We start from the raw sequence: 288,358 nt of genomic DNA, 5'->3' as shown, positions 1-288,358 counted from the left end.
TTCAACTGATGTTGTCCAATTAACAAGGATACTATTTTAGGGGCAAAACAATGAGACGTAAACTGCCAGAATGTTATCCACTACTATCTGTTGGAACTATGTCAAAGTAATATAATCAGCATAATACAAGGATTATCATTATTACTATTATTTTTATTAGTAGTAGTAGTGGTAGTAGTAGTAGTAGTAGTAGTACAGTTGTGGCCAAAGGTTTTGAGAAGTATTGGTCTTTACAAAGTTTGCTGCTTCAGTGCTTAGATATTTTAGTCTGATGTTACTATGGCATGCCCCCAACTGTCCTGATTTGGGCGGGACAGCCCCGTTTTTGTGACTCTGTCCCGCCTATCCCTACCACAGGTGCAGCTGCGAGAGGGCACAAAGCTGCCCGATCAGCAGCTGCAGCCTGCAGGACTGGTTCAGAGATCACAATCTCACTCTAGTCGGCTCAACATTAGGGTGCACAAGGCTTGTCACTTTAGCCCTCGCTTTACTGCTCCCTAGTCCCTCCAGAGTTCCTTTTGTCCCCTCATTCATTAAGCCACACCTCTCTTTTACTTACTCCCTGTGAACTAGATAAAAAAACAACACATCACTGGCATGTATAGGTCACCTGAATGAGACATACAAACCATATATTTGCAGATATACATACAGTGGGGCAAAAAATTATTTAGTCAGTCACCAATTGTGCAAGTTCTCCCACTTAAAAAGATGAGAGAGGCCTGTAATTTTCACCATAGGTACACTTCAACTATGAGAGACAGAATGGGGGAAAGAATACAGGAAATCACATTGTAGGATTTCTAATGAATTCATTGGTAAATTCCTTGGTAAAATAAGTATTTGGTCACCTACAAACAAGCAAGATATCTGGCTCTCACAGACCTGTAACCTGTAACAGAGTCTCCTCTGTCCTCCACTCGTTACCTGTATTAATGGCACCTGTTTGAACTTGTTATCAGTATAAAACACACCTGTCCACAAGATAAAAGACAACAGTCACACTCTAAACCCCACTATGGCCAAGACCAAAGATCTGTCGAAGGACACCAGAAACAAAATTGTAGACCTGCACCAGGCTGGGAAGCCTGAATCTGCAATAGGCAAGCAGCTTGGTGTGAAGAAATCAACTGTGGGAGCAATTATTCGAAAATGGAAGACATACAGGACCACTGATAATCTCCCTCGATCTGGGGCTCCATGCAAGATCTCACCCCGTGGTGTCAAAATGATCACAAGAACGTTGAGCAAAAATCCCAGAACCACAGGGGGGGGACCTAGTGAATGACCTGCAGAGAGGACCGGGACCACACTACGCCGCCAGGGACTCAAATCATGCAGTGCCAGATGTGTCCCCCTGCTTAAGCCAGTACATGTCCGGGCCTGTCTGAAGTTTGCTAGAGAGCATTTGGATGATCCAGAAGAGGATTGGGCGAATGTCATATGGTCAGATGAAACCAAGGTAGAACTTTTTGGTAGAAACTCAACTCTTCGTGTTTGGAGAAGAAAGAATGCTGAGTTGCATCCAAAGAACACCATACCTACGGTGAAGCATGGGGGTGGAAACATCATGCTTTGGGGCTGTTTTTCTGCAAAGAGACCAGGACAACTGATCCGTGTAAAGGAAAGAGTGAATGGGGCCATGTATCGTGCGATTTTGAGTGAAAACCTAACTCCATCTGCAAGGGCATTGAAGATAAAACGTGGTTGGGTCTTTCAGCATGACAACGATCCCAAACACACACGGGCAGCGAAGGAGTGGCTTCGTAAGAAGCATTTCAAGGTCCTAGAGTGGCCTAGCCAGTCTCCAAATCTCAACCCCATAGAAAACCTTTTGGAGGGAGTTGAAACTCCGTGTTGCCCAGCGACAGCCCCAAAACATCATTGCTCTAGAGGAGATCTGCATGGAGGAATGGTCCAAAATACCAGCAACAGTGCGTGAAAACTTTGCAAATTAATTTTTAAAAATCAGACAATGTGATTTATGGACTTTGTTGTCTCATTCTGCCTCTCATAGTTGAAGTGTACCTATGGTGAAAATTACAGGCCTCTCTCATATTTGTAAGTGGGAGAACTTGCACAATTGGTGGCTGACTAAATACTTTTTTGCCCCACTGTAAATAATGTATGGAAACATAGCATTACAGATACAGATCAACAGAATAACACAGAAAGCCAGCTTTGCAGGTATAAATTAATTGGAATTCTCATAAAAACCCAGCATTAAAGGCATAGATAAAAAAAAACCAAATTACAGGCATAGATCACAGGTTGCACACTCCAAAAGCCAGCCCGTGTGTCCACATAGAACTTGACCAGCATCCAGATTCCACACACAAATTACAGCCCTGCGTAAGACATATTTGACCCCAAACAGTCCACCCTGTACCATCTTTGCCTTTCCCCAAATCACTTAGACATTCATGATACACAAAAAACTAATAGTCACCATTTTATTCACACAATCATTCATTCTCTCACTCATTCACACAAATCATTTACACATATTCATTAAAGCTGTCTCACAAATTCATTCATTCTCTCCCTCATTCAGACAATTCATCCATACATTAATTTATTAATTCTCTCTTTCATTCTCACTCTTTATTTTAACATTCTTACTATCCCCCTTCTCACTATCTACCCCCTCTCCCCCTTCTCACTATCTCACAAATTCTTTAATTCTCTCCCTCTTTCAGACAATTCATCCACATATTAATTCATACTCTCCCTCATTCAGACAATTCACCTACACATTAGTTCATTCATTCTCTTGCTCACTCTTTATTTATTTCAATATTCTTACTACACCCTTTTTCACTATCTATTCCCCCTTCTCACTATCTACCCCCAGGGAGCAAATGAGACAGAGGGGCACCAAGTGGTTGCTGAAAACTATTTCATGAGCGACCCCTCCGCTCACCTCCGCTCCCTGCCGTCTGGGTGCCGTGCACACCGTGCATCCGCCTCAGCCCTGGCCTTGGTGATAGGACGGCCATCTGTCGCCCCTGCTGCCATGGCGCCCTGTGCGGCCGCACAGCTCGCACACCCCAAAGGCTGGCCCTGTTTGTAAGCTGGTGTGTGAGGGTAGTGTATGTGTATATGTGTGTGCAAAGGCAGGTGTGTGTAAGGGCATGTTTATAATATTATATAGATAGATAGATAGATAGATAGATAGATAGATAGATAGATAGATAGATAGATAGATAGATAGATAGATAATATTTTATAGACTTTCTCATTTGTTTTCGCACAAATGCATCTTTGTGCTGAATTGTACCGAATTGTACGAAAAATGAACAAACAAATCCAACATTGGACGAAAGAAACAAAACAAATACAAAAATGTTCATTCATTCATTCGTCGCCTCACCCATCATTTTAACTACACTAAGAGGAGGAGAATCTCAACATTTTAATTCAACTTCTTCTACATGTTTATTTCTTGTTTCCATGGTAACTGGACAGACAAATGGATTTCCGAAAACAAAAATGTTGTAATGCATTTCGTCCAAATTGAAGACGGAGACGGACAAATTTCGTCAAATACAAAGACATTTTTTTTCCACAAAAATGAACACAAATTTTTCGCTGGCGCCCAGTCTAATATTTTATATAGTCAATCTTTATTATTTTGATGTAGTTCAGCTCCCTGGTTTCACTGTTGTAGGTTAGCACTTACTACAATGAGGAAACTTAACCCCTTCAAGACCGGGACGTACCTGGTACTTCCTGGTCAAAGGTTACCTCCAGACCGGGACGTACCAGGTACGTCATCGTTGATGTGCGATCCAGCGTTGCTATGAACACTGGGATCGCGAGGGGTGGCTGCTACTGACCGCTGGGTCTCCCCAGCAATCCGTAGCACCCACTCCCCCTCAATTCCGTGCACGTGATCGCTTTGAAGCGAATCACGAGCACGGAATTAAAATATTTAAAAGAAAACTGCGGTCTTCAACTGAAGCCGCAGTACACAAACGCCGGTCCTGAAGGGGTTAAATGTACTTTGAATAAGCATAAGGCTAGCTTGATTATAAGACAAGACCAAGGACAGAATAATGTTTGAGGTTTTTACAGCAGGAAAAATAGAGAGACTGGATAGGTCAAATTGTTTTACCATCTGCCATCAAATTGTGTTTCTATGTTGTAGAAAACATCTTCTGCTTCCTTGTTCCTGGAAAATGTTTTCATATATATAAAAATGTATCTAAAGTGATAATAACTGCAATAAGGAAATGTATAAAGCAAAGCCTGTTCAATAGTCCTGGATTATGACAATGTTTCATTGAATTGTAATGCAAGTAAATGTTCCTTTGGCACTTCCTAAGATTTAAAACTGTTATAAATAAAAGGTATAGTTTGGGAGTGAGGGGCAATGCACGGCTAGGCTCTTCCCTCCTCCCCTTTTCTTCTTGTTTTCTATATGGTTTTGCATTTCCAATCAAGTTCCATCATACATTCAAAGGCTATTTTAACATTTTCTTCTTTCTCATTTTGTGTACCCACACATATGATATATTATGACGATTTTTTTGTTAAAAAAAGACTTTTTCTCACTTTTAAAAAAAAAAATCCTTTACTCATCTGACACAAAACTAATGAAAAACCTGCTAAATAGATTCTACTATTTGTCCAGAGTTTAGAAATACTCAATGTTTTTATGTTTTTTTGCTTTTTTCTGCACTTTATGAGGCAATAAGTACCAGTAGCGTTTTGCTATTTCAAAACCATTTTTCCCCAAAGATGGTCATTCTGCCCCACGTGCTATTTCGGGTATCTTTGAAGTCGGCCAATGCAGTTTACCCTATCAAACCAAATATTTTTGCAAACTAGACACCCCAAGGTATTTGAACCCATTCCATGCACTAATTTTACCACCAGCCTTTGTCAAACTTTATGGTAGTAAAAAATGTTTGTATTTTTTTTCACACACGTTGTACTTCAGGTATTAATTTACCGCTCCTGGTATATGTCCCTGTCAAACAACACCCTAATATGTGTTCAGCAACATCTCCTGAGCGCAGTGATATCCCACATGCATGTTTGTTGGGTTATTTGGGAGGTAAAAGGCCACCTTTGTGAGATGTGTATTTTTTTGCCATTTAGACATCTGGTCAGCCTGTGCCCACGTCCCATATTTGGGACATCTTTGAAGCCGGCCAATTCAATTTACCCCATCAAATCATACATTTTTTAAAACTAGGCACCCTATGGGCATTTATAATGCCAATGCAGGAATTTTAGTGAAGATATAGCATACATTGTGGGATATATATATATGCACTTTTTTTTTAGTGACAGTGGGGAATTATTTTTACATGTTACCATATTTTTTTTAGTAACATTTTATATATATATATATATATATATATATATATATATATATATATTACTATTCACACTGATTAGTGAGCTGGCCTCCATTGACCTTGCATGGTTGAATGCAGTACCTGTACATGTACGGGCTTTGACGTTATTACATTCCAACGCAAGCTCGTACATGTACAGGCTTTGTCGTTAAGGGGTTAAATATGAGCAAACAGGGAAAAGAAAAAACGTTGGTACGATAAGCTAGTCTCAGACTCAAAAAATACAAATGTGTAATATGAGGCCTACCAAGCAGGCATGAGCATGCTGCAAATACAGTGTATTGGCTGTACAGTGTATACAAAAAACAAAAACGGTCTGCGCTTCTCACCCTAATAAAGTTGACAACAAATATATAATATAAATTAGAGATTTTGGTTATATAATTTGGTCAAAGCATAATTAAGCTCACCCGCCATGATAAGGAACACTATCAATAGGGTGAGAACCTACTCTCACCTCCTACATAGTGGGCACACAAAGCAGTTTATACTGCTACCAAAACCTTATTAATGTGTTGGGGAGATGCAATTAAACCTCCTCCCAATTAACCCCTGGACAGCAAGCTGCAACCAGACTGATGAGGAGCCAACAACCTCAAATGTGTGCAAACAGGGAAAAGAAAAAATGTTAGTGCGCTAAGGTCAAGGCCGCATTAAGAGCATCATGGGCCTGGAGCTGATGATTTTGGTGGGCCTTTTTATGGAAATAAATAAAATAGGCAGGACAGAGAGAATCTTAACTCCTCGGCTCCTCAAGGGGCAGCTGTCCCTTTTGCCCTGCGTTAAAGACAGCAATAGTGGCAAGACTGGCAATGAAAGGCAGCCCTGGAATCACCAGCCTCATGTATTGTATCGCGTGGGCGAGCTCTTGACCCCACACACCACACACTATCTAAGCCACACTATTTATCCAAATAGCTTTAAATCATTCTTTTTAACTATATTAAATTGTTCCTTTATGATAACAGAATCCCACATTATTATTAAAATCCCAGGAACCAAAAGTTTTAAAAGCCCAAATAAGTATCTGGGAATGGACAGAATCTTAACTCCTCTGCATCCATGTGTACTGGATAAAGATGACATCAGAGCTCGGCAAATGTATGAGATTAAATTGTATGAGAATTTTATGTGATGGGATTGGGAGTACATCCATACACTAAAAAAGGTCATGATACACCTGAAGCCACAATTTAGTGCCACTAATCCTTTTCAATAAAATATGCAGATTGAAATAGAGTAACACAAAACCTTTACTTTTCCTCTAACTGATTTCTGGGCCTAGAAAGTTTTGTCCTGTGAAGTGACTACAAATTCAGGAGCGTGTATTATCTCTGGCTAAGTAAAAAATTAATAGTTCTATTTATTCCTACAGTAAGTAAAGTGCTAGTAAACAGATGACGAAACACACACACACCAGGACAGGCTCTGCCACACTGACACCCAAACAAATTCACCAGGACAGGCTCTGTCACACCCAAACACACACACCAGGACAGGCTCTGCCACACAGACACCCAAACACACACACCAGGACAGGCTCTGCCACACAGAGGCCCAAACACACACACCAGGACAGGCTCTGCCACACAGACAGCCAAATACACACACCAGGACAGGCTCTGCCACACTGACACCTAAACCCATACACCAGGACAGGCTCTGGCACACCCACACAAACACACCAGGACAGACTCTGCCACACAGATGCATAAACACAAACATCAGGACAGGCTCTGCCACACTGACACCCAAACACACACACCAGTACAGGCTCTGTCACACTGACACCCAGATACACACACACCTGGACAGGCTCTGTCACACCGACACCCAGACACACACACTTGGACAGGCTCTGCCACACAGATGCCCAAACACACACATCAGGACAGGCTCTGCCTGAAGTATAAAAATATATTTTCTACACTGCTTTGTCATTAACTGCCCCTTTTGTATTTTTGCCCCTTGTGTATTGATGCCCCAGACAGGCCCCCTTTACTATTGATTAATGTGTACCCCCCCACAACCTTGTATTTTGCCCCCCACACACACACACTTTAAAACTGCATATCTTCTATCATTAGGCAAACATTGACAGGAGTACAGCATAACTGTTATCATTATATACTGAGGCAGACATTGACAGGGGTACAGCATAACACCTATAGCTATATACTGAGGCAGACATTGACGGTGGTACAGCAAAACTACTATCATTATATACTGAAGCAAACATTGACAGTGGTACAGCATAACCACTATCATTATATACTGAGGCAAACATTGATGGTGGTACTGCATAACTGGTATCAATATATACTGAGTCAAACATTGACGGTGGTAGAGCATAACTGTAATTATATACTGAGGCAAACATTGACAGTGGTACAGCATAACTGTTATCATTATATACTGAGGCACACACTGATGGTGGTAAAGCACCAGTCCGGCCCTAACCGGGTCCATTTTCAGGTAGGGGCCTGGAGCTGGAGCTCCATCAGCCGCTACGTTAATCTGGCCCTGGCTAAGCTAGTCTCAGGCTCAAATAATACAAATGTGTAATACGAGGCCTACGAAACAGGCATGGGCATGTTGCAACTGACGTGGTGGATGAGCTTAATTATGCTTTGACCCATTCATACAACCAAAACCTCTCATTTATATGATGTTTATATATTTGTTGCCAACTTTAGTAGGGTGAGAAGCCCAGACAGTTTTTTTTTATGAAATATGAAAAACATAGTTTACATGTGAATTTATATTTACTTTCCTATAGGGTCATCTTATATTCAGGCTTTTTCTTTTTTCGTAAATTAATATTCAAATTTAGGGGGGTCATCTTATAACCGAGCAAATACGGTATAGTTGTGTGGGTTGTCTGTGGAAGCAATAAAGTGGACACTAAAAAGTAGTCTAACCTAGCAGGTGAGCAATGGGCTTTAGATATAGTAGATGTGTGAAATCTACTGGTGGGTAGGTGGGATAATCTCCATGGGTCCACCAAATTGAGTTTATACAATAACAGGCCAAACCTGAAACCCCATGCCTCTCGTTGTTCTCCCAGTCCTGGGTCTACTACTCTGTTCATGTCACCTCCTAGAATCATAGTAGCATTATCATAATTCAACAACAGTTCAAATAGTTTCACAAACAAATAATTATTAAATTCATTAGGTGCATAAACATAGACCCAGCAGTACCGTACACAGAAAAGAGAAATATCCAGGATAAGAAAACTTCCCCCTTGTCAGCCTAAATTAATGTAGGACATGTGGGACTGCCAATGAGAATTGCCCCCCTTGGACCTTACTAGAGCCTCTGTTCCGGGGTGTTTTTGTAATGTGTTACTTTATAGCATATCTGCTTCTGTTATTTCCTTTTGGCATTCCACTGGTGCTGGGCAACCCTCTTGAGATATGTGTGTCTGTTCTGGCCCTTTCTAGGAGATTATAAAAGTCTGTTATGTTCCCCGATCTCAAGGGCACACTATAATCAAAGCTGGACTAAAAACAAATAATAGATTCAGGCACTGGCGTGCCCAGAGACCAATGCTAAGGAGGAGCACAGCAAAAGAATACCAACAGGCTGTATGAGCATCTAGTGGGCTCACCTATTAACTTAATGGTAGAAGTCCAGGTTATCAGGGCAGTTAACTTCTATTAGTATAACTTTAACAACCAATATAATTCCTATAACTTACTCCAAGCTTTCTTTGCTTCAAATAAAACTAAATGTCCCTAATCAAATGCAAAATAAAAGTATTTATCATAACAGCTTTATGGGTTCCCTAACTTCTGTCAGAAAGACTGGGATCCTGAATTGCAGGTGTGGTATGTGACTTGGCCAGATAGGCCTCTTAACCCGCCTCCATGACCTTGTATTCATCAATGCAGTTGTGCACTTATCATTGAGGCTGTGCTGAAGTAATTTTTGTAGTGATGAGACTGCTGGTTTCCGCACCCCCGGAACCCTGTATGCCAGGATCAAGTAAGCTGAGAGACTGAAAATCTATCAAGATGGATACCACGCCTCAATGAATGGGGCCTTGTGTGGCGGGTCTGTGGGTAGTATTATGTAGAGCTGGGGGATGATGGAGTGATTCCTCCTTGTCCACCGCCTTATCCCCACACAATGCCCCAAATCGCTGCATAGATGGTGTTCTCTGTCTGTGCGGTTAGTCCCTTCTTTAAGTATGTAAATGTTTCCATTTACCAAGCTATACATATTAGTCTTCTAAAATAGACAGTAGTATGAAGTCTAAAAAATGATCTTGACCACAGAGGAAATTAACTTTTAATTTTACATTGTGCTCAGGCCCAGGCTAGCCATATGGCATACCGACAGCTCCACACTAACACCGTGCAGTGCGCAGTCAAGGGCTGGATATGCCCAGCCACACACTATGAGAGCTTAAAAATGTAGTGGCAGTATATACAGCCATCTGGTGCACTTAGCAGACATCAGGTAGTCGCTGTCTCGTCATTACCAGTCAGGCACTGGTTGCGCTAGTGTCTTCAGGTTTATATTTACTGGCATTATGAAATTTCTGTGAGCATTTCTGTAAGCATAATAAACTAATACACAAGGCTGCCCTTATTGTTTGTGGGGCCCTTTGTACTCCGGAAGGAACAAGCAAGGCTCTTGCTTTCTTTTGTGTTTGTGGCCTCTTAAAAGAAGCAAAGTGGTGGGATATGACATCGGTTTTTTTTCAGCTCTCTGCTTCCCAGATGAAGAGACCCTCTTAAGTACCTAACCTGAGATTGGAGTCCTGCTTGCACTTACTTGCTGATAAAATACAAAACATTAATCTTTTTCCTGGTAAGGAATGTATTTTTGAGGTAGAGAAACATATTGTGTGTTTTTCATCTCCATGCTTAAGAGAACAGGTTGATCACTAAACTGGTTTTATGAGAATTTCTCAGAAACAATTACCATGAGGCAATACAAGTCCAGTGAAAATATGTTATTATATGTAATTAAGTAGGACAACTCTACAATACTGTTACATTAACAATTTTTATTGCATAAGCACCAGCAATTTGTGTTTTAGCATTTTTTAACTTGGTGGTACTACGTAATCAGTCAACAGAGGGAGGGAGCAGAGCCAATGATCACTCTAGAAAAAAAGAAGGAGGAATGAGGGCGCTGACATACTTCATTGCAAAATGACCCTTTAATTAACCCTTTGAGTATCAGTCCCCTGAGACATCCGGTCATATAGTTTTATTGCAGTTATCTATAGTTAGAGTTAGATGATGTTGGATGACTGTATAAGCAGTCTAAACTTTATTGTTGTAAAGTGACACTAAAGAGTATGCAACGCACTATAAAGGACCAGAATCAACTATAGTGGGCCCTGACAAGGTATGGAGCAGTGCTAGGCTAAGACAACAAATATGGGATTTGGGGGAGGGGTTTTATGGGGCTTTAATTTAAGTTTACCTGATGCAGAGGTATGAAGCCATTTTGTGGTAACCTTACCTGGTGTTGTTTGCCTTGTCCCTCATTGTCTTTGGCTTTGCTGGTGTCTGACCCTTGTTGTTTGTTGTCTTGCCAGTGTTTATCCCTTGTTGCCTGTGGCCTTGCCTGTATATGTCCCTCTTTGTTGTTTCTTGTCTTGCTGGTGTCTGTCCCTAGTGGTCTGTGGCCTTGTTGTTTGTGGTTCCCTTTCTCCTATTTCCCTTCTTGTAAGATTGTTTCTAGATCTCATGGTGTGGTTCAGAGCACGGAGGTAGGGGTTGGGGTACTTAGATGGACTGGGGGCTTTCTATGGGTGCATGGGTGGTCAAATAGAATTTTGCAGTCAGGGTGACGCCGCCCTGGGGTAGGATCGGTGGCAGTGGGAACTTTGGTAGCCTTTGGCAAGGATATTACCGACAGGTTGTTCAAAGATAGCCAATGTATGAGGGTGCCTCATACAAGGTACAGCACGTGTGTTCTGGTGCAGATGGGGCTTCTGGCACTGCCAAATGTCAGTCAGGGTCTAAGGGGGGATTGCCAGTGTGGAGGTCTGTCAACCACGTTGCTTTACAAGGAGCTCTGCTCAGTTTCCATATGCCTCTTCTGATAGAGTAGTTGATTTGGTTTGGGATGCAGGCCCTAGGGTGTTTACGGGAAGGGTAGACATTGTCATTTTTTTTAATTTGTTCCTGATACATCCAGACTGTCACCATTGGTTGTGGTGCTGGTTCGGTAGGGCTTTTTCTAGGTCGATTTGGGTCTTCTGCTGGGCTGCGTACTTTGAGGGGTTTGGTCGTCCTTCCTGGAGTAGGGGTGCAAGAGGACACAAGGTTCTCATTCGCTGGTTTTGTTAGTGCTCCAACTTCAGGTGCATGGGGCCAGGAGGGGCTCTGGTGGGTCTGTTCACCTGTTGTGGACATTGTGAATAGTGTCCCAGCTTTTGTGTCTTGTTGGCCCTAGGGAAACAGAGTGCCTCAGAACTTGTCTTAGCTTCCAGGGGGCTGGCATTGATACTGGCCAGGTTATCAGTGCCTCCCTGAGGATAAGTTGGCTCCCCTTAAATCCGGGGTGGCATGTGGTATGTTATGTCAAAATGGTGTTGTTCTGCAGCTGCAATATTGTTTTGGGAACCTTATTTTTTGCCTGTGGGATAATAACGGTGGGCTGGGTTTTTCACATTCTCTATTGAGAGTTGCGATTGAGTCCAGACGGCACATCTTTGGGTCAGGGTGGCATAGGTGTGGTGGCCCTGGCATTTTTTTAAATGTTTCTTGCCAGATTTAGCAAGTAAGTGTTTTTTTCAGTCTGTAGCAGTGTTGCCTTGCCGTGGTGCACTAATACTTCTGTGTGTGTGGTTTTTGGGGGCCAGCAGTGTGCGGCCAGTTGACATGAGGAGTGGTGGGCAAGTCCACTTTTTGGTGGTTTGGTCAGGCTACAAGATAGGTAGCCCCTCTGGGCCTTAGAGAAACGGTGCTCCTTCAGGGAAAAAGGTGTGGTTCCACTACTTCGCATCACAGCTCATCCAAATGCTGCATTATCCAGGCCTCCTGGAGTGTTTCCGTAAAATTAAAATTAACTTAATTAATGCATAACTCAATAGCAAGGGTTTATAAATACAGCAATGGCACCAGATTAATCTCATCACAAAGACAACAATAGTGAACACACATAAAGGTCAAGGGATTATGGAACTAACACTTAACTTTAGACTAAGTCTTACTACATATAACACATATAGATACGAGAGGGTGAAAACACAAAATATTATAAATGAACCCCTGCAAGTCATTGTAAAAATGCAATCCCAATTATCTTCCTAAAATGGTGGTCCAGCATCCATTATATTTACAATACCAAATGCTTTGTGTGAATATGTATTATGTTTTCCATTTTTTAATAAATAGCATGCTTTGTGATACATAGCTCGTACCTGTCTCATTTCAATGCAAGTTCTTCAAAACTTTCATTGCTTGTAATCAGTTGCGTATTCTGGTCTAAGCCATCCAGGTAGCAGGTCCAAGGGTGCAGCAGCCCTTCTGCCATATAATAGGAAGATAATGATCCTATTGGATGATCAGGCTACTTGTATAACCACTGCTCAATGGGCTAGTTAAAATGGAGATAACAGATTTCCCTCTCAGCTGGCCTGTTTACCATCCATTTTATACTATGACCACCATAGGTTACTTCCAACCAGCACAAATGTCCTTAAAAGGGCAACGTTCAGCAGAATGATCGCAGTGAGGATGGAATGGCTGGTGGTACTGCCCTGGCTTATGCCCACAAGAGCTATGGAGATAATTACACCAGTGCTTGTAATGGTTCTTTGTATAAATCGCAACAATTTCATTCAAATAAGGCCAAGAAGTATGAGAGGACTTTTGGATAACTGACTTTCCTTCTGAACTGATCCGTGGCTTGTGGTACGAAGAGTATTTGCTACACTTAATCATCATAGGTTTATTTTACCTCTGTTTATTTTACCTCACATTTGTAAATGTGTAAAAATAGAGCTAGAAATGTATTCCTTCAGAATGATTCCCCAAATTTAGATAAAAATATATTCTCTTTAATTTAATTCACTTTTCTCTTCTAATATTGTCATTATTTATTGTCATTATTTATTTGTTATTTGGATATAACTATAAAACACATTACTATAGCAAATTTTTACCACTCTTACCACTGTTTTTGCATTTAGAGTATATAGGTCACACTGCATTTCATAATAGATTGTTATCTTCAGTCAAGTTATGCACAAGCTGCACGGGAATTTCCCTGTTTTGATTATACCTTATATGTGAGACACAAGCGCTCCAGCACAGATTCAGGTTGTGTATAGTTTATGTGGTAAAACTTGTCATAAACAAAAACAAGTTTAGGCTTTGCACTCCAAGGGTAAATATAGAGAGCTTTTATGTGCAATAAAGTGCCGATATTTATGCATTATCAGTGGGAGAAAGAAGCACAAGGCTTGTGAATTGTGGTCCTCTGATGACTTGTGGGGGTGATAAAAAAAAAAAAAAAAAAAAAAAAAACAACACTGATGCATTTCGAACCAGTGGAGGCCTCCAAATCTGATGCGGATTTCCCAGACTACTATCAGACACTGTGTTTTTTGATCCTCTCCTTGGGTGCATTATGCCTGTCACAACCCTGGGTTGTCAAGATCTGTTTGTTTTAATTATTGTTTTGTGGTTCTTGTTTTCCCTTTTGTATTCCCAGTGTATCACATGCCCTTTTGCCTGACCGAGTCCTGGCCATAATCATCTGGAACTGTTTCTCGGCTAGGACCCGAGCAATTGCCCGCGGAATTTAACCACTCATAACCTGGACACCATTTACCCCACCAGAGCTCTCTTTCGTGGAGTTAACCCACAGGTGGTGGGGTACAGACCAGGGGAGGTTTGGAGAGGGAGCCCCCTATGCATCCTCAGTCTCTGTGACTTCCAGGAGAGTGGGGGTCAGCCGGCGCGTTTGTGGAACACACGCCCGGCTATATCGCGGTCCGTTCGGGGGAACCTTTGAACTGCTACCAGAAATGCCAAAGAACAGGAACAGGAGCCAATTCGAAAGGCAAGAGAGAAGTCACAACACGAGCCTGGTCAAAACCAGAGAATCAGGAACCACAAGCAAAGTTCAAAAGCTAACTGGGTCAGGAATAGCAATATGGGTTACACAAAATGCACAAGACCAATACAGAAGAGATACTTATTACAAGCTAAGGCGGAAAGTAAGCAACTGATCAACACCAAAGAGGTGCCTGACTGACCGGTTTTCTCTGCGTGTCCAGAGAAACGGTAACATTTTAGCTAGTGACAAATTCTTACCTGGTATATCCCATGCACATACACAGGACGCACCTTATGGGAACGAATAAGGGGACATACACTCACTGGCAAATTTGTTAGGTACACCTTGCTAGTACCGGGTTGGACCCCTTTTTGCCTTCAGAACTGCCTTCATTGTTCATGGCATACTTTGTACAAGGTGCTGGAAATATTCCTCAGAGATTTGTGTCCATATGGACATGATGGCATCACGCAGTTGCTGCAGATTTGTCGGCTGCACATCCATGATGCGAATCTCCCATTCCACCACATCCCAAAGGTGCTCTATTGGATTGAGATCTGGTGACTGTACAGTGAACTCATTGTCATGTTCAAGAAACCAGTTTGAGATGATGTACACTGTGGTCATAAAGGGATGGACATGGTCAGCATTAATAGGTAGGCTGTCAATAGGGAGGCTTTTAAACGATTGGTACTCAATTGGTACCCAAGGGGCCCAAAGTGTGCAAAGAAAATGTGCCCTGCACCATTACACCACCACCACAAGCTTGAACCGTTGATACAAGTCAGGATGGATCCATGCTTTCATGTTGTTGGTTACGCCACATTCTAACCCTGCCATCTGAATGTCGCAGTTGGATTCGAGACTCATCAGACCAGGCAACTTTCTTCCAGTGTAACGAGTGGTTATTTGAGTTACTGTTGCCTTTCTGTAATCTCGAACCAGACCAAGTCTGACCATTCTCCTGACCTCTGACATCAACAAGGCATTTTTATCCACACAACTAGAGTTGTGCATTCGTATTTGGGCGAACATGAAAACAAAGGGTGCTTTTTCGTTGTTTAGCCTGAATACCGAACATATGAACATGGCGGCGGCAAAATGTGTTCCTCTTCGTTTACTAATCTCCCTGGTCCCTTCCCCATCCGTAGGTTCGCCGTCAGGAGTTAAAGGGCCGTGCAAACTACTCTATTGGTCGCCTGCATGGACCTCCTCTGGCATCAACCAATCGGTTTTAATCTTGTCATAGCCCTAAAATATATGTATTGTAAGTGCTGCATAAATTGTTGGCGCTATATAAATAAAGGTAATTATATCTTCAAATGTGCTCTTTCAGTTCCGGAGGGTGAAAATTAGGTGCATAAATAAAATTAATCCATTCCAAGCCAATTTGCATTGTATTACAAAATGGCTTCAGGTTGTGTGGGAGTGTGTTCAGACAATCATCCATAAATCACTTGGCACACAGGAGCATAAAGGCATGGTCCTGAGCAAAAAGTAACCATTGTACAATCCACTGCTATTGGGTGCATAAAGGGTCATCTGTTTTTTACATGTCAAGTTTTTTTCCTTTACTATTATTTTCTTATTTTAGATGGCCTCTTTTCCTGGACTAAAGACAAGGCCTAAAGCGCCTCAAGTAATTCTTTAACAATTCAGTAATGATTTAGCACCAGGAATCTAAGCAGTGACATTTCCTGGCCTATGATATACTCCAGCCAATCTGTGCTTCCTTCTTCCGAGACACCAGCGGTTAAGCCCTTCACCGCCCAGAGAGAACCAGCGTTGTACAGCGAAGGGGGATGCTGTTGCACCAGAGCTGCTTTGCCACTGTGGTTAGCCATAGTATAGCACATTCCCCTCCAGGAGCCCAGGGTACGGAGGCTTCTGTGACACATGGACTCTCTCATTGTGACAGGGCCAGGTTAACTGGACTTGCCCCGAACCTCCTGTCCCCAGGCAGAGGCAGACATTTTCATGGAACTCTAAGTTGGGTTGTCTGGGGGCAATTTACACAAAGTATTCCGTTATGTGAAAATGTTTTGGAGATCATGTGAAGTTTGGCCGGGTCATGTGTGTGTGTCCTGTTTCTGATACAATGACCTGGTAATATTTTATAAAGTGTTTTATTTTATAACCTGCCCCAGAGACTGAATGTGGCTGCAGATCCGGCCCTTCAAAGGGACAATTATGTAACCTGGCTGGAGCTCTTGATCGGCCTGCACAGCCCTGTTTGCCCAGACGGCAGCCTCACTACAGCGGGGATAACACAGGCGTGGAAAGCCCATTGTATCACTTAATCCCCTCACCTGATCCATTGCCTGTGTACTACCCGAGCTGATGGGATTTGGGGTTGAGTTCTGTGTGCATTGAGAACATCTGTTAAAGGAATGTTAATAGAATTACAGCTCTATATAAGTTCTATGTGTTTGTAATAAAAATGTTCTTGTTTTACTAAACAAATTGTGCTCTGACTGATCCGTGGATAGCAGAAGCTATCCGTATGAGGGTACTGATTGGTGATTCCTCAGCCTTCAAACAGAGATACCCAGCCTTAGGTACGCTGACCCTGTAACACTCATTTATGTATTTTGTTGTTTTAGACACAGCTTTAGAGCACAACATGAAGTTAGAATGCATAAACCTAAGCATTAAACCAATATTAAGGAATCAATAATTGAGACCTATGTGTGCGTGTCATTGTCTTATACCTGTCCATATTAGCATAGGTGCATTTTATTTTACTTTTTTTAAATTATTTTGCCCACTGTTACATTGAGGTATGTTGACATTCTAGTTCATCTTTATTGCACAGGAATGGTTCCCCTCTACCTCATAATAAGTTCACTAGCATTCTGGCCGGACCTGGCCACAAAAATGACTTTCCTTTGGCACAGGAGTTAATTTGATCTTACCTCTCTTTTGGGTTTTTTTTGGTTGGTTGACCTAATCAAACTTCAGAACTGATAAAGTGAGATTTTTTTCATGTTTTGATGCTTTGTAAGGTCTGTAGGTTGAGTAACCTTTGAACAACTTCTTAATGCGGTGGGTAAAAGATCTAAACGCAAACAATACTAAATATGATATGCTTATGGACACTGAAACCTTTATTTACCTAATTTTACAGCAGTCAAATCACTGTGTTAAAAGTAAATTGGATTATAAGCATTTTATAATAATGCCCCAAAATGAACCCCACCCGTTTCATATATTATTCCATTATCTCCTACATGCAATAAAATGATGTAATCAGGGTGTGAATCTAAAGTGTACTAGGCATTATAAGAGCAATAAATGGAATCTATGATAAATATGGTCATTAAGCTCATTAAGCAAAAAATAGGTTCTCAGGATAGGGTGCACATAAAAAGTTAAACAGAAATAGGCATAGTGCTTTCTGTATATATAAAATGAATAAAACAAATAAAAACAGTTCACTATATACTCACAATATGGTGAGCAATAAATGGATTGCTCACACCTTCTGGCGTAGGAGGAATGATCCCCACCAAGGATATAAACTTGCGTGTTTAAAACATTAAAAGGATACCAGGAGCAGAAAAGAATGGTTTAAAAAAACCCTAAATACCAATACAGTTGTGTGTGCCAGTTGTATTTCCATAATCAAATTTAAATACATATTCAGCAGTATTTGTATACTGACACACAAAACATTTTGAGGTCCAATAACAGAAGGAGGCCAGAGGGAGGCATGTTACCTAGTGGGCAGTTTGGGCACAATATCTAAGCATGTCCTCATTTTTTCAACCATGTTTTAAGTCTGGGCTAAAGACTGTCCCATGCACTTGCTTAACTGCTAGTTCGGGCCTTGACATTGTGAAATATTGTTTTAAAGTTGTAATTCAAATCCACTAATATTCACCCACTGTCCAGGCTAGGTGCCCCATTGTCTCGATTTTGTAGGTGGTGGGAAGCAGGGGCAGGTTCAGAAGATCCTCTAATCTCCCCCGACTGGTGAAAATTACGAGTAAGTGCACGATGATGTCTCTTTTCAATGGTATTACAGTGCAATGGCTGTCTTTAATATTGATTGGATACTGGGCAAGCATTTGCTTTGGCCCTTCCCCCTGGGCACCCTAGCGTGCAATCACGCCCTCCACCGCAACATAAAAAACGTGAGATGTCCTCACACGCAGGATAGAAGTACAATACTATGCCACTCACTTAGCAAATGAATGGTGCTGGTCATGAAAGTCTAGGTCAGAGCTTTTGAGACTGCAGCTTATAACCCGTAACAATGACAATGATGTTACCTGTAACTGAAGTTTGACATTATTTGCATCTATTAGAAATTTCATTAGTGATAGTGATCTTTTTGTTACCGCCCTGATTCCTACTTTTTGGGTTTTATTTGGTTGCTGAGTGGATTAAAAATTAATTGGTTTGATAAAAACATGCTGTTTATGTAAGGTGATATCATTTGATCAAGTTTCTGCTATGTGCTTGTTCACCTGTTGCATCTTGTATGTATTAGACTCATAAGATTATGAATCATATTTCATAACTAATCAGTAATACACTGTATTTTTAACTTGATTATTTTGACATGTTTAAAGGATAATTTTTCTGTTGTATCTTCTGCACTGCACGAGTAATATAGATATTTGTAGATTGTGTTTTTACAATAAATAATATTGACTATCGTGATGAAGAAGTTGCTCGCACAGTGTGTGGCCAGCACATACATAAGTAGCAGGCCAGTGGTTGTTGTGGGTCAAGGGGCTGCTACCCCCCCCCCCCCAGGAACGACTAGGCCCAGGGCAGCTGCCCCTTTTACCCCACATTAAAGACGGTCTTGTTTGGGTCATCAGTATTGTGGTTCATACTTGACATATTTTCTTTTTACTGTGTCATTTATTTTATCCCTTGTGATGATCTGATGATAGCTAGATGCAAGACAACCTATTTTGCCCAAACAGCGCATGGGTCCAATCACAACTAAATTAACTGACAAACACACCCTTGTGGGCTGAGGTAAAGATTTGAATCTCTGTAATGTACTTTAAACGCTAAATACAGCAGCTGGGAGCTGACAAACAAAGTTTTCAGGTGCATTTTTAGCTAACATGCAATATAATAGTAGTACATCATATAATACCACAGCTATCAATGAGTTAAGTATTCTGCAAGCACAAGAGATCCTCAAATATTTGTCTTGTAACTTCCTTGAAGGCAACAATTACCTTGTGAACAGTTTCAAAGAAAATCTAAAGTAAATATACTTACATCACCCACTTTCAAAAGCAACAGGCAGCTGTACACGAGGAAATCACTGTGTGTATATACTGCAGGAAAAAATAGCACATCTGAGCAAACTGTAGTACCTAACATAAGTAAATAGGATTATCATGTGACGTGTAGACTCTACATACACTGCATGCCTGGTCAATAGCAGAGATTTGTGGGTTTGTTAAAACTAAAGATAGCACACATCACTGTGCCACTGTGCCATGCCATGCAAAGGGGATTTTCATTGGGTTTGGTTACTGATGGGGCCAGTTGACCTGGCTTTACTAAGACTGTAACTCTAATCCATTGATAGCTAGTTATATAAATGGTTTAAAAGTTTAGAGGCTGAATAACGCCCCGGGAAAGCTATGTCTCCAGTGTCCCTCCTGCTTAATAGATGCAAACTAAGCAACTACTAGTTTAGTTGCTTAGTTTGCGTATATTTATAGTGAATAAGCAACAGTGGGAATCACCACTGGGCAGTAACCTACAAAGCATTTGCCCAGTTTGCCTGGGCCATCGGATCTGGTGGTTATGTATGTGCAGAACTACTAATGTCAGCTCTGTCACCCAATTTTACATTGATCATATATACATAGCGACAGTTAAAAAAGATACATTAGTTTATGCAATCAATTAAATAAGCGATGGAGGTCTGAATGTAGGCACATTAAGACACAATAAATAAAAGGTAAAAAAAATTTAAAATGACCCATCACCTACTACACCATCTAAAACTAAAGACTGTAAGGCAAATGTCCACTGATAACCATTTTTTCCATATTTTACAGAAATACATACATTTTGGTATGGTCAGCCATTGCACATGGATCCACATTGTCTACCTGTCAAAATGTAATTTACTGTCCTTATGCATAATCACTACTGCCTTTCAATTAGTTGATGCTTTGCTAGTCTAAGAAGGAAATCAGAAGAGGGGAAAGGTACTCGGACAGAAATTTAATAGTAATGCTGGTTTTATCACCATTTGTAAAATCATGGTGAGATGATGCACCCCCTTAGTTTCATGGCAAGTATCACCAAGAAGAAACACTTTTTCATAAACACAAGATATAGATGTAGGTTTTACCAAATTTATTGATGGTGAAAGACGCAAAAGTCCAAATTATTGAAACATAATAGTCATAAAATCGAGATACCTAGGTTTAGTAATTACCGTATTTGCTCGATTATAAGACGAGGTTTTTTTCAGAGCAAATGCTCTGAAAAATACCCCTCGTCTTCTAATCGGGGTCGTCTTCTAATCAGACCTCAAATAGAGGTCTGATTAGGAGACTAAGATCCAGATCCCCCGCACCGCTGCAGGGGACCTGGATCCTCCCGTCTCACCCCCCCCCATCATACACACACTTACCGGTGCTTCCTGCTGTATTGCTGGGGCAGCGGGTTGACGTCTACACGATCCGCGTAGACAACGTCCGCTGCAGCCGGAAGGAGGTGTGGCTAGCAGCAGGGGTTGTCTGCGTCCGTCGCGTAGACCTTCCCCGACTGTCAGAGATCAGAGTTCCCCGCACCGGTGCAGAGAACTCTGATCTCTGAGAGCCGGGGAAAGTATACGCGACGGACGCATACAAACCCCCACTGCCAACTCCACCTCCTTCCGGCTGCAGCGGAAGGCGACGTCAACCCGCTGCCCCGGCTGGAAGCACCGGTAAGAGAGGGCTGAGAGGGGAGAGAGGGGTGAGAGAGGGGGAAGGGGGGTGAGAGAGGGGGGGAGAGAGTGTGTGTGTGTTAGTTAAATGGGGGTATAGGGTGTGTGTGTGTGTTAAATGGGTGCATAGGGCATTTCTGGAGTGGCATTAAGAGGGCATTTAATAGAGCACTCTGCCTCCTGAAATGCCTTATACCTCCCTATATGCCACTCTGCCCCATAATATGCCTTTTAACCCCCTAAATGCCAGAGTGGCATATAGGGGTATAAGGCATTTCTGGAGGCAGAGTGCTCTGTACAATGCCTTTTAACTCCCTTAATGCCACTCTGCCTCCTGAAATGCCTTATACCTCCCTATATGCCACTCTGCCCCATAATATGCATTTTAACCCCCTAAATGCCAGAATGGGATATAGGGGTATAAGGCATTTCTGGAGGCAGAGTGGCACATAGTGGGTCAAAAGGCATACCATGGGGCACAGTGGCATATAGAGGGTTAAAAGGCATATCATGGGCCACAGTGCCATATTGGAGTGGCAAGCCTGGGGGCAGATGTGCGTAACTGGGGGACAGGTTGGAAAATACAAGAAATAAAAACAAAAAAAATATTTTTCTCAATCATAGCTTTTATTAAAAAAAATAGTTTACATGAATTAACATTTACTGGTAAAACTTTTTTCCTTTGGGGTCGTCTTATATTCAGGCTTTTTCTTTTTTTCCTAAGTTAATATTCAGATTTTGGGGGGTCGTCTTATAATCAGGGTCGTCTTATAATCGAGCAAATACGGTATATGCAGATTTTAACTATACTATATTTCTAACACTCTGATATGTGTGTTCTTTAAACAATATTTTGTGCAGTGTTCATGTTGTGTAGCTTCACAAGACGTATAGCTGCTGGTAGCCAATGGCCATGGTTCATTTGTGCCGCCAGTTGATTCGATCAGCTGCAGGAGATTGCAAACATCCTCAGCATGGAATTATTCCCAAGACACAAGCACTTTACTGAATGGAACAAACACTCCTCGGTTTTTCTTACTGTTCAGTAAAAAGAAACAGAAGGTAATGGAGCATAATTCATAACATTGTATTACTCTAACCGCTATGCCTTACCATTGTCATACTATTAACTTATGATATTACTTATGATTGGCATCTTAAAAATATTCTCTCTTTTGACCGTACATTTGTTTCTATTCTGGCAAATTATACCTTTTAAAAAGCAATAGTCAGTTATTGCATACTGCTGCACAATTTTTTTCTGTAGTGTAATTTGAATCTGGGGTTGGTTGTCTTCAGGGGCGAAGCCATAACTTATAAGTACATGGTAGCATAAAACGTACCTCACAACATGTCAGATTGCCAAAGAAGGACACTTTTGTTTCAAAGAGTTTAATAAGTGATGTGGCTAGTAAGCATGATCTTACCAAGGCTTTTTATATGACTTTGTTGCATAAAGTAAATGAATATTCCACCCAAGAATGATCCAATGTATTGTACAAGCACATTTCCTGCTGTTTTTACACATTGTTGTGACTATTAGGCCTATAGAACATGGTGATACACTCATACCCAGCAAGCATTCTGAGCTCTTAGAAAATGGGAACATCAAGAGAGGTATGAGAGATGGAAGAATTTGGAACATGGAGGAATATGGGGAAAGCCTATGCATTCGGTTTTTCACGATCTGCATAATTATCTTTTGCCAAAAAGTTGCTAATTGCTGTTGATTGCACCTGGCACCCTTTGTAAGGTTCACTAAGGGAAAGGGGGATAACAGAAATCCTAATTGTTCCACCGTAGGCCATAGATCTCAGCTTCCCTTGGATAAAAAAGTTCCGTTCTTATAAATTCAGGACAATTACACAAAACGACAAAAAAAGTAAATTAAATAAAATACGTTATGCTAAAAACTGTAAAGATAGTACTTCAAATTGAGCAGTTTTCTGTTATTCCTAATCTTTCCATGTGAATTGCAATTAGAATGCAATTACTGTAATTGTAACAAGTTAACGAACTGTTAAAAAGGTTAAATCCTGGGTGTAACTATGTTAAATTAATGAGCTGTCACAGTTGCTCATTAACCAACTACAACTGGCTGGCGATCCAGTAGCTCATGGTTGTGTAAGGGTTCGGATGTGGGTGTCTATCTAGCAGGAAAAATACAAGTTAGTAACCATTTGGCCAAGTTTCCTCATTTAAGACATTGGCCTTATGTTCAGGATAGTCATGCCTATCCCATGAATGTATACATTTCCTCACTGGGTTAACTCTATCCTTATCCTTTGTGCACAAAAGGGTCGAGGGCTGTCATTTCTAGTCTCTTTTAATGATGTTTTGGCATGTAGTAACTATACTAGTATGCACAGACACTGATAGGCATACCAGGTTTGACCCGAAGCCCCCAAGTGAGGTGCTACTTCCCCGGGTCTTTGGGCCAATACCGCTCAAATGCTAGGGCAGGGCAAGCAGTGTTTAGGCATGCCTACTCCCCTACTCACTTTCTATCCTACTCTATTGTTTGGGGCTACCCCTGTCCCTATGGGTTAATAGCCCTGCCTAATGCAGGGATAGCCCTGCCTTTGCAGTTTATTAGCCCTGCCCCTTCATGAAATCACTCGCCCCAGAAGAGGGAGAGCCCTGATTAGCCTGCCCTGGGGATTTACCAGGTAATTTGATATATAGCAATGCAAAGGAGATGTGTGGATTTATAATACTGTCTTTCACACGATACTCTCTTTCACGAGATTTTGACTTGAATGGAATGGGAGCATAAGTGCCAGCGGAGGGAAGAGGTGTTCCTGGGATCATCATCAGGGTGCCTTATACAACATAGGTTAAGCTGGCTCTCTGCAGGCCTCTCAAATCACTTAACTCGTCAAATCATGTCTTTATGGACTCTCCTTTGTGCACAGGGTGAACAGTCATGCTGGAACAAGAAAGGGCCTTTCCAAGCTAGTGCCACAAAATTGGAAGCATACAACCGTCTAAAATGTATATGGTAGCATTAACACTACCTTTCACTAAAACTAAGCTGCAATTCATTACCCCCCCCATCAAATTTTACAGTAGGCACTATGTTTTCTGGTAGCAGGGTTCTCCTGGCATCCGCCAAGCCTAGATTCGTCCATCAGACTTCCAGATAGTGAAGCATGATTCATCATTCCTGAAAACACATTTCCACTGCTCCAGAGTCCTGCGGTAGTGTGCTTTACACCACTCCAGTTGACGCTTGGTATTGCGCATTGTGATTTTGTGAAGCATCTGACTCATGATGGTGGCACTGATGTTTATTCCAGGGGCATTTTGTAACTCTGCAGTGAATGAGGACAGGTGATTTCTACGTGCTAGACAATTCAGCACTCAAGAGCCCCATTTTGTGGATGTGACTTGTGGCAAAGGTTGCATCTTATGAGCTGAGTTTCTCAGTTCAACATTCTTTTTGCCAATGTTTATCTATGGAGTTGGCATGCCTATGTGCTTGATTCTAATCCTGTTAATGTGTGGCTGAAACACCTGAACTCTATAATTAGGAGGGATGTCCCCATACTTTAGTCATATAGTGTATCATCACTCCACCTTCCTGGGGACCCCCATTTTGTATCATTTTATTTTTATCCATCGATTATCACTAAATTTTGTAAGTTTTAGGCAAAGACATGCATGTTTTCATTCAACTCAATGCAAATGACAGTTTCAGGCAACAGCAAACAACTCAAAAGAATGAGCAGTCTGGTCAGTCAGGTTAACCCATAACGCAACTGAGCTCTCAACTTCTTTGTAAATAGATCCAAATGTGTCCATTATTTGCAACACTCAATGGCAGAAGAGGTGTTTTCAGAAGGTAAGTAATCAAAGTAAAGAATGCATATTAGAGTACTTATTAAATACTTTGATATGCATTAATTGTTCATCTCTTTAACATGGCAATTGCTAGGATACACATGTATCCTGGAGACGGGTTTTATAATATACATTTAATACATTAATTTGTAAACACGTAATAAAAAAAATGTATTATTTTGAATAAGATTCAAGGGTAGGGAACATTCCAGATTAACCAGGATTGGCTAAATTGTCAAGATGCTGGTGAAAAAAGAATTTATACATCTTCTGATTTAAGATTTTGGACACTCATTCCTAAAAAAAAAATAAAAAAAAAAAAATAGTTGGAATATAAAACAAAGGGAAAGGGAGACTAACTATTTATAGCGCACAATAAATGTAGTTAACATTTAGATTGCACGACCAAATAATGTAGTGTAAACAGACACATTCGACAAGTAAAATAATAGATTGTTACAGATTAATATTGGTTTAACATTTAGTATTAAAGTGTTATCTGTTCAGTAAATATTAAAATATAATATTGTCTTTAGAGTACTGAATATATCTGTATATAGCGTTATATTTGCTGTATATATGCGTGTGTGCACATAGATTGTGTTGATATATGTGTGTGTATTACAAACATGGTTTGCATTGGATTTTGACCTTGTGAGATGAAACGTGTAATTGAAAGTATGTAATGTTTATTGTTATTGTCTATATATTTTATGATACAGCATTTACAAGAGTTCATTCTTAAAAGAATGTTACATATATTTACCTTGCAAACTATCACTAAATTCCTTATAAACAATTCCTATGTTCTGTCTGTAGGTGAAAGTCTGGATTTCAGTGGCCATAAATCCATTTGGCTTTTTGATAGGGTTAGAAAGCAGAGGCAAAAGGAATATTTGTTTCACCTACAATTACTGAACTAATTTTAACGTGGATGTTTGTTGAAGGGAATTCTTCCTGGAGTTTAAAGAAAATAAAAAAAAAAACCTTTTGTTCGCTCGGAATAGGAATTGTGGCAGGAGGCATTCGTATGATATTATAGGGCTGCCTTGGCAGTGGCAAGGGACACTAGTTCTCTAATAGAGGTGGGCTAACTGGGGGACAATTGATATCCCCCCTCGTAACTCAAGTTACATCACTCCGAAGGGTACGGTGGGCACTTGTCTGTACTTGCTACGCAAGCATAACAGTTCAAACCCTCCCATGGTCTCTAAATGCCCAGTGTTCATTACTGCAAATTAATCATTATATACTGCTGTACTATTATGGTTCTAAGAAGGACCTGTCGCAGGTTTCTCATATGGTATAAATCTAGGCCTCAATGTAACATACCCAGGTTATAAATAGTTACTTATGCAACTATCAGTTGCAAGAAATTTGATTATTGAGAGGAAATTTCCAAGAATTAGTTTATGTAATTGATTTTTCAGGTTTACATATCATGTAAATTGTTATCCACCTTGCCACTGTAAAGTCCACATCATTAACAAGTTTCCAGGGTTACACATAAAACTTTGCACAGTGGGGCATATTGTTCAACATCACAACATATCTAAATAACAGCATCCCACAAACCGGCAAAAGCCTGTACGCTCTTTAAAATTGTAACTTTATAGAATTTGCAACCTTCTATAGATCTTGTAATCAAACCAAGGGCTCTGTGTAAACCATGGATGGCGTGTAGAACAAGACATCATAAAATAAATGTTGGTACTATGTAACATTAACTCAGTAACATAACAATTACTTCACTTGTTTCTTTACCCCTTAACATCTCTATTATACTGTACATTGGAATGTCAGAGCAGCTACCAACATGCCTCTGGCACTATATAATGTTGTAAACTGGGAAATTCCCAGTCAGCCATGGGCTACCATCGGATAATGAATGAGTACATTTAATTCTTGAAGGTTCACTCTACTGACCCCACATTCTTACCATAACAGGTAAGAAATGTTTATGGTCTCCATGTTTTGAGCAGTAGACTGAGGAATAAATAGTGGGCCACAATGATTTTTTGGGGGAGCCTGTAAAATGTGTGTATATGAACATAAACAGAAAATATGTTTATATACTTTGCGTAAGTAAAATATTCTTCTCAAAAACACCTTACAAGCAGCCATTATTGGTCACAACAGCATGTAAAATGACATGGAAAGCCAAACCCATTACTATGCCTCTAACTGCGTCCCTAAAACAAAAGTTTCCCTGTGGGGATCTTGGGAATACTTGCAAACATTAGACTTATCCAACAAAAAGGTGTTTTGTGTACACATACCCCAACAGTTCAGGTTTCCAAATTAAATTGCGTTGGGTGTGAGGCCAGATGCAGGAGACAGCAAAGCCGTGGTTATCTGACTACCATCTGAAGAACTATCTCATAATGTTCCGCTGCAGATCTTTGCAAGGTGGCCACATCAATTTTACAGCTCCTTGGACAGGTCAGTAGAGATCAGAGGTTCTCCCTAATGGGCCGCAAAAGTGAGATAGTGAGGCTGCCACAAGGGATATCAGGTCACGATCCCCACTGCCAGCAAAAGTAGGTCAGTGGGGTAGGAACAAAGACTAACAGGACATTGTTGGAAAATTACTGCCCTGCAAAACCTTTGAGAGCCATGGATATGGTACTTTTACAAGCTGTTTACCAACAGATAACCTTGTATATCTTTAGTCCTTAAGTAGGCTTTAGGGGTTATCACATGTATGGAGCAATAACCCTTTAACTAGACCAGAATCTTCAACTTTATTAAAATAATAAAATAATGGCATTGTTGTGGACAACAGGTTTGGGGCATACATAACTCAGCACATAATTTGGCCTGTGGTATAAAAGCAGGTATAAAAAGTGTAAATCAGATGGACCATTGCTAGATTTGTATCTGCTGCCAAACCATTGTGTTTTTGGAATTTCAAGTTTCCATAAATTAGCACTATGGGTCCGTTATGGGACAAATTAGTAAATTTGGAGCAATCGTTCTAACAAACAGAAAGTTGCTGTTGATCATTTACCACCGTTACATAATTCCTTATTCTCTTTAATTATACAACGCTCTCAATTTCTCTTGCAGTTACATGTGCCTGTAGCTCAATTGTCTAAAAATATTGACAAAATAAAATAAAGACACAGGAGTAGGTTGCGTGCACGTTGGCCAGTCAAGGAAGATGTGATAAAAAAAGTTTATATGCCAATTGGAATAGTTCTGAGTGCAAAGTCTATGTAATGATTGGGTTTACTAATGGATAGTCATTTCAGGTTACAGGTATCAGATAAACTGTACAAAGTACACTTAGTCAAGGCTCTGTCCTCATGTGCCCAATGAACATATTGCTCCTATATATTGCTTACATAATAGCCTGTAAAAATACAGTATGTGCTTAGTGTTCCTACAGCGCATATAAAATTGTAAACAACAACATGCTTTTGAAGTTATGGGTCATGTGTTAGATGGGTTAGAATAGATGGCAGGGTGTTACCAAGAATTTCTATTTGACAAACACTAAAATGCTCTAAAATGAAGACTTGACCTGGGTCTAAGCTGTGCTTTTGAATGGTCCAATTGATTTCACTGATTTTCAGGGTATCTGTGTGATTCCTTCATGCAATCAATCTGCCTGTCTTAATCGTGAAAGTTCCTAAGCTGCTAAATTTAAAATATTGAGTAACAAATATTTGGTATAATAACAGCCCAAAACATCAGGTATAGACTATTGAGGTCTTGCTTTTCTTCTAATTGCTATCCTTTTAAGATGTTCTGCAATCCGGATAGCATAAAACCGGTTTATTCTTGTCTGCCTAAAGCCCTAAACCACAGTTTACGTCAGCAAAGTAGCAAAAGAGGAAGCAGACAAAGGTATGGTTTTCAAATATGTGTGCTGTTTACAGATAGTTTCCATGGTAATCCTGTCAACATCAATATCATATATAAAGCATAGTTCACTAGTTGAATTTGAATCTGTCTTACTAAGAATGTCACTGTAGCAGATTTTTGTGCATTTTTTTTAAATACTGCTCTATAAGCTACAAAATTTTAAATGTATACTAGATTTTTAAAATACATAATTTTGTTCTAAAAGTATTAAACATATTAAAAACCTCTTATGCCTACTAAAAATAGCAGAAATAAAATCCATATTCCTATCATTTGCATGTGTAAATGTCCTCACTGTATTAACCTCTACCTTTTCTAAGAGGCTGTTCCACTAATCTACCATCCTTTTCAGTAAGTAAAACTGACATTACAACCAAGTCTCTGACCCTCTAGTTTTAGAATATGACCTCTTGTCCTCATATCCATAATGTGCCACAGAGCCCAATCAACCAAGAATACATATTAAAGTACCTTGTAAGCCCTTTAACCAGGGCTGGACTGGCCCACCGGGACACCGGGAAATGCTGGCCTCCACCCGCTGCCCTCACCAGACACCAGAAGCAGTGGTAAGTCGGGGTGTGTGTGTGTGTGTGTGTGTGTGTGTTATATGGGGGCTTAAGGCTTTTCTGGCACAGTGTCCCATGATATGCCTTTTAACCCCCTTTATGCCAATCTGCCTCTAGAAATGCCTTTTAACCCCCTATATGCCACTCTGCCTACAGAGATTCTGGAGGCAATGCATATATCACTATATACTCACACCACACTCGTGCTCACACTATCCAACAACATACACTCACACCCATTCACTAAACATATTTTGGGTACACCTAGCTGTTTCATGGAAAACAAGGAAATGGCTAGCTGAGCTAACATAATTGCAAAAGGCTTTTCGTAAAGCCTTTTAAACTTGGATAGCTAACACAAAGTGTTTCTGAAACACAGGAGTGATGGTTGCTAATAAAGTGCCCATGTACACCTATGAAGATATTCCATTAAAAAAAATACAGCCTCTGTACCACTGCGGGGTCAGGTAATTCATGTTATTTGACCTCACTCGGCTCTTCAGTTACTGGGCACCTGTGGGTCCAGTACACCAGGCTCCATCCCCTCACACTATGTAAGGAAGAAAAAGGTTTCCATCAGCCACCTCCTTGGTTAGCAGGAGGTTTTAAGAGTCCTCTATTTTTTAGTTATTTATGTTAGTTTTCATTAACTATTTGCTTAGGCCAGGAACTCATATAAATATAACTGCAACTAGCACATCTTAGTCACAGGCCCCCACATTAACTCACAAACAATGTGCATATTTCCTATAAGAGTTGTGCCATGTTAGTGTACGCAGCTGAAGTCAAGTCACATTATTAGTTATCTGGTCTAACAATTTGACCCCATTTATTTCTAAATAACAGTGTTGCTAAAAAAGGAGGACCATATGAGCAATTTGCTCATATGGTTATTTACTTCTATGCGTCCCCTTGCATTTTTCTTTATTATTCTGTGGTTTTCCCTATTAATTGGCCAAGTATTAAAGCCACAGGGTAGGCGAAGTGTACGTAAGGCTTGGGAATTTATAAAGCCTACTCAACTGAATTAAGTATAATCAGCCATGTTAATAATATCTTTATTTATACACTTTTTTCCTTTATTTGCAAGAATGTGATTTGTTACAAGAAAGTACGACAAACAGTTATATTCTTACAGTGATCTATATCACTGTACAGTGATATACAGTGATCTAGATATATTAAGGCTAAACCTAGAGTGGGACTTACCCATGCAAAGATCGATGGCCTTTAATCATCCACAGAGGCTACCAACTTTCTGGATCCTCTAAATCCACACCTACTTGATATTCCGCTTTGCCAGGCAACTGTCCCATGTTATAAACATAGCCAATGCCAATTTTGCCAGAGGGCAGGAGAACCTTTACTTTGTTACCAATTTTCAGTTCCCATGGGGCACGAGGAATATACACGCGTGAAGATTTTGGACTCTTTGAACTACTGGTTAAAAAAAATGTGTAAATATGTTATAATCACAGCATCCCACATAATTATTTTCAAATAATAAATAATTATATTAGCAGTTTTCTAAGGTTTTTAATCTAATGTTAAATGCATCAACAGGGCCACAACAGCAAATGAATCTCTTTATGGAGAGGTGACCTCAATGTGCATGGTATTGTGACCTTATACACCTTATCACCTAATACAGCAAGTATCAAGCAGAGACCCCTACACGACTCTGAAAACCAGTCCAGGCTGAGGTTAGGAAACACTTGCTGGTTATTGACAACACAAGGTTTCTTCCAAATGATTAAAACATCTTGATATTTTGATAAATGTGTAATATTCAGTAGATTCACATGTTAAATTTTCATAAAACATGAGTTTTCTTAAACTCATCCACTACAATAACAAACAGCTGAGCTATAATATTACTGTTTTAAATGATTCTAAAACATGAAAGAGGGAGAAGTAGCGCACGCAGCGTACGTATTCAACTCTTTGCTATGAAGCCCACAAAAAATATCTGGTGCAACCAATTACCTTCTGAAGTCACATAATTAAAGACCACCTGTTTGCAATCTAAGTGTCACATGAACTATCACATGATCTCAGTATATATACACACCTGAAAAGCCCAGAGCTAGCAAACCACTGAGCAAGGGGCACAGTGGAGACCAAGGAACTTTCTAAACAGGTCACCGACAAACTTGCAGAAAAGCACAGCTTAAGCCAGGCCACTCCGCAGACATCACACGCGCCGCTTCCCTGCTGGACACACATGAACGCACCTGCTGCCACTATCTATTAGCGGCAGCAGCATATTTCCAGCAGAGGGAGTGCTTCGAAGCAAGGATCCCTCACCCGCAGCTTTCCCCTTACCTCAACGTGAGGTAAGAGTAGAGGGGACCTGGGGATCTCATAAGAGGGGGACAACTCCACAGAGCTAGGCTTTACGGAAAAGCAGACAGAAAAAAAGCCATTGCTTAAAGAAAATAGGTAAATACATTTGCTGTTCCCAAAAGGCATGTGGGAGACTTGCTGAACATAGGGAAGAAGGTACTCTGATCAGAGGAGACTACAATTGAGCTTTTTGGCCATCAAGAAAAACATTACGTCGTCTGCAGCAAACCCTACACCCATCACCACCCCGAGAAAACCATCCACAGTGAAGCATAGTGGCAGCAACATGCTGTGTTTTTCTTCGGCAAGAACAGGGAAACTGGTGAAGATTGAAGGATGCCACTAAATACAGGGAAATCTGTTTCAGTCTTCCAGAGATCTGACACTGGGACGGAGGTTCACCTTCTAGCATACTGCTAAAGCAACGCTCACGTTGTTTAAGGGAAACAAACGTCATCCAAGTGAGAATCTGTGAAATGACTTAAAGATTGCTGTACGCCAGCGGAACCCATCCAACTTGAAGGAGCTGGGGCAGAACGGCTAGATGTGCCAAGCTTATAGAGTCGTACCCCAAGAGACTTGCAGCTGTAATTGCTGCAAAAGGTGGCTCTACAAAGTATTGCCTTGGGGGGGGTAAAAGCCTCTCAAGGGGGCTCAAACTCACGTGGAGCACCCACTCCAACTATAAAGCATGACAAAAAGTGAAACGCTGGCACTCTATGAAGATGAAAGAGTCAAGCAATGCGTTGCTGAAATATAATAATTCCTTTATTTGGGTTCATAGTCCCGTATTAAAAATACATAAAAAAAGATATGAAAGAAAGAAAAAAAAATGAGAGAATATCAAAAACATACCAGCCGCTAGAACAGGGAAGCTGCTTAACGCATTTCGCACCTAAGGCGCTTTATCAAAAGCCGACTTCTCTAAACACATCACCCCTAACATATAACTACCAATTAGGTTCTATAAATTAGGATAATTAAAAACACATAATTGTAACATTATCAAAAATTTGAAATATAAACAGAGAATAAGCAAAATAAATTACACATTACCAAATTTATAAATACAATCGTACATGAAAAAAAGGAAAAAAAGAAAAAAGTACCAGATTATATATCTCAATATTCATCCAAGTAAGATATAAAATGCCCTCACAATAGGAGTATAAGTCTTAACATCTAACGTATACAAAAATAAGCTATATTTAGCATATATTATCTATTTTTTTCTTTGATTCAGATTTTTAATATTATGAATTTTTAATACGGGACTACAAACCCAAAAAAAGGAATTATTATATTTCAGCAACACCCAGTTTGACTCTTTCATCTTCATGGAGTGCCAGCGTTTCAATTTTTGTCTTTGTATATACATACACAGGTATATTCAGACTCACAAACAAACCTTTCCACCTCCCCTCCTTTCCTTCCATCTTTACTCACCCCTTTCCTTAGCAGCAGTCTACAGACCTTCTTGGCTGGCCGCACATCCTCACGTTTAACCGCGAGGTCACATGAGCCCACAGATACATGAGTATGCTCAGCAATGACTTATGGAAAGGCCAACCCAAGACATTGTGCTGCCTGGGTCAGATCGTGAAGTGCTACACCCCACGAAGACTAAAACCACGCTTACACACTCAACGCGCTCTCACTCACTCAACGCCTTCCTGCCAACTGCTTTAGTGTCCCTGTCTACTTTCCCAGAGCTCTGCCTCTTCTCTTACCTCTTCTTGTTCTTCTGTCTAATCCATTACTCCTCGTACACTCTAGCATACAAAAAGACATATTCACAAACACACATACATACATACCCAGACACACACACTAACTTATCCAGACGAAATCATACCCACTCAGACACAGATGCACTAACACACAACCACTCGGACACACTCAAGCAGCTCACACACCTCACTCACTGCTTTGCCTCAGCAGGTGCTTATTGCAGCTACCTTGGGGTCACCCAGTGGCACTGAGTGACCTCCTCCTCCAGAAATTTAAAGAGGATTTCGAGACACATGTTCATTAAAATACCCACACACAATAACATGCTCACACACTAATATACCCACCCAATGAAACACGTTCACACACTAATATACCCACACACTACTACTAATATACCCAAGCACATGTTGTATGTTAGTGTTTCTGATTTGGTATGTTGGCGTGTCTAATTTACCAAATCAGACACACTGACATACCAATACACTAGCATGCCCACTCACACACTTCACTCACTGCATTGCCTCAACAGGTGCTTATTACATCTACAAAATTGCTGCAAAATAGCACCCAGCCTCATTAAAATACCCACATACAATAACATACTCAGACACCCAAACACACACAAACCCACCCAATGAAACATGTCCACACACTACTACTAATGTACCCACAAACTACTACTGATATTCCCAAGCACATGTTGTATGTTAGGGTTTCTGATTTAGTATGTTAGCGTGTCTAATTTCCCAAATCAGACACACTGACACACACCCACACCCACTCCCACTCGGACACACTGAAACACCCACTCGGACACACCCACACGGACACCCACTACCAAAGCAAAACACACTGAAGCAGCTCACACACTTAACTCACCGTGTTGCCCTAGCAGCCCCTTACTGCAGCTCCCTCGGGGTCACGCAATGACGCTACGTGACCCCGGTAGACCCCGCCTCCTCCAGAAAATTAAAGAGGTAAAACCGAGTACCTCTTTATGTTTACCGGATCCACCAGTGACTTTGGGGCGGTATAGTGCCGCCTGGGTCCCATAGACGGGCCGGTCCTGCTTCTGTTGCACCGCCCGTTAGAGGGAGATCAATGATCTCCCCAACCGGCTCTTCTCCTCCAGCAGTGGGCGGAATAGCCTGCCGCGGAGGAGCCCCCCCCCCCAAGGCTGAGTGCTCTCTAGGCAGGCGGCCATCTTGCGTGTATGTAGCGCCGGACCTGTGCCGCTGATTTTAATGTCTGCGATCCATCCCAGACGGCATAAAGTCATCAATATGGAAAACACATCATCCATGGGCCAATATATATTATATATATATATAAGTTTCAGAGTCCGGTAGTCTGTAAGCAGAGCAGTAGTGTAACCCAAAATCCATTAAACGTAATGATGAATTGGTGAATGCTTTGTTTAAACTATTATTTATCTCAGCAGCAACCAAGCAGTATAAAGCAACAAATTATGGGCCATTAGGAATAAGCATGTCTTATCATTTAAGCCTTGATTTTCTAAAATCTTGTACTCTTTGATAAAGTGTATAGACTTCCCATCTAGTCAGATTATTCAAGCAGAATCTCTAACGCTGGAAGTAAATGATCTCTCTAGGATAGATAAAGAGTATCGTTTGATTCAAATAGCTGTGTTATCCATCATTTTCAGATGCTGAGAACAGTGAATGATGTCATAGACACCGATGATGTCAGTGTAGGCACTTGCATTCTGAAAATCTTCTCTGCACACTCAGCTCCCTGAGATGCGTGTGGATGGAGACATAGATGTTGCTAGCTACCTGGCAGTGTATCAGGGGTTCCAGTTGATATATACGAAGGTCGCTTCTTCTATAGGATGAAGAACTGGTGGTCTCAAACAAATACAGGTCTGACATTTTTTTTTCTTTATGGGAACTTTCTGTTTTAAAGGGATAACAGCAATGGAGACTGTCAGCCACCCAGGTTCCGGTTCAGGTTGGACTCCCTGTGTAGGAGCAGGATCGGGCTTAGCACTCAGCTGGAGGCAGAAAGGGTTTGCTCTGTTGAGTTGCAGACGACTGTCTGCTGTAACCTTGGACTTTCTCTTTGGGCTCAACTGATTAGGTGATGGGGGGGTTCTGTGCAACAATACTTTAATTTAAGTCAGAAATATGATAATCATTCGTAACAGAAACTATTTTAGCATTTCATGTTTCTAGATATGGCTGTTAGTGCAAGATACTTATTGCTAAACATGCTTTTTGAAGCAATAAGGATTTTATCCAGTTTATTGCAGTATGTTTTAATGGGCTGTCAGTAAGGGATTATCTGCCTTCACATTTACCATATTTGCTCGATTATAAGACAAGGTTTTTTTCAGAGCAAATGCTCTGAAAAATACCCCTCGTCTTATAATCGGGGTCATCTTATAATCAGACCTCAAAGTCTGACTGAGACGACTAAGATCCAGATCCCCCGCAGCTGCAGGGGATCTGGATCCTCCTGTCTCAACCCCCCGCCCCACTTACCGGTACTTCAGAGTCGCCGGCGCGGGGAACTCTGATCTCTGACAGCCAGGGAATGTCTGCACGATGCACACAGACAACCCCCGCTGCTAGCCATGTCTCCTTCCGGCTGCAGCGTGAGTCTACACGCTGCCCCAGCTACATGACAGGAGACTCAGAAGTACCCGTAAGTGGGGGGGGGGGTTAAATGGGGGGCATAAGGCATTTCTGGGGGCAGGGTGCTCTGTGAAATGCCTTTTAACCCCCTTAATGCCACTCTGCCTCCAGAAATGCCTTTTTAACCCTCTATACGCCACTCTGCCTCCTGAAATGCCTTAAACCTCCCTATATGCCACTCTTCCCCATAATATGCCTTTTAACCAGAGTGGCATATAGGGTTAAAAGGCATATCATGGGGCACAGTGGCATATAGGGTTTAAAGGCATATCATGGGGCACAGTGGCATTTAGAGGGTTAAAAAAAGGGCATATCATAGGGCACAGTGGCATATAGGGGGTATAAGGCATTTCTGGGGCAGATGTGCATAACTGGGGGGTAGGTTGGAAAATAGAAGGAAATAAAACCAAAATATTTTTCTCAATCATAGCTTTTATTAAAAAAATAGTTTAAATGAATTAACATTTACTGGTAAAACTTTTTTCCTATATGGTCGTCTTATATTCAGGCTTTTTCTTTTTTTTCTAAATTAATATTAAGATTTGGGGGGTCGTCTTATAATCGAGCAAATACGGTAATTTCTATTTCAGTAAAACAGGGAAAGTGGTACACATTTTAGTATTGAAGAATCAGGTGGCAACAGTTTTGTTTGTCAGCGCTTTTAACAGAATACAAATCCAACGTCAAAGTGGTTAAGATGTACCCAACCTTTTGAACTCCTTTTTTTAAGTCCCATAGCCATATCCAGCTGCAATTAATGTTTCTGAACGTTACTTGTGTATCTTTAATGTTTGTTGGACACCCATACTTCCTGCCAATAGTCTTTGACAGACAGTGTAGAAGAAAATGGTTAACTTTTCTTTAGGTCATTGAAAGAAACTAAGGCTTGTCTATTTATCATTTTTGATGTGTACTCTCACTTGATGGTTAAAGTTTATTATCTTTTATTGATGATTTAAAGGGTTTTTATGGCACAAGGTGGGGATTTGCTGTGCTGTTATGTACACAACTTCTGTTGTACAAATAAGTGCACTGTAATGATTAATTTATTAGAAAATGTGCATTGGTATATATACAAATATATATATATAATGTGTGTATATTTCTGAGAGTCAGGTAACTTACTTGATGTAAAGATGTGCACCATATTACCGCATTTGCTCGATTATAAGACAAGGTTTTTTTCAGAGCTAATACTCTGAAAAATACCCCTCGTCTTATAATCGAGGTCATCTTCTAATCAGACCTCAAAAAAATGTCAGCTGGGGCCAGGCTGCTTACCAGTGCTTTGGTCGCAAGCAGCGGCTCTTCTACTAGCAGCAGGAGAACAGGAAGCCAGCAGAGTCGTCATATGACTCTGCCCCCCTCCTTCTTCCTCTGGGGGCAGGGCCAGAGAAGTTGCAAAGGGAAGCAGCCAGGCCTCTGCAGAAGTCTGCGAGTGAGAGATCTGCAGTTCAGGTAAGGGGGTGGGGGAGGGTTTATGAGCAACCATAGGGAGGCTGTAATCACACTCCTATCATCCCCATACTGGCTGCCTTGGCTTGATAGGAGTGTGATTGCTGTTAGCAGTTATATATATATATATATATATATATATATATATATATATACCTCTAGAAATGCCTTTTAACCCCCTATATGCCACTCTGCCCCATGATATGCCTTTTAACCCCCTATATGCCAGAGGGGCATATAGGGGTATAAGGCATATCATTGGGCAGAGGGGCATATAGGGGGTTACAAGGCATATCATGGGGCACAGTGGCAAATAGGAGGGTATAAGACATTTCTGGAGGCAGAGTGGCATATAGAGAGTTAAAAGACACATCATGGGGCAGAGTGGCAAATAGAATGGTATAAGGCATTTCTGGGGGCAGAGTGGCAAGCCTGGGGGCAGATGTGCATAACTGGGGGGGCAGGTTGGCAAATAAAAGGAAATAAAAAAATATATTTTTCTCAATCATAGCTCTTATAAATATGAAAAAATAGTTTATATGAATTAATATTTACTAGTAAAACTTGGTTTCCTATAGGGTCGTCTTATATTAAGGCTTTTTCTTTTTTTCCTAAATTAATATTTAGATTTTGGGGGCTCGTCTTATAATCGAGCAAATACGGTAATATGGTCTGGTAATCAGTGCAGTAGTGTAACACAAAATTCTGGAACTCTAAGCTCTGAAATACTGTATTTATCCTGTTTTGTATTCAAATGCCTGTGTGTTGGAACATGTTATTTTACAGAGTGTGAAAGTTTTGCAAAATTATTGTAAGAGTTGTTGTGTAGCCTTAGACTAAGGCAATTCTAATATGGGTGTATCTGAGACTGGGTGAAGGTGACAGCGGTGTGTTTCTGCGAAACCAGCCTAAGATGACTGTGGTGTGGGTGTATGTGAAGGTGGCCGAAAGCAACAGTGGTTTTGTTTGCAGAACCAGCTTGAGGTGAACGTGCTTTAGGTGTATGTGAGATTGGCCAAATGCGACAGCAGTGTCTGTTGGCGCAACCGGCCTAAGGCGATCAAGGCAGGGGTGTATGTAAGACAGACATTGCTGTCTGTTGGCACATTCTGCCTAAGGCGACAGTGTTATCGGTTTATGTGAGATTAGCCGAAGGCGATGGGGATGTCTTTTGAAAAATCTGGCCTAAAACTACCGTAATATGGATGTATGTGAGATTGGCCGAAGGTGACATTGGTGTCTTTTGGCACAACCAGCCTTAGACGAACTGGGTTTAGGTGTGTGTGGGATTGGCTGAAGGTGATTGTGGTGTCTTTTGGAAGAACCTGCTGAAGCGGCCATGGTTTGGGTGTATGTGAGATTGGCTGAACGCAATGGTGGTGTCTTTTGGCGCGACCGTGATATGGGTGCATGTGAGACTGGCCAAAGGCGACGGTGGTATCTGTTGGCTCATCCTACCTAAGGCGACCTTGATATTAGTGTACATGAATGCGACGGTCGTATCTAATGGCACCACTAGCTGGAGACAAACTTGGTTTGGGTGTATGTGACATTGGTTTAAGATGACAGTGGTGTCTGTTGGCGCAACCAGCCTGAACCGAACGTGGTTTGGGTGTATGTGAGATTAGCTAAAGGCAATGGTGGTGTCTTTTGGCGCGACCGTGATATGGGTGCATGTGAGACTGGTCGAATGCGACGGTGATGTCTTTTGGCATAACCGGCCTGAACCGAATGTGGTTTGGATGTATGTGAGATTGGCTGAAGGCAATGGTGGTGTCGTTTGGCGCAACTGTGATATGGGTGCATGTGAGAGTGGCCGAATGGGACGGTGGTGTCTGTTGGTTCATCCTGCCTAAGGCGACCGTGATATGAGTGTATGTGAAACTGGGCGAATGCGATGGTGGTGTCTGTTAGCACAACCGGCCTAAACTGAACGTGGTTTGGTTGTATGTGAGACTGGCCGATGACGGTTGTGGTGTCTGTTGGTGCAACCAGCTTGAGGCGGTCATGGTAGTGGTGGTTGTGAGACTGATCGAATGCGACGGTGGTGTCTTTTGGCATAACCGGCCTGAACCGAACGTGGTTTGGGTGTATGTGAGATTGTCTGAAGGCAATGGTGGTGACTTTTGGTGCGACCGTGATATTGGTGCGCGTGAGTGTGGCCGAAGGCGCGACCGTGATATGGGTGCATGTGAGAGTGGCTGATGGCGACGGTGGGGTCTTTTGGCATAACCGGCCTAAACTGAACGTGGTTTGGGTATATGTGAGACTGGCCGATGACGGTGGTGGTGTCTGTTGGTGCAACCAGCTTGAGGCGGTCATGGTAGTGGTGCTTGTGAGACTGATCGAATGCGAAGGTGGTGTCTTTTGGCATAACCGGCCTGAACCGAACGTGGTTTGGATGTATGTGAGAGTGGCCGAAGGCGACGGTGGTGTCTTTTGGCACATCCGGCCTAAGGCGACCGTGATATGAGTGTATGTGAGACTGGCCGATGACGGTTGTGGTGTCTGTTGGTGCAACCAGCTTGAGGCGGTCATGGTAGTGGTGGTTGTGAGACTGATCGAATGCGACGGTGGTGTCTTTTGGCATAACCGGCCTGAACCGAACGTGGTTTGGGTGTATGTGAGATTGTCTGAAGGCAATGGTGGTGACTTTTGGTGCGACCGTGATATTGGTGCGCGTGAGTGTGGCCGAAGGCGCGACCGTGATATGGGTGCATGTGAGAGTGGCTGATGGCGACGGTGGTGTCTTTTGGCACAACCGGCCTAAACTGAACGTGGTTTGGGTGTATGTGAGACTGACAGATGACGGTTGTGGTGTCTGTTGGTGCAACCAGCTTGAGGCGGTCATGGTAGTGGTGGTTGTTAGACTGGCCGAAGGCGATGTCCTTTGGCAAAACCGGGCTAAGGCGACCGTGATATTGGTATATGCAAGATTGGCTCAATGCGAGGGTGGTTTCTGTTAGCACAACCGGCCTGAACCTAACGTGGTTTTAGTGTATGTGAGATTGGCCGATGATGGCGGTGTTGTCTGTTGGTGCAACCAGCTTGAGGCGGTCATGGTAGTGGTGGATGTGAGACTGGTCAAAGGCGACGGTGGAGTCTTTTCGCACAACCGGTCTGAACTGAACGTGGTTTGGGTGTTTGTGAGATTGGCTGAAGATATGAGTGTATTTGAGACTGGACGAATGCGACGGTCATATCTGATGGCACCACTAGCTGGAGGCAAACTTGGTTTGGGTGGATGTGAGATTGGCTTAAGATGACAGTGGTGTCTGCTGGAGCAACCAGCCTGAACCGAACGTGGTTTAGGTGTATGTGAGATTGGCTGAAGGCAATGGTGGTGTCTTTTGGCGCGACTGTGATATGGGTGCACGTGAGAGTGGCAGAACGCGCAACCGTGATATGGGTGCATGTGAGAGTGGCCGAAGGCGACGGTGGTGTCTTTTGGCACAACTGGCCTAAACTGAACGTGGTTTGGGTGTATGTGAGACTGGCCGATGACGGTGGTGGTGTCTGTTGGTGGAACCAGCTTGAGGCGGTCATGGTAGTGGTGGTTGTGAGACTGATCGAATGTGACGGTGGTGTCTTTTGGCATAACCGGCCTGAACCGAACGTGGTTTGGGTGTATGTGAGATTGGCTGAAGGCAATGGTGGTGACTTCTGGCGCGACCGTGATATGGGTGCACGTGAGTGTGGCCGAAGGCACGACCGTGATATGAGTGCATGTGAGAGTGGCTGATGGCGACGGTGGTGTCTTTTGGCACAACCGGCCTAAACTGAACGTGGTTTGGGTGTATGTGAGACTGGCCGGTGATGGTGGTGGTGTCTGTTGGTGCAACCAGCTTGAGGTGGTCATGGTAGTAGTGGTTGTGAGACTGATCTAATGCGACGTTGGTGTCTTTTGGCATAACCGGCCTGAACCGAACGTGATATGAGTGTATGTGAGACTGGCCGAAGGCGACGGTGGTGTCTTTTGGCACAACCGGCCTAAACTGAACGTGGTTTGGGTGTATGTGAGACTGGCCGATGACAGTGGTGGTGGTGTCATTTGGTGGAACCAGCTTGAGGCGGTCATGGTACTGGTTGTTGTGAGACTTGCTGAATGCGACGGTGGTGTCTTTTGGCATAACCGGCCTGAACCGAACGTGGTTTGGGTGTATGTGAGATTGGCTGAAGGCAATCGTGGTGACCTTTGGCACGACCGTAATATGAGTGTATGTGAGACTGATCAAATGTGACGGTGGTGTCGTTTGGCATAACCGGCCTGAACCGAACGTGGTTTGGGTGCATGTGAGAGTGGCTGATGGCGACGGTGGTGTCTTTTGGCACAACCGGCCTTTACTGAACGTGGTTTGGGTGTATGTGAGACTGGCCGATGATGGTGGTGGTGTCTGTTGGGGCAACCAGCTTGAGGCGGTCATGGTAGTGGTGGTTGTGAGACTGATCGAATACGACGGTGGTGTCTTTTGGCCAAACCCGGCCTGAACCGAACGTGGTTTGGGTGTATGTGAGAGTGGCCAAAGGCGACATTGGTGTCTTTTGGCACATCCGGCCTGAGGCAACCGTGATATGAGTATATGTGAGACTGGCCGAATGCGATGGTGGTGTCTTTTAGCACAACCGGCCTAAACTGAACGTTGTTTGGGTGTATGTGAGACTGGCCAATGACGGTGGTGGTGTCTGTTGGTGCCACCAGCTTGAGGCGGTCATGGTAGTGGTGGTTGTTAGACTGGCCGAAGGCGATGTCCTTTGGCAAAACCGGGCTAAGGCGACCGTGATATTGGTATATGCAAGATTGGCTCAATGCAACGGTGGTGTCTGTTGGCCAGTGGCGTCGCTACAGGGGGGCAAGGGGGGGCAATTGCCTCCTCGCCGAATTTGGAGCCACCCAGGACAGTCCCCTTGACTGCTAACGACGGCATGGTGCCGTCGCTAGCAGTCCCAGTCAGGTACTAACGACGGCACCATGCCGTCGCTAACACTATCTTACCTTGATGGAGGTCTGTGGACCCCCATCACCACCTACCCCGGCGATCTGCCCCTCACACTGAAGGGCATCACCGGGGCCACCTGGTTATCTCACCTTTCCAACGGTATATGATTTAAACATAAAGTAGTTAAGCTTTAAAAAAAAAAAAAAAAAAAGTTTAAGTATTCTAGCTAAATGATCACTGTGGTAGCCAATGTTACCACAGCGATCATATAGCTATAAAAAGTCACATTCCCTTTTTAAAAATGGCCGATACTAATTTTTAATCCCATGATCCCTTTGATCATGAGGTTAAATTTAGCCAACGGTAGAGGGAGGCAATTTTTGAAATCCTGATGAACTGCAAATATTATTAAAATCAGCCATTTAGCCCATGTGGTACGTGAGTAACCATCTCATCCCTGGAGCTCCTTGCATTTTTACTGCAAAACTTATTTTTGCTGTAAAAGTGATTTTTTTTTTCTCCCTTTACCATCATTTCTTTGGGATTGTAAGGGGAAAGAATGGTGTGTGCTTCTGTGAGTGAATGTATGGAAGGTATGGTGTGTGCTTCTGCGAGTGAATGGAGATATGAAAGGTGTGTGAATGATCAGTAATTAGGGTTGAAGCCTTGACGTGGCATTACCGCTCATGTAGGAAGTTAAATTATGGCACAAAAAGAACACATTTGCAAGAACTACACCCCTTGGCGCATCAAATGAGGGGCTGTATGTGTTTCTAGTACAAACCTGGAGTGCGCTAGACACAAATGAACATGTCGCTATGGATAGAAAAAACATATTTTCTAGCCAAAGCGACATATTCCATCTTGAGGCGGTCATGTGAGAGTGGCCAAAGGCGACATTGGTGTCTTTTGGCACATCCGGCCTGAGGCAACCGTGATATGAGTATATGTGAGACTGGCCGAATGCGATGGTGGTGTCTTTTAGCACAACCGGCCTAAACTGAACGTGGTTTGGGTGTATGTGAGACTGGCCGATGACGGTGGTGGTGTCTGTTGGTGCAACCAGCTTGAGGCGGTCATGGTAGTGGTGGTTGTGAGACTGATCGAATGCGACGTTGGTGTTTTTTGGCATAACCGGCCTGAACCGAACGTGGTTTGGATGTATGTGAGAGTAGCCCCTCATTTGAAGCTCCAAGTTTCTTAAAATGGATGAATTGTCTGAATGAGGGAGAGCATGAGTTAATGTGTGGATGAATTGTCTGAATGAGGGAGAGCATGAGTTAATGTGTTTCATAGATGTATAATTGTGGAAGGGCAAAGGTGGCACTAGCAGGATGTTTGAGCTTTGGGAACCGAGATGGCACAGGCCGGGTGTATATGGGACAAAGATGGCAAATCGTATGTGTGTTATCTGGGTGCTGGCCAGGTGTGAAACCTGTGATCTGTGCCTGTAATTTAGGGGGTTTTAAATATACCTTTAATGCTGTGTTTTTATGTGAATTCCAATTGATCTGTACCTGCAAAGCTGGGTTTCTGTGTTATTCTGTAGATCCATATCTGCTATGCTATGTTTCCATACATTATTTATGTGTACCTGCAAATACAGGGTTTGTATGTCTGATTCTGTTTATTTGATATATACCTTCAGTGCTGAGATCACAAGTGAATTTCAATTGATCTATACATGCAAAGCTGGGTTTGTGTGTTAATGTGTTGATCTCTACCTGCTATCGGCAGCAGGGTCTAATATTTATATATATATAATATTTATATATACATATATATATATATATATATATATATCGGCAGCAGTGACTAATATTAATATATATCCGCAACTAGGGCTAATATTAATATATGAGGGCAGCAGGAGCTAAAATATATATATATATATGCAGCAGGATCTAATATTAGGCCCTGAAATCATTTAGTGCAAAAGTTAAGGTATTGTGTTGTTTAAAGGATTTCAAGGATTAGTCGTACTAAATTGTGGCTTCAGGCTTCCCATGTTGAATGATCAAGTATTGTATTGTCCAATAACAAAAGTATCATTCCATAGCACATTACTTTTGGCAATATATATATATATATATATATATATATTTTTTTTTTTTTTTTCAGTGGTATGATTTAATGGTGGAAATTATTAATGCCCCCCCCAGTTTGACTGTGGTATCTTGTGTGCCACCCCCTATATACTGTTTCTAGATTCGCCACTGCTGTTGGCACAACCGGCTTGAACTGAACATGGTTTGGGTTTATGTGAGATTTACCAAAGGCTACGGTGGTTTCTGTTAGCACAACCGGCCTGAACCGAACGTGGTTTTAGTGTATGTGAGATTGGCCGATGATGGCGGTGTTGTCTGTTAGTGCAACCAGCTTGAGGCGGTCATGGTAGTGGTGGATGTGAGACTGGCCAAAGGCGACGGTAGAGTCTTTTCGCACAACCGGTCTGAACTGGACGTGGTTTGGGTGTATGTGAGATTGGCTGAAGATATGAGTGTATTTTAGACTGGACGAATGCGACGGTCATATCTGATGGCACCACTAGCTGGAGGCAAACATGGTTTGGGTGTATGTGAGATTGGGTTAAGATGACAGCGGTGTCTGCTGGAGCAACCAGCCTGAACCGAACGTGGTTTGGGTGTATGTGAGAGTGGCCGAAGGCGACGATGGTGTCTTTTGGCACATCCGGCCTGAGGCAACCGTGATATGAGTGTATGTGAGACTGGCCGATGATGGTGGTGGTGTCTGTTGGTGCAACCAGCTTGAGGTGGTCATGGTAGTGGTGGTTGTGAGACTGATCGAATGCGACGTTGGTGTCTTTTGGCATAACCGGCCTGAACCGAACGTGGTTTGGGTGTATGTGAGAGTGGCCGAAGGCGACGGTGGTGTCTTTTGGCACATCCGGCCTAAGGCGACCGTGATATGAGTGTATGTGAGACTGGCCGAATGCGACGGTGGTGTCTTTTGGCACAACCGGCCTAAACTGAACGTGGTTTGGGTGTATGTGAGACTGGCCGATGACGGTGGTGGTGTCAGTTGGTGGAACCAGCTTGAGGCGGTCATGGTACTGGTTGTTGTGAGACTGGCCGAATGCGACGGTGGTGTCTTTTGGCATAACCGGCCTGAACCGAACGCGGTTTAGGTGTATGTGAGATTGGCTGAAAGCAATGGTGGTGTCTTTTGGCGCGACCGTGATATGAGTGTATGTGAGACTGGTCGAATGCGACGGTGGTGTCTTTTGGCATAACCGGCCTGAACCGAACGTGGTTTGGGTGTATGTGAGACTGGCCGATGACGGTGGTGGTGTCTGTTGGTGCAACCAGCTTGAGGCGGTCATGGTAGTGGTGGTTGTTAGACTGGCCGAAGGCGATGTCCTTTGGCAAAACCGGGCTAAGACGACCGTGATATTGGTATATGCAAGATTGGCTCAATGCGACGGTGGTTTCTGTTAGCACAACCGGCCTGAACCTAACGTGGTTTTAGTGTATGTGAGATTGGCCGATGATGGCGGTGTTGTCTGTTGGTGCAACCAGCTTGAGGCGGTCATGGTAGTGGTGGTTGTGAGACTGATCGAATGCGACGTTGGTGTCTTTTGGCATAACCGGCCTGAACCGAACGTGGTTTGGGTGTATGTGAGAGTGGCCGAAGGCGACGGTGGTGTCTTTTGGCACATCCGGCCTAAGGCGACCGTGATATGAGTGTATGTGAGACTGGCTGAATGCGACGGTGGTGTCTTTTGGCACAACCGGCCTAAACTGAACGTGGTTTGGGTGTATGTGAGACTGGCCGATGACGGTGGTGGTGTCAGTTGGTGGAACCAGCTTGAGGCGGTCATGGTACTGGTTGTTGTGAGACTGGCCGAATGCGACGGTGGTGTCTTTTGGCATAACCGGCCTGAACCGAACGCGGTTTAGGTGTATGTGAGATTGGCTGAATGCAATGGTGGTGTCTTTTGGCGCGACCGTGATATGAGTGTATGTGAGACTGGTCGAATGCGACGGTGGTGTCTTTTGGCATAACCGGCCTGAACCGAACGTGGTTTGGGTGTATGTGAGACTGGCCGATGACGGTGGTGGTGTCTGTTGGTGCAACCAGCTTGAGGCGGTCATGGTAGTGGTGGTTGTTAGACTGGCCGAAGGCGATGTCCTTTGGCAAAACCGGGCTAAGGCGACCGTGATATTGGTATATGCAAGATTGGCTCAATGCGACGGTGGTTTCTGTTAGCACAACCGGCCTGAACCTAACGTGGTTTTAGTGTATGTGAGATTGGCCGATGATGGCGGTGTTGTCTGTTGGTGCAACCAGCTTGAGGCGGTCATGGTAGTGGTGGATATGAGACTGGTCAAAGGCGACGGTGGAGTCTTTTCGCACAACCGGTCTGAACTGAACGTGGTTTGGGTGTATGTGAGATTGGCTGAAGATATGAGTGTATTTGAGACTGGACGAATGCGACGGTCATATCTGATGGCACCACTAGCTGGAGGCAAACTTGGTTTGGGTGTATGTGAGATTGGCTTAAGATGACAGTGGTGTCTGCTGGAGCAACCAGCCTGAACCGAACGTGGTTTAGGTGTATGTGAGATTGGCTGAAGGCAATGGTGGTGTCTTTTGGCGCGACTGTGATATGGGTGCACGTGAGAGTGGCCGAACGCGCGACCGTGAAATGGGTGCATGTGAGAGTGGCCGAAGGCGACGGTGGTGTCTTTTGGCACAACTGGCCTAAACTGAACGTGGTTTGGGTGTATGTGAGACTGGCCGATGACGGTGGTGGTGTCTGTTGGTGGACCCAGCTTGAGGCGGTCATGGTAGTGGTGGTTGTGAGACTGATCGAATGTGACGGTGGTGTCTTTTGGCATAACCGGCCTGAACCGAACGTGGTTTGGGTATATGTGAGATTGGCTGAAGGCAATGGTGGTGACTTCTGGCGCGACCGTGATATGGGTGCACGTGAGTGTGGCCGAAGGCACGACCGTGATATGAGTGCATGTGAGAGTGGCTGATGGCGACGGTGGTGTCTTTTGGCACAACCGGCCTAAACTGAACGTGGTTTGGGTGTATGTGAGACTGGCCGATGATGGTGGTGGTGTCTGTTGGTGCAACCAGCTTGAGGCGGTCATGGTAGTGGTGGTTGTGAGACTGATCGAATGCGACGTTGGTGTCTTTTGGCATAACCGGCCTGAACCGAACGTGGTTTGGGTGTATGTGAGAGTGGCCGAAGGCGACGGTGGTGTCTTTTGGCACATCCGGCCTAAGGCGACCGTGATATGAGTGTATGTGAGACTGGCCGAATGCGACGGTGGTGTCTTTTGGCACAACCAGCCTAAACTGAACGTGGTTTGGGTGTTTGTGAGACTGGCCGATGACGGTGGTGGTGTCTGTTGGTGGAACCAGCTTGAGGCGGTCATGGTACTGGTTGTTGTGAGACTGGCCGAATGCGACGGTGGTGTCTTTTGGCATAACCGGCCTGAACCGAACGTGGTTTGGGTGTATGTGAGATTGGCTGAAGGCAATCGTGGTGACCTTTGGCGCGACCGTGATATGAGTGTATGTGAGACTGGTCGAATGCGACGGTGGTGTCGTTTGGCATAACCGGCCTGAACCGAACGTGGTTTGGGTGTATGTGAGATTGGCTGAAGGCAATGGTGGTGACTTTTGGCGCGACCGTGATATGGGTGCATGTGAGAGTGGCTGATGGCGACGGTGGTGTCTTTTGGCATAACCGGCCTAAACTGAACGTGGTTTGGGTGTATGTGAGACTGGCCGATGACGGTGGTGGTGTCTGTTGGGGCAACCAGCTTGAGGCGGTCATGGTAGTGGTGGTTGTGAGAATGATCGAATGCAACCGTGGTGTCTTTTGGCATAACCGGCCTGAACCGAACGTGGTTTGGGTGTATGTGAGAGTGGCCGAAGGCGATGGTGGTGTCTTTAGGCACAACCGGCCTAAACTGAACGTGGTTTGGGTGTATGTGAGACTGGGCGATGACGGTGGTAGTGTCTGTTGGTGCAACCAGCTTGAGGCGGTCATGGTAGTGGTGGTTGTGAGACTGATCGAATGCGACGTTGGTGTCTTTTGGCATAACCGGCCTGAACCGAGCGTGGTTTGGGTGTATGTGAGAGTAGCCCCTCATTTGAAGCTCCAAGGGGCGTAGTTTCTTAAAATGGATGAATTGTCTGAATGAAGGAGAGCATGAGTTAATGTGTGGCTGAATTGTCTGAATGAGGGAGAGCATGAGTTAATGTGTTTCATAGATGTATAATTGTGGAAGGGCAAAGATGGCACTAGCAGGATGTTTGAGCCTTGGGGACCGAGATGGCACAGGCCGGGTGTATATGGGACAAAGATGGCAAATCGTATATGTGTTATCTGGGTGCTGGCCAGGTTCTATGTGGACAGTGTGGACGCCAGGGCTTGCTTTGGGGTGTGCAACCTGTAATCTATGCCTGTAATTTAGGGGGTTTTAAATATACCTTTAATGCTGTGTTTTTATGTGAATTCCAATTGATCTGTATCTGCAAAGCTGGGTTTCTGTGTTATTCTGTAGATCCATATCTGCTATGCTATGTTTCCATACATTATTTATGTGTACCTGCAAATACAGGGTTTGTATGTCTTGTTCAGTTGATTAATACCTGCAATGCTATTTCCATGTATTTATTTGATCTATACCTGCAATGCTACGTTTCATATATTATTATTGTATACCTGCAAATACAGGATTTGTATGTCTGATTCTGTTTATTTGATATATACCTTCAGTGCTGAGATCACAAGTGAATTTCAATTGATCTATACATGCAAAGCTGGGTTTGTGTGTTAATGTGTTGATCTATACCTGCTATCGGCAGCAGGGTCTAATATTTATATATATATATATTTATATATATATATATATATATATCGGCAGCAGTGACTAATATTAATATATATCGGCAACTGGGGCTAATATTAATATATATGGGCAGCAGGAGCTAAAATATGTATATATCAGCAGCAGGATCTAATATTAGGCCCTGAAATCATTTAGTGAAAAAGTTAAGGCAGGGCTTGACAAATTTGTTGTGAATCTAGGCGCCAGCTAAAAAAGTTAGCAGCCAGGATTTTTTTTTTAAACTAACAGTTGGTTAGGAGTGATCTGATTATCATCAGCCCACTTACTAAACTCACAGCATTTGACCTGGAAGCACCCTGGACTTTCAGGTCAGTGCTGTTTTTTGGGGGGTTTTTTCTTAATTATTTTTTTTGATATATATATTTTTTTAACACTTTCAATGCTGATGTTCCATTGGAGCACAGCATTGACTGATATTTAGTCCCCACAAGCTTGTGGGGACAAATGTTAACCCCTGCAATGCCACGAATGTGTTATAGACAATTGTGGAATTGAAGGGGTTAACGCTGCACTGTCGCTCTCATGGAGCGATCAGGCAGCAGGGGGGTGTTGGGGCTGGTCTCCACACTCATGTGGAGACCAAAGAACCCTCTCCCCTGTCCCTGAAGCTGCCTCTGGCAGCTGTGAAGCAATTGCTGGTCTATAGACCAGCCATTGCAGGGGGGAGTCTCTGATGACTGCTGTAGGCTTCCATGCCTACAGGAGTCATCAAAGGGCTTGTGGGGGCTCGTTTTTGCTGTTGCTGGTCTGCCTGGACTTCCAGGCAGACCACCAGCAGCAGAGCCCCTTGAAAAACGGGAATTAACCCCTAAACCCCTCATGGAGCGATCAGGCAGCAGGGGAATGTTGTGTCAGGTCCCCACACTTGTGTGGGGACCCAATCAACACTGAACCCCCTTTCCTGAAGCTGCCTGTGGCAGCTGAAAACGCTATTGCAGGTTTCCCTGCAATCGCGGTTCCAGCCTACAGGATCACTCCGTGGGAGTGATCACAGGCTCGGGGGCGGGCTCTGAGTGGCTGTGCTGTCTGCCCAGACTCCTGGGAAGACAGCAGCAGCAGCGCCCCCGCGTGGTGACACGGGGGCATTTTTTTGTGGATGTAAGAGGCTGACAAACTCCTAGGCGCCAGGACAAAATTCTGAGTCGCCATGGCGACCTGGCGCCTGGGATTTGTCGAGCCCTGAGTTAAGGTATTGTGTTGTTTAAAGGATTTCAAGGATTAGTCGTACTAAATTGTGGCTTCACGCTTCCCATGTTGAATGATCAAGTATTGTATTGTCCAATAACAAAAGTATCATTCCATAGCACATTACTTTTGCCAATATATATATATATATAAATATATATATAAATGTTTTTTCAGTGGTATGATTTAATGGTGGAAATTATTAATGCCCCACCAGTTTGACTGTGGTATCTTGTGTGCCCCCCCTATATACCAGGGCTCGACAAATCCCAGGCGCCAGGTCGCCATGGCGACAGAGAATTTTGTCCTGGCGCCTAGGTTTTGTCAGCCTCTTACATCCAGAAAAAATTGTGGATGTAAGAGGCTGAGTCACCACACGGGGGCGCTGCTGCTGTCTGCCCAGAAGTCTGGGCAGACATCACAGCCACTCCGAGCCCGCCCCCGAGCCTGAGATCACTACCACGGAGTGATTCTGTAGGCTGAAAACGCGGTTGCTGGAAAAGCAGCACTCGTGTTTTCAGCTGCCACAGGCAGCTTCAGGGAAGGGGTTTGTGTGTTGATTGGGTCCCCACACAAGTCTGGGGACCTCACCCAACACCCCACAGCTGCCTGATCGCTCCATGGGAGCGACAGCGCAGCGTTAACCCCTTCAATGCCGCGATCGCGGCATTTAGGGGTTAATTCCCGTTTTGGGGGCTTTGCTGCTGGTGGTCTGCCTGGAAGCCCAGGCAGACCAGCAACAGCAAAAACGAGCCCCCACAAGCCCTTTGATGACTCCTGTAGCTATGGAAGCCTACAGCAGTCATCAAAGAGACTCCCTCTGCAATGGCTGGTCCATAGACCAGCAATTGAGTCCCAGCTTCAGGGACAGGGGAGAGGGTTCTTCGGTCTCCACATGAGTGTGGAGACCAGCCCCAACACCCCCCCCTCGCTGCCTGATTGCTCCCTGAGAGCGACAGTGCAGCGTTAACCCCTTCAACGTTTTAGGGGTTAACTCCCGTTTGATGATTCCTGTAGGCATAGAAGCCTACAGCAGTCATCATAGACTCCCCCTGCAGTGGCTGGTCTATAGACCAGCAATTGCTTCCCAGCTGCCAGAGGCAGCTTCAGGGACAGGGTGAGAGGGTTCTTTGGTCTCGCCATGAGTGTGGAGACCAGCGCCAACACCCCCCTGCTGCCTGATCGCTCCCTGAGAGCGACAGTGCAGCGTTAACCCCTTCAATGCCACAATTGTGTATGACACATTCGTGGCATTGCAGGGGTTAACATTTGTCCCCACAAGCTTGTGGGGAATAAATATCTGTCAATGCTGTGCTCCAATGGAACATCAGCATCGAAAGAGTTAAAAAAATTAAAAAAAAAAAAAAACAAACAGCACTGACCTGAAAGTCCAGGGTGCTTCCAGGTCAAACGCTGTGAGTTTAGTAAGTGGGCTATGATGATCGGATCCCTCCTGACCAACTGTTAGTTTAAAAAAATCCTGGCTCCTAACTTTTTTACCTGGCGCCTAGATTCACAACAAATTTGTCAAGCCCTGCTATATACTGTTTCTAGAGTCGCCACTGCTGTTGGCACAACCGGCTTGAACTGAACATGGTTTGGGTTTATGTGACATTTACCAAAGGCTACGGTGGTTTCTGTTAGCACGACCAGCCTGAACTGAACGTGGTTTTAGTGTATGTGAGATTGGCCGATGATGGCAGTGTTGTCTGTTGGTGCAGCCAGCTTGAGGCAGTCATGGTAGTGGTGGATGTGAGACTGGCCAAAGGCGACGGTGGAGTCTTTTCGCACAACGGGTCTGAACTGAACTTGGTTTGGGTGTATGTGAGATTGGCTGAAGATATGAGTGTATTTTAGACTGGACGAATGCGACGGTCATATCTGATGGCACCACTAGCTGGAGGCAAACTTGGTTTGGGTGTATGTGAGATTGGCTTAAGATGACAGTGGTGTCTGCTGGAGCAACCAGCCTGAACGTGGTTTGGGTGTATGTGAGAGTGGCCGAAGGCGACGATGGTGTCTTTTGGCACATCTGGCCTAAGGCAACCGTGATATGAGTGTATGTGAGACTGGCCGAATGCGATGGTGGTGTCTTTTGGCACAACCGGCCTAAACTGAACGTTGTTTGGATGTATGTGAGACTGGCCGATGACGGTGGTGGTGTCTGTTGGTGCAACCAGCTTGAGGCGGTCATGATAGTGGTGGTTGTTAGACTGGCCGAAGGCGATGTCCTTTGGCTAAACCGGGCTAAGGCGACCGTGATATTGGTATATGCGAGATTGGCTGAATGCGACGGTGGTGTCTGTTGGCACAATCGGCTTGAACTGAACATGGTTTGGGTTTATGTGAGATTTACCAAAGGCTACGGTGGTTTCTGTTAGCACAACCGTCCTGAACCGAATGTGGTTTTAGTGTATGTGAGATTTGCCGATGATGGCGGTGTTGTCTGTTGGTGCAACCAGCTTGAGGCGGTCATGGTAGTGGTGGATGTGAGACTGGCCAAAGGCGACGGTGGAGTCTTTTCGCACAACCGGTCTGAACTGAATGTGGTTTGGGTGTATGTGAAATTGGCTGAAGATATGAGTGTATTTGAGACTGGACGAATGCGACGGTCATATCTGATGGCACCACTAGCTGGAGGCAAACTTAGTTTGGGTGTATGTGAGATTGGCTTAAGATGACAGTAGTGTCTGCTGGAGCAACCAGCCTGAACCGAACGTGGTTTAGGTGTATGTGAGATTGGCTGAAGGCAATGGTGGTGTCTTTTGGCGCGACTGTGATATGGGTGCACGTGAGAGTGGCCGATGGCGCGACCGTGATATGGGTGCATGTGAGAGTGGCCGAAGGCGACGGTGGTGTCTTTTGGCACAACCGGCCTAAACTGAACGTGGTTTGGGTGTATGTGAGACTGGCCGATGACGGTGGTGGTGTCTGTTGGTGCAACCAGCTTGAGGCGGTCATGGTAGTGGTGGTTGTGAGACTGATCGAATGCGACGATGGTGTCTTTTGGCATAACTGGCCTGAACCGACCGTGGTTTGGGTGTATGTGAGAGTGGCCGAAGGCGACGGTGGTGTCTTTTGGCACATCCGGCCTGAGGCGACCGTGATATGAGTGTATGTGAGACTGGCCAAAGGCGACGGTGGTGTCTTTTGGCACAACCGGCCTAAACTAAACGTGGTTTGGGTATATGTGAGACTGACCGATGACGGTGGTGGTGTCTGTTGGTGGAACCAGCTTGAGGCGGTCATGGTAGTGGTGGTTGTGAGACTGATCGAATGCGACGGTGGTGTCTTTTGGCATAACCGTCCTGAACCGAACGTGGTTTGGGTGTATGTGAGATTGGCTGAAGGCAATGGTGGTGACTTTTGGCGTGATCGTGATATGGGTGCACGTGAGTGTGGCCGAAGGCACGACCGTGATATGGGTGCATGAGAGAGTGGCTGATGGTGATGGTGTCTTTTGGCACAACCGGCCTAAACTGAACGTGGTTTGGGTGTATGTGAGACTGGCCAATGACGGTGGTGGTGTCTGTTGGTGCAACCAGCTTGAGGCGGTCATGGTAGTGGTGGTTGTGAGACTGATCGAATGCGACAGTGGTGTCTTTTGGCATAACCGGCCTGAACCGAACGTGGTTTGGGTGTATGTGAGATTGGCTGAAGGCAATGGTGGTGACTTTTGGCGCGACCGTGATATGGTTGCATGTGAGACTGGCCAATGGCGACGGTGGCGTCTGTTGGCACATCCAGGGCCTAAGGTGTCCGTGATATGGTTGTATGTGAGACTGGACAAATGTGCCTGTGGTGTCTGTTGGCACAACTAGCCTGAGGAGAACTTGGTTTTGGTGTATATGAGATTGGCTTAAGACGACTGTAGTGTCTTATGATGACACTGTAATGGCTTATGATGACGGTGGTGTCTGTTGGCGCAGCCAGCCTGAAGCGGTCATGGTAGTGGTGGATGTGAGACTGGCCGAAGGCGATGATGGAGCCTTTTGGCACAACCGGCCTGAACCTAACATGGTTTGGATGTATGTGAGATTCTCCTAAGACGATGATGGTGTCTGTTGGCACGACCATGATAAGAATGCATTCAAGACTGGCCGAAGTCCATGGTGGTGTCTTTTGGCACAACCGGCTTGAACCAAATGTGGTTTGGGTGTATGTGAGACTTGTCGAATGTGACGGTAGTGTCTGTTGGCACAACTAGCCTGAGGCAAATTTGGTTTGGGTGTATGTGAGATTAGAGTATGACGACGGTGGTGTCTGTTGGTGCAACCAGTCTAACCAAACGTGGTTTGGGTATATGCGAGACCAGCTGAAGGCGACGGAAGTGTCTGTTGGCACAACTGGCCTGAACCGATCGTGGTTTGGGTGTATGGGAGATCGGCCGAAGGCGATGGTGGTGTCTGTTGGTGCGACCGTGATATGGTTGTGTATGTGAGACTGACCGAAGGCGATGGTGGAGTCTTTTAGCACAACCAGTCTGAACCGAACGTGGTTTGGGTGTATGTGAGACTCATCAAAAGTGGTGTTGTTGTCTGTTGGCAAGTCCTGCCTATGATTACCGTGATATGTGTGAATGTGAGACTGGTCGAATGCGACCATGGTGTCTGTTGGCACAACTAGCCTGAGGCGAATTTGATTTGGGTGAACGTGAGATTGGCCGAAGGAGACCGTGGTGTGTGCTGGCACATTTGGCGTAAGGCGACTGTGAAATGAGTGTATGTGAGACTGGTCAAATGCGGCGGTGGTGTCAGTTGGTACAGGTAGCCTGAAAATAACCTGGTTTGGATGTATGTGAGGCTGGTTTAAGACAAAGGCAATGTCTGTTGTCGCAACCAGCCTAAGAAGGTCATGGTAGTGGTGGATGTGAGACTGGCCGACGACGGTGGTGTCTTTTGGCACAAACGGTGTAAGGTGAACATGGTTTGGGTGTATATGAGACTTGCTGAAGGAGACCGCGGTATCTGCTGGCACATCCGGCGTAAGGCCACCGTGATATGAGTGTATGTGAGTGGTCAAATGTGACTGTGGTGTCTGTTGGCACAAGTAGCCTGAGAAGAACTTGGTTTGGATGTATGTGAGGCCGGGGGTGTCTGTTGGTGCAACCAGCCTAAGTTGACCATGGTAGGGGTGTACGCGAGATTGGCCGAAGGCGACGGTGGTATCTGTTGGCACATACTCCCTGAGACGATATGGGTGTATGTGAGCCTGGCCGAAGACGATGGTGGTGTCTGTTCGCACAATGGCCTAAACTGAGTATGGTTTGGGTGTATGCAAGACTGTTCAAGGGCAATGGCAGTGTCACAACCGGCCTTAACTTGGTTTGGCTGTTTTTCAGACCGGTTAAACGCGACGGTGGTTTCTTTTGGTATAACTGGCCTAAGGCGACCATGGCAGTGCTGTATTTGAGACTGGCCAAGGTGACTTTGATGTCTTTGGCATAACCCGTATGAGGCGAACTTGGTTTGGGTGTATGTGAGATTGGCCAAAGATGACAGTAGGGTCTTTCTGCACAACCGGATAAAAGTGACCGTGGTGGGGGTGTTCTCACTCTCCCCCCCCCCCCAAGTTTTCTCTCATCTGCAGGAAATCAGCAAGAATCAGTCAAGGCGAGGGAGAGCTTCTTACTGCCAACATCTCTTACTTTTAGCGAAAATGAAGGAACGCAAACGTCACTAGCAGGCGCACAGAGATAATGAAATAATAATGTGAATGTTTAAAAGTAAAACTGCATTCTAAAACATTTCACATGTAATCAATCAACCTCTTAGTGCCCAGAGGGAAGGGCTATTCTTCAGACATGGTTCCCCAGAGGTTTCCTCCAATAAATGGGGGTTTTTCCTCTCCTGCGTACTGAAGAATGACTCTTTGAGTCCAGAGGTGGCAATTTGTTTAAAAACCTTTAAGGTAAATATGTATATTTTGCTTCTGTCTGCAGATGTTCACTTAATAATAAAGTTTGTTTACTCTCTTAGTTCTGTTTGCATTTGAGTGCTTCTTTTAAATTTTTCCTGGGGGGCATTCAATCTGGTGGTACAGAAGACACAGACAAGCTGTTTGGGGAACTGACAATTTGTTTGGAGCAAATATGTCACAGCGAATCTGTTTGGGGACAAACATTGCAATTTGGTGGCAAAGATGGTGAGGCATGCATATTAAATTATTCACAGAATATGCATTCTTTTTTAACCCCTTAGTGACCTTTGACAGTTCATGTCAAGGCATTCCGTAACGCCGAGATTGGCATCAGGGGACATGTCTGGACCCTCCCCGGGGCGTCAACCTCCGCCATACACTGTATGGCGGCGACGCCCTTTTTAAAAGTGACACCATTGAAGTTTAGGAGGTGATCATTGATCGCCTCCTAAACTTCAATGGTGTCACTGAAATGGCTGGATAGCGCCACTTCGAGTGATTCTGCCACTCGCAAGATGGCAGCACCCTTTAAAAAAAAAAATAATAAAGTTGAAAAGAATGCTCAGGAGTGTCTCTCCAGACATGCAAGTCAATGGAGCCAGCTTTCTAATCACAATGTGATTAGTAAAATATTCAAAAAATATTTAAAAAATGTGAAAAAAAATTGCTAAAAAAAAAGTGCTAACATTTAAAAATAATTATGCAGTGATGTCACCAGATGAACCTTCCAATACCAGCAAAATGTAAAAAAAAAAAAAAAAAAAAGTAAAAAAAAAATAAATAAAATAAAAAATAAAGTTTATTATTTTGAGCAAGTGCTAAAATTAGCACTTTATCTTCTCAAAACCTCGACATAGAAAGAGTTAAAATAAAAGCATTTCAAATACCCAACGGGTGTCTAATTTAATAAAAAATGAATGGTTTGATGGGGTAAATTGGAGTGGCCAGGCTCAAAGATAAGGCATAGGCACAGACTGACCAAAATGGAGAAAGAAACGCACTTCCAAAATGTGGCATTTTAAATCCCAAACAACCCAACAAACCCATGCATGTGGGGTATCACTGCACTTGGGAGATGATGCTGAACACAAATTGGGGTGTTATTTGATAGTGACGCATACCAGGAGCTATGAATTCATTCCTGAAGTACAATTTGTGTGAAAGAAAAAAAAATACCACCAGAAAATTTGACAAAGGCTGGTGGTAGAATATCATGCATAAAAGGGTTAAAATACCAGCATTTGAAATACCTTGGGGTTTCTAGTTTTCAAAAATATATGGTTTGATGGGGTAAATTTAATTATCCAGCTGCAAAGATGGCCCAAAGAGGAGATGGAGGCAGAATGACCACATTTGGAAAAAAAGGTATGGAAATCATAAAACGCTACTTGTACTTATTGCCCTATAACTTACAAAAAAACAGAAAAAAAAAACATAAAAACATTGGATATTTGTAAATAATAGAATCTATTTAGCTAGTTTTCTTCCTTCCTTTTGTAGGTTAGTAAAAGATTTTTCAAATAAAAGTCATAAAAGATGTTTTTTTTCGAAATGTCACCATGTTTTACTATTTTTTTTTATAGTAAATAAGACGATATGATCAAAATAATGGTATCTGAAGAAAGCCCATCTTATCCTAAAGAAAACCAATATATAACGTGTGTGGGTACACTAAATGGGTGAGGAGAAAATTACAGCTGAACACAAGCACCGCTAAAGTGTTAAAACAGCCTCGGTCCCACAGGGTACAAAAAGAAAAAATAAGCCGGGTCCTTAAGGGGTTAATGGGGCTTTCAGGAAAGTAAACTCTCCATTTAAGAATATGTCTAATATTTAAGAATATGTCTAATTACAAAACAAGTTGCAAAGATTGTAAAATACAAAAATATTGTTAATTAATAGGTCAGGTATATGCTGGGAAATATGTTCTAAGTACAAAAAATATTTCATAGACTTCCACCTCTTTTCTAGAATCATACATACAGATACCAACAGTGCTTTCCATGAAAAAAAAGGTTACATTTAATTTTACAAACATTTTTCTCACCTAGTAGTGATGAACACTGCTGAACAGACAGCAGGCAGGCCAGACTTATGACACTAACAACTTTTTATACTATCCTCTAACATTTTAACAAATGTACCCTGTCAACCACAGTTTTAATGCATTGGCCTAAAAAATATCATTGGTATTTATCAACTGAGCATACAAAAACATCTGCTTGTGGTACTTTAAAAAAAAAGTAATTGTATTCATATAACCTATGCATAAGTCATATGAGTATATTTATAATAAATGACACTTATTAAACACACTAGTATGCATCTGGTTAATGCCCAACTATGTCAACAGGTTTTTTTTTGCAGGCTTCAAGATCGAACAGCTCAGCTAAACAGTAACACTGAGAAACGTTAAAAGAGCCATTGTCCCGCAATATACTACGAGTAATAACCCCTATTGTCCTTAAGGGGTTAAGATGTTTAGTATTATGGAAAAATGCAGCTGTCCTTTTGAAGTTGTCTGCTATGTCCGACTGATCAGTGACTGACACTCACTGTTACAACAACAAAACACAAGTAACTCAGTTAACTTCCTCCTTCTGCTGATTGGCATTAGCACACAATGTAAGCATCAAGACTCAAGTTGATTAGCTGAGATATGGCAGCGAGAAAAAAAAATCTCAGACACTTCATATTTTCTAAAATTGTTTTTATTACAAAAAATACATACAAGTAAATGTATCCTCATCATTCTCTAGAGTGAAGCCACATTTATGTATTTATTTTTTAAAATGGCATTCAAGTTCCATTTCTCAGGATCTGAACACCAAACTGATTTCATATTTGGCTCAGTATACAGTACACAACATGTAGATATCAATTGCGTATTTAAGTATTGAACCAATGGCTAAGGTAAATAAATGATCCTGTCGGGCCAGCAGTTACCATAAAATTTTGTTTTCTAACCAGCAAAGCTTGACACTGTTGTCCACAAAACAGCAAAAAAGGATCAAGAAGGGATCAAGAAGGGACTTCTAACTTTTGCTTGGGGACCACGTGGCATTATGTTAGTCCATGTCTGTGGTTTGCGTTGGTGGACAACAAACACATTTACCTGAACTGTCCCAAAATTAATTAGGCCTTAAAAGATATGAGGTTCCCTGGCACTCAGAGGGTTGTGACACCACACTATCCATTACTTTTGTACCATACACTTTTGAAGTTTCAAAGTTGACAGCTTAGGAGAGGTGGTGTGAATAGTGTAAGTTTAACAATGCTTAACCCCTTGATGACAATTGCCGGTCCGGGCACGTCACCGAAAATCAAGTCGTTAACGACAATTGACGTGCCAGGACCGGCACGTCTTTAAACGGGTGCAGAAAGCGATCTATTTTCGCTTTCTGCACTGAAACGGCGTTGCTGTAATGCCTCGACCTCGAGGCATTCAGCAACGCCATGATCGGCACAAAGGGGCCATCTCTGGCCCCTCCCTGGGGCGTCAACATCCGCCATACTTTGTATGGCGGCGGACGCCCGTTTTAAAAGCGTTTAGGAGGCGGTCACAGCCGCAGCTGCTGGTGATCTTCGCCATCAGCAAGATGGCGGCGGCCCGGGAAAAAAAACAATAAAGACGAAAAAGTTCGCTAGATGGTCTCCAGACCCTCTAGAGAACTCTGGCTCCATTTGCAGGTTGAATACAGGTACTGCATTCAACCATGCAAGTCAATGGAGCTCAGTTTTCTAATCACAGTGTGATTAGTAAAAATAAATTAAAAATAAAATTAATAATAATAAGAAAAAAATAGTAAAAGACCAGTAAAATGTAAAAATAATTTCCCACTGATGTCACGATCAGGGGAACCTTCAAGTTGAAAACAAATGTAAAAATTTTTTTTAAAAAAAGGCAAAAAAAAAAATACCGTATTTGCTCGATTATAAGACGACCCCCAAATCTTAATATTAATTTAGGAAAAAAAGAAAAAGCCTGAATATAAGACGACCCTATAGGAAAAAAGTTTTACCAGTAAATGTTAATTAATTTAAACAATTTTTTTAATAAAAGCTATGCTTGAGAAAAATATTTTGGTTTTATTTCCTTCTATTTTCCAACCTGCCCCCCAGTTATGCACATCTGCCCCAGAAGTGCCTTATACCCCCTATATGCCACTGTGCCCCATGATATGCCTTTTAACCCTCTAAATGCCACTGCGCCCCATGATATGCCTTTTAACCCTATATGCCACTCTGGAACTTAGAGGGTTAAAAGGCATATTATGGGGAAGAGTGGCATATAGGGAGGTTTAAGGCATTTCAGGAGGCAGAGTGGCATTAAAGGGGTTAAAATGCATTTCACAGAGCACTCTGCCTCCAGAAATGCCTTACACCCCCCATTTAACACTCCCTCTCCCTCCTCCAAACTTACCGGTGCTTCTGAGTTGGGGGGGCGCATAACACAGGAGGGTCCAGGTCCCCTGCATCTGAGCCCCCGGTGCTTAGTCCGGGCAGCATGTAGAGCTCCACGCGAATCGCATAGAGCTCTACACGCTGCCCGGACTAAGCACTGGGGACTCAGAAGCACCGGTAAGTTGGGGGGGGGCATAACACAGGAGGATGCAGGACTTAGCCCGGACTAACACAGGAGGATCCAGGTCCCCTGCATCGCTGCGGGGGATCTGGATCTTAGTCTCATAATCAGACCTATTTGAGGTCTGATTATAAGACGACCCTGATTATAAGACGAGGGTTATTTTTCAGAGCATTTGCTCTGGAAAAAACCTCGTCTTATAATCGAGCAAATACAGTATATATATATATATATATATAAAAAATATATTTTTGTGAGCAAGTCCTAAAATTTGCATATAAGCTTAAAACAATTCTCGCATGGAAAGAGTTAAAATACTGGCATATTAAATGCCCATGGGGTGTCTACTTTTAAAAAATGTATGATTTGATGGGGTAAATTTAATTGGCCAGGTTCAACAAGGTCCCAATTAACACGGGGGGAAGGATGGCCACACATCTAATTTCCAATTAGAAAAATGCACACGTACCAAATGTGGCTTTTTAGTTCCCCCCAAAAATGACAAACCCATGCATGTGGGGTATCACTGTACTCAGGAGATGTTGCTGAACACATATTGGGGTGTCGTGTGACAGCGGCATATACCAGGAGCTGTAAATTCATACATAAAGTAGGTGTGTGTGGGAAAAATACACACACAAAAATACTACTGCAAACTTTGAAAAAATGCTGGTGGTAAAATGTGTGCATGCAAAGAGTTAAAATACCAGCATTTAAAATACCCTGTGGTGTCTAGTTTTCAAAAATATATGGTTTTGTTGGGCACACTGAAATGACCCGGCTCAAAGATGTACCAAATAGGGCATGGGCAGTGGATCCCCAAATGCCAAAGTTCAACATTGAAAAATGTGCATGCCCCAAATGTGGCCCTTTTGCCCCCAAACAGCCAGGCAAAATCATTCATGTGGGGTATCACTGCGCTCAGGAGATGTTGCTGAACACATATTGGGGTGTTTTGTGATAGTGACATATACGAGAACTTTTTAATTCATACCTGAAGTAAAACGTGTGTGACAAAACAAATGCAAAAAAATGACTACCACAAAGTTTGACAAAGACTGGTGGTAGATATGGTGCATGGAAAGAGTTAAAATACTAGCATTTGAAATACCCTGGGGTGTCTAGTTTTCAAAAATATATGGGTTTATTGGGCACACTGAAACGGCCCGGCTCAAAGATGTACCAAATAGGGCATGGGCAGTGGATCCCCAAATGCCAAAGTTCAACATTGAAAAATGTGCATGCCCCAAATGTGGCCCTTTTGCCCCCAAACAGCCAGGCAAAATCATTCATGTGAGGTATCACTGTACTCAGGAGATGTTGCTAAACACATATAGGGGTGTTTTATGATAGTGACATATACCAGAACCTGTTTATTCATACCTGAAGTAAAATGTGTGTGAAAAAACAAATACAAAAAAATTACTACCATAAAGTTTGACAAAGGCTGATGGTAGAATAAGTGCTTGGAAAAGGTTAAAATACTAGCATTTGGAATACTCTGGGCTGTCTAGTTTTCAAAAATATATGACTTGATGGGGTAAATTGCATTGGCCGGGTTCAAAGATACCCAAAATGGCACATGGGGGGAAGAATTACCAGATTTGGAAAAATGGCTTTGAAATAGCAAAACGCTACCTGTACTTATTTCCCCATAATGTGTAGAAAAAAGCAAAAAAACATAAAAACATTGGGTATTTCTAAACTCAGGACAAATAGTAGAATCTATTTAGCAGGTTTTTTTATTACCTTTTATAGAGGAGTAAAAGATTTTTCAACTAAAAGTTAGAAACAGACATTTTTTTCTAAATGTTTCACCATATTTTATACTTTTTTTAATAGTAAATAATATGATACAATCAAAACAATGTCATCTAAAGAAAGCCCTTCTTGTCCTGAAAAAAACAATATCTAATGTGTGTGGGTTCAGTAAACGGGAAAGAAGAAAATTACAGCTAAACACGAGCAGCACAGAAATGTTAAAACGGCCATTGTCACGAAGGGTACAAAAAGTAAAATCAGCCTTTGTCACGAAGGGGTTAACATGATAGCACCTGCTTGCTGAGTGACAAAACATTCCTGAGACTTTTTGGCATGGACGGCTTGCTTCCCAGAATTCAGATTGCAAGTGTCAAAAGTGAATAGTGAAAACACAAACTTATAGCAGAGTCCAGACCCACACACATTGCTAATGAATGTGCATATGAGGGCATAGGAGTGCTTATTAGAATTGTGCTGTTGATTTTAGAAAGCCTGGTTTTCTTCCACAACATTCATCACTTCAGCAGTAATTAGGAGCTATTCCAGGGGCGTCCAAAGTGCGGCCCTCCAGCTGCTGCAGGACTACATCTCCCATACTCCTCAGCCAGCCCCTTAGCTGAAAGAGCATTATGGGAGATGTAGTCCTGCAGCAGCTGGAGGGCCGCACGTTGGACGCCCCTGAGCTATTCTTTTCAGGAGCAAAACAAAGATTAATTGAGTGCTCACAAGTCAGTTGAAGAGATACATTAACTGGCATGTCCTAAACCCATACAAGCTTTGTGAGTTTGACAATATTAGCACTTTTTCAAATCAGTAATGATAATTACAGATGTGCTGAGAAAAAAAACAGCAAATAGCATACATATAATCACAAAGCTTTATTTTCCTCACAAACAGGAAGTACCACAAACAACTTGGCACACATGAGATAGAATCAAGGGTATTGTAAAGGAAATGAGAACAATCTCGTACAATACTAAGTATCCAAATATCTTCATATAAAATTTTAAATGAATCTTTAACCCAGCCGGGATGGACCAGTAGCCTAAGGAATGAAAGCTCTCCTTTAATCTGTCAATCAGTTTGTAACCCTATTACTTAACCCTGCAGCATTATAATTATATTTATTGTTTGATATAGCGCCATGAAATTCCGTAGCGCTGGTGTGCCATGAATAACTAATATTAAAATAAGAAAGGACCTTTTCACCATAGAGAAAATGTTATGACCGTTGACTAGTACTAGTACGTGGACTAGGACTAGGGCTAGTATAACAGAGATGCATTTGGGTCTAAAAGCATAGTACATATGATTTATAACCACATTACCACAATCCAAAAGCTAAACCATCTTTTGCTCACCATTTGTTTCTATGTGAAAGTACTTTTTACCATGTGCACAGTATGTGGGGAAAATTGTCAAACAAAATTTCCAGACAAGCATGTTGGTTCAGAAAATGCTACTAGATTTCCCTCTAGTGGAGCAATACACTCTCAGCAGCAGTAGGTGAAACAAGTCTGCTAAATAGTATACATATTTTAGCTAAAATCCCCATGTGTTTATATGGCAAATTATTGGCCTTTATGGTTTATACAATATAGCATTATTATTTTACTGGGCACCTGTTTACATTAAATAAACTCCGTGCATATTAAACTAGGGGGAACTCAAGGGGTTGCTGTGCTGGTCCAGTGTGGAAATCTGCGTGTTCACATGATGGCAGCAAAAAGGCTTAAGGCCATACCCCAGGGAGGTGCAGGCCTCGCAGTCAACAGCACATCAACATTTCGCCAAGGCCCTGGGTGTTCCACAGGCATTCACGCTTGCAAACATGCATTCATGCTCGTTGTAAATAGTGATGGTGAGCTATCACTATTTGAAACAGGAAGTTAGGGCCAAAATCATAAAAGATGAATACATTCAATTTTTTAATCGCCTTTGAAGAATTTAGACTAAGTCTGATAGTTCCAAGAAGGAGGAGACGTTGCAGGCTTTCGCTATTGTGGAGTCTTTAGTTGGGGAAAACATCCTGAATATTTGTGAGGCATATAGGGTTTTTGTGAGTCAACGGGGTATGCTGAGATCACAAGGATATCTCCTTGTTGCTGTGTATCATGGCTTAAAGCCGTAACCCTGTGCAGCCCTTTCAATCTAGGGCCGGTGTGGCTTCTTCCCAAAGTTCACCTGCCACTTCCCATAAAAGGGCCTGCTTCCTAATTAATGAAGGAAACAGCAAGTGGGCGAGTGTGTGTAAGTTCAAACACGTGTGCTCTTGTTGCGGCGCTTCCACCATTTTTCCGGGTCTTTCAAGCAAGAAGTCAGGAAAGTGGATGCTTTCTCCAAAGGCAATTAAAAAATTCAGAAGTCAGTGTGTCATTCCAATTTTGAGGTTTGTTAGTTGAGGTTGGCTTTCTTTTTGGCAAGGTAATAATATCAGAATAAGACATACAAAAAACATACAGGAGGGTTTGCCCAGAGGAGTACATTCTTGGGGGTGCATCTGGTCATGGGTGTTTCATGTAAAGAAATCAAGACACAGGAAGCTGTTAGTTTGAGGAATCCTGTTGAACTGTATAACTACATCTAGGTCAGAGGTTGGAACAGGAAAACAGGAAGTACAAGGCAATGCAAATTTAACATAAACAAACAGTCACAGTATTTGCATAATAACTTCATAACATCTCCCCTTTTTTGCATTCAATCCAGAATTTGCAAGCAATTAACGGAAAACAGATCCTGAAGTTGACCCCGAGTTTACACTTATGGTCCAGTTTCTCACCAGCTGATTCAGTTTATGTAATTTGACCTATGCCCTCTACCATATATATCATGTTCCTCAACAGAACAATACTACCTCCCAGTGCATCAGACTCTTATCACCAAATTGCAGAAAACCGTTAACCTCTTCCTACCCACACTCTCTACATCCTAAGATTCCACATGTGTTACTGGTAGATACGCTACAGATTGAGTCTATCTGATGGTCTTGAAACTTGACCGCTACGCAGGGCCACAGGGATTTTGCCTAGGGGAAGCTGTTCAGCTCCAAAAGGTGTTGATAAGGGGCTGCCATTGTTCCTGGTTGGTGTGTTTGGCACAGAAGAACATACTGGTACATGCGGCTGCATTATGTCAACCTCATTGTATCCTACTGATATGACAGCAGTATTGTCTCTGCCTTGCTTACGTGGTCCAGTAGGACTAGGGGCATTGAGCGACTTGGTAGGGTCCCGTGCAGGATGTTCATAGGTTTGTTCGGTGAGTTGTTCTGCAACTCATAGGTCAATTCGTTTGCGGCGGTAGAGACTGCCTTCCACATCCACAAGATATGAGCGAGGAGCAACCCTCTGAACACAGGTACCCAGTGTCCAGCGACCAGTCCTGTCACCAGGGAGTGGCTTCATACAGATTGGCTCTCCAACGCTTAATTCAGGTCTTCCTCCGTCGCAGTTTCTCCAGTACACCTGTTACCACACAAAGTTCAAGTAATTTGTTGGCCACTGGCAATGAAGTCTTCAGTCTCCTTGACATCAAGCGCTGTGCAGGACTACTGTCCATGCCTTCAGTTGGGGTGTTCCTCCAATGTAAAATAGCTTTCCATGGGCCATTTCCATCATACTTGGCCTTCTTGCAAAGATTCTTTACAGCTGATTCCGCTTTGCCGTTAGCTTGCGTGTGCCGTGGGGAAGAGGTAAGATGCTCAAACCCCCAATCTGTAGAGAACCGTCTAAATTGCTCACATGCAAATTGAGGTCTATTATCCGAGATTAACCTGTCCGGCTGTCCAAGATGTGCAAACTGTGCTTTACAAAGCTTGATCGTAGTTTCAGCAGGCAGATCGGGAAGGAGCTCAATCTCCCAGAATAGTGATCAACAATTACTAGAAGATCTTGCCCTGCATAATTCAATAAATCCATGCTTACAATTTGCCAAGGTCGGGTGGGCAGCACATGCGACATCATGGGTTCTTTCTGTTGTGCCTGTGCATATTCATTGCATGCTGAACAACAACTAACAAAGTCTCTAATCTCATTCTGCATGTTGGGCTAGTATAAGGTATCTCGTGCCTGCCTATAGCATGCTTCTCCACCAATGTGACTGGCATATATACGTGTCAGCATCTCCGATCTTAATGATTTTGGAATGATGACCCTTGACCCTTTGTACAGTACACCATCCTGAGTGCCGATTTCATCTCGGAAAGTCCAGTATTCTCTCACAATTAATGGCACCTCTGCTTTTGAATCTGGTCAACCATAAAGAACAACAGACTTAAGTGCTTGCAAGCTCTCGTCGATTTCTGTGTGCTGTCTTATCTGAAGCAATCGTTAGTCTGAATGATTAATCTGCGACAGGTCATCCAGGTGCAGCTGAACATTGCAAACTGTATGTTGTGCACACTCAAGTGTACCACCCGCTTCTGTTGCTCTGCTAAGAGTGTCACTAATGTACATTTCAGATCCAGGTTTATAGACAACATTTAAGCAATAGTTTTGTAATGTGAGCAACATGCTCTGTAAGCGTTTGGGTGCACACAAAAATGGTTTCTTGAAGATAGATATCAGAGGCTTATGGTCAGTTTCTGCCGTGATCTCGTCACGACCATAGAGGTAGTGATGAAAGTAGGGCTGCAACAACTAATCGATAAAATCGATAATAATAATCGATAATGAAAATCATTGCCAACGAATTTCATTATCGATAAGTTGAATCGGTTTATATCGATTATAAAATGAGGGTTTTTTCTGAAAAATACCACGCATTATATAATCTGTTTCAGTGACTCTCAGCAGCAGTTCCTACCTACCAGTCCCTCCCTGTAGTAACTCTGACAACTGGCCCCGCCCCTTCCTTCTCCTAGAACCACATGGCTGTGACACTCATCTAACTGTAAGTATAATATTAAAATTTGGACTGCTGAAAGTTAGGGGAGGTGGGGGTTAATTTAGGGGCAGTTATGGTTAATGGGGTGTTTAGGGTTAATTTAGGGGCAGCTATGGTTAATGGGGTGTTTAGGGTTAATTTAGGGGCAGCTGCGGTTAATGGCGTGTTTAGGGTTAATTTAGGGGCAGTTGTGGTTAATGGTGTGTTTAGGGTTAATTTAGGGGCAGTTGTGGTTGATGGGGTGTTTAGGGTTAATTTAGGGGATGCTGTGGTTGATGGGGTCTTTAGGGTTAATTTAGGGGATGCTATGGTTAATGGGGGGTTTAGGGTTAATTTAGGGGCAGTTATGGTTAATGGGGTGTTTAGGGTTAATTTAGGGGCAGTTGTGGTTGATGTGGTGTTTAGGGTTAATTTAGGGTAGTTGTGGTTGATGGGGTATTTAGGGTTAATTTAGGGGTAGTTATGGTTGATGGGGTGTTTAGGGTAAATTTAGGAGCAGTTATGGTTAATGGGGTCTTTAGGGTTAATTTTAGGGGCAGTTATGGTTGATGGGGTGTTAAGGGTTAATTTAATGCTGAAGACTGAGGGTTAATTTAATTTAATAAAGTTAACTTAAGGTGCAGTTAGAGGTAAAGGGGGAGTCTAAATCATGGGGGCAGTGATGATTAATGTATTTATTTATAAAAGTATGGTGATATTCTCTGAATGATTCGAATCCCTGTAAGATTCGGATCCCAGTAAGATTTGGATCACTGTAAGATCCGGATCTTTGAACGACTCTCTGCCTTCAGTGATATCACTAGAGTAGGCAGGCAGGAGGGTTCATTGACTAATGAAAGGGGCGGGGCCAATCATTAGTGTGGCTGCAGGGAGGGACTGGGAAACAGGAACTCCAGTGAGTCACACTGAGTGATCCGAAAATTCGGATCATGAGTCAGATCATTTCAGTGAACGAGTCGAAATGATCCGATTCACTTTAATGATCTGAACTTCCCATCACTTGTATCTTAAGCAAATAAACCTTAGTAACTCATTTTTAATCACATAAAAACAGCACAACCTTTTAGAAGCGTTTAAGGTTAGTGTGGCTATGTCTGAATTTATGCCATATTATGTAATATAAATGATGTTTCTAATGTTGTATTGAACTACAGAAGTCATAAATTCAGTAGGTAGAAGAGCATAGTGATGGGAAGTTCGGATCAGTTAAGTGAATCGGTTAATTTCGAGTGATTCATGGAAATGAACCCGATTCATGAACCGATTCATCGGATCACTCAATGTCACTGACAGCAGTTACTGCTTCCTAGTCACTCCCTGCAGTCACATTGATAATTGGCCCCACCCCTTTCATTATAGTCCATTAATCCTCCTACTCAGCAACTAAACAGTAAGTACATTACATTACATTTATTTAAGATTCCGCAGCGCTGTTACAGTCAGAAGGACAATTTAGAAACACATACAATAACACATACAATAACAAACTGGTGCAAAGGAGAAGAGGGCCCTGCTCTTGCGAGCTTACAATGTAGTCGGTGGTTGAGGGAGAAGTGAGACAATAGTGGAGAGGACTGCTTGGATGGGGATGAGTTGATCTTGTTCCGATGATGCGTTGAGGCTGTTGATTGTTCAGATTGATTATGATGATGGTTGGGAGTACTGGGAAGGAATGTTGTACACTTCCCTGAACAGGTTTTGAAAGTTGTGTACGAGGCAGAAAGTCTGAGGGAACGGGGAAGGGAATTCCACAGGAGGAGAGTGGCGCGGGTGAAATCCTGAATACGGGAGTGGGAAGAGGTAACAACAGTAGAAGATAGCTGTAGGTCGTGAGAGGAGAGAAGGGGGCAGGTTGGGGTGTATTTAGATAGGAGGGTAGAGATGTAAGGGGGTGCAGAGTTGTTGAGGGCTCTATAGGTCAAAAGTTTAAATTTGATTCTGGAGGGTATTGGAAGCCAATGAAGTGATTGGCATAGTGGGGCAGCAGATGAGGAACAGCGGCAGAGAAAAATTTATCTGGCTGCAGTGTTGAGAACTGAGCCTTGAGGAACACCAATAGATAGAGGTAGGGGAAAGGAGCAAGTTCCAGTAAATGAGACACTGAAAGTACGGTTAGAAAGGTAGGATTTAAGCCATGAATGAGCCGTGTCATGGATCCCATGAGCATGGAGGGTTTGTAGGAGGAGGGGGTGGTCGACTGTGTGAAAGGCTGCTGAGAGGTCCAAGAGAATAACCAGTGAGAATTGGCCTTTTGCTTTAGCTGCGAGGAGGTCATTAATAATTTTAGTGGGTGCAGTCTATGTTGAATGCTGTGGACAGAAACCGGATTGTAGAGGGTCAAGTAGAGAGTTTGAAGAGATAAAGTTTGTTAGTTTATCGCAGCAGTTTGGAAGCTAGCGGGAGAAGTTAAACTGGATGGTAGTTTGATGGGGATGTGGGATCAAGGGAAGGTTTCTTTAGGATGGGGGAGATGATGGCATGTTTGAATGAGGATGGGAATACATCAGAGGAAAAGGAGAGATTAAAGATGTGGGTTAGGGTTGGGGTAAGGACACTAGAGAGAGGTGGTAGGAGATGTGAAGGTGTAGGGTCGAGGGGACAGGTGGTAAGGTGGGAGGACAACAGGACCTTGGAAACCTCGAAGGTTGTAACTGGGCTGAAGCAGGTGAGGATGGATTGAGGTGAGGAGGGAGGTTGAGGTACCATATGATTGACACTATGTGGGAGCATGTTATCCCTGATGGTGTCAACTTTGTTTTTGAAGTAGGTGGCAAGCTCTTGGGGAGAAACATTGAAGGGCAAGGGAGGTGCTGTGGGCCTGAGAAGGGTGTAAAAAGTGAAGAATAAACATTTAGGGTTATGGGAAAGAGAGGTAATTAATGAAATGAAGTATGTTTGTTTAGAGAGGTGGAGGGCCGATGTGTATGAACGGAGCATGAGTTTGTAGTGAATTAAGTCTTTGTGTGAACGAGACTTCCTCCACAGGCGCTCAGGGGTATGTGAACACCTTTTAAGGAGGTGTGTCTGTGTGGAATGCTATGTCTGAGGTGGACGGCGTTGTGGATTACGCACAGTTACAGGGGCAACCATATCTAGGGCTGAGGCTAGTGTATAGTTATACTGAGCTATAGCTGTGTCAGGACAGGAGGAGGAGGATATACTTGAGAGGAGTGGCCGTAGTGTATCTATAAGCTGTGGAGTGTTGCAGATGTTACGGTAGGTTTGAGGTGGTTTCTTAGGTAGAGAAGGTGCGTGTGGTATGTTGAGATTAAATGTAAGCAGGCTGTGATCAGACAGACAGATGGGAGAGTTGGAGAAATGAGATGTAGAACAAAGGTGGGAGAACACTAGATCGATTTGATGACTGCCACGGTGTGCCAGGGAGTTAGTCCATTGTGAGAGTACGAGGGAGTAGGAGAGTGAAGTAGTTTGGAAGCAGCAGGTGAGGATGGGTCATCGATAGGTCCCCTATGATTAGTGTAGGGATGGTGGAGGAAAGAAAGTGGGAAAGCCAAGCAGCAAAGTGATCAAAGAAATGTGAGGTGGGACCAGGAGGCCGGTAGGTCACTACAACGCGAAGAGCAATCACAGAGAAAAGGTGGACAGAGTGTACTTCGAAAGATGAGAAAGAGAGAGAGGGAATTGGTGGTAGACATTGAAAGGTGCAGCGGGGAGAGAGGAGAATACCAACACCACCTTTCTGTTTGTGTCCAGATCTGGGAGTGTGGCTGAATTGAAGGCCACCGTAAGAGAGGGCAGCAGGAGAGATAGTGTATGAGGATGTCAACTATGTTTTGGTGAGTGTAAGAAGACTAAGGTGGTTAGAGATGAAAAGGTCATGGACAGCAGTTAGTTTGTTGCACACAGAGCAGTATAAGATTAATGTTTGGGGTTCTGAAAGTTAGGAGAGGTGGGGGTTAATTTAATGGAGTCTTTATGGTTAATTTAATGGTGAGGACTGAGGAGTTAAATTAATTTAATAAGGCTAACTTAAACTGCAGTTAGAGGTAAAGGGGTGCAAACTAAAGAGGATCTAAATCCTGGGGGCAGTGAAGATTAATCCTGTATTTATAAAAATATTGTGTTAGTGTGCTGTATACTGATAGCTCAGAGCTGCTTTGAATGGTTCTTTGAATCAATGAACTGATGAATCAGAGCTACTCTGAGTCTGTGAATGAGACCGATTCTCATTCTGAACTGATTCATCCGGATCATTGAAAAGAATTGGGTCAAAAGAACGATTTGTTCATGAACCAGACATCACTAGAAGAGCATCCTTAAGTCAAGTCACACCAGTTAACTCTCAACTAGCAAATCAGCTTTTTACTGAAACAAACCCTTTTAGTTACTTGGCTCTGTTCACTAAAGGTAAGTGCATGAGGTTTTAGTTGGGCTAAACATCCCACTTGCATATTTACTACTGACAACTTCTACAATTCACTTGACTGCAGGACAACAAGTTGGTGTGAGCAGTAAAACTGACAGATGTATTAATCCCTGAGTTTCACAGGCATGTTATAACTTTAGGCGGGTTCTGTGCCACCTGAGGTTATTATTAATCGTTCACTCCACCGCACATGGTGAAGAAGAGGGACATTTGCCCTTCTCCCCATTAAAAGATCAATTAAAAAAAAGGAAAATATATTTAACATTAAATTTTGCAAGTTGAAGGCAATCACGTTAGTTCTCATTTTAGTTGGGAATCTGGCACAAGCAACTAGTATATTAATGAGTTGAATTGCTATATGACATATGTGACATCATGAAATTTTGGTCTGATCAGTCCAGTTATCCCTTAACTCTATTGGCCTCTTGGCTATTTAGTGAATAACTGTTCACTAACTGTTTACATTTAAATAGAAATAATGTGAAGTGGAAATTAATTTTAGATGGCAGGTGTGAATATTGATTATGTGCCCTCAGCTTCTCAGCGGATATTTTTATGTTAACCCCGAGTATCCTTTTGTCACGTTTTCACCCTTCGCTGGCTGGACTTGTTCATCCTTTGTGTGGCTCATTCCCGTTTTCAACCACTAGTGGCCGCTCTTGCCACTCAGAACCACTCTGGCTGATTATCATGTCCAGGTGCACCTTGCTACCTGATTATCACAGCCTTTATAAGCCTGCCCAGCCCTGCAGTCTGGGCCTTGACATTGACGTTTGAGGACCACCTGCTTTGGTTCCTGATTTGTTCCTGCTTTGGTTCCTGATTTGTTACCTGCCGTGTTCCTGAGTTGCGACCAGCGCCCCACTAACTGGACTCCCTAGTCGAGTACCCTGCAAGTGGGCAACCTGCCGTGTGCCCTGCAAGTGGGCCTCCTGCCGTGTGTGCCCCAACCAGAGGGCTTCCTGTCGAGTGTTGTATATATATATTGTATCATAAGCAATACAACTCTTAATCCTGATCCTCTGTCTGTGGTTTATTCCTGCGCCTGTCTATAACGACCCCAAGCCATCATATATCGTGGGGTACAGACAGAGCCCCTCGTATCCCCTGCACCTGGGCTCCTATCAGACCTGCTCCCCCGGTTCGTGACACCTTTTCTGTGTGACTCTATGTGCAATGAAAGTTTAAGAGTGGACAGGCTATTTCTTGCTCCAAGTAAGTTAAGAGAAACTGACCAAGTCTATTCAAGGACCACAATGGGGGGGGGGGTCAGAAGTGATTGATCATCTCAGCTGCAAACATGGTCTTTGACATAAACTGACCATAATAGGATGAATGGTTTTCTGTATCTTTCTGTATGTATATTTCAGGACACTGATTGTTTGCTACGTAGACAGATCTTAGCACGTAGCTGTCTTGTTTGTAAAAGGTATATAAGACATGTGTTGTTTTCATGGAGAGGTAGTAGTCTGGCTGATCACACTCCCTTGTGTGCACGAGCAATAAAATCTGCTTATTCAACTCTTTTGGGAAGAATCTGTGTCTCAAAGTTATTGAGCATTCACACAGGGCTGAATATATGCACCACCACATAATACATTCACATGGCAATTAAAGGCAATAATTAGCTTAAACTGGTGTTCACTTCCTCTTGTGCCATGTGTTCTTAAAAGGCAGAATACTGGTGCTCAAAAGAAGGATGGCAACATGGAGGGGGCTGCTGGTGGCATTGCCCTGTATAAGGGCTTGGGCAGTGCTGAGATGTTTTTTTTAATCTGAGGAACAAGATGACAGAAATCATTTTAGGGTCCAACTTGTCTCTTGTTACTTCAGACTACAATGAGTACAACAAAACTGTCTGATCTTTGGGGAGAAACACTCTCAGCATGTTTCTGTGAGTCTGCAACAAGTTAAACTCGAGCCAAAGAATAAACGTCTGCATCTGTCTGGCCAACTCTCAGCATGTCTATCATTTAGTTAAGCATCTATTTCTTAGGAACTATATAAGGCCACTCATATGTACACAGTTTCATTAAAATAACTCAAGAGTTTGGGAATTGTTGGCCGTGGGACATTACATTATATTTGCTCCGCTGGTTAATTTACCAGTCCTAGAAAAACTACATATGTTCAGGGTCATCGCATGGTTCTTCTGTAAAACTGCAAATAATATTGTATTATTACCATAGCTGAGGGTACCCAAACAACAAGATACAGATAAAAAAATAATTTGCAGCATAGAATTACCTCTTGAGTAAAATACAGCAGGTTATTTTGCACCAAAACTGCCAGGTTATTTTGCACCAATGTAAGGGACTCTAGGATGAAAGAATATAAATAAAGAACAAAATTAAAAGGAGTATAAATGGTAACAGTAAGACTACATTATGATTCTCAAAGAAGTTTCATACCTGAGAATGTTTACATAGATAATATGTCATACATATTAATATGATCATGCTAAGGGATGGATTCTTCACAAGGCAAAGCTAGGGTGACTGAATGAACATAGTCAAAGGCAATTTAAATATCCCCGTCAGCCAATTATTGAATATGATCCTAAAAGCCCCTTTAATAATATTTGGGTTTATTTACCAAAGTAAGTATGATACCTAATTATTCTAAACTTGAAGTAACTCAACTGTGGCGCAGTAAGGATTCACTAACCCCCAAAGTTGTATGTCCCAACTCACACATTACACCTCACTTCAAGAGAATGCAACATTGTTTCTACAATACAAAATTTCAACAATACAAATTAAAAACTAAAACATGTGAATATAAAAGTCCACAGGACTCCCTTAAGATATGGGGGGGTGGGGGTCTGGAGGTAACTAAAATATTTACCCTTGATGCATTGGTCTTACCTATGCCCGAGCTGGATCAGGGATTAATTATATATTTTTTACAAACCTATGGTGAGGCAGTGCATGTGGTAATTAATTACATTATATTTATGTCAAGTGTAAATAATTTATATACAAAGTTAAACAATTGTACAGCATTTCAAGTTAAATTTCCTTACTTATGCATTTCTTCTTAGTACATTTAACACAGTGAATGCCTTCTATGTCTTTGCCTTTAACTTGCTGGAATCGTAAAATTACAACCTCAAACCTTACTATTCACTAAAGTCTGAGTTTGCTAAAAAGAGTTCAAAGCTCACATGAGTTAGACAAAAGCACTCCTCACAAAGTCACTTGTGCATTAGCAAATAAAAGAAAAATTACAACTTGCATACACTTTCCTGCAGTAAAGTTGTGTGCAAATGCAAAATGAGTTCCAACTTTCAAAATTCACTATGCTACCCCTTGGAGTTGCAAGGCGACATACAAATAAATAATAAAAAAGAGGGACCCACAGGACTCAAAATTAACCAAGGGGGGTTGATGATTACACTACATCTTGCCCCAACCCAGTATGCAGTCGGCCGGAGGCAGTTAAATAAACCGGAAGCCTTTCACAAATATTTCAATATCTTCTATAATGTTGTGACAGTTTCATAATTTAATTAGAAAAACAAATGTGTAGATCATCACAGATGACTAGGACACTTTGCAGAAAAATTTCCCTCTCACTTCTGTCTCATCAGTCTATGATGCCTTCAACCTGTGAAAAAGTTTAGGAAACTCAAGAGTTATCAGCAGGCGATGATCTGGCAGTTTCCCTAATTAACCACAAATGTGTTAAGCTGCAGATGAGTCATTTTAATGTTAATTTGCTGTATTAATAGGGCTATCCTTAACCCGTTGGGTGTCTTGTACAGCGGGCAATTACTTTCAAGGGATCCATGTATAAAGTGGATATAGAGGCAAAGGTGATAATTGTTAGCCTTATTTGCATGCGCCTACCCAGAATGCCCAGTGGTTGTGGCAGCACCATGAGATTTCTGATGGAAAAAAACAAGACTTCTGGCTTGTCCGGTGTCTGTAGATAAGTGTTTGATAATACTTCTACTACCCCTTAAATTTAAGTGGAAGAGTTTCCATCACCTTTACCCAACATAACTTATGTAATGGTATTATATTATGTGATATAATATAATGGAACACATTTAAACAAAGTGGAAAAAAAATATTTTCCCAATTTGTTTTCTCAAAAATGTCTAGCCAAATATTAAATATTATTATTCAAAAGCCATTAACACATTGCCACTGGCAACCTGACCCACGTGGTCACCCTAGTATGTAGTGGTACATACAAGTATATTGCACATGAAGTGCGTATAGGTGACCCTCCTATGTGTAACATGTTATTTTCATTTGGTATATTGTTAACTTTAATACTATTGTTAAAAATCTCATCAAGATTGTCTGAGTGATGCCCATCGTAATAACAAATCCGTATTTCAGCGAGCAGGCAATCAGGAGGTATAACCCAAATAGCAATCTTCCATTCTACCTGTGATGGAAATATGAAGATAAATACTGCGTGACAGGTGTATAAAGTACAAGCCAAGGAGAGAGGTCTACAACATAGGACACAAGGCTAGTAAGCTACTGGAAAACTCATCCTGAATTTTACACGTACATCTTGATTTACACATCAGGTTATCAAAATGCAATACATTCATGTAAGAGGGATAGTAGATAAACAGATAAAGCGGGGAATCTGCAACAAAACTGTATTGTTAGCAACGTTCTATGTTGTTGATCATACATAAGGGTTATGAACAAACAGCAATTCTGGTGCAACATGATGAAAGTGGAGCTATTGGCATAGAAAGTACAATTTGACGGCAGATAAGAACCATTTGGCCCATCTAAGCAGTCCAGCAGCACAAAATAGTTAAAGAATAATCCTTACACATACATTTGTATAAATATATTTCTCAAACATGTGTAGTCAGGTTATTACTAGTTTTAAAAATCTGACAGAAGCTCTCAAAATGCAGTTCTGGTACCTTTTCATATAAAATATACCATTTTCACTTACCTTATAATTTTTCTGAAATGCCCACTTTGTATTTTCAATGATTGACACATTTACCTAAAATTCATATCAATGCATTGACAATGTGCTCACTGTCCACCTTCTGTCCTCTGTTTACAAGCGGGTTCTCTGTTGCTAGGATTAGCTTCCTAGTTATTCATTTTGCTCTGAGCACACTGTTGTTTCTCAGCATTTATATTTTAACCACCGCAGACTATGAAAGAGATATTTAGCCTGCAGACTAAGAAAAAGATATTTAGCCTTTTTTTAAAAGCCTCATTGCAGATTATTGCAGGAGAGCACTAAAGCGGTAAATTCAAAGCCTTTTTCGTTCAGGTTGCTCACAAAATGTGTATTCAATAAACAGAGCGTTTATGTGAGTTGACAGGTACTGTTTGTACCAGCAAGTTGAACTAAAGTCCAGCTCACCAATTCATTATTGCCAACTCACATTTGCACTTTGGGGAAAATTAATTGATTTGAGACTTGTTGAAGAAAAAGTACGGTAACTTGTGGATTCATTTTGATTTAACCATGATTTACAAAAATCTAACACAGACTAAAACAGCTGAAAAAATGAGTACATTTAGCACATTGTTTATCACACACAAAAGTTCTATTTTACATACAACAAAAATGTAAGTTATCGAATTGCTAACTAGCTTTGTGTTTTCCATAAAGTATATTGTTGTGTCAGAACAAAAAAAAAGCTGGCAATCAAGGCAAAGAAATGATATACAAAATACTGTCAATTTCTATGTTTCTTTGTTGTCACAAACAACATATGGACCGGTCAGGGGAAATTATTGATATCTTACGTTTCTATAAATACAAATTAGAAATATACACCTTAAACAAGTAGTACTATTCTGTAAAGTATAATATCAATCATTATACACACCACCAAAGTAATACAAAAACTGATTCAGATATGTGAAGTAACAAGTCTTCCTGAGTCACCTCTGAACTAAACTCAATGATGTGTATTCAATACCCTTCGGGTGCAACCAGGGTGGTCAATCCCTTGGCATTTAAAGGGTACATGGCCTACGGGGAAACAAAATTACTTACCTTTTCAAAGCCTATCCAGCGATGATCCATGAGGCCATTGAGCCTTATTTCTGGCCCAAGTGGTCTATCTGAAAAATATTTACCAATAAGAAAGAAGTCCAAAACTAAAGGAGAAGTAAAGAAACGCTTATATGAATTCCCAGTGTATTGCATCCTCCATTGACTTGATGGGCCACATTTAAGCCTATGGATACCCTTTATGCCTATACAGCCTCTGATATATGTTACCATGTTACCTAATTTCCTTGTGTTCTTGCACTGTTTAAATAAATGTAGTGAAACAATGATAAGAACCATTTGCCCCATCTAGTCTGCCCATTTTCCCGATGTACTCAGACCTTAATTAGTCCTTGGTCATCTCTTATATTCAGGATAGCTTTATGCTTGACAGACGAGCTGTGGTAGTTTGAGTAGTAGATCTGTGCATCAACCCACACACAGTGGCATAACTACAGGTGGTGGCAACTGCAATGAGGGCACATATCTCTAGGGGGCCTGGGCAACCCCTGCAACCACTTGTCCCAACACGGGAGATGGGAATGCAGCAGTGTGGAGGGGTATGAGGGTGAAGGTGGGAGGGACGGGGTTATGTATGTTTGTATGTATGTGAGCATGAACATCTATGTATAAGTGTATGTGAGCATGAATGTCTCTGTGAAAGTGTTTGTATGTACAAGCATGAATGCGTGTGTTAGCATAGGTGTGTGTATGTGTTTGTGCGTTACATACAGTACATGTGTGGCACAGTGTATGTTAGCTGGCAATGATGGCACAGACGAGCTGTTTAAGAGCAATGATTGTACAGATAGGCTGCATGGGGCAGTGACAAGCTGGGGGAAAGATAGCACAGAAAAGCTGTTTGGGTTCAATTCAATAGCTTCTAGACCCAGCTGAGCAGCAATAACTTGATGATGTAATCATCTTCTGTATGACTTTATCAGTCTCTCACATCATTGTGGAGGAATTCTGGCCCACTGTTCTTTACAGCATTACTTTAGTTCATTGAGATTTGCAGGGATTTGTTAATGCACAGCTCTCTTAAGGTCCCGCCACAGCATTTCGATAGGGTTAAGGTCTGGACTTTGACTGGGCCATTACAACACCTTAATTCTTTTTCAGATATTCTGTTGTAGATTTGCTGGAGTCCTTGGGATCATTGTCCTGTTGCATGACTCAATTTCGGCCACGCTTTAGGTGTCGGACAGATGGCCTCACATTTGACTCTAGAATACAGAAGTGTTCATGGTTGACTCATTGACTGCAAGGTTCCCAGGTATTGTGGCTGCAAAACAGGCCCAAATCACCACCCCTCCACCGCAATGCTTGACAGTTGGTATGAGGTGTTTGTGCTGATATGCTGTGTGTTTTTGCAAAATGTGGTGCTGCGCGTTATGGCCAAACATCTCCACTTTGGTCTCATCTGTCCAAAGGACGTTGCTCCAGAAGTCTTTTGGTTTGTTCAGATGCAACTTTGCAAACCTAAGCCGTGCTGCCATGTTCTTTTTAGAGAGAAGTGGTTTTCTCCTGACAACCCTTCCAAACAAACCATACTTGTTCAGTTTTTTTCTAATTGTACTCTCATGAACTTCAACAGTTAACATGCTGAGACCTATAGAGCCTGAGATATAACTCTTAGGTGTTTTGCAATTTCTTTCAGCATTACACAGTCTGACCTTGGGGTGAATTTGTTGTGACGTCCACTCCTGGGAAGATTGGCAACTGTCTTGAATGTTTTCCACTTTTGAATAATCTTTCTCACTGTAGAATGATTGACTTTACATTGTTTGGAAATGGCCTTAAAACCCTTCACAGATTGATGGGCAGCAACAATTGCTTCTCTAAGATAATTTCTGTCGTGTGTGTAAACACACACCTGAATGCTCCAGCAAACTGCTAAAACTTTGGCTTTTATAGAGGTAGTCACACTTGCTGATGATTAATTAACCAAGGGCATTTGATTAGCAGCACTTGTCTGCTACTTAGCATCTTAATTTCTATGGAAGCAGTAAGGGTTTTCATGCATGGCTTCTCCATTTTGGCTTTATTTTTTGGAATGGATGACATGCTGTAATATGTCATGTGTTGTTGTTCATCTGAGGTTGTATTCACCTAATGTTTAAACCTGCTAAGGAACAGATGATTGTTATTTTGTCCTGATATGTAAAACCATATAATTCAAAGAGGGTGTACTTTATTTTTCACACGACTGTATGTGTCAGTGCATAGCAAACAAATAGTCATCAGAACATTCTAAAACAGAGACTCAGATTCATTTGCTGCAATTGTGCTTCCTTAAACAAATAATTCTTTATTTACAGCTAGATCATTACAATGAAAAAGAACCACATTTCACAGTCACTGTATTGTCTTACAGAGCTGAAGAGAGTGGAAGATTTCATGAGGCACATAGCTAAGAGCTAAGGTGTGATTGGAAGCAGTTGACAATATTGTGGTTCTTAGATCCTCATAAAAACCCGACTTCCTATGATAAGAGCAAGGGGGTTACACATTACATTTAGAATTAGGATGTATTCAAACGTTTGAAGGTATGAAGAGACTTTAGTAGCCATAAACCATTTGCTTGAACCCTGATCTGTTTTTTCCTGGAATGCACTACCAAATACATGCATTAAAACATGATTATGATTTAAACATGGCAATTTTTTTTTTCACATCAATCTTCTGGAAAAAAAATCTCATATTTCATAGGGAAATTCTATTTTAGACATAAATACTGGGGCAACTACTAACTAAACTGGGGTTGGTGTGGATATAAATACTATTTGTTGCTCTACAAGTTAAACAAGAAGCCTTCCTAATCATTTCAGAACTATGATAGTGTCATCTAATTATAAATATACTTTATAACCTGTCCTCTCATTTTTATTTTATCTCTTTATTATATGTAAAAAATTACACTCTGCATTTTTTATTTTAGTAAAATTACATTGCTGCTGATACATACCTAGATTCTTGTTTCAGCATTATAGATTAGGTTATGTCAGTGTTTATCTTCATTCTCTAAACTGGTAGCTGCAACTGAAAATACTATTGTGTTATTGGGGCATTAACACTATATCCTGAAACAAAGCTCGTATTCCTTCATATTACAGGTGTCATTGTTAAAGTGTGAAAGAAATTGATAATGCCATATGTTAAGTATGGCTCTGTTAAGTAACGATATTACATAATGACATAATGGCAGCTTTGAGGAGGAAAGCATTAATAAAACATTTTGTGTATATATATATATATATATATATATATATATATATATATATAACATCATTGTGGGCTGGAAAGAAGAGACAACACACATCAGATGAGTAGCAATCAAGAAGGTGAATACAAAAACCTGCTAGTAGTCATTTGATTCGTATGGCTCCGTCTGATGCTTATATCCATTCACTACCTTACCACACACTCATACACTCCATGTCTAAAACACGGAAAAGGAAAGATCCATTTATGCTATACTTAAGCAACCAGAAGAGAGGTGTCCCCCGGCAGACAAAGAGAAATTCACAGTGTAATAAGAAGTAGGAAGAAGGGAGGCTTTTTCTTATCACCTAGAATAAAACCCTAATGTTTTTATTTTAAAGCAACTTCTTTTTATGGTTTTAACTATAGTGATTTTATATACTGTTTTAGGGAAGCGGTGGTGTACACTCACATATAGCAGCAATATAGTGATTTTATTAACATACAATAAAAGAGGATAAGTTAACAAAAGGCAATTAATCATATTCAATTTAGCAATTGAACCTCTTTTGTTTAAGTTTAAACTATTTTAACATTTCATAAAAATGGAGACATCTATAGGGTTTGCATGGCTTCCAATTTGAGTCAGAAGAAACACAACAGTGGAAGATATGAATGTTTCTGGGTCTTGGTTGAAAAACATGATCATGTCAAAAAAGATAATGGCGTTACTCCTGCCATTCTCACATTTTTACTACACTTCTAAGTACTGATTTTTTAAGTTTATAAAGAATATAAAGAATAGTGGATAGTTTTTCAGATACAAAATTATAGTATATGTGTATATATATATATATATATATATATATATATATATATATATATGTATGTGTATATAGATATATATATATATATATAAATATATGTATATCTCTATATATTTATTTATTGTGTGTGTATGTGTGTTATTTTAGTTACATGGATCTGTCAGATTTGCTCCAAGTTATAGGACTAACAGAGTTTTCATCTATTGTATTTGAATCATTTTTATTTGGCTTTAACAAAAAATAAGGAAAAAAAAATAAGAAAGGAACACAATTAAAAACAGTCATCATTTTTTTTTCTGTTGTCTCCCGGTTCCTGAAATTAATTTTTAACTTTGGCTGAAAGACTTTGTTTTCTGGAAAAAAAAAAAACAAAAAAAACAGAATTTGGTGTCAGACACAAAGTAGCGTAGTTAGGATGCTGTGGGGTGTTTTTGGTAGTGCTGCCCATCACATACAAGTCATTAAACCACAGTGAATAATATCCAGTTTTATCTATGTGGGGTTTATTTACCAAAGAGCTGTCAGAAGAGTTTGCAGGAGAATAATACTATATTAACTCCCTCAATTTACCTTTCATTTTGAAGGCCCCACAATGGCAAGAAGGGCCTGGTCCTGCAAAATGCCTAATTTAAGGTAGAAGGAGACTTTGAAGAAATCTTACTGATTTAAAAAAATACATTATACAGGGTCAATTAACCTCTTTGTGCAGAAGCTCACTGGGGTATAACCTTCATAATGTATTGTGAAGTCAAGGAGCTGAAAAACAACTCTCTTGCAAACTCTCCCGACAATTCTCCCCTTCCCGAACAAACCCCTTTGATTACCACATATGTGAGCAATATACAGTTATTTGGCACATACATATTTAAAATAATTTGAAAGATAAATATTTAAAATACCACATAAAATGTATTACATAAGGAGTGAACATTTGTATAATCTGTTTTCATATTACACGTACCCACGCGGTATATTCCTTAGAATCCAAAACAACCCAGTAACAGATACATTATTGCCTGACTGCAGACTTCCCCCCCAAAATGGAACAAAATACACATAATCCATGTAAAACTCTTATTTGTGATGCAAGGACATTTGGTAAAACAACCCAGTAACAATTTAGGAAGCAACAAATATGATTTAGGAGTACTACATATGTTGTAGCAGCATTCAGTGTTAAAAACAAACATGCTTCAGCGTATAGTGTTTATAACATCTACAAAGCTAACAAAAATAGAACTCATATCCCTACAAAGCTCCTTCGTTCGTCCTATACAGTCACAGATTAGATCATTGGTGGGAATTAGTAACATTCTCTGGATAACAAAATCAAACAAAATTGTAAAATTTAATAAATTCAATAAATAATACACATATCACATGTATTGCTGCAGCAAGCACAGCTATATATATTGAGAGCATTTACCATTATCCACATTTTCTTCAATGCAAGTGAGGTCACCCGTACAAGGACTCTCATATATTTATGTTGACATATGCAAAGCTATTTTAAAAGATGATCCTGTATCATCAGCCAGAAATATTGTTCCTTTGGCTAGCTGGCCCTTTGCAGGCACAGGGAGATAACAGAGAAAACATGTCCAAATATAAGTAAAAACTAAGAACCGTAAGAAAAATGGTTACATATGCAATATTGGTACAAACTGCTACAGTTAAATTCCAAAGGAATGGTTGATAGGATCATTCCTGCACTCTGCAGGAATTGAAGACGCTACATCAGTGCAATGGGGCAAGGTTTTTCTTTAGTCTCAGACACAGTGGTTAAATCCCCTTAGTGAGCCAACCAGTGTTGAAAAGGTTACCACTAAGTAAAACCAAGTTCAATGTGCCCAAGGGGTAGGAGAGTTCCCTGCTTTAAAGTTGTAAACACAATTCCAGAGGTTTGACCCATATTTAGTGTTTAACTGGGAGATTAGACCCTTTTAGCACTGCAAAGCCCTGTCCAATACTTTAGAGGTACAAAAGGATGTTAAAACTGACCTGACGCCAGAAATAGATTTTTAGAATGCTTATTTTTTTAAATAATGGCTTTGTTCTTCCTGATATTATGAAATCTAGCACTCTCCTCTTTATGAAACAATATTTAATGTGCGTCAATGCTGCTAGCAACCAAAGTAGTGCTAGCACTACAATTATGTCTTTAATAATACTGAGAAAAAGTTTCATAAATATAAAAAGAAGAAAAAGAATGACAGCATAATAAAGGGCAGTTCCCGATGCCAAAGAGTTAATCTCCCACAGTATTATAGGCAGTCTGGGTCTTCAGGCAACCTCTCAATCTAGAGGTAACCCACATGCCTTATAGCCTATAACATCAACAGGCAAAATATTTGGAAAATGTATTCACACACAACATTAGGCTATATATATATATATATATATATATATATATATATATATATATTTGTTCATGTTAACTAGGGACTTCACACACTAAGCGACCCCAAAGAGTTTAAGTACAGGAATTGATTGCAGGTTTGTTAGGTGGTTAGGACAAATCATTTAAGAACATGCTTCTGTCAGAGAAGAGTGATGCTCGTTCCACATTCTACAATTCTATAAACAGAGAGAAGTAAAAAAATAAATAATTAAGAAGCATAAAGATAGCAGGGAAAAGTACATTACTAGCTATTATACTAATACTTCTAATCATAACGATAATAAGTATAGAATAATGAATGCAGATAATTATAAGATATCAGCGCTTGTACAGTATAGTGAGAAGCGCGCGTGCAGCCATATGCAGGGTGCAAATAAGAAAGGGTCTTATAAGGGGCTATTATCTAAAATATCTATACTAAGGGAGCAGCGAGTAGTAGTAGTATAAAAAGGGTTCCCTGAAAAAAGTAAAACATAATAAATAGTACGATGCACTAAATATGAGCCCATTCTGCTGCAGAAATAAGACTGGGGTGATAAACGTATGGCATATGTTTAAGTATGGCATGCAGGTACATTTTAGTACATTTTTCCTGTTTATAAGACTGACCACTGTCTTGTAGATTGTAAGCTCAATGGAGTAGGTCCCTCCTCACCGTTTGTTTCCATAAGTCCAAAATCCTGTTTGATGTACTACTTGCTATGTCCTGTTTCACACACTCATTTCACAGTGCTACAGAATATTATGGTAATAATTATATTATTTAATCTAAAAATGAATAAATAATAATGACAGAGATTGCTCTCTGGATCTACCTCCTGCACCTTTAGTGGGATGATAGAAATGAGTAAAGAGATTGTATGCTATTGCCGTTGCACACAATTACTGAGAATAACAGGGCCAGGAAAGCATTCTTTATCACATTCATCCTTATCTGAGGCTTCTGCATGCTTTTCCTTAACTGCACTTAGAGCTGCGAACATGTCCGTTATTACATATACTTCACCTGTGAGAACCCTTCTTACCCTAAAGCGACAATAGAATATGGGAGAGAGACGGGGACAGGCATGTGCTCATAATGTGACAGCATTCAAAAATTCTTAAACATGTGATGCCTTCTGTATATTGCTCCCTTTCCTTTGTGACCATAGCAAAGTGGAGTAGATTTATCAAAGAGCAAATTGTACAGTTTTCTATTCAAAATCATTTTTAAAAATATTTAAATTGGGACCATGAGCAAATAAACACTATGCATTTTATTGGTCTGGGTCAGACCTTATAGTATACTTATTTCAAAATGAGAATTTTACAAGATTGTGTTTGTCTTGTAAAATTACATTATTGTAAAAAAAACAGTTGCTATCAACCGAAATAAAATATTTAAACACTCATATTCAGCAACACCAGGGCATGTGATGTGCATACCAGGTTTGACCCAGAGTCTCTGGGTGAAGCACTGCTTTCCTGGGTCTCTGAGTCAGTTTTTTCTTTCTCCTTTCTCCACCCATGCTTTTTGCCCAGTTCCCTCAAACCAAAGGCTCTCTGGGGCTAGGCCCACCGCTATGTGTCGCCATACTTGCCACTACATAAAGCTACTACCCCAGAAGAGGGAGAGCTATGGGTAAAATCCCAAGTATGGTGATATATTCAGGTTAATGTTTTAACATTAATTATCAAGTGTCATAAAACATGGCATGTGTCAAAAGATATGTACAGAAAAATTGACAATGAAAACAATAAATATCAGTAATGCTATTGCTACACCCTTCTCTGGGACATTTCTGTACTTTAGTACTTTATTTTTTTAACCAGGCATCACTAATATTGATTCCTAATGTACTGTATTCCTTAAAAGACTACAATATTTAATGTATCTCTTCATTACAAGTGTGTATTTAACACGAGGGCACAGGATGCAATAGAACAGGATGAAAAATATAAACTGTAAACATATGTAAAATGCTAGGTTTTTGGCTTTATTCCCATGTGTCAAAATAAAATCATGCATATTACACCCTACCCAATATGCATGCAAAAAAAAGTTTCTGCCCCAAAAAATACTTTTATGAAAATCTGCATTATCTCAGTATATAGATTGTCTACTTGAAAAAATGTGTTTTTATACCCTAAAAGAAGCGTACGTTAAAAAATAAACTTTTAAAATACACAATAACCTTTGTGTAAAGTATAAGCAATTCTAATATAAAGAATTGTCCAGATGTCTATAGTGAGTTGAACGTCTATACAACTCTTTCTCAAAGCATTTCTGGCACATAGAGATGTATAATCAGTAACAACAACTGTAGTAAAATACAGTAACATGGGGTTCAAAGAACAATTCTAGAGGAAAGTGTAGCAGAATTGATCTTATACGTAAACCCCTTAAGCCAATACTGTTTTAATCCTATATTAAACATAGCCCTCGGTTAATGAAAAGCTGTCAAAAATACAATGTTTTTACAAACCAGGATTTTAAACACAATTTCTTAAAGGTCTCCTTGGCATTTTTACATACATTGTGCAAATGACACAGCGTAAGATAGAATTTGCCCTTTGATGAACCTAGGCCTTTACAATACAGTAAGCCATAGGATGGCCAAACCTTAGCCTTGATATCTACCTGACCTGAGTTATCTAAACTGATTACGTTAATAAACCAATGTTATTTGTGTTTACTACTAAGACTAACGTGGATGGGCGTATGGGCCAAGGAACCCACTCATGGTTTGATTAAGACAGCCACTCAGAAGTTATAAAACCATTTTGATCAAAATAAACTAACCAAGATATAGCATTTTGTAAACAGATATGATGGCAATAATACATGGTACTGCACTCATACAAAAGATTTTTTTACACCAGTTGTATAGAAATCTAGGGTAAGTATGAGATAACCAGTAGCTCACTTTGAGGTTTGTTTATCACAACATCCAAGCTGCAAGTTTATGAAAGTTTGCTGTGGTTTCAGAGATCGAATGCAAAAGTTTTTGTTCAGTTTGCAGCAAGGATTTTTTTTTTAAGTATAACGCAAAAGTCCCTTTCATGCCATCTTGAACACAATATATCCCGAACCTTTGGCATCCTTTTTCCACTTTTTAATGTAAAGTCTCAGGATGAAGATACATATAATCCCAGGGGAAGTCCCATGGGTCAGTACACAGTATGGATAGTGCTGGTACACACTAATGTTTGAAACGCTGTCTAGCAGAAACAGAACACGCTGCATTGTAGGCTGATACTGAGTATTACCATACATCCTAATAATCCCTTCTTCTAAAAGAAAAAAGAAAATACAACCTCCAACAGCTTAGTTATTTTTGTAAAGGTTTAAAACTTAACACCTGATTAGTATAGTTTGGCAATCCTTAATACTGCACTGTAGTAAAGGTTAGAAAAAGGAATTCTACACAGTGTTTATTTCATGGTTATACTCAGTACTAATTCGCAATACAGCATGGCCATTTCTCAAGCTACATGATGATTTGGAGGGTCTTGAGGGGTACATTTAGCTTTTACCTCTGCAGTGATGGGTTCACCATTAGCACTGGTGGGTTATCTATTTCTACATTTGGGGTTATTAATGAAGGGATTGTTTGGTTCAGGTGAGAGGGGCCTCCCCCGAGTTACACAGCTGTGGTCATTTTTTCAGTGTTTTTTTTCTTAGAATAATCTCTAAATCTTCTCTATGTATATATGTATAGTTGAATATACAGCGCGTACAAAAGGTTAGTGTACATTGTCCTCTTCACAGTCTGGTTTGGGCTTCAGGGATGTATATCTCTATGCTGTCTGCACTCTCTGTGGCAGAGTTGTGCCGGTATGAGGCAGCACGCTTGGCTGCCAGTAGCCTCTTTCGAGCTTCTTGTCTCTGACGATCAACAGAATCCAAGGAGCGGTCCTTGATGGGATGTACCTTCTGGCGGAGAGGCTTCTTTGGTATTGGAGGAGGCACCTTCTTCTTCTCCTCCTAAGGTATAAAAATGGGGGGGGGTTGTGATAAACAATACACAGGTCCCATTTGTTAAGATAACATTCAAATAAACCTAGAGATAATCATGCCTTTCGGTATTACATTCTCTATCACGTGTGGATTGTGAGCAATGTCACAAGCTAAGTCTATTAACAGTATGGCAATATTAGAGGATGTTTGCTGTTTCTGTAGTCCATTGTTATGACCACAAGATGGCATAGTAGCAAAGAAAACTGCTAAAAGCCGTTTTCAATGGTATGGATGGTAATCAGGCCTTCCACCTTTATCTTGACCAGGAATGGTCAATTATCCCCTGAGCCAGTGCAAAATTCTTAAACAGAGTTGCACTGACTTGGACTGGCCCACAAATGGAGGCAGTCACATAAGACAATGTTACTCGACCCCACAATAAAAGGGTAGCTGCTTGCACAGTGTTCAAGCAGCTAGAAAAAAGGCTCAGTTGAAGGTAAGCCTGTAACAATTGTGTGACGGAGTGAGAGTTTGTATGTGGTAGCATATGTCTTAGTATGAGGGCATGTGTGTGCATGTGTGTTAGTGGGAGCGTGTATGTGTGAGTGTATGTTAGTACATTAAAGTCTCATTCACAGATTTTAAAGAACAAAAACTACGTGTGTATGTTGTACACTTGCTCCCTTCCTCCTTATGCCATGTGGGGGACATGGAGCCCACCCAACTCACCCTCATCACCCATACAGTAATGTTAATAACTTTAATTAACCTCTGAGGTGCCATAGAGTTCACAGTTTCGCCTGCATTCTCCATAAAGGAATATGAAGGTTAAAACTTACATTAAAAACATAATCCCTATCTACAGAGAAATGATGGCGATGAGCTCAGCTGTCATGCCTCATAGAACAGTTTTGGAGACCCATTCTGCAGTGCTAGTTTGAGTACCGTATATTCCGGCGTATAAGATGACTGGGCGTATAAGATGACCCCTAACTTTTCCAGGTAAAATATAGCGTTTAGGCTATGCTCGCCGTATAAGACTACCCCTCTACCCAGTATACAACAACCAGCCAATCACGGCAAGCGATGTACCTTACCGGTGATTGGCTGGTTGTTATACAGACATATACATACATACACTGCCCTTACACACACACACACACACACACATATGTGTATATATATATATATACACACATACTAACATACGCCTGTCCATACATACAGATTTATACACTGCCCTCACCACACACCCCTGCCTTTACACACACACACACACACAAATATATATATGTATATATATATATATATATACACACACACACCAGCTTACAAACACACAAATACCTACACTGCTCTTACACACACCTGACCATACACATACACTGACCATCTCACACCAACATATATACACATACACTGCACTCACACCCCTTTCTCCCCATCTCTTACCTTTCTCATCTTCTTTCTTCCATCCAGTTGTGGGAGCGTGAGGTCTGTCATTTCAGACCTCTGCTTTACTGCTCCCTCATCACTACGTGCCGGCAATTGATGCCGAGCGCCGGGACATGACGTCATCCCCGTGCTCAGCATCAATAGCCGGCGCGTAGTGATTAGGGAGCATGGAAGCCGAGGTCTGGCACTTCAGACCTCAGCTTCCATGCTCCCTAATCACTACGCGCCGGCTATTGATGCTGAGCACGGGGATGACGTCCCTAATGTTGGGCTAGTTACAGGGAGGTCTGATCTCTCCAACCAGCCCTGCTCGTCGGGCGCCCGCTGATCAGGGCTAGTTGAGGAGATCACGATCTTGTACCTACCTCGGCACAGCCCTGAAGACCGGCCCAGGGGTCGGCTTCTCCGCTCATCCCTCCACTAGAGATTCGTGGCTTTGTCGGTAATCTCCGGCTCGGTAAGTTTTAGTACCCGGCGTATAAGACGACCCCCGACTTTTGAGAAGATTTTCTCTGGTTAAAAAGTCGTCTTATACGCCGGAATATATGTTACATATTTACAGTACCTTGCATTCCAGTGGTTTCCAGCCATTTTCCTTCAGTTGTTGCAGCTCTGCAAACTTCATACCCACGTCTTCAAAGGAAAGCTGGAGGAGATCCCAGAACCCAGCCAGGTCCTGAGAGGTGGGCACTGGAAATGAGTTGGGGTCCTGAGTACATACAGGAAATGCAAATAGAGATAGAGAAAAAGGTGTTTGTTATTAAACTGAAAAACCATAACTAACCAAAACATGATCATTCTATATTTTGTATATCATCACAATCCCTCAGCATATTGTACCAATGTAGCATGTAACGCTTGTGAAGCTAAATACAAAGTTTTAGATTTAAAACTGCAGCAAACACTTCTGATGTGCTACAAACATTATTGACTAACCTAATTAAGCTGATATTTTGTGCCGCATCACAGTATGTCTTGTATACATTGCCGGACTGGGGGACAACAAGGTGGCGTTCTAATGACGCAAGTGCACTGACTGCTGGATATGACAGGCCGTCATACTTAACAGGAATTAAACAGCTGTCTGTAGGTTTTTCCAACCCTGTACTGTGCTTAAAGGCTTTGTCTACCACAGGAGGCATATGTAAATGAGAGACAATGTAACCATGGATAAGGAATTAAAAGGTGTCTGTGTATGTCATAGACATGCCCATAATATCACTATAATGTATAATCTGTAATTTTATTACAGACAGGAGGCTTCATATTATGCATTAAATTCCTTCTTTACTACTTCAGCAGCAAAATAGTTAAATACAAAGTTTGGTGGAACAAACAAAAACATCCAAACTTGAAAGACACAATAGAACACTGAGTAGCCAATCAGCATGCAGTAGAGGATATGTAGGTGTAGATCCCCAACTAATCTCCCTCTTTCTTGCTGCTCAGCTGCACAGATAAGTACCAACTGTTTTTTGCTCTCTGAATTGTATTTTTTACCTCAGTTATGTGGTTTAAATTGCTTTCATTTATTTTCTAATATTTGTCACTACCCTCTGGCTGTTTAATTTCATCCTGCCAGTGGGTGCATGCGCACACGTTCACAGGTGTGCGCGCATTCAATTATACAGTGTTGCTGTTTTTACCAAATTGCTTATTTTGGGTGTTTATACTATTCCCCTCACCCCTACCTCTATCATACCCTGTTTGCGCCAATTTCTGCTGCGTTTTCGGGTTCAGCGACGGTTTTCGTTTCTTTGTCAGTTTCATTTCTATTCCACTTTTCTGCTGAAATTGCGTGTGACGTCATACATCTCGCGGGATTTTGGCTCTAGCTGGTTCTCAGCTAGATTCCCGCCCCTTTTCACCTCAGCTTACCTCAGGAAAGCTGCACATTGTTTCAACAGCTCCAGAGTGTCTCCTTTTGTTGCTGTTTTACTATGTCTTCAAAGGAACTGAAAAAGGCAGGTGATATGCCCACTCCTGCCACTATTCCTACACCTGGTTCAATTTCTGAGGCCCATATTAAAGACATCTGGGATAATACAGTCTCAAAGTCTGTCTCCACCGCGGTGGTTTTGGCCATGACTTCAATGCAGGAGTCATTGGTGAAATCTATAGCCTCTGCAGTATCCCATTCCAAACCTAAAAAACACTCCAGGGATAGTGACCCTAGAACCCCCTCAGACCAATTTTGGTCACCTGAGGAGTCGGAATCTACTTTAGCCATAGGCATGAGGAGGTCTGGGAAGGCCACCCAGAAAAGGAAACACTGCTTTCCTCTATCTTCAGACTCCCCCAAACGTGCAAAAAGCCGTTTACATGGGAAAGAAACAGACTTATCTTTGCGCTCTGCGCATGTGAAAGACGTGTCTGACACCCAGACCAAATCTAAACCCTCTGCTCGTGAGGAAGGCAAACGAGCTCAGAAGGCCCATTATAGGAGGAAGCCTGATTCCTTCCATACCTCCTCTAGCAGTGATTCGGACTCCGAAATCGTTTCGCTAATAACCGACTCCTCATCCTCATCCGATTTGTATTCAGACTCCCAAGATCATAACGATCAGCCTGGAAAAACTGAAGACTCTATTCTGGATGCTAAGGGGTTCCCCTTTTTCCATCCAGACCAAATAAAACATCCCCGCTCGGCCGAGTGGGTACCAACTGAACAAGTCTCTAAATATATGGAGCTCTGGATGCGACAAGCTCTCGAACAGGGAGCTCGCAACAAGATGCGGGCAGAATGCCCAAGACCAGTCTTACCTCATAAGGTAATTGAGACCCCAGAATTAGACGAGACAGTAATCCACTACCTCGCAAAAACTGGGAAGAACCCCCGAAAGGGCATTGACAGGTCCTTGAAAGCCTGTCAAGACAAGCTCCTGGATGTGTCTGGTCCTCTAGCCAAAATCCTGGAGCTCATAGAGGATGCCAAGCGCACAGACACACCTGTCGACATTAACATACTAAGTGGCTGGATGCAAAGGGCAATTTGCTTCCTGGGCAACGCCAATTGCGCTATGTCCGCAGAGTGCAGACGAAGCATCCTTATTAAAATTGACCCGCAGCTAGCCCATATATCCACTAAAGAACCAGGCTCAGCTACGGAAGGTTGTTTATTTGGAGAAGCCTTTCTCAAGGACATTAACAAATATGTAAATGTTTTCTCCAATCTGGACAAGGCAAATGCCAGTCTCAAGAAGGTTTTCCACCCAAAAATTTTTGGCAGGGCTGGGAAAAGCAGAGGTCGTTTCCCCAGCCGTCCAAACCCTCCATACCAGACCTCTTCATATAACCCAAGCTACACCTCGTCTTATAAGGGTTATCAAGGAAACTCCAACCATCTCCCTTTCTTCCCACATCGGGGAAGACCCTGGAAAGCACGGGGCCATCGAGGAACTCCTCGTGGAAGATCATCTTTCAGTAAGTATTACTGCTCCCCTTTCTTCACCCAACAGGCTGGGGGGGAGATTATTACATTTTTTCCCTATCTGGAGTCGTATCACAAACGACTCTTGGGTTCTAGATACAGTAAGGGGTTACCAAATAGAATTCATGTTTCCCCCCTTTCAGGATCAGCTTCCCCATCCAATTCATTTTACCCAACAAGACACTTTGCTGATCCAAGAAGAAATCTCAGGCTTGTCCCACAAAGGTGCTATTATTCAGGTCCCTCTAGACTCCCCTGGTTTCCTGAGCAATTTGTTCTTGGTAAAGAAAAGGGATTCCGGCCACAGACCGGTTATCAATTTACGCACTCTCAATGCCTTTGTGAAATACAACCATTTCAAAATGGAAGGAATTCACCTCCTTCGAGACCTTCTCATTCACAAAGATTGGCTTATAAAGATAGATTTAAAGGACGCCTATCTTACTGTACCCATTCATCCGTCCCATCAACCATTTCTCCAATTCCTCTGGAAGAATACGAAATGGCAATTTACATGCTTGCCATTTGGGTTGTCTTCTGCACCATGGTGCTTTACCAAATTACTCAAACCCGTAGTATCACTACTACGCAGCAGGGGTGTCAGACTCATTATATATCTAGACGACATCCTTATAATGTCTCAAGACCTAGAGACCATCTCTCTTCACAAATCTTGGACAGTTTCCCTTCTCTCAAACTTAGGTTTTATCATCAACAGGGAGAAATCCATTCTATCTCCAACCCAGGAAATAGAATTTCTGGGATTCCTAGTCAATTCACAGTCCGCTACACTGAGTCTTCCTCCAAGGAAACTCAAAACCATAAGGAAAGAGATTTCCTCTATTCTGAACAAACGCCTGATCTCTATCAGATCCCTAGCTCGAGTAGTAGGCCTTTCGTCAGCCTCTATCCAAGCTATTTTCCCTGCTCCCCTCCATTATCGAGCACTTCGACGTTTGAAGGCTCAACATCTCCGCAATGGTCTGGGATATTCAGACGAGATTTCCCTAACCCCAGACACGGAAGAAGAACTTCGGTGGTGGCTTCTCCACCTTCGCAGATGGAATGGAAGAGCAATCTTCAGCTCATTCCCAGACATAGTCATAGAGTCCGATGCCAGTCGTTTGGGTTGGGGAGCTCGTTGCGGCTCAATCTCCACCGGAGGGAATTGGTCCATAACAGAACTCAATCTTCACATCAACTGTTTGGAATTACTGGCAGGGTTTGTCGCAATAAGGAGTTTTGCAAAGGACAAAACTCATTGTTGCGTTCTCCTCAAGATGGACAATATATCCGCGGTTCAGTATGTGAACCGTCTGGGGGGGACCAAGTCCAAACTCCTAGCAGATATTACCAAGACCTTATGGCACTTCTGTCTAGAGCGAGACATCTTTCTCAGAGCAGAATATCTGCCAGGGCTATCCAACACCATAGCGGATTGGAACTCGCATTTTCTCACAGATTCCAGCGATTGGAAACTGAATCCCTCAGTTTTTCTGACCCTTTCAAGCCTTTGGGGCCCATTTGCCATAGATCTGTTTGCCTCGAGACTCAACACTCAACTTTCCCGATTCTTCAGCTGGCGACCAGACCCGGAAGCCGAAGGCCAGGATGCTTTCCTTCAGGACTGGTCAGAAGGGATCAACTATGCATTTCCCCCCTTCTCCATGATCTCCAGGGTTCTCCTCCTTACATGCTCCCAGAGAGCAGTCCTGGCCCTAGTTGTTCCATGGTGGCAAACACAACCATGGTTTCCTCTCCTGTTGAGTATCCTAATAGATTTCCCAAGGACCCTTCCTTTCCATCAGGACATCCTCCTCGACCCAGCAGGGAACTTCCACCCTCTGGTCCTCTCCCACCAGTTACCCCTTGTGGCCTGCCTAGTATCAGGGCAGCACAACTTGATCCAGAAATTTCAGACTCGGCTAGATGTATCCTTTCCGAAACCTGGGCTCCGGGTACCAGAACTAATTACGGATCTGCCTGGAAGCTTTGGTTACTTTGGTGCATGGAACGGGAGGTGGATCCCGTACATTCCAATGTAACCAACATTCTAAATTTCCTTTCATCCCAGTTTGACTCTGGTAAAGCTTATCGTACCATCAATGTGTACAGATCGGCCATTTCCTCCAATCACGCTTTCATCGATGGATTTCCTTCAGGTAAGCATCCTTTAGTATGCAAGCTCATGAGGGGTATCCGTTTCAAACGCCCCCCTCTTCCTAAATACCATCATACATGGGATGTGTCTATTGTATTGAACTTATTGAATTCCTGGGACAATTATGACTCTCTGCCTTTGAAATTATTGTCATTTAAACTAACCACTCTATTATGTCTCATTTCTTTCAAAAGGGTTTCAGATGTCAGGGCTTTAGATATATCTCTTAGACAATATGTACCTAATGGTGTTAGTTTTAAAATCCAGAGACGTACTAAAACTGGTTTACAGTCTGTTTTCTACCCTTCATTTCCACATCATCCGTCTCTTTGTGTTGTTGCTTGTCTTAAAGCCTATGAGCTCAAGACTACATCTCTTCGTAATGTCTCTCTTCCTCAGCTTCTAATTTCCTTTCGTAAACCTTTTCTTCCTGTCTCCTCGGCTACTCTCGCTAGATGGGTCAGAGCCACTATGTCTCTGGCGGGCATAGATATCTCTGTGTTTGGAGCTCATTCCTCCAGAAGTGCTATGTCAACTAAAGCCTTCCTGGCTGGTGGTTCTTTGGCTGAGATACTCAAAGCCGCAGACTGGTCCACTGACTCCACCTTCAAGACCTTTTATTTTAAACCTGATACTCACATCTCGTCTGTGGTGTTGTAATTTTTATATCTAGCTTTAAACATGCATAATATGAAGCCTCCTGTCTGTAATAAAATTGGAGATTTTCCTAACTTGCAGTGCAAGAAAATATAGATTTTATTAACGACAGGAGGCGAATATTATCCCACCTCATTAACCCTCCCTTTATGTCATTTTCTCATTTCAGATTAGTTTATTCTCATCGTTCTTTGTTTTGGAAGTTTATGATTATCGTCCAGTCGGCAGCGCGAAAGAGGGAGATTAGTTGGGGATCTACACCTACATATCCTCTACTGCATGCTGATTGGCTACTCAGTGTTCTATTGTGTCTTTCAAGTTTGGATGTTTTTGTTTGTTCCACCAAACTTTGTATTTAACTATTTTGCTGCTGAAGTAGTAAAGAAGGAATTTAATGCATAATATTCGCCTCCTGTCGTTAATAAAATCTATATTTTCTTGCACTGCAAGTTAGGAAAATCTCCAATTTATTTTTAATTGTATACTCATACAAGTCATACGGGCTTTTGGTGAAATTTCTACTGCAGAGCCTTTAACGACCACTATCTAATCTACTAATCTACTGGGAAAAGTAGTGTCTACAAGCAAGGTTAAAGTTGTGTCTACAAGCAAATGACCACATAAAATATTATAATGTCATTCAATTGAGTGCAAATGTTGAATGCAGCACTTACCATGTTTTGCTGGCAAAGTCTGAAAAATTGCTGTACTTTTTGAGACATGAGGAGTTGGGAGCTTCCCACAGCACTGCGAATTTTCTCCAAGACTGCAAATCACAGAGTAAATGTTATTAGTATGCAAAGACTAGTTTTACCAAAATGGAGGAAGATAAGTAAGGACACCTGGAAGTATGTATTCCCTACAGCCTGGTGAGTAAATATACATTTGGTTTACATGGATTTAATCTAAAATGTCATTCTGAGAAAGGTTTTTGTACGTGACAGGTTTAAGACTTGCCTATTTGCCTTTAATTGCCAAGGTAAATATATAATGTGCCAGTAGGTGTGTTTATCCAAACACGGAACAACAACTGGCTGGCAGATAAGGAAGGGTTAAATCCTTAGAGGGAGACTCTGCAGACCCCCCCCCATGCATCTGCAAGAGGTACACCATGAAAATTAAAATGGATCATTCAGCTATCATATGCATTAACGTCTCATTCACAGATTTTAAACAACAAAAACTAAAATAAATCATTTTGTCTATGATAAGCAAAGCTTCCTGCAGTGTGAATTGGTAGAATAACTGCAGAACTCTTCAAAGCCAAGTGTTATATTATGTTAATGCACTTACGCAACTTACTATGTTACTGGGACATTATGTATGTTTGTCATAAAAAGAATTAGACTGAAAAAAAAAAGATTAGGGGTTGTAGTCTGGTACCCTTGTGATACAAAACATAATAATAACGCTAATGACTAATAGCCACTGTGTATTAGGTTCTCTAAGATTGCAATACTAATGTGGAAAACATTAGAGGGAGCTAGCTTATTGGATTTTCTGTTCTGGGTTTCATTTGTGGTGTTAAATTATTAAGTTAAAGAAAAAAAAGGAAGGAAGAAAGATTTTCTCTGAAACTGTAAAAATTAACTAAGTTCCATACATTAAGACTAATTACCACTTAAGACTAATTACCACTAGGATCTTAGAACCATAATGAGAAAAGCTATGTTTTTTTAGTTCATGTATCAGGTGTTCGGGCGCCTTGTGCAGGCCACTGCCATGCCCCCCCCCAACATAAACATTGACAAAAGAAGAGAGGAAAAAGATCTTTGCAGCAAATAATTTTTAATTACAGATACCGTATTTGCTCGATTATAAGACAAGGTTTTTTTCAGGGCAAATGCTCTGAAAAATACCCCTCGTCTTCTAATCGGGGTCATCTTATAATCAGACCTCAAATAGAGGTCTGACTATGAGACTAAGATCCAGATCCCCCGCACCGCTGCAGGGGACCTGGATCCTTCTGCCCCCCCCATTTAACACTCCAACCCACACACTTACTAGTGCTTCCAATTTCCTGCTGTATACCGGGGCAGCGGGTTGACGTCCACGCGATCCGCGTAGACAACTTACGCTGCAGCCGGAAGGGGGTGTGGCTAGCAGCGGGGGTTGTCTGCGTCCATCGGGCAGACTTTCCCCGGCTGTCAGAGATCAGAGTTCCCTGCACCGGTGGGGGGGGAGTGTTAAATGGGGGGGAGACAGAAGGAAGACTGCTGCCCCTGTATACAGCAGGAAATTGGAAGTCCCGGTAAGTGTGTGTGGGGGGGAGTGTTAAATGGGGGCATAGGGCATTTCTGGAGACAGAGTGCTCTATGAAATGCCTTTTAACCCCCTGAACGCCACTCTGCCTCCTGAAATGCCTTATACCTCCCTATATGCCACTCTGCCCCATAATATGCCTTTTAACCCCCTAAATGCCAGAGTGGCATATAGGGGTATAAGGCATTTCTGGAGGCAGAGTGGCACATAGGGGGTTAAAAGGCATATCATGGGGCACAGTGGCATATAGAGGGTTAAAAGGCATATCATGGGCCACAGTGCCATATTGGAGTGGCAAGCCTGGGGGCAGATGTGCGTAACTGGGGGGCAGGTTGAAAAATACAAGGAAATAAAAACAAAAAATATATTTTTCTCAATCATAGCTTTTATTAAAAAATGTAATAGTTTACATGAATTAACATTTACTGGTAAAACTTTTTTCCTATAGGGTAGTCTTATATTCAGGCTTTTTCTTTTTTACCTAAAATAATATTCAGATTTTGGGGGGTCGTCTTATAATCAGGGTCGTCTTATAATCGAGCAAATACGGTAATTTATGTGCAAGTGCAATAATAACTGGGAAGACTGGTAATAGAAATGTACACCTTCTGGCAAGTAATCTGAAGCTCACAATACAGCTTTACGTGCTTTTGCCTTTGCAAACTCATCAATCATGATGTTCATATCCAATGTCTTCAATACATTGCTTTCAATGGATAATACTGATAAAGATGTTAGTCTGTCGCCAGTCATCGATGACCTCAGATATGTTTTAATGAGCGTTAACTTGGAAAAGCTGCGTTCTCCTGACGCCACAGAAACAGGAATTGTTACTAGAACCCATAATGCTATCCACATGTTTGGAAATGTGTCAGTCAGGCCATCTCTCACTATAAAATTGAGTGTGTGGCGGGGTGTTGGTACATCTTGAGGTAGTAGGGTTTGAATATACCAAAGCTCCTCTGAAAGATCTAGACCATTAATGTCTGATTGGCTGCTCTTCTCTAATGCCTTCTGTAACTGCAAGCAACAGTGGCTTGTTTCCTCTTGCTGGAAGACTTTTCATACTGTATATGAATCCCCATACTTTGTTGTGGTTTTCCGTATGGGTAAAATGTTCCTCCAAAGATTTAGCAGCAGTATCAACCTAAACTTAAAAAATGTAAATCTTAAATTTCTCTGTGGGATCTGTTAATCTGTCCATCTTGGCTTTCATAGTCAAACAAGGTCTTTTTTCTGCGGATACGGGAAGGCTTTTTAAAAACAGGCTCCACGTTCAATTTTTCTACTAGTTCCTTTGCAAATCCAGACTGAAATGTATTTAAAAAATATCAGCAGCCTCATTTTGTATAGCTTTGCTCACAATATTGACTTGGTACAACAGGTCGTACCAAACACACAATGATATAATAAATTTGAACTCCACAATCTGCTGAGAAATTGTGTTAGCCTCATGACTGATGTTCGGTTCAGTGTGGTTTTCCTCACACAAATCAACCAATGCTTAGATTATGTCTTAGTGGTTTAAGACAATTTATACGGCATTACCACCGAGTCGTGCACAAAGGCTTTAAAGTGAGGCCAGATAAATGGTCAGTCAAAATTTCCCATCGCTTTACTGATCCTGAGAATAGAACATAAATGCGTTGAATGAGTCCAAATAGTTGCATTGATTCCTTGCATGAGCGTACTGCATTTCCATTTACAAGATTTAGACCATGACATCCACATGGTACAAATACTGCTCTTGGGTTTATATTTAAAAATTTGGACTGAACTCTGCCATATTGTCTCCATTGTCATAACCTTGTCCAGGATCAATATCCAAATTTTTTGCGGAAAGAAATTCAAGGAGGAAATCACTTAATTATTTTCCAGTTGTATCCTCTACTTTATTGAAACCAATGAAATGTTCCTTTACTTGGAAATTTCCAGAAATGTCTTCCACAAATCGAATAGTAAATGGCATCTGCTCCTTATGGCTAATATCTGGACTGCAATCAAGGATAATTGAGCAATAGTTTGTATTCTGCAGCGTTGTAAAATGTCCTCAATTACCTGTTTTGACATAAGATTTATTATTTCATTTTGAATTGTTTTTCCGCAGTAGCGGTCTGCAGTTTCTTTTGATACCACCCTGCATAAGTGTTCTGCAATCACATTGTCATATTTTCCTAAAAGTTCCACAAGACCTAAAAAATGTCCATTAATGGATGTAAACAGTCGATCTAAATATCCTCCGAAGGCCAAAAACTGGACAATTTTTAATAGCCCCTCCATCACTGATCTCCACGACTCATGAGGTTTTGGAAGTCTTGATCAACTGCATGTATTGATTTTAGTCTCAGTTGTGTTTCAATCCACATCTGCTGGGCTGTAAAATGACTGCTGGAGGTGTCATGCCATGTCCAGTCATCTGATCCTCCTAGTGCAAGTGATGTTTTAGGTTTCTTGTCAAATAATTGACAGGAGAAACAGAATACTTTTTTAGCAGATGAGGAGTATATCAACCATCGCCGTGTTTATTCTTCACCACTGTCTAATTTTCTTTTATAGAATGATGAAGAAAAATGCGATAATGGGCATCTTTTTTACAACATCTAAAATACGATCAATATTTTTTTAAATCAATTTTGTCCACAAAGCAGGATCTGTTAACCCCTTAACGACAATCCACGTACATGTACGGGGTTGCCGTGCAACGGGTTAACGACAATGCCCGTACATGTACGGGCTGCCGTTAAACAGCTGCATCGCCGCGATCGCGGCGTTTTCGCCGCGATCGGCGGCTTTGCAGCATCCACGGAAGCCTCCCAAGTGAGGCTGACCGTGGATCCGGGGAGGGCAGCCCTCGGCAGCCCTCCCCGGAAGAAAAATGGCCGCCGCCGCACCGATCATGAAAGATCGCGGCGGCGCCCGGCTAAAACTGCTTAGGAAGCGATCTGAATTAGGGAACGTGACAGAATCATTTTAAGGAATATATTACCATTATAATCATCAAAAAAAGGTGGAATTATTCTGTTATAGCCCTTCAAATGTAAAATGTCATGAAAATCTGTGTTAGGCTAGGTTTCCATTTGGGTTTTTTTTTGCTAAAAACACCCATAAAAACGCCAATAGCGCCACCTGGCGTTTTTTTAGTGGAAAAACGCAGCAGCCAGATGTTAGCTGTTCTTCAATAGGAAATCGCAAAATGCCATTTCCACTTGGCGTTTTTCTGTTTGGCGTTTTTTCAGTCCTCTTTGGCGTTTTTCTGCTTTTTTGGGCTCTGTGGCAGTTTTTCAAAATCGCAGCATGTTGACTTTGCAGCATGTTTTTTTGCAAGAAATCTTGGCGTTTTTTCTCCAATAGAAGTCTATGGGAGAGAAAAAACGCCATGAAAAAGCCATGTGGGTTTATTGTCTTGGCGTTTTTTCCACAGTTACAATGCAGAGGATGGACCCAGTATCTGTGTGTCCTACGAGAAATAGGCTGAAAACAAACAGTTTCACACAAAACAAAGTCCTGGACTGGTTCATATTGAATTTTACACCATTTGGAACAAACATGCCATTACAAACAAACATACCCGACGCATCAACTGGATCCTGCGTGCCAAAAGCAACAGCAAACAATTTGCACCATCATTTGGGGCCAATCTTCCCAGAGGAGCAGACATTCGGAATAAAGCATGCCTTACAAACCACAGAAAAGAGACAAAAGGGTCTACCAAGTAAATGACATCAGGAGAGGGCAGATACTTGCCATTTATCCCAATCCCTTTTAGCTGGGTGAAACTTCTAACTTGTAAAGGCTGGAAAAACTGAATAAGGTCAAAAAAAGCAATTTCCACAGAAAGGCTAAAACGCCAGAAAAAACTGCAGAAAAAACGCCAAAACGCAGGTAAATGCAGTGGCAGTTTTCTTGGCAGTTTTCCTGGCGTTTTTCATCAAGAAAAAAACGCCGGACAAAAACCCAAGTGGAAACCTAGCCTAAAAACAAGGTTTTCTTGCACCTATTGTTCAGATAAAACACATGCCATATAAAAGAAGAAAATGGACAATCAATATTGATTTCTACTTTAATTAGAAGAACTGTGTATATATGTCTCATTTTCCAATTTAACTTATGTATTATTTATTTAAAAATGTGCAAATTGCTTACGTTTTCAACTCATATAAATGCAATACACCTGCAGTGGAGTGTATGCAAGTTAAGAATGATTTTTTGCAACTACTAATGCAAGTTGGTATTTGTTAATAAGAAATTCCAACTTTTGCAAATCTGCTGCGGCAAATTTACTTGCACCCACATTTTAGTGAATAAACTTGAAATGGTAATAAGTGTTGTGTAATGCTAGGGCCTAAAACACAATAGAAGGAAGGAAGGAAGGAAACACCATATATTTTAGATATTAGAGTATTGGAGAACTTGCAAGCTTCCTACATAGTGAAAATCAGGAGATAGCAAAATAACAGATAATGGTAGTTTCTCTCTTTAGTGAATAAACCATTGTAACAGTTTAATGGAGGACAGTAGCTAGAAGTCCACCAATCTGCACAGCTGTTTTGAAACCAGCACTTACTTTCTTCTGGAAGATCATACTCCTCAGCCTCTCTCTCCATCTGCTGGCACCATCCTTCCATTCTCTCCACCTCTGCCTGCAGCAGCTTGATGAACCACTCTCCATCCCGGTGACAGGGAGATGCCCTCCCCGAGTCTGGGAGACTGCGAGTGCCCCTGTCAATCCAGGACTCCTGATGGGCTTCCTCGGCTGGGTCATACTGCATTTGATAGTCCTCTCTGTATGCCCACTGGCCCTGGGTGTGTACTGTCTTATAGACAGAGTACTGCTGGCTGGAATCAGAGGGCTCAGATGAGTGTCGTTGAAAAGAGCGCCCAAACTGTAGACCCTTGTCTTCTGTTGGAACAGTCAGGCCAGGAAAGCCTTCTAACTCAAGGTCGGCCTGAACTCCAGCTGTTACACTGTTAGAGCGCTTAAATCTTGCCTTCCTGTTTAGAATAGGTAAACAATTATTAGGTGATAAAAAGTATAAAAATATTTCAAATGTAAATTCATCTGCAAATTACATATTCAGGGTCACTAAACTTGCTGCTAAAAGTTATAAGTAATAATCCTATGATAAAAATAAGATGGTTAGCCCTTTTTTTTAAGAAAAGGAGGCAATGATGGACGTGTTGCCAAATGTTTGCCATCCCTCCCCACATCTTGCTCAATTTTTGTATATGGAATAGAATTTTCAGAAGTGAATTGTAGCAGGAATGACAAGTATTCTGGGGACTGCCCATAACACCAGGCTAGCTGAAGAGAATGCTGTGAATGTAACTGCATGCTTTCACCACCTCCTTAATCTTTCTACATTGGCTTAACCTTTTAATTCCATCCCCAGTAAACGATGCGCAGGTATTTATCTCTGTGTAACACCCTGCTTGACAACCCTTGCTATGTGCACTTGTGTCACTGCTGTCATGCTGTGCATTGTGGTTAGTAGACAGAGTTTTCCCCAGCATCTTCTAGCTGGCCTGTTTCCATGGGAACACTTGCTAGAGGTGTGCAAATAAAATAGCACATCAAAAGACATCTTTAGGAAAATACCAAATACAGACAGATACAAAGAACTGTGCAAACTGTCACGCACGCACATATTTATGTTGGTGGTTTCCTTTTTGTTTGGACCTCCATTGGCCAAACTACATACCTACAGACAAACTGGTCTATACATTTTGATAAGCCACTATATTGCAGAAGAAACATGCAAACATTTCATAACTTTGGCTGTTTTCAGATGGCTCTGCATGTTATTATTTAGCTCTGTGTGTAATCACTTTGATCTACCAATCAGCATACATATTTGCTTTTTACAGAAACCCACATGTGCTGTTATAGTACTCAGCATGCTTATATATTACAGGATTCTTTCCTTATAAATCGTTGTGTACTGTAGTAATTACAACTTAAAGACTGCTTATTAGCATACAACCATGGTATTATATTTGTTTATACGATATCAAACTGAATACCATTCAATTAAATAACAATCATTCATGTTTTATGAGGTTCTATATTACATTGCTTCATGTTACACTTTTCTTTTCTCTATTCTGCATAAGTTCTAACATGTAACATGCTATTAATTACCATTGTATTGGAAAACAAGTCGATTAATATGAAAAACAAACAACCAAGCTGATATTATAACAGAAAATGTAGTAAATAGTGTATTGATTTAAAATGCATTACTATACAGTCTTAAATTCTCAATGATTTGTTATTAATATTAAAAGCAACATTTATGGAAAATTCAAATCATTTTCAAAATGTTTGGCTTATATTTTTTTTTTCTCTATTTAATTAAATAACAAAATTTTTGTTAACCCACCAAATGACCAAATTTTCTGGACACCTGACCAGCACACCTATATTAGTTTTTTTGACATCTCACTCTAAAACCATGGGCATTAATATATAGTTGACCCCTCCACACACATTCCATGCTGCTATAACAGCCTCCATTTTTTTTTTTGGAGGGGGGGTGCCCATTCAGCCAAAAGAGCATTTCTGAGGTCAGGCACTATTGCTGAATGAGAAGGCCTGGCTCATAATTGGGCATCCAATTCATTTCAAAGCTGTTCAATGAGGTTAACGTCAGGGCTCTGTGCAGGCCACTCGATTTCCTCCTCATGAAACTCATCAAACCATGTCTTTATGGACATTGATTTGTGTACAGGGACACAGTTATAATGGAACAGGAAAGGCCCTTCACCAAGGTGCCACAAAGCTGGAAGCATACAATTCTCTAAAATGTCTTTGTATGCTGGAGCATTTACATTATCCTTCATTTCTCCTCCACCAAATGTTACAGTAGGCTATAAGCATTCTGATAGATAGTGTTCTCCTGACACCTGCCAAAAACACTTAAACTCAATAATTAGGAGCGGTGTCCACATACTTTTGGTCATATAGTGTATCAGATTTAGAATTATTGGGTTATAATGAAAACGTCAGTAATCACGCACTGGATTAAGCCAGTCAATATATCCCTGGGAAACGTGACCAGTGCAAGTGGTGACCGGTGGTGGTTAAAATGCACTGGCTTGCGGAGATGGTTTTTTTAATGATATTTTGAAAATCATTAGTGATAGGCAGCAGGTGGCATATTATTTATTCTATGTTATGATGAGTTGGAAAACAGTAATGCTACAATGTGCAGGATGTCATCTGATTGATAGGCTTAGGTTTCTAGAAAATGTGATGTACAGTAACTGGTTTCTTACATACTTTTACAAAAAGGATTATCAAAAGTCGAATATCCAATATTTCTATTGAAATGACAATCGTTTCACTATTGTATAATAACAGCATGAGGTATATATAGTGCACTAAACATTAAATTATACGGTTACTTAAAGTGTACTGCACTATGTTCAGTTAAACATGATGGGACGGCATATCTTACACAGCACTTCCATAATATAACAAAGTGCTGTGATTTTGTTTAAAGGGATGTAAACAATAATGAGAACACAAAATATATTAAATACACATAGTTTGTGTCTGTTTTTATGATGTATGGACAAGATTATTTTAACGAGTAAAAAGAACATTATCCCTGGTAGCATAATTACAGTTCTCCCATAGAATGCATTAAAAGTCAGGTACACTAGCATGGCCCTATTGGAGAATTTACATCACATTTACAGAGATACATTTCCTGTAATGGAATCCAGCCTATGATTTTAGGTGCATGGACAGGATGAACCTAAAATATATGAAAATGAAAAGTACCTTCTGTCATCTTCAACTTGAACCCCAATGGAGTGAAACTCTCTCCGGCTTTTTCCTTCCGTATCCGAGTCCGAGATTGTCTCCACCTAAAATGAACAAAGAACACTCAACTATCCTAATTTAATCTTCTATCAATATATTTGTTGTAGATGCAATACAACCTCTACAGATGCGGTATTTCATTTTGTCCAAGGTTTTTGGAGCAAAGACAACAAATATGGGTATGAGATATACCACTTTTATGTTCCTTTTGGTTCACACATTTAGTTTTTCAACATGGCTGTTGCATTCTGAAAAATTTGGTTACAAAACTGCCTCTTAATTTTGCTTTTGTAGTTTTACAAATGACCTTAGCCTCTCTCTCACGGTACATCTCTATAACTTTCCATAAAACGTTGTGGTCAATTTTATTGTCATAATGGTCATAGAATGGGTTAGGATCCCATATCGGTAACAAGAGATATGAGCCATTTTAGGAGATCAACAGATCAACCCTGACTAGCCCAAAATAGTCTACCCCTACCCTCTGTCAAAGGAGGTTATAGAGTATAGGAGGGAGGAAAAAAGCTGAGGTAGATTGTTATCCTGGCTCACACAAAAGTTTGCCTAACAAGTGCACCAGAGCAATTGGCATGGATACAATGAACTGTATTATACCACTTGACAACATACTATTATAACTAATGCAGAATGTTAATACATCGCTTGTAGAACACAGAAAATAATTGTGTTACTTAAAGCCATACCTGTACTCCAATAGAAGGACGCCATTTTTTTTGCCTGGTGCTTCCTTTTGAGTCTTCTCGTATTGGTAGGGCTTTGCTGATCACAGTGGGAGGTTTAGGAGAAATCCTGTGTTGGACAGTCGCCAGGTCCAAAGAGAGTCCCCTGGACTTGGTGCCCTCCAGGTTCTCATTAGAGTTGCTGTGGCCCTTGACATCTTTGGACCAAGGCAACCGTGTGGGCTCATTGTGCAGAAAGGTTTCATGGGTAGATTCTGTGCTACTTTGGGCTGTCACCGAGATGAGAGGCTTGGAGAGAAGTCTGGGTGGAATGGGTGGTGGGGCTTTGCGGTAACTGAAGGCTGTGAAAAAAATGTCAATTAAAGACACTGATCCATACTAGTAGCTACATAAAGAAAAGCTGTGTATTTGCACATATCTCCTTTCACTGCATTAAGGTTAGCTAATTTCACAATACGTGTTTTCGTTCACGTACAAAAAACTAGTGCAGCTATTTATGCTAAAATCTGACACCAATTTGAGGCTAAACCAGGTTTATAGAAAAGGTCCCTGGTTAGTGAGAAGAGTGTTCAGATTATGGTGGAAAGAGACAACACAATGCATTTATATTAGTGGTTGGCATCCATTTCAACTGCACGCATGTAATAGTAGCTACTTTGGTTATATACGTTTACCTTTTAGTTAAAAGGTAACTATTGCCATCACAGCTTGTGGCAGAAGTAAATTAATTTATTAAAACTGCATCTGGTTGTAATCATGCAACTCGTGACAAGTAGTTAGGATGGCTGCTCCCATGGTATACACATACAATTGGTTTTAAATAGGCAAGTATTGCTTAGGTTTGTTTAGTTTATAATACTTTTGTAAAAAGTGCTAGACCCCCTCTAACCCTCTTATGTTTGTGGCTCCATGACTCCATCACATGACTCCATCTAGTCTAGTCCCTGAGAACTGCCTCGGTTGTGTGGTAAATGGAGCAGCAAAGTGATTTGATGGAGCTCTCTACCATGGTTTTTTTTCTACAGGTGTTCTTGGTAACAGTTGAGCCAAGCATTAAGCTAAATTAACTCAAGACAATTTTAGGAAATGGATTAGAACACAACATGTCTCTGCCTGCATGCAGCTAGCACAACCATTTATTCTAAAATAGTAATTACTAAGATGGGTCGCTCACTGGTGTAATGACTGAGCCGAGGGCTCTCTGCTTTGTCTTGTCCATGATATTTAACATCTCTAAATTTGTATGATAGATGTAATTTCATTGACCATAAGGTCCCTTAATTAGGCGCACTTTTACAATTCTGCAGGACATTTGGCTGGCGGTGCATTAAAACAGTTGGAGTGCAAAAGGTTAGACATCCATGATATGGACATTTTTGTTCTACTAAGAAAGAAAACAAGTGTGATATGTGTGAATATCTAGATGTCATTGTAACTGGCACAATGCAGGATATGTATTTTGAATGTCAAATTTTGGTTTTCTAAAAATAATATGTTATAAATTTGAAAATGTGTCATATAATTGCCCTTTTTGTTATATGTTGCCAAGTTTAAGTCAAGTGTCTGCCTTATGTGAAAGTCTCCTCTGTCTACAATACAGTGACACAGAACACATTTTTGCATCACATTAGTCTATTTTTAAGCTCCAGCATTATTTCATAGAGCTCATGGGCACAATGACTAATTACCAACTGGGACAGCCACACAGGCCAATTTCTTAACAGCCTTCATGGGACTAGGTAATGTCTTCAGAACATGGAACAGTGATAGTCTCCATCTATATGGAGGTGATGAAGAAAAGTACAGGTCTTCCCGCTCCCTAATTTAATCACTTTGGTTATTACCCTTAAGACACAATTTGACCCAATACAGGAAATATGGACAGAGGATGAGCAGTGACAGACATGCCAAATATTTTAATAAAACTCAACCTCCCGCCTCCTAATAATGGCTATGTATTTGCCTTCGAATTTACTCGGGGTAAAATGGCACCAAAGGTGGTTTATTAATCTGAAATGAATAGGGCATATCATAGGTTTAAAACGCTGTAGACATAGGTTACTATTAACTAATTTTTGCTGAACTACCTAGAAAAGCAAAAAATAAATGTTTAAGAATATTACAAATTATTTTCATGAAAAGACACCATGACTACTTGTCATTGCATGTGGTTACCCCAAATCTCTAGCTTCATGTATGCTAGTAACAAATATTGAAGGCTTCAGTTAAGTCTCAGTAACTTACATTGTTATAAAATAGAAGAAATTTATTTTATCACTTTTATTGTTCAAGCCGCTGTCTATGCCATCACAACTTCGACTTTTGTAAAAAAAAACAAACATCCAGGGCTGACATCAAGTGTGTATAACCAGCAAAGCTTCATTGGCCCAGCCTCTGAAGGAGCTCTGGTGTCCCACAGTTCCACACTAGTGTACTTCCCTACAATCTCTACCTTGTATATCAATACAATACTTAAGGCCAAAAGACAGGTAACATGTAATTCTGTATCAATTCAGAAAGGTGGCTAGACTGCCTATATCCCAGGGTGAAAAGTAAACTCTTACCCTAAACTGCAAGAATCCTTCTGATTAAAACCTTACACAACTCTCCTCCATGGACTTCACAAGAGGTAGTTTTTGTTTTGCTTAGTTTTTTATTTTCACTTTATTCAAAAGATAAGCCAGGATACACACTGATGCGGTCTCCCCTTCAGCTTCTAGGTACCTTAAATTTTATGTAACCACTTTAGGTATATTATATATGTACCCAAAGCAGTCACTTTCCTTTTCCTTTCCTTTTTTATTTTTCTGCACTATTTCTCCTCCACATGTTCTACATTGTTAATAACGAGGCAGGGCTACAGAACTCTTCTCTTGAAAAGGTACTTTTATTTTGGAAGAACAGTGAAAGTGTTCATTGATAGCATTATAAATAACTTTATCACTGTGTACCCTGTCTCTTTATAAAAGCAGTTTAAACAAGCAAACATTAGCAATGAGCTGTGGAAAAAGAAATTAGGTTATTACCATTTATTACGCCAAGTAATACACCACGTCTGCCTTTTGCAGCTGTCTGTTTTACCTACCCCATCAAATGTGCTCTTCCACCTGCTCTCCTCAATGTAACACTTTTTTAACTAAATGCAGCATTAGAAACATCATTCCTAGTAGCGTCAAAGGCCCCATGGAAACAGAAAAAAAGCTTCTCAAAAGTTTATTCATAGGAAAAAATAAAACGCCCAAATCTGCCAATGTTTATTTGCTTGCATACGAGATGTACAAGTGCAATTAATGATTTGTCTAAGTGGAATGTGACCTTTAATTCTTTGCCTGCAAAAAGTTAATGCAGATTGGTGCCCTGTTAAAAACACAAGCTAGTTATGCTGGGTAAGCCATTACTGTATGTTACCACCTTAAGGGCTTGTGTGTATTTTTCACTAAAGGATTCTCGCTGAATCACTCAAGTAAATCTTAAACAAAACTCAGATGCAATTACATGGCTCTCAGAACCCTTTTTAATTGTTATGACCATCCTGTATATTTGCTTTCTCAGCCATGGCACTTTTTATGCACTTGAATTATTCATTAAATCTGCAGGAGACACAATAAGTAATTGCTTCTCAAAATCACCATGAAGGTCTTTGCCCTTAATACAAGCACATAGTATTAACCCCATTTCATTATCTGATAGGGGGAGTAACATGTGCTATGCCTTATTTATTCTTCTTTGCATATCTATTGGGTACTCAATGATACATGTTTCTTGATAGTACAGCTGTTTACCTTGAGTTACCCGATGGTAATTATCTAGTAGTGCAGTCCCCTCAAATGAGCACACGTGAAGTATATCCTTCGTACATGCTAATTTATGAGCCATCTGTCTCTGAAATACTTCTAGTAAATCAGCGAGAAGCACCATAAAATAGTTTTTCTGCTTGGTCCATACGTGCTCCACTCGCAGTACTTACATTTCCTTTGAGTCTGATGGCTTCATTGTTTTGCTTTAGTATCTTCATCTTGTACATTCTGTCTTAATTATGACCCATGGCTATATTCTTCCTGTCATTACCTAAGGTTATCTACCTTTACAATCGTTTTTGAAATAATTTCATAAAATAATGTCTTCCATCTTAGAGTTGGGCCTCATCATTGTACTAAGGGCCCCAGATGCTGGGTAGCCACAAACGACTGAACTGCCTAGCTCACAAAAGCCCATCCATTGATTTATCAAGATGCAAAAGGGTCCTATGGGACAGAAAATTATTTTGCAGACATTTCTTTCAAGTTTTCTTTGGTGCTGCCTACTACTATTTGATAAGAATTCAAAATAAGTATATTTGCTGTTTTGTGAGTAAGGTAAGGAAAAGATCATATGAATCCTCCAATATCATCTGCAAAATATATGAAGATTTGTTTAAAAGACCAGTGAAATGAAGGAACTAAAAGATACTAGCTGAAATAAGGAACTTTTTGATGACATCACTCCCATTGAAAGCATTGTGTTGCGCAATAATACTTATCCAAAAATCCTAAGGGTAATAGAAAATCACAATTTTGTGGCACTAGTATAACATTATGGCAAACATTTTGCATTTGGTAAAATGACTCAGTAAATTAAAAATATACCAAGAGTACATTGGACAAAATATATCACAATTCTTAAGATTTGTGAAGGGCACTTTTGATCCTTCAGATAGTATAATTGTAATTAACATAAGGGCCTCAGCCGGTATCTGAATAAACATATCCACACGGGATATTCACAAGAAAATTAGTACGCAGCTGTATGCTAAACTGAAAGGATTGAAGAAAATATAAGTAAAGGTCAAAGTATTCAAATATTCCCAGCTCATTTCCTCTCTACAATGCTTATTGATTCTGACCATCTTCAGACAATTTAGGGTTCTAATCAGTGGTTTATTGTGAATGAGCCTTCCAATTAGAGAAGAGGCTAGCCAGTTGGGAACATGATATTACCAACAGAAGCTGTATCCCTCATGGCTGCAACCATCCATGATATTATATCAGCAATTTTTATTCCATTATGTCTTTTATTTGCATGTAACGCTTTTTGGCAAGTTTTAGAAACACGATTAGCAAAATAATCTGATGAGTAGGTGTGTTCCTGGGTTGTAATCGTTTTGGGTTACTCTGTTTCAGGCTGAGTAGTATGGTAGCTAGGGTGGGATTATGGGTCTATGTCATTTAGTAGTGATAGAAACATTAGTTAAATTCTAAAAAATATAATTGCACGCATGTCAAATAGTGGGATGAAAGTAAAATACACAAATAAGTAGGAAATCCCTATCAAAGTGAGCGTGAATGTGGTGTTATAGTAACTATTTCTAAATTCAATGTTTTGTAGGAGCAGCTCTGGTGGTGTCTATTTTGGTACAGTCCATGTGTTGGCATTGAGATAGTAAATTGAAAAATGTTTTTCTTCTCTGCACATTTGCATGAATTGAGTTTTTTATGGTCTAAAATATATGTATACAAATATCCATCTAAGTTAATTTCAGTATAGCTCGTTTTAGCCACTGCAGTCTAAAATCCACAAATACTTCTTGGGGTTTAGCATTTTTAAACAGGGTTTAAACAGGGTAAAAATCAGTTAAGGTTTTTTGATGGGCCAGTGAATAGAGACCATTATATATTAAACCTTGCTGAGCCAAACAAAAACTCACTACAACAGTCTGCAAAGCTACAGGACTCCAATTCTGCATTTTTCACAAATCCTAAGGGCATAAACATGCTGGAGAAATATTTCTCACACCAGGGGGAGAAATCGTTCATAGTTGGCCCCTTCTTGATATTCAATTGAGTGAGATAAAAATGAATAAACTCAATCTGATATCCAAGAGAAGCCATGTGAATGAAAAGTGGGTCAGCACCACTGGTACATTTCAGATCAATAGCCCTTTATTAAAAGGGAGTTGGGTACATCCTAAGTAAGAGTATAGTTTCGTTGTTATTTTATCTGTTGTGCAGACGTCAGTGCCATGCACTCATTTTGTGTTAATGGAATTTAATAGTCAACAAAAAAGGATAAGAATACAGTAAGCTGGAAACAGAGGCATGCATAACATGGCAGCCAGCACAGACTACATAAACCTGTCCTCTTCTGTCACCACTAACATTTCTATACGTCAATATAGAAAACACTGGATGGACATCTAACATTTCTTCTGACTGGTAAACCTAAATTGTATTTAGGTACTTGTTAAAAGTAAATATACCCAACAGAATCAAGCTTAGCTTGTAAAGGGGAGTTGAAGCAGTAAAGATCACATTCCTTACCTGGGAAAACTAGATATAGGGGGGCATTTATGTGTATGTCTATTGGGATTTTATACCTAACAGTTAAGATATTTGATTTGTTTTAGAGTTTTTAGAGGGAGGTGACTCAGGTCAGAATTTCAAGTTTTAAGAAATTAATATGATTAGTAATAAAAAGACACAATTCTCTTCAACACCTTGTTTATTGTTGTAAAACATGAAAAAGGCCAGTCTTGTATTATCCATGGTTATCCCCCATAACTGGTTTGGGATGCACACGGGGACGACCACGAGGCTGCCCCCTCCTGCGCAGAGGGCCTATCAGTCGGCTACCTGCCCAGGTAGGATTCTCACTGGTGCCCCTGGCCATAGTGCTTGGCATAGAAGACCCAGTTCTTGGATCCTGCAGAAAGAACTGGGCAAAAGAACAGGGAAGGGTGGCAGAAACAGAAGAAATACGGGTTCCTCTTGGACGTGTCAATCCTCCACGAGCCCTTCGGCCAGTAGTAGCAGTACCGCTGCATGGTGTACCGCGGCCTTCAGGTGCCTGGCCTTCTTGGGCAATTGCCCGCTCCTGTCTTCTCTTCCTCAGTTCATCTCTGATGTCACCAAGGACTCCTAGAAGCTGACGATGTAGCTCTCTGTCTCTAGCTCTCTCTTCCCGCTGACGTGTCATCTCTTCTTCTTTCAAAGCTAGCTCTTGGCGATACAGTTGGTCTCTCAACTTTTCTAGTTGCAGCAAACGATGAAGACTAGCCCTCCAGCGAGCTCTCCTGTCATCTTTAGCCCGAGGGCGCCCAAGTCGTCTTGGCATTGTGGCGCTGGATGCTTGGTCACCCTCAGGATACTCGGAGGAGAGGAGAGATTCATTGCAACTGTGCTCACTGCGCTGAGAAGAAGCTAACTGATGGTCATCTTCACCTTCATCATTTTTACGGTGGTCTTGCAACAGAGGCCACACCATCCCACCTGGCAAAGAACCAATCTCTGTTTGCTGGCTACCACCATCTCTCTCTGACTGGGTAGACTCTGCAGATTCTGGAACTCTTTCTGAAGGGGGGATATCCGAGTCACTCTCATCACCCCAACCTGTATGTGCAGATAAATAGCAAAGGGGGTCCTCTGTGGAGGAAGCTAGGGGCCCTGGGGAGACACGTCTAAAGGACTGCTTGATTTGCCGTCCCACAGTAAGAGATACTCGCACTTCCTCTTGTGCAGGGGACCAGTGCTCCAGGTAGGGATTAATTATCATTCCTTGACATCTTCTACTTTCCACCTCTTGGTCTTCTGTATCCCCTTCCACTGATGTAGTGCTATAGGTAACCAGTGTGCCACTCCTCTGAGGTGGTGAAAGCGCTGATCTCATTGGGGACCTTTGATTTGGCAGTGATGATGCTGTAAAAACAATAAAACTGATTAAATGCCTTGTGGCACACGGTGAGTAACCATATAAATTTTAGCAAGCATGACTTCCCCTTTTTTGTACTTTACACTAAAACCCTTGCTAACATCCTACCATCCTACTCAAATGAATACGACAAAATCCCTCTCGCTTTCAATGTTTTTACGTGTTTGAGAAATATTGCTTGTGTGCTCTTAAGAAATTAGTGTTTGCAATTTAACCTGCATGGGGATTCAAGTCTACAGCAAAATTGTGTTATCAGAAGTACAATAATAGTACTATGTAAATGCAACCACTGTATATGGGTATAATTTTGAGGGTGTTCTTGGATTAAGATTTCCCACTCCAATTTAAGCAGAAATTGTTAGGACAGACACCTGTAGTTCTGATATCCACAAAAGGCTGCATTGCTTTCTCAATTGACTTTCACACCTTTGAAACACAATGCACAGACATACAGGTAGAATATGGCTGATGCAGACTTTTCCCCATGCAGATGCCTGAACTGCTCTGCCTTTAGCCCCTGCTGTTGCCTATAAAATTTAAGATGGGTTACATGGCATATGGGCCTCGGCTATGGACCTTGTGGTGCAGAACCTTCAGCAGAAGCTAAAGAAGAGGGCTGCCTGGAGGTGCAGTGTCGGATGGGGTGGCTGGAGTCACACCTGAGGTCCTTTTGCCGGAGCTGGTAGAAAACAGCATTAATTCAACAATGAGACCTGTGAATTAGCGCACTAGTGTACCCTACTAAAATAATAAAAATATAGGGATATGTGCAGGGATGAAGTGTCCCTATGCCTCAAATGAGCATTGGAAAATTACACTAGTATCTAATGTAAGGAATAAACTTTCACTATACTAGACTGTACATAAATGGATCGGTGAGTATGTGACCCCCTGTTTTGGAGGGCACAGAACTCTGCCTACTTTTCAATTAAGCAATCACATGCCTCACTCCCATTGAATTCCCCCTCCAAAAAACAAAACAATGTCTTCCTATGCAACTGACACATGGATGGGCTTAGCTGGATAACTGGGTCCGTTAATGCTAATTCTGTCCCTTCCTCTGTTAAAGCTAAAAATAAGTCCCTAAGCACAATGCATTATATTGAATTCTGTTGAGCTTACCTGGATCAGCTTTGATGCCTTCCAGCTCACCCACCATCCTGCACAACATGCACGAAAGTAGGTCCCCCATCCCTGTTACAGGGAAGGGGTGTAATGAGCAGGGTAGCCCCTCCTGGCAGCCCTGATGGGGAAGCTCCACTTTAAATCTTGCCGAAGGTCCAGGCACCCAATGTCTTGTGTTGACACTCTTGGTACATCATGCATAGCCGAGGCCGCTGGATCTGTGTTCAATAGTTGGGGCATTCTTGCATTTGTTTAAATTATTTGGGGGTAGGGATATTTTGACACAGTCTTTGTTTTGTTTATGTTGTTGGGGTAGAAAGGGGGCAGAAACAGTTTTTTATAGGCTTTAGTGCACAAGCTGGTTTACCTAACCCTTCCAAATTAGATTACCTGGACAGGGGAGATTTCTGCTTCCTTCGTGATAGTATGTAAATACATGTAAGTCATTTCATGAGTACAGCAGTCCTGTACCAGACATAATAATCTATCACTGACTTTCTGTAGCTGCTGTTTTAAATGTGTGGAAAGGTAAGCGGTAATGCCAATGTGCGTATATGTATGTATTTACTTCACAGATCATGTTGCTAACCAAGTTAGATATAATACTATTCAACCCAAGAATACAAGGAACAAACTGGTCAGCATTGAAAACATATCACTGTTAACAGAACACATGAAAGATGCTTATATGTAAACAGTAGTTCCAAAATACCAGCCTCACAGACTTCTAGTAGGAATGAGTGCTTTCTTTTGTGTGATCCATCTAGGTTTATATAGAATGCTCCTGGCCTCTTACTGGTCCTTAAAAGGTGGATTAATTAAGTATTGTGAATGCTTCAAAGGATGCAACTTTAATTAGACATTCACTTCACCCAAAAAATTGTCCAATACACACATGCTGTAATAAGGAACAAGCACATAACCGAGTCTCAATCAAGCATATAAAATACACCAATAACTCAATGCAGGCCATTTTTCGGTTTAAAATGTAATTAAAACTGAGAAACTGAGACCCACTAACACAGCAATGATTAAGCACATATTAAGGAGCTACACGTTACATGTTATCTCAAAAATATCACATAAGTAAATAATAAAGAGAACTATAGCAGTCTTTCACCAGAAAGAAGTTATTATACTCTTACAAGTGTAACAAAAAAAATTTCTTGTAAATCCCACCCTACATTTACCATGTGTTTCTCTGTTGACAAATGTATAGTAAAACACAGTGGTGTAACTATTAAAGCTAGAGAGCTTTCCACTGTGAATGGGCCCAGTAGTTCTACACCCCATGTTCTTGATAGCTCACTGTGAAGGAACCAGGTCCTTGGCCTACCTGGTTTTAGTAATTAATGGAAACATTAGATATTTCATATGGTAGAGGGCAAAAAGAAGTAACAGTGGAATAAAGGTTTCCTGACTATTCCCAACAGACCAACATATATGGCAACACTAGTGTAGAAAAGCTCTTCAGAACAGCGACCCTGAAGATAGTTTAGCAAATGCTTGGTCCTTTCCCATCTGCTGCACTGTCCAGTTGCAGTAAAAGGTCTGGAAAATGTACACCTTGAAACAGATTACACCAATGGGCTGAATTACACCTTAGTCTGCATCATTAAAAACCTAAGGACCACAGACGGTTTAATAATGTGCCCATTTTGACAGCCAATGAAAGCTGAAAACCGCCATAAGAAGGCGTAAGCAAAGCCTTGCCAACATCCTTTAGTGCATCCATGATTCCTTAATGTAAACACATATCTAAATTAGAATCATTTTTCCTCTACTTGCCTCCCACTCTACAAAAAGGCCTATTTATATACCACGAAAAATTCATTGAATCACACGATCCATGAAACAGGATGGCTTCTGCATCTGAGCTTCTGCATTGTGTGGCTTTTGCTAGGAGATACAATTAAATGCACTGTAAGGGTGAACAATTATTTACAGAATAATCACAAAGCCCTTTTTTAGAAGGCAAAACTGGAGATGTGTGGAAGACATGTTTTGCTAAATAGTTCCAGGGGAGCATTTGTTGTTTATGCTAAATATAGGGTGTATAGATACTTAATAAACACTAGAATATACAGGGATTGAATGCCTTTGGGCAGCTGCCAGTGGCGTATCCTGGTCTAGGCCGATTAGGTAGGTCCAAGGAGCAGCAGAAGAATAGCAAGAGAGAAGAGAAGAGTAAGACGAGAGATAGAGAAGATAAGAGGAAGGAGAGAGAGAGAGAGTAAAAGAATATTTCCCTAATCCTACATTTTATAGTTCTACTTATTAAATAAACCCATGTAACTATGTTTACAGATAAGCTAAAATGAACAATATATATGTAATAAAAAAGCCACCTTAATTTTCTCAATAGCTTCATTATTACTCCTAATTATCTTATCTCTACTTTTTGATAATCTGCAAAGTTTTAAAGCACATATATCACCAAAGCAATTATAATAAATGCAAAAAGAAAAGCTTGACCTATGAGTGGATTTAATTCATACAATTAAATTAAACTAAAAGATGTGACAGTTCCCCTTTAAAGTTTGGGCCATATAATCCAGAGTACTAGTATGTCTCTCTATATACAAAAGTTTGTCAATGCACACAAGCTGATCATTCCACCTACTGCATAAGTGTACTTAATCTTGCTTGCAAAGCTAGGATAAAAAATTAGAATAATTAAAAAAAAACAGTAACTTTTTTAGTGCCAATTTTCATAATTTTGCTATAGTTATAAAATGTTACAAACTAATAAAGAAACTACACCTCACTTATGGAAATGTATTATATTTATATAACCACAATAGATTAAGCTATTTTTAATGCCTAGATACCAGGGTGTCAAAATAGTACAAAGGAAAGCCAATAAAATGTTCCACGCTATTTCCTCATATATGGAAATCAAATAATACAATTAAAACTACATTTTTAGCAAATTCATCTACTATATCTGCATGTACCTAAAAGTAGATTGCACATATATGTGAGAATTGTATAAAAGTTGAATATAGGCATAAAATACATATTTCATCAATAATTATAGCCTTTTTGAGGTTTACAGCCTTCATTATTCTATTGGTTAGACATCTACCTATTTTTTTTCTTTAATTTCAGCAGCCCAACTACGTGGTTGACCTCATGAACCCACTTTGCCAACCAAGTACAATGTGTTTGTTAGTTTTTGTTATATGTCTGGGGTTGTTCATGATATCCCTGCCATTTCAGCACATCTTGGAATTTTTTGTTTTTGTTTTTGGAAATGTGCTTATATTGAAAAATTATAATTTATGAACAACCTACTCTTCTCTAATTCTTTTTAATATTATAAAAAAACTGATTATATATATATATATATATATATATATATATACACAATGGTTCAAACGTTTTGGGTCACTTAGAAATGTCATTGTTTTTAAGAGAAAAGAAAATATTGTCCATTAAAATAACATGAAATGGTTCAAAAAATACAATGTAGACATTGCTAATGTTGTAAATGACTATTGTAGCTGGAAACAGCTGATTGTTTAATGGCATATCTTCATAGGTGTACAGAGTCCCTTTATCAACAACCATCACTCCCTTGTTCCAATGGCATGTTGCACTCCCTAATGGCAAGATTAAGTGACTAATTCATCATTAGAAAACCCCTTTTGCAATTATGTTAGCACAACTAGAAATGTTCTTTCTTTCCCATGAATAGTGACCCCCAAACTTTTGAACAGTAATATACAGTATATATAAGCTTGGGACAACAGTAGTCTAAATTGGAAAAAAAAAGACGAGTACCGCAATATATACCATTTATTGAACTAACATTCCATTTTAAGGGCAAGCTTTCGAGAGTATCAACCTCCATTTATCAAGTCAGAAGCAATACTAACCATAAAACATGTAAATGAGACATGGGTGCGGGTTACAGGGGTTAAGGAGAATGATAAGAGACTTATAAGGTATAGGTCACAACAGTCTTAAGGTGGTGGTAAATTAGTGTAGAAAGTGTAGCCAGTGCTAATGGAATGTTAGTCCAATAAAAAGGTATTATTTTATAGTGCATATTATATCTTGTAATCAATATCAGAAACACTTTGAAAATATGTTATAGCATTACTAACATCATATTGCATGTGAAACTGCAATTAGAACTAATTCCTCAGTGAAAAAAGAGTACTTCAAGAATATTTGATAGAAAGGTTTATATTAACGGTTGGAAAATCTGTTGCTAAAGACAGATGCATTTTAATCTATAATCATATGGTTTAACCACATTCCATAAATGGGAGTGAATAATACTCTAGAAGATCTATTCTGATGAATGTAAAGTATAGCTTCTGAGGCGTCTCAGTAAATTATACAATATACTAAGCTGTATTATTAATATTTAATATCTAAGCAACAAGAAATACGGTGATACATTAAGAGGGGGGATTCCACAACACATACAGAACTGAATACAGTAAATGAAAAAACCATACCCAAACCAGAATCACTTGCCTACATATATCTTACTTAGTTGATGCTAGCAACTGTATTATAAGATTGTGATCAAGAAAATGGAATGAAAAATGATCTATGTCTGATCTGGGAAATGCAAAGGTAAAAAAAAAACCAGAATGACACCATACCCTGCTGGGTTATACTTGCTTGAAAATTTGTTAGGTGTTAGCAGTAGAAAGATGTGTGATTGAATCAAGAAGAGAGAGCTGTATTCTTTAAACATATTTGAGGCAAATTGACCATTGTTATGCATTATGAAGGACCATCCTGGTGAGCGTCTTCTGCAAGCTCCCTGGATTTGGCCCTTCTTAATGAATACTAGAGGAGTTAAAATGTTCAAATTTGAACCCCCACTTAATGAATATACCATCAAGAAAAAAGTTAGGATTAGTTATAAATCTGAAGAAGCCTAGACCCAATTCAAGTAATATAAACAGAAAAAGAATTGTGATGTATGAAATGTATGGCAAGGTCTTCTGCATCTACTTGTGTCATCTTTACCAAATTTGCTCTTTTTCTTTTCATGGCTTTCACAATACAATGCTATTCTCATATACTGATTGGTGAAGATAACTGACATTAAAGAAATAGAACCCATGAAAGACAACGGTTATTATTCTATATGTCCACAAAGACAGGCTAGGTTTGTTTTTCTGCTCTCGGTAAGTATTCACAGAAACGATCTTATGTAAATAAAGACCCACAAGGAAACCAACATAATTATATATAAACTGAACACATAGAGAGGTCAATTCACGATGATAATGATAGACCAGAGAAGAGAACAGACCATGATGAATAGTAAAATGAACATACAGCTAGACCTTTGGCCACTGACAATAACACCTTGCTGTATGTTTATAAGCATTGTATGCCAACAACGGATACTTACAAGTGTTGGGTTTGAGGATGCTGTTGGCAAGTGTTGGTCCTGATGGTGCAGACATGGAGAAGACAGAGATGCAGTCATCATCCTGGGAGCAGCCAGCTTGGATGGCACGGAGGTAGCTGTGACTGCGCATTCGGAAACAGCCAGGGAGATCCAAGGCCTCTACGGCATGAGATTCCACTTCGCTGAACACAGATTCACACATGGCCCCTGACTGGTGGTTTAGTTCCCCTTTTATCTGTAAGGTTCAATGGACTGGAATCAGTATAAAATCATCTTATGAAATTACTGTATATTACTACTCTTTTTTTATTCTTACAACCTCTGAGAGTAGGTTCCCTAAGTTTGCCAAGACAATACAAAGCTATATACAATGGCTTGCACTCAATAATAATTTCAATGCGCTTACTTGGCCAATTGCTATTGAGCTCACTTTTAGAAAAGATAATCTATCATAACATGTATGGATATTAACACCACAAAAAAACTGGCAGACTAGATGGCCCTAATGGTCCTTATGTGCTGTTTCTTTGAAGTATCCATGTGCTCACCTTGGAGGACAAAAACAATTGGAATATGAGTGCTCACTGGTTTCTATAAGGGAATGATATTCCCACTCCCTTGTAATATCACATCTGGATTATTGCAACTCCCTACTAACTGGTTTTCCCCTCTCTCGCCTTTCATCACTCCAATCCATTCTCAACACTGCAGATAGGCTAATCTTTTCTTGTCACCTATCTTCATCTGCTGCTCCATTGTGCCAAACGCTCTATTGGCTCGACATAAACTTGAATTTGATTCTGGAGGGTATGACCCTGACCTACAGAGCCATTAACTCTGCACCATCCTGCATCTCTACCCTCTTATCTACGTATACCCCTAACCGCCCTCTTAGTTCTTCACATGCTATACTTCATCTCTGGAATTCCCTACCCTGTTCTCTTAGAGTTTCTGCAACATATGCGAATTTCAAAAGTTCTCTGAAATCCCATCTTTTTTGACAAGCGAACAACATTTTCTTCTAACACATAGCCAGCATCCTATCCAAGCCATCTGAATGCCTTGGGGTGCAGGTAGGTAGAATTTTTTTTCTTTAGGTTATTTATGTATTTTAACCTTAACCCCCTCAATTCCCCAAGGTAACCTGCTTCCACAGCTCACAATAGCCACCACCCCCTTGGGGACCCTCATTTACTTTTTTTTAGTTATTATAATAATTTTAAATGTATTATGAGGGGTACGTCATTTTTCAAGTTTCATTCAAGTTATTAACTAGAAAAATGAAAAGTTGCATGCCCTCACAAACAACTTTCAGATTAGTGAATTAATTCTTCTTGCAACACCCCACTTGTCTTCTTGACTGTACAAGACTTAATGAATCTCAGGATTAAATTGAACTTCAAATAATCAACATGCAAATGTAATGCATCCAAAGGTTGGATGCATCCGATCATAAACCTGCTGAGTACACGCAAAGCGGTAGAGGGCACAGAGGTCATGCGAAGAAACCTTACTGATATAATAGTTATGAGACAACAGTTGGCATTTGATAGACAGAATGGCTACTCATATGTCCTGATATGTTTCCATATATATCCGTATTACAAATTTTAGGAAACTAGACATCCTAATGATTCTTAGGTGTTTTCCTGTATGCATCAATAATCTTATTCTAAACGTAACTTCTCCAGGTATGAAGAGTCAGTTATAGTAAGTTTAACCTCAACCGTGTGATGGTAAGATGTGAACATACAAAGTGGTGCTCACTGCAATCTTTCTTTAAGTTTCAAAGAACAAACTCTTATCAATTCAGCTATACTTGATTGAATCAACCATTGCTAAAATTTATGTGCAATTTATTTTGTTTTTGTTTTTTAATTTTAAGTTTATAATTTATTTTTTGAAGACTAGATGAATATCAGAATTCAAGAGTATTCAAAAGGCAGCACACACAAGATTTTTAGTCAAGCAGAATGAAACCATCTGGTCCATACAGAAAGGGTCCCAGGTCCCATCAAGTATTTCAGAGGGTGACATGAACTGGCATTTCCTGGTGCACTTTGAGTGTGCCGGTTCGTATTTTAGTGACAGAGGGGAATAGGCTAGCATTAGCCCATTGTGTACATATAAACAGTTCAGGGTTTGGGGAAAAGATCAAGGAACACTGGTTATTATTATTTTACTGCACATGAGCTAAGGGACCTTAGCCTTTCTTAGATAATTAACTTCCTGACTGTGTTCACATAGCTGCAAAAGAAAACAACAACCACTGTCACCTCTTTGAACAACCAAGTTACAGTATTTGCTCAAATATAAGACAAGTTTTTTTTTTCAGAGCAAATGCATCTCGTCTTATAAACAAGCAGATACGTTACTTATGTTTCTGTTCAGCTTGTCTCCTATTTCAGAGCTTTCGTAGTTGAACTAAGTTTCTGCCTGAGCTGACCATATTAGATACACAGGTTACTCCTTTTTATTTAAGTTGGCCAAACTTTCATGATATGAGTTAGCCAGATGCTGTCTCTGATCTTAGTTAAACCAGTATCTGGAGACAGAAAGCTAAAGGATACCCTTTTATTGAAGTCTGAATTTTTTTTTTTTAATAAACCACATTTTATTTGCTTTAAGTCATATTGTATATGCTGTTATCTTTTAACCACTTTCAATTATGAAGATTATTAATGTGCTTCACATTTGGAGAAAATACCATACACAGAATTTGTGGGCTTGCTATTGCTATCTGGTCAGTGGCTTTAAAGGGTGCTTCACAGACATAAACACAGATTTTATTATGTTTATAAAATGAACTGTATGACTAGGGTTGAATTCAGTTAGTGGTTTCGATAAATTAGATTTTTGCTTTTATTCTTGGACCACATTGCTGCTATCACTATGTACTTCTGGCATTCAATATTAACCATGCATAATAGAAACATAGTACCGTTCTACAGTAACATACTATTCCATGGAGTTTAACCAAGTTGTTATTGAGCAAATCTTAATAAGGGTTAATAAAAGGTAATATTGCAGGAGCTTTTAACATGTTTTAGGGAAAATTACCGTATGTTTGGAAGTTAGAAGAAAACTTGTTTCAAAAGATGTAAATTTGAGTATATTGGTAAAGTAGCATCACACAATCTTCAATAATGTGTAGTGGGTACAAAACAATGTTAGTTTTATTTATAAAGATCATTTGTATAGGACAGTTCCAAATCCAATGCAAGCACCATAAAACCAAAGGAATATTTCTATTCCATCTCAATGAGCGGCTAGCGCTGCCCTTTTATCCTGCTTTAAGGAGCATGAAAGAGAGAGCTCCTAGATGACCTGCCTTGGATACTTCTCTGATTCATAAGAATAGGTAACTAAAATTACAATATGGAGGATGGAGAGCATGTATGAGCAAGGCACTTTGGCAGCTTCACCTGGTGGGTGCTACTTTTGCCCACAGGCAACCGCAATCAGTTATATGATTAGTTAATTTGAGCACTCCTTCTCTGCAAATCTGTATGCATTATTCTTGCTTATTAGAGTACTTTCAGACCACGTGGACAGCCTCTCCTCAAATCGGTGGAGAGTGTGTGCACAGAGACTTAGCTCTTTCGAGGAAATGCTCCAGAATGCCTGGTCATTTGAGCTGATACTGGAAGTGGACGAAGAAAGAAGACAGAAGAAGAGGCAAGAAAAGAAGCCGAGCTGCATGGAAGTAGACAGGGGCATGGAAGCGATCAGCACAGAAGGTAGGGGAACATTGGGAGAGGGCATGAGATAGTGTGAGTAAGAGAATGAAGAAGGGTGAGCACAAGTGTGAGGGAACATCAGTAAGAGAGTGTAAAAGTGAATGAAAGTGTGAGTAAGAGTGAGTGAGAGTATGAGAAAGCATAAGAGTGTGAGTGAAAGAGCATGAGTGAGACAGCAAGAATAACAGTGAGAGACAATGAGTGAGTGTGTGAGAGAGTGAGTGAGAGTAAGAGTGTGAGCCTGAAAGAGTAGGAGTGAGTGAGTGAGTGAGTGAGTGAGTGAGTGAGTGAGTGAGTGAATAAGAGAAAAAGCAACAAAATGCAAATGAAAGCTCAAAGCCCTCTTCTTACTTTTTGTTTGTTTTGTTGGGGTTTCTCCTCGTTTTTGGACATGCAAACCAAATAACAAAATCAAAATCAGATTTTGTTAAAATTCGTACAAATCCAAATGTGCAAATCTAATTTGGATTAGAAAATACCACATGCATGTCTATAATTTTGCAATAAATGGAATATTCAAATAGTTACTCACAAGACTTCTACTAACAGTAAATAATCTTTGAAAATATTTGATGTGTATGTGTACTACATAAAAAATAAATAATATCACGTACATGTATTTATAATTTATATAAAAAAATTTGTAACCAAATACGCATGCCTTGCGCCTCTGAAACATCTGAAGTATGTGGCTCTTGGGTTAAGCAAGTTTGGCCACCCCTGCTCTATACCAACAGTACTGACACGGAACTGCTAAGATGGTACCTTAGACATCTTGAAACAAAAATAAGCTTAAACAAATTCTATATATCAATCAGTATATAATGTACTGATGCATTTATGAGTCAAGCAAACAGGCATCTGAAAATGCAGAAATTGCAAACAAAATGTGGGAGGACATGCATACCGCCAGCATTCCTTCATTCTCCAAGCATTACTGCATATGAAAACAAGTAATTCCAGTACTTACCTGACCCAATATGGAGAGGCCATAGCCGTGTCCCTTTGGATGGATTTTGGGTGGCGTGCAGCAGCTGGGACAGTTACAGAGACATGAGTCAGAATATCGCTTACAAGGAAACCTAATAAAAAGTGAGGAAAAGAGGGAGCTAACAAAGGGAAACAAAGATCACAACTCAAAAATATACAGTATTATACATTATATGCTATTTTCAGAAACATCTTTTCTAGCAGGCATACTTTACTGGAAAATAATATTTTCCAAACTTTCCAAATGGTTTAAAATAACACATGTATGTATTGGATCATGAATGAAGACACATCATATCTCCCAAGTGTTCCTCTTTAAAAGGGACACGCCCTATTTTGGACCCAAATTCCTTGTTCCCTCTTTCCTCCCCTGATGCCCCTATTTAACAAAAGTTCAGAAGATTTTGTGGGTATGATTGTATCACAATGTTACATCCTTAGAAATCACAATAATGTGCATAGAAACAGGACAAAAGATTGTGTATATAAATGCATTATCCCTTAGCTCAGGGGCGTCCAACATGCGGAACCTCGAGGTGCAGCCCGCGTGAGATCGGCAGCCAGGATCACAAGAGCCCTGCTGCTTACTTGTGGGAGAGTCTATTCTCTGCTCCAGTCCTGCTTCCTCTGTGCAGTACTAGAGAACGCAGAGGGAGGCCGCGTCCCCTGCTGAAGTCTGTGAGCGGCATAGAGAGCTGTAGTGAAGGTAAGGGGGTGGGGGAGGTTGTGTGAATGAATATGCCTGATTGAGGGAATGAATCTGTGAATGAATGGATTTGTGTGTGTCATAGCATGGATGTGTAAGTGCTGGAACCTAGGCATGATGGGACTGTGATTGCTGTTAGCAATCACACTCCTATCATGCCAAGTAAGCCAGTACATGCTGAAACCTGGCTAGCTGTCCCCCTTATGTATTGATGCTGCCAGCAGTATGGGGTTTGCACTTACAGCCACCCTGTACCAGCATGTATTGGATGACTTGGGATGATAGGAGCGTGATTGCTAACAGCTAACAGCAATCTGCTAACAGCAATCACAGTCCCATCATGCCTAGGTTCCAGCATTTACTGGTTGTCTGGGTATAAAAAGAGTGTGCTTGCTGTTAGCAATCACACTCATATCATGCCAAGTCAGCCAGTACATGCTGAAACCTGGCTAGTTGTCCCCTTGTGTATTGATGCTGCCAGCAGTATGGAGTCTGCACTTACAGACACACTGTACCAGCATGTACTGGCTGATTTGGGATGATAGGAGCGTGATTGCTAACAGCTATCTGCTAACAGCAATCACAGTCCCATCATGCCTAGATTCCAGCATTCACTGGTTGCCTGGGTATAAAAAGAGTGTGTTTGCTGTTAGCAATCACACTCCTATCATGCCAAGTCATATTGTTAATTGTTTTTGTCCAATTGTGGTGTGTTACTTTTAATAAAAGTGTGGTTACAGCCAACCAGTACATGCTGGAATCTGGGTATGCCTGAGATTGCTGTTAACAATCATAATATATATTTTTTTGTACAATTTTGGTGTGTAAATTACTTTTATTAAAAGTGTGTGGGGGGGGGTCACCTTCAGTTTCGGCTAAGTGAACCCTGAATTTTCGGTTTTGGTCCAGAATTTTCATTTTAGTGCATCCCTATTTTTTTTCTTTTTTTATTTTTACTTATCCAGAATCCTGAATTTGTAGTCACAAAACTTTCTAGGCCCAGAAATCAGTGAGAGGAAAAGTAAGGGTTTTGTGTCATTTACTTTATTTTAATCTGCATATCTTATTAAAGGCCATATTTTCTCTCAGTGAAAAATGAGTGCGGCCCACGCACGTATACAATTCTGATGAAGTGGCCCACTGCAGAAAAAACTTGGACATCCCTGCCTTAGCTGCACTTTACTAAGAAAGTTACATGGCTGCTTGCAGCAATCTTAGTTTCTGGCTTTACCCACATGGATAAATAAACTAATTATGCTAATTGCAAAAATGCCTGCACTATTTTTAGTGTTGAGCCTTGACAAGGTTGTTAAACAGAGTCATATTTACTTTAGGTATCAATAGTACTTTATGTATTTTTTATTAATATACATTATAATTTTACTAACACAAGGCTCGAGAAACCTGCAGGGTTTTGCACGGTTGCCATCATGAATCCAGGGCTTCCATCAAGGTCACGAATGCATGGCACTCGTCTCACCACGCTCCTTAGGGAGTAGGGTGCCAGATGGCACAAGGTAGGCAGTGGTGTGGCTGGTCTCCACGTGGTGAGAAAGGGGAGAAGGGAGAGGGGGGAGAAGTGCATGTGAGTGTGTGTGAACTATAGTGTCAGAGTCAATGTGTATATGTATAGTGCTGGAGTCAGTCTGTGTGTATACTGTAGTATCAGTGTGTGTGTGTATGTATGTATGTATATATATATATATATATATATATATATATAGACAGTGTATGTACTGTAGTGTCCAAGTCAGTGTGTATATATATATGTATATTATGTATAGTTTTTCTATAGTGTTAGAGTGTGTCATTTTAATATATGTACAGTGTTAGCCAGTGTGTGTGTGTCTGTATAAGGTGCTAGTGTTTATAGTGAGTCTGTATGTCAGCATATAGTGTTAGTGTGTGTATAAGTCTACGATGTTAGCATGTGCGTACATGAGCATAGAATGTTAGCGTGCGTGGGTTACTGTAAGGTCTTAGTGTATGGCAAGGCTATACAAACCCTGGGCACCAGGAATATAAAAAGATGATTTGGCAAGAAAAAAATCTGTCTCCTAACTTTTTTGAGTGGCTCCTTTATCCAAACCAAATTTGTCTACCCCTGTACTAGCACATACATGATTTCCATATTTTAGTACATTGATCATGTAGTAGTATTCTAGAATTCTATTATTATTAAGATAGGCAAATGATCGAGATAAAGAATACGATGAATAGGCGGCAAAAAATGCATAAGTCTTGGCATACCCACATACCTGATCTTTTGGCTATTTGATTATCATCCTACGATCAGTGCTGGTAATTACTGTCCCTCCATTACAAGAACGGAGCCAAACTTATTGCAAGGCAGTTAATGATCAGGAACTCGTAATCGCACATATGAGTGGTATAGTATCAACTCATCTTCCTTGTATCCTATTATATCATAGTCTGTGAAGAGTTGGTTGGGTTTGCAGGAGTAGTAGTTTGGTGGCCTGCTGGGCCAGGAGTCCCATCTCTTCTGATTTTTAGATGCCGGCTCTGGGAATAACATGGCTATTTGTTTGTGGGTCTGAGCTGTGCATGACATGCTATGAAGTCTGCATATTTACTTGTCCCTCCAGTAGAGGTATAAGTTAGATCCTAACTCAGATTATAAAGTAACCAACGTCATTATTCAGTATAGATTGTTTTGTTCTCTTACCCAGATTAATTAACACATAATTAGAATAATGTAATGTTTCCCATATGTAAGTGTTCTGTGTGCATATTGTGTTTGTTACAGCCCATCTATTCATTTATTTGCCTATACATTTCAACCGCTCATTGCACGCGGGGTGCAAATGAGTGGCACGCGGGGCTGCTGACTGCTCACAGTTACGCCAGCAGGGGTGAGCATGGCCCCCCACATCATGCTGTGCCCCCACATGTGCCCCCCCCAATTGAAACGGCGGTTTTTGTTGTTGTTTTTTTTTTTTTGCAGCCCGGAGGAGGAGCTAGATGCGGAGGAGAGAGAGGTGCGCCAAGATTCCCTATACATGCTAGGCTATGTTTCCATACATTATTTGTGTATACCTGCAAATAGTGTTTTTATGTGTTTTTATTCAGTTGGTCTATACATGCACTTCAAAAGGACGATGGATGGGACCATGCACCGTCAAATTTTGGGTGAGAACCTGCTTCACTCAGCCAGGGCATTGAAAATGGGTCATGGATGGGTATTCTAGCATGACAATGACCCAAAACACACGGCCAAAGCAACAAAGGAGTGGCTCAAGAAGAAGCACATTAAGGTCCTGGAGTGGCCTAGCCAGTCTCCAGACCTTAATCCCATAGAAAATCTGTGGAGGGAGATGAATGTTCGAGTTGCCAAACGTCAGCTTCGAAACCTTAATGACTTGGAGAGGATCTGCAAAGAGGAGTGGGACAAAATCCCTCCTGATATGTGTGCTAAGGTTTTGCCACCAAGTACTGAGTCATGTTTTGCAAAGGGGTCAAATACTTATTTCATTGAATAAAACACAAATCAACTTATTTGAAATGTGTTATCCTGGTTTTGTTTGTTGTTATTCTGTCTCTCACTGTTCAAATAAACCTACCATTAAAATGATATGATCATGTCTTTGTCAATGGGCAAATGTACAAAATCAGCAGGGGATCAAATCATTTTTTTCTTCACTGTCTAATTCTGAAGTGTGCATTACATTTATTTATTATTTTTCCTCTTCCTGTCCCCACCTTGAGGACATGAGGTGACATTTTCACATTTATGGCTCACAAGCAAGATGCAGATTTATAAACCTTCAGTGTTTTTCATCTTGCCTCGACATGACTATGCAGCAAGCCGAGTTTCTGTTGAGAATACTGTTGAAATGGCTGTAATAAATATGCGTACTTGACATTATGGACACTTGTGTGAGTTTTGTACCTCAGACTTGTCTCAGCTGCCAACATGCTTTACTTGACCTTTACTGAAATATTTTAGAGATGAATATTCACGAGTACTGTATAAATTGGCACTACAATAAATTATCCAAGACAGGGCTATAAGGATAGGTTAACATAGAGCAACTCAGAAAATGAGCTATGTTATAATAGATTCTGTTGTAGGTGTTCATCTATAGCTACTGAAATGTTTTAAACGTAACCGCCAAGAAATACTCTTTGAGTTAAAAAAACTGGAACTGTTGGGGCCAGTTTAATAATATAAAATAATGAATAATAAACCAAGATTAAGGTCACCCTGTTGACAATGTATCCTTGGCCAGTTCCTGAATATAGGTATGCTAAGGGACTATACAAAACATAGTTATTCAGTAGAACTTTAAAACTACCTGTATGTTGTGTTGATATTTTTAATACACCGTGTGACAGTTTTTATCCCTGGCATGTAATAGACTCACCCCTCGTTAATAGCAAACCTTTTTACAACTTCTAAATATCTGCTTCTAATATAACTGGAGCATGAACTAGTAGGTGGTTCATATAAATGACAAAAGCAGAATGAGGTCTATTCCTTAAGCTGCAAGTCCTTTTGAATAGGATGATAAGGTCCCTCCATGCACCTGCGTTTGATGGCAGCTGATAGGATGGGGAGTCACAGAATGTATGGGTGGGTTACAGGATAGGCTCGATCCCTCCCATTGTTTAATGTAATGTAAATTAAATTCCGTCCCCCCCATACATGAGGGGAGGTACACTTGGAGCTAACGATTCAATGGACCTTCACACGGACACTTTGCCTATCCCTGGCTGTGTCCCCTAACCATGACCCTAGCTAAATCTAAAAAGTGTCCCTCTGTACACTTTAATTAATGGCCCATTTTCTGAATTTCTGTGCCAGGCAGTGATTAGATACACTATGTGATCAAAAGTATGTGGATAGTCCTCCTAATTACCGTATTTGCTTGTCTTACAATCAAGGTCGTCTTATAATCAGACCTCAAATAGACCATCCCCGGCTGCCAGAGAGTAGAATTCCCTGCAGATAACCCCCGCTGCTGCTGGCACTTCTGCCAGGGCTTCTATGACAGAGCACCGGCATTGCATGAATTTCCGGTGCTCAGTCATAGAAGCCCCACCGGAACCAACGCCGGCCTTCACTGCCCCCACTAGACACCAGGGAGTCAGAAGCACTGGTAAGTCGGGTGGGGGGAGTGTTATATGGGGGGGTATAAGGCTTTTCTGGAGGCAGAGTGCCTCATGATATGCCTTTTTACCCTCTTTATGCAACTCTGCCTCCAGAAATGCCTTTTAACCACCTATATGCCACTCTGCATATAGGTGGTGCAGCCGCGAGGTGAGGTGGTAAGACCGCCGTGTGGGCACGCTGGCCGCTTTAATTTTATTAGGCGGCCGGCTTGCACACACAGTTTGGCCCTGCTCACACGGGCCGCACATTGAAGTAAAAGGTAAATCCTGAAACATTTTATGAGATCCCTTAAATAGTTTACAACTTAATACCCCTACATCATTTAAAGGCTTTAGCAGACACATAATTTATTATTTTACATGTTTCTTTTCTATAAATAAATATTGCAAATTGTATTGCTGGGTAGCCACTGGTAATCTTTATGTGTGACTTAGCATTAAACAACATAAAAGTAAGCAAAACGTGTAATCGACAAGAAAATGTATACCTATATCTGTTAAAATTAATATCGCATCCACAAACACTGCTTTTTAAGTCTCTCTCTAGGCATGCCGTTGTCTGCTGTTTTTCTCTACAAAGAGCAAGGTCAAAGAAGCTCCTTGTCCAATATCTAGTGTTTCAAGCTCATGTAAAACCTGTAGCTGGTTCCTACATAAGGGGTGCAGAGCAAGACACTCACCGGACACATCTATATCTGAGTCACTAGCATAATGTAATCTTTCACTAAAAGACAAAATGGCAGACAAACAGAATGAGAAGATGTGGGAACAATTTTTTTTTGATATCCTACTTGGTTCTGGGATGGTCGACACTTGAAGATCTGCGATATCTCTCCCTACGCGTGGCACCCTTGGGTGACATTTTGGTGCTGGTGTCTGAGTCCCCACTGTCATCATCTCCCATGGCTTTAATATAGCTGCCGCTTCTCATCCTCCTGCAGGGTATTTCGCCTTCCTTGCCTGGTGCTTGGTATGGACCCCATTCATCTGATGGTACCTGTAAAAAGGAAAAAGATATTGTTATGTATCAGCAAGTGAAAGATCGCAGTACTTCTAGGAACATAATAAAGGAAACCATAATAATAGACACGTGTCCATCGGTGAACAGTAATGTTTCCTCTAATAAAAGCGTATGCTTTTAAATTATCATGCATAATGCTTTTCTGTGGGATATATAGCACTGCCGACCATGTTCTCTTGCAGACAGCAGTGCCCAGTAAGATATAAAGCATATTCTTCAGAATGGACACTCCAATTTCTTCATTCTGTATCGTAAGAATCATAGTCATTAGTACCTGAAAACAAAGGCACATCCCTATAACATGAACAGAAACGGGGTATTTATTTCTCATGGAGTATAAGCCAGGCCAATGCATTTTAAGAGTAAGCTTTGCAGTGGAGCAGTATATACTGGCTAACATTGATTCCAGGGACTTACGCATAGCTGCCTCCTGAACAATAAAGCACTCAATACAGCTAGGCTTTTACACAAGTACACAGCATTCAACACATTATCACACATCTCTGAAAATGAATGGTTTCATTGCTTAGGGGAAGGCAAATACACATTTATACTACTTTTTTATAACAATATTCTATTGCATATATACCATGGCACAGACATAGAAGGGCTCTTTGAAGAGAAAACCATATTAAAATTTCAAAAAGATATTTACCGTATGTAAAAAGTGTAGAAGTCAGCTAAAGTTACTCCTACCGGTTGGTAGCTTAATCTAAGAACTTGTAATCAAATAAATATGCAAATTATTTGCAAAGGCCTGTGACTTTAAATTCGTATGTCCTGATCTGTAACTCACAAAGTTCTTCCCTTCCGCTACATAAGATTAAATAAAAAAGAATAAAGGCAGAGGTTTTTTTTTTTTAAAATGAGCATTGGGGCGGGAGGTAATGAAATAACTCTGGGGGGCTAAATGCCCCTTTATATCCCACTATCCCGTGGATGGGGGTTAAATAATATTACAAAAAAGACCACAGCTGTGCCTCCCCATCACCCACATCCCATTCCCATTTGAGGGTGTATAATAGTCTGGAAAAACCAATGATTCTTAACCAGGTGAATGGTTTGAAAAGTTTTTAAGTTTTTAATGAATATCCGTCGGTAATTGAATTCTAAAATATGCTATACCTATTCCTAAATAGAGTACCTCCATTTTTGTAAAATCCTATTATCTACCTTTGTTTAGGTATAGTTTGTAAAGTGGGTAGGACTGGGAACAAAACACAGTTCCCCCGTGCGGTCCACCATTGTGGAGCCTTCTACCCCCCTCATCACACCCAGAGTCCCTTTGTCCCCACCTTCATGGTACCAAACCTCTTTTTTCCTCTTTCATGTACAGTGGCGTCGGCAGGGGGGTCCAGAGGGGGACCGCCGTTTTTTTTTTTTGAGCAGCTGGAGGAGAGAGAGAGGCACCGAGTGGTTGCTCAGGAATACATTTTCAGCAACCGCTCGGCACCTCTCACTCTGCAAAGCTGGGTTTTTGTGTTATTCTGTTAATCTTTATCTGCTATGCTATGTTTCCATACATTATTTATGTTTACCTGCAAGTACAGGATTTGTATGTCTTATTCAGTTGATCCTGGCCTGTGATGCTGTTTCCATGTTTATTTGATCTATACCTTCAGTGCTGAGTTTACATGTGATTTCCAGTTGATTTATACCTGCAATGCTATGTTACCATACATTATTTATGTATATCTGCAAATACAGGGTTTTTATGTCTTATTCAGTTGCACTTGCTGTTTCCATGTGTTGTTTATTTGATCTATACCTGGGAGTAAGTAAAATAGAGGTGTGGTTTAGTGAATGAGGGGACAAAGGGACTCTGGGCATGATTACGGGGGAGAGGACCTCTAAATGTCACGGTGCAGTCAGAAGTAGGGAACACTGTACCGACCTCAGTCTTCCCCTGATCTGCAGTCAGTGTGGTAAATATATATATATATTTCGGTATATTGGGAGCAGGGTGTAATATTAATATATATCGGCAGCAGGGTCTAATATAAAAAAAATTAAAATAACAGTTCATCTGTTATTTTGAAATCATATTTCAATCAGGATCTTTCCTTCAAAGAGATAAGTATATATTATATAGTTAAAAATGGATGTCTAACGCATATATATATATATATATATATATATATACACATTGTATATGTAGCATTTTATAATTGCCCCCCTACTTTGGTCCCTGGCCCCCCCTGGCCCCCATCTAAATATGAAAGCTGGAGACACCACTGCTCATGTAGTTCAGATATAGATCATATAAAAACACATGGGAACACAGCTTTGCAAGTATAGATCAACTAAATAGGATATACAAACCCTGTATTTGTAGGTAATAATAAATAGCGCATTGGACTTTTTTTGTAATTTTTGCCCCAGACAGCATTTCCATTACATCTTTGCCCCAAACAGCCTGCATGTGCCATTTTGCCCCAATCAGCCTGCCTGTGCCCTCTTTGTCCCCCTCACTTATACGTCCATGCAATCATGTACATAATTGTTCATTCACTCATTCACAGATACTCATTCACACATACTCATACACCCTCCCAAACCCCCTTACTTCAACTGCAGATTTGCCTTTGGCACTCGCAAACTTCTATACTGGCCCGCAGTTTACCACTTTGCGTTGCTCACACACTGGAAACAACCCTGCTGCATTTCTCCTTCCTCTGGACGGTACAAGAGAGGTTGCTTGCACAGTGTGCGAGCAATCCAGAGGTAAGCAGTGGCCCGTACGGAAGTGACTACAGGGGTTACCAGGGTCCCTTAAAAGTGGCAGGCCCGGTTGCTGTGGGCTCAAGGTGCAGCTGCTATAGGCCCCTCAGGAATGACTGGGCCCAGGCAGCTGCCCTTTTTACACTGCATTTCAGATCAATCTTACTGGGAAAGCTAGGATTATTATGTAAAAGAAAACTTTTCTTTGCAAATTCACTTTTACTTGCTGTCATTTAACTTTTCCCCCTCATGAAACCAATGAAACCTTAATGTAGTTATATATATCAGTAGGACTACACATTGAAGCCGTCTTAAGTTTTGGCAATAGGATACTTTTGCCTGCATCATTGTAGATAGGGAGGCGTTATTGTAGAGTAATGCAGAGCAATCAGGAAGCGAGTGTTGGGACAATATGCGAGGTCAGTGTAATATCCAGGTGTAAAGGCCTCCCACTGACCAACCATCAGTTCTGGGGGATTAATTGGTTGGAGCAATTCAACATCTTTGTGAAACTCATTTGAAGATGCTTTGTCTGTGATACAGGCATAGTTTTTATCAGTGACTTTACAATGGTGTGTTTGGAGGAATTTTGCTGGCCATACAGTGAAGGACAAAGTTATTTGATCCCCTGCTGATTTTGTACTTTTGCCCACTGACAAAGACATGATCAGTCTATAATTTTAATGGTATGTTTATTTGAACAGTGAGAGGCAGAATAACAAAAACAGTAACTTGAGTTCATGCCAAATTTGGTCTCATCTGACTACAACACTTTCAGCCAGTTCTCCTCTGAATAATTCAGTTGTTCATTGGCAAACTTCAGACGGGCCTGTACATGTGCTTTTTTCGAGCAGAGGGACCTTGCGGGCGCTGCAGGATTTCAGTCCCTCACGGCGTAGTGTGGTACCAATTGTTTTCTTGGGGACTTTGGTCTCAGCTGCCTTGAGATCATTGACAAGATCCTCCCGTGTAGTTCTGGGCTGATTCCTCACCGTTCTCATGATCACTGAAACTCCACAAGGTGAGATCTTGCATGGAGCCCCAGACCGTGATCGTTATTTTGCGTTTCTTCCATTTGTGAATAATCGCACCAACCGTTGTCACCTTCTCACCAAGCTGCTTGGCGATGGACTTGTAGCCCATTCAAGCCTTGTGTAGGTCTACAATCTTGTCCCTGACATCCTTGGACAGCTCTTGGGTCTTGGCCTCGGAATCTGATTGATTGCTTCTGTGGACAGGTGTCTTTTATACAGGAAACGAGCTGAGATTAGGAGCACTTCCTTTAAGAGAGTGCTCGTAATCTTAGCTCATTACCTGTATAAAAGATACCTGGGAGCTAGACATCTTGCTGATTGATAGGGGATCAAATACTTATCACTGAGTAAAATGCAAATCACTGGATTTGTTCGTGGCATACTTTCTACAAGGTGCTGGAAACATTCCTCAGAGATTTTGATCCAGATTTGTCGGGTGCATATCCATGATGCGAATCTCCCGTTCCACTACATCCCAAAGGTGATCTATTGGATTGAGATCTAGTGACTGTGGATGCCATTGGAGTACAGTGAACTCATTGTCATGTTCAAGAAACCAGTTTGAGATGATGTGAGCTTTGTGACATGGTGCATTATCCTGCTGGAAATAGCCATCAGAAGATGGGTACACATTGGTCATAAAGGGATGACATGTCCGAACAATAGTCAGGTAAGTTTAAATGATGCTCAATTGGTACTAAGGGGCCCAAAGTGTGCCAAGAAAATGTCCCCACACCATTACACAACCACCAGCCTAAACCAATGATAAAAGGCAGGATGGATCCATGCTTTCATGTTGTTTACACCGACGTCTGACCCTGCCATCTGAATGCCGCAGCTAAAATCAAGTCTCATCAGACCAGGCAACGTTCTTCCAGTCTTCCATTGTCCAATTTTGGTGAGTCTGTGCAAATTGAAGCCTCGGTTTCCTGTTCTTAGCTGACAGGAGTGGCATCTGGTGTCAGCCGTTTAATTTTGGCAATATGATTCTCCTAATACTTAACACTTTTAATGAATACTATACATATTTATTTTCAGCTTGCCAAGTAGTTACACAAATGTCTGAATAATATACAGTATATCTATCCATCTATCTATCTATCTATCTATCTATCTATCTATATATATATATATTATATACATACGTGTGTCTGTGCATCTGTTAATGTGTATAGCTCACTGCAATTCAGACAGTTAAATAAAACATCCCTGAAAAATGACTCCCTCAAAAATAATCTATGATACTAGCATACATAAAAAAGTGTAAACTATAACCAACATTTCACGTGTCTAAATCGGGACACCTTTTTTGGTGTGGAAGGGATGAGACAAGCCCCAGAAGTGTGTGGGACCTGTCCCGGAAGTGGGTAGAGTCAGAGGTATGGCGACCTGTCCACTTTACATAACCCAACACTAGTGTGGCATGGTGGCAAATTGGGAGCACAATGGAGGTCTGCAACACAGTAAGAAGAAGTGATATTTTAATGGTAGGGATGTTGGAAAGGACAGACAGAATTGTGCTAGCAAGTTGTAGTGGGCTAAGGTCATAGACATTTCTATAATTTCTATGAGTTTGTAGAAGTCAATTAGGTGGAGGACGGGTGGGAGGTATAATAAGGTTGCGGGTTAGCAGGCTATGGTCAGACAAAGAAAGAGGTGTTGGAGAGTTGGAAGGCAGCACAGAGGTTGGTGAAGAAAAGGCCAATTTGATGGCAATCACAGTGTGTTTGAAGTGGTCTGCTGTGAGACACCACAGAACAAGACAAGGGACAGCAGTTTAAAGGTAGCAGGGGCAAAGGGGTTTTTGATGGGCATGGTTAAATTATTCAGAACTAGTGTGGGATGTACAAAATAGAAATGGAACAAGCCATATTGCAAAGTGATAATTTGGGGTATAGGTGCAGGAGGTTGGTAAATACCCACCACACACATAGCTAGTGGAGAAAAGCGTGAGGGTGAACTTAAAAAAAAAAGTGGTGGAATACACTGAAGGTTGCAAAAGGAAGAGAGAAGGATACCAACACTCTCTCCCTGTCTCCAGGTCTAGGGGTGTGGCTGAAGTGTAGGCCACCATTGATGAAAAGGAAGTATACAAAGATGATAGCACAAAAGTTGCAGAGGACACAAGAAAAGGGAGTAGTTACAATGAGCACATTGAATAGAGAGACTTTGGTTGGGTGCAATCTTACCTGAACATAGGAGGAGAATGGAGACACTATTTTTATCTGTGTTTGGTAAGTATTTGTGAAGATTTTAACCCCTTCAATCCCAGGGGTTTTTGGTACCTCAGGTCCCAAAGCAATTTTGCCATTTTTGCGCTATGTCAGTTCAACGATTATTCTCTTTTCCTGTGAATAGTGTACCCATGTAAACTATATATTGTTTCAAGGAAAGATAGAGCTTTCTTTTGATACCATAGTTGGATGATTAGCTGAAAATTTAGAATGAGAAATTTAGTAAAAACTAGCGAAAATTAGAAAAAAACACCTATTTTTTTTAAAAAAAATTCCTCTGAATCCTCACAAAATTAGGTAAAGTGATGGAAAATCCCCTCCAAGTTTATCAATTCAGGTGTCCTGATTTCAGAAATACCTAATTTATATATACTGTCCTCCGATGAACTTCTGGGTTGCGACAGCAGTGACGCAACCCGGATGGGAATGCCTGATCGCATGATCGGGCATTTTAAACTGGCCGATCGCTCGATCAGGCAGTTTAAAATGTAACAGCTTTCCGGCTTTCATGTCGGAAGCTGTTACATCAGATCAGACAGCCGGCTTCTGCTGTCAGGGGGGAGTCCAGGCTGTCAAACGACGGCCTGCTCTCCCGTGCAGCGGCAGGGATGTGTCCCTGACGCTGCAAGAAGGGCAGGATGTACCGTTACGGCCATAGGGGATTCTTGGAATGCGTTTTTTGGACGTACCGGTACGTCCATAGGGGATTGAAGGGGTTAACAAGAACAGTTTATGCGAGGTAGGCGTTATGAGAAGAGATGTTAGATATGGGTTGCTGTGGTGTTTTTATTGGGTTGGCAAAGCTGTAAGTTTAAGGGAAATATTTAAAAGAAGAGAATAAATATTTTTCCCACGCACTTTAAGTCTTTAAAGTGGGGGTGCGGTCTATAATCAGGGTTTAGCGCAGGAATGTGCATTTCGTATCGCCCGACGCCCGGGACATGCAGTTCCGGGCCCTGGGCAGGCAGCAGGGTTAGGATACAGATCCCCCGCAGCGCTCCCACGGAGGGAGTGCCGGCAAGGGAGATTGTTAAAGCACATCGTGCAGACGTGCCGGCAGCTGAGGTTGTTTACGCTCGCATCGCTGCAGCCGGTAAACGTCTGCGCGATGTGCTTTAACAATCTCCCTTGCCGGCAATCCCCACCCGGGAGTCTGCTCTGGTAAATCTTGGGAGCAGAGGTAAAACGCATCGCGCGGACGTTCACCGGCTGCGGCGATGCGAGCGTAAACGACCTCCGCTGCCGGCACGTCTGCACTATGTGCTTTAACAATCTCCCTTGCCGGGACTCCCCTCATGGGAATTCCCGGCAAGGGAGATTGTTAAAGCACATCGAGCAGACGTGCCGGTAGCGGAGGTTGTTTACTCGTGCATCGCCACAGCCGGTGAACGTCTGTGCGATGCGCTTAGACAACCTCCCGTGCCGGCACTCCCCCCGTGGGAAGTGCTGGCAGGGGACGCTGTATGAGAGTATCAGAGAGTAGGATGCAGGTCCCCTGTACCACTGCAGTGGATCTGTATCCTAACCCTGCTGCCTGCCCGGAGCCCTGAACTGCGTGTCCCGGGCGTCGGGCGATTTGAATTGCGCATTCCTGCGCTAAACCCCGAATATAGGCCGCACCCCCACTTTAAAGACAAAGTGGGGGGGGGAGTGCGGCCTATATTTGGGCAAATACAGTACACATAAATATAGATATAAATAAAATTGTTAACAGCAATCACTCTGATGTCATGCCAAGTCAGACAGTACATGCTGGAATCTGGGTGTGTCTGGGCATGATAGGAGTGTGATTGCTGTTATCAATCATATATATTTAATTTAGCAATCACACTCCTATCATTCACAAACAACCAATACATGCTGAATCCTGGTTAACTGCCCCCCTTGTGTATTGATGCTGCCTGCAGTATGGGGTCTCCACATCACTTACAGCCTCCCTATGCCATGCTCCCCCCACCCACTTACACATCTATGCTATCACACACACACACTCATTAATTTACCCATTCACAAATTCATATACTCATTCATTCACAGATACGAATCATTCACAGATACTCATTCATTCCCACAATCATGCATACTCGTTTATACAACCTCCCCCATCCCCTTACCTGAACTGCAGATCTGTCACTCACAGATTTCTGCAGGGGCCCTACTGCTTCCCTCTGTGTTGCTCGAACTCTGTATGAACAACTTCTCTTGTGCCGTCCAGGGGAAGCAGGAATGGAGCAGGGTCAAGTGATGTGCATTCATGTGACTCTGCTGGGTTCCTGCTTCCCCTGGGTGGTACAAGAGACTCTGCTCATAAGCAACGCGCAGGCAATGCACAGGCAAGCAGCGGGGCCTCTGCGGACTAATTTTTTCGGCCGCCCCCCCCCACACACATTTGTAGATATTGCCCTTTTCGGACAATATATCTTGGCCACAAATATGTTGGTGCATCCCTAGTGCCTAGTAATGGGGAGATTGACTATATCTTGCTTAAATTGGGATCAGTTTATACACAATTACACACAATTGTCATTCAACACACATGCCCATGGAAGCAACTTTAGCAGATATTATTGAATATGAGTTGCTGTGGGTGTGTTAGCATACAAGTGTATGCAACTTAAGTTGAGTCTGGTCAGTCCAGTTAAGCCTTAACTTAACAGACCACTGGACTTCACAGCGAATAGACACAATAGTGACATGTGTGACATTAAGATTTGGAGTCTACCTTGAAACTTCAGGTCTACCTTGAAACTTCAGGTCTACTTCAGGTCTACTATATATGTCTTAAAGATGGGGGTAATTGTTGAATTCCAGAAAAGATGCTAAGTTGCCTCGATTTCAGCCATTACAAAGAAAACTAATTACCCTCAAATTGTAATATTTTTCTAAAATGAAGGCTTACTATGTACGTTATTTATCTTGGTGCTAAATTTTGATGACTTTTATCTATATTGGATTTAACTGTAAATGCAGCCTTATTTGGACAGCCCCTGTTAACTGGTCTCACAAGTGTAGGATTTTTCTATAGCTGTATTAACATATATGAATAATTAGTTGACTTGCCTGTTCCAAGTATGGGAATGTCAGAGATATTGTACAGATATTTAAAAGGTTAGATCATTTAAATCATACTTTGCAACTATTGTCAAATGTGCATTGAAGAAGATTATGTTAGGATAGTCTAATTGTTCTCTGATGTGCCAGGGTATGCAAGATAAATATGTAGAATACATTCTGCACCTAAAAGAACTAATAAATGTGTTTGTAAGGAACAGATGTAAAATAAACCCTTATTACTACAAAGGAATCAACAGAGATTAGCTGTGGAAGCAATCTGGCAGTCATGTCTTGTTTCCTCAATAGAATCACATTACTTCAGAAAATCCAAATCCATCTATTACTTTACTCACTACAAATTCATCCTTCGTTCTTACAACTCCGCCGTCTCTCACTAAACAACTCTTTTTCTCCACTCTAATATCTTCCCTTTCTACCAATCCGCGACACATTTTTTTTATCTCCTTTCTCTGTCCCTCCAAAACCGAATTATAACTGCGAAACTATTAGATTAAAAACTTCTCTTCTTTGCAACCCCCTCCTAAACACCTACCATCACCCCACTGCTCACCCCATCTTTCTCATTTACTGTACCTACACAAATTATATTTTTTTCAGGACAAGAAGGGCTTTCTTTAGATACCATTATTTGATCGTTCATATTAGTTACTATTAAAAAAGTATAAAACATGGTGAAAAATGAGAAAAAGGGGACTTTTGCTTACTTTTACTTGAAAAATCTTTTCCTCATCTACAAAAGCTAATGAAAAAACTGCTAAATAGATTCTACAAATAGATTCAAAAATAGATTCTAAAAATACCCAATGTTTTTAGCATTTCACAGGGCAATATGTACGATTAGCATTTTGCTATTCCAAAACCATTTTTTAATATGGTCATACTGCCCCCATGTCCTATTTGGGATGTCTTTGAAGCCGGCAAATTCAATTTACCCCCATGAAACCATATATGCTTGACACTTAGACACCCCAGGGTATTTCAAATGCTAGTATTTTAACTCTTTCCATGCACTAATTTTATCAACTGCCTTTGTGGTAGTAATTATTTTGTGTATTTTTTTCACACGCATTTTACTTCAGGTATGAATTGCAGCTCCTGGTATATGTCACTATAACACCCCAATATGTGATTAGCAACATCTCCTAGTACAGTGATATCACTCATGTATGGGTTTATCAGGATGTTTGGGAGGTAATAGACCACATTTGGGACAAGTGCAATTCAGTTTTTCAACTTGGAATTTTGACATGTTGAAAATTCTGCCCCATTGCCAAATTGGAACATCTTTGAGGCCAGCCAATTCAGTTAACCCCATCAAGCCATATATGTTTGAAAACTAGACACCCCAAGATATTTTATATGCTTGTATTTTAACTCTTTGCATGCACACATTTTACCACCAGCCTTTGTCAAATTTTGCCATAGTATTTTTTAGTTTTCTTTCTCACACATTCTACTTAACTAGGTATGAATTTACAGCTCCTGGTATATGTTACTATCAAACAACACCAAATATGTGTTCAGCAACATCTCCTGAGTACAGTCAGGTTGTTATTTGAGAGGTAAAAGGCCACGTTTGTGGGGGGCGGGGCCAGTGCTGAACCTAGATGGCTGCTTAACTTCGCAGCTCCGTTCACCGACTCGGAACGTCTTCATTTAACCTTATCATACCGCAATTATGGGGAAATCAAACCGAACGACAGGCACCCCTAAACCTCCGGGTACCCTGGAAAAGCAACCAAATCCGTCGGTTCGACAGTTTTTCCGAGGCTCTCGGGACTCGGACGCAAGGGGCCATGCTTCCAAGATGGCGCCCTCTCCTTCCAGTCGAGCAAGTGAGTGCTCGGACGACGCCTCGCTGGATCGGGACTTTGTCTCCCAGGATCTTCCGGACGCGGCCTCCTCGTGGCAGGAGGCATTGAAACACTTACCTACTAAGGCGGATTTGGTTTCCGTGATAGATGCTGCCCTGGATCAGGCTCTACAGGGAGTGCGTGCTGACCTTGTATCTATTAAACGTGATGTACAACATATTGGAGACCGAGTGGCCACGCTGGAGGAAGATCAGGTCAAAACCAGCGAAACCGTGGACTCCCTTTCTAATCTCTCCCGCGACCACTCGGACCTTTTCAAAACGCTACAAAGACAAATGGAAGATTTGGATAACCGGGACTTCCCGAATCGGTTACAGCGGCGGATATTCGCTCGACACTGCAATCTTTGTTCAACAAGATACTACAGCAACCGAGTGACACGCCGATACAATTCGATAGAGCTCACCGTGCGCTCCGTCCGAAAGGTCCTCCGTCTGCGCCGCCGAGAGACGTGGTTTGCTGTCTGCACGACTACACAGTCAAGGAGGCTATCTTGAAGGCTTGTCGTCTGTCTGGGGTCCTGGACTTCGCGGGTGAGCAGATCCATATTTTTCAGGACTTATCCCCGATGACCCTGCAGAAACGTCGGATCCTCAAACCCGTCACAGCTGCATTGCGGGAAGCGAACATCCCATATCAATGGGGTTTTCCCTTTGTTTTAATTGCCCGTAAGGACAAAGAGGTTTGTACTCTTCGCCAGTACGACGACCTAGCCTCATTTCTCACGCAGCTTGGCCTCCCTGAGCTCTCTCTACCGAACTGGGAACCTACGCTGGAGCCTCCGAAGCTGCTTACGGAAACATCCAGAACCTGGTCGGCGCCGACAAACCGTAGGAAGAGGATTCGCCACTTAGCTGCCACGATGGAGCAAGCCGGTTGATGCACCCGATCTACGTGTTTCAGGTCCAGCTTACCTCTACTCCCTTCGACCTTTTGCCGGGACTCGATGCGTGGATGGACTACCTACGCTCCTGTACCCGTGGTCCGGGCCTCTGGCCCCGTGAGTTTTGTCTCAACCCGTATCGGCACTCGTGCCTTTCGCTCCCGATGGGTAAGCTGATGTTAACCCTACATGTCGGACACTATGGACGTCGGCCTTCACATTGTGTCGGTCTATCGTGTTGTTGTTTTGTTTACATTTCTACTGTTCCTCTTTTGGGGAGATTTCGTTAGTCCACTGTTCTCACTGCACACACTATCTACATACCATCCTACACACTATCATTAACTACATCTCTTGAGTCTGGATCATACATGAGGCCTGTTCGCCTCATCTCGCAACACTTGGCTGGGCCTTTGGCGTCCTGCTGCTATTATCTCCCCATACACTCATACACTCCTGCATTTTTTCCTTTGTTTTCTTTTCACGACATGTGTTTTTTTTTTCTTTTTTTATTATTACACTGATATGACATGCTTGTATCAGTCTCTGGACCTGTTTCCCTAATTTCAGGTCCCCAAGCGGTAAACTCTATGTACTTTGTTCCGTAGTCGGGGACGTATTGTTCCCACTCTCACTGGTTCTTCTCTCCCTTGCCTTCACTGGCAATCCCCCCCCCGGAGCCTTCCTGTCCGTTCCTGGACAGTGGATTTGGGCCTGCTTGCAGTCCCCCTGCTCGCCACACATTTTACATCATTTGGGATGTTGTCCCTACCTGCACAACACAATTCGCACACACCTCACTCCATATGTTGGTTTACGTTGTTTTATTTTGTTCTGTTTTTTGCCTGTCCCAGGCGTCCAGTGTTTTTGATGTTCTCACCTCAGCATTTTGCTACAGTCCTTAATGTCTCATGATACTCTTAACCTGGTCTCTCTGAATATTAGAGGCCTCAATAAACCTCAGCAACATTCTAAACTTTTAGCGTTCCTACACTCCTTTAAGTCACACGTCGCCTTTGTCCAGGAAACCCATTATTCTGCCAACAGGGAATTCCTGCTCCTGAATAGGCATTTTACGCAATCGTTTCTGTCCAGCTCCCCCTCCTCTAAAACCAAGGGGGTAGCTATCCTCATACATAAATTGCTCCGCTTCCAACCTTTGGAGGTTTGGAAAGATAGTGATGGCCGTGCTGTTTTTGTTAAAGGTTATTTTGGCTCACATAAAATTACATTCGCTAATGTGTATGCACCAAATTCCAACCAAGCGCGTTTTCTTATATCGATCCTGAATAGGTTGGCCGATTTTCAGGAGGGTATCGTCGTCTTGGGTGGCGACTTTAACATGGTACTGGACCCTAAGAGTGATACCTCCTCTGGGAGCTCTCATATTCCGTTCTCAGCGATACGTAAAGTCGTTAAACATCTGAGACTGAACCAACTGATGGACGCATGGAGAACCCTCCACCCCACTGGAAGGGACTTTACTTACTTCTCCCCAAGTCACAATAAATACTCCCGTATAGACACTTTTTTTATTTCTCATTTCCACTTGTCGGTCCTGCATTCGGCTAGAATAGGCATAACTTCCCTTAGTGATCATGCCCAGGTATTTTTGAAACTTAATTTACAAGACTTACCTAAAACAAAGTGGCACTGGAGGCTTAACGAAAATCTTCTGAGTAACCCTCATCACGTGTCCCAATTGTCCTCCCATATCAAGTACTACTTTGAAGATAATATTACCCCTGATGTTCCCCTCCCGATTGTTTGGGAGGCGCACAAGGCAGTCATGAGGGGCCACCTAATAAAGCTAGGTGCTTCCATAAAGAGACTAAACTCGGCCACTATATTAGAGCTAGCGCAGCAAATAGCGCGTTTGGAGGCTCGCCATAAATTATCTCTACTCCCTTCCATTCAGTTGGAGCTGACGGCCCTGCGGGCGCGGTTGGCTTCCTTTCTTGACGCTAAAACCAGGCGTAATTATTTGCTGGTGAGGCGCCAGTTCTATGAGTATGGAGACAAACCTGGCAGGCTTCTGGCACGAGCGCTGAGGGCTAAGAGGGCACAGAATTATGTTACGCGCATTAGGGACCACGCCAATCGGCTTCATTTCCAATCAGATAAGATAGCAGAATGCTTTAGACAATACTACACCTCCTTATATAATTTGCCTCGCCCGGGGGACCCTGACTCTGACTTGGATGCGACCACTACTGACTATTTATCGAGATTTATCACACAGGTCTTACCGACTGACGCCAAAGTCCTATTAGACAGTCCGATCTCCCTGGCCGAGGTTGATATGGCTATAAAAAATTATCCCGCTGGTAAAAGCCCTGGCCCAGATGGCTTTACGATCTTATACTATAAGAAATTTTTCCCAGTTTTGGGTCCGCAGTTAGTTTCCTTTTTTAATGCTATCGCTCGGGGCGCTGCCTTTGCCCCACAATCTTTGACGGCGCATATTGTGGTTCTCCCTAAACCAGATAAGAACCTAGATTTGTGTGGTAGCTTTCGCCCTATTTCTTTAATCAATGTTGATCTTAAGTTGTTTTCCAAAATCCTGGCAAACCGTCGGATGCCCTTCATACCCTCCTTAATTCATTCTGACCAGGTGGGATTTGTCCCAGGTCGCAAGGCTAGGGACAATACCATTAAAGTTATCAATATAATCTCATATGCCCAAGAACACAAAATTCCGATGGTCATGGCCTCTATGGACGCCGAAAAGGCGTTTGACCGGGTGACGTGGTCTTTTCTATTTAAGGTACTTTCGAGAATTGGCTTAGGTCATGGGTTTTTGTCCTGTATTAAAGCTCTGTACGCCGCTCCAACCGCACGAGTCTCTCTCAATGGCATTTTGTCTGATTCTTTTACGCTGTCAAACGGCACGAGGCAGGGTTGTCCCCTTTCCCCCCTTTTGTTTCTTTTGGTCCTTGAGCCCTTTGCTAACGCCGTCCGGGCTCATCCGGATATTGCGGGGGTCCAGATTGGACCTCGTCCCTACGCCTTATCGCTGTTTGCGGACGACATACTCTTTACTCTGGCCAACCCTGTCCAGTCCCTTTCGGCCGTCCTGTCGGAGCTCGCCAGGTTCCAAGATCTCTCTAATTATAAGATTAACCTCTCCAAATCAGAAATTATGGGTTTTCACCTCCCTCTGCCAATGACCCAGCAAATACGCGCCAGGTTTCCTTTTAAGTGGAAGGAAGACTCTATTAGGTATCTCGGTCTGCTTATTCCCTCTGACTTGTCCAAACTTCACGCTCTGAATTACGATCCCCTGCTGAACGCATTAGACTCAGATTTACGTCAATGGGCTTATCCCCATATATCTTGGTTTGGGAGAGTGGGGGTTATCAAGATGAACCTATTGCCTCGCTTCCTCTACTTATTCCAAACCCTACCCATTCACCTCCCGAGGCCCTTTTTCCGTCGTTGCCAGAGGTCCTTCTTACGCTATGTGTGGAGGGGGAGGCCTTCGCGCTTATCATATTCTTACCTGATTAGGCCTAAGTTGCAGGGGGGAGTGGGCCTTCCGAGTTTGGACCTTTATTGGAGGGCGGCTCATTTACGCCGAGTCGTGGAATGGTCTGTTAAATCCGATAAACAATGGATAGCGTTGGAGGCCTCGTTCCTGACATACCCTATTGGTGCTCTGCCCTGGACTCGTGCTCCATTGAAATGCGTTACGTACCCTGCCCACCCGTTCATTGGTCCTACCTTGAGGGTCTTTCGTAAGATCTTGAGGGAGGGCTCTCTCTCCAGACTCCCTGGCCCGATGACCCCCCTGGAGGGGAACCCTGACTTTCCTCCGGGTCACTCGGTGGGTAGTTTACAAGCCTTCCGTGCCCCCGGGGTGCCCATTCTTCGTCTCTGTCATGTCGTGGGTGGGGGGGTGCTGAAGCCTCTGGAGATGCTGGTGGGCTCGGGTTCCCAAACCTTCCCGCTCCGATTTCTCTACCATCAGCTTAGACACTTTGTTGTGTCCTTAGCAACATTTCCGCAGGCGGACAGGCCGCTTACTCAATTGGAGAGATTTTGCCTAGAGCAGAAAGAACCCTCCCACTTACTGTCTAAATTATACGCCTTACTACTGGCCCCGGAGCCGCTGGCCAAACCGTATTATTTTAGCTTCTGGGAGAGGGACTTGAATTGCTCGTTCTCCCCAGAAGAATGGTCCAACATTCTTCATATTGTTCATAAGGGCTCGGTATCTAGCCGGATGCAGGAAACGACCTTTAAAATAGTCACGAGATGGTATAGGGTCCCTCTGGACACCCATAGGTTTGCGTCTCAGGTTCCACCTACCTGTTGGAGATGCGGCATCCACCCAGGCTCATTGCTGCATATTTGGTGGCACTGCCCTGATATCAGGCCCTTCTGGGACGCCGTCGTGTCGGCTATCCGTGCAGTTGCCAATCCAGACTTTCAGGCCTCTCCTGAATCTGTCCTACTCCATCATACCACTACTTCACCTGCCAGTTATAAACGCTCCTTAACGTTCCATCTGATCAATGCGGCCAACGCTGTTCTCCCTAGACATTGGAAATCGGCCACCCCCCCCCCACTTTTACAGCCTGGATCAACCAGGTTGAATTTATATATCAGATGGAGGTTTTAGTATGGTCCGCTAGGGGGGCCGGACACAAAATTGAGCTCAAATGGTTCCACTGGAGGGAGTATGTGACAAACTTGGAAACGCAGTGTTCTTCTTTACTATCTTTGTAGGTTTTATCTGCCATTAGGGTGGAACTGAGGGCCACCTTCATTTACTCCGTTATGTATTCACTTACTTGAGGCTAATGTCTGCCCCTAATCGGGGGCGCTCTTCTCTGGACCCTGGGACGCCGTTGTTTGTATTTTCTTTCTTTGCCTTTATATATGTTTGTTAGTGATATGCTCTCAATGTCTTGCCTGCTCCGTACTACACTGTTATGTGGATCCTTGTGCGCTTGGAATTAGTATGGATAGTACAATGTTGTCACGCTGCTCCTTGTGGGGTAGCCATGTGCACCAACATTTTCTTCAGCTATTGTGTTCTGTTGAAGCTATATGTACACTGCTTGGATGCACACTGTGACTTACTGTGTGATACTCTGTATTGTGTTCCTTTTACCAAACGTGCAATAAACTGAGAATTGAGAAAAAAGGCCACGTTTGTGAGGTGTGCATTTTTCGGAATTTCAACATCTGGTCAGTCTGCGTTCGTGTCCTATTTTTGGGATATCCTTGTCATACAAAATTATTAAAAAAAAATAAAAATAGACACCCCATGGACATTTAAAATGCCTGTATTTTAATTCTTTCCATGAAATAATTTTTGTGAAGATATAGCGTTAATTTTAGGACTTGCTCAGACTTTTTTTTACACTTTGTTGGAAATGGATGGTTCTCCTGATAGTGACATCAATAGGGAATAGTTTTTTCATGCTACCAAATGCTGCAAATATATTTTAACTATTTATATATTTTTTCTTATTTTTTTTTTATTTTATTTATTTTACTAATCACACTTGTATGGTTGGATGCAGAGCCCAGAGTTATCAGGAGGGCATGCAGAGACCCTCTTGGAAACCTGTTTATTTTTTTAAAGGATGCAACCACCTTTAGAGAGGCAAAATCTCTGGCAGTGGTGCTTGTGACTGCTTCCGGAGCAGTACATTGCATCTTGGGGTGGGTTTTTATGTGTAGCTAAATGCCTCGGTATCGATTAATTAATCGCCTCCTAAGCTCTTTTATATCAGGCATCCTTTGGCATATTATATACAGTGTACCTTGATGTCCAGTGGAAGGGCCACATGGGACTCATGCTCCAGATCTCGGTGTTGCTGAATGCCTCAAGATTAAGGCATTACAGCAACACCGTTAAGGTAAAGAAAGCCATAATAGATTGCTTTCTACACCCATTTAAAGTCATGACGGGGATGTTTTTCCTTGACGTGTCTGGCATGAGAATTGACGTGAAGGGGTTAAAACTATTTATAGCATGTACTTTTTACTCTTTACAGTCTGCGTGATTACTTTGGAGATATCTGGGTAAAACACATGGGATCCTATTTACCTTCTTTGGCAAAAAGGTGGCACAAGTACCACGGAAAATAATTTTCTATACTTACAGTAAGTAACTTGACTTCTGCTCGCTCCAATTGTACAAAGGAAACCGGAAACAAGTTTCATCGAAGGTGAGCAGTAAGTAACAATCTATTAGGATCAATCTTGCAACATCAGCATACGAAGACATTTATAAAATTGTACCAGGTTTTCCGTAAACACGTCCATCCGATAAGCAGCCCACGGGCGCTTGTTTTAGGTAGGTGGTGGCTAAATGTGGTTAAACATTATCTGAGCCATCTCAGTGGTTATAACTCCAAGAGTTATAACCACGGGGAAGGACTCAGATACCGGTACTACCGGTATACAGGCTGCTCGACTCCCAAATCCCATTCTCCTCATTCTGAGGCAGTTGCCTCAGAGTGAGAGAAATGGGAGTCGGGACTTGAGCAGCTTGTATAGGCAGCTGTCTCAGAGGGAGAAATGGGAGTCGGGAATTGAGCAGCCTGTATACAGGTAGTACCATTATCTGGTACCCTGGTATATTTCCATCTGACAAATGGCACCAGTTAGGAGAAGGCCCTTTCCTGTTCCAGTATGACTGTGCCTCAGTGAACAAATTAAGATCCATAAAGATATAACTTGATGAGTTTGGTGAGATAGACCCCACTAAACACGTTTGGGATGAATTGGAACACACCATGAGCAGCACTGCATGTTACAGAGAGTTGAGCCAAGAACATTGAGCCAGTGCTGTACTCCAGGAAAAGATAATTTGCAAATCAGATAGGAAGACTGTTAAGCTAGCTGAAAGAGGGACGAAGGAGAATATGCCAGACATATCCGGAGTCTTCATTTGTGTCTGATGGACAAAACACCCATTGCTTTAGCTCCCTTGGCAACACCAATGTAAAACACCATTATATGGCGTTATTATTTAATAAACTGTAGTGGGCCACTTAAATCACTATAATCATACGGTTTTCTTTTTTTTTGTATAGCTTTGACATTAGGGACCTCTTCTAGTTATATTTCTCTACTTTTTCCCATTCTCTTTTGAAATATCAAAATATTTAGCCAAATACTAAGCAAGAGCTAAACAGCTTACTTGGTGTACTCAATAGGAACAAATCTTCAAATAAATCTGATAGATGCAAACATCACTTACATTAATAAAAACACTGGTTGTATACTGAACTATATGTAAATACCTGTAAGTAATGATACCCTCTTTCTTTCCCTTTAGCCTCCTGAAGCATCATCATCTTGTCCTGGTGATGGCCCCCTGAGCTAGGATAGGCCTCCCTTGCCTGGCTGACTGTCATTGTGTGCCACGTGCTTCTTTTCAGTGTCTGTCCATCCAGGGACATGGACATCCCAGCACAGGCAAGACATTTTCCCTCTCCACCTCCTCCTTTTAGACTCTTCAAGGTCAAGTCTCTGAAGGCACTTTCAGGAGTGTCCACTCCAAAGGGAGCTCCGTGCTCCATGGCATGACGAGCTGACACCAGAAAGCTGCTGTCGCTGTCAAGGTTGTCATCGGAGCTCCACCACCCTGCCATCTTTGAACGGTGCTTGGTTTCTGACTTACGATCTTTGCTTTTGCTCCTTTTGCTATGTCGAGGCTGGGAGTGCTGGTAGCCATCCCCTCCACGCCCCTCATACCTGGTGCCATTGTATTCACGTTTCGAGGGTGTCTCTAGGGAGTGGGATTTGGCAAAGAGCTTTTGCACTGAATGCACAAGGTGGCGAATGCGGCTTGGGCTCTCACTGCGCTGCTCTGTGGTGCTGGTCCGTTGATATTGGAGGGTATGGAAGCCGTCGTGGTGCAAAGGCAACTGCTTCTCAAATTGATCCAGCAAGGTGGGGGGTAGGCGGTTGATCTTGCTGGAGGTATGAGCAATGGCAGCCATACATTCATCACAAGAGTCGTACTGCTGGGGATTGTGGTGCATTCTGGGGTAAGTACCACCACTGGAGGACCGGGGTTCTGGCATGCTCATGGAACCACCAGGGCAATCTGGGGTCACACCGGCACTCCGAGAAGGGCAATAGTGCAGATCAAGGGAACAAGACTCAGATGCGCTGCGTGGGTAGGATTTGCGGAAGTCTGGGCCGTGATGAGTGAAATCCAGTGCTCTTTCCCGGGTTTCTGGCATACAGTGACATGGAGGCTGTGATTTACTGCCTTCTCCATGGTAACCTCTCATCCTGTCAATACGGAACAAGCGGCATCTTCCCGGCTTCCCAGCTTTCTGGGTTTACCTGAAATAGAAAGAGGTTAGACATTACCAAAAAGAGAAAATATAGGACTAGGAATGATATATCTCTGACAGTGATATTGTCATCAGATGTTGGACATTAAAGGAACACCATTGCCCTATTTCTGGATGAAATGCATACTGAAATCTATTTTGCTTAATGAAATGTCTGTGTCCTTTAACTCCTTCCTATGGAACACACCCAATTCTATTCAATGGGTGCTGAGCTTCTACTGCAACTTTCATTTAGCAACAGCTAATCATACGTATGAAATGTGAAGACTGATGTTTTGCTGGCATACATGCTATTGGCTGCTGTTACTCCCACTTATTTCAATGTGAGCTCAGATACCATCGACTTCAATGGGTGTGCTACTGAATATGTGCAAAGAGTATAGTCAGCCAGAAGAGTGACAGTTAAATCTAATTCTTAAATAACATAAGAAGGCCTACACTTATTTACATACGGTAAATACAATTTGCATATAATTTTGAGAGACTAGTGTGTCTCTTAAAGGACCATTTTTTGTCCAAATACTTTCATTTTGTCCAGATGTTGTCAGAAAAGATAAAAAAAACTGGTCAGTCCACCACAATTGTATTTTCATTATGTTGTGTTTATCCTGTTTCGTATCACAAAAAAGAAAAAGGATGATTAGGAAACAGCAAAGCCAAATAGTAATAGTAGTAATATTACTATTGGGTTGGAGGAAAGCATACAATTATAACACAAATTGAGAGGTCCTTTACAATGGTTCGACTACTGAAGATCCACAAAGTTAAGAATACTTGTTCCTTTCTGTGATGATAATAAGGCAGCAGTTCCAAGCAGATTTTAGATGCAAAGTGCAGCTTCAGAAAACAAATACCAAAAAAAATTCCTTCCTCTGAACCCTAATAAATGCTTTAAAGTAATTTTTGGAATACAATGAAAGGCAAGCACTCAAAATGTAATGGCAGGTAAGAAATTATTTATGTAACTTGCTAAAACAAAATGTGAAAAAATAAATAGGTTAGGAACAAAATTTCTAGAAAAAAAATTACTAAACTAAAACTTGCAATGTATGCCATACTCACATTCTGCTGGTGGAAACAAATATAAACATTTTGTACTGTTGGCAGTTAAAAATAGGGTGTAGGACAAATCTAAAGTAACCAGGTCACTTTGTTTGAATAAATAAATAAAACAGACTGTAACATTATGCAATATATATACTTTAGTATAAACAGAATAAATGATTCAATAGAGTTATAATTAATGTCTTGCCCAAAGATGCTTTTACTCTTTCCCTGCTGGGAGATTCATACATAACATTCATTTACCTTTTTCGTGAACGCATAATGTGTGTGGTGTGAAGAGGAGGTGACCTTAAGCTTTACTATGAGTCAGATGTTAAGTATACGATTGAAACAGAAGCTCATACTGGAATTTGATTCATTATCAGAGAGCAGCACAGAATAGAATTAAATGCCACAAACAGCCACTAATTTTCTAAAAATAATAATCTTGTGAGCCAGGGCCTGCGAAAATATGTTTTCCAGAAGTCAGAACGACATTATGTTGATGGAGAACGTGTTATCTTATTTTAAAATTAACATGGTATTAACCCCTTCATGACCAGCTTGAATTTTTTACCCTTTGTGACTATTAATGTTTTCATTCCTTTCGCTCCCTTTCTCATTTACTGTACCCCACACAAATTATATATTTTTTTGAGGACAAGAAGGGATTTCTATAGATACCATTATTTTGATCATATAATGTATTATAAAAAAATAATAAAATGGTTACTTATTTGACTTTTTTTGTACTCTGCAAAACCTAGCGAAACAAAACTGCTAAATAGATTCTATTAGTCCTAAGTTTCAGAATACCCAATGTTTTTATGTTTTTTTGCAGGTTACAGGATAATAAGTACAACTAGGTTATTTTATAAGGGTGTAAAATGCACCCTTACATTCTATATTACTTTTTCTTATTTTAACATAAAATGCTTCTATTTTTAAATTTAAATTGTTTGTTCATTTTTATGTATTTTTTTTTTAAATATTTACTTAATGTATTAGTAGATATATTGTATCCCTCTTAACATAAGTGTAAGACAAAGTCACAATAAATATTTATTGACAGCAGTACACAACAGGAGTGGGGCGCTCAAAAGCTGCAAAAGGTTAGCCAATTATATTCTTTGCACTCTCTGCTCATATGGCAAAAATATGTTTTTCGGAGGTTGTTTAAGGCTAGGTTTCCACTTGTTTTTTTTTTTTGCTAAAAACGCCCATAAAAACGCCAATTCAGCCACACTGCGTTTTTTTAGTGAAAAAACGCTGCAGCCAGATGTTAGCTGTTCTTCAATAGGAAATCGCAGAATGCCATATCCACTTGGCGTTTTTTCAGTCCCCTTTGGCGTATTTCTGCTTTTTTGGGCTCTGTGGCAGTTTTTCAAAATCGCAGCATGTTGACACTCTGGCGTTTTTTGCAAGGAAATCTTGGCGTTTTTCTCCAATAGAAGTCTATGGGAGAGAAAAAACGCCATGAAAAAGCCATGTGGGTTTATTGCCTTGGCGTTTTTTATGGCGTTTATTTCCACAGTTACAATGCAGAGGATGGACCCAGTATCTGTGTGTCCTACGAGAAATAGGCTGGAAACAAACAGTTTCACACAAAACAAAACACATAGCTTTTATTACTTAAATAATTAAAACTACATACAAGAGGACGTCTATAAATCATCAACTCAAATGCACAGAAACCAGTTTAAAAATATCACTGGAGTAGTGATCCTCTTATCACGAGGGAAAAATGCAGGGGTGTTACAGCTTACATGTTCTAATGTTAGCAATGTTCAAACAAGTAACTACCATATATTATCTGTTAAGATATCATAGAAATCTCAACTTTTTATTTTCCATTGTCCATACTAGATTGTGGTGGTAACCTTTCAGTTAGTATAGTATTTAAATCAGCAGTGATATTTTTAAACTGGTTTCTGTGCAGGATCTCATTTTTATATTAAGATTAAATGCATGTTGTATGAGAGTGATTTTTTTGACTTTGTAGTTTTAATTGTTTAAGTAATAAAAGCTATGTTTTAATTAAGGTAAAAGCATACTGTTTTTGTTTCCTTCCTGATGAACAGATATTTGAAATCAATATGTTTCGCTCTCAAGTCTAGATGAACTTTTCGCCAGCTCCATCACAGTGTAGCCGTCAACTATTACATTAACTGAATCTATACAGTACTTGAAAAAAACATGTTCTCTCAATACAGTAAGATAACCATTTCCGACGATAATTTAAGGGCAATGTAATCTGCTTCCCATAATGATAAATACACTGCTGATTGTTAGCCAGCTGTTTATTTTACAGCTATACTTGATAGCGTGCAAACAATATCAGTTGTAGCTTCTCCATCATTAGAATACAGTATCTCACAAAAGCGAGTACAACCCTCACATTTTTGTAAATATGTTATTATATATTTTCATGTGACAACACTGCAGAAATGGCACTCTGCTACAATGTAAAGCAGTGTACAGCCTGTATAACAGTGTAAATTTGCTGTTCCCTTAAAAATAACAACACACAGCCATTAATTATCTAAAATAAATCCGTTCTCCTCTTGTTGTACCTAAAGACTAGTCTTGCCTGGTTATTTGGGTACTGGATAGTGATATCCCTTTACTTTGCTTGGGGATATTGCCTACGGATTGCAGGGAATTATTGTCGGAGAGGGACAACCTGAGGTCCTTGGTTGGTCCATCACAGGCACCTATTTGGAAAATCATTTAAACTGTTTTATTTAACTAAAACAATAACATTGTATAGCATACATACTCTTGTACTTGCTTAAACATTAATGTTTATCAACTGAAGTGGTTAAGCAAAATATATTTTTAAAAAACTACATAACTAAGCCCTCTTTCATGCTGAATAACTTTTGAACTATACTGTATCTTAAATAGAAAATTATGTTCAGATATTTTCATTCAAAAGCTTTTTATTAAAATGAATTTGATAAAAAAAAAAATCTAATCCTTTCTCTTGTGGCATTGTGTCTGCATCAATAACCAACCCTCCCCTCTCCACCATTTCACTGCTCCAATCCATGCTGAACACCTCTGTCAGACTAATTTTCTTATCCCATCACTTTTCATCTGTTGCTTCATTGTGCCAGTTCCCCCATTGGCTTCTCATACTATCCAGAGTTTAAAATGTAAACCCCTGTAGTACAGAATCCTTAACAACACTGTGCCCCTATAGATCTAGCCTTGTCACCAAATATTTCTCCTAACCACCTTCTTTGCTTTTCCCACAACTAGCCCTCTTTTCGGCCGTTATCATCTTTTCCTACAAACATATTCATGAATGTACCCAATCTCTGTAATTTCCTACTCGATTCTTTGAGACTCTAGCCTACTTGCTCAAACATTAAACACTCAGTAAAAACCCACCTATTCAGAAAAGCATACAACCTACTCTATTAATATCTTCAACTTGCATTCTGAAGAAACCACCTATCCCATCTACCTTCAAGACATCTGCACATCACACTCAAATTCACAATCAAAATACCCTTACCCAAGTAGTCTCTCTCTTATTTCTTATTCAAACTCCTAATAGATTGTAAGGTATAAAGTACAAGGCCTTATTCTCCTCCTGTACCATTATGTTTTATCATGTGGTAATCCAGGAGTCAACAAATTTGGTTTGGGTCTAGGAGCCAGCCAAAAAGTTAGGAGCCAGCTTTTTTTATTTTCATATATTACCCCCTGGTGTGCAGTTAAATGATGTTTATTGGGGCAATATGACATAAAACACATTTTTCTTCTTTCTTTCTTTCTATCTCTCATCTGTGGCACCTGCCTTAGTACCCTCTGTAGTCATGTTGGGGAGGGACAGCTTTCCGGTCAGCAGGATGTGATTAATAGTTCTCATGGCGACCTGGCACTAGGGTAATTTAATCATACAGTAAGATTTAGCATCACTAAACTTAAGCTGATCCCCCACCATTGATTTTGTTTGGGGAGGAAGCAGTACAAGCAGTTAACCTGATACTGATTTCTGAAACCAGTTTAAAACGTTCTTATGACCACAACATTTTACTATGAACAAGACCTCCACTTTAGATAACACAACCATGTATTATTGTCATTTCATACATAACACAGATAATTACTGCATTTACAGGGTGTGGGCCAATTTTATTTGAATATCCCTTTACACCTCCATTTAGGAGACAGTTAACCTGTTCTGCACTCATATCTTCGCCAAAAGATGTTTTCCAAATGCCAGGTTATTGTTGAAGTTGCAGTGCAAAATGCAGCAAAGAAAATAATACCGTATTTGCTCGATTATAAGACGAGGTTTTTTTCAGAGCAAATGCTCTGAAAAATACCCCTCGTCTTATAATCGGGGTCGTCTTCTAATCAGACCTCAAATAGAGGTCTGATTAGGAGACTAAGATCCAGATCCCCCGCACCGCTGCAGGGGACCTGGATCCTCCTATCGTCGCCCCCCCCCCCCCCGCACGCACGCACGCACGCACTTACCGGTGCTTCCGGAGGTGAAGTTGGCAGCGGGGGTTTGTATGCGTCCGTCGCAAATACCTTCCCCGACTGTCAGAGATCAGAGTTCCAGAGTTCCTGATCGCTGACAGCCGGGGAAGGTATTTGCGACGGACGCATACAAACCCCCGCTGCCAACTCCACCTCCTCCCGGCTGCCGCGGAATGAGACGTCAACCCGCTGCCCCGGCAATGCAGCAGGAAATTGGAAGCACCGGTAAGTAAGTGTGTGTGTGTGTGTGTGTGTGTGTGTGTGTGTGTGTGTGTAGGGCATTTCTGGAATGCCTTACACCCCTATATGCCACTCTGGCACTTAGGGGGTTAAAAGGCATATTATGGGGCAGAGTGGCATATAGGGAGGTATAAGGCATTTCAGGAGGCAGAGTGGCGTTAAGGGGGCATTTAATAGAGCACTCTGCCTCCTGAAATGCCTTATACCTCCCTATATGCCACTCTGCCCCATAATATGCCTTTTAACCCCCTAAATGCCAGAGTGGCATATAGGGGTATAAGGCATTTCTGGAGGCAGAGTGCTCTATATAATGCCTTTTAACTCCCTTAATGCCACTCTGCCTCCTGGAATGCCTTATACCTCCCTATATGCCACTCTGCCCCATAATATGCATTTTAACCCCCTAAATGCCAGAATGGGATATAGGGGTATAAGGCATTTCTGGAGGCAGAGTGGCACATAGGGGGTCAAAAGGCATACCATGGGGCACAGTGGCATATAGAGGGTTAAAAGGCATATCATGGGCCACAGTGCCATATTGGTGTGGCAAGCCTGGGGGCAGATGTGTGTAACTGGGGGCAGGTTGGAAAATACAAGGAAATAAAAACAAAAAAAATATTTTTCTCAATCATAGCTTTTATTAAAAAAAATAGTTTACATGAATTAACATTTACTGGTAAAACTTTTTTCCTTTAGGGTCGTCTTATATTCAGGCTTTTTCTTTTTTTCCTAAGTTAATATTCAGATTTTGGGGGGTCGTCTTATAATCAGGGTCGTCTTATAATCGAGCAAATACGGTAATAGCAACAGGTATCTCAGATTAACAGTCGTTCTATTCAACAGTTAACATTTCGACGTCCAACACTTCTACTTTTTAACCAGCACACATTATTTGAAAATAAAAAGTAAAACACAGATAAGGCAATAAATCCCAAACATTCTAAGCATAACTCTGTACAATATCCCTCCATACATTTCACATTGAGTCCTGAGGGCAGATAATACTAAGGAACTTAAGAAACGGATCTTTTCTTTGAAAAAATAATTCACCTAGTTCATAGCAAGATAGTTGCGAAATGAATGTCACATCTGATGAATGCAAACTGGTGCTCGACTTTATCCTTACCTTCTCCTTTGATAAACGAATATCCACCTTGTACCTCTGGTCATTCTACTGAAAAGGCAGACTCCTACAGCACGTTTTTCCTTTTTTGTTTTCTTCTCTAACACCCGTTTTATCTTATATGCCCTACTTTTATGACAGAGTTCTTTTTCTATGACTTTCTTCTTTGTCTATTTTCGGAAAACTTTTTAAATATATATATATATATATATATTAGGTCCACAAATCAATAATAACTACTTGCCCAGATGCAGCTCCTGCCAGATGCATACAGTCCAGAAATGAAGATTTGCACTCACGGGTCTACAAATAATATTTTATTCAACACGTGATCTGACCACGTTATGGTCCTATATCATGACCCCGTGAGTGCAATTATCAATTTCTGGACTTATAAATGAGAGAAACACAATTCATGTTCTGATACCAGTATTGTTGGATATGTGGTGGCAGTCATTGTTATATCTACCATATCTATACACATTTACACAAGAAAGCTGGTATGCTGTGCAGCATGCATTCATCTTAAATTAAATTTTGCATTCTTTTTGAAACACCGTAATGGCAAGAAAATGTCCTCTGGGCAGGACCATGGTGATGAAAACTGGTCAGTTGGATGGTTAGGCTAGAGAGTCAGCCTAACTTTACAGTAGGCACTATGGATTCCGGTAGATAGCGTTCTCCTGACATCTGCCAAACCCAGATTTGCACATCAGACTGACAGATAGTAAAGCGTGATTCATCACTACAGAGAACATATTTCTACTGCTCCAAAATCCAGTGGCTTTGTGCTTTCCACCACTGCAGCCAATGCTTGGCATTGAACTTCAGCTTGTGTTCAGCTGCTTGGCCATGGAAATGCATTTCATAAAGGTCACGATGCACCGTGCTTGTGCTGATGTTGCTTCCAGAGACAGTTTGGATGTCACGGTCCGCGTCACGGACCGCAACGTAGCAGTTCCCCCGAGTACCCGCGGCTAGCGGGTACTCGAAACTCACCTCTCCCGCAGCTCCGGGACCTTGCTTCGAGGTGCCAGCAGCCAGCAAGCACCCGGGGCAGGTCCTGCAGGATATCCCCATCGCAAATGATGGGCGGTACGTACGGGGGCGAACCACGCCCCCTCTCTTATAGCTTGCCTCCCTGGAGACGACGTAACGTAACTAACGTTACGTCACCTGCTGGGGGCGGAGCCTGGTCTGAGCGGCAGATTCAAAAGCCGAGCACTGACTTCTATTCAGTGCTCGGTTATTGTTCCTGCTGAGTAGTTGTTAAAGAAGTTATACTTACCTGATTGCCTCTCCGTTGCTGACCTGTGCCTGTTCTTGACTTTGCTGCCTTCTATACTCCTACCCGGCTTGTATGATAACCATCTCCGTTGCTGACCTGTGCCTGTTCCTGACTTCGATACCTTCTCCACTCCTGACCTGGCTTGTTTGACGATTCTTGATACTTCTGTGCCTTCCTGCATTCTGGGTTCCTCACACAAGAACTTTGTGACAGAATAACCGAGCCATTATGGAACCCGCAGGATTGGCTGAAGCTGTTGCTGCACTTACCCAGCAGATGGGTACATTTACTCAATCTCTGCAAGATATCCAGACAGGACAAAATCAACTCAGACAACAGATGCACCACCTGCAGTCCAATCCTAATATTCCAGGAGATCCGTTTCAGGCTCCCTCTATGAGTCAAGAAAATTTGGGTTTTCAGGGAGCGTCCGCCCCTGAACCACCTATACCTATGCCTGAAAAATTCGCTGGTGACCGCAAGAAATACACTACGTTCATGACATCATGCCAAATAATGTTTAATTTGAAACCAAGAACGTATACTTCAGACTATATTAAAATTCACACGGTCATTGCTTTGTTGGCAGAGGAACCCCAGCTCTGGGCCCACCATCTACTGCATAGCAACAGTCCTATATTGGAGACATGGGCTTCTTTCCGCCAAGCCATGGATGCTCTATATGAAGACCCTTTTAGGACCACCTCTGCTACCAGTACATTGAGAGCTCTCAAACAAGGAAAAAGACCAGTAGAAGAATATATAGCTGAATTCCGACGTGTTTCCATGGAAACTTCATGGAATGAATCAGCGTTACATGATCAATTCCGGTTGGGGTTATCTGATAACATCAGAGATGAATTGGCACGCACCAGCATTCCTAATTCCCTCGATGAATTTGCCAGACTCTCCATTCAGATTGATCGGAGACTTCGGGAAAGAAAGGCGGAACGGCTTACGACTCCTTCTTCTTCATGGCCTACCCTGCGACCTCCCATAAAGACAAGTTCTAAGGAACCTCCTGAAGAACCCATGCAATTGGGCCTTATCAAAGGTCCTCTATCCACAGCGGAAAGAGAACGTCGTACAACTCTTGATCTGTGCCTTTACTGTGGCGGCAAGGGCCATTACGTCGACGAATGCAGAACCAAAGCACGTTCTACAAAGGGTAAGCTCAAACCCTTATTTTCTCCCTATATCAGTAAAAGACCTCCACATTTCTCAAACCATCTGTCCCTTTCCATATCCTTACAGTGGAAAGAAAGAACCCTCGCTTTGGCAGCCATGATTGATTCAGGGGCCAGCAGCAATATACTGGATTCCAAGCTCATTCAACGTCTTGGAATCACCACCCGGAAGAAAAACACCCCGATATCCATTCAACTAGTAGACGGAAGCCCTCTGAAGACAGGTCCTATCACCCAAGAGACTATACCACTACGCATGTATATTTCTCCTGATCATAGTGAGGATATTGTGTTTGATGTGGTTCCTTCTCCAGTTTTCCATGTTATACTGGGACTCCCCTGGTTAAGAACCAATAATCCTGTTGTCAACTGGGAGAAGGGCTCTGTGCGCTTCTGTGCTAATAAAGATTCTGTTTATCGCAACTCCTCTCTGTCTATCAATGTGGCTCACGACTACAGTTCTCTACCCGTCCCCAAGATTCCATCTCATTACCGCGAATTCTCCGATGTATTCGAAAAGAAGGGAGCAAACTGCCTTCCACCGCACAGGGAATATGATTGTCCCATAGAACTATTTCCAGGTGCACCCATTCCATTCGGTAGAATTTATCCTATGTCTGAACCGGAACTCATCACCCTCAAGGAATATATAGATGAGAACCTTGCCAAAGGGTTTATACGACCCTCCACATCTCCTGCTGGAGCAGGTATATTCTTTGTACCTAAAAAAGACGGTGGATTAAGACCTTGCGTGGATTATAGAGAACTGAACAATGTAACCATAAAGAACAGATACCCCTTACCCTTAATACAGGAGTTGATGGAACGTGTTAGCTCAGCATCAGTATTTACGAAGATTGATTTAAGAGGAGCATACAACCTGGTTCGTATCAAAAAGGGTCATGAGTGGAGAACAGCATTCAGATCACGATATGGGCACTTCGAGTATATGGTGATGCCATACGGCTTATGTAATGCACCTGCCACTTTTCAACACTTTATGAATTACATTTTCAGAGACATGTTGGATCAATTCGTGGTGATATACTTGGATGATATCCTAATATACTCCTCCTCCTTACAAACACATAGAGAACATGTGTCTAAAGTATTGATGCGACTAAGAGCAAATGGATTATACGCCAAACCAGAGAAATGTGTGTTTGAGACTCAATCGGTGGAATTTCTGGGCTTTATTTTAACACCTACTAAAGTCATGATGGATCCTAAGAAAATAGCTACTATTCTACGATGGCCACCTCCCACGGATAAAAAAGGTGTGCAAAGATTCGTGGGATTTGCTAACTTCTATCGGAAGTTTATTAGGAACTTTTCAAAGGTCATTCAACCTATTACATCTCTCACATCCATTAAAAAGAAGTTTTGTTGGACGGAAGCTGCTCAGAGAGCATTTGACTTCCTTAAGGAACGGTTCACCACAGCACCAATATTGATTCTTCCTGTGCCACAAAGGCCCTATGTACTAGTGATGGGAAGTTCGGATCATTAAAGTGAATCGGATCATTTCGATTCGTTCACTGAAATGATCCGATTCATGATCCGGATCTTCGGATCACTCAGTGTGTCTGCACGGAGTTACTGTTTTCCAGTAACTCCGTGCAGGCACACTAACGATTGGCCCCGCCCCTTTCATTATGAATCCTCCCCCCTGCCTCCAGTGATGTCAATGAAGGCAGAGAGTCGTTCAAAGATTCGGATCTTACAGGGATCCGAATCTTACAGTGATCCGGATCACTGTAAGATCCGGATCATTGTAAGATCCGGATCATTGTAAGATCCGGATCTTTGAACGACTCTCTGCCTTCATTGGCATTCTAATCATTCAGAGAATATCACCATACTGTTATAAATAATACATTAATAATCACTGCCCCCAGGATTTACATTCCCCTTTACCTGCAACTGCACCTTAAGCTAACTTTATTAAATTAATTAAATTAACCCTCACCATTAAATTAACCCTAAACACCCCATCAACCATGACTGCCCCTAAAATTAACCCTTAACACCCCATCAACCATGACTGCCCCTAAAATTAACCCTTAACACCCCATTAACCATAACTGCCCCCAAATTAACCCTAAACACCCCATTAAGCATAACTGCCCCCAAATTAACCCTAAACACCTCATTAAGCATAAATGCCCCTAAATTAACACTAAAGACCCCATTAAGCATAACTGCCCCCAAATTAACCCTAAACACCTCATTAAGCATAACTGCCCCTAAATTAACACTAAAGACCCATTAAGCATAACTGCCCCCAAATTAACCCTAAACACCTCATTAAGCATAACTGCCCCTAAATTAACACTAAAGACCCCATTAAGCATAACTGCCCCCAAATTAACACTAAAGACCCCATCAACCATACCAATTTATTAGGTAATTTATCTGGAGTACATGCAATTAATTTAGGGGCAGTTATGGTTAATGGAGTATTTAGGGTTAATTTCAGGGGCCGTTATGGTTAATGGGGTCTTTAGGGTTAATTTCAGGGGCCGTTATGGTTAATGGGATCTTTACGGTTAATTTCAGGGGCAGTTATGGTTGATGGGGTATAAGGGTTAATTTTATGCTGATGACTGAGGGTTAATTTAATTAATTTAATAAAGTTAACTGTAGGTGCAGTTATAGGTAAAGGGGGGCAAACTCAGGGGAATCTAAATCCTGGGGGCAGTGTGAACATTATTAATTTATTTATAAAAGTATGGTATCAGTAATATTCTCTGAATGATTCGAATCTCTGTAAGATTCGGATCCTTGTAAGATCCGGATCCGTGTAAGATTCGAATCATTCGACTCTTCGGTTCATTCGACTCTTCGGTTCATTCGACTCTTCGGTTCATTCGACTCTTTGAACGACTCTCTGACTCTGAGTCATCGTTCCTGTGAGAATTAATGAGCTGTAACCTGACCCCAGAGTGCTCTGCAGATGACTCACAGCTCTAGGATCAGGTTACAGCTGCATGATGATTCACAGACTGAACCGCTACAAACGAATCGTTCAGTCTAGTGAACCGACTCATCCGGATCACTAAAAAGAACCGGATCAAATGAACGATTCGTTCATGATCCGGACATCACTACTATGTACTGGAGGTGGACGCCTCTGATTCTGCTGTGGGGGCTATCCTGTCCCAAAGGGATGACACCGACAATCAACTTCACCCGATTGCTTTTTTCTCCAGAACTTTGAACCCTGCTGAGAGAAATTATGGTGTGGGAGAAAAAGAGATGCTGGCCATGAAAATGGCCTTAGAAGAGTGGAGACATTTATTGGAAGGTGCACTTCATCCCATAACGGTCTACACTGACCATAAAAATATGGAATATTTCAGAACGGCCAAGAGACTTCAAGCCCGACTGGCCAGATGGTCTTTATTTTTCTCTCGATTCCAGCTTCATATAACTTACAGACCCGGTTCCAAGAACACCAAAGCTGACTCTCTCTCGCGCATGTTTGAAGTACCTACGGCACATCCACAAGTGGAAGACACTGTATTGAAAGCAGGTCATTTTCTGACTATCACGCAATCATTATGGGATCTCATCCGTCAACATTGTGCGAACATGGATCCCTCTGAACTTTCACAGCTGCACCCTGATGGAGAGTTCTACTACCACAATGGGTTGCTCTATGTTCCTCCTGGGGTACGCCTACAGGTACTACAACAATTTCATGACTCTCCTGCAGCTGGACATGGAGGTATCACTCAAACTACGGATCTTATACGGAGACAGTTCTGGTGGCCTACGCTTCAAGAGGATGTACGACAGTTCATAATCTCTTGTACTATATGTGCCAGAGCAAAGAACTCTCATATTAAACCTGCCGGCCTCCTGTGTCCTCTGCCGGTCCCCGTAAGACCATGGACAGATATATCCGTGGATTTTATAACAGACTTACCAGCATCAAAACAACACACCACGCTTATGGTCGTAGTTGATAGATTTACGAAGATGGCTCATTTCATCCCCACCAAACACTTACCTACAGCAGACGAAACATCGGTGTTGTTTGTAAAAGAGATCTTCCGATTGCATGGACTACCAGAACATATTGTGTCAGACAGAGGGACTCAATTTACATCCAGATTCTGGAAAGCCTTTTGTGATGAGCTTCACATACATCGCTCCCTCTCCACAGCCTTTCATCCCCAGAGCAATGGACAGACGGAGCGCACAAATCAAACCCTTGAGCAATACCTACGCTGTTTTACGTCGCATTTACAAGATGACTGGTACCAATTTCTTCCGCTTGCAGAATTTGCATTTAATAACCACATACATTCTTCAACACAGAAATCACCCTTCTTTTCAAATTATGGTATCCATCCATCCATGCTACCAGGTTCTCCGATAACCAGCTCAGTTCCTGCTGTCACTGAACAAGTCACAAGGATGATTGCCATCCACAAATCCTTGCACAGCACAGTTACCAAGGCTCAACAAAGATATAAAAGGTTCGCTGATACCCATCGTTCTCCTGCTCCTGTATACAAACCTGGGGACAAGGTGTGGCTGTCAACTACTCATCTGAAACTATCATGTCCTACTAAGAAATTGGGACCTAAATTTATTGGTCCATACACTATTATTCGTGTCCTCTCATCTGCTGCTGTGGAATTACAACTACCTGGTTCGATGCGAATACACCCCGTTTTTCATGTTTCCCTCCTGAAGCCTTGGAACACCAATCCTTTTCCGGGCCGACATCCTGATCCTCCGGCTCCTATTTCTATTGATGATGCTGAAGAATACGAAGTCGAACAGATTCTGGATTCTAGGAGATTTCGGGGTCGTCTTCAGTATCTCATCCAATGGAAAGGATATGAGATCAACGAGAACTCCTGGGAGAATGCTGAAGAGGTTCATGCAGATGAGTTGGTTCACGAGTTCCACTCACTTCATCCTTTAAAACCTGGTCCCCTGAGAGCCCGGAGGTCTCTCCTTAGGGGGGGGGCCTGTCACGGTCCGCGTCACGGGCCGCAACGTAGCAGTTCCCCCGAGTACCCGCGGCTAGCGGGTACTCAAAACTCACCTCTCCCGCAGCTCCGGGACCTTGCTTCGAGGTGCCAGCAGCCAGCAAGCACCCGGGGCAGGTCCTGCAGGATATCCCCATCGCAAATGATGGGCGGTACGTACGGGGGCGAACCACGCCCCCTCTCTTATAGCTTGCCTCCCTGGAGACGACGTAACGTAACTAACGTTACGTCACCTGCTGGGGGCGGAGCCTGGTCTGAGCGGCAGATTCAAAAGCCGAGCACTGACTTCTATTCAGTGCTCGGTTATTGTTCCTGCTGAGTAGTTGTTAAAGAAGTTATACTTACCTGATTGCCTCTCCGTTGCTGACCTGTGCCTGTTCTTGACTTTGCTGCCTTCTATACTCCTACCCGGCTTGTATGATAACCATCTCCGTTGCTGACCTGTGCCTGTTCCTGACTTCGATACCTTCTCCACTCCTGACCTGGCTTGTTTGACGATTCTTGATACTTCTGTGCCTTCCTGCATTCTGGGTTCCTCACACAAGAACTTTGTGACATTGGAACTCCGTAGTGAATGATGGCAAAGGTGACCGTCACTTCATGGCTGAGTTGTTGTTACTCCTAGATGCCTTATGCTGGACATGGGAAGGTCTAGTAGGGCAATGACTCTGCTCCGTTCCTTCTTCCCCGTGTGGGGGACAAGAGAAGTTGTTTGCACAGAGTGTGAGCAACACAGAGGGAAGCAGCAGCCCCTGCGGAAGTCTGCGAGTGAGAGATCTGCAGTTCAGGTTGGGGTTGGGGGAGGGTGTATGAGCAAGGGAATTAATATGAGTATGAGTATATGAATGAGTGAATGAATCTTTGTGAGTGTGTGTGTGTGATATCATGGATGTGTAAATGTGTGGGGGGAAAGCATGGCACAGGAAGGCTGTAATCACACTCCTATCATGCCCAGGTTCCAGGATGTACTGGCTGCCTGGGCATGATAGGAATGTGATTGCTGTTAGCAAATGTGAGTTGTAACAAGTGTTCTAGCACATTTCAGAGCATTAATCCTATTTACCATGCTAAAATACATTTTCAAAACAGTATTTAATATAAATAAATGAAAACATGAGGGACACTAATTGTCCATGTAAACCCAGCAAGTGCTCCTCTCTTCCCAAAAACTGTGTGAAGAGAGGACAGGGAGCTCATATTTTGCCCTTGGGGTACTGAGGCAAACAGACGAGCCAATAATATCTTACAAACACATATATGTCAACCAATTTTAACTTGTGGAATTCTATAAACAGAGCCTTTTTTTATCTTTAGAAGAATTGTAATTTGCATAATATCCATTTACCCAATAGGTACCTTTAAAAAGTGTTTTGCAGCTTGATGAGTAGATATATTTTCAGCACCCTGCTATTTAGCTCTCAGGATATATTTATGAGAATACTTGCTTCATTTGAGGGTTGTAGTTTCCTTTTTTATCGAATCATAAAGGGTTTATTTTCAGTAGTTGCTTAGTAACATATGCCCCTTTATACTGGATTCCCTCTGTGTTTGCTTTATGCTCAGCTAATTTAGGCAAAGGTGAACACTGTGATTTTCTAAGTGACCCAAACATTGATTTTATGCCATCTGTAATATATATATATATATATATATATATATATATATATATATATATATATATATATATATATATATATATTTATATATTTATATATATATTACACTCTGAAAACACTGGTTAGTTTTTTCTAGATAATGAATCTGTTTGCCTTAGTCTGTCAATTCTAGTTTAGTCATTCCCCTTGAATGTATGTACCGTAAGAATTACTGAGTATATTGTAAAGATAATAATAAAATAATAATAATACTTCTGAAATACAATGCTTTTTCTGCACTAAATAGATTACATTCGAAACATAAAAAAAAATCCATCATAAAAACTACTATAGGTAATTGATCAATTCTAAGAATATTTTCTGTTGTAAAAATTACCATCTTAAAAATGATAGTCTTTCTTTGGAACCTAAAACCCTCTATCCCTTTTTTCTCCCGTGATATCCCAATTTTCTAAGAGCTTCGGTGGTTCTACAGTCTTAAAAGTAACAGTAATGCGTATTTAAGAATTAGAAAAATGTTCAGGTATAATACATGATTCTTCTTCTAAATGCCAATTTTAGTTCACATAAGCAGCTCACAGTCACATAAACATTTAGATAAAGTACCTAACCATATGTTTAACCCCATCAAAACATCTGAAATATCAGCATGTATATAGAAAACTCTTAACGCTTCCTATCTGTTCTCCAGCTTCTACACAGTCCTGTTTGATGAATGTTAGTTTTGGCAAAAACTGTCCCCTATACAGTGTTACTCGTTTGAAGTTCTGTCAGGCCGGGATGTGGAGCATAGCACAAGAACCAAAACAAAAGTCCAGAAACACATATACAAGGGGCTAATCCAGAAAGAGAAGTCGGGTCACAATCCAGGGGTCGAGGCGGGCGGCAAACAAGCAATTTCAGAGTCACGGAGCAAGGCTCAAAATACAGGTAGACTACAGGTAGTAAGAGCAGGTAACACACAGGTACACAGCTTAACTAGTAAGCCCTGTTGAGCTGTCTGGAAGGTTTATATAGAGGTAGGTATTGGGAACCCCTATCCTGGGGTCTCCTCCCCCCCTGTACACCTGATAGGAGGTGAAGTCAGAAGACTCCGCCTCCCTTCCTCCTAGCGTCTCCCCTCCCGGCTGCCACACTCACGGAGACTAAGCCACGCCCCCTCCTCATCAGAGACGCGCTTACGAGGTCAGGGATGCTGCCTGCCTCGTGGCAGTGCGGCGGTGCCACTGAGTAACCGGCGGTCGTCAGCAGCGAGTCGGAGTGGCGGTCCCCCAGATGAGGTAGGAGGTGGTATCCGTACCTCACAAGTTCAATTCCCTACTTAAAGGGTAACTCATTTTTTGTCTTAACAGCCTGCAGTAAAATATGTTCTATTCTATGTTGCATATAGTGTAATTGGTGCAGTGCTGTGTTCTCCAGGAGGTTTCCGTGTTGGAAGGAGAAGCTTCATGTGTACCAAAAAATAATAAATAATAACAAAAAAAGAAGAATCAATACTGTTTTGAAAGCAAAGGGTGATCACACCAAATATTGATTTGATTTACCGTATTTGCTCGATTATAAGACGAGGTTTTTTCCAGAGCAAATGCTCTGAAAAATACCCCTCGTCTTATAATCGGGGTCATCTTCTAATCAGACCCCAAAAAAATGGCTGGGGCCATGCTGCTTACCGGTCGCGAGCAGCGTCTCTTCCGTTAGAAGCAGGAGGACAGGAAGCTTGTAGCTTCCTCACAGAACTCTATCTCCCCCTCCCTCCTCTGGGGGCGGGGCCAGAGAAGTTGCTGGTACAGCCGGTCCCCTGCAGAAGTCTTCGAGTGAGAGATCTGCAGTTCAGGTAAGGGGGTGGGGGAGGGTTTTTGGGTAAGTATGTGTGATTAATGTGTGAAGTATGTGTGATTAATGGAATGAATGAGTATTTAAATGTTTGTGAATGTGTGTTTGTGTGTGATAGCATGGATGTGTAAGGGGGGTGGGGATTGTAGCATGGCATAGGGAGGCTGTAATCCCACTACTATCATCCCCAGGTTCCAGCATGTACTGGCTGCCTTGGCTTGATAGGAGTGTGATTGCTGTTAGCAGCAATCACACTCCTATCAAGCCAAGGCAGCCAGTATATGCTGGGTTAAAAGGCATATCATGGGGCTGAGTGGCATATATACCTCCAGAAATGCATTTCTGGACCTCCAGAAATGCATTTTAACCCCCTATATGCCACTCAGCCCCATGATATGCATATATACCTCCAGAAATGCATTTTAACCCCCTATATGCCACTCAGCCCCATGATATGCCTTTTAACCCCCTATATGCCAGAGTGGCATATAGGGGTATAAGGCATATCATGGGGCAGAGTGGCAAATAGGGGGGGTATAAAGCATTTCTGGGGGCAGAGTGGCATAACTGGGGGGGGCAGGTTGGCAAATAAAAGGAAATTTAAAAAATATATTTACATGAATTAATATTTACTGGTAAAACTTTTTTTCCTATAGGGTCGTCTTATATTCAGGCTTTTTGTTTTTTTCCTAAATTAATATTTTGATTTTGGGGGGTCGTCTTATAATCGGGGTCGTCTTATAATCGAGCAAATACGGTACATTTTTCTGTTCATTCACTCTGCATTTTGTTAAATGATAAAATAATATGTCTATTTTTTAAAGCATTCTTACTATATACCATTTTTTCACAATCTCCTATATATATATATATATATATATATATATATATATATATATATATATATATATATATATATGTACATACATATTGTGAGACTGTGAACCCCAGTTGATTGGCATGGTATTTGGGTACAGCTGCTATCCAGATCATAAATATGGGTCCCTGGGGTGGAGCAATTGGAGAGCAGGGTGGGCCAATGCTCCATTCCCCCATTCTGTGGATAATCCATGCTGGCTTTTTCAGGAGGCTAGAGGTCTGCATGATCCGGTCCGGCATCAGGCACAGGTTCTGGCCATTAAAAACCCTGGAGCTTGATACTCAGAGAGACTGTTGGGGGAAGAGGAAGTTCCCTGAGCTCCCAGGGCAAGGAGAGGCCCTGAAGAAGACCATCCCTGAGCCAAGTGAGGCAATACCTGTCTGGACATTTTGTGTGCTGTCTGGGGGACGTTTACCAGAGCCTGGCGTAGCTGGGTCTGGCTGGGAGGTTGAGTTAGTGGGTAACAGGGGCGAGCTGGGCCGGGGGACAGGGGGGGCAATTGCCCCCCAGGCCACCCTGAATCCGGGCCGGCTAAAAAAAACTAAGCGGCTGCCACTGGGACTGGCCGCTGTGCCGGTAGCGTACCTGGTGGGGGGCGGTCAGCCTGGAGTGCCGCTCACTGAGGGGTGCCGGCACACCTCCAAAAACGATGCGCGCGGCAACTGTGGCTGTGCGTCGGGACTTGATGTCAAATTCCGGCGCACAACACTAAAGCCACGCCCACCGTCTTCCACGCACCGGAAGGACAGGACACAGAAGAGGAAGAAGAAGAGGAAGAATGAAGAGGAGGAGGAAAAGTGACAGTGCCAGAAGAAAGGTAGGAAAATATTAGTAAGTGTGTGAGAGTGATGGGTGTTATGCTGTAGTTTATGATGAATGTTTGTGAATGAGGGTTTCAGATTGCATGGAAGTGTGGGGGGATAGCATGGCATAGGGAGGCTGCCTAGGCATGATAGGAGTGTGATTGCTGTTATCAATTTTTTATTTTTTTTCGTCCAATAATTTCACAGCAGTATAAATAGATATATATGGTTGCAAACAGCAATCACACGCCTATCATGCTAAGTCAGCCAGCACATGCTAGAACCTGGGCATGATAGGATTGTGATTGCTGTTAATTATATGTATATATATATATATATTAAAATTGTTGATTTTTTTTTGTCTAATTTTGGTGTGTTACTTTTAATAAAGTATTTTAAACATTTTTTTTTCCGGATTTGGCCAAATGAATGCTGAATTTTCAGTTTCGGTCATTTCGGTGCATTCCTTCTATATACTAAGCCAGTCACTGAAGTGTTAGGCCTACACCACATCAATGTTTGGCTTAGTATATAGTGATAGGGGTTGTACTGCAGTATTGTCAGTGTCTGGCTCAAAGTATAGGCACACATTGACTGTGGTACAGCGTAATCCCTAAGTATATAATGATAACAGTTATGCTGTACCACCGTCAATGTGTGCCTCAGTATATAATGATAACAATTTTGCTGTACCCCTGTCAATGTTTGCCTAACCATAGAAACTATGCAGTTTTAAAGTGTGTGGGGGGGGTGCCACATACAGGATCTGCCACAGGTGCCAAATACTCGAGGTACGCCCCTGCATCATGCAGCAGTCAGACCCAATGGCCATTCCTCAGCTCTTCGTCCCACGTCTTAAAAGGGGTGGGATAAAGAGCTGAGGCACGGTTATCGGGCGGCACGGTGCGTGCACGCCGGCCGCTTTAATTTCATTAGGCGCCAGTGGAGTGACTGCTATCAATGTCGCTCGCAGCCGCTTTGGTGGCGCAATGGGCCACTTGACTAGACTTGCCCCCCAGGCCTTAGGCTGCCAGCCCTCCCCTGGTGGGTAATTAGGCTGGTCAGTCTGGACCAGCATAGTTCAGTATATATATATATATATATATATATATATATATACACACACACTTGATTGACAAGTTAAAGGCGATTCAATTACCACATGAGGACGTGTTACTTGTAACCTGTGATATTTCTACTTATACATATATTTATATATCCCCTATGATTTAGGCATAACAGCGATTCAGAATGTATTTGAGTCATCTAAAATGTATCAAGGTCTGCCAAAAAGGATTTTTTTTGCTAATTTTAGAGCTGACATTAAACTTGAATTACTTTAAATTTGAAATTTTTAATCTGTGGTAACTCAATGGGGGCGATGATGGCCCCGACATATGCAAATGTCTTCATGTACGTTTATGAAACTATCAACATTCTGGATAAGCACTCTGAAAATATACTATTTTACATCAGATTCATAGATTATATATTTATGATCTGGAACCATTATTGAGGTCTGTACCATACTTACAGTACCCCAGGGTCCTGAGGAAGAATTCCAGCAAGGAGAGTGGTGCAACAAATGAAGGAGATGACACATAGGTTTTTACATAGATGTTATAGAGAAAATTTGTTATAATATGCTCGCACCAGGGCAATTTAATTATCTGGAGTAAACGGAAGTTGGGGGGGGACACATGGTCCTCAGGATCATCTTGTTTTATTATACAAAATGTAATACAACCTCTAAACAGAAGGGGATTGCCAAAAAAACAATTGGAATACTCTCTCTGTGGACTCCACATTACCTGCAATTTTTAAGAAATGTCCAGTAAAAGATAAAAAGAAATTTGAGTGACATATTACCACCTACAGATCCACCTGGACAAATCTACATTCCTAACAAAATGGGGTTGTCATAAATGCAGGAACTGTGTCCCTTGTGGACATATGCAACCTTCTAATTCATTCGTACACCCACATACTGGCAAACGTATTAAACATCATATTACATTAATGACAGAGTTTGCAGTTTATATATAGTTTGCGGATTCGTATACATTGGTAAAACAAATGTAACCATTACAGACCTATAAGAGGCTATCATTCAGCGATCCATACAGCTCATAGAGATGGACAGATTCATAAGCCAGTAGCAAAACATTTTTTGGAAACGGGACACCAGTTGAGCTCCTTAAAACGTATTGTGATCGTACTTCACCACCCTTACGCAATGGTGGTGATAGGTCTCTCCTGCTATTGCAGCGTGAAGCTGTTTAGATTAAAACCCTGGGTACAGTTTCGCCTCAAGGATGAGCAACTTTTGTTAAATTGAAACATATGTTAAATTGAAACATATGTTTTCTTTACGAATTGTTTGATACGTGGTAATGCCAAGCCAGTTTAAATATAAACGGTTTCCAGCAGACGAGAGGAATAACTTAATAACTCTTGCCCATGTTTTCTAAGCCTGCTCTACTATAACTTTATTTAAAAAAAAAACAGTTGACAGTAATGGAATATTTATAATAGCCTTAGGGTAATATAGATTCTATTTAATATTATGTTTTTTGTTTACGACTGCAAAATAATTATTTGGGGGGGGGCATTGCTTAGAATTTCAGCGCTAGAATTATTTTTTAACAACCAGCATGTGTGGAGTTAAACGTCTTTTTTTTGATGTGGATAAAATATTTTTTGTTATTTACACTCACACCCTTTTTGAACTTAGGTGATGGTGTTTTGAGAGTGTTTACCAAATATTTGTATCTACATATTTGTAACCAACTTTATGTGTTTGACACTAGAGGGAGCCATCTTAACTTTATTTCACGCTATTAAGTTGTTAAGGACAGGGAACTTTTAAATAGAAATGTCAGCTTCTGTAAGGTAAAATAGTCCTTATTTTAAACCAAATATCTCCAAAGCAATTATCCCGATTGACAAAACAAAAAGAACAAATATAGGTAGTTTTAATAAATGTAAAAAAAAATAGCTTTCAAATTTGACAGCGACTTTATTTAAATGTGCATTCACAAATGAGTTGTGAATGTTGCACTCTGTTGGTTTGGAAGAGCTATACAGCCATGAAGCCAGCACGTCTGATTATTTGGCTTCAGTTTTTAAAGACAACATATCAAAATCTGTTTGCAGCTGATGTCCACTTGCACAAAATCAAAATTTTGCTTTGACTCGCTCATTAAATAAAAATGTCCATTCGTAGCAAAAATAAAATATAGTCATATTACAAAACAATAGCTTCTGGAACCCATGTATGCCTCTCTGTCAACAAACAAATGTCTAGCACTGGTTATATTGGTTAAATAAATCAAGATACCTTAGGTATGTATATCTTCATTACCATTAATGATGGTTATTTACATTTATGAGATTTTATACTCATTAGTAATAATATTTTTACGAGTCAAATATCCTGGCATTGTTCTATGCTAATTTTGGTTTATAACTACAAATTCCAGAACCAACAAACAATTTATTAGACATTCATTCAATTGTTTCAGGAAATGAAGTATAATAGAAAATAACAAAAACTACACAATATAGTAAATATGACAGACATCTGCTTTCCCGAGATACTAAGGATTTGTTTAAAGGTGCTATTCCACATACTTTGCTGTCACATTTGTCACATTTATGTTAACTAAAGTAATATTTTATCATTCTTTTTTTTTTTGCCTGGAACACTTAATTGTCATGTGGCACAAAAGCAGGCACTGCTGGGTTGTTGTCATAGAAACCAAAAACATTCTAAATGTTTCTTTATATGTGATTAAAAAAAGAAAACAATAAAATGACAGATCTGCTTTTTATTTGCATAACCTATTATAGTGCACAATTAGAATTTTCCTAATTTCTAGTGGCATTGTTTTACTTTTCATCACATGGATGCTTTTTGGAATCCATGGTCAAACTGGGCATCCATATGGTAATAAAAGACATCTCCATCTCCAAGTCTGGCTGACATTTTCAGTACAGATATTGGATAAATTATCTTGCAACATTTAATTTCCCCAGCAGCCTTTGCTTTCCAGACCCCAAATTAAGCAAACAATCTGTTTCTGCATTTTATACATCAGTCAACTTTATTAGGTTTTTTGTGTCCATTTTTTATATATTTACCTTCTGGACTTTTTTGTGTAAGTGCTCTGAATAAAATGTCAGATTCCCGTTTTGCTAATCATTATACTGGAGTCATTATAGGTGCGTAATTTAACTCGTAAAAATGATATGAACAATAGTACAAAATACAATCGTAGCTGTAAAACAGTCTGTAATTAAAAGGTTTGTTGTCTTTAAGATTTGACTATTATGTTTAAAATGGTCTGTAATATAGCAAAAATATATTTCTTCATATGGTTTGAATTGTTTCTCTCAACATTAAGATACAGCATGAAGACTTGATATTTTGTTACTCTTATACACATTTTAATTCTTGCTTTATCCTATACTACATAATAAAATCTGCAGTACCGTGGACAGGATGATAATGCTTACGTATCAAAAAAAATCTCTTTCTAAACAGCATTTAGGATATCCGTGCTACTGTAAACATTAAGCGGTGCCACAAAGTTGGTAGCATTCCATTGTCTATGCTGTATTAACATGATTCTTCACTGGAACAAAGGGGCCTATCCTAAACCCTGGAACCCTGGAGAAGAGCAACCAGACCATTATCCCTCTTCCAGCAAACTTTACAGTAGGTAGCGTTCTCCTGGCTTCTGCCAAACTCAGATTCCTCAAGATAGTAAAGTGTGATTAATCACTCCACTGCTTCCATTCCTCCATGCTGCTTGACCATGGAAACCCATTTCATGAAGATTCTGATGCACAGTGCTACTGCTGATGTTGCCTCCAGAGACAGTCTGTTGTGAGTCATATTACAGAGGACAGGCAATTTGTTACGTGCTACGCACTTCAGCACTTGCAGCCCCACTATGTGAGTGTGCATGTTCTACCGCTTCATGGCTGAGTTGTGGTTACTCCTAAATGCTTCCACTTCAAAATAATAGTCCTTACAATGGACTGGGACAGATCTAGCATGGTAGAACTTAAACAAGCCAACGTGTGGCAAAGGTGCCATCCAATAACAGTGCCACATTTAAAGTCACTGAGATCATCAGTACTACCCATTCTACTACCAGAGTATGACTATGGAGATGGCTGTCTAGCAATGGGTCTGGCTGAAACCCATAAACCTTGTGTGAAAGCTGGATAAATGTTCTTCAGAACAACCTTCATGGACAGGAAGACAGTATTTTTGTTGTTGTGCTGGCTATGCTGCAGGGGACTTATCCATTTTAAATGTGTCCTTGACTTTGCATCATTCAAACTACAAACTTGTTCCTGTTTATTTTATGTAGAAACAATGATTTATCTGGTACCCTAGTTTTTGCTTTTGAAATCAATGCATATGCGGAATCCTTACAATCCTTTATCTATTACAATAAAAGTTTTATATAACAGATATCAAAGACTACAAATACTGCCCTTTAATTTAATCACTAGGCAACACGTTTTCTGTGTTTAGTGCCCTGCTATATCAAGGCTAACATTTCATGGTACAGAATAAACATTTAGCATAGCATAGCTTTCACTGTTTGCCAAGTTGCAGGAACCCTCCAGAACAAAGGTCCAACTGACTTTAATATGGACCCCGCTCTGTAGCAAAAAAAACTTGTGTGAACGTAAGCAGAAAACTCTGCAAAATAATGTATCTTTCTATAGAGCTTCAAACTTTTCATTGCAGAAAACCTCAAGGTGATAATTGTCCGGTAAATTAAAAATTAACATGTTGAGGGTCTGGCCAAGAGGGGCATTATGAACAGGTCTCAATATCAACCATGGGCTGAACTGAATACTGTTCTAGTTCTGTATTTACATAATTCAAAAATCAGTACAGTCTCAGTGGTTTCTTCCTCAAAATGGTTTTTGGTGCCCTTCCATCACAGTGTTTTGCTGTTAACGCCTCAGCCTGTTGCCTCTGTACTTATGGTGGTGCAGTCTCCCTTTGCACTTCTGTAGGTGCTAAGGCTCAGACCTGCCATAAATTCAATGTATGTAACAGGAAATGCTCCCATTAATTGTGAACTACATTAACTGGCCACAATGAGCACTGACAAAAGGCCAACTTGGCTTCTGTACCTAGGTTTATCACATTCTCCGTCCTTGGCATGTCTTATTTCTGTACTGTTGAGAGCTTTTTTGAAATGCTAACTTTGGATAGAACTTAAATAAACCCAACTTGCTGTAAATTTCCCCAAGAAAAGAAACTGGCAGAACCCCTCAGTAGACCCTTAATAAGACTTGATAAAGCTTGACTATGTGTTAGAATATTCTTTGTCTTGAATATCTAAGCTTCTCCAGTGATCAAACAGCAATCAAGACCACAGCTTCTATGTCTTATTAATTAGGTTTATTCGATAACAAATTATCAATTCATACAATACCAATGCTGGAACAAATGTTGATAAAAGGTACTGTAGGCTAAGTATCTTGGTGAGATGAAGAGGAGAGCGTGGAAAGAGCGTGGAAAGAGCGTGGAAAGAGCGTGGAAAGAGCGTGGAAAGAGACCTTGTCCTTGTAATCATGCCAATTTATACCCATTTGGTTAGGGTATACGTAAAGGAATCCTATTGGAACAGTCATATGATACACCGGCATTCCACAGAAGACCCTCTAAACTGCGTCACTTAATTGATACCATATGTTCCTAGCACTCAAGTTGCATTCAGGCCTAAAATGTGCAGAACAAAATAAAAGTATATAAATGATTTCTTACACTATGCAAGAGACCTTATTATGGTTCACCTGTGAAAAGGCCTCGGTTTACCCTTTTTTATTCTGTCCAACTCTGCATTTAGTCAGCACTGCCCTACATTGCTTTCTAACTAGCACATTTCAGTCTCTTCCAATCACATAAAAAATGTAAAATCTCACATGATGTTAGTTCAGTCATAGACATAACATGGGCACCAGTTCCTCATGCTGAAGTTGTAAGATAATATTTTTTTATCTGTTTTTTTTTCTATTTGCATTTAATGTGTAATTAAATATTTTATAAATACTTAAAATTACAGCTTTTTTGAGGCAAGGGCATCTGTTTTTTACTCCAGAAAAGATTGTTTAGGTGTTTAGGGACTAATTAAAGCGCCCAGTTTGCTGTTCCACTGTTGAGGTAAAATAGCATTGAGTGTAATTTCTAGTATTTGCTGCAAAGTCTTTTTTGTGTTAAAACAAACCTTTACAGATTTACAGAATGAGCCTACTTCCTGGAAGTTATAAATACTATATTGTATGTGTTAAGTTAGAAAAATGCAGCAATTATCCGGGATAATGCTGTTACATCTCTAAATTAGATAAAAATGTATCCGTGGGTAAAATAAGGTAGAAGATAAAAAGTCAGAGCTAGTTGTAATCGCCTATGTGTTAAGTTGGGGCTGGATGGCCTAAGGGTTAGTTTAATATAGGGGCTGATGGAGACAAAGTTCTGGGCCTATGTCTCTTTAATAACCCCATCTGCCAAGCTAAAGCAAGACAAACTTTTTTTCCCCTGAAAAATAATGGCAATCAAAATCAAAAAGTGCATTGAGGCAGTGCTGCTAGTCAAATCAGGCAACTGGGTCTTCTCTATGATTTCCTAGGAGCACACACAATTTTTATAATGGATAAAATTAAGCGGTCTTGCACTTTGTCCTAGGTTTAAGACTTTCCGTTAAAATAAGGTCTAGTAATTATTATAATTTTTCAAAGCAAACGAGTTACGTTTGTGGAACTGCCTATAGCCCTCCCCCTATTCTCTCCTGTTTCATAACAACCGGTTGTTAGGTTGACATCATTTTCATTACAGCATCCCTTCATGCGATGGTGCGTGTACCCTAACCGTGAGGGGAAAGTCATCAACTTTAGCCACAGCTTTAGTGAAACAACTCCAAAGTACATGCCCATCAAGGTTTAATGTAAGCTAGAAGGTACATTTTACATCAAAGAAGATTCCTTAATGCACATAAACACAGATATACAGATGCATTTGGCAAGTGGATTTTTGGAAATGGAAGGTAAGGCACAGAGAAGGAAAATGATCACATGCAACAAGCTGTGTTGGTTATTACATACCACCTGGAAGAGGTAATACGTATTACGTATGCCCATCTTTTCTTGCCTGCTGACTGAGCTTAGAAAATAAGGGATGCCCAGCAGGATGCCCACATAGATGCAGGAAGAAAATTTGTGGCCAGTTCTCAGTCATTCAATAAAAAGGTACGCGGAACAGATGCTTCATTCTATTAGAAAACCAAATTGTTGTAACTATTCTGTTGCCAGATAACTAGCAGGATGGTAGCTACAGGTTTACTCAGACATGAAAGTTAGATGTTGTGTGGGTATTTGGAGCAGTAAAAGTCATAGAAAGGAAATAAGAAAGAAAAAAAAGAAAGAACATCTCTACTAGTTTAAAATGAAAATATTGGATTTAAATTGCTACAAATGTAATTTTATTAAAAATAGATAATATTCATACTTAAAAATACATAAAATATGCATGATCATTAGTGAAATAAATATTCATCCAAACTCAAGATACATAAAGTAACTAAGTTACTTTCTTACCTAGGGGCCAAGAAACTGTTGATTTTAAATCTCAACAAGAACAGTAAAAATAATATAATAGTGCTATTTGTTGACACTTAATATAGATCCAAGAAAAAACATTAGCACCATATACTAATGGACTCCAGTCGACATTGCACATATCATTCAATTCTAAGAGGACTTTTGTCGTTGTTTAATACATGAGAGCCCTGCATATAACATATGGCTCATTGTATATTTCAATCAATACTGATTTCTATTATGTTCATGCTGCAGACAGAATATGCTTGCAGAAAGGTCTGACTATAAGACTAAGATCAAGATTATTATTATTTATTGTTTTATAGAGCGCCACCCAATTCCGTATCGCTTTACAATGGGTGGACAGGACATAACAAGTAGTATGTAACATAACAATTTAACTTACAGAGACAACAGGTGAGGAAGGCCCTGCTCAAACGAGTTTATAATCTAGAAGGATTTAGGGTGTATTACACAATTAGGGATGGACCAGCCACACTAGTAAAAGTATTGCAGGAGAGGGACTAGGAAAGTTGAGCTAAAGGACTATGGGAGGGCGTTAATGTGCTACGTTGTAAGCGTCCTTAAAGAAGTGGATCTTGAGGGATTTTTTGAAGGAATAAAGGCACAGAGAAAGACGGAAAGGCTGGGGGAGAGCATTACAGAGGATAGGGGCAGCCCTTGAGAAATCTTGTAAGCGTGCATGAGAAATCAAAAGAAAGGATATGGAAGGAGATCATTGGATAAACTGAGAGACCGGTTAGGAGTGTATTTAGAGATGAGTGATGAGATGTAGGTAGGGGAACCACTGTGAAGGGATTTGAAAGTAAGAGTTTTTGAAATGAATCCTGAAGCACACAGGCAGCAAGTGAGGAGACTGACAAAGGGGAGAGGGATTAGTGAAGCAATGGGAGAGGAAGATAAGCCTGGCAGCAGCATTCATGGTGGATTGTAGAGGGGTGAGACGGTTAAGAGGGAGACCAGCTAAGACAGAGTTACAATAATCAAGGTGGGAGATAATAAGGGCATGGACAAGAGCCTTAGTGGCATGCTTTATTAGGAAGGGACGGATGCGGCAATGTTTTTAAGATGGGGACGGCAGATTTTAGAGACAGACTGAATGTGGGGGGTGAACGAAAGGTCGGAGTCAAGGGTGACACCAAGACAGTGGGCATGAGGTGAAGGGGAGATGATAGCACCATTAACATTGAGGGAAACTGATGGGGGAATCTTAGCATTGCAGGGAGGGAAGATGAGAAGTTCGGTTTTGGAGAGATTGAGTTTCAGGAAATGTGCAGACATCCAGGTAGAGACAGAAGCGAGACAGTTAGTTACACAATCTAAGAAAGAAGGAGAGAGATCATGGGGAGGATAGATAGATCTGGGTGTCATCAGCATACAGGTGGTATTGAAAGCCAAAGGATGTGATTAGTTTGCCAAGTGAGGAAGTGTAGAGAGAGAACAGAAGGGGTTCTAGAACTGAGCCTTGGGGTACCCTGACTGAGAGGGGTAGGGGAGGGGAAGTGTTACTGGAGACAGAGACGCTGAAGGTACGATCAGGTAGAAAGTGAACCAGGAGGTAGGAAGTGAACCAGGAGAGAGCAGTGTCACGGAGACCAAGAGCATGAAGAGTTTGAAGGAGAAGAGGGTGGTCCACAGTGTCAAAAGCAGTAGAAAGGTCCAGTAGGATTAGCATGGAGTAGTGGCCCTTGGATTTAGCAGTTAGTAGGTAATTTGTAACTTTAGTAAGGGCGATCTCAGTAGAGTGTTGATGGCGAAAACCAGATTGAACAGGGTCAAGTGGGGAGTTGGAATCAATAAACTTAGTTAATTGGGTATAAACAATTCTTTCAAGAAGCTTAGAGGTGAGAGGAAGTACAGAGATGGGACGGTAATTGGACAGATCAGTCGGGTCAAGGGAGGGCTTTTTCGGGTCAAGGGAGGGCATGCTTGAAGGAGGATGGGACAGATCCAGTAGTGGGGGAGAGATTGAAGATGTGAGCTAGAGTAGAGATGAGATTAGATGAAAGAGACTGGGTGAGATGGGAAGGGATAGGGTCAAGGGGGCATGTGGTTGGACAAGAGGAAAGAAGAAGAGAACGTACCTCCTCTTCAGTGACAGCAGAAAATTGATGTAATGTAGTGAAGGGAAAAGAGGACAGTGGGTAGGAGGGACCAGTGCTGCAGAAGAGCCTGGATCTTCCTCTCTGGCAGCCGGTGGGCGTCTGCATGATTCCATCGGGGCTTCTATGACGGATCACCAGCGTGACATGACCTTCAGGGTGCTCCGTCATAGAAGTGCCGGGCAGCAGCAGAGGTTGTCTACACACATCACGCAGACGTGCGCCGCCTACCTCCATTAGACACCAGGGAGTCTGGAGCACGGGCGACAAGTCTAGGGATGCATTGGTAAGTCTGGGGGGCAGAGTGGCATATCTGGGGCAGAGTGGTATATGAGGGGGCAGAGTGGTATATGAGGGGGCAGAGTGGCATATCAGTGGTAAAATAGTTTACATGTGAATTAATATTTACTAGTAAAACTTTTTTCCTATAGGGCAGTCTAATACACATGCTAATGTATATTTTAACCTTTTTATTCTGCTGTTTGTTCATTAAATTATTTTAAATAAATTAAAAATGTGCATATTGTTTTTTATCCGATTAATGGAAAAATGATTGGCCAACTAATCGATTATTAAAATAATCGTTAGTTGCAGCCCTAAACAAGTGTAATTACAAAAGTTGGTTAGTTATAGAGTGGCAACATATTCTGCAGAGGGAAGGTCCTAACCTAACATAAAGTTCCAAACACAATTAGCGGCAAGTAATTTACAAGATATTACATAATGGTTATTAAAACTATAATAAAATGTGTTAAATCACACCAAAACTTAGTGCATAGACAGTCTTCTAAAACTCTACTAATTTTTCAAAGTGATATGCTTTAATAACACACACATTGCACCAGCAAACTTGCAGAAGTTGGACAAAACCAACTCCCAAATTCACTAAAGCAAACTCGCATTAGGCATTCACAAAAAAAAACCTTGCATAGACTGCCATGTAGCAGTTGTGTGCGGGTGCATGCGAGTTGAAAAATTGACTAATTTGGGAGGTGGTCCATGGCAATGATCCCCCCATCTCCATTAACAGGGAGGTATAAAGGGGCAGATACTCCCCCAAGCTTAGTTTAGTTGAGATGGTCTCCAGAATGAGACAAGCTGGGGGAAAATGTCATGTGCCTTTACAAAATGCTCAAGATGTACTAAATTAAATATTTACTATGGAAATACATTTTATATAGTTACATATGATTATTTGGATTAAGGGAGTGGTCTTAGCGGTCCATTGCTTTTTATAAATAGTCTATTAACACTTTTAGGACCACTTGGTAACAGCTAACAGACACAATCATAACTACTATTAAGATCTTGGTATATACACAGAGTTGTGAGCAATACATACTGTGCATAATAGACTTTGCAGGTTCTCTATAATTATTTCTGGATTAAACAAAAGCAGATAAAGCCTTTTGATTTTACATTACCTGGCAAAGGTAATAGTTTAACCTACATCATTTTCCCCATAGGTCATGACATGGTCATCTCTAAGGATAAAGGCAAGGCTGGAAAACGTGCATAGAATTTAAGAGGCAGCTTGGTTTTTGAAGCACAGAGGTTGTGGATCCACAGAGGTCAGTATAAACTAAGCCAGACCCAGGTCAACACATCTGCCTGATGTATGTGTCTGGACCACCACACTAAAGTGGAACAATTGTTGCCCTCTTCCTCTCTTCACAAGTAGGTTGAATAAAATGTAGGGCTTGAGGCACACGCTGGCTTGTGTCTCTGCGTTAGAAAAAGTTAAGAGGCTTTTTATTTTGATATTTGTCTGTTAGGATGATGTGAGAGGGCTGCGTCTCAATGGCGTGTGTCTGTATATTCTTTATGTTTCCATATTAGTAGAATATCATTTCATGTCTCTCTTTCTAGCCATGTCATGGTCTGGGTCAGAGGGGTGATCACTGTGCATACTGTAGCCTATGCAATTTGCCACCCTCTGGGGATATTTTAGCAGTGCTTCTGAATTACTGCCAAATGGAGAAAATTAAATCTGCTGATTCTAGCTTCTCTGCTACCCGCTAATGAAGAACATCAATCAATAAGGAAGACAGCGGGCCTTACTCAGATCTGTAGGATTAACCCCTGTGAACATAGGGACCCACTGCTTATGCCATCTGTTTTTGGCTAGGTAGGCTGGTGGGGAAACTTGGGAGGAATTAATACAGAGCGCAAACAAATCCAAAGTTGCCAAACAAATAGCTGTGTTTGGAAACGTGGTGTTCAAGAGTATATACCGTATTTGCTCAATTATAAGACAAGGTTTTTTCCAGAGTAAATGCTCTGAAAAATACCCCTCGTCTTATAATCGGGGTCGTCTTATAATCAGACCTCAACTAGGTCTGACTATGAGACTAAGATCCAGATCCCCTGCAGCGTCCATCGCGCAGACCTTCCCCGACTTTCAGAGAGCAGAGTTCCCCATACCGGTGCAGGGAATTCTCTCTGACAGTCAGAGGGTGTATGCGCGATGGACGCAGACAACCCCCGCTGCTAACCGCACCTCCTTTCGGCTGCAGCGGAAGTTGCCTACACGAATTGAAAGTAGAATGACATCTATTACTTACACAATACTCATGTTTTTATATTATGCATTTTAGGACTGTAGAACATTGTAATACACTTATATTCAGCAAATATTCTGAACTGCTATAAACGAGGGGCAGCAGACGAGGGAAGAGAGAGGCAGGGATTTGAAGAGGGACACCTAGGGTGAAGGATTGCATCAATAAGCACTTGTAAACAGATTCCCCTACATTTTAATTATGATGTCTAGTAACATCTCAGATCTGTAAATTACTTATTTTTCTTTAAAAAAATGTATGATTTCTGACTGCAGTATTAACTTGTTGTGTGCTTTCATGTGTACTACTTCTGAAGTTTTTTGTGGGATGCCTCTACTCTGAAGCTTTAATCAGTTTAAAGCTTAATCATTTGGTAGCTAGAGTCTAGCAGTGTTGTCTGAGAGTCTCTTCTGTTTTTTCGCATAAAGGAATATGTGAAAAAAAGAGCCAGAGGGTGAAATGAGCTTGAAATCTCTTACCGCGCAGAGACAGACTCTAACATCCTGCAGACTTCATGGTCTGTGGAGCTCCACTCACACAACTTGTGGGATCCTCCTTGACAAACTAGAAATGAAGAGAGGACCAGTGAGACAGGATAAAAGTAGAGCACAAAAAGTAATGTGCAAAAGTCTATAGACATCAAGACAATGTGTGCAATGTAATCAGACAAGATATATTTTTAAATACTCATATGACCACATCACAGGATAATAGAGCTGGGTGAAAAATTCTCCCATTCCTCAAAGTTGATGCGATGTAGCTTTCTACTTTTATAGCATTTCCTGCTGCTGTTCTTGCTGCTGAGTTTCTGTCGAAACATGCGTCACACGCACCACCATCCTTATCATCATGCTTATGTCACATCACTGCTTTTCACTATGTATGCCATGTGACATTAGTGGGTGGAAGTTGCTATTTTCCACCCACTTTTGCGCTTGTCAGTGCTTTTGCAGCAAGGTATTTCACCCAGCCTTTTCTGTATATACAACCGATCAGACGGACCATGTAATACTAGCCGCTTATGACTTAGGCAATCCTAAGTGCGGCTTAGCGGCATGTAAAATGCATACATGCAATATATTTCTGGAAGTGCATGAATGCTAAATATTCTAAGCTGCATTTGTCAAAAGAGTGCCCTGCATCATGTATACATTATAAATGACATTATATACACAATACAGCTTATCTGTAAGATGAATGTATTAAGAAAAAACATGAAGACTGCTATAGAGTGCTACATACACACTATGAATTTTAATAAGGAGTGTTTTTAACCGTTTAAATGCTGCACTGTTCACCCTCATTGAGATGCTCAGGTATTATTAAATGTTCCTTACACTTCAATTGCTAGCATTAAATCACCAAGAACTTTACAAAAGAGAAAAGGACAGACTCGTGACAGCGGGGGTGTCACAAGCTCTTGCTTGTTGAGGAGAGGGTCTGGAATCCAAACGGAGTTTGAAAAACTGTGCTTAAACCCAGGGAACTATTACATCCTCGCCATGGCAACCATCAATCACTAATTATATCAAATTAATAAGTAAGGATTTGACAGGCCTTTTTCCTTAATGCTTGAGATTACAAAGGAATAGTCATAAAATAATTGTGTTATTTGTTTGACAGCTATTGGTAAACAATGACGATATCCAAGCTTAGTTAATGTATAGCATTTTACAAGCATGTATACATTTAATTCAGAAATGCACATATGTTTAAGTACATCTAATAAGGACTTACATGTTATAGTATAATATATCCCAAAGAGCCTTTTAACAAAGGATACTATGCCTGTATTGTATGCTGTATTATTCAATAATGTAGGCACAATTCAGTTTTTAAACATGTCACCTATTAAAGTGACAGTGTTGCTGCCTTATTGGGATTATAGGATTTGTGGTTTGTGTTCTTGGAAAAGATGGCACCCCCATGTGCAACGTTTGCAGTAAACAGGGCTTAACGTTTAAGGTATGGTGTATTGTTATTTTTGAAAGCACTGCTGTTTTTTAACAGAAAGTATCTCAGTACTGTTACTGCAGTCTTTGATTATAACCTGGTTTCAAGAGATCACTGCACGCTACATGGAAAGTACTCACTATGTGATCCTGCCCTGATAAACTACAAGCATTAGGTTCCTATATGTTAGAAGAAATCCAGCAGTCTCTCATAATAATCTACAGTAAGGAGATCACTTTTTTATTGTCAGATCCTTTTTCTGGTAATCTGCACTCCCGAGATTCTCTTATGTTAGACATAAAAATCCATAACTGTTTGAGCCAGTGCTGATAACCTATAGAGAGAGCCATACGTTAGATGGCACGTGTCGCATCCTATCCTGATAATCTAAAACCAAGAACTCACATTACATTAGACATAGCCTGTCATCATAATGCCAGATAAGTGGGTTATTTTACAAACGCAGCACCGTTCATTCACATAAGAGGCATATATACGATTTAGCATTATATACGTTGTATGGAAACCCAGCAGCACTTCAGCCTCTCCCTGGCAATCTGAAACGTAATATATTCTCAGTGTTGGAAGCGAAAAGTTGGACTGTAGCTAGTGAAATCCTGCAATGCAGCACTGCTAGTTAATGAAATGCTCGTCTGAGCACATTAACATTCAGCCAGAGGAGCGTCTCCTCCCTGAGACGAAATGTTCTCAGGGTAAATATCACGCTCATCGGAGCCCATATCCAACCAGGTGTTTAACCTCTGCTTACTGAATATGATATTATCAAGAAAGGTTGAGAGAGGTAGGGGGAAAATACTTAAAAGATCAGTGTAAAAAGCTAAAGTTTTGTTTTTTAGAGCTTTTTAAGGTCTACAAACTCAGGGAATACTATGGAAGATCGCAATAAATAATGCATTATGAGAGGTAGATACTATGCATGGCTTATGGCATGAATCTTTCATTGTATATTGAATTGTGGTTTCACTATATCAGGACCTAGCATTCCTCTCAGAAGATACCGCCTGTTCAGTGAGTTCATGAAAGCAGAGCTTAAGCTTTTTACCATGTATGTATGGTAAATATGGAATGTTTTACTGTATAATATGGCCCAATTTCCCTTTGTATAACATACAATGTTAAGTCTGTTGTGTGGTTACAGTTTCCTTTTATCCATAAGCAAATGATTAATGCTTGATTATCTGAAGGATAAAAATCATTTACACGTTGGAAATCTTGTATCCTAAGATGACAATATCCAATTAATACAGCCAGACAGATAAATGTCTTATTTGTACAGCATTTCTCTATCCCTGGCTTATGATATTGCGATAATCACAGTTCCTTGTGCTGGAGAATTTGATCCTGGGCTGGTGGTTTATCTCATTATGAATCATTTGTGGAAACAACAAAGTTGATTTCTGAACTGAAATATATATTCTTTTCAAAGGAAGATGGGATGAGAGATGGGAAAATGAGAAGGGAGAAGGAGACAGAAGAAAGGACATTCTATCTAGAAAATTTGAGAGCACCAGGGAATGTAAAAAAGGAGGGAAGAGAATCAGTATTTTTTTAAAAAAAAAACAAACATTATCCAGGCATGAAGCATTATAAATGCCTCCCAATGTAATTTTAGTTTTTAAAACCTGGACATCTGGCCCAGAAAAACAGGGAGGGACAGAAAATAGTGTGGAATAACTAAGGAAAAAAGGAAGGTTTAGGAATCAAAGGACGTGTGGTAAGCCTTGATAAAGGTTTTAAACAATTCAGAGGAAAAATGCAAGATTTATCGATGGAAAGGAAAAACTGGAGTTTTTCCTTGGACAAAGTAAAAATAGATCTGTGAGGGTGAGAGGAGATAAAAGGGAGAAAGACAAAGGAGAGAAAGGAGAGAGTTAAAAGGATTGAGAATAATGCAGTAGTGGGGTGAAAGACAATCTCTGAAGAAGGCTAAACCCTCTACAAACATTACCGCTTTTTCCCTGTCTTTAACTCCTTGTGTCTTGATATTGTTACACGTCAGAGTTTTGCAGCGGCAGCATGTCCTTGTAATCAGGTTACTGAGCTCTCAGGAACAGACAGTGATCAAAGTAATGATCTCTGAAACACCGCTGCAGGACAACCAGCTGACAGCTAGTGAGGCGTTCTTCCCCGAGAGGTGTAATTAGACAAGGAAACAGTGAGGGGCATCCATAAACCTGCTGGGTTACAGGAACTAACAGGTGGATCAGGCGGAAGCACTGCCATACACGCAAAGCCTACCAGATCCATAAACACAGCGTTGTGAAGCTGTATACATTAAGAAACAAACCTGCACTGGCAGCCTTACAGAGCCATCTGTACTGACATATAGACATAGAATACACATACAAACAAAAAATTTGCATTGATGTAATTTGCACTTTGTATAAAAAGTTCCTATAGACCGCTCCCTATTGTCCATCAGCGATAGAGGTAGTTCCAACTTCTAAATTAGCTATCAGCAGGTTACAAAACCCACATAAAACGCAAACACCTCCAAGTTCAAACTGGGGTGGCTCTGGTGCCATAAGTGCTGCCACTAGTTTCAGGACCCTATACGCCGCAGCAAGCATAAGAATCCAGTGTTATTGGTCACAGACCCTTCCAGTGTACAAGATGGCAAGTCTGTAGGCCTTTATTGGAAATATTGGGAGGTATGCATACATTTGCATATAGTATAAACCTTCAAAGATAAACCAACAAAACTTTTACATATGTTTACTAAACCTTATTGACCATGGGTCAGCTGCACGGATATATGGATTTGGTAACATAATGCAATCCCACACACAATAGAATTTTTTTTTTTCTTGTAAATTCTTGTAAACGTAGTTACACTTTTGTAACTAAATGGAGAATTTGAAAGATCGCTCCCAGTATTGTTAGTATGCCCCAGAAATAATTTAACACAATTTTGTACAGTTTTTTTGCTGGAACACTTAACTGTCATATGGTAGAAAAGCACCCGCTAATTGGCTTTTGCCATAAAAAAACTAAAAGGATTCCTAAAATGTTCTCTTTTATATTTATGTGATTAAATCTTCAGAAGAGAGAATAAATTACATATCTGCCAATATTGAATTGCTTTTTGTGCTAAATTAATGTTTTGTCAGCATTTTTAGGTCTTGTAGAATCTATTACTTTTTCTGCTTGTGAGGCTGTGAAATAAAGATACCTCACTGTGATCACAATAACATGAAGATCAAACCAGGATTGCCTGGTTCCTCCACATAGTGTCACTGAAGTCATCAGATATATCAGTGGTTCTTAACACCAGTGATCAGTCATAGTATCAATGTATTTCCTTGCATAGCACTGTGTATTTATGACTCTACAAATGACCATCAATTGTTAATGAAAAGTGAAACATTGTGTTTCGCTGACTTGAATGGACCAACCTAAAGACTGCTTCCTGCAATACGGGCTGTGTGAGTCAACCATAATACGCCATAATACATAGGTAAACCGTCACATAACCATACACATTTAAAGAACCATTAATGTTTAAAAATATGTCGGTTTCTCTGGAGGAAGTCTGAGTCATGTTTAATATGCTACAGCAATTTTGAGAAAATGCAATTATCTTCTGAAATATACCACATTTTCTCTGCTTGATTCCCGAAGCAGTCCAGCAGCATAGAGAAAGCAGCTCGTAACTTCTAAAGCTCCTTTTGCAAATTCTTAGAACATTGCGGGAATACATTTGTTTCCATCAAATGAATATAAAGTTATTTTATACGTTTAATATGACTTTCATTTGCCTTCTTCCGGGAAAGAGTTTACCCTTCTTTATGCATAATTAAAATACTAGTCATTTTCAACAATCTCATATTTTACATTTTAGTACCATTAATAGCAAAACCAGAGATTCTTTGAATCTCCCTACTGTGGTGAGTACTAAATCCTGCTCTGCCAATGTTCTTTGAGGACAGGGTTACTCCTCCCTTGGTTGAAGCTGCCTTTGTAAGGGCAGATGGAAGAGAAGTAGACCATTTCATTAGAATAAGAAAAGAAAAAAATAATGTGCTATTTTGCCAGCTATTGTCAGACATCTATGCTATCCAAACGTAAAAAATACTCCCTTAGTTTAACCCCTTAAGGACAATGGGCGGTTCCTAAACCCATTGAAAACAATGCATTTTGAGCCCGTACATGTACGGGCTTTGTCATTAAGGGGTTAAAATATCTCTACAACATTTATGCTGATGACAAACTAGGACATGCCATATGTAGTTTTATAAATAAAATAAAATACATTTACTTATGCTAAAAGATGTATTATGTCCAGGGACGCCCTAACTTTGTTGCAGGACATCCCCTGTCACTACATGGGAGGTCAGGCTATTTACAGCCTTGACTGTCTCTTGTTGGCAGAAGCCTGCATCGCTAAATTCCTGCCGACTAATTGTGCGAACGGAAGTTCACTTGAGGACAGGAGAGCCTCTGCAGGCTCTATTGCATTTGGATATGCAGGGTGTAGAACCCTGTTTGCTGATCACAGTATGATCAGCACAAAACAGATCAGGAGGAGGAGAGGGAGAAAAATCGTTTCTCCCCTTCCAAAAAAATCAAAGGAAACAAATTAAGGCAAAAACTTGAAATATAAATGAAATAAAGTTGATTGGGAGCAAAGTTAAGTCACCTTGGCATCAGTGGCATAACAATGAAAAGTAAAAACAGATACACCCTAAGAGCTTCAGAGGATTCTGGCAAAACTGTTATAAGTCTTGTTTAACCAATCGCTGTTGACAGTTTCAAGTTGAGTAGTTTTAGAGAATTGGTAGTTGACAATTGTACAACTTCAGAGAAAAGTAGCAACTACAGACCAGTAAGTCTTACGTCAGTAGTTTGGAAATTAATATCTGGATTTAAATGATTTACAAGATAAGAAACATAACTGGTTTACTGCAGACAAATTAAACTAACCTAATCTTAAAGTATCAGACAAGGATGGAGAAATAGATATCACCTCTAGATTTTACAATAGCATTGGACACTGTCCCTCAAAAAAGTTGCTGTGTTTGGATGCCAAAATAGCTGAATGAATAATGTAATGGCTGAACAACAGAAGACACGGATGTATATGTTTTTATACGTTACTTGTGCGGTACCGGTGGTATTGAATCTCATAATTTTTACTTTTTTTAATATTAGAAAGGGTCTCAAACATAAGGTATGCCTTTTTTTTGCAAATTATACAAAGCTCTGCAACAGGATTGACATTCTGAATAGAATAAGGTAAATCAGAAGAATTCTCGAGATTATGCAGAACATTACAGTATTAGGAATTGGGTTGCTGAGCACAAAATTATCTGTGCTTGCACAACATTGTCCAAATGAAGGCAACTTTATATGGGCTTTGTACTACACCCTTAATATCTGAACGTAGGTGTTTCTACAGTACATTATCTTAAAATATTTCAAGGGATACTCACCCAACTTACACATTTAGAAATATAAATTTATAAAAGCTCTTGCAGCTAATACTTCTGGTCTCGCCAGCATTTGAAGTCTTCCGTCCCACCCTATACTGAAAAGAACCTTAAGTCTAAAGTCATGCTCATAAGTAACATCGAGCACTGAGCTAATTAAGACTTTTTTTCTCGTTATATATATATATATATATATATATATATATATACACTGTTATGTAGATTATTGTTATGCTTAGCAAATATTATCCAAAAGGTGCCGATTGCTTTAAATATCTCTGTGGTTTATTTTTTTTTATATAACAGAAATTCCTCCCACCCATCAGTCGTAACAGCAGGATGGGTTTGTTTTTTAGCAAATTTAAGAGCCCCCCTGACCTAATCCCAACAGCTCCCTAGGGACCAATTATCCCACTATCTAGTGGTACTGTCCTCTGAGTGGTAATGAAGCTCGGATCAAAGATATGTTCTGCCCGCACTGCTGGTGAAAGAACAGCAGCCCTGGCAAATTCTGAGACCCCCTAATGAGGAACCGGGGGGAATCGAATGCTCTTTATTTAGAGAAATACACCAGCTCTGAAAACGGCTAACTCGTTCACTACCAGTACAGTGCACACTGCGGTACGGAGGAACAGCATCAAACATGCAATTCATGGAGAGACCATTGGCAACTTAGATTTTAAAAACAAACAGGTTGTCCTTGAAACTGAACCTGTCAACTAAATGTGTTTGTAATGCATGATACTTACAACATACCAACACGTGTGATTTTGGCGAGGCAGACTAAATGGATTCTCATATGCCCCCAAGTGTGAGATCTTTATTTTACAAAAACATTGTATTTGAGAGACAAAATCCACCAGCGAACCTAGCAGACCTGTCTTTATCATATAAATAGTGGTCTATTCTATATATTAGCCTTCACTTTGAGAAGGCCTTGGATAAAAAATCAACCCCTTTGTGTTGGGGAGTAATAGAAATATTACCGTACATTGTTTTTAATGAAACATTATACTTACTAATCAATCATTTATGGTAAAATCTTCTATGACTGTTACCTACCTGTGAGAAGCACTGAGTTGTCCTTGTATTTGTTCAAATAATCAATACAATGATAAGCTATGCCTAATGCCTGAAATTGTACCCCTTGCGGCTGTGGCCCCTTTCTGGAGACCTGTGAATACCATTGGAGCTGATATCAGGCCTAGAATCTTGTTCATGTGGATCTTGTAAACAGGGCGTTGCAAACGGAAGCCTAAAGTAATGGGCAATCATTTTTATTTCCCACAAAAAATAAATATGAAAAGGCCTGTTCACAGAGAGAACCCCATTAAAGTCTGCAGGGACCAATATTTTCTAGTACATGGGAGCTACACCCATGGGTTTATGGGGAAAATATTGTTCTACAGTGTGTTCAAGGTGGACATTGTTGAAGCAATATGATCAGTATGACAGCGTAAATTTAAGCAATGCATCTCAATGACTCTTGACATCTCCATTCACTTGAAATGAAACCAGCGTATTTTAATTCTCTGCTTAGCAGCTCAACCATCCCAATTGAGAAGGCTATTGCAATGCAACATGTTTCATGTAAAGGTGACTGTAAATATCAAGGAGGGCAAATTCTCTGTAAAATTAATTTCATGGAAATCTAATGGGGCTAATCGAAAAATTAATACATGGGGCAATAGTCACTTACAAAAGAGCTTAGGTTTGTATAGAGTGAAATCATATCTTCTTGCATATGGTTTTAATTTGTGTAAAGTATCTCATGAAAGTCATATGTATTTTTTAAGATGAATCCATCATAAAGTGTGAATACAAATAACTTAAAATCTAAGTGTAGGTATCTTAATATTGAAAGAAATAACTTTGTTCGGGATAACCAATATTGTTCAGAATGTTGCCTTTAAGTCTTAGGAGTTTATTTACCTAACCATGCACCATAATCCTGTCAACAAAAGGGCACACGTGTCAAGTTGCAATGAATTGCAAAGTCATAAGACAGACCCTAGAAGTGCTAAGAAAACACACACAATTTTATTTATTTTTTGGTGGATTTATTGCACTGGCCAACATACTTTCAATTTGACCTGGGCTCTGCATTACCCGAAAGACCTTCTTGGAAGCCAACCAGTGGCATGAAATGTTTCATCACATTTAGTGAATTTTTCCCTTAAAGTATTCATACTTGCAATTACCTGACTTTTTCTTATAGACATTTCAAATAGAAATGTAGAACATTAAACCCAACAGGTTTTTATTTCGAAGCACATTTGATGAGCACGGTTAAAGCATATTTAATTACTAAGTAGGGATCGCTTGGGACCCTGTCCTGTGCACAGTAATTACATTTCTTTACTTTTTTTTCATATCACGCTCTGCAACACTCAAAGCCAATGGAGACTTGGATTTTCTTGAGAAATACAGGAAGACTGGAAAGTATATGGTTATCTGTCATGAAACAGCTGCATCTTGTGATGAAACAGACGGACCCTTCCTCAACATTTCTGCCAACGCACCCCTCCTCTCAGTTCCTTTACAGCATCACACAGCTCTGCAGTGCATGCTGTTCATGGACAACTCAACTTGGATCCTAGCTATCCCAGGGGGTCTATCCTTGGAAGTATTATGAGAGACAGCACTGTAAATATTTGAGAGGATAGAAGAGGATTTACAGAGAAATAGGAGAAGTCATAAGGGGAGTTTATTTGGAGTGATGGAGAAATGAATTCAGTTGCAAGGGAGGCATTTTTAAACGCCAGGAAAGTGGTATATCATATTTCATACTTATGTGAAATTGTCAGATTTCTGTTTGTCAAGCCCTGTTTTTTAAAAAAAAAAGTAAAAGGTATTATGACGAGAGGCAAGTTAAAGGAGAATACCACATAAAGAGACACAATGCTTAAACCACAGTTAAGGAAAGTGAAAATGTTTCTTCCTATGGAGACGGAAGAGTTATTATTGGCATTCATCTGTTACGTCTGGAAGAATTCTTCCCAGATGTTATATAAAACTGTACATAGTGTGGTATATTGGCTATTCCAAGGCATTCTGTATATTGGCAGAATTTCTTGAAACGCATCAAAGAATGCCTCAAAAGAGAAATTCCCCATTGGTATATATAAGATGAGTTTAAAGCCAGCACAGAAATTCTAAATAAATAATTTACACGTTCTTCGATATTTAATATTCCCTTTCAGTTTACAGTGGTGGAGTTACTTCAGCTCAAACACCAAGCAAAATCATCGCCGGACATCCAGGCGCTCTAGTGACTACATGTGGCTTATGCTTGACAACAGAGGTGATATAAGTGCATCCTACACATGTAGAATTGTCAATATAGTGAATACATTACAGAACAATATTCATCTCTTTGGTTTAACCTGTTGTCTGTCAGTAAGACAAGGATTACTCACAATCTGAGAAACACTAAATATACATGGCATGTTATGTTTAAAGTAATAAGCAATCATAGCTTTCAAGATGAAACAGATTATAGATGGTATGTATTTTTTATGTTCTTTTCTTACATACCATGTGCTGGGCATCTTCCGCAGTATATGGAAATAAGTTAAATGTACCGTGTTTGCCTTATCTCATGCCCTAAGGGTATGTGCTTGTGTGTGCTTGTGCTGAGCGGAGAGGTCTTAGCTAAGAATCCCGAAGCCTTGGCAGGGGCTGGCAGCCTGGTGTGGTGTTAGAATACAAATGAGGTTGCAGGTAGAGAATCCCAGACACGCAGAGAACTCCCTCAATCCTGCCTGACTACAAAGCAGAAAACAAAACACTGAAGTCAGTAAGGATCATCCCAAGGGTCTGCTCTCTCTTGGCTATATATTTCTTTTCTATACAATGTAGGGAGAATGAAGCTCGAAGGGAACACCATGTCATCAAGAAGCTGGAGGCTCAACAAACAAACAAAAAACTCTATGATGAGTACATAATAATAATAATAATATTTCTTTTAGCTGTAACAGCAAAGAATGCCAAGTAATCTGATGACATCGCAGGTAGATCCCCTATTTTTATGAAACTACAACACCAGCAATGCCCAGCAACCCTATGGAAACAGCCAGAGAGCTAACTGGTGGTAATTTCTCTGTCGTGATAAAATAATTGTGTAATATACATGGGTAATGGGGAACACTGGCAAACCCTAAGCATTGTAATAATTTCCATTACTATGTATGTTCAGAAATTGTTAGGTTTAGCAGTTTGCCTAAGTTCCTAAAATGTCTTTTCTACATTCCTCATTCTCTCCCCAGTTTGGGGTTTCCTCTGCGTGCCCAATACTTTATTGGGGTAACGTTCAGGGAAACTTACTCTCAGGGCTATCCCTGGGGTGGGGGTCCAAGGGTAGCATAAAAATCTGTGGTGCTGCTTTGTTCATCGTGCAAGGTCTGGCATCACTGCAATTTTGCAGTTCTTTGTGCAGACGCATTCACCTCCACACATGTCCTTATGGAAAAGAATACCCTGCTCTGACCCTGGCAAGGGAGGCAAAAATTAAAAGATTTTCCCAGACCATTAACAGTGGCTCTGAATCGTGCAGGGATAAAGCAGTTCACTATAATAGTATATTGGTTCGTATTTTAATTCAGTTTTATTCCCACCTGTGTCACACTTCTGTTTCCTGAGTTGGCCCAACCTGAACCAATCAATTATATGTTCTGCTATACATAGCATGGCCAAAAAAACCTAATCTTTAGCTCACTCTTGCTAATGGACACATTTTTCAAAAGTCAGTCATTGAAATGGACGCCACACATAATATATGACAACCATTTTCAACCGATGTTATGATGTTTGATACTTAAAATCCACCATCAAGGAGTGTGAACATACTCTTCAGTTCATAAAAAGGTTGTTGTTGATAACATGATCTGACACTCGCCTAAGCAAATTTTATTACACTGTTGTCCACTTAAAACAAGTTGATGGTCTACCTGGGGACAGGCACTGACAGCATACCTGCCATTATTTAACATGACAGCTGACAATGTCATATAGAGCTCTATGGCACACAGCACTTTATGAATCAACCAAGGTTGAGGTCTTGTTATAATCATGATGATATAGACATACTGCACTGCCATCACACTGCTAACTTACTGAAATGTATTGATTAATATGACCTCCTGTCACAAGAGATGGATTCAAATTATATTATTAGCTTGTAGGCGAACTGAATACGCAGTTTTCCTAACATGGTTTTGTGCGATCAGTTTATTCTTTAGGTAAAGCATTGATTCAGTAGAAATCCTCATGGCTACTGCACGTTTGTAAATGATCAAAAAAGCATATTGATAACAGTATCGGAATGACAAGCCACCTCTAACTGGTTGTGTGAAGTAGGAAGCCATAAAACAATCAGATTCAGAGAGCATCCAAAAACATCATAAATAAATAAAAATACATGTTTAATCCTTTAATCTGAGCTGTTTGGCTGTGTAGAGCAAGGCATTGGAGGTAGCCGCACACTGCAGCTGGAAGAATGCCACATCAAGAGTGTTCCTGCCATGTCAGCTCCTAATAAGTTAAATAATACATTTGCTCGCTAACATTAACCCCTTCACATGTCTTACACTAGCCTTATGTTTTACTGCAGATAATAGTGTTTTTGTTTTAGTAAACTCTGACATTAAAAATAAGTACAGTTCTAACTGAGACGGTAGCCAAAAAACACTGCATAAGTATCAGAATGCAATGTCTGAACCTGCCCTGATGATTTGTAGTAACACCACTTTACACAAAATCCAGCATGATCTAATCCCAGGAGCAACAACAGAAGCCTGAGTAGCTCTGAGCCATCTGTCTCCAAATTATATATATATATATATATATATATATATATATATATATATATATATATATATATATATATATATATATATATATATATATATATATATATATATATATATCATGGAAGGTTTTGGCTTGCCATGGTACTTTCTCTACAATGGGAAATCTAACCAGTGGCTAGACAGGGCTTGACTCAAAGACATAACTGAGGCACTGATAATGGAGGCACAAGAGCAGGCACTAAGCACCAGATACATAGAAGCAGGCATCTACCACACCTGACAGCTGTCACCTGACAACTATGTAAAGAGTCTTCTGAGACAGTCCAACACATAGTAGCTGGTGTAAGATGCTCGCAGGAACTGTGTACAAGAACATCTGCACAGAGTATGGGCTAAACTCTCCCAAGTTCAAATGGGGAATTCCACAGAAGGTTGTGAAGAATAGCAGGGCTAAGACCCTGTGGGAGTTCCAGATCCAGACGGACAAGCAGGTAGTGGGCAATCAGCCTGATATTGTGGTGGTAAACAAGGACGAGAAGACAGAGGTGGTGATAGATGTAGCAGTGCCAAGTGACAGCAACATCAGTAAGAAGGAGTATGAGAAGCTGTACCAGGGCTTGAAAGAAGAACTAAAGAAGATCTGGACAGTGAAAGCCAGAGTCCCAGTGGTCATGGGAGAACTTGGGATTGTGACTCTTAGGTTGGGACAGTGGCTTAGGTAAATGTGGTGATTAGGTAAATGTGGAGTTTACTGAATGCCCCAGACATTATTGTCTCCTAGCTATGTGGTAGGATTCTCAGCATTTGACCCTGTCACTTGCCTGGCCACAGGAGAGAGGACCGTGTCTTGTGTTTCATTTCCAGATGGTTTAGTGGGGACCAGAAGCATCTCAGACAACAAAGAGGTATCCTTTCCCCTATGGATTCATGGAGTCCAGAGACTTTCAGGTTATGGCACCACAGCTTGCTATTAGCCAGGAGAGGAACTACCTGGACCTCACTGAGCCCTTATAAACATGGGGTTTCTTTAGTTATGACCACTGTTTAGGAGCCCACTTTATATTGCACTAAAAACATCACAATCTGTAGTCATCACCCTCCATTTGTTTCTTTTGGTTGAAATCTATCTTAATAATAGATTTCTGCTTCATCCTGCATACCACTGTATCTTCTACACTTTTAATATCATCTGACATGGGAGGGACCATTTACTGTAGCAGTGCAATACTGCAGCATATAAAAACCTAACAGTGCAGGGAGCTTCCTGCAGGCTTTCGGCAACTTTATCAAAAGAATGGTTCAATAAATGCAGTATAGTTGTACATTGGTTTTATTACATATACCTGTCAGAGATGAGAGGAGAAACTCCAGTATATCTTGTAAAAGATAACATAAACCAAATGATATTCTACAATCATCATTGTATCGCATTTCAATAACCCTTTTAGTTATGAAACATGCCTTCCTGTTATGCATTCCAAGCAAACATCAGCAAATATCAAAATTATTTTAAGTTTGATAAAATTATTTTTTCTATGTAATAATTAGCAACCATATAAGACAATTAATGGTAACACATAAGTCCCTATAAAACTGGCTGTGATGCAGGCCTGTAAGATTTCAGGAAGGAGGGTTGGGAGGTGGAAGCTTAGCAGGGCCACCTTACTTTGACATTAATTGACCCTGCAGTAGAAGAACAGTATTCACCATGTGTGCTAGACCAGGCCAGAGTGAGTATGAGTGTGTGGGATTGCAGGAGTGTGGGTTAAAGAAGCACTGGGGTGCAATCGGGGTGGGGAGACAGTGAGCCACATGGCCCGGAGGCCAAAAGGTGCCAGCTCCCCTCTTTTGTGATGGATGGTGGCTTACTTTGACCTAGTCTACACTTATTACCCAATTTAACTTAACTTTGGAGACGAGATTCTTCCCAACTGTTAAACTAGTACATAGAACTGGCTGGGGATGGCTATTACTCTATGTAGTCTTTGTGACCTGCATTCAGGTCACAAAGACTACTGAATGAAGACATACTACATCCAGTAAGCTATTTAAAATGTCACTTCAATCTCAGCTCCTCTTCTGTGACAAAAGAGAACTGGTTTAATGTACAGGGGAAAGAAGAGTTCAGTGGATGGGAGGGCGTATAGCCAGAGGGAGGGTGAGGATATGGACTGTGCAGATATTTCATATGCATTCTCACATATGGCTATAGAATTTAATATAATAAAATACAGTTGAGCCCAGTTTCTACTCATCAGTGGCTTTTGGTGAATGTGTATCAGACATAATTGACTATTGGGCTTGTTTGGGCAGCTTCTCTGTACAAATGTGTTGTTGGTCACTGTAATGCAGAATTGGGCAGATTAGCTGCACCACTACACAGATTAGCTGCACCTCCACAGAACACACCACCATTTCCTCATTACCATTACTGCTATAAACAAGGTGTTTTATGAATTATTTTGATGTGATTTATTACTTATGACTCAAAGCTGTGATAATTAGCTGCAATCGTGTGGATACACTTCACAGAGTGGGAAAAAGGGAAGCAATCCTGACACAGTTATCCCTCCTCCTTGTTCTATGTGTGTGACTGTACAGCAAAGACAGTGTGTATAAAGTTTTGGTTAATGTAAGTGTGTGGGAGTGTTAAAGTATGTGGGTTTTTTTAAATGTGTGGGAGAAAATGTATGCATACGCGTATTGGTGTATTTCAATTGACAAGATAAAATCTCATCTCATATATATTTTTTTATCATTTCATTGGCCGTGTTAGTGAATGGGTTAAATTATTTGAGGACCAATGGACTGCATGTTGATACCATAATTTTATAGAGGGCTTGTAGTTAAGGGCAAGGAATTTGTAACAGTGCCCTAGGCTGTCTAGTAAAACCAGCCTCTCCGGGGGAACATGCCACAAAATTAGCACCATCTATCACACTAGTCCAGCTGCATAACACTTCTTGAGAGAAGAACAGAAACGTATAACCGGGAGTTTGAACAAAAGAGGTTTAAACCACAGAGTGATTCCTAAGTTTTTTTCTTACAAAATACTTGAGCTGGACATACTTATTTACTCAAGAAAAATATTTTGTCCACTCATCCTGGATTCTTCTTGAAGGGAGCTACTGATCATGTTCAATGATGCTAGTAGCCTGTACGTTGAAGTTCACTGTGCAGACAGCAGTTGAAAGGTATGGAAGACATGTTCAAAATGGAAAATAGTAATTTACTGTAGTCCCCACTATTGGTCAGCAATTAAGGAATTCATTTGGTTTTAAGTAGCTATAGTATATACTGGTACTTAAACAGAAGAGGGTTTTATGTAGTGGTGCAAATATACTATATTCACCCCACACATTTTGGTAAATATTTTATTATCTTTTCATGTGACAACACTGAAGAAATGACACTCTGCTACAATGTAAAGTAGTGAGTGTACAGTAAATTTGTCCCCTCAAAATAACGCAACACACAGCCATGAACGTTTAAACCTTGGCAACAAAAGTGAGTACACCCCTAAGTGGAAATGTCCAAATTGGGCCCAAAGTGTGAATATTTTGTGTGGCCACCATTATTTTCCAGAGCTTCACAGGTTGCCACTGGAGTCCTCTTCCACTCTTCCATGACGACAAAACGGAGCTGGTGGATGTTAGAGACCTTGCGCTCCCCCACCTTCCGTGTGAGGATGCCCCACAGATGCTCAATAGGGTTTAGGTCTGGAGACATGCTTGGCCAGTCCATCACCTTTATCCTCAGCTTCTTTAGCAAGAAAGTGGTCGTGGGTTTGGGGTCGTTATGTTGGAATATTGCCCTGCGGCCCAATCTCCAAAGGGAGGGGATCATACTCTGCTTCAGTATGTCACAGTACATGTTGTCATTCATGGTTCCCTCAATGAATTGTAGCTCCCCAGTGCCAGCAGCACTCATGCAGCCTCAGACCATGACACGCCCACCACCAGGCTTGACTGTAGGCAAGATACACTTGTATTTTTTACCCCTCACCTGGTTGCCGCCACACACGCTTGACACCATCTGAACCAAATAAGTTTATCTTGGTCTCATCGGACCACAGGACATGGTTCCAGTTATCCGTGTCCTTAGTCTGCTTGTCTTCAGCAAACTGTTTGCAGGCTTTCTTGTGCATCATCTTTAGAAGAGGCTTCCTTTTGAGACAACAGCCATGCAGACGAATTTGATGCAGTGTGCGGCGTATGGTCTGAGCACTGAAAGGCTGACCCCACCCCCACCCCTTAAACCTCTGCAGCAATGCTGGCAGCACTCATACGTCTATTTCCCAAAGACAACCTCCGTATATGACGCAGAGCATGTGCACTCAACTTCTTTGGTCGACCATATCGAGGCCTGTTCTGAGTGGAACCTGTGCTGTGAAACCGCTGTATCGTCTTGCCCACCGTGCTGCAGCTCAGTTTCAGGGTCTTGGCAATCTTCTTATAGCCTAGGCCATCTTTATGTAGAGCAACAATTCTTTTTTTCAGATCCTCAGAGAGTTCTTTGCCATGAGGTGCCATGTTGAACTTCCAGTGACGAGTATGAGAGAGTGTGAGAGCGATAACACCAAATTTAACACACCTGCGACCTAACTAACGAGTCACATGACACCAGGAAGAGGAAATGGCTCATTGGCCCCAATTAAGACATTTCCACTTAGGGGTGTACTCACTTTTGTTGCCAAGGTTTAGACATTAATGGCTGTGTGTTGAGTTATTTTGAGGGGACAGCAAATTTACACTGTTATACAGGCTGTACACTCACTACTTTACATTGTAGCAGAGTGTCATTTCTTCAGTGTTGTCACATGAAAAATTATAAAATATTTACAAAAATGCGAGGTGCGTACTCACTTTTGTGAGATACTGTATATATGTATACATATATACATACATACTGTATACATATATACATACATACTGTATACAAATAATGTGTAACAGCATCCAAAATTATCAACGAAAAAAATCTATTTGCATTTCAATATCAAACCGACAGAGTGGATAAAGCTTTGCAACCACTTGCAAAGTCAACACAAATTTACCGGAATGTCAATATTGCTGTGGAGCACACCGTTTAGAACGCCACACATGATACTTGAGTCTACCAGACTGTTTCTCTTCACTAGTTTACCACAATAGGCGAGCCACTGCATAGAATATTGAGGTGAGCTTTAAATAAGTTAATATTTTTAAAGGATTTTGGTTCCACTCATCTAAAAAAATTCCCAGGTATGAAAATGATTTTTCTCTCTCTGTGCCTGGAAATTGAAGACAGCGCAACTAATTGGCAGCACGCTAAGCAGAAGCAAAGAGAAATCATGCTAATTGCTTGACTTTGGCACTAGCGTTAAGGTGGATATTGCTTGTCTGCAATGGCCGTGCTGCACATTCAGGAGAAAAAGGCTTCCTAACTAAATACCCCCAGGCTTGCTTGAGGGTCATAAAAGACTAGGAATAAATACAATTAGCCTTTAATTGCTAACAGAACATGTATGTGACAGAGCAGTACATGAATTATTTCTGTATTACATGAAGCATTCTATAAACATCCCCAGAGAATGTTGTCACCCTTTTGTGCCCATCATAGGCTGTAGAGCAATAGTTCCTCTCTCCTCTCAATATGCTATGCAATGCCACCATCATCCTACATAAGATTAAAACATCCTAAACAAAATTACTCATTCCTCTAGTCTACAAGGCAAAAATTTTGGGTTCGGTCTACACTATACCAAATAACAACACAAATATCCATGATGGTGGAATGTGTATCAGCATAGCTAATGCTAGGAGGCAGTGGAAAGAGGTAGTAATATAACATGTCACACCTCCAGAAAAATTAAGAAAACTGTGATTGACAGGTAAAAACAGCATAATCAAGGATCCTAATAAAAGTCCAATTCATCTTCTTATACCTCATTAAGCTTGGTAAGATAACTTTGTTATAAACAGATAAAAAGATGTTAGGCATACAATCTTTACTTTCTAATGGGCAAGTGACAATCCAATGGTTATGCACTCTTCCTGAAAGGAGATAATAGCAATATTCTTGTAGCCCATAGATACATATTCCCCAACTGTACTAAATCCAGGACAGTCCAAATTAGAACCCCGATCCCACCTTCTAGGATTTTTACTTTGACAGCACAGCCTTAATTAGCAACATGTGCGAGCACCATAACAGGTGACCTTTACACATGATATCACTATATATCACTTCCACAGTTTGACGCTAACTTTTACAAAGATCATTGCTCCGATCCGCATATAAAGAGCAAGTCTCAACTCTACTGGGATGCTGTGGGCTGCCAACACCTACTCTAACCTAGTACTGGCTGCTTAACCTTTCCTGTGATATGAAGAGGATTGTACCTGTATAATCTACTTATCTCCAAGGTACGGACAAAGTATTAAATCTTTCTCAAACAAATCATTGTGTACAATAATACACTATAACCCATTCCTTGCCAGACAAGTGTATAAGCTTGTTATGGAACGTCTTCTCAATGGGCAAGAATGGGGTTAAGCTATGATTGCACCAGGTAGCTGAGCACCTCAGTGGGAAAGAAGCTAATAAGGCAGCAGCAGAGATCATGCTGGAGGGGGGCAGGTTCTACAGAATCTTCATCCTGCAGCAGATGTGCAGATGTGTTGCTAGGATACAGACAGAACAAGGCGATGGTGGAAGAAGATGCACAGAAAATAGAGACACAGGGATGCAGAGACAGTTGTGAGGAGGAGGGAAGAAATAGGGGATATACATAGCTGTAAAAAGATTAGGTTAGGGTGGAGAAGGTAAGGGATAACAAAAAAGCAATGGTGAAAAGGGGAACAGCTTGATAGAATGTATAGAAAAACGAACAATCAAAATGTGACATTAACAGTCAACCCAAAAGATCTCCCTTAGCGCTTTCATGTTTTCAAGGGGCTGGAAAGTATGATTCTGACATGTGCCCTGTTTGACACCCAAACCATGTGTCTGGACTTCTAAAGAATAAACTGTCTGCTTATTCCCAAAATCATTCATTCCACGCGTCTCTCTCCTGGTATTTGTTTGTTTTTATATTCAGACACCACTTCATTTATATACAGCTTTGTGTTCCCAAATTAGCTTCATTCACTGAGGCAGTCTGGCTGCTGCTAACACTCCTGGCATGTCACCCCCTCCTTCCTCTAATTTTCTCTCTCTCTGTCTCTCTGGTCCTCATACGCAGAGCTGTGGAGATTAATGTCACTCAACTAAACTGTGGCTCACTTTGTCCCTGGAATAAAATATAATTACACAATATATCTCAGATAAAATGCAACACAAGCTTTGTAGGTTAACCGCTACATTTCCACAGAGCCCAGAAAGAATATATCCTGGATTGTTAGATCCCCTGAAGGGAGAAGATAAATTAGAATATCAATTGTCAAGGACAGACTATAATGTGTTTAGCAGCTATTGTGTCTGTACTGTGATACAGCCCTGAAGTAGGTAGACTGCAAGGTGTATTAGTATGTCTTACATTAGCTCAGCCCATCCCCATTGTGCCTGCCATTTCCCTCATGTTGTCAAATATCTTTGTATCTATGTAATATCGGATTGCTCTGGGTCTTTATAGAGATGCAGGCTGCAGGTAGATGACAATCAGGCAGCAGGTAGTGAATGAAGTACTGAAGGGACAGTTATGAGACAGATGTCTAAAGTCATTTACAGAAAATCATTCAGTAGAGCAGAGGTGGTGAGTGAGAGGGTACATACAGGTTTGGTATAAGAAGGGACAGAAGCAATTATAGAGAACAGAGAAGAAGGACAGATGAAGGGCCAAGTAATAACGAAAGCGGGCACATGTAAGTGTCAGGCAAAAGGAGATTGACTGGAGATGAGACCTAGAATGCCAAAGGAGGACAGACGGATTGCAACAGAAACTAAGGTCAAGGAGGAAATTACTGGACAATGTAAGGTTAAAGAACAGATCAGTGGACAAGAAACAGAAGATAGACTGATAATGGGCAAACAGAAAGGCCACAAGCAGGTACAGAAAGAAAGGACAACATAAAGGAATGGAAAGAGACCAGGGAGACAAAACTGCAGTGCATGGAAGGATTACGATTAAACTGATTGCCAGTTTTCCAAATTTTAGCCATAGTGGGAATTAAACTGTGATTTGCAAAGGAGGAAAAGCATAATTTAATTCTACCAATGTATTCATTGTGATGGACCAACTTGGACCATCTTTCTAGAGAAATTTGCAGAGATTAGAAGAAGTCCAGAATAATCCAGAAGATTGATTACTAGAAAATAAGACAAGGGTTATAAAAAAAGGGTGGAGGTTGAGCAGACAGACAAAGGTTGCCTGGAAAGCAAAGACTGGAAAATGAAGGAGTGGAAAAGATTAATATGGCAGAAAATAAGTTGGCAACTGGATATTGGTCTGACGTAATATGTCCAACAGTTAGAATAGGTTAAGCTGGATCTTAGAAAGCATTGTGCTTGGGAGCAGGGTTCAGGATAAATCATGATGAATCAGAAAGCTACATTGACTATGTTGAAGTTGTTCTTGGCGATGTTATTTTCACCTTACATTAATATGCATTTTTCCCTTTGTTGGGAAAAACTGTCTGAAAATGCTGCGCTGAAACACCACCAATTATAGCAGGAAAGCCCTCCCATTAAAATATACATGCGCGGAGTATCAGACCCCCTCTGAGGAGCATTGGAGTCGTTGTTTGTGCTTAATGTGTCTGGCCAAAGGAGCTGGAGGGCAGGGAAACATCCTAAATGTGAGATAACACTCATCTACCATGTGCATTAAAATGAATATCAATATTTCCATGATTATTCCACCTCATGTTAAATCTCTAATAGTTACTGATTGTCTCAGTCAGCCTTTGATATGGAGAGTAAAACAGAGAAAACTCTAGGACAGCATACCTCCTGTGTTCCTATTTAGAGTGGTCCTTCATTGGGACCCACATCCCTCCATTTCTCCCTCTCTCTCTTAAAGGAGCTCAGAATGTTTGGTAGGTACCAAGGTAAACCGGCATTGTAGAGCATTGCTGTTTACATAGAAACAGCAGAAATTTGGATACCATTTTAAGATGTATACACAAATTGCATTATCCTATCCTAAACAAGGAAGATCGGGAGTTATGTAAATAATTGCTGTTATTAGTTATGCTACAAGCAGTGATGATGATCACATCCTACAACCCCTCTCGTCCATGTTTTTACTACCATAACTATTAGTAGGGCTCTAAAAGAAAAGAGCGCAAAGATCTAAAAAAACTTCTGTGATAACTTACAAAACTCGCCCGAATGAAAAGGTACTTCTTTATGTCACGGTACAAATGAGTTGTTACAGTCTTTTTTTTATAGCTCGTCTCTTACATGTTCTTTGTACAAGCAAAGTAAAAAACAAAGTAAAAAAAAATACAATGTTCTAAAAAAGTCCTATGAAAAGTCTCAGAAAGGTTTAGATAGAAATTAATTTTGGACTGCATCACGTTTACGGTATCTCCCTGACTTAAGGTATCATAACCTCAGAAAAGAACTACAATGTGTTCTTTTTTCAAAGGAAGAGCACTGAAGATAAAGGAAGCAAAAAGGGTTAGCTGGGTCTTTCCATAACGAGTGGTTACCGTGGAAACTGACAACAATTAATGGTGAGTAAGGACGTGGGCCAGAATTGCGCTGCTGGTTCTTTTGGGTGATGCGGGGGAACACAGATCCTTTCTGACACGTCACATGTCTGAAAAACACACCCGCTTGCGCTGTACACACCAGAAAAAACAGAGATTGTTGGAGGAGGCCAAACACAGATTAGGGCATTTGCAACCAAAAGAGGTTTAGTTTTACTAATGTAGTCATCATCATATTCTACTACATGACACAGTGTCTAGGGGACATCTGATCAACTACTCCCAGCCTCCTGTTAAACAATAAGAAATTATAAAACCAAATACTGTTTAAACTTATTTTTGGGGTGTACAACTCCAGTATGTATGGGATGAAAACTTCAAACCTGTTCCAGATGATATCTAACAGATTGCTGGCAATGCAAAATGTAAACAAAAAAAGAAGAATTAGAGAAATGATAAAAAGATCTGAGAAGAGTCTTGACCACTCCTTGATTATTTAAAAACACATAAGGTGCAGGCAGCATACAGTTAAAATGTACATAAATATTGTGGGTTTATTAATGTAGCCTCTTCAGTGCTCTACAATAAGGTTATACGTAAAATGAAATATTTAAGCTTCAAGGACATGTAGTGTTGCTTACTGCAGTGGTCTTCAGCCTTCCTTTTTTGCTAAATACAGTGGGTCACAAGGAGGTTATGTGGGAGCTGCAATGGACAAAACTCTATTGACTTTATAGACTCTAAGGCCAGTCAGAGATCAGAGATATCCCCACCAAGATGGAGTAGCAGAAGAATGTTGTCACCGGCTGCTGCCTGAGCCTTTCCTGAGCCTACATAAAAAAGGTAGGTATGTGTGTGACTGTGCATATGTGACTGTGCATATGAGATACTATGTATATGTAGAAGTGTCAGTATGTGTGAATACATGTAAATGTGCACTTTTTGAGGTCAGGTAATGATGTTAGATGAGAAGGCCTGGCTCACAATGTTCGTTCCAGTTCATCCCAAGTTTCCTCAAGTTCGATGGGGTTGAGGTTAGGGCTCTGTGCAGGCCAGTCAGACTGTTCTGCACCAAACTAATCCGACCAAGTCTTTACGGTTCTTGCTTTGTGCACACGGGCAAAGTCATGCTTAAATACAAATGGGCCTTCCCTAAACTGTTTCCACAAAGTTGGAAGCATAGCATTGTCCAAAATGTCTTGGTATGCTGAGGGGACATACCCAGACATTTTAGACAATGCTTTGCTTCCACATTTGTGGGAACAGTGTAGGGAAGGCCCATTTCTATTCCAGCAGCATATATGAATATAAATATATATACTGTATGCATAGTTTTACACACAAACGCACACAGACTTGCTGCAGAACATTAATATTCCAATCATTTGAGAGCTGAATTACATTTGGTGACACAAATGTTCCAATGATGGACTCAATGCAGCTCATAGATAGGATTAGGGAGAAATGTGAAACTCGCTTCCACTGCAATTCACACACCCCAGCAAAAGAGAGGTTAAGCAGAACTATGAAAGAAAGGACAATGAATCATGGGACGCTGCCTGCCAATATCCGTTTAATTACCGCAAACCCAGCTGGTTTCTCAGCTCCCGTCTGAAAAATGCAAGCAAAATGGGGGGGAGAGACTCAGAAATAGCTTTCAGTTTTATTTTTAAAGTCTTGCTAAATTATTAAGCGCTCTGCAGGAACCCACGGCCCTTCTTCAATCAATATTTCATCCTGTCTCAATACCCATTCTTTCTTCTTTCTGGTAATGAGCTCTAAATGTAAGGAAGCTTACCCCTAGAAGGTGGCTTTCTTTCACGCTAAGACGATAATACATCGGAAGCTATATTGGTAAGATTGGTAAGGAGTATCTAGGAGTAGCTATATACTGGTAAAAAATTGAGTACCCTCAAAACTTAATCAACAAATGATATTGGAAAACCATTCTGCACTTTATACTGGTGTTGGGTATTCAAGGTTAACAGAATGCTGAGCCCCCTTGCAAATTGTCTTGAGAGGCCCACTCCCCATGTATATATGCTGTGTGTTGCAAATAACTGAAAACTGTACTTACTAATGCCTGATTATATCATGGTTCAAGTTTTCCACAAAAATAAGCCAGTGATGATAAGAAACACCTCGCAAAAGCCTAGTAATAAATAATTATAAACAACGTATAACAACAGCAGGTATCAACAATGACAGCATAAATGTATGCACAGTATATATTTAAATATCTAAAAATTTGTACATTTCACAGAAAAAAGATACAAATTTATTACCCCACATTGATAAGGTATATCAAAATGACACATGCGTATGAAGGAAAACTAATACTCAAACCATTTAAAAGGAATATTCAATTGTAGTCATATAGTCTAAATGCTTTACATACTGGAGGCACAAGCCATTTTCCATCTGTGTGTCACTATCCATGTAAGTGCCATTTTCCTAAGTGCTACTAAAGTGCCACTACCAAGGTAGTTCATCAACGAGTGCAACATGGAGCTCAGAAAGAAAGCTGCAAGGTAAAAAAAGGAATCTTGAAGTACGCCTTTAATCAATAATCCACTGATTGTTATCAACTGTTACCAAACTGGTTGAGCGTGTTTATCCAAGTACTTCTATTCCCTTTTACTTCCACTACCTTTTTCTCTCTCATTCCCATCACCATCATCCTCTGCAACATGCTCACGATCCTCTTTGTCCTTCATCATTCCTATAACCTCTCTCTCTCTCCAGGCACCTGCATAACCACACTTATTATTATTGGTCCCTCATTACTTTTATCTACCCTTTACTCATTACAGGATACCTTTTAACCAACTCCTCCCAGTTTCAGCAACCTGCCCTGTCTTACAAGTCCCCCTCTCACCTTTCCTTACTGTCTCTTCTTCTGCTTTTGGCATCTGCAGATATCTCCCCAAATCCCAAAGCCCCCCTTGTCCTGCTATTATCTTTCTTGACCATTTCTCATCATGGCTCCCCAACTTCCTCTTCTCTGATATCCCCTCTCCCATCCTTGGAGACTTTAACATCATGGTAGACATCCCGTTGAGTCATGTAGCCTCTAAATTCCTGTTTATAAACTCTTCCTTTGATCTTACACAACATACTTACTCACAGTGATGGTCAAACGCTTGTAACTATTTTTACTACTTTGTGCTAACTCAAGTCTCTGATTCCTCTTTTATGACCACCCCCTTTTATCCTGCTCTCTCGCTTTGTCCACTACTCCATCCCATTCCACCCAACAACCTCATCCAACCAGAGACCTTAGTTATTTCAATCTTCAGCAGTTCTCAACAGAATTATGTCCTTTCCACTCTCCCATCTCAAACGTGTCTTTCCCTAACTTAGCTACCTTTCGCTACAATTCCCCCAATTACCACTTGCTCTTCACAATGTTCACACTTTCAGCCCTGCATATGACACTAACCCAACATCATCGTTTCTCTTGTATTGCTGGACGTAGCTGTCAGATGTCTTATTCTGCCACTGACTTCCTGCATTATAAATTCATGCTACATTATTACTCTGCTCTGGAGACTTACTTCACCTCACTTGTCTCCTCTTTGTCAAATAACCATAAACACCTCTTCAGTACTTTAAATTCTCTCCTTCACCCTGTCACAACCATCCCTTTCACTACCCAAATAGTCACTCTGAATTTGCCACCTACTTTAATGATAAAATTGAAAAGGATTGAGACTGAAGATATAAAATATCTTCAGTCTTCCTCCTGCTTTAACATTTTCTTTGACTTTGCTCCCTCACTCACGCTGAACCCTTCTTCCTTTTCTACATCTTCAATATTTCCCTCTCTTCTGAATCCTTCCTATCATCTCTCAAGCATGCTATCATATCTCTAATCTTGAAAAAGCCCGTCCTGAACCCCACCAATATGTCAAAGTTCTTCCCTATCTCTTTACTTCCTCTCACCTCCAAGCTTCTTAAGCGACTTGCATACACCACACTAACAAAGTTTCTCCAGTCCCAAGTCTTTACTTGACCTTGTTCAATCTAGATTCTGCTCTTGACATTTCCACCGAGATCATTCTTACTTAAGTGACTAATGATTTACTCAGTGCTAAATACAAAGACCATTACTGTCTGCTAATCCTTCTTGATTGTGGACCACCCTCTTCTGCCTCAAACCCTTTAAAACCTTGCCCTCTGTGACACTGCTCTTTCCTGGTTCACTTCCTACCTTTTGGATCACACATTCAGAATCTCCCTGTAAACTGTTCCTCTCCCTCCTCCTTCAGTTGGTGTACCCCAAGCCTTCGTTCTAAGACCTCTTCTGTTCTCACCGTATACTACTTCTCTTGGCAAGCTAATTTCATCCTTTGGCTTTCGGTACCACTTGTATGCCAATTACCCTATGCCAATGGCGATCTACCAGTTCTCCCCCGATCTCCCTCCCTCCCTCTTAGATTGTGTCACTAACTGCCTTGCCTCTGTTCTCACGATTCCTAAAACTCAATCTCTCCAAAGCAGAACTTATCTTACCTCCCTCCAAAGCTAACATTCCCTCAACAGTAGGGCTGCAACTAACGATTATTTTAATAATCGATTAATCGGCCGATTATTTTTTCGATTAATCGATTAATCGGATAAAAAAAAACAATATGCAAATTTTTCGTTTATTTAAAAGAATTTAATGAACTGGATGTTAAAAAACAACTTAAAATTTACATTAACATTCTTATTTTGTTATGATGTAATAAAAAACAATATTTTCAAAGTACAAGAACCCAAACACAATATTTATGAAACAAAATAACCCCAAACATTCTGAAAAGAGGTGGACTATTACTGTTCAAGAAACTTTGCCCCAGCACTTTGCACTTTGCACCCAGCACTTTGCACCCAGCACTTTGCACCCAGCCCTGGCACTTTGCACCCAGCACTTTGCACCCAGCACTTTGCACCCAGCCCTGGCACTTTGCATCCAGCACTTTGCACCCAGCATTCAGCACTTTGCACCAGCACTTTGCACCCAGCCCTGGCACTTTGCACCCAGCACTTTGCACCCAGCCCTGGCACTTTGCACCCAGCACTGGCACTTTGCACCCAGCACTTTGCACTGTGCCCCTGCACCCAGTCTCTAACTCTGCCCTGCACCCAGCCCTGCCCCCACATTCTGCCCTGCCCCCACACTCACACTCTGCCCTGCACCCACTCTGCCCTGCACCCACACTCACACCCTGCCCTGCATCCCCACCCCCACTCTGCCCTGCACCCAGTCTCCCACTCTGCTCTGCACCCACACTCACACCCTGCATCCCCACCCCCACTCTGCCCTGCACCCAGTCTCCTGCCCTGCACCCCCCACCCCCACTCTGCCCTGCACCCCCACCCCCACTCTGCCCTGCACCCCCACTCTGCCCTGCACCCCCACCCCCACTCTGCCCTGCACCCCCACCCCCACTCTGCCCTGCACCCACACTCACGAACCGCTCTGTGCGAATGGAGCCACTCGCACAGAGCGAACCGCTCTGTGCGAATGGAGCCACTCGCACAGAGCGAACCGCTCTGTGCGAATGGAGCCACTCGCACAGAGCGAACCGCTCTGTGCGAATGGAGCCACTCGCACAGAGCGAACCGCTCTGTGCGAATGGAGCCACTCGCACAGAGCGAACCGCTCTGTGCGAATGGAGCCACTCGCACAGAGCGAACCGCTCTGTGCGAATGGAGCCACTCGCACAGAGCGAACCGCTCTGTGCGAATGGAGCCACTCGCACAGAGCGAACCGCTCTGTGCGAGTGGAGCCACTCGCACAGAGCGAACCGCTCTGTGCGAGTGGCTCCATTCGCACAGAGCGATTCGCTCTGTGCGAGTGGCTCCTCTGTGCGATCCGTGCACATAGACATGAAGAATACTTACCTCCGGAACGCGTCACATCCGTCACGTAGCTAGAAGGCGGAGACTGCAGAGCGTGTAGCAGAAGCGGGGAACGCTCGCGGAGGTAAGTAAAAGGAGCCGAGTGCTCCAACAACGAATTGATCACTCGATTAATCGATAACGGAAATCGTTATCGATGATTTCCGTTATCGATTATTATCGATTTTATCGATTCGTTGTTTCAGCTCTACTCAACAGTTTCAATTTTTTCAAGGTGCAATTATCGCCCTGTCCCCAAACAAATGCTGCCTTGGTGGCAGCCTTGACACCAACCTTTCATTCACCTCGCACATCTATTCTGTCTCAAAAATGTGCCATCTACACCTTAAAAATATTTCCTGCATTCGCCAATTCCTAACGCAAGATGCAACTAAACCTTTTGTCCATGCCCTTGTGATCTCCCATCTTGAGTACTGAGTCCATCTTAGCTTATCTCCCTCGTAACCGTCTTGCCCCTTCAATCCATCATGAATGCTGCTGCCAGATTTATTTTCCTATTACTTTCAAAGGTCTTCATAACAGTTCACTTACTTACATCTCCTCACTGATCTATCCAGTCTCTCAGCTCATCTGATGATGATCTGTCCTCCGCTCTTATTTCCACTTCTCATGCACTCCTACATGATTATTATTATTTATTTATCTAGTGTTTACACAGGGTTACACTTACATGGCTGGTCCATCACAGCAAATGGCACATTTACTTCTGTGTAATATTCACTAAGATCGTTTAAGCAGGGCCCCCTTACCTTTTGTTTCAGTAAGTGAAAATGAATGTACTATTTGTTATGTCCTGTTTACCCATTGTACAGCACTGCAGAATATGATGGCGCTTTATAAATCAATAATAGTACAGTCCAGTGACTCATAACACTGCATGAGTACAGGCGTGTCTCATGCATTTTTGTGATATCACTGCATTAATAGGGGCCAATCCTATGAAATAGCCTTGTGCATCAGCAATCTGTGATGTAATCACCCTCAAACACTGTTAGGCAAGATTATTGGGAACAGAAAGATTATAAGCATAATTAAAATGTATATACAGTTCAAAAGAACAATATGGTGAGTTGACCAAAATACATGCAGAACTATGACTTAGTTGGAGGCTCTACAAAGATTGCTGTACTATATTCAGCAATTGAAATATAAGCAATGTTGGAAAGTATCTGATTTTAAAAAACAGACCTTTTTTTCCACCTACTAACCCTGAATCCATAATCATGTGCAAGAGGAAGAGAGTGGCCCTAGACCAAGGAATTACTAATGTTCACAAGTATGCAAATACTACTTCATTAGATAAAACTTCCCTGGTATTTTACAATTTAGTAAATATGCCTATATACAGTTTGATTAAAACTGGAGAATCATTTTAATAACGAATACACTAGGCAGTGTTTGGAAGAGATGTAAAAAAAAAAAACATACAGTACTTTGGTGTAATAGCTCTGTAGTGACAATAACCATAGTTATTTAATAGAATGCTTGTGTTTAGATAAATATTTTCTCACTTTGAAAAATAAAGAGTAAAACTTCTCTGAGGTTTCACCATTTAGTACATATTTTACTAGATGCGGAAAGAGCACAGGCAATTGCCTTTCTCTGTGTTAAGAGCAGAAGCATGAAAGATTTAGCGAGGACTTGTATCTGCTAAATGTTTCACTCCATAGCGGCTCCCTGGGACCTCATGCAGCATTGGATATGTAGGACAGAGACAGACTGTGCTGAGCTCTGAGAATGTGAGGAGAAACAGAAAAGAGGAAGGGAATGGTGAATTTTGATGGAAAAGGTAAATTTGGATTCAAGTCATATGCTAACTCTTTGGTCAAAAAAAGGGGTTTAAGCAAATTATAAAAACAAGTCTAATCTCAAAGCAGAATATTATTACAGGATATTTTTGCCTCTTTGCATTGCTTGCCTTGGCGAAAGAACAAGTGTGCAAGTATGTAGGAAGATACTGTGTAACAGGATCAGAATATGACTGAGAAAAAAAAGAAAATCAGGAATAGACCAAGACTTGACAAAACAACATAGCGGAAAAAAAGAGTGGGAACCATGGAAATACACTCATGTTGGATCGACAGTTAAAAGAGCCTTGGGTAAATTTAGGTGTCCAGTGTCCCTTCTGACAAACACAGGTGCATTTGTACCTTCAGATATTTGCTTTATATATCACTGTGGATACATTGCTTGTAGTGCTTTTCATACCTCCCAATATTGCAAACTGTCAAAGAAAGAAAAGTTTGCTTTAGGAGAGGTTTGAGGTGGAAGCAGGATCAGTGCTTTATTACAACTTTATACATGCCAATGTAACGTATATATTGCTGTTTGTAAGGTGTTTCAGATCAGAATAACGTACAGTACTTTGTTTATAAACAATGTCTACCTTCTCCGCTGACCACTTCTGTGTCCCTGTCTCCTTTCCTGCAACTCTGCTTTTTCTCTTGAGTCTTCTTGTTCTTCTGTCTTCTTTCGCTTCTCCCTGTGCCTTTCTTCGTCCACTTCTCCGTGAACCAGGCCTCCTAAAGCACTACCTTCTCCCTGATTGGAGGAACAGGGAAAAGGCTGCCCCTGTGGCCCTTCTCTTTTCAAGAAGTACTCAGAGAGGCCAGAATTATGCAGATTTTCTGAGAGAGGTGCAGAAAATCTTCTTATTCCACAAATCTGTCTTAATTATTCTGGCCTCTCTGTGGACTTCCTAAACAGACAGAGCCTCTACTAGTTCCTCTAATCAGGGGAAAGGGTGTGCACAGAGGCGCCGCCCTTTTTGCGGAAATTCATCCGGGAGGCCTGGTTCACGGAGAAGCGGTCGAAGAAATAAGGCAAAAGGAGAAGCAGTCGAAAAAAAAAGACAAAGAAAACAGAAGAAGAAGAGGCAAGATAAGAAGCAGAGCTACAGAATAGGAGACCGGGACACGGAAGCGGTCGGTGGAGAAGGAAAGGAGAGACAGAGAGAGCATGAGAGAGTGAATATCAGTGTATCAGTACCAGTGAGTGAGCGAGTGTCAGAGTGAGTGGGTGTTTTTACATTTAAATAATGGGGTGGAGAGGAGTGGTGCCAAATATAGGATTTGCCACGGGTGCCAAATACTCTAGGTACCTCTCTGCTTCAACTTGCATAATATTAAAGGAGCAGTGCACAGCCTGTTCCTTGCAGCCTGATGAATGCACAAGTCCTTTAATATGCCCTTTTTTTCCCTGCAAGGAAAAAGCACTTATGATGCAGCATACCTACCACTCTTACCAGTTTTGAAATCAACCAATTGTGCGCGGGTGCCTGGTTAGACCTTCTGGAATTATCACTGGAATTATCACCAGCATTGAGAATCCACATGTGTAACCTACTGAGCAGGAGATACATTTGATGAAATGCTTCTCTGGCAAGGCAACCAGTTGGGGGAGGAAAGCTCCCATTGGGTTTTTTTTCAGTGGTATAGTTTTCTAGTCAGTAGGATACCTAGTGTGCTTAATAGATTTGTGTTAGGTGAAGCTATGTGTTGGAAAAGCTTACCTTAAATTTTTCATGGCTATCCTTGCTTTCTGGTTCCCTACGCGTGCACAACTGCTGTGTCTTCTTTCCTTCTGAGTCGCCTCTCTTTAAAATACAAATCTGAAAATAGCGCCACATTTTGGGTCAGTAACCTGGGTTTTCACGCAATGGCCACCCATTGCCTCCGTATTTATGAGGTGGTATTGCATGCTAGGTTGTGTGCAATGCCATTGCTGCCGTCTTCTGAGATCCAGGAGACTTCCAGGTAGTAAAGAACAGATAGACGCATTCCAGATCATGGGTAGGTGAGCACTTGTGTTAAAAGCCAAATTAACTATTTAAAAAGATAAGGTATACTACTTACATACTTCATGCATTATGAAAAAAACTTTGCACAGGGTGGTGGTATTTCCCCTTTGACAAGCTTCCAATTCATTACATACAGAGCACATCTAACATCTTGTGTACTTTCCCACATTCTACAGAGGTGTGGCCTTGGGAAGGGCTTTATTTAAATGGGGATTTGGGCCAAAAATAGAATTTGCCCCTCCTAAAGAGGGTCACTAGGGAGGTACTGTATGTTATTAATCATTTGATAAGCTGTGCTGTAGAGTGCACAAAACTCTGCAATTTAATTAAAAAGGATGAGAAACATTGACCTTTACTACATACAAAATGTGATGAGTGATGTGGAGATTTACTTCACTGCATTAACTATGAATTTAAGCACACCCTGTCCTAATGTTTCTACTGCAGTAAATTCCAAGCTGGCCCTGAATAATGCATACTTAGAGGAACTATGGCATTCCAGATTATCCACAATCCTAAATCTTACACTTATACAGTAAATACTATTTTCCCATTAGTAGCATAATATTACTGCTGATCTTGTGCTGAATGCGAGAGTTGCCTTACAGTATGTTGCTACGTCATAAGTCATATGTCATTTCTTTTAAATGCTTCTTTTTACAGTTTTTATAGAAGTAAAACCATGTATTTTTATTGAAAATCAAATTTATGTGCGTACCTGGGGACTTCCCAAGGTTACCTGCCAAGAGCCCCCCTTTTCCAGAAAGTGTTGCCAAGGGCAAGTTTAGTAGTCTAGCTCCAATTAGATTTTAAGGTAGCAAGAGGAAAATAGAGAGTAAACAGAACTTGGGCAGGAAAGTAAGAATGACCAAACCCAGCTTCCCTGGAACCCAACACAGTTCCAGGTATCGATAATGCTGGCCATGCAGCAGGCTTCTGCCAATCTCAGTTTACATAAGGTGACCCTTTAAGATAAATATCTCCAAGACAATTCCTCAGATTATCAAACAAATAGCAGAAACACTAGGTAGTTCTAATATTTATTGCTTAATTCTGTCACAATTCTCCATTAAAGTATTAAAAGTTTACAGAAGAGCTGCACAGTTAGAAAACATCTAATTGTAGAGGTCCATGCACAGTGAAATAAAACAACGCTTAAGGATAAATTCCAATGTAATTTTCACTGTATGATCATGGAAAATTGAAGATTTGCATGAAATGCTCGGGGCTATGTCATAGGTCGAGACGGATGTGATGTCAGAGTTGGAAGATAGAAATCAAAATAACTTCAAAATGAGAAAATAACCATAACACAGATGATAGACAGATTTCAAAGTGGGTTTTGAGAGATGCATAATAAAAATGTCAGTGAGTTCATTTAAAAGTAAGATGTTTAGGAACAGATTCCACATATAGGATAATGACTTAAAAACAAAATCACTAATTTTAACATTACAAAAATGTATTACATAAAATGGAAATGTGTTTGTTTCTTTTTTGCTGGGTGCCACAAAGGCATAATCACAGGGAAAATACAAAAATGTCACATGTATAAAAGGCACAGAATGAAGTAATAGCATTTTGTGAATAATGTTGTGACTTAAACATAAAATAACCAATTTAGTATTTTTTTTTAATTTAGGAAAGCTTTTTTTTTATTTTTAGATCAGAATTAAAATTGTGTGTGAATACAGAAAAGGAAGTAAAAATAACGATGAGTACAAATGTTATCGTTGACATAATATTAGAATTTGAGGATTAAATAAATGCAAAAAGATGAAAAGATTGAAGAAAAATGTACAATTGCATAACGATGAATAAAGCAAGAAAATACAAAGGATTGCTGTATCAGAGAATTAAGATCAGGCCAACACAATCTGTGTAGTTTTCATCTTTTGTCTTACAGCATAAATCCATCAATCTCTGTGAATCTCTCAGTGTCAACACAGTGGCAAGACACATCCTGATTATCTGCAATCAGTTTGCCATACACAAAAACAATGAAGTCGTTGTGTCTGTCCTAATAATCTGCATTTAGGAGGATAATCTGCGTTACATAGAAAAAAATAAAATGACATCAGATAAGACCAGTTCAGCACATCTAGTCTGTCCATTTCCCACCTGCTCTAAGACCTCAAACTTTCATTGTTTTCCAGCCTTGGTTTAGGTCCAAAAAGCCTTATGTCTCCCCAGTGCACACTTAACTTACACTCCCCCAACATTTCAGATGTTCAAATCACAGCACCTGTGTTGGGGAGGGGGCAAGACGCACAATCGTGAAATCATACTTTAGACACAAAAAAACATCTTATTTAAACCATATTTAAACAAACAAAGCTGTTAACCTTCAGATGCCTCTTGTTACTTTACAGAGAAAGACCTATAATGCATGCACAAAAAAACTATTAAGTATTAACTATGACAGAGTAAGCCAAGTTATTATCAGTGGATGCTGCGGTAGAACATCCAATTTCCTTTTATCAGCAGACTTCACAAAAGAGCAGTTAAGGACACGGCATGTACTAAATTTTCCATAATGGGGACAAAGCAAGTGCACACAGTGTTTTTTTAAAGCAGTCACATGAGACAGAAGGCCAGGACCTAAAAGGTAGCTTGGCCCTTTCCAATTTCCAAGCTTTCTACATCCAGTGTTTACTGGGGCAACTGTGGTTAAAAGGCAGGCCCGGACTGGCCATCGGTTGGGGCTGGTCCCCAAAGGCACTTCCACAAAACTTTATTGCCACTCGTAAGGCCGATCCTGACCTTTAGTGTGTAGCTGCCTGAAATACACGCTCGGCCATACGCTGCAAGTGTTTGAATGTAGTGTGCGGCTGTGTGTATCCAGTAGGCAGCTACATGCACATGCAAATTATAGTCAACTAGCCTTGAAGTGCCAGGGCCATTTTTAATCACCAGTATAATTAAACTTGTATATTATAACAACCAATGACTTCCAAAAGCTTTGTCATGGGCCCCAGTGTGCTTGTACAGATAATTTCACTTAATTGATCCCACCCAATGAAACATTATTACAAGGAAGATGTCTGCTTGAGCGGGGAGCTTCGACACAAGCCCAGAGAACAAAGCAATCAATAGGCATTAAAAAACTAAGTTCCAATACAAGTAGTTGGAACACTATCTGCCGCACTACATGATAATGTCCCACTCTATCCAACCTTTCCTCCCAACTGGCAGAGGAAAAGGAGACCTCCTCCCGCTATTTTTAAAGACAATGGGCATGCCTGAGGAAGGCCAAAACCAAATCTTTTCCTCAGTCCTGTGAAAAGAGGATTTCAGCACACTAATCACCGAAATTAAATAAACCGTCAGGGTTGAAATTGCCACACTACAATCTGATTTCACAGGCCTGGAACCACAGGTTTCCAGGCATTAACACAAATGACACAGCAGGCACAAAACATCCTGCGTGGCGAAATCTCCTCACAACACACACTTTACCTATCTGATTACCGCCTAGGTGTAAAATACCATGGGAGAAGAAAAAATACAGAATAAGAGGCTTTACTGAGACCCAATTTTCCACAGAATATATAGTCCAAGTTACCATTCACCTGTTCAACGATCTACAGGTGGAGAGGGCACACAGGGCTCTGCTGCCTAGAGGCCACCTCCCCCTAGAGACATAATTTGCCATCTCTACGACTTCTGCTTGAAGGAGGAGATCCTGAGAAAGACCAGAGTGGCCAGTCCTTGGTCCTTTGAAGGCCACCTAATATCTTTCTTCCAGGACCTCTCAGACCTAATGCTGCAACCCCGCAGGACCCTCTGCCTGTTAGCCCTGGAACTGTAGAAGAAGTACAGAACATTCATGTAAACAGATCACTCTGCTATCACTACAAGCTCTCTGCCTTCATCTAGAATCCACCCAGCCAACCCAAACCAGTGTTACATGTTAAAGGTTATGTCGATCTGTTGTTCTGTGTACTGGGCCACGATGCCCCGGGCTTTAGCAGAAACAGGCAATGTGGTTACCTCTGCCTGGGGTCCCTTCAGGGTGAAAAACTGACTGAGGATGACTGTTTGCCGCCTGGATAAAGGCCAGGGCCCCTTCCTTAGCCCAATTGTGGTCATCCTTTTTCTGTAAGCGCTATGCGCCTGAGACTTAGACAGGTTGGGATGTGACCCCTGAGTTGGGGCTGGGCGCTACCCCCACAGACGGAACTATTGGTGTTTTTTTTGTTCCCTCCAGGAAGAGACTATAAATTTTTCTCCACACACCACATTGGCTACTTTTTATTTTACTACTGCCACCTTTCTCATCTAACTAAAGCCTAATAAGGCCCCATTAAATGGTAAGACCATGCACCACCGACCCTCTTCGTCACCCCCCCGACCGGTCCAATTTCAGACAGGTCCACTTTGTATGACCAATCTATCCTGGACTCAACAAGCTCACTGCTGACTGCTTATTTTAATGAAAACCAGAACCAGGAAATTTCACCATTAACAGTGAGGGAACCATTAACAGTGAGGGAAGCGCACAAATGCATAGTACATGGGTACCTTATTAAAATATGCTCAGAACGAAAGAAGATCAACTCTCCAAGACTCAAGTCCCTATACACCAGTTTTACTGAATTGTAAATAAAACCTCACTAATGCAAGAGGATCTTTAAAAACTCCTCTCCCTATGGAAACTGTCCTCAATACTTACACAAGCGCAGAAATATTTTACATAGATTCTCAATATAAACATACCCACCCTTAAAGTGGTGTAAGGGGAAACTAAAATATCTGGGCATCTGGCTCACCAATGAGCCTCTACCAGGACAACTTTTCAACACTTTTTGTCAAATTACATCCGTGTGCGTCTTCTGTTGGGGAAGGAAGAATGTGCAAAAAATAAATGACTTGCCGAGACTTCTCTACCTCTTTCAAACAATACCAATAAAATTACCACCTGCATTCTTCACACAGGTCCGGTCACTAATTCATTTGGGCTCAGAAAAGATATAGGATTAAGTTCTGCCCCCTGTTTTTACCCTAAGACAAAGGGGGCATGGGACTCCCATGCCCCTGAACCTACTACCAAGTATGTCACCTACTGAGGATCCTGGAGGAATAACACCAGCAACCCCATAAGCTCTGGATAGAAGTGGAAAACCTTTTTATCAAAACTCCACTTCACCAAATTTTCTGGCTATTGCCGCACCACTCCAGGCCCTTGGCGAGAGACCAGCCTCCTTACAGACACTACACTGTACCCAGAGAAAACAGCAGCTTACTACTTACCCATCACCTTTTATACCTGTCAGAAAAAATCCAGGATTTTCCCCTGAAATGGTAATTTCCTCTCTACAATGCCAAAAGGACACTTCCCTTATCGGGATTCATTGAGGGTGGCGACTTGAGCGACTGGGGGCCCTCCTGGAACACAGACACCCTTCCCCATTGAGAAGTTAAACTACCTCCAACTCTAACCCACTTCAAACAACTCTGTACCGAGGAAGACCTACCCACTCATGGGAGTTCCTTGTTATACAAACTATTACTCCAGAACCAACAAAACTTGTTGCCTCAATTCACAAAGAGATGGGAACACCCTCTTCACTCTTACAGATAAAAGCTCAATCTGTAATAGGGCCTAGGAGACCTCCTATAAACTACTTGCTAATTGGTACAAGACTTCCTCCACTCTCCAGAGGATTTTCCCCAAACACCTTTTACAAATGTGGTTTTGCCCCTTGGTCTGCTCCACTATGACCATATTTACTGATCATCCTCCACCATTTTCCCCACCTGCCTACCTGATACACGCCCCCCCAATCTCTAGCTACAAAGAATCTATGGCCAAATATCCACTGAACGCAGTCAAAGCTCTCATCCCACTGCACTGTGGTGACTCCTCTCCCGATCTTTCCATGAGTGGATTGTATGAGTGGCACGAATATGTACCCCTGGAGGAACTAGCCATAAAAACAAAAACTCAGGATGTGATTTACCTGAAAGTGTTGTTTTACTGGATCCACAGACCCAAATCCTACTATTGACATGAGATCTTGTAACACCAGTGGGTGTGGCCCTTCATGGTTTTGGTGCCCAGATGGGTCCCTCTTTCCTCATCCTACCTTCCTCCTCTTCTTCCACTCCCCCCTTCCTTTGCCGCTCCACTTACTTACCTGCATAACTTAGGTGACAACTATAACGAAAGGCTGTCTGTTCTCACTAATTCAGCCACACAATAATGATATCATAGATGGTTCTCGAACAATGCGTATTTAATCTGACCATACTTTATCGCAAAAATATTACAACCTGAGTATAAACTGTTTGATCATTGGGTTTGCTGTAAGACTGTCAACACAAGATACATATAAAAAACATAAAGCGGTCATATAATATCCAAGACCACTGCAAAGGACGATGTTTGTCTTCCCTTCACCCACTGTACCAACCTTAAAAACAATAAAAACTTGATTAACAAAAAAAGAAACATTAATACAAAGTCTTCCTCACATTAGCGCAATTCCACACTTGGCAGTCACTTTAAGTCACAGAGGGCTCAAAAGGGGCATTTGGCTAGCAAATGATCCCCCTTGATTTTTTCATAAAAAGTGGTCATAAGAACTGCTCCAAAGTTAATATATTTCTGCCCCATAAAATATCAACTGTGTGATTTATTTATATATTTCTTATTTATAAGTAAATCATCTTAAAATTATTAAATCATTTAGAACATTAATATTCAAATTTTAAAAAATATATCTTTCATATGTACATTAAATCAAAATGTTGACTAAATTATTCTTATCGGACATGAATTATATACCCACCTTATGTGACCTCATAGCTTCCATATAGGGCTGTATTCAAAGTACAGTGCTTCAGTATAAGGCACATGGGCACCGGCTAACAGTGGCAACTCCATTGGGTTAAATAACATTTGTCCCATTTGAATATTTGATTGCTTCTTGACACAGTGGGAGCCTTATTGCAATCATTTCTTTCCCAGCGGGTTTCATAATGTGAGCAGCCATGTGTCACTAAGATCTGATGACAGTTTGAATGATTTTAAAAATGTAATGTAATTAGGCATTTTTTTATAATTTGAAATAAAAAGTATCACCTGCCATACAGATCCACACAATTTGCTCTATATTATAAATGCCTTTTACTCAGGTCATGGATCTCTATTCCCTGTAACCAGATGTTACCTGGCCTCAGGCTTTAATAAAGCCTATCCTTCTTATAAAAAAAAAACAGGTACTGGGGACCTAACAGCATACATATATACGAAGAACGTATAATATAAAATTGAAACAAATTTTGATAGAAAATAATGGAAATCAATGTACGTGCAAGATATAGATGATAGATGGCATTTTATTATTTTGTTATCAACACTACTATTATTTTATCTTAAACGAAAGATTGTAAATAAAACCCGGACCTTAAAGGGATGCACCAGTATTCCATGCAGCCCACCAATCAATAATACATATTAACCCATTTGAATCCAAAATGGATTACGACCAACGTTGGGGGTTTTTCTGTCCTTTTTACGATGTTTGTTAAACCATGATTCCCCTTTTCCATATTTGATGAACCCACACAAAGTTTCATCATTTTGTTCAGGACAAGTAGAGCATGCTTTTAAATCATAGAAATACATAAAACACAATAATTATCAGTTTTGGATAGAATTTCTTCTACACAGTAGGTGTCACAGCAGAACAATGACCCAATTAATGTTTGGCAACATGGTTACAGTAACACCTCACATACATACTTTTTATGGTCAAGAGGGACACATCCATAATAATTAGAGGGTTTGGAGGTGGTGATTTGATATATATATATATATATATATATATATACACACACACATACATTTTTATGTTTTACTTATATTACCTATATTGGACCACTTTTTATTAATTATTTTCCTTTTTCCCACTGTTCCAAGTGCAGTATGGTTCAAGATCATTTGGGGACTCCCAATAAATTTTATTTTTATGTTTTAATTTTTTTGGAAGGGGTAGGAACTTTGTTTCTCCTCCCCACCTGATCCGTCTGTCACACCAGCAAGCAAGGCACCATAGCATCCCTCCATGTGCTAGGAAAAAAAACTGCTGAGTCTTTCCTGTCCTCTGGTGAACCTTGGGTGGGTGTCAGCATTCCTTAAATCCAGGCTGTTAGTCATGTTTAGGGACATGTCCCTGCCGCTGCAACAAAGTCCTAATGGGAGTATTGCCACAGCTTTTAAGGACGTATTGGTACGTCATAAGGTGCACAAACAAGTTAAAGTCATTTGTAGGTATCTTAATATGCATTCCTCAACCTGTAAAAAAATAAGTAAAACCACTTACCTTTAGTAGAAGCAACCAGTCAATGGCAGGAAAGTTGTTCCCATTAAAGTCTCATTAAACCCCCTGGATGCCTGAAAGATCCAGCACTAGAGCTGGATCATATTATGGCTGCAATGTCCTGTCACCTCTGGAGACAATGACTGTGGTGGGGCTTGATTAGAAGTGCACAATTATGCCTCCATTACGATCAATCCCTACCCTATACAGGATATTTTTATATATTATGTTCAGTTAGGTTACATAAGCTCAGGACAAGCGAATGAGTTAACAGATGAGACCGAAGGGAAATGTTACCTGAAGCAAAATAGTCCAAATTAATAATACTAATATCTTCTATACCATTGTACTGTTTGAAAAACCGCTAACAAAAATGCAGGGAGATTGTGAAGGTATATTTAACGGGACAAAAATATCACAGTCCACATATACACCTTAAGATATTCTATACCTGCACAAGAAAATACGTTTTATCATTCTAATGTTATTTCGAAATAGGTATTCATCATGCATACTAATGGTCTACTTCTAATTATCCTCTATGAATATATTCAGTAAGTATTTTTGCCAATATTACTTTTTTAAAGACTTTTTTTTAAAGCGTTCACTGAATAACAAGTATCAACAATATCTCCTGACAGTAAATGTTTTCACACTGTACAGTAAAATAATAATAACAGGAATTCAAAGAAAACCCCCAGAAAAAAGGAGTAGGGAAAACAGGGAAGTAAGAGAAAGGGGGCTATGCTCATATGAGGGTTTTGAGTAAAGGATATTGTGGACAAGCCAAAATGACAGAATTTTATTAAAAGCCTCTATGGTATGGTGTATATAAAATGTGCTCAATTTACTCTTCACACTATCCATGACGTTCTGGCTAACGTATAATGCTTATAGATGGAACCACTGCTCCCTTGGCAACTAGGCTCAATTTAGTTTCTTCTCATGTTTGGTAAGGGACTAACAAGGCCCTAACAAAAACACCGTATTTGCTTGAGTATCAGAAAAGTTTTTTTTATTTTTAGAGCAAATGTCTTATATTCGAGGTCATCTTATAATCAGACCTCAAATAGAGTGCTGACTACAAGACTAAGATCCAGATCCCCCGCAGCGCTGCAGGGAACCTGGATCCTCCTATCTGGCAGCCGGTGGATGTCTGCACGATGCACACAGACAACCTCCACTATAGAGCACTTATAATGGTTACGAATATGTGTCCCATCCCTAGATGCACAACATCTCTTATACATATACCTTGGGGAACTTCCTACGGTTGGCTGCCAGGAGCTCCCTTTTCTGTTGGGGCTTTGGAATAAATCTAAAGATTTATATTAAAGGGATATGAAGTGGTTGGAGAGAAGGTGGGAATAGGCAGGGAATGGGCAGGACAGGACAGCAAGTGGGCGTTATCAAGCATCCGTCTTCCGTCTGGAGATTGAACATACTACCCTGGAGCCCCAGGTCAACAGCTCTTCTCCGGGTGACTTCTGGTAAAAGATTGTTGGAGGTATACATGCCAGCTGAGTAAGGCCTGTCATGAGAATGTGAGACGTGTAAAAAGGATAATTTGTATTCTGTATTTAAGTGTAATGCATTTTCAGTGCTTGTAATAGAAGTCAATGACACTGTTGCTCTATCGTTTAAATAGCCGTATGTTAAATATAAAATTATACGCCTAGTATGTAAGACAAGAGCAAATGCCAACGTCTCTTAGAAAAACCAACAAAATATTCCATATCCTTTAAAGCCCCAAAAGGTTATGGACACAGAATTAAACACAGAGGTGCAATATCTTGGCTCACTAGGTAATCATCAAAGCATTCTTAATGATAAACTCGTTAGCTGTAATTGACTTGTGTAATACCTGTGTTAGCCCGTCATTGTTAATTAAAAGTGTGCACACCGGAGGCCTGATATGGGACAAAAGGACTCTACTGCTTTTATCGTTTTGTTAGCATAACAAAAGCAGCCATAAAACCAGAGAGAAAATCATCTCTAGTACCAACAGACATTAACCCCTTTCCTGCCAAAGAAGAAAGTCATCTTTTACATATATTTCTGCCCCACGAGATGCACAGCTTGCTTTCATGCTGCCAAGAAAAGTGCAGAGCAATCTCTCACACATTCGGGTATTCCCCAAACCAGCATCCTTTAAAATGATTCACAGCTATCTCTCTCTCTCCTCATGGTACTCCACGGACCTCTTACCCCAGATAATCCACGAGCATTACCATGCCAACTAGATTTCAGGAATGCCCTTGTGAGTTTTAACACACAGACAGATTCTTTGGAACATTCTGTAACGCAGGGTTTATAGAAGCAACAGCAAGCTGTCAGACAGGAGTAGTCAGATGCAAATCTAAAGCTTATATTGTATTGGACTACAACTCCAATAAATCCCTGCTAAACACAAACATCAAAGAAATCCTTTTACAGGGGCCAATGGCGTTCTTAAGGACAATCACAGCGGAAGGACTGTATTTAACAACTATTGACCTAAGAAGTGGACACTGTTTAACAGAGAAGACGATGAGAAGGTATATCATCAAAAAGTAACGGCTTGTATTGGATTTCTGTTTAGAATTTTTAGTACTGAAGTGTGATACACACATCATCAGTGCATCCAGAGATCCATAATCGGGCAAACCACAGATGGACTGTGTCCAAGAATAAATTCCCTGCTTCTTACCCGACTTTTTAAAGTCAAAGTGGTGGGAACCAGCTGACCATCCTTTAAAAAAAAAAAATGCGTACACCACAGTGAGATTGGCAACAGCAGATTAAAATATGCGGACCTCTGTTTTATTACGCTAATAAATCACATCCAACCACCAGCTGATTCATTTTTTCTACTTTCCAGACATAAACTCATAAAATGTGCCTTTTTCGATTCAAATACTGTTATTACAGTAGATTTCCATGCAAAACTCACTATTTACTGACTCATATACCGTACATAGGGGCTATCTGTGTGCAGCTAACAGAATGTCTCAGTCAGCTCCTGTGGCTCCATGAGGGAACAAACATTCTGTCGAGAGGCATTTTCTGACCTAAGCCGACTAGGCCACGGGTGCCAGGTCCAGGAAGGGACAGACCCTCTGCCACAAATAGAGGAGCAGATCAGCCTGATGTCATATCCCGCCACTCAGCACTGAGGACGCTGGCGGAGGAAGAGGAGCTGTCGTTGGCCTGACCCAAGATAAATATTGAACTCATTATGCCCGTCTCTGTCTAGATAGTATTTCAAAGTGTGAGGACCACAGGTAAGCTTTGCAAGGCCCTTTGCTGCTTTGAATTGCCTATATTTCAAGATAGTGATCCATATTCATACCTGGGAACTTCTTGGCTCCGGCTACCCAGCGCCTTCCCTTGCGGGGCGCGGCCAGGACTGCACACTGACGTCAGCGGGTGGTCCCGCTGACATTGGAGGGCGGTCCCGCTGACAGCAGCAGGAAACACCCCCATTTAAAGGAAAAAATGGGCGAGGAGCAGGGCGTGTTAAGACCCCGCTCCCGTGACCCAGAGGATTCGGAAGAACCAGAGGAGCAGCGCTCACCCAGCAATCTCTAATATTCATTAGGCGGTTCAACATTTTTTAATGCTGACATTTATTGGTTTTCTGGAAGATCACTTTATGCCACAATCGCAATTATTTCAATGCAATGAGAAAATGAATGGGTTAATGTTTCGGCTATAAAATTAACTAAAAGGCAGAAAGTGTGTTAATAATCAGAGACCTCTGCTTTTATCATTTTGCATGCAGAAAGCTAGCAGGGATATGGTCTTTGATGTTCTAGCATTCAACAGGTGCCTGAGCAGGGAGCAAGGGTAAATTGATTAGCATTCATGTAGCAATGCTTTAGCAGTTCTGCAGGAAGCTAATAGATGTACACATGCTTAGGTGGCACCACATACTTGATAGTAGCATGGAATTAACATTAATGTACTTCATGGGCATTAAAAGTTTTACATGCAGTAACCCAGCAGGAAGTTGGTTAACATTGATATCCTGATGATTGATTAATAGTGATGTATATGCCTCCACTTTAGTGTCCTTTATGCAGGAACTAGGAGGGTCTTCCATTCACACCAGGAGCCGAAACTTTGTACTGAAGTCAACATTATTGTCTTGGCTATCCTTAAATCTATCTCATGGCTTTATCACTATGCTCTGATCAACAGCTGAATCCAGCTTTGGTATGCAGTACCTGTTCCTGCTGCAGCTTGTCAAGGAACATTAGCTTACATATATAAATGTAGAAGTACCAGCAGATCCATCAACATACCACCATAACCAAAATTAGAACACTTAGTTGGGGTGTGGGATAGATGTGGTGGACTAGGGAGTGAATAGAGGTGGGGGGGGCAGGACCACACTCGTACCTTATCCCAGGTTGCCATGGTGACCAGATATCCCTTCCTTGTGCCTAGGGTTGTGGTAAGCACTGTCACCAGCAGTTTACCAGCTCCAATGAAACCATCGGTGTAACTGAGGCCCCTGCATTTCAGCCTTTCCCCACTGGACCACATCCAATCAGGTTGCGCTCATTCAGTTTCCGCACACTGACTCTGACTGAGTCTGCGCACATGGATATGACGTAATTTGCCGGCATGCAGACACAACCAGCACGTGAGGTCCACGAGGGAGCAGAAGAAGCTCTGTCCAGAGGTAAAAAAAAAAAAAAGTATGTGTGCTTGTGCAAGTATCTTACTGAGTGTGTGTAAGTATGTTAGTGTGTGCTAGTATGTGTGCATTAAGTATGTATGTGTAAGTATGTTACAATGTGTAAGTATGTTAATATGTTAATGTGTGTCAGTATGGATGCACGTTAAATACGTTAGCTTGTGTGTTAGCATCTTTGAAAAAAATGGCTCCAACATTTTTTGGCTGGTTCCTTGAGCCAAACCAAATTTGTCGACCCCTTAACCATCCAGTAACCTTGTAGGGCCCAGCATCATTGCGTTGGAAGGTGGGCATGTGGGAGCTGTGATATACACTTGCTTTAGGGGGTATTGCCCATGGGGTGAGATTTGTAGGTGAATTTGAATTAATGATATCTATTTATGGGAGTAATACATACAGTATGATGCACCACGTACGCAGCAAACACTGTTAGGTCCTAGAAAAAAAATTGGACATCGTCAAAGAAAATGGTCCCACTGAGATTTAAGTCCTAAACAGGGACACTTGGTGGGTATGTATTCGACAGGATGAGAAACACTGCTTTAGATGTTCTGCATTTAGACAGCAGGTAGGGAATTTATTAACCTAGCTAGCATCTGTAGAATACAGTATATTCATGTGGGATAATCTTAACAATATTGTAGCCTAGTTGTCTCCATCTTTTTCCATTTCACACATTATGTTTTAAATAAATGAATCTCTCAGATGTAACAAAATGTAATAAAATGTTTTTGAATAAAATAAGTTGTGCTCCGGCTGGGCAGCCCTTTCCTAGCTGAACAGTATTCTCATGCCCTGTGTGCTCGGCGTACATACAAGTTGGCACGGAATACATTAAAATATCTATATTCAGTTTATATTCATTCTGCATGTAGCGAACAAGCTGGGTACCACAGCATTCCAGTATCTTTAGATTAGCTGGTTGCCACGGATACATCAAGATACCGAACGCTGGTATGACAGATGTGTGACTGACCCACAGCTGCAAACTTTCAGAACTTCCCACTCAAAATCAAAAATAGCAAGATGTCATCCATTTTTGGCCCTGCTTGGTCCCTATTATAGAGCACCCCTGCAGTGGTCTTCAGTCTGTCCTGCAGCCAACAGATCCAACTGTTCTGCGGAATACATGTTACTGTTGCAGATTACCTTACCGCTAAACCCAGTCTTTTTTCGTAGCCAGATATGCATTTTTCTCTAAAAATTATGTTGTTAACTTTAAAACAGACGACATACAAAACTGACATTAACACGAGTTAAGACATACCGGTACAGAAGAGGGCCAGTACCATAATATTCCCAAAACTCTCCTTTAGCCCAGTTAGTGTTCCAATTCAATAAGCACCACTACTGCCACATACCCCAATACACATAAAAGCACATGGTAGATCTAACTTCATCATTATTTTTCCATTTCAGTTACTGTCTCGGTTACTTTTTTTGGTTATCTTTACTATACCCATGCTGTTATCCTGTACCCACTGATGTCCTTCCTCTTCCTCAACCGACTCTGCACCCTAGGCCTGCTTAACCAGTCCCACAAACTGTTCTTAACCCGCAATCTATGTTTCTTTTCGACTAACGTTACTGCGACAACGCTATCCTCCAGTTTCATAAATGTTCCGGATCTGCCATCCGGTCCCCATTAGTGCTCTACATCTATCTCACTGTCATCATTGCTGAGCCAGTGTCAAACGTAGCCCTTAAGGAGTGATTAAATTCTGTGCATAAACTGTTTTTTTGTTCTTTTTTTTTTACTTCACTCAGCATTTAGTACTTTCCCTGCCAGTCACCCTCTTCTACAGTATGTCTTTAGACAAAGAGCTTCCTCATCCATGGCTGCCTTGCCTTGTGCTCTATCATTGAGATCATTTGACCTTTCTTGTGTATAAGGTCAATAACCTACTCAAACATTCATAAGCCATTGCATTTATCGTTTGTAGTCACTAATAGATTCTGCAGCTCTTAGAAGAGGACTTAGCTATATTTTAAAATGTAACTACACATATGCAGTACCTATACCCATCACCTATACATTTGTCGGTGGCCATAGATGCAGATACTGAATACATAAATAATCTATGCTGCAATCAGGTTATCTTTATCCAATCCCTTATATAGTCCAGCAAGCGACCTCAATGCAGGACAAAGCGCTATAAGAATTTTAATCAACGAAGGGTTTATGGAGTCCTCCTAGACATAGTGTTTTGTAGATAACATATTCTGTTCTACCTCTAGGACTGCAACACCTAGAGGTATATGGTGAATCCCAATACATTTCGGTATGCAGTTACACTAGCCTACGATCACTGCTCATTACAACAAATATGTGATCCTGGTTCTTTATTCTATCTGAAATCTATAAAAAAATAATACTGACCACAATTAACATAACAGGCCTATCAAATGTGAATCATAAATATAGTTTTTCATCTTTTTTTTTTTAATTTCCGATCAGTTTAATGCAGCAAGGACATGCTTAATGGTTAACAGGGTAAGTCCCGGAAGGTAAAGCAATGTAGAACTGATAAAGCCTATCACTGTGACAGAACAGCTGTAGATGGAAAGCGGTGTGGGGGGATATGTACAGGTTTTTTAGGGACAAAATACAACATCTGTCACCTCCTATGGTTGCTCGTCAGTCTCCTCCCCAAGTCTGTCACTGCTTGCATCAAATAAAAAGTAACAGATCGATAGCACAATAATGACAAAAGTCCTTAACGATAACTTCTTACCATCTACAGAAGACGAGAAGGGCAGACGTACGAAAAAAAAAGGGGGGATGGAGTCAGTGTTCAGAAAACATAAGAATCAGAACAGCCATTTATACCAAAATTACTTCTAAAGACATGTATTTTCACACAAAGGATGTTCAAAAAAGGGTTATTTTGGCACAGCTAGGCTACATTTTGCTATAATGTCCAAAACATAGCATTTCTTAAATCAAAATGCAAACATATGATTGTTGAGAACATATATTTGAGGCAGAAGGAATAATGATACTTTAGGAGTCTCTGGACATACGTTTTGGTCACACACCTGGATGGCACAAGGTGTATAAATGCCGGCACTCCTTACTCTAAGGTAGCCTGGCGTGACAGACTGGTACAATGGTCAAAATGGCATTGGTCTCCTAGGGCCAGAATGACACAGTGAGGTTAAGACTTCAGTACCTTGGTTTTCCAAGAATGTCAGAGAGACAGAAGAAATAAACATGTGGTGCATTTGGTGCAACTTTCTACAGCAGGAAATGCATCACTGGGCATCCACAACGGATCAACTTTCACATGTGGCTTCAAGTCAACGGGAAATGTGCAATGATGTTCCAATGTTGGGTGAGCTTTGAAAGTCTGGTACTCCACATCATACAGAACTTAGGAGGATCCCGACACCTCAAACAACTCTGTATAATGGGACCTAATCAGCTCCTCGGAGACTCCTGCAGAACGGCTAACAGCCAGCGCATAAGATCACAAGCTGGCTTATGCAGTAGAGTGGCTTATGCAGCAGAAGATCCATGCATTCAATTTAAGCAAAGTAAAGACTGCTGACCTACACATCGCCAACCCCGTCGCCTGGACTGCATGGAATGGAAATTTCAACTAGCATCTAATGGTTTATTTTAGCTACACCTAAGGGTTGTTGGTGTGTTTAAAATCCAATGACCAATTCCATCCCTGCTCTGGAAAGGTTTACAGCAATGCACACCAAATGCATGTCAGTGGCACCCAAGATGGGACTACCCTATGTAAATCTAAGCGTGCCTCAAAGGTGAACGCACCTTAAAGCTCACGCACACAACACAGAATCCAGTTCTCCTCAACCGCTCACTCACCACGTCTCCCATGATGGTAAGCTCTGCGGATCAGATAGTAGCACACACATTGAATACATAATGTTTTAGCTCTTATATGTTAAGAGCAATCAATACACATATTATTTCTATTACAGGTGTACATTCATGTAATCTATAGACATACTCATATAAAAATGCTGCTGCAAACAATATACTGATGACATTAGAGGATAAAATAAAAACGGCATGTATTTTTAACCATAACGGCACACACATTTATACGCGTGTTCCCCAATGCTTCAGCCACTTATGCTTTAGGTACAAACACACAATATTCGGCACTAAAGCCACACTGCCTGAGTTACCCGGGCATCGGAAAAGTATCATAAAGAGGTACAGTGGCCACAGTTCATAATAACCAGGGTATGGGTGGCAAAGAGTAGAATTAGAGACATGCCACTCTTGGGAAAATAATGCCTCAATTCAAGGGTATCTTCTTTTATTGATTACCCCCACCCCCATGTAACTAATCTAAAATACCCAAACCCTAGTAACACACCATTTAACCCTTGGGAGGCCAGATAGGAGAAGAATGTCCTCTGCTACCCAAACCGTTCAAATGCTATGACTCACGTTCATCTCACTGCCTGGGGCTAACAGCTGACAGGAGACTGATACACACTAATATGCATTGCTAATTCCTATGCCGTGTCAATGGGGAGGAAAAAGTCCCATTAAAATACCAGCATGGGTTATGGTAGGTTGAGGCACCGGTGGAGATGAAGGTGGTCATGCATGCCTAAATGTTAATAAGGGATTTCCCATGTTCTATGGATACAGGAAACTGCCTCTCCCATCCTCACACTCACCTCTTCACACAGCCAGCTGCAGCAGATTCAGGATGTACCGCATCTTTTCCGTAGCAGACGGATACAAGGGTTTTTTTTCCCCTCCTGTCGGTGGAAGAACCCTGTAGGGCTGGCACAGGCAGAAAGTTGGGCAGACCGTCTCTTCCCCTAGAGGGGGGGGGTAGAGGATGCTTGAGGAGGGGGCGATAAGGGAGGTGAGCGTGGAAAGGGAGGAGATGTAGGTTTGTACTGCAGTGCAGGATAGCTGGGCAAGTAGTCGAGGCAGGAGCAGTGTCTGTAAGGAGACAGCGAGAGAGACGGAATCAAAGGAAGCTGGATCGTGGCATTACGGAGAAGGAGCGGAGGCAGCAGCGCTGATCTCACAGGCATTAACACATCACCTGTTAAAGCGATACACGGAACGCGATCCGGTCCTGGTTTTGCACCCTTATCAACTGCCCTCTTGAAACTTAGATTTGGATTAGTAAGAGCTGCTGAAAGGTTGGAGTGGATTCTAGTCAGTCTTGGACTGCCTGGGATTCAAATCTGTCTGTAGTTCTGAGAGAAGAATATGATGTCATATTGCACATCCTCAGTGTGTACATCACTGAGAGATTTACAAACATCAGAAAAGCTACAGTAACTTAACACAACAGCCTCAGCCCCTGAATAATAACTACTGTTAACTAAAACCCCTAAAAACAAGGAGAAAAAATATAATAATGCTACAGAATTCAATAACATAATCCGACAAGCACCTATAGGGAGCATAGAAGTAGTATTATCAGTTTAAGTGATCTAGTAATTGTATACTTGTATAGGTATTATACTGGCCATGCCATATAGTCTAGTGGTTGGGGTTTGAGGTCTTCATCCGGGTGCCCCTGGTTTGACTCCCAGTACGGAGAAAAACAATAAAATATTTACTAAATTCTGTACAGTTTATGGCATAAAAAAGGGAGGTAAAATAAGTTCAATTACATAATGTGTATAGGTGTCTACAGATATATTGATTGGGGTACAATAGGTATGAATATATTAGGAAATTAGGTCCTCGTCCTGTACAGTTTACAAATAATTGGGTATAATAGTCTTACCTTGGGTGCTTACATAGCCTAGGGTGTAAATGCCCAAAAGTTTTTAGAATAATTTAGGGATTATTACCTATGTCTCCCCCTCCTCTTGGGTTCAATCTCTTCCTTTAAGCATCTTTAACCCTTTGAAACCTTCATGAGTTCCATGTTGTCATGAATATGTGTGCAGGTAGACCTATTTCATGAAGACAAATGGGAATGGTTGGCAATGGGAAGCTGTCAGGGGATTAAGATGACACTGTTTAACTGTTTGGGGTCCAACGTGTCACAGGCGACCAAGATGGCACTGTTTAGCTGTTTGAGGACCAATATGGCACCATTTAGCTGTGTGGGTGTAAAAATTGCACCGTTTAACTGTGTGGGTGTAAAGATGGCACTGTTTAGCTGTTTGGGTGTTGTGACAAAAGGTGTGGTAAAGTGGTAGATGGCAGGTATATTAGACCAGCCTTGGTCAATAGTAGCCTGCTTTAACCCTTTCAATCCCAGGGATTTTTGGTACCTCAAAGCCCGGAGCAATTTTGCCATTTTTGCGCTATGTCAGTTCAGCGATTATTCTCTTTTCCTGTGAATAGTGTACCCATGTAAACTATATATTGTTTTTTCAAGGAGAGATAGAGCTTTCTTTTGATACCATAGTTGGATGATTAGCTGAAAATTTAGAATTCAAAATTTAGTAAAAACTAGCAAAAATTAGAAAAAAACACCTAAGTTTTTTTAAATTTTCCCTCTGAATCCTCACAAAATTAGGTAAAGTGACAGAAAATTCCATCCAGATTTATCAATTCAGGTGTCCTGATTTCAGAAATACCTAATTTATATAGAATTTCCATACTTTCCCAGCACATATAGGCAACATACTATAAGGTGTACATTACATTATACAAAGCCGTAAAATTTTTACATTAGGTATGATAGGGACTGCAACTCTAATTTTAAACAAATAAAACAAAAACACCCACAAAGGTATATATTTCTGTAAAGCAGACAATCCAGGCTATCCTATCAGGGATATTTGGGCACTCTACATGCAGGTATTTGGCCACCAATCACTGTCAAAGGTGGCCACAGAAATGAGTTCCTGCATTTTTTTCACCAACGCATCTTAGTATTTTGTAGTATTCTTTTTTACAGGGTATGTGTTACGGCAGAGAAATCCAGCCTAAAGTGTTCAGCCGCCTCTCCTGATTAGGGAAATACCCCACATGCCTAGTTTTTTTGTGTTTTTCTGGACTTTACAGGGCACAAACAGGACCATGCGTGTTATAGATTCCAAACGTGAAATTTTCACATTTTGCTTTAGTAGACCTATGTTTCATTTGGGCCTGTTTAGCACCCCCCTAATTATAAATACCCCCATAAAAATATATATTTCTGAAAAGCAGACAACCCAGAGTATCTCATCAAGAGCATTTGGACAATTTTCATGCAACCATTTGGCCGCCAATCACTGCCAAAGTCAGCCGTTGCTCTAATTTCCTGCACTTTTTTCACCAACACTTCTGTGTTGCTGAGGATTTTTGGCACAGGGTATGTGTTACAGCAGAGAAATCCAGCCTAAAGTGTTCAGCCTCCTCTCCTGATTACGGAAATACCCCACATAATGCCTAATGCCTAGTTTTTTGGTGTTTTTCTGGACATTACAGGGCATAAGTTGTAACGTGCCAGCATACTGGATCACGGTGTGTGCTAAGCCAATGCTATCTATGAAGCAGCTTAGCAGTCCCACAGGAGAACATGTTCCCATAAAAGTATACATTTTTGGAAAGCAGTCTACCAGAGTATTTCACCAGGAGCATTTGGACATTTTCCATGCAGCCATTTGGCCATCAATCACTGCCTAAGTCAGCCGTAGCACTACTGGCAGTTTGCAAAACATGGTAAGGGTTCCTGGGGCGGAGCATCTGGAAGAGCAGGGTGGGCCAGTGCTCCAACAGCACTAATTGCTGTTTTGATCCAGTCCAGAGCCTGCATTCTGGACAGGAGCTCCACAGGTGTGGACTAAGTAGCAGCTCACCTGTGGTTGATTAATTAGCAGGCAGAGGGTAAAAGGAATTGAGCCTGATTCAGAGGGAAAAAGCCATTGTTATGCCAGCTAGGAGAGCTGATGAACCGATGAGTGGTTTCTCTCTGCAAAGCCGTTATGATGGTAACTCATGACTGTAAAAGGTGAATGTTTGGAGCTGTTTTGTGCTAAGCAAGTGCAAAAGCGAAGACTGTTATTCTGTGCTGCTTATAGCTGATGCTGTTTATTCCTTTAAAATAAACATTGAAACTGAGCTGGATATGTCCTGGGCTTCAATTACAACCAAGATCCTTGACAAAAAGGAAGGTGTGTCACAGTGTATAGTTGGGTGTAAAGATGGGACTGTTTAGCTGTTTGGGGAGCAACGTTATTATTATTATTGTTTTATATAGTGCCATCAAATTCTGTAGCGTTGTACAATGGTAACATAGCACTATTTAGCTGTTTGGGTGTAAAGATGGCATTGTTTAGCTGTTTGGGGAGCAGCATGGCACTATTTAGTTGTTTAGGGACCTAGATGGCACTGTCTAGCTGTATGGATGTCAATATGGCACTAATAAGCTGTGTGTAGACAACAATGACACTGGCAAGTGACAAGCTGTTTGGGGACAAATATGACATTGGGAAGCTATTTCTGGACAAAAAATTTAGTATACCTGCCAAATGACCTTTTTTGTGGGACAAAATACTCTTCAGAGAGGTTATATTTATAATTTACTGTATTGTTAGTATTTTATTTTTACAGTCATATATTTGTTATGTATTTCATTTATTAAGAAATGTGTACATTTTTTCAATTTATTATATATAATTTATTCATTTTTAAAAAGGTCTTGCTCAATGAGAAACAATAACAAAAAGACATGTCTAACATGTGTAGAAGTATGATGTTTTTATGTAGCCAGTGATTGCACAAATACCGAAAAAATGCACTGGCAGATACATTTTCACCAATCTCGAGCATAACTGTGATGCAATGCACTCGTCAAAGTAAGTGTCCCTGAATGGCAGTTGGGAAATGTGGTCACCCTAGGAACAAGTGGTGCTGATTGGCCAGAGATTGATCAGCAGCCTCAGGAATAGTAACTAAAATATACCTGCTTTATGCCTACTATGGCTACCTGCTACCATGCCATCAAAAATTTTAAAAAATAAAATGTTAATAAGTGTGCCAATATATTGCCCTCTTATCTAAAGTTAAATCCGCTGCCTGACACACTGAAAAAAAATTATCCCTGCTGTCATGCAGGGGATCAGACATTATACCACAGAAACCCTGCAGGGTCTGAGCTTGTCCTGAGAACCCACTGTCTGGAGTAAAAGTACATTCACAGAACCTTTTAATCTTTAATAGTTAGCGAACCAGTTCAGTTTTCAGTGGGTGATTTTTCCTTCTCATTTCTAAAAGCTCATTTGAGATATTTTCTGAGAAGTGACTTTCTTTCCTTTGCCAGATATTTACAATACATCTGTGGCCCTCATTAGCGAGGGGCAATGGAGAGAGGCAGGAGAACTTATCTGAAATGACAATGTTCCATGATGCATTTTCATGTCCTCTACAGGATATGATCTATTTTCACTAAACTGGATGGGCTGAAATGTTGCACTATTATTTCATCCGCTCTCGCTGTTCATGGTATGGGAAATCTACGCTAAAATGTCGATCTCCTTGACTTACTTGAATGCCTGTATCTGATACCAATACATCCATGATGGGAAGAGGTAAATTGGTTCTCTTGCTGTTTGTTGACAAATCCCTTAGCAAATGGCCTTGTAAACATTGCACAAGACCATCAAATGCATTTAGCTAGATCACAAACCTCTGTATTGTAAGAGTAAAGCAAGTCTTAACATGGGCTAATAAAATTAAGTTGAGAAAATAATAGATGGTAAAATATAAGCAAATATAAAAGAGGTACAGTAAAGGAAAAAAATATTTGATCCCCTGCTGATTTTGTACGTTTGCCCGCTGACAAAGACATGATCAGTCTATAATTTTAATGGTAGGTTTATTTGAACAGTGAGAGACAAAATAACAACAAAAAATCCAGAATAACGCATTTCAAATAAGTTATAAATTGATTTGCATTTCTGCCTCCCCGGTGTCTTTTTTGCAGCTAACAAGCTGAGATCAAATTATTTTTTCCTTCACTGTATATTGTGGACTAGGATATCCCTCATTATACTGCCTGCTCTCCATTGCCTGCTCTTTTTAGCAGGCATTAAGGATAAGCCAGACATACACTACATGGACAAAAGTATTGGGACACCTGACATTACACAACAGGGACTTTGATGACATTGCATTCTAAATATTTCTGTGGGAACACCTTTTGATATGAACTGGAAGAGAGATTGTGAGCCAGGCCTTCTCATCCAACATTAGTGCCAGACCTCACAAATTCTCTACTGGATGAATGGGCAAAAATTCCCACAGAAACACTTCAAGGTCTTTCGGAAAACCTTCCCAGAAAAGTGGAAGCTGTTATAGCTGCAAAATGGGGACCAACTTCATATTAAGTTGTATGTATTTAGAATGTGGTGTCATAAAATCCCCTGTTGTAATGGTCAGCTGTCCCAATACATTAGTCCATATAGTGTAGGTGCAGGGTATCCCTAATAGTATAAAAGAGGAGGGGGGATTGGGCAATACCTGGGAGGAGGTGGACGGGAAAACACACAACCTTCTCCACCCATTGACTAAAGACTCACCCAAAGGCTGTACAATCAGCTGTGATTTCCAGAGACTCTGGGTGAAGTCCTGAAAGTTTTCAGGTATGTTGAGAAATATAAGCCCCTCTTACATATACCTTTAAAGAGGACCATCCTCCAGTGAATCCCTGCTTCAGGTCCCTGCCAATACCCATACCTGCCTTTCTAGGCCAAACTACACAATTTAGTAGAACTATGATCAAGGATATCTCACTGGGGGTTTCCCATATGTAGCATTGTCCAGATATATGGTATCACAGTCCACTTTGTATTTGTCCTTATAAGCACTGGTAATTGCCTTGAATATTTTAATATGATTGAAAAAGATTTTGCTTGTGATTAGTCGTGCACCTCATTGTTGCTGAAAGACTGACATTGATATACTATTATGTTAAAACGTGGCAATATGTATGCAGTAACCTATCCCTACATATAAGACACATTGTATGTCTGTAAAAGCAATGGGGTCCTCATCTCACACAGAAAGACATAACAATGACACCTCTAGTCTTAAGTTAAGTTATAACGCATTAAAGGCTGGTCATGCAGTCCTTATACAACACAGGCTGAACAATTTTGAAATACATATTTTTTTAAAAATTCCCACTTTGGGCACTATTTACTAGGAGGAATCTTAAATATTTTTTCATTAAAAATACTTCTGCTCATACTTCTGTTGGAGGCAAGAGAGAAAAGGTAATTGCAGAATTGTGCAGTGTAACTGTGACGGAACAACCCGTCCCCCGACTGGGTACACCAGCCAAATCATGCTTCCTTCTGTTAAGACACCAGCGGTTAACCCTTTCAGTGCTGGATGAGACAGCGCTGGACGACAATGGAGCCGTGCTGGCACTGTGCCTAGCCAGAGCGTAGCTACAAAGTGCTAATATTGTTGGACAATAAGTTGTCATAGCAGCCTGTCCCAATCATGAGACAAACTAATGTTGAGGTGGAAAACACAAGGTTTTTGTTTTTTTAATAGCACATCTATTTATACACACAAACATAATTAGACCAGTCAGTCAGGTGCCTCCGTACAGTTCTATGGCCAGCAATGCCCACAAGAAAAAGAGTCACTATTTTGGGGTGATCCTGTGGGAGGGGCGTCAATCCCAGGGTACCAATGGAGAGCTCAGGGTCCAAGGATGTTATGTTCCAAATAGTGATTTGGTCTGTCATTGGGACCCTGAACGACAGCGTCAGGAACATCCCTGCGAATAGTTCACAAGGTAGCCAGGCCAGAGCTCCAGATCTGCAGTTGGATAAACCCTGGTTCTAAGGAAGTTCTGAGTCAACACAAGCCTAGTATAACCCCAAAAGTGTGATGTGGTAGGGCAACAGATGTCCATAGGGACTCCGTTCCAAATGTCCGCGAGCATCACCGTGGTTCCTAGCCTCTGCACATTTGTGGCCAGGTCCCGGTAAGTCACATGGAGAGTTTCCGGCCATGCAGAGTCTCCATAGCCGGCTAGTCCATGGGAGTTTGGTTATGGCAGACCAGACAGGCTTTTCAGGTCACCCTGTGGCCCCAATGAGCACAGCGTGACTTAGACATAAGAGGGTACTGGGCAGGGTATCCCCAGGAGTCCATCAGGGCCCCCCTCCGAACCTCAAACCTAGCCCCAAGTGTCCTCAACCTCAGGGGGGTTTCCGTGATGGTATCCAATTTAGCAGCACCAATAAAAACTAAAGTCATTGCTTGGTGTAAGGATTGGTTCCTACTACACTGCACCATTTCAATACTCTGTTGTCTTTCAAATATGCTGCTTAGTGTCCACTGGAAGTCATTTCAAGTATATACCTAAAGTAATGGGGCATGATCTGTCAGGAATCACCTTTCTTATCTGAGTCGAGTTGAGGATCATACCAATGGGTCATTCATGCGGACCCTGATATATATATATGTTTGTTTCCATCTTTGGGTTATATGATGTTATTTTGCTGATTGTACTCTATATACTGTACTTACTGCTGCATATACTATTTCATTGATGTGCCTCCACTAACAATAAAAATGAAAGTTCCCGACCAATTATAATAATTTTCTAAAGAGCTTCTGCTTCCTAAACTCAGCTAAAAATTATGGTTATTGAGAAGTCTGTAATTTAAAGCAAACATTATAGCAACTCTGTTTCATATCCAGAATTTGTGATATAATCAAGGTTATGAACAACATTAGAATTATAATACTTCATAAAAAGACCTTAGCATTTAGCATGAATTGCCACTAAAAGTTCTATGAGACTCACTATGTCCTCATATTCATACATGGTGAAAAGAAACATTTGTTTTAAATGGTATAGCTAGAAGCATTGCATGACATTTAGTGATCCCATATATGTAACTTTGTGAACTGTTGACAGTTATTTATGTAAATAGGCAATAGGTCATCTAAGGTCACCTAAGCATAGTTGGTTGGTCTCACCACAACAGGATACAGGACATGTCCAAGACAAAGAAGATTGTTGAAAGGGAGCAGGACTAGCCTGTCCAGGAGGTCAGGCCTACCCACGTCTAGGTGTCAGACAGCAGCAAGATCAGGACAAGCCTGTCAGGATAACAAAGAGCAGCCCTGTCAGAATATCAGAGGACACTAAAGTCAAGGATGGTCGAGCCAGGATCACAGAAAGCAACAAGTTTAAGGCAAGTTGGGTGAAAAAAAACGAAGACAAAAGGGGACAAGCACTCCTGGTTGTTCTGAACATAAATGGGGGAAACAAAATAGAATAAGGTCAAAAGGTCAGGTCACCTGTACACTGGTTGATGATGTCATATGCACAGGGACATCAAAGGGAAAAATAGGGGTTTGGGTCCCAAAGTAATCTCATATTTTTTTTAAATGATATTTTTTTACAGCAAATACTGCTGGCAGCCATTTAAGTATTTTTCCAGAAGACTGGTTTTCAACCCTATGAGTGAATTGCAATATGTATAGATATCCTGTTCAAAATCACCAAATTGCATTATCCAAATTGATTGTTTATTAATGTTATTTTTCAGTAACATTTTGTATGGTAAAGGTGATTTCCTGGAACCTTCTGTTAAAGTCATATTATATGCTACTTGTTTAATTGGATAATTAAGCAAGAAGGCAGTTAACCCTTTAAGTGCCAGAGAAGAGAATCGTGTGTTGCACACTCTGTTGACTGTAAAAGGGTTAACTTATGAACCAAGGACAGAAGCCTCACATTAAAAACAAAGCAGTTCCTTACGTCATAGACTGAATCTATTTTCTGCCTGTATGGTTTGTAGGGAAGTGTTACGTGGAGGCTCCCTGTTGCCAAGGAAGAGTCACTGTTACCAAGGGACATGAGGATTCTTTTTAAAGGAGAGAAAAAAGAGATTGATGTAGAAGAAAAAAAGAAACATGATCAAAGCTAAATATGTGGGAATTTCAATCTAATTAAAAATGTGCATGATAATGGAACAAATAAAACGATATGAGATTGAGGATAGCGTAGACAGTCTTAAGAGACATGAGAGGTAAATAGTTGACATCTCTCCTCATTAAGATATGGAGGTGTAAAGGCGACAAGGTAAGTTGCATAGTCTTGCAATGCTGTCTGAAAATGAGGAGTGACAAACAGTATTCAGAGCACTGTCCCTGTGCTTTGTCCCTGTACTCAGTGACATTAGAACAGATCCATAAAGACACAGTGAGTATGTTCATCCAGCTGCATGGTAACACACTGATAGGAACCAGCAGGGATCTACATAATCAAAAATATGTCCTTCCTTTTGCCTTATGATTCACTGTCACATGACAGAATCTAGATATGACATACATAGCTGGTTTTTACTTGTAAATATCATGACTCAGTGACACAGATTGGGAAGTGTATTATCATCCATTAACATATCAATGAGTTTTCAAAAGAGATGGGGGGTAGAGCTGGATTGAGCACTGAGGGGTAGCTGCACATAGGGGTGAGACTAGATGAAGCAAAACACTCCCTCCATTTGAAGATCAAAGGCTGTCTGGTAGTTAGCGGTGGGGAAAAGTTAAGATCTACAAAAAGTTGAAATTGTCCAACAACACAAGAGGTCAAGTTACATAATGACAACAATGACTCTGGATCCCTTGAAGTGTTTATTGGGTACATTAGATTGCTGTCTACTCAACAAATATCTCCCCACTGCTTGCTAACTATATATTGAAAGATACAGGGTCTATTCTCTATGAAGTTGGGCCGTTAGTCAACCCAAAATTTGACTCAACTGATGTGACTCAAGTTACCATATTTCCTCATGTATAAGACGCACCTTTTTCGTCTTTGGAAACTGGGCATGATAGAAGTGTAATTTAGGTGCGTCTTATACATGTCGTATTTCGACAGAGAAGTCCCTGTGAAGTGAAGCTGAATCAGCCTGAGTTGAAAGGGACAAGCGGCTCTGGTGATTGATGGAGTTAGAGTCACCCCCCCCCCCTAAAATGAGACAGGTGTTGTGGTATGGGATATGCTAGCTCATACTGCAGGATAGCAGATGAACCACGTTCTTTGTAAATGTTAGAATTCCGTGGGCTCCTCCACTGATATTGAGAGCCTTGTTTTGATCACAGTTTATGCTTACCTAATAAACTATTGATGTAATTGTTAATAAATAAAAGATATGTTAAAGCATTTTGTAAATAAATGCCGCGGTCATTTCAAATTCCAACCTTGGCTGAGAGAAGTGTTGTTATTCATGAAATTAAGAAATTTTCTTTTAAACATATTTGGTTGCCTGCAACCCTTCTTTACTGAGGGTGTTTTGTGGGGAGCAGGAACGTGGGCGGGAATAGAGTTTCCTCATATAGTGTGCGGGCGCCACAGCAGTAAGCTGCGGACCCGTGTTAGGCGGTACGTCTGCACGGCCGGCCCCCGGACCATGGAAATCAGCAAGAGAGGTAAGTGGGTGTGGGAGAGTGAATTAGTTAGTGGGTGATTGAATGAATTAAGTTAGTAGTAAGATAGTGTTTAGGGGCAGAAATGGCACAGGCAGGCTGATTGGGGGTGGCACAAGCAAGCTGATTAGGGGGGGCAGAAGTGGCACAGGCAGGCTTATTATTATTAGTATTATACTTTATTTATAAAGTGCCGACAGATTCCGCAGCGGTGTACACAATGAAAATTTTACAGATAACAGGTACAATACAGCAATTGACATACAGATACAAGAGGAATGAAGGGCCCTGCTCCCGCAGGAACTTACATTCTAGTTGAATAAGGGGTGAGAACCAGGAGGTGAGGACTGCGTGGTAGTTAATAATGTTAATGTAGGACGAGATACGGGTCGTAAGTGGGTTAGAGAGAAGTTTTCATATTAATGTCGGACAGCACAGGGACAGCGCGGGGAAAAGAGTTCCAGAGGGTTTGTGCTCCACGAGAGAAGTCCTGTAGGTGGCCATGGGAGCAAGTGATAAGTAAAGATGCAAGGAGCAGGTCATTGTTGGATCTTAGAGGGCGTGCTGGAGTATATTTGCTGATGAGGGAGGATGGGTAGAGGGGAGTGGCGTTAGTGAGAGTTAGTATTTTGAATTTAATTCTGCTATGGATGGGGAGTCAGCGGAGGGGCTTGCAGAGAGGTGCGGCTGATGCAGAGCGTTAAGGACAGACTGGAGGGGGGATAGACGGGAGAGAGGGAGAGAGGGAGGCCGGTAAGTAGGTTATTGCAGTAGTCTAGACGGGAGATTACGAGGGAGTGGATTAGTTGTTTTGCAGTGCTGGCAGTCAGGCATGAACAAATTTTTAAAATGTTGCGTAGTTGGTTATGGCAGGATTTAGAGAGTGATTTGATGTGAGGGATAAAAGGTAGGTTTGAGTCTAGGGTCACTCAGAGGCAGCGGACTTGTGGTGAAGGAGTGCTAGTGGTACTGTTGACATTGATAGAAAGGTCAAAACGGGGAATAGAGTAAGAGGGAGGGATTAGGAGGAGCTCAGTTATAGACATATTTATCTTGATGTGGTGAGAGGCCATCCAGGAAGAGATGCCAGATAGGCAGCTGCTGATCTGAGAGAGGACAGATGCAGAGAGAATGGGGGTGGAGAGATAGATTTGTGTGTGTCGTCTGGATAGAGGTGGTATTTGAAGCCAAAACTGTCAATAAGTTTTCCAAGCGAGGAAGTATAGATGGAGAATAGTAGAGGACCCAGGACAGGACCCTGAGGTACTCCAACAGACAGCGGCATTGAAGAGGAGGAGTCGTGAGCAAAAGACACAGAGAAAGATCTGTTGGAAAGATATGAGTTAATCCAGCAGAGAGCAGTGTCACGGAGACCAAGAGAGCTGAGAGTCTGTAGGAGGAGGGGGTGGTCGAGACTGTGTCGAAAGCAGCAAAGAGGTCAAGTAAGATTAGAGTTGGCACAGACAGGCTTTTTTCCAGGGACAGGCTGTTTCAGGGGCAGAGTTGGCAAAGGCAGGCTGTTTCAGGGGCAAAGGAGGCACAGGTAGGTGGTTTCAAGAGCAGAGGTGGCACAGGCAGCCTGCTTCAGGGGCAGAGGTGGCACAGGCAGGCTGCTTCAGGGGCAGAGGTGGCACAGGCAGGTTGTTTTGGGGCACAAGCAGCCTGCTTCAGGGGCAGAGGTGGCACAGGCATACTATTTCAGGGGCAGCGTGGCACAGGCAGGCTGTTAAATGGGCAGTGGTGGCACAGGCAGGCTGCTAAATGGGCAGAGGTGGAACAGGCAGGCTGTTTTGGGGCAGAGGCCTACCAGGTCAATGTCTGGCTTAGTGTATAATAATAGGGGTTATGCTGCACTACCGTCAATGTCTGGGTAAATGTATAGTGGTGGGAATTTTTTCCAGTTGACACACAGATAAGGATTCTTTAATGGTTGTGGTTACCTGATACAGGGCAGGGGATGGTAAGACCTTTAGCTCAGACCCTTCCTTGGCCCTGCCTCATGTTACTCACTTAGTCACTAAGTTGCCCAAGTCTGTCTTATTATAGAGAAATAAGCCAAAACAAAGACAGCAGCAATGAAGCGTGATGCGATGCTACCATGGCTAAAATGCTATGTTAAGCGGGCGCACGTGATGTTCCTGGACCCCAGGGTTCACGCATGGGTTTCCAATCTCGTTTGTGCCCAGGAAATCACATATATTTTGGACACAAAATCTGTGTTGGCTTTTCCTGAAGAGATGCATGAAAAGTTGGCCAAGGAAATTCAGTTGGGCCACATGGCTGGCCCTTTCGTGAAGGCCCTGTTAGAGTGGTTTAGGGTTTCTCCCTTGGGAATGGTGCCTAAACAGGAGGCAGGGAAATTTCAGCTGATCCATCATTTGTCTTAGCAGAAGGGGGAGTCTGTCAATGACGACATTGCTAGGGAACTGTGATAAGTTTCTTACACCTCCTTTAATAGGGCAGTGAATTTAGTACGAGAGGCAAAGGCCAACGTTAAGTCCGATTTTCTCTTGCTCCCGATACAGCACCATGTGTTGGGTTGCTGGTTTGACGGGGCATTTTATGTAGATTTGTGCCTCCCTCTGGGTTGCTCCATTTCGTGGACCTACTTCGAGAGGTTTACTTAGTTAAGTCTTGAAGTGGGTGGTGTGGGAGGACGTGGACTGTCGCCCAATAGTTCATTATTTGGATGACTTTTTGTGTGTGAGGTTCAGGGGCACGGATGAGTGCTTGCACATGTTACAGATGGTGGCAGAGTCAAATGATTGAGGTGCAGACTGCCAGGAAGGTGACGTTGCAGGTGCTCACCGGATATAAACTTCAGTGTGCTTGTGCAAACAGTTTTTTATCTTGTGAAGCTATCGTTCATTCAAAAATATTGTTCAGTAATGCATTCCAAATTAAAAGCATTTTTTTTTCTAAGAAGTAGTGATTACTCATCTTAAAAAGAAATTTATTATTTAAATAATTTATTATATTATTATGATTTATTGTTTTATATAGTGCCATCAATTTCCATACCGCTGTACAAAGGGTACACAGGACATAACATGTAGTATATAACATAACAATTTGTCTTACGGGAACAACAGGGGAGGCAGGCCCTGCTCAAAAGAGTTTACAATCTAGAAGATTATTAGACATGTGCAAATGGGCCAAAAACGATTTGTAGCAATTTTTCGGGTTGGTTTTTGCCCCCTTCGTTTTTGACCAATGAATTACGTTCCCTGCCCATTTGGTTTGCAGTAAGTCAGGAACCTTGCCCACTGCCCACATTCTCACTAACTCTCTCACACTCTCATTCTCATTGACTTTCTCTTTCATGCCACTCTCGCTTCTGCCAACCACTTCCCCTTCTGCATCTTCTGCTGTTCGCATCTTCCTCTGTATCTTTGCTGACATAACCCGACGGGAACTTCGGTGAACTTGCGGTGACATCCTCTCCCTGATCCTTCAATAGTGCTGTCATTTTGCCATAACTTGAACTGAGAACAGCATGGCGTTATGTCCAGTGACGTCCACTGGAGTAATGTTGCTGATAAAGGGTCTCTGTGAAGATATTCCGTTAAAGATGAGCTGTTTACAGCTACAATAGTCATTTACAACATTAGCAATGCCTACACTGAATTTCTGATCCATTTGATATTTTAATTGACAAAATGTGCTTTTCTTTAAAAAAATGACATTTTAAATATTGAATATTTTGGAAAAAATTAGAGATTTACTATAAAGGTTACTAAACATGCACTACTGTACACTGGGAATGAGGAGGGGGGTGAATTATCCTCAAGATGCACTTAGGATCAAAGAGATGTGCATAATTAACACTAAATATTTATATATATATATATATATGTTGTTGAACCGTTTAATATGCTCACAACCACTAACAACACAATAACAAAGATTCTGTTACCTCCAACTAGGCCTGTCCCAAGGGTCTTTAAACAGGGATGGCCCGCTTGCAGAGCTAGAAGTGTGGTGGTGTCACGCCAGGTATAGGAGTCAGGATAAGGATCTGCAAAGCAGAGCTGGTATCACCTGATGAGCAAAACATGGCACAGAAACAGCAGGGACGTAGTGCAGAAGAACAAGAATCATAGTCAAGCTGTGTTACATGACCCCACCGTAACATTGTTGCTGTGTTGGTGTGTATGTGTAATGCTATGGGTGTATTAGAATGAATCTGTCTCAGAGTGAGTGTTTGTTATGGTGATGGGTGTTTAGGTTTGGGACCGCCCTAGGCCTGACCCATGGGAGCAACCCAACCTGCCCCAGCATTCGTTCAACATCACAGTCCTGTCAGCTCCGGGATGTGACATTATCCCAATGTGAATTCTGCAAGCTATGGAGACTGTGTAAACAATCCATCTAGCCCTAGGGTCTCTAGTTTTACGGCAGCAGGGCCTAGGCCAAATTGCACCACTGGGTGTAATTTTTCTTGATGTTTGCACTGAGACAAAACGGATACTGGCAAAAGCTGCCACAATGCATTACTAATCAATAGAATGCATAATACTTTATAGATGGAATCTTTCCAATTTTCCTAATAATCTTTTTCAATTATAGATTTTGCATACAGAGGGATCCTGTATAAAATAATATAGAATTGAGTTGCAGTTATTGGTATGTTGTGATTCTCCTTCATTGATACATCTTCTGGGAACAAATGGGTTAAAACTAGGCTAATAATCTCTTTGGGTGATAATATATCTCTGTATAGTATTTTTTAGACTATGCATGGCTTTACTGTGACAGTCACACGAGGAGACACTGAAATCCGAAAAGCTTTTTTTTATCCATCTGCTGACTTTTTGCTTTGCAGAAACTGCTCTGTCTCCTGTATCCAGATGTCTTTCAGCACCACTGAGCTGAACAGCACCTTCTGTATAGTGCAAGTCAGTATGAGGGCATCCTGCTACCAATTTATCAAACCTCCTGTCTTAATGGAGCTGCTCAAGCTTTTTCAAAAGACAAGCAAGAGGCAAGGGATGTTAAATTAGGAAGGGTGTGTGTTATAGGGTGTGTTAAATAAGGAAGAGTAACAGTGAGGGAATTAGAATGTGAGCGCAACATTTAGAAAGTCTGCTCAGAGAAAGATTGTTAACAAAGAACAGGCTAGCTACAAATATACATTTATCTGATGTGCAATAAACAGAGATCACTAAACTAGTTAGTGTATGGAAGAGCAACCTATTATGGGGCAGAACCATCAGATAACTCCTAAGTAGTATTATATTAGAGCTGCCAGTGTGCAACCCAAGAGAATGCTTTGGATCTGCCAGTGTCATAAAAATGTGACAGATTTTTTCCAGGGGAGGATATCGTCCCCACCATTCTGTCTCCCAGTACCTCATTACCTCATTACCTCATTACCTTCTTCCCATTGCCTACCTCTTTTGACACAGGGGTGGTGGGAGAAAATGTTAGTTACCTATTAATAGGAAAAATGATATGACCATGGTGGTAGTAGCTACAGACCAGCATGTGCAGCATGTACAATAGGTGGGGTGGTAAAACTCGGCAACAACTACTTCAGTCTATAATTCCTATGGTGTTCAGTAATGGGTGACTGTATATCATGGGAGATGCACTCAACAACAAAAGGTGTGTAGTTTAGGCCAACACAACCCCAGACTACCTCAATCCCCATGAAGTTCAGATAGCGATATGGCTAAATATTATTGTAGATGCTGTCAACAAAGGTTAGTGTTTGTATTGTAGACTTAGCGTAGTTCCCCAAAGTCCAATCCACACGTATTAGCTTATGTTTCAATAATAATTAACTAGCAATGTTGCCTGCTCAACATCATGGGAGTTGCAGTCAAGGAAAGGTAGTGTTGTGTGGTGTAGCTCTGTGATGCACAGCAAACATTCTGAGGTATTACACAAAAGAGGGTAGTTACAGAGTAGTAAAAAGGGGACATAAAGGCTTGTAATCAAAATGGACACTTGATAGTTTTGCAGCAGTTCTATAATGTAATATAAAATGTAATATTGAAGTGCTGTTATTACATTTCTCATGATGTTCAGCCTACTGAATAGATGGCTGAGAATCATGAGATGCGCACTCCACAGCAGCTGCAGTACCAATCCATAATGAAATGAAAGCAAACTTCTGACACTCTAATTGTTGAGTACTCACTTTCCCATGATGCTTAACAACATACCTGGCTAAGAGTCTTGGGAAATGTAGTCTCAGCTGCAAGTTTAACTAACCCTAGCTGCAATACATATTTGAAATAAACTACCTTATGTCTGCAGCATACAAACTGTCTCTCTGTCCAGGCGGGGACTCTGTGCCTATGAAGGAACAGCTGCCAGAGTGAAGAAGACAAGCTAAAGGGAAAGGAAGTGTCACGGACTGGGTCCAAGCTGGTGACTGGAAGGACCCAGCGCGCCCGATGTAGTTTGCAGGAGTCACGATGCAGCAGTGGAGTCTGGGGCAGGGCCTGGTTGCAGGGTGACCACACTCGCCCAGGCGTTGAGCACCTAGGAAGTGCAGCCTAACACCAGCGCCCTGATATGGCAGCAGATGGAGTCCAGAATAAAACGAATCCTGCAGGCACCCTGGAGCAGGCATGAAGCATAGCACACGGATCACGAGCAGGATGCTGCAGGCTGGGAGAATGAAAGCTAGGCAAAGGGTTAATGTAGCAGACACATAACACAGCAAGGGAAAGGGAGACCAGGCAAGAAACATGATATAGGATATACATGAGAAGTGGCTAGAAACATGACATGAATAGCGCAAGGTATAAACAGGCACAAGACAAGGAATAAACATAACCTGACAAGACATACATGGTACAGGGCACAACAAAGGACAGGGAAGAAGGCAAGGAACACAGGGGAAGGAGTGAGGAGCCGGAACCCTCGGACGCTTCTCCTATAAGCAAGGATAGGACATATTAACAGGGACATGGGGAGAGGAGAGAGGAACCGGAATCCTCAGATGATTCAAGGAAGAAGGGCAAAGGTACATAAAAGACAGACAAACATGAATACAGAAACTAGCCTAGGACTACAAGATAACTATTGGAGATTTCGTCACATGATATGGCCATAGTATGCTTAGCCCACCACTACGCCAAAGTACTCCAATGACGGTGGGTCCTAACGCTAATCCCTGCAGACAAGATACAAAACAAACCACACATGTAAACCAAACACAGCACAGAGACATACCTTAGACTGAAGACTGCAGACTGAGACAAACAGAACACAGGTGGGGCACACCTAATAAAGGAAGCAGAGCTGAAGCAAAGAGCCGGAGCAGAAGCAAGGAATGGAAAATAGAACAAAGCAAAAGGAAATCCAGGAATGGATCAAAGCAAAGCAGAGAAACTAAAGCAGAACAGATATGCAGCTCCGCAGCCTGGGCAGAACGTGACAGGAAGAGAGCAGACCAAATGATTCTGACAGCAGGTGGTTTATTGTATTAAATATAAGCTTTTTTGCCACACTACCATGACTATCAGGTGTTTTTTCTCCTCTCTATGTCTAGTGGGCCTTTTTGAATTTCCAGGGGAAGGGGGTAAATGTCCCCTCTTGCTCCCCACCCCCTAACATCCATTGCCAGTGTATAGAATGTAAGGCAGAGATAGATTAAAGGGATTTTGTAGTCTAAACAGGGTTTACACTACTTATGTAAGACATAGAAAACAACTATACACTGGACCATAATTGCAAACAAGTTTTCTCGGCCTGGCCCTTGTCTAGGGTTTCTGTTCCGTTGAAAATGCTCATGAGCAACAGAATGGGTAAGAGCATGGATTATTACAGCAAGACAATTTGCATGAATTTGAAGGTGAAATAACGTGTGTGTTGAGCGTGTTTATGCGTGGGTGTAAGAGACAGCATATATGCCTCGATGTTCCTAAATGTATATGTATGAGTTTGCCTATGTGGAATATTTTCATAGATACTGCTACAGAGATAGGTAATGCATGATTGTGAGAGAAGGGGACAGATATTTAATGTGTTACAGTTAGGGAAGGGAGGAGATACTTGCTATTTGAGTATCTTAGAAAATAGTCTATGGAGACCAGGGAAGAAATAATAAAATAACATGAGGGTTGAGAGGGTTGGATGCTGAAATGAACCCAACTGACTTTTGTTTATTATTTCACTATGATAACATGGGAGTTTCCAACTCCTCTTGCAGTGTGATGTTCCTGGTGCACTATATAAGTCATAAAATGGGTTATATGCAGACTCTGATATTCTTAGTTATAAAAGTAACACCAGTAATAGAAATGGATTGGATGCTGTACAGCAAATGGATTTACACAGCACAATTAAACAGTCAGAAACTGTGCAATAATTTGTAGTTATTCACCTGAACAGGTTTTTTTTAAATAAGGCTAAACCTCTACAAAAGCCCAGAAACGCTAACTAAATTATAAATGTATTCCAAAGAACATTCTCTTGTTAAACACTGGGAAGAATCAACGAGAATATTTCTATGCCCCCTCACCCATTAATGATGAAACCATACAGTTGATTAAGTAAAATCCCTCAACTTTATGTTATATGAGCTGCCAAAAACTGACTGGTATTGCTGTGTGATCTGTGGTTGCTGGAAGTGAGAGGAGCCATAAATGCTGAAACTGCACTCTCTCTCTTAGCTCTTATAGGATTAAATGTAATGTATCCAAAGCATACTGATTTTGCTACGTGAAGCATTTTTAATGTATTTAAAGCCTTGGAGGGTATGGCTGACATATGAGACCTGGACACTAGAAGGGGGTAGACCAGATCTGGAACTGTGATGCCTGTTATTCTCCTACCTCTATAATATTTCTTAGGTTTGGTGTCAGCACTCCTATTGAGCTGACATTGGTCCAGGCTCAATTTAAAGCCCCAGGCCCAGCACACTATAGGTTGTTATACATCCTGTTAGTACAGGTGCAGAGAAGTTTTACCAGGCCTGGACTGGATCTGACACACCAGGCAAATGTCAAACACACAAAAAAAAAACACTCTTCCGGTCCAGCTATACGATTATAAAGTAGCATGCAGCTGTTCGTTTCTAGCCTTAAGGTGCGCATGTCATCAGGCGGCCACAGGTCTGTATGTTTGTACTGGGGTCCATAATGTTTCATGGTGGCCTATTTTCCCTCAATAGCCTTAAAAAGACACTTACACAAGAAGCTCCTGGTATCTCCCAGTGTAATATGTCTGTTTTAGGTTTGGTTATGTCCCTATCTTATAAATATAGTTTTTATCCAGTGCAATCAAGTGGCTATGTCATCAGTCAACATAGTAGACTGCCACGGCCCCTCACGGACTGTTATGAGAGGAATAAAAATAGACAAAAAAATAGAGGCCTTAGAAGTTCATGTATTACAGGCCCAGACTGCCCATCACTCACATTTAAAAAAAAAAAATCTTTTAATGATGCATTTTTCGAACCAGTTCAAAAACAAATACTTATTGTGAATGCTTTACACCAGAGTTATGCAACCTTTGGGTCTTTGTGCTTCATGAAACAGAATAGTCAAACATTATCTTGCTAGTTTTGTGAACTTGGTCAGCACTGCTGAGTCATCACACAAGATCTTACACTATAGTTGTACGTGACGGTGCATATGCAATGAGAATTGCTGTGCTATTAATGCAAGGTCAAATGATCTCATGTTATATACTGAAAAAATTCTGACCAGCCTGATACCGTGAAGTTCCTATTGAACAGTCATTGAGTGTGGGTTTACATTATAAATGATCCGTACATGCTTAGTGCATTATCTTCTTCTTGGAAACAGGAGAACATTGTATGCTTGTAGAATATGGAACAAGTCCAAAATTACTCGGATTAGGTGAATGGACATACAATACATGACTGGGCAGTTTAAAGTGATAGCTGAGGGCCATCTTTATAATGTTCTTCCTCTTTTTGCAGTGTTGCTGTAATATTCTTCTTTTATTCACCCACATACAATATATATTGTTTTTTTCAGGACAAGCTATTATATTTATCATATCTAATTTACTATAAAAATTATAACATATGGTGATTTTTTTTAAAATAAAAAAAACTTTAACAAAAGAAGCACCCAATTTTTTTTATGTTTTTTGCTTTTGTTTTACAAGTTAAAGGGCAATAAGTACAATTAGTATATTGCTATTTCAAATCTGGTCATCAAAGTCTGGGATCCTGTCCAAGTTTGATCATCTTTGATGTCATCCAAATAAATGTACCCCATCAAACCTTATATTTTTGGAAACTAGACAACCCCAGAGTATTTCAAAGTATTTCACACACATTGTACTTTAGGTGTGAATTTACAGCTTCTTGTATATGTCACTTCCAAACAACACCCCAATATGTGTTCAGCAACATCTTCAGAGTGCAGTGATACCACCTGTGCCTAGGCTTGTCTGGTTGTTTAGGGGCTAAAAGGCCACATTTGTGTTTCCTTAGAAGTGATATTATAACATTGTATAATTATGTGCAGGGCCAATATAAGCAGCTCTCCATTGACCTGTTCATTAACAGAAATGTACAAATTATTAGAAGCAATCATCTAAGACTGGAAGATTGGAGATTTCACAGACCACCAAGAAAGATTCTTTACAGCAAGGGCAATTAAGGCGTGGAATTCACTGTCAAATCCTAAATCAGGGCTATAAATAATAGAGTAAACAGTAATATTTTAGAGATTCTTTGATCCAAGGAGAGATCTGATTGTCTTTTGTAATCAAGAATGAAAGTTGCAAAGTTTTAAAAATAGCTTAGTCAGGCCTTCTTTTTGCCTTTTTTGGATCCAAAGCAAGAAGGATAAGTAAAAGGGTTGAACTTCATGGACTTAGTATTTTTTTCAACCTAAATTACTATGTTTCTATGTTACAGCTAAACAGATCAATTTATAAGAGTAGTTAGCAGCCACTGGGTGACAGGGCAGATGGGACACAATTTCAAAAATGGTATACTGCAAAATGAATCTGGATACTGCTGAAAGTTTGGCAGCCACTTATAGGTTGAAAAGCAATATGTATGCTAATAGTTTCTGCTAACTAAGTGATATAAACGAAGAATCACCTTTGTCCGGGTTTCCTGCATTATTTTCTTGTATTCAGTAAGTCGGGCATCCAACGTGTGACCCGCGGACCAAAAGCGGCCTGCCGGACTTCGAGATGCGGCCCGCGTGAGTGAGCAGGACCGGACTGGCCGGTCCTGCTCACTCACGCAGTGGTCTGCCAGTCCGTCGGTTGGCAGACCACATTCAAATCGGCCGCCCAGCTGGGAAGTTCAAAGCAGCCATTGTGCGGCTTTGAACACATGACTTTCGAGGGGGCGGGGTCACAGAAGGTGTTCCTCGTGGCAAGGAGAGAGTCATCACATCGGAGGAGAGCAGGAAGAAAAGAAAAAACTAAAATGTAAGTATTACCAATAGACATGATATAAGTGTAATTTCTGCTAGCTTTTGCTACCGTGGCTGCTTGTGCGTGATAGGAGTGTCATTGCTATATTAAATATATATGATTACTAAAAGCAATCCCACTCCTATCATGCCAAGTCAGCCAGTACATGCTGAAATCTGGGTATGCCTGGGCATGATAGGAGTGTGATTTCTGTAATCACATCTATATTTAACATAGCAATGAGACTCCTATCATGCACTAGCAGCCAATACATGCACATAACCTACAGCCTCCCTGTGCCCTGCCCCCCTACTTACACATCCATGCTATCACATATTCATTCATCACAAACATTCATTCCCTCATTTACATATACTCATTCATACACCCTTCCCCACCTTTACCTGAACTGCAGATCTTCCGGTGCCGCTTGCAGACTTATGCAGGGGCGGCTGTCTCCATCTACTTTGAGTGCAGTCTGTTTGAACTTCTCTTGACCTGCCCAGGGGAACAGGAACGGAGCAGAGCCACGTGAGGTGACGCGCATTCACGTGACTCCGCTGGGTTCCTGCATCCCCTTGATGGAGCAAGAAAAGCTGCTGAGCAACACAGAGGAAAGCAGCAGGGCCCCTGCGGTGGATTATTTTTGGTGGGTTTTTTTTTGTTGTTTTGGCATTTTGCCAAATTAACCCTGCATTAATATGCATTATAAGCTAAAAGGCCATATTTCCTCTCAGTGAAAAATGAGTGCGGCCCACGCACACATACATTTCTGTTAAAGTGGCCCACTGCAGAAAAAAACTTGGACACCCCTGCAATAAGTGATTATGATCTTGTAGTAAAAAGTGTAATAATTTTTTTGTATATTTGCTGGTATTGATTTAACATATACCTACAGCACAGACTGTTGATAGATGAGATGGATTCCCATTATCTTCACAGAATCACTAGAAAAGACAAAGACTGTAAGACACTAGTAGCATGTTTTAAATTGGTAATGGCAACTGTAAAACCTTACTCTTGAATGTTTGCGGGTTTCTAGGATGTTTTTTGAATCATGGGTAAGAGTAATGGTTCAACTACTGCTAATGTTGTCAACTCTGGCCCCTGGCATTTAAGGGTGAAATGTATTAGAAGCACCCGTAATGTGTAATGAGCACACATATACATGCACAGAAGATACAATGATGCGGCATGCAACAAAATGGGACACTACAATGTCCCAGAGAGCCCTCTAAACAAACATGTAGAAGTACTTAGTAAGTATCGAGCTGAATCAGGGTAAGTATATTACTATATCCTAGTAATTAAAATTACCTTTGAATAGTTAGGCTGTCTCTTTTGATAAGAAATGCTGTAACTCTAGTATTTAAAGATTATCTATAATATCCTGCAACTGGTATCTGAACACCATTTTTTAATATGACATCGTAGTTGATGCTTTGTACTATTAAAATCTGGTTTGGTACCTTGCAACACTAATTGACAGAACTGTTTCCACATGCTACATATACTCTGCTCTGATATGTATAACATTTTTACATAAACTAGAGAAGAGCACTTTCTTGAACTAAGGTTTCCTAGCAACCAGTCGGTGGAAAGGGAATCTGGGAAACAATTATTAACCGCCAGAGTGCCATCTCAAACTTGATCAAGCAAACAGAACATCAATAATTGGGTTGTACTACATTCCCTACAACCCAGCTTTTTAATGTACAATAAAATAGAGAGGTAATTTTTCCTTCTGAGCAGATTGAATTTGTAATGACACAAGATTGGGGGACAGCATTGTCCCCTTGGCATCTCTGATGTAAACATTTTGGGCAACTACCTCAAACTACTTTTAAGTTTTCCTTGCTATTCCACATACGGCCATGAATGTGTTTACTTTAGCTAGCTTTCTATCCATTTATTTTATGTAAATGTGTTTTGGTCAAAGGTTAACAGTAGGCATTCAGTGTGTATTCTGCCAAATGTGGTATGCTGGTTTACTGGGCAACATGGCCAGACATGCTCTCAGGGTGGATGCAGCCCATCTTCAGCTGCTATATATAGTGTGAAGAAAAAGTAAGTGAACCTTTTGGAATTATCAGCATTTATGTATATATTTGTCTTAAAATATCATCTGATCTGTCACCCACTTACCTGCTGCTGCTACCGACGTAGCAGCTACTCCGATCGACGTATGCGCATGTCGCATATTAAAGAGACATCAACTTTATTTCTGCCCATCCCACTTATTAACTGAAGGCAGGTTTTTTGGTCCTGGGGCTATTTAAGGACACTTTAGCTGTCTTCCAGTTACCAGTTAAAGAGTTCCTACCTCTAGTATTCTGGGCTCTGTATATCTGCTTGTGATTTATCTGTGTTTTGACCATTGGTTTGTTCCTGAGTATCCTGGTTGCTCCTGCTCTTGACCTTGGCTCTTTGCCCATCTTGGGGTTTTAAAACCTCAATGCTGCAACTTACCCGGCAGATCCCACTGGTCTCCCTCCCTGTTCAATTAGTTAGGGGTTAACTTTGTTTTTTAAAGGGTTAAGGGGCCGTGCAAGTGAGCCTATTGGTCGCTTGCACGGCCCTTTAACCTATGGATTTCCGCTCCCGTTAACCCCTTCGATGCTGTGTTAGATAACGCAGCATCGAAGGGGTTAACGGGAGTGGAAATCCATAGGTTCGCTGTCAGGGGTTACAAAGACCGTGCGAGTGAGCCTATTGGTCACCTGCAGGCGACCAATAGGCTCATTCGCACTGCCCTGTAACCCGTGACGGCGAACTGCCGCGATGCCGCGAAGACAAGGTAAGTTAGAAGAGGGGGGGAGAATGGTAGACGAAGACAATCACGAAGACCTTCGTGGTGTGTGTCTTCGTCTTCGCCTACATTTTACCGCCGCCGTCTTCTCTTCGGCGTGTCTTCGGAACGAACACGAAAACGCACTCTTCGTGTTCGTTTCCATGTTCGCCCGAAGACGAATGCACAAGTCTAATTGAAACCATTGAAAATGTCCTGTCCATGTATCCATGTAACTTTGTGTATCCATGTAACAGCAGTTGCTGTTACTTGTATTTGAATGACTTCACTGGGCAGGAGGCCATTTCAGGGATTGTTGTACCTGAGAATTTTCATGGTTTAAATTTAATGAGAATTTATTTACACCAATCTCAGTGACTCTGAGTGAAGATAGCATTCAGCTCTTTCATGACAATCTGTCCAGACTACTCAGATCTCCAGGAAGAAGAAGTTAGCGGCCATAAAACCCTGCTGTTTTGATGGATTTTTGACCCGGATGCTTTGACCCAGCTCTTGATTCCTGATTTGGCTCTACAGTTATCAGATTTTTGGACTATTGCCCGGCTTGTTTGACCTCGCATTTCTACCTACTGATTTTGTTCTGTCGTACACGTTTTTTGGCTGACCCGGTTTGTTGTTTTCTCCTTGGATCCTGTTGCACCAGAACTGTTCCAGGGATCCTCTCACCCCACCACCTCCTACTGTTTCACTTCCTCTTCAACCAACGACTGAATTGTAAGCTCGCAAGAGCAGGGCCCTATTCACCTTTTGACCAGTATGTGTTAATGTGTGTTATTCAAAATTATTTTTACTGCCTCTTGCCATAACGCAATGCAATAGAACGCAGTGCAATGGAATCTGCTGGCGCTATATAAATACATGTAATGTAATACAAACACACATGCACCAAAGGACTGGCAGGATTCAGGCCAAAGTCCAACCAGTCTCATAATAAAGCAGCCAAAAACACGCTGAATGTGTAATACGCTATCCTGTCCAATACATTATCAGAAAAAGAATACATACATAAGGGTTCAGTCCTGTCTTAAGTCTTTGCTACTTAGGTAAAATGATGAAATTGCAAGCAGAATACAAAAGGGTTTCAGGTGGAGGCCCAAAGTGAGCCCCAGGTGACCATTCCCCCATTGTGAGCCGTCCCTTGTTTACATGGCTACTAATCCAGTATTTCCCAGGACACCAAGTGGTAAATCCCGGACCCTGGATTTACCTCTATTCTAGGACTATTTTTCTGAGGCAAAATATAAGCTCTGTCTAAGGCATGGGACACAAGCAGAATATAAAGGCCCTGTCAGGGAATAGCTGCATTCCTGGGAACTCTCTGTGTTTGACCTGGAGTACTCCAGAAGAAGCTTTGGTTCTCAGGGTCAACACCCGAATCCTCCATGTTGCGGTGTCTTGACACACCCCACTCTCCGCCCATTTCCCCTTTAAATGGGGGTGTCTCCCGCAATGTCAGCAAGAACGCCCACTGAGATCAGCGGGACGCCCCCGACATGACGTCAATGAGCAGTCCTGGCCACATCCCACAAGGATAGGCTCCAGGTAGCCAGAGCCCAGAAGTTCTCAGATATGAACATCTGATGGGGAGCCAAAGCCTTCTTTTTATATATCCTGAGGACATCCATGATTAAACTTTTTTCAATAACCATATTTAATACAAGTTTGTAAAACTATTTGGATGTATACATCCCTAGCCAGATTTTTACACTGGAAATTTAATATAATCCTTGGCAGACAACATTAATCTGGAAAGCCTGTCTTGAAATCTTAACTGTCATTTCATTAAATTAGCCACCTTTCTCTAAATCAAATCAGCTTCCTCAATGGTGTAATTATGATCTGCTAGACATATCTGTATGACACACTCAAGGGACAGAGTTACCAAAGATTTATAAAGAGATAATACTACGGGAATTTGTAGGACCTTGTTTACCTAAGCAGCCACCTACCAAGATTGCATGCAGCTGCACAGTCTATTTTCACACAGTACTCCCAGATCATTCTTCATAGAATATTTCCCCGGTAAGCATCCATTTAGTGTATAGTTTGCATACTTGTTTTTCTTTTCCAGATGCACCACTTGACAATTCTCTGTGCAAAAAGATATATGTTAAGGCACAAATACATAATGTGCTGACTCCCACTAATAATATTGTTATGTAAAATATAATTGCATGATTGCATCCCTTAGCAGTCCTTCAAACAGACTTCATATTATGGATGTCAGATTTATGAGTCAATAATTTCCAGAATGTGATCACATACTGGTGTTGTAGAATGGCACTTGCTTTTCATCAGTCCAGTGGGATATCTCTGGTCTAATTGGAATCTTTAAAAAAAGAAAAAGGTGTTCTATTAATTACTGAAATAAGCAATTGAAGTACATATGGATGCATCATTCATTCAAGTGTTTTTGGATTTTTTTCCTGTATCAGCCAGGGGCACTTTGACAAGACATTTCATCTTCAGTTCAGTTTACAATATATCTTTTTTAACCAGTGTGCACGTCTGAGTTAATAGTGCAAAGGAGTAACCAACTGACATAGGTGCATTAAAACTACCGTATTTCCCCATGTATAGGACACACCTTTTTTAGAAAAATTTGGGGTCTAAAAACTGCGTCTTATACAGTGGTGGTAGATTTTTTTTTCCGGAAATGGGACCTGCTGCTTACCTCTGTGTTGTTCAGCAGCGTCTCTTGATACTTTGCGGCGACACAGGAACCCAGTGGAGTCACGTGAATCTAGATCACATCACATGACTCATCTCAGTTCTTGTTCCTGTTTTCGACCAACACAGAGGGAAACAGCGGCCCTCACGGAAGTCTGCGAGCCACACCAGAAGATCTGCAGTTCAGGTAAGGGTGGGGGAGTACATTAATGAATATATATGTGTGTGTGTGATAGCATGGATGCGTGTGTAGGGGGCACAGGGAGGAGGCACAGGGAGGCTGAATGTGATGTGAATGTACTGGCTGCCTGAGCATGATAGGAGTGTGATTGCTAACAATTGCTAGCAGCTAACGTCAATCACACTCATATCATTCCCAGGCAGCCAGTTCAATAACTTTATGTAATATTTTTTTTCACATTTCGGGCCCCAAAATTAAGATGCGTCTTATACATGTGTCTTATATATAATTTCTACATCACATACCTATTGGTTTTTTTGTTTGTTTTACTGTTTTAATCACCCTTTATACAATTATAAATTATACCATTATCATAAATATAATTATAATATAAATATGATATATACACAGATCAGCCATAACATTATGACCACCAGCCTAATATTATGTAGGTCCACCTTTTGCTGGCAAAACAGTCCTGACCCATTAAGACATGGACTCCACAAGACCTCTGAAGGTGTTCTTTGGTATCTGGCACAAAGACTTTAGCAGCAGATTCTTTTAAGTCCTGTAAGTTCGAAGGTGGGGCCTCCATGGATCAGACACACTGCCTCCACTGGCTTGCCTTCTTCCTATAGTGCATCCTGGTGCCATGTGTTCCCCAGGTAAGGGACGCACACGCACCCGGCCATCCACGTGATGTAAAAGAAAACGTGATTCATCATACCAAGCCACCTTCTTCCATTGCTCCGTCGTCCAGTTCTCAAGTTCCCATTGTAGGCCCTTTCGGCAGTAGACAGGGGTGAGCATGGGCACCCAGACTGCTCTGTGTTTACCCAGCCCCATATGGAACAAACTGTAATGCACTGTATGTTCCAACACTTTTCTATCAGAACCAGCATTAACTTTTTCAGCCATTAGAGCTAAAGTAGCTCGTCTGTTGGATTTGGCCAGCATTTGTCCCCTACGTGCATCAATGAGCCTTGGCCACCTATGACCTTGTCGCAGGTTCACAGCTTTTCCTTCCTTGGACCACTTTTGATACTGATCACTGCAGACTTGGAACACTCCTCAAGAGCTGCAGTTTTGGAGATGCTCTGCATTTAACACATTAACCTTGAGGAGGAAATGTTCACTTGTCGCCTAACATATCCCACCTACTGACTGGTGCCATGATAACAAGAATATCAGTGTTATTGATAATGTTATGGCTGATGGGCGTGTATATATATTTACTTTCTACTGCCTGAAAAGAGTCGCACAAGAAAGTTGGGTGTGGCTAAACGCACCGTTCCAAAGCAATCTTAAAAACTAGCCACTTATTAGGGGGGCGCCATACTAGCACACAAGTCACCCTCTTTCTCATTGTCTCTCTACCTTCACTGCTGACTGCTTCTGTGTCCCTGTCTCCTTTCTCGCAGCATCGATTCTTCTCTCTTCTGTCTCTCACTTCTATCTGTGTCTTTTTCACAGGGCCGGACTGGCCCACCGGGATACCGGGAAATTTCCCAGTGGGCCGGCAGGTCCGTGGGCTGGGACCAGGGGCAATTGCCCCCCAGGCTGCCCGAAATCTAATCTGAGCGGCTGCTGATGCGGCCGGCGCTACTATAATACTTTTTTCTTAATTTAATATGGCAAGCTGGTCCGGCTTGCCATATTAAATTTAAAAAATGTATTACAGTCTTGCCGGCCGGCCGCATCGGCACCCAGCAGCCGTGTGCGATGGCCGCCTAGTGATGGGAGCAGCGTGAGGGGAGAACGCTCCGCCCCCTCGCACTGACCTTTCACCCCTCACGCTGCTCCCATGCGGCCGTCAGATTGCTGGGAATGTAATCTGAACGGCCGGTGCGTGCTGATGCCGCCGGCCGCCTCTGCTTTAATACTTTTTTTTTACTTTATATGGCGAGCCGATCCTGCTTACCATATGAATTAAAAAAAGTGTTAAAGTAGCTCCGGCCGGGGGCATCAGCACGCACCGGCCGTTTAGATTACATTCCCAGCAGGTGGAAGCTCCGCCCCCTCGCTGCAGCACCGGATGTCAGGTCAGTGACATCCTGTCAGGAGAGAGAAGAGAACAGTGTGCGGCTACCAGAGGACGGAAGTCAAGAGAAGTAGAAGGTGAGTAAAGTAATGTATTTTTTTTGTACAAAATGTATAATATTTTTTTGTATTTGTTAAAAACAAAAAAAATCAGCATGTGTGTATGTAAGTGTGTCCCCCTATATGCCACTCTGCCTCCAGAAATGCCTTTTACCCCCCTATATGCCACTCTGTCCCATGACATGCCTTTTAACCCCCTATATGCCAGAGTGGCATATATATGGGTATAAGGCATTTCTGGATGCAGAGTGACATATAGGGGATTAAAAGGCATATGATGGGACAGAGTGGCATATAGGGAAACATAAGGCTTTTTTGGAGACAGAGTGCCCCATGATATGCCTTTTAACCCCCTTTATGCCACTCTGCCTCCAGAAATGCCTTATACCCATATATGCCACTCTGTCCCATGATATGCTTTCTAACCCCCTATATACCACTCTGCCATATAGGGGGTTAAAAGGCATATCATCATGGGACAGAGTGGCATATAGGGGTATAAGGCATTTCTGGATGCAGAGTGACATAGGAGGTCAAAAGACATATCTGGAGGTATAGTGGCAAAAAGGGGGTTAAAGGCATATCACGGGGCAGAGGGGCATATAGGAGGGTTGAGGCATATCAGGGAGGCAGAGTGGCATATGGGGGTTAAAAGGCATATCATGGGACAGAGTGGCATATAGGAGGGTATAAGGCTTTTCTGGAGGCAGAGTGCCCCATGATATGCCTTTTAACCCCCTTTATGCCACTCTGCTTCCAGAAATGCCTTATACCCCCCTATATGCCACTCTGTCCCATGATATGCCTTTTAACCCCCTATATGGCAGAATGGCATATAGGAGGTTAGAAGGCATATCATCATGAGACAGAGTGGCATATAGGGGTATAAGGCATTTCTGGATGCAGAGTGACATAAAGGGGGTCAAAAGGCATATCTGGAGGTATAGTGGCAAAAGGGGGGTTAAAAGGCATATCAAGGGGCAGAGGGGCATATAGGAGGATTGAGGCATATCAGGGAGGCAGAGTGGCATATAGGGGATTAAAAGGCATATCACGGGGCAGAGGGGCATATAGGAGGATTGAGGCATATCAGGGAGGCAGAGTGGCATATAGGGGATTAAAAGGCATATCATGGGGCAGAGTGGCATATAGGAGGGTATAGAGCATATCGGGGAGGCAGAGTGGCATATAGGAGGGCATAAGGCTTTTCTGGAGGCAGAGTGCCCCATGATATGCCTTTTAACCCCCTTTATGCCACTCTGCCTCCAGGAATGCCTTATACCCCTATATGCCGCTCTGTCCCATGATATGCCTTTTGACCCCTATATGGCAGAGTGGCATACAGGGGGTTAAAAGGCATATCATGGGACAGAGTGGCATATAGGGGGTATAAGGCATTTCTGGAGGCAGAGTGGCATATAGGGGGTTAGAAGGCATATCATGGGACAGAGTGGCATATAGGGGGTATAAGGCATTTCTGGAGGCAGAGTGGCATATAGGGGGTTAGAAGGCATATCGGGGGCAGAGTGGCAAGCCTGGGGGCAGATGTGCATAACTCGGGGGTAGGTTGGCAAATAAAAGGAAAAAAAAACAAACATGTCTCAATCATAGCTTATATTAAATATGAAAAAATAGTCTACATGAATTAATAAAGAAACAAAAGTTTCTTACCAGAATATCGTGAAGAATAATGTGATCAGTGTTTTGTTCCACTGAACTTTTTCATCTAAAAATGTTCGCAGTAGTAAATGTTTTGATCCCATTCTGTGTAATGTATTTAATTTATTAGGGCCTTTTAACACTTTTGCTTTCTGGCATTTTAATACAAATAATGAGATAAAAAGAATGGCGAATAGTGTGACTCGGGTATGTATAAGGGGTGCGTGTGGTTAAAGAGCGCGACCGTGAGATAAACTATATGGGGCTGGTCTCGAAATTTTTCCAGGGCTGCTTTTCAGTCCCAGTCCGGCCCTGCTTTTTCATCCACGTCTCCGTGAACCAGGCCTCCTGGTAGTAATTCCACAAAAGAGCAGAGTCCCCAGTCACACTGTTTCCCCGATTGGAGGAACCGTGGAGAAGCTTATTATTGTGATACAGGCCAAATGGGGTGATGAAGGCTCAAGGGAAATTAGCCTTACATTGTTCAATGGTGGTTGGAAAGTTTCGCCAGCAAACTTATCTAGGAGTTCATCCACCCTGGGCATAGGGTAGGCATCGGTCACAGTCCTGTCATTAAGCCGTCTGTAGTCCTTCGCAAGGCAGTGTCGGTAAGGTAAGACTCTCCCAGTCTCCCAACACGCTACGGCTTCTTCCCTCTCTAAGTAGAGTTTCAGCATGTTCACATGAAAGGTTCTGCAGATTCTTTTATTTGAACAGCGGGCCACTATTTAGGTGTTGTCCCAGAGCTGTTCTACTACCCGGTAGGGCCCTTGCCAAGCTGCCTGCAGCTTGCTCTGCTTGACTGGCTTAAGAGCCAGCACCTTCTGTCCCACCTGAAAAACACAATCCCTAGCTGACTGGTCATGCCACCTCTTCTGCCTACGTTGAGTGTTTTGGAGGTTAGCTCGCACCATATTCGTTAACTTCTGGAGCCTGTCTCTGAACCCGAAATGATAAGCTACTACGGAAGGGTCCTCCTTAGCTAGGGCTCCCTCTGAGTGTTCCCTCGGCAGATCTAAGGGCCCCCTCGTCGCCTCCCATAGAGTAATTAAAAGGGTGGAGAAACCAGTGGTTTCTTGGGAAACTTTTTGATAGGCGAAGAGGAGATGCTTCAGGGTGCCATTAAACCGCTTGCAGAGCCCATTGGTCTGCGGGTGGTACGGGGAGCTGTATATGGGCTTAATCCCACATAGCTTCCACAACTGCTTAAGGGTTAATGGTCGGCATTCCCGGACCCAGTCCCGAACCTCTGTGGGCACTCCATTGTAAGCACGTCCTCTGGAGTGGTTGCCTGACATCCCTGGAGCCATCCCTGGGTCGCTCAGTACATTTGGTGCCCCCATTCGGTATAGGTGTCCCAGTCTCCTTTCCTCAAGCTTCGGAAGCTGGTGGTGACTGGGGATACAGAGCCGGATGAGTGCCGTTGTATCTCTGCTACCCGACGCTTGGTAGTCTCGGTCAGGACAAGGGAGAGAGCCTCTGGTGGGCGAGTGGTTCAGTTCTGTGATGAGGGCGGCTTTAGGCTTGTTGCTAGCAACTTTACCCTGAGCTTCCAGCAGGTTCTTCAGAGTTGTCCACTTGAGCTTACCATAAAACTGTTCCATCGGCTGTAACTCATCGAAGGATGAGGAAGGTATCCTGGTGGTGGTTTGAATATCCCTCAGCAAGGAAGAACAGCCCATCCCACTGCTGCCACCAAACTCGGACTGAGTAGCTCTGCCGTGGAGATCTTTTTTGCTGCTGAAAGCTTAATTGTTCAAGGGATTAACTCTTCCTATTCCCCAAGCACTAGCCGAGACTTAGTGTAGAGGTAAAACAGAACTCTGTTTATTGAGGACAGTACAGATATATATACAGCAAACATGATAGGATTAAAGGTATAATCCCATCAACCACCAGACAGCCGGGCGCCGCCATACAGTTCTATGGCCAGCAATGCCCACCTCGGGGTGATTCCAAGAGAGCGGTGTCAATACCTGGGTACCATTGGAGAGCTCAGGGTCAGAAGGTGTTATGATCCAAAAAGCAACATGATCCGGCGTTGGGACCCTGAGTGACAGCGTCGGAAACATCCCCTGGAATAGTCCCTGTGGTAGCCGGGCCAGAGTTCCATAGCCGCAGCTGGGTAAACCCCGGTCCCAGAGATTGGTAATAAAACCAGAGTTCCCGAACGAGCTCCCTCTCTGTAATCATCTGTTGCACACCACAAGCTTAATGTAACCTCAAAAGAGCAATGCTGTTCCAATTGTTGGCGGCCATCGCTGCGGTTCGTAGCCACCACACAGTTCCATGAATCCGTGGCTAGGTCCCAGTCATACGCCAAGCAGGGGAAGAGGTAGGATCTGACCAACATTAGGGGTATACAGGGTCCGTGAGCCTTTAATCCTTGGGAAAACCACAGGGATGGGGTGTTACACAGGAAAACAGGTATGGGGTCAAAATAACCTAAGGGATAAACAGATGGGCTGTCACAGTCAGCATATGGAATTAGAGTGTCAGGGCTTAGACTAGGGCTAGTGGCACCTAGGAAATGGGAAAAATAGTGTGTATGTATGCAATGTAAGAGTCAATGTATTCACATGGTGTTTACATGTGCCTATGGTTATAAAGTGTATGTTAGTGTATGGTGTTTGTATGTGTGCTATTATATGGTGTTATGGTGTTGTAGATTAGTGTATGATCCTAGCACGGGTGAACCGTTGGTCTTAGTGTGTGTGTGTTAATTTATGGTGTTAACATGAGGTTGTGTTAGTATTTGGTGTTAATGTTTTTGTGGATGGGTATTAGTGAATGATGTTAGTCAGCATATGGTATTAGAGTGGCAGGGTGAACATAGGCATCTGGGAAAGAATCAGAGAAGGCAAGAGGCAAAGGAGGGAAGTGTGTATGTATGCATGTATGTGTAAGTGACGTGTAAAATGCTAGGGTGAGTGTTTGGATGTTACTGTATGGTGTTAGAATGAGTTTACCATTAAAGGTGACACAACTATCAGTAGGCAGATAATGTAACCTTGCAGTCCAGAGTCTTTGATCTTGATTCTTCCATGGTTCATTCTACGGCAGATAGTTGGTCTAGTTGGTTTTTAATCTGTGATGTCTCTTCTTTTCTCACGGGTATTGTTTGAACTAATATGCTGACTCTTCCTCCTCTCTTAGTATTAAGCTTGTTTTTTCTTGGCATCTCTTCTGATAGCCTATTCCTTCATGCTCTGGTAACAGCATGCCATCCGCTCTTCATTGAAACCATATGGCCTTGTACACAACCGAGCCAACTCCAGTATCTGCTGTTAGCACTGGCCATATTTTTTCAGCACTTTCATCCACTAACAAAATGTGTCACAGTAAGTGAATATGCTTGGTGCTTGTGTGTTAGAAGACGATACAATTTTTAACTACTGAATATCCGGTAGAATGTAGCTTATTCCCTGTATGAACCATTGAAGTTTCATGATTGTTATACAAAAAAGGCAATTTGCCATGTAAGCCATTCTAAAGAGACTATTAAGACCTTACTATTAGACACTAAAGTCTGAATACTGCACATGCTACACTATTAGACAGGATACATGCAAGTTTTAAGAGTAAACAACGCTATAAATTCCTGCAATTACATATTTAGCACACTGGACACAATTTGCCAAGCAAGATTCATTGCTACATAATTAATGTAAGGATGGGTGGAATTGTAAGGTACAAGTCAAAAAACAGCTTATTACGACAACAACACATGAATTCCTCATCTGCTCTACTATGAACCATGGTTGACTTTTTCATTTCCAGCATTGTGCCAGGCTCACAATTACAGGATCTTCTTCTAAATTAGCGCTCTTCAGGCTGATATGACCCACTCAGAGTGGGAAGAAGGGAAGGCTCATAATGGAATACTAGGTTCAACAGCGAAATAATATCAAGGATGGAGCACCAGCAAAATGAAAGCAGTGTAGGCCCCAAACAGAATGCGAGCTTCCATAGCTACAGTATCATTCAAGTGGAGCACCAGATCATAGCATCTAAAGCCCAAAAGCTCAAGTTCAAGATCTAGGATAGCAAGTCTAAAAGTGGCAACAATAATCAGAGAAACCATACATGGAATACCACTGCTATAAGAAAAAGGAAATTCAAGGATGACAAGGGCCAATGGAGCCATGGTGGAGCACCCTATGTGGCCATGAAACCAGATTGTACACATAGTGGAGTTCCAGGGCCACTACACCCAATAAGACCTCAGGAGTGAACATCAGAATCAACAACAGCAATCAATAACATCTTTATTCTATTTATGCAAATCTGCTAGAAGGAAGGATGAACGTTCAAGCAAACGACCCCATGTGGGTGTGTTTTACAGGGAATATTCCCTTTGACTAGAGAAGGACTATGAACCAAACATCTCAATAGTTTTCTCCAGTAGTCCACAGTATATCTCCTATTTTCTCAAAATGATTTATTCCTAGATTTGAGACCCTGACTCTATTTAACAAACAGTGTTACATAATAGCTGCTTGCTTTAGAAGGCTTACTTCTTTCATTCACTGTCCTTTTGTGCTACAATGCCATGTATGCTTTATAGCTTACAAACTATAACTAGTTTGCATTAAAAGAACCAGACTCTAGATTGATTAATAGCTTCTATTATCACCAGACCAAGTCGAAATGTTATAGATGTTAAAAATGTTTAAGAACTCACAGGGTGGTAACTTATTCAGAACTCAGGATGGAAGCACTACATTCCGTCTGATTATTACTTTGCATGCAGGAAAATGCAGTATAATTCGTTACTCTGTACCCCTGTGCAATATAGATGGTAAAATTGTTTAAAAACCCACAGGGTGGTAATTTATGCAGAACTGAGTATGCAATCGCTGTACCGTGCCTGATTATTGCCTTGCTTGTGGTATAAACACTGCAAAATTATTTACACTTTACCCCCGGGTAATAAATACAATTAGAAGAAAAAGTAATTGATATCACAGTCATTATTTAACAAACCCATTTGCTGCTAGTATACTATACAAGTATAGAATTTAGCACCAACAATAATGGTGATGTTTTATGTACTTTAGAGAGAGCATAAAAATACATAAACAAGAAATATACCCACTCAGAATTATGAAAATCATACATATTTAAGTATGAGTATATTTAAATTTAAGTTCCCAAAATAGATATACATTAGAGGCCTAAAAAATGAAGGCAAAATAGTAGATGCTGAATTGTGAGCCATCATCTGGAAGAAAATACCGGCCTAGACCGACTAAGTCCAGAATGACAGCCCCTCTGCTTTGTATCTATTCCCCAGGGCTATACTGTCCAAAGAGCGGGCCCCATATTGAATTCAAAAGAGAGTGAAAACACACGTGGTGGACTAGTTTGTGGTAAACCGTAGGCTAGCTGTCAAGGAACAACCTGAGCAGGGAGTGGTTGTGATCAAGATACCGAAAATAGCTCCAGTAAAGCAGCCCTTCACCTGGAGATTCCAGATGAATCCAAGTTCCCAGGTATGTCAAGATTAGTTCCACATATTTTGTTTAGTTAAGAACATAAGTGACAAGTACAAGCACGCACGAAGCATGTACATGATAGGTTTAAAATGTTTCTCAGAAGATTTTCAGATTAAAAATGCTAGTCTGAGCTGGGACAAGTAATATAGGTTAAAGTAGATTTAAAAAAATATATATATTTTTTTCCTTTCACCATTAAATACTGTGTTGTATACAGTAATGCAGCTGAAGAATCTTGGGTTTTATTTAATTTAACTTTATCTACAGAAAATTATCTTGCCATTATAGGCAGTCATACAATATTTTAAGTCCATGTGCTTGCTTGAACATCACACTGAGGTCATCATTTATGGCCAGTGGTGAACCTGGGGCTTGTAATATTTTGATTTCTTCAGCATCTCCACCCCGGTAATAAACACACATAGTAACATGCAAAATCACTCTGACACAATCAAACACAAACTCTCCCTCTACCTTCCCCTTTCCCAGGTGACAGATACCTTGGGCTACACATACACAAACCTTGACACTTACACATACACTGACACAGACCCATGCTAACACCTTACACAAATACACACACATTAACACAAAATACTTACACTCACTCTTGCCAAAACTATACACTAACACACAGTCTAAAACACAGTAACCCACCCATTCAACACCATACATTAATAAACACACACTTACACCATAAAGTAGCACACACATACTAACACAATACGCACATTGGCATCATACCCTAACACATGTTGTTTATTGCAATGCTAAGGAAGTTCTGTTTATTTAATGAAGGCCTTACCTTCATACACATTCATGAGTCAGGGGGTCCCCCTGGGTAATTAGGACTGAGACATTCTTTTGTTTACCACAGCAGTATGGAGTAAGGAGGTTTATTCACTAAACTGTGAGTGTTTGCAAGTTATAATTGTATTTTTATGGTCATGTTATCCATGCAATTAAGTTTAGAAATCATAAACCTCTTCCACAAAGATCTGCATTCAATTTTGATACATCTGTTATGACGAAGTATCAGGAGCATTACATACAACATACATATTTCTTTATGATTGGGGATTTCAAGTAACTAAGTCCTTTAAGATTATTATTTCTTTCTGCAACTGATAGGCTTATGTTTTTTATTATTTTTTTTTGTAAATATGTTTTTTATTAAGTTTTCAAAAGGAGAAACAGAAAGAGGAGGGAGTCCAGTGGTATTATGTTTTTTATTGTTGATGCTGCCTCATAGTCTGGCTAAATAATGCTTTTAGCTATGTAACCAATGTATTACACCAGATAAACTATAGATTTTTACTCTTGTATAATTTGTTCAAAAAGATATTACTTTAGATTTGATTCTCAGCAAATTTAGCTAAAAAAAACTCATCCATCTACACTCTCATACTCTAGGCTTTAAACTATTCCTCTAGTAATTTATCCAATAATTCATGTGTCTCAATGATTAATCTATTTTGTCGGGGGTGGGGTGGATTATTAATTAGAAATGATCACAGCCTCTGTTCTGAGGCGGATTTGGATCATTGCATGTCAAAATATCAAGAAAGGACTGTGCCAATAGAGATGGTTGCCATGCTGGAGTGCATGATGTGTAGCACAAAACATGCTCCAAATGAGGCCTAGTCACTGAAATTCAAGTCTATGCCACAAATTTGCATACACTCAAGTGCAGGAGTATCAAAATAGAAATAAATATTTTAAAAAATCTATACATTAAACATGGTCCCTGTGCCTCACCAAAGGGTTAATACCCCAAATGCCAATAGGCTATATCTACTCTAAGGCTATTTTGCCCAATTGTAATGTAGTGCTATAACACTGAGCACAGGATGAGGGGAGCAGGAGTTTTAGGCACACACTTTATTTGCAAACTGCTTATATATTAGTAGATATTGTTAGCGTGTTAGCATGCAAAACCATGCAACTGAAGTTAACCTTTATTTTGATTCACTATTCGACTTATTCTGCATATTCACAGAGGGCTGAGTTGGCAAAAGAATAACCAACAGATACAACTTTTTTTGCAGATTAACTAATGTGTCTGAAGAGACAGCTCGGCTGTTATGGAAAGTCATGGGAATATTGCATATGAGGTTCCTGCAAGTTATACTTTCAAGCTCAGTCAAAACTGAAATAAATAGTATTCACTGATAAATTGAGAAGTGGTGAATTTGTTGAGCACTTTTTTTCCTTACTATTTACAGGTTTTCAGAATTTAAATGCATAGAATGTATGCATAGAACTAAAATGCATCTTGGGAATATTGTCGGCCATTCACGCTGGAATGAAAACCAGAAATAAAGTAAATTTCAATGTTCCTACTGATTGGACAAATCCATTGGTTGCTATGGTAATAATACCACTTGGCTCCAAAATAATGATCTTTATAAATAACCCCATTAAGTGTAATTTGAAGACTTATCACCATTCCTTACCTGAAAAAGAGTTACTTAAATCTGAATTAGCAAAGAAGAGACTAGAATCATAACCCTCAGTCCAGTGGTTGACTTAAATGCGCCACTGTTACTTATTTTAAAACTGCGCACTTGCTTGCTGAGAATAGAAAAAATGTTTCAAGACAGGGATTTGTTGAATGAAGCATTTCTGACTGGGGCAGACTGCTTATTTTCTAACAGGCGTGAAATTAAGAAGGCAATACAAGATTCGCGGTTATCTGACCACACAGCTATCAGGAGGATACAAGTAATATTAAGTGACATGCACACCCAGCTGAGAAGTAGGAGTTGTGTAACCAGTCCTCTTTTTGGTCGAATGATTTGACATAAATATTTCAGAATATATGAATTAATTATTTGTATTAAGTGTGGATACCTAGTATCTGCTTGTGTATTTTCTTGTTCTGTGCACCATTTGAAAAGTTTTATCTATTATTTTAAATAAACCAAGATCAGTCATCTGTGTCAACTATAGTAGAATGATCGCACACACACTCAAATGGGTTGAAATAGCACATAACCAGTCCATGTTGTGAGCAGTAAAACCGCAACAAGGCTTTAACCACTGTTACTGTACATTCACAGACCATTTATACTACATACATACAAGACAATGTCAGTCCAACTTTGTCCCCAAACAGCTTCCTAGTACCTACTTTGTCCCGAAAGAGTTCACTAGTGCCAAGTTTGTCCCCAGATTGCCAGCTTACTTTGCTTGTGGTTGTTGGTTTGGAGAATCCCCTACCCGTCCAAAGAAGCCCTCCTGCTCAATAATTTTTACAGGTAGAGCCGCTCAATAATCTATGTGGACAGCACCGCCCATGAAAACTATTTACCGGACACTGTCAAATCTTCCTCGGGAGGGTAGGGCCATCCAGATGGGGTAGATTTTTATGCCGCCACCTGTAAAGTGCCACCCTAGGCCTAGTCAGCTTAGGCCAAGATATAGTCCTGTTGAATGTATCCTTTAACCTGGGATGTTGGAAGCTCAGTACAGCATGTAAATCCTATTTAACAACATAACAATAGTTAATGAGCGTGATACTTGCATAGACTTGAATTACTAAAGGATATAATGTGGGAGCTTTCCAGCAATGATTGTATAACCATGGATTGGTTTATGGTACCTACACATCTGCCCCTTAAGTCTGTCTCGCATTGGGTAGCAGTGTATAGTTTTGGGGGTCTGCAGGAAGAGACATAAACTGTACCATTCTTCTTCTCGCTGATTATGCATGTATTAGGATGCATTTGTATTAGCATGTATTTTGGTTTGGGTTAAAACTATTTGCATGATTTAATCTATTGAGTGAAAGTGTGTCACCTTTATATCCTTGAACCTGTTAACCCCTGCCTGTCCACACAGTTGTGAACAGTCCCGGGTTAAAACAATTCTTTAAATAACATTCCAGTTTATTGTTAATCTGTATTTCTTACTAGCCTATTTTGCTTATTGCTTGCATATTTTTGGCAGTCCTCTAATTTTAACAGAAATATGATTTCACTCAATTCTTCTTTTCTGCAGGGCGTGTGTTTATTACGTGTGTAGGTTGTGCCTCAACTCAAAAGGGACAATCCCCGGATTCCTTATACAACTTGATATTATTACCTTTTCCCCCTGTGCTGAGGACCTAAGCTTTATTGCTGTGTCTTTATTAAATTCCCTCCTCTCATTTAGTGTACCCACACAAATTATATATTGTGCAGATTTTATAAAATATTTGCAAAAAACCCTCAATATATATATAAAGTCCAAAGATTACAATTGCACACCAATCTCAATTTCTCTGCCCGGTGCCAAGCAGCTGTAGCAATAATTCATATAAATTCCAATGATAGTTACCGGCACTCCTGGGACTTGTACTAAATGGTTGCACAAAACTCAGATTTTCTGGTCAAAGTTTCAGTCTTTTTATTTATAGACTTTCATCAGGACATATATATTCATTTACGTGTATTGAATTTGAAAACGTCACATATTCCATGGATTTGTATCTATTCTTGGCATTTACAGACAAAGTTAAAGAAAGTGTACTTCTCTTTGTGAGCTGTACTTTCAAGTGTGGATTTATTTTGTGAGATATATTTTTTCATACTTCAGATATTGGGACTACAACATTAAAAGTGCTTAGATTCCATAACAACTACACAGAAAGTATGTGTTTCTAAAAAGTAGAAAATTTAAAGATTCATCCTATCCATTTTCATTCCATCTCCACACCAACCTCTTTTAAATTATGTGACAAAAATAAAACTGCATTTTTTTGCAATATTACTTTTTCTTAGGAATGGTGTCACTGTTATAAAAAAAAAAAACAATATATGTTCAGCAACATCTCCTATGTTAAAAAATTACCTTTTAAATATGTATTTTTTATTTTGCATTATTATTATTATTATTGTTTCATTTGTTTTCATCATTTTGTAGAGAGAATTTTTGTTTCTAAAATGTTTTCAAGATGTTAAAAAGCTAGCCTTATCACTCCAAATTATAAACAGCCCAACTTCCCACTTGCTATAAGGGAAGTAACGTGGAAAAATATTTCCCTACATACAAAATTAAATACAGTGTTACTGAACAATTTTTTTACAATAATAACAATTTTCTATGTTGCACAGGCATTCAGTTAATTACAGAGTATCAGTTAAAGTGTATCTATCTGTGACACTAGCATTCCCCTTAAATGAAACAGCACTTGGTGTGAACACTGTTACACTCTATCTGTCGGTGAGAAACTATTAACCAAAGTGTTGCTAGGTAATATCCAGTAAAATACTGGATTACAAATTGCAATTTATTTTAACTATAAAGTACCAGCGGATTCCATAGAACTAGTGAAGAAATTAATATTAAGGATTAAGTGTAAATTTATATTTGTATATACTAGTATATATATATATATATATATATATATATATATATACAGTGAAGGAAAAAATTATTTGATCCCCTGCTGATTTTGTACATTTGCCCACTGACAAAGAAATGATCAGTCTATAATTTTATAGTGAGAGACAGAATAACAACAAAACAATCCAGAATAATGCATGCATGCAAGTGCTGTTTTATGTGTTATTTGATCTATACCTGGACTACAGGGAGTACAGTGTATTCCGGCATATAAAACGACTTTTGAACCCGAGAAAATCTTCTCAAAAGTAGGGGGTCGTCTTATCCTCCGGGTATACTTACTTACCGAGCCGGACTGGAGAATCACAAATCTCTAGGGGAGGAGCGAGCGGAGAAGCTGCCTCCCCTGGGCCAGTCTTCAGGGCCGCACCGAGGTAGGTGCGAGATCGTGATCTCCCCAACTAGCCCTGATCAGCGGGCGCCCGATGAGCAGGGCTGGTTGGGGAGATCACGACCTCCCTCTAACTAGCCCAACAGGGAGCTTGAGGTCTGGCAGGGTTAGGATACAGATCCCCCGCAGCGGTGCAGGGGACCTGCATCCTACTCTCTGATACGCTCAGACAGCCTCCCCTGCCGGCACTTTCCACGGGGGGAGTGCCGGCACGGGAGGTTGTCTAAGCGCATCGCACAGACGTTCACCAGCAGCAGCGATGCGCGTAAACCCCTGCTGCCGGCACGTCTGCTCGGTGTGCTTTAACAATCTCCCTTGCCGGGAATTCCCACGGGGAGTCCCGGCAATGGAGATTGTTAAAGCACAACGTGCAGATGTGCCGGCAGCAGAGGTTGTCTACGCTCGCCAGTGAACGTCTGCGTGGTAAGCTTTAACAATCCTCCTTACCAGTTCAGAACGGTATACAACTTCCGGTGACGGAAGCTGCATACAGTTCTGTGTAGAATAGATGTCCCCTGCCGACCCCGCAAGACACCCGGGACTCCGGGAGTCTGCACTGGTAAGTCTAGGGGAGGGGGGCACATCTCGGGAGGACACAGAGTGGCAGCACATCTTGGGGGGACACAGAGTGGTAGCATATCTCGGGGTGGACACAGAGTGGCAGTGTGTGTAAAGGCAGGGGTGTATGGTGAGGGCAGTGTATAAATGTGTATGTATGGACAGGCGTATGTTAATGGCAGTGTATGTGTATATGTGTGTTTTGTAAGCTGGTGTGTACGTATGTTAGGGAGAGCTGACCCACTCAACCCAAGCAGGCTTTGTATACAACAACCAGCCAATCACTGGTAAGGTACAACGCTTGCCGTGATTGGCTGGTTCTTGTATACTGGGTAGAGGGGTAGTCTTATACGGCGAGTATAGCCCAAACTCTATATTTTAACTGCAAAAGTTGGGGGTCGTCTTATACGCCCAGTCGTCTTATACGCCGGAAAATACGGTAAGTAAAAAAGAGGTATGGCTTAGTGAATGAGGGGCAAAGGGACTCTGGGGATGATTTTTTTTTTACTAAAAACTATGATTGAGAAATTTGTTTGGTTTTTGTTTTCATGTCACGCCAGCGCTCCTTCATAGAAGCCCCCAGAGGAAGTGCCGGCAGTAGCAGAGGCAGCCAGAGAGGAGGATACAGGTCCCCTGCTGAGCTGCGGGGGAATCTGGATCTTAGTCTTGTAGTCAGACTCTCTATTTGAGGTCTGATTAGAAGACGACCTCAAATATAACCTCATCTTATAATCGAGCAAATACGGTATATCGGCAGCAGGGGCTAATATTAAAGAATGAAAAATAACTGCCAGTTTAGCTGTTATTTTGAAATCATATTTTAATCACGGTCTTTACTTAAAAGAGATAAGTACATTTCCCTATGGGAATTTTGGTTCATTTGTACTTGTCATGCAAAATCTATTAACTTCATTTTTAAGTACCGTATTTGCTCGATTATAAGACGAGGTTTTTTCCAGAGAAAATGCTCTGAAAAATACCCCTCGTCTTATAATCAGGCCTCAAATAGGTCTGATTATGAGACTAAGATCCAGATCCCCCGCAGCGATGCAGGGGACCTGGATCCTCCTGTGTTAACCACCCCCCCAACTTACCCCTGCTTCTGAGTCCCCGATGCTTAGTCCGGGCTGCGTATAGAGCTCTACGCGATACAATCGCTCTACACGCTTCCCGGACTAAGCACTGGGGACCCAGATGCAGGGGACCTGGATCCTCCTGTGTTAACCCCCGACCCAACTTACCGGTGCTTCTGAGTCCCCGGTGCTTAGTCCGGGCTGCGTGTAGAGTCTGGAGGCAGACTGCTCTGTGAAATGCCTTTTAACCCCTTTAATGCCACTCTGCCTCCTGAAATGCCTTTTACCTCCCTATATGCCACTCTGCCCCATAATATGCCTTTTAACCCCCTAAATGCCAGAGTGACATATAGGGGTATAAGGCATTTCTGGAGGCAGAGTGGCACATAGGGGGTCAAAAGGCATATCATGGGGCACAGTGGCATATAGAAGGTTAAAAGGCGTATCATGGGGCACAGTGGCATTTAGAGGGTTAAAAGGCATATCATGGGGCACAGTGGCATATATGGGGTATAAGGCATTTCTGGGGCAGAGTGCCAAGCCTGGGGGCAGATGTGCATAACTGGGGGGGCAGGTTGAAAAAAAAAAAGGAAATAAAAACAAAATATTTTTCTCAATCATAGCTTTTATTAACAAACAATTGTTCACATAGTTTACATGAACTAACATTTACTGAGCACATATATTATGGGTTTATTAAATTGAGACACTCAATCTAGCTTCCCAGAGATATTGAAAATATTACTGGTTTCTATGCCGGCAGTACAGAAATACATACACGCCAGCAGTTTCCAATAGTCGTCTCACATCTGGAGCTCATTTAGAGCTTGATGTCAGGAAGTAGAAGGGACAAGTAAATACAAGGTATGTGGACTTGCATGTTTATTGCCAGAATTGACAGAAAGTATGAAAACTTCTAATAGGCATCCATAGCTTATAGGTACTGGGACAGCACATTAGGAACAATATAGGCAGACTAGATGGTGTAAAGATTGTTCTAATATAAAAATATTATACGTTTGCTATTTTGTAGGTATAAAAATAAACTACTCTTTATTCAGTCGTATGTATCAACAAGGTCCCAGCCAAACCTCCCAACATATCAAATGGTACACTACTGTTTTGGAGTGGTAGAATTTCCAAGAAGCTTCTAAATAACGATATTTATAGCATTCCTGGTATGTTGCTGCAACATTGCCATCACAATGTTCACACTGCTAGCAACCTTGAGGAATCTTTCTGAGCACACCCTCTGGTGGTAGTCATTGTGTGGTTGCAGTGTGGGGTACTTCTTCCCGCTTCCTCCTACTGGCGCCCAGCATCTTGTATCTTCTATTGCCTCACCCTACCAGGATACCCTTTACGGGACTCACATTAGATATTACACCATCTCTTGGCCTGATTTTCTCATACTTTTATTGCTCTTGAACCTTTCTGCTAGTAACCACCAACTGTTACTTGACCCCTCTATTGGACCATTCCCCTTTCATATTAAGAAGTGTAACAGTTGCACTTTTGAAAGTGAAAGTTCATATGCAATAGAGATGACTCCAAGAGTCATCCCAAATGGGCTGACATATCTAGGACCAAACTTCAGGAATGATATGGGCGACATCTTCAAATTCCTAGTAAACTCCATCCATGTAGATACTCCCAAATGTCTTGGTGATCAGATATATTTGTGAAGATATTGCTTCATGGCCTGATTGACAGCAGCTCCATTAGTTTGGAGATGATATGCAAAAAAACAACAAAGGGATGATTTCCATCTGGGTGAAAAACATCCTCCAAAGTTTGAAGACACATTTACTACCGCAATTGGGGACTATAGAAAGTAGGCAGCCATGGAATTGGAATATTTCATAATAATTTGATCTTACAGTAGTGTGAAAATGAAAGTAAACCCTCTTTGAATTTTATGGTCTCACATGTGAGGACTTAATAACAATCATCTGTTCCTTACCAGGTCTAAAAATTAGCTAAGTACAACCTCAGATGAACAATAGATGACATATTACACTGTGTCATGATTTATTTAACAAAAATAAAGCCAAAATGGAAAAGCCATGTTTCAAAAACTAAGCGCACCTTATGATTCAATAGCTTGTAGAACCACCTTTAGCAGCAATAACTTGGAAGTAATCATTTTCTGTATGAATTTATAGTATCTCACATCATTGTGGAGGAATTCTGGTCCACTCTTCTTTACATGAAGTTTGTGGGCATTTGTTAATGTACGCTCAGCAGTGAAGCTGCGCACGCTGCGGCAGGACAGAGAGACTGAGGCCTCGCGCTCCCACCACAGGACTTCACCAGAGTAAGTCAACTGCAAGGGGAGGGGGTAGATAGTAAGAAGGGGGGAGGTTGTAGATAGTAAGAAGGGGGAGAGGGGGTAGATTCCTTGTGTGATGGAATTGTGTAAATGACAGATTGAAGTAGTGACTGTATAAGTGTGTTGTGTGTATGATAGATGTATAAGTGATTTGGGTAAAGGCAAAGATGGCACAAATAGGGTGTTTGAGCTTTTGGGACCAAGATGGCATGGGCAGGGCGTTTGAGCTTTGGGGACCAAGATGACATGTTTATGGGACAAAGATAGCACGGGGTGGGTGTTTATGGTACAAAGATGGCACAATCGGGGTGTTTATGGGACAAAGATGACACAGGCAGAGTGTTTATGGGACAAAGATGGCACAGGCTGGGCTGTACTTTGTGTGTGTAATCTGGGTGCTGGTCAAGTTCTATGTGGATGCCAGGGCTGGCTTTGGGGTATGCAAGCTGTGATCTATGCCTGTAAACAAACTGGGTTTGTGTGTTAATCTGTTGGACTATACTTGCAATGCTATACACACAAGTGTTGTTTACATGTGTTGCTTATTTGATCTATACCTGAATTACAGGGAGGAAGGAAAAGTGAAGAGTACGGGAGAGAGGACCTTTCAAAGTCACAGTAGAGTCAGACGGAGGGAAGACTGCACTGACTCTCACAGTCTTCCCCTAATCTGTAGTCAGTGTGGAATTTTTTTTTATGTGAGAGCGGAGGGAGTGATTGCATGCTAGGGTGCGTGGAAGGGGTGCAAAGAAAATAATTGCCTAGGGTCCATTTTCTTCAATATCTAAAGGGAAAATGTTAGCTGTCTTTTTTCCTATATTTAATGTATTTAAGGTACATTATTGTTACCAGTGTTTACAATTATATATTATTGTGCTTGTTTGCACTTGCACATAAATAATCTCTGATTAAAACTAGATTTTTTCACTTTCTTTTTTGTCGAGGGGGGCGCCAGAGAACTAGTCCACACAGGGCGCCTGAACACCTAAGGCTGGCCCTGCTTGGGATCATTATCATGTTGGATGACCCAATGTTGGCCAAGTTTTAGCTGTCAGAGAGACGTCATAACATTTGACTCTGGAATACTTTGGGATCCAGAGGAGTTCATGGTTCAAGGTTTCCTGGTCCTGCGGCTGCAAAACAAGGCTTGTTCAGTCTTTTTCTGATTGTACTGCTGTGAACTTTAACATTTAACATGCTGAGGCCTGTAGAGTCTGAGATGTAATTCTTGTTTTTTTTGCTGGGATGCCCACTTCTGGGAAGATTTGCAACTAACTTGAATGTTTTCCACTTTTGAATAATCTTTCCCACTGTAGAATGATGGACTTTAAATTACTTGGGCTTTTAACCCTTCTCAGATTGATGGGCAGCAACAATTGCTTTGCTAAGATCATAGCTAATGTATTTTCTCCTTGGCATTGTGTAAACACATACCTGAATGCTCCAGCAAATTGTGGTCACACATGCTGATGTCAATTAATCAATGACATTTGATCAGTAGCACCTGTCTGCTACTTAGCATCTTAATTCCTATATAAGCAGTAATTTGCAGTAGTTTTCCACACATTGCTTCTCTATTTTAGCTTTATTTTTGTTGAATAAATAATATGTTGTTGTGTTGTTCTTCATCTGAAGTTGTGTTTACCAAATTTTTAGACCTGCTAAGCGACAGATTGCTATGATGTCCTGATATGTAAAACCATAGAATTCAAAGATGCTGTACTTTCTTTTTCACCTGACCTCATTTAGCCGTTTCTGGAAAAAACAAAGCATAGTGCATGTGTGGGGGCAATCTGTGTGACTCCTTATTACAATAAAATATCTGCATATTGTCTGTAGAGAGAAGGAAGATGGACCTGGATGTTAATGGAAGCAGAGAAGAGGTTTTTCGAGGCAGTTGTTTTAACATGAACAGAATTGATGCTACAAGGCACAACCACGACAGAATGCACATCTGGAACCCACCTACATTACTTTTTAAGGTCTCGCTGTTTATATTTTCCATTGAGTGACTGCTGTTCCCACACTTCCATAATAGCATGGTCCCAGTGGCTGTTATCAAGCTCACAGGAACACAGTAGAGCCATTGCTACTGTTGCGTTTTCATTTCCGTCATGTCTCCTCATGCCACCATAGCTGACGACCTTTGCAATGGCGGCATGAGACAGAAGAGGACCGCAAGGCAATACGTTTTTGTAGTAGTGTTTCTACAGATCTCAGAATTAAAATAGTACTTGACATTCTTTTTTTAAATTAAATTGATTGAATATGTAATGATGCTAAAATCTGTAATGGAAAAAAAACTCCTTATGCATAGCTATCTTTCTAAAAAGCTTTGCATAACATTAGATATAGGAAGCTGGGTGCTGTTACAAAAAACTACAGGTCTGTGTAGAGCAGGGAGTCTGCTAAAGACTGATCAATTTATTATTCCTGGTCATCAGAACAAGTCCCAGATGGGCATACAGTGCATGAGACAGCACGTGACATACAGTGTGTATGTTTATGCCATTTTAAAGATCTCTCCACATCTGTGCCAACACCAATTTATCTGTCTCTGCAAGTATAACTCATCTTATATTACTTCTTATGCTATTTTAGCTCATACTCCCCCAACCATGTTCTCTCATTCCCTGGCCCTTGAAGTATTTTATAAGCTTCCCCTTCTCATTGTTTTTTTATTATCCTATATATTTCTTTGCATTTCCTCATTGTCCCCTTTTCCCTGTGCATCTGCATGTCTGTAGCCTGGCACAGCTGCTTGGCACAAGGGCAACATAAGTTCAGCCTCTAGAAACATCAGAGAAAGAGTGCCTGCCAGAAGCCAGGGCACAGCTGAGACCCGTAGCATAAGTCAAGATGGAGTATAGACCAAAAGATTAATTACATAAGAGTACAAGCAGATGTGGCTGTTTTCTTCTGTCTCTTTCCAACATGCATTATAAAACACAAAGGTCTGCTTAAGACAAACCAATAATAAGAAACGAAGTGTAAAAACTATACATTTATGTTCTTTTTACCGTCAAGACAATAAGCTTAAGAATGCTAAACCCACTTTTCAATACATTTTCTCTACAACTAGAGGAGGAGTTGACCATTATATGGGCCCAGCTCAGCCCTTCTTGATGGAGAAGCCTTCCAGTGTTGATACTTCATAATGGCCAGTAACACAAGGGAGTTGGAACCCAAAATCTTCTGGGAACTCTGCCTTTATTTAATAAGATAGCAAGAAAAAATATAGTTCTTCTTTGAGTTCACTATTCATCATGCATTTCACTGGAAAATTTCTGCAGCAAGAAAGGCATGGCTGGTCCTACATAATGTGTAACATGGTGAGAAGGATGAATAAATCTCTCCGATTTAACTATACATTATACAGGGCCAGGTAAGCTCATATGGGTTGGGCCTTCACAATTAATGTATTGTCAAGAAGTTTACACCATAACTCTCTCTTTAGTGAGTAAACCCCAAGTAAACCCCTTAAATGACAAAGCCCGTACATGTACGGGCTCAAAATGCATAGTTTTAAATGGGTTTAGGGACCGCCTATTGTCCTTAAGGGGTTAAAATGCTGAATAATAAGCACAAGAGCAGCATATTACTTGATATATGATCCTAGGATGCCCAAGAGGTGGGACATATTAAACAAAACCTTGCAGTGACATTTGTAGTCTTCAATATAAACCAAGGTTGATATGGTCAGTGCATACATAATGTCCAAATTGTTTAAAAGAAAGTAAGCAATAAAATACATTCATAGAAGTGGTGCCACGTGTGACATTTTTATCCAGAGGAATTGGTGTTTTAGTTTTTTTGGGGGGTTTGTTCCAAATGTATAAGCTTATGCCCAAATTACTTTTCTTATATAGCCTTAAGTCAGTTGAGCTTCACATTGTATAAAGCAGGTTGATAAGAAATACACAGTTGGTGGTGTCCTGTCCGAAAATTGCCCTTGTCAAAGATCTCCAAGTCAGAATAAAAAAAAATACATCATACTATCAGAAACAAGCGATGATCTCTGTAGTCATCCAAATGACACGTTCAGTGAACTGAGAAACAAGTGTAAGACAAATATTGATTTATTTTCTCTCTGCGCAAAAACGGTGAGGGCTATTCTCCTAACACATCAGTTATGAAGAGTTTTGAAGTGACAATGAGACAGTCACCTGAAAGGAAATGTATTAGAAGAGCACAGTGTTATATAAAGTAAAGGCAATTAGCCTACAATCATTATTGGGTTTTTTTGTTTGTATCTCACAGTCCATTGAAAAAAAAAAGGCACCTCAACATACACACATTATAGAAAAACATTTCACACATTGGAAAATGGTTGGTCCTGTTTGAGGAGGATCTGATTCTTCTTACTCAAACTTTGATTTTGCTCTTCTCCCTTGACCCCTGATATTAAGAAGCAGCAGGAGACCCAGACAGACTGTGGCTGGAGCACACATGGCAATTGGTTCCTTTAATACCAGGAGGGTGTAGATGGCACCTGAATTGAGTGACAAAATAGGAGAATGGTGAGCACGTAAAGCAAGAAAGGGGTATACAAAGGAACAGGTACTGCTACATGATGCAGTGGCCGCTCTACCAGGCTTGAAGGAAGCAGCATGCAATATCAGTGTGGATAAACCATAAACATGATCACAATAACCCACAATCTCATACTGAACACTGTACCAAATATGAACTTTAATGAAGGAATTTGAAGGGGCTCAAAACATGTGCTACAAATGTTGGTGGTAAACAATTGGTTAGGTGTTTCTACTTTATTACACAGGGCATACGCAATAGCCACCAAGAGCTAAGAAGAAACAGTATAGAGGTGAGTGCGGTTACTTGACAAAAACTGTAATTTTGTAAGTTCACGTTAAACAATGTTCTGAGGAAACAAGAGAAAACATGCAAACAATTGGTGCATGGTCATCAAAATTAATCTTGATCTAAAAAATAAATATATTAAAACCGGACTGTCCCTACATTGTGCAATAAGGTATGAAGCAAAAAAGATATTAATGTAACCATGCAATAAATGAGAAAAAAAGTGGGATTTACAGTTGAACTACAAAGGTGATCATGCTTAGTTAAACCTAGTATTCGAGCATTAGGGCTATGAACACGGGTTAAAACATTTACAGGGATACCCTGTGTAATCCTTTCAATTTCTCATATGGCACTCACTACAGTTTCCAGTGGTAACTGACAAGGTTAATTGGGGCCAGTCAAGAACATCACCAATCAGGCACATTTATCAGCAGCTGGAGGGCTGGCATAGACATAGCATGCTTAAAGAAGGGATGCTCCGCAGAATATTGTAAATCAGCAGATTAACAGCGCCCCCTGCTGCAGAAAATAGGTCAAATATCTGTAAAGTCCCAGTAACACCAAGTCAACTAAAATCTAGTTTAGGTTTTT

General features: G+C 41.2%; 2 protein-coding genes across 4 annotated transcripts in view; both read right to left on the bottom strand.

Moving 5' to 3' along the window:
* Positions 1-88,201: 88,201 nt before the first annotated feature.
* Positions 88,202-236,301, bottom strand: DLGAP3 (DLG associated protein 3). Of its 3 annotated transcripts, XM_053454692.1 has the most exons (12): positions 236,225-236,301; positions 186,471-186,555; positions 152,089-153,142; positions 132,773-132,978; positions 126,123-126,234; positions 121,413-121,647; positions 107,222-107,559; positions 106,476-106,561; positions 103,254-103,681; positions 97,102-97,193; positions 90,745-90,888; positions 88,202-88,751 (listed from the first exon to the last, which is right to left on the bottom strand). In XM_053454692.1, the coding sequence occupies exons 3-12, from the start codon at positions 153,085-153,087 to the stop codon at positions 88,530-88,532; spliced, it is 2,862 nt and encodes a 953-aa protein (XP_053310667.1). In that variant the 5' UTR covers positions 153,088-153,142; positions 186,471-186,555; positions 236,225-236,301; the 3' UTR covers positions 88,202-88,529. The 3 variants fall into 3 exon arrangements, with proteins under 3 accessions (XP_053310667.1, XP_053310664.1, XP_053310665.1); XM_053454689.1 differs by lacking the exons at positions 88,202-88,751; positions 90,745-90,888; positions 97,102-97,193; ... (1 more) ...; positions 106,476-106,561; positions 107,222-107,559 and adding an exon at positions 113,678-114,888; XM_053454690.1 differs by lacking the exons at positions 88,202-88,751; positions 90,745-90,888; positions 97,102-97,193; ... (2 more) ...; positions 107,222-107,559; positions 236,225-236,301 and adding an exon at positions 113,678-114,888 and having other exon boundaries at positions 186,471-186,587.
* Positions 236,302-287,004: 50,703 nt separating this feature from the next.
* TMEM35B (transmembrane protein 35B) overlaps positions 287,005-288,358 on the bottom strand; it is a 15,392-nt gene continuing 14,038 nt past the window's right edge. Inside the window, exon 3 of the mRNA XM_053454687.1 lies at positions 287,005-287,435. Coding sequence (XP_053310662.1) covers positions 287,305-287,435 — 131 coding nt within the window. The 3' untranslated portion in view covers positions 287,005-287,304. The remainder of the gene's footprint in view (positions 287,436-288,358) is intronic.

This window comes from Spea bombifrons, chromosome 2 (assembly GCF_027358695.1).
Source record: "Spea bombifrons isolate aSpeBom1 chromosome 2, aSpeBom1.2.pri, whole genome shotgun sequence".
Taxonomy (NCBI): domain Eukaryota; kingdom Metazoa; phylum Chordata; class Amphibia; order Anura; family Pelobatidae; genus Spea; species Spea bombifrons.
Note: the sequence above shows the minus strand (reverse complement) of the source record. Positions and strands in the feature narration are given on the sequence as shown.

Excerpts from the sequence above, each read along its gene's own strand:
- DLGAP3 (XM_053454692.1), bottom strand. The coding sequence starts at position 153,087 with ATGAGAGGTTACCATGGAGAAGGCAGTAAATCACAGCCTCCATGTCAC. Across the intron at positions 132,979-152,088 it reads GAGGGTATCATTACTTACAG|GTACCATCAGATGAATGGGG; the intron begins GTATTTACATAT and ends TCCTTTTTACAG. Across the intron at positions 107,560-121,412 it reads CATCCTCAAACCCAACACTT|CCTTCAGTTACCGCAAAGCC; the intron begins GTAAGTATCCGT and ends TTTTTTTCACAG.